This window comes from Colias croceus, chromosome 1, assembly GCF_905220415.1.
Source record: "Colias croceus chromosome 1, ilColCroc2.1".
Taxonomy (NCBI): domain Eukaryota; kingdom Metazoa; phylum Arthropoda; class Insecta; order Lepidoptera; family Pieridae; genus Colias; species Colias croceus.
The window spans coordinates 11,742,284-11,986,127 of NC_059537.1; the positions used below are offsets into that span (position 1 = coordinate 11,742,284).

The window sequence follows — 243,844 nt, forward strand, 5'->3', positions numbered from 1 at the left end:
TACAGGTAATGTACATTACAAACTTTTGATTTTTGTTGTTGTATGGAATAAGGATGTGAATTAATAAATTCTTATTTTATAGACCTACATAAATAACTACATATTATGTTTTAACTAAAATTAATATTAAACATAGTATAAACATGCTATTTAAGAAGTTTATATAACTGACTTAATTTAGTAAAAGTTTCGTAGAAAGCATAACTTACGGATGTGAAATTGTGAAAATCTATAAATAAAGCACTTTATATGCGGATAAATATTATTTTGTTATTCGTATATCTTCTGTGTATTGGCTCTTTTCATTTTATTTCGTTCTAGCTTACCACCCGCGGCTTCGCCCGCTTTGTCTAAAACCTAATAAATTATATACTAAAACCTTCCTCTTGATTCACTTTATCTATTAAAAACCGCATGAAAATCCGTTGCGTAGTTCAAAGGGACATAGGGACAGAGAAAGTGACTTTGTTTTATACTATGTAGTGATTAAATCCGTTTTCTCTAAAAATTTTGTCTGTCATTTAAGTTAGTATAAAATTATATTTCTGTAGTCTGATTCGCGTAATTTATCACCAATAAGGATTTGTCTCCAGACTGCGCCAGAAGCCTAATTCTAATCAATTGCTCTAAATAATAAGGTACAAAACAGATATAAAAAATACCATAGCAACGGAACACCGCGACTACAATTTTTAAAACATGTCCAACATAATGCCTCATGACAAATAGTTCCCAAGAAAAATATATTGAATAATTTAATATATAATTAAAGTGCATGCAATAGGCGTATTATTAGTGCGTAATAATTACACATTACACAGTGGGTGTGTCCCTATCGACTTTGACCGGTTACTCTACATAATGACTGTGTGATGTCAGTTATATGAATCACCCGATATAAGAACCACGAATGATGTCCACAGAACATGTGTTTACAGAATATCATACTTTACTATTGGACAACATAATTTTGTATGACGATGTTCATCTATACTAATTTTATAAAGCTGAAGAGTGTGTTTGTTTCTTTGTTTGCTTGTTTGTTTGTCTGTTTGTTTGAACGGGCTAATCTCAGGAACTACTGATCCTATTTGACAAAATCTTTCGGTGTTAGATAGCCCATTTATCGAGGAAGGCTATAGGTTAATATCATCACGCTAAGACCAACAGGAGCAGAGCAATGCGGGTAAAACCGCGGGTACAGCTAGTACTTTATATAGAGTAATTTTGTATGTCAGTATGAAAAATGGTTGAAGCCTATCGTTATGTAATGTAGATTTATATACATTTCCTTCGACATATTGATGGCACGGTAGCTGATATTTAATGAGGGGATTAATCAACAATTTGCTAAATTTATTGTAAAGGTGTATACAATGTGAGTGTATCGTTTATTTTAGTCGTTATTTGTTGAAGCGCTTTTGATGTTTATGATCCTTTCATCAAGTTTGTTTTCTTGTTTTATAGACACAAGATAAGCTGACTTAAGGCCGGGATAGAAGAATGAATCCACAGTATAAATTATGAACATAATTAAGTGGGTAATCTTCGAATTTTTTTGACTTACAAAGACTAACATACAAAATTAGATTTCCAATTTATTATAGGATAGAAATATGGGTACTAAAACACACACTATATTTTGTTTTGGTTATACAGATTCTTGCATAATATTATTATTAAATTATATATGAGAGTAAATACTTAATAATAATATATAAATTATATTATTATTAAGTATTTACTCTCAACAGAAAGTCCTAAAAGCAAGCATTGCATTATGACTATCGCTAACTTTTTTGCAGCATCCTTTCAGTTGTTATTTAACCCACCTTCTCTTTAAACTTTCTAAATTTAATGTACCTTATCGTATAACCTTTAACTGATCATTGTATCTTAGTTATCCTACTAATATTATAAATGCGAAAGTTTGTGAGGATGTGTGTGTGTTTGTTACTCTTTCACGAAAATACTACGGAACCGATTACAATGAAATTAAGCACACATATAGAGGGTAACTTGGATTAACACATAGGTTTTATCCCGGAACGGGAACTATGCGGGTTTTACTTTAAAAACGCGGGCGAAGCCGCGGGCGGAAAGCTAGTAGGATATAATTTATTTATTACAATACTCTTTGAATCATTTTGTTATAGTTTCATTCTCAATGACTGATCGTAATAAAGTGATTAAAACTAGGAAATATGAAAATATTCTCGAATGCTTTTTTTCATATTAATTTGTTGTTGATTATTTTTAAATACCTAGGTAAGTTAATGGTGGAAGCATATTTAAAGGCTAATTAGTAATTAATTAATATTTTTTGAAGTCTATTTTCATTTTAAATAAAGTAATTAGTTTAAACAGGTTATTGACGTGTCATGTAAACACCTACCTATCGTAATACATATATAAATCTTTTTTTACCAATTCTATAATGATTCTATTTAAAAACTTTCCTATTGAAAACGAATATATTTTGTATTTAATCTCTAATGCCGCATCATGCTCTCATCCGTTCTCATTGAATTTTTGATAACATGCTGTATTTGTACTGCGTTTAGATTACGATAATTAATATTACATTACATTATTACATGTACAATGCTGTTTCAACTTTAGTTTCAACTTACAATGTTATTAGTGAAATGTAAAACAGATTATTAAAATCGATAATGTGTGTCACGTACAATTTGAAATTCATTGATTGTTTTCAATGGCACGTCATAGCATACGGGAGTCGGGAGCGGCGGGTGTTGGCGGGTAGTGGCCGGGAGGCGGGTAGTGGCGGGAAGCGACCTTGGTGCGCGTGAATCACGGCAGCGAAAGTAGGAGAAATGTGCCCGCGCCCCGCGCGCGCCACTCACTTTTACTTTCCAGTGTGGCGTAACCGATGGCGGCGCCGAGCGCCACTCGTCCGGCGCACGCGGCCCGCAGCGCCGTCGCGCCGATCTCTCCCGCGAACGTACCCGACCAGTGACTGTGCCCGGATTACAGTGTATCAGTGCCAACCCCAGGATTCAGTGCGCGGTGAAAGTACCGGGTCGATTGTGCAAGCGCGGAAATCGCGCGCCTGGAAGGAAACGTGTCGCAAGCTTGGAAGTGGCGCAAGCGAGCCGCCGCGCGCTCCTGCGCGCTCCGACACCCTGGACTGCCCCGGCGAACCAGACCTCGCATCCCACATCGTCCCTCGGTAAGGATCACCTCACACACACAAACAACCAGCCATGTCCCAATAGGTCAACTTCCTCGAACGAAAAACAGACCGCGACATAATCTAATCGCGGTGAAGGGGATACGAGAGTCGACCGACACATTCAAAGCGACAGAATTGTCGTCACCGGTGAATTAACTCGAGTGTCGGAAACGCAAGAAATAAAGAAGTGAAATATCCAAGGACAATACAACTTTCAAGTGATTTCGCGCGCGGCCGACAATAAAAACTTCGTAACGCGCTGCGCAACCTCACGGTCTCACTTTCGACGTCTACGCCGGCCGCGCTGAGCCTCGTTCTACGAGCACTTTCGATAGCTGTTACAAAACCACTCGGCATATCGAATTTTCTTTATAAATTTCTTATTAACTCGATCGTTGTCGCTTAAAAAGCGAAAGCGTTTACGACACCTCGTTAAATTATAAGTAGTCTTGACCAATATAGTTTTAAAGTAGTTTTTCGAGTCGGTTTCTATTACAATTTAGATGAAATGCCCAGCGCCAAACTATCATTAAGTTAGAATTATAAAAGCAGCACGTTTCAAACAACTGTCATCATTAAGTAAAACTGAAAGGAACGCGCACCAAGGCCAGTTGGATAACGAATTTTCGTTTAATATTAATAAATGGCAGCCACGGGCGATCGTGACGGATGCAATGGTAGATGCGGATGAATTCGAGATTCGATCGCTTCTTAGCACACACTTTCACGAGCAAGTACGTAACAGATCTAGCTCGACTCATAAGACGATGTGTACTCATCGATATTAACTCACGAAACACTCGTAAAATTAATCCAATCGATTGTTATTGGTGGGTAGAATCTCGCAGACTCTTTGTATTTCATTCGTGAACATTTATCGCTATTTATGATTTCATAAAGAGGCATTAGTCGCTGCAATTCTACTCTATTTCGACATGGGCTAAACACCGTAATAAAGCCAAATTGCGCAACATCACATACCAAACTTTCCTTTTCAAACATGGACGTCGGTGGGCGTGCCGTTAAATGTCAAGATTAAGATTTACGATAAAGATCTTATTTGCCAGTGACAAAAGCACAATGCGTACAGTACTTGCGTTTTTAACTTTCACCGGGAGAAATGTTGGCGGGAAAGTTTGAAGTCACCGCTGTCGTGTGTATGATTCTATCCCGAACTGTCATCTGTCGAGTTTCTTTTTATGTTTCTTTATTATTTGCGTCTTAAAATCTGAAAAAAAAGACATTCTATAAATATTAAACAGCTCTTTATAATTTAAAATATTCGCGTGTCATAAAACAATGCGATGATGTAAAACTTGAAAGTATTTGTTTTACACGAGTAAGTCTTGCTTTGAGCAAATTAAGTTTTATGTAAATTTTAATAACGTTCGTTAGCGTATCCAAATTCGTCTGAGATGAAATTGTTCATTTAAATTTTTAACTGCGACATTACACAATTCAATATTTAAACACCTCTATGTACAAGTACTTAAACGCTAGAACTTTAGATTCATCTTTATTAACTTCTAATAGTTAAAAGCAATTAGGTACCTACGACTTTTTCCTAAGATACTATTTAATCACAATAATAATCAGTATCAAAAATGTTTGGTTATTATAATAAACGCACAACTCTAAATAAAGCTGAAATCTATACGTATATACCTAGGTATCTGTCTGTAGGCCATAGGTTTAGTTATCACAAGTACATGTGACTCCCAACGTCCGTCCTTGAATATTTGCAAACACGACAGGCAAACACGACAGTATGTATGTACTTGTAAAATTTATGCTGATTTATTTAGTACTATTCAGTACTTGCTTCACCCGCATAGACAAAAACTTGTGTTCCGGTTTAAAACTGAAATCAATATCTTCACTCATTGTTTGTTTATTTAATAATAATTTTATACATGAAATTAATAATTTTTACGACGTATTACGATAGCGTATTAAACATTATGACGAAAAATCATATTGACCTTTACACAGATAAAATAGAGAACAATAACCAAATTGGAAACAAAATGGAATTGTCGACATTTTACTGTGAACGGTGTGTTAGATATTTTGTAAAACATTGAATAGACCATTGTTCAGCGTTAGAAATGAAAAGGTCTGTTGCTAATACTGTGATAAATAGATTCGGTGTGTGACAGTTCATTATTAATTATAAATACCTCTTTATGCACAATATTGATCGAACTACTTATTACCTAAACATAATAGTGTGGTGATGAAGACATAAAAAGGATAGACCAGTCAAAGCTTGCATAAATAATTCATAAGCGAAGACGAAGCGTGCCAAATTAATAAATACTTATGTCACGCGATTTATTCAATTGGAAATCTTGAGGTTAGTCAAAATATGACTTCCTAAGTTTTATATCTATACATATAATAAATCTGTAGAAGGGTCAATTCTGTACATTGAAAATATTGAAAAAATAACTAGCAGGGGGTGTTACTGGATCGATACCAAACCCAAATATGTGATTAAAAAATTTTTTGTCTGTCTGTCTGTCTGTCTGTCTGTCTGTCTGTATGTGAAGACATCACGTGAAAACTACCGGTTCGATTTCGATGAAACTTGGTATAATTATACCTTATTATCCTGGGCGTAAAATAGGATACTTTTTATCCTGGAAAAATACGTAGAAAAAAAATTAATCTCAATTTTTCAGTTATCCATAGACGTTGTTCTGTAGTAGGTACCGCGAACACACGTTGCGTATTATTATAGACCTAGCCGTATTTGGGTCCAATAGATATTTATAAGATGTCATTGTCCGAGTTACTCAAAATGGAGAAATAAACCATCCACGCAAAGACCAACAACCGCGCGGACGGAGTCGCGGGCGGAAGCTAGTTTATAATAAAATCGCTAAATCGCTGTACAAACACAGTCATTGCAGTATACATACTAAATGCAACTGTGACAATATTTAATTTTATTTAAAGCATTTACATTAAATAAAATAAAATGAAGATCCTATTTCGTATGCGTATGCGGTACAAAGCTGTATAAATAGTAACTTTTATAAGTTGTTGCTAATCAAAAAGCGGCGTCTTCATACATTTTCTGTCTGTGGTCGAAAATATCCGTATCGAAACGATGAAATAAAAACAAAATAGATGAAACAAACATCAGCGCGGGAGCCTCTCACTTTATTACAAAACAAAGTTTCAATAACGACTCTAAAATTAAATCAAGAGTTAAAAAACAAGACGCAATTAAGATAATTCTCACAAAGCTTGAAGGTATTTTTGTAATTTCGTCGAGTTGATGATATTTACAAAGTTATCCAATCGCTTCTTATAAGACAATGCGAGCATGAAAACGAAAGTGAAGCGTTACGTTATCACAGCACAAGCTGTTTATTTAACAAACACAAGCTGTTTAACAATTTATAAAATACTATAGCTGCTCCACGCGGTTTCACCCCCGTGGCTCCTCTCCTGTTGGTCGTAGCGTGATGATATATAGCCTATAGCCTTCCTCCATAAATGAGCTATCTAACACCGAAAGAATTTTTCAAATCGGACCAGTAGTTCCCGAGTAGTTAGCGCGTTAAAACAAACAAACTCTTCAGCTTTATAATATTAGTATAGATAACATTGATAATACTTCACATATTTAGGAAATAGTGTCTTGCCATGACTCTAGAAGTCATGGCTTTCCTTTCTTGATCGCTCATTGTATTCACTGCTCTGACGTCAATGAACAAAAGAACATTACTAATTATGTTAATGTTAGTATCAAGAGAATATCTAAATGTTGTTAATTCTACAAAACCTAATTCCAGTCGCATATACTAAAGAATAGAATTAGGTACTCCTCATAATGAGGTTATACATGTATTATCACAAAATTGGGTAATTGAATGATACTAACTAGAGAAAGGATGTAAAGTATGCGACCTCATGACCTATTTTACATAATTATCTGTACCCTCGTTACATCTTGTGCAATGTTCTAACTTCCCACGCGGGGTACGTGTTTAGTCGCTAATATCACTATCAAAACTGGTTGCATCACTACCATTGACAATTACACTCTTTGTTTTAAAGTCCTCTGTTAAAATAATAAAGCAATCTGCTACACTCATCAACTCTCCACAAATTTAACTAACACACATTAGCTGCCGTTTGTTAAAGCGTTCTATTTGATGGCCTATTTTAGACGTTCTGACATTTGATTCACGGTCAGTATTGTTAACGCAAGTATGTTTAACAAAATATCGTTAACAATTGTCGTTTATAAGCCTTTGCTTTTGACTTTGACCTGAATCGCCTTTCGTCTCCTTTTTAGCGCATTATTCTTTTGTGACCTGAAATATGCTACATAACCAGTTTTTACATCAGATTGTGAAGTACTGTGTGTATACATAGATAACAACGTATTTAATGTCAGAAATTAAATTAGAGGAGCGATTTAGTAATGTGTCAATCAAGATCAGGTTGAAGACTAATCGATAGCGACAGATTGCGTAGGTCGCACCCGTGTGCGCGACGCTCGCAATAAGCATCTTGATTTGTTATTCAATGATGCTCAGTGTGCAGTGTGAAAATAAAGTGCAGCATAGAATCATCGTTTAATCTGTCGGTACCGTCAGCCGCAAGTAGGTAACCGCGGCGTAGGCGACTGGTATACATTGCAACGTGCCGATTCGAATCCAAGGTCTTTCCTAGTGGAAGAGAACGGAGTTTCCTGCGGCCGTCTATCTCTGTGCACACCGACATTCGCACGTGCACGCACACGCGCCCACGTGTCGCTATTCTTTGTGATCATTCTTTCCTAGCTACCGTTCAGAGCCCATCTTCTTTTTGTGGCGTCCGTCTGCGTTTGAAGTCGGAGCCTCAGCGCGATTCGTTATATAGGCGTCGGCGATGCGCGCGCCGCGCAGTTACTGTGTCACTAGAGCCCGCGCGAGAGGTGGCCTGCAAGGACTGTACCGCGCCGCCAACCTTTTTTTCTGTGCGTGCGATGTTTTCACTTTCGTCATTTTGACCGGGCCAGTTTGATTTGACGTCGCTCGCGCACGGACGTGCCTAGGACCGGACGTTGTGTTATCCTGTGATCGCTGGTGCTTCGGATTGTTTGTTCTCATTTTGTATGATTTATTTTGTGAAAGAATGGCTGTGATGCAGTGTTAATATGTTTGACAGTAACTTCCTTTTGAGTTTCTACAATGAGATTGCGAATAGAAGTGCACTACAGTTGGCAAGGTGAGATATTTGTTTGTTTACTTTTAAGTTTAACTATTTCGTGAGTGTGAGATGGTAAGGCTGGCACAACCTTGGGTCTAATGAACGCACTATTCGTAGCTTCATCCGCCTCTTGCCTTCGCCTCTGTGCCTCGCTCGGAGAGGTTAATAGGTTCACATTAGATGGTGGTTTGCGAAATCGACTGAGCTCAGCGAGTCGGCGCATGAAATGCGCTTGCGCCGCTAAACTTAGTTTCGCGCCATTCTATGCAGCTTTTCTTTCTATATATTTATTATGTTTTAACCGGCTATATTCTTCATTATTTTTTAAATTATCTATTAAATTAGAATCAAAATATACTTTTATAAGTAAACATTATTTTTACTCTCCGTATTATTTATGAAAATAAAATAAATAAACATTAATAGTGTTGAGTAAACACTTAAATTGCACTCGCGATCGAGTAGTTTGATCGATATCGTCATATAAAAACAACGATTTCTTTCACCGTTTAATATATCGATTAAAAACTTGTTTAATATTAAGTAATGTAAGTAATCGGAGTTAATTGTGACTGCTAATGTTGTTACACTTGTCGGCGAAATTTTCACTTACACCTGCTATGTTGAAATGTGTTGCGAAACAGTAAAAGTTACTTAATTAGCAAAAAATGTATAACATTTCTTTATTACCTAACATCGTTAATTATCATGAGTGTACATAATATAATATGTTTGTATGTATTTTAATTGCGTGCTCAGATTGTTTGATGGTTCACTATTGCGTCTTTGAAATCTAGGATTGTTGTTTATTTAAAAAAAATCGTTTTTGTTGAATCGGGCTATGATTATTACGAATGTTTCGTAATTTTTTATTAAACTGAAATAAGTTTTTCACGCGTTAAAAAGGAAAAGTAATAGAATTAACTTTTTAGCTTATAACATAGTTTTCTATTACTTAAATATTTTATTTCATTATGAAATTTAAATACGAAATGTGTTGAAACTTGAAATCCAAAAATAAATCACGTTTTATTTAATATCAAAGGATGGCTTATTTTAGTAGGTAACCTGTGTTAGTAACGTCCATTTTTATACAGTTGCATTTATATAATTAACATGCACACATATTTAGTTTCGTCTGAATACCTAAATGTATTTCAAACAGTATTTAATTTAATTCGCCATTATAAAAAAATCTAAAAATAGAACTTTCAAGTCGCACTTTTGTCTAGACGTTTATTTTAACAACTCATAAGTCATAAATAGGTAATAGAACCATGTTTATTTATTATTTACTTTGGCAGATTAATTTTTAATAATATATATACATTATAATTTATTAATTACAAATCGTTATATTAAGTAATTAGGACTATTTGTTATCATTTCTTTATCAATTCACGCTTGCTACTGTCACCTTGAAGGGTTTAATCTATGTGATAACTACGACCAAATATATTTCTTAATCACTACAGGGTTGTTTGATAATACCACTTTCAATGGTCAATGACTAGTTGGGGACTGTGACTTTGCTTAGGGTCATTGCGCCTGTTCGCGTCCACCTGCCTATTCGCGTCCATTTTGCGGACATCTTTTAGAAAATTCACGTATACGATAAGTATACTTTAAGTAAAATTGTAATAAGAAAAATTTCCGATAATACCTCAATGTATAAGAGATATGCACACATATTCAAAATATGCCTGCGGACCGCCTATCCTATTAAAAAAAATATTTTATTTTGGCTATTAAACGAGAGAGCTAAAACGCGCGGGATTTCGAGAAAAAAAAATAGTGCGCAGCGTCGCGCTTGACGGTAAGTATCTTATTGTTAAATGTGAATTTTTGAATATGTAACTGTTTCTTTACTTTGCTAACAAAAGATGGAATAGTATGGATTATAAATCAACTTATTTACTTTACAATTAATAGCTAAAATAAGGTGGACGCGAATTACTACACCGAATTTGTACAACTTCCATTTTGCGTCCACGGTGGGCGCAAACTATACCCTTAGTGCATAACAATAGAACATATTGCGTCCACATTGTTTTTCATTACGTAGCAATGAATTGTTTGTTAAAATGTGTAATTTAAAATAGATAGTAAATTTTTGACTAAGACCACAAGTTGATAATTTAAATTTCATTCAAATTAGCAAATTTTTATGCTATTTTTTACTTTGATATCCGTCCGTCTGTATGTCCGTCTGCCGGTCTGTCTTTCTGTCAAAACCCTTTTTCTCAGTAACGAGTGGAGGTATAAAGCTGAAATTTATATTGAATACTCAAATCTACGGTCCCTTGAAGCAGTGAAAAAATCAAACTTAGAAGCCAAAGCAATCAAAAGATACAGCCGTTTATGCTACAAATTTTCGCAAATTTCGACATTTGCAAGGAAATCAAAACCTACAGGGTACTTTACGTGAATACAGCCACTTGAAGTTTGGTACGAAGCAACGTCTTATAGCACAAATAAGGGAAATATTGAAAAAATAATCATTTACAGTTAAAACATATGAAAAAAACAGGATGATACCTACGGAACCCTCAGTGTCAGGGCCGGATCTACCCATGGGCTTTATGGGCTGCAGCCCAGGGCCCCGAGGTTAAAAGGGCCCCCATACCCCGATAAAAACAATGGGCGATAATTTGAAAAAAAATCTGTAGTCGGTTTTCGAAAAAAAAATTGATGAAAATCGCATAACTACCTACTTCAATAACTTTTGCTAACATGTACCTAAAAGGATGTTTGCATGTTGATTTTCAACTTATAGAAAATAAATCTCATTGAAACTATTTGGTTATTTTATATAGGTAGTTATACATAATAATAACTAGCTGCGCCCCGCGATTTCACTCACGTGGCTCAGATCCTGTTGGTCTTAGCCTGATGATATAATAGCCTTCCACTATAAATGGGCTATCTAACACCGAAATAATTTTTTTATAACTATCAACGTACAATTAAAAATTTATATACTTATAAACATTTGTCATTTTTTAACGAAATGCGTTATTGAATGCGTTTTAACTCTTATGTACGAGCCCGAACGAGTTATGGCCAAGTCATGTAAGGTTAAATTAGGTAAGAATCTCGGAATTCGAGATACCCAGCTGTAGGTCTGTAAATACTTATACAGGGTGTAATCGTTAAGTGTGCACAGGCGATTTTTCCGTAAGTATTACAGATAACAAAAAACTTTAAACTGATATCGAAAGTACTTAACCTTATGAGTAAAATGGCCGTAATAAATTTTTAAAAATAAGTCGAGAAATATCAAAAAAATTATCTTTAAACCCTCCCATACATTAAAAATGAAATATGAATATCCCATATATACATTTAATATGAAAGATTTTAGCTTTCTTTTTCTTTTTTTGGTTTTCTGCTTTAATTACTTCGCAAATTTGAAGTGGCATTTTCCACGCTTTTTCCAGACATTTTCACGCATTTTCCGGGACTTTTACAGGCATTTTCCGGGAATTATCCAGGCATTGCCAGGCATTTTCCGGATGTCCCCGGAAAATGCCTGCGTGAAAATGTCCGGGGAAAAAGTGGAACATACCTGGAAAAACCCCGGGAAATGCCTGGGAATTTCCCGGAAAATGCCTGGGAAATTCCCGGAAAATTCCCGGAAAATATCCGGAAAATGCGTGAAAATGTCCGGGAAAAGTGTGGAAAACGCCTGGAAAATCCTCGGAAAATGCCTGGAAAATCCTCGAAAAATGCCAGGGAAAAGCCTGGAAAATATTCCTTTCTTCTTTCTTTCTTTCTTAAAAATATCCGAAAAATGCCTGGGAAATATCCGGAAAATGCCTGCCTGGCTTTTCCCTGGCATTTTCCGTGGATTTTCCAGGCATTTTCCGGGAAATTCCCAGGCATTTTCCGGATATTTCCCAGGAATTTTCCGGGCATTTCCCAGGCATTCTCCGGATATTTTCCAGGCTTTTCCCTTGCATTTTCCAGGCATTTTCCGAGGATTTTCCAGGCGTCTTCCAGACTTTTCCCGGACATTTTCACGCATTTTCCGGGCATTTTCCGGGCATTTCCCAGGCATTTTCCGGATATTTTTCAGACATTTTCCGGGAATTTTCATTTTCCGGGAAATACCTGTAAAGTAATAAGTAAACCTCCCCTGTATTCCGGGGATTTCCAGGCATTTTCCGAGGATTTTCCAGGCGTTTTCCACACTTTTCCCGGACATTTTCACGCATTTTCCGGACATTTTCACGCATTTCCCAGGCATTTTCCGGATATTTTCACGCATTTTCCGGATATTTTCCGGGCATTTCCCAGGCATTTTCCGGATATTTCCCAGGCATTTTCCGGATATTTTCCAGACATTTTCCGGGAATTTTCATTTTGAATTTTCATTTGACCTTGAAATTAAATAGTTGCTTAGACCATACCATAATATGTAGGTTTTGAGACAACTTTTAGGGTGTCAATATATAACTATTTACGTTTTACTACTATTTACATATTTATTTACATTGTGATCTAACAAAAGACTTGCAATGTGATGACCAATAAAAGAATTTGCAGCACAAAAATGGAGAAAGGTTAATTTCTAAATTATTATTTAAATAACATAACTGTCAGATTCTTTTACTGATTTATAATAAACTAGTGGTCTGCCCCGGCTTCGCCCGTGGTACATATTTTGCAATAAAAGGTAGCCTTTGTCCTTTCTCGGGTATCAAAATATCTCTATACCAAATTTCATGCAAATTGGTTCTGTAGTTTAGGCGTGATTGAGTAACAGACAGACAGACAGAGTTACTTTCGCATTTATAATATTTATGGATGAATAACATTATTTTATTATTTTTTTATTATCTAAATATGTATAAAAAAATTACGTGTTAGGTACTTTGTTTGTCCGCGATAGACTCCTGAATTAATAAAACGATTTAAAATCAAATTTGAATAAGTTAAAATAACAAAATTGCGAAAGTAAGTATTAAGAAAATATAAACATTTCCAAAAAAAAAGGCCCCTGGGTAGTTTCAGCCCAGGGCCCCACAAGTTCACGGTCCGGCCCTGCTCAGTGTGCAAGTCCCACTTGCATTTGGCCAGTTTTTATTAAATAGGTAACTATATTCGTTAACAAGTAATTTATTAAAATCTAATTTTTATTTGCATTTATCTGATAAAATATCACCCAATACACTCTAAATTCCTTTTCTAAGCTGGTGGACGCGAACTGGTCCACGGGTGGACGCAAACTGGAATTTTTGGACGCGAACTGGGTAAAACGCCTAATTCTGATATTTGTCTAGATAAATAAAAACCACATGATATTTCCAACAAAATTGAAAGTAAATCTTAAAATAGACTATGTAACGAACACGTTACATAAATTTTGCGTTGAAATTTGTTCTGGAACATTTTTATTTTCTCCTTCAAACTTTCCAACTGCACTAAGTGGACGCGAACAGGCGCAATTACCCTACACATTCAAGAAACTAATAAATAACAAGTTACAGTATGATTTACGAAAGATGACCACGGCGCAGAAGGCATATTTTAGGTCCCTATGGAAGTGCGAGGTGAGGCGCGGGCGGATTTAATTTTAAATAAATAAAAATGAAATTATTTAACCTACATTAAAATATTATTTTGTCTTGTCTTTTCTTCATGAGTGAACATGCGCAGACGGCCGCCATTTGTGGTCATCTTTCGTATATAATTGTACTGTACATTAAATGACAGACAGGAGCTTAAATACTGCGCGTTAATACATACCAAAAAAAGTTAGAATCTATTTAAAACATTAAGTATAATATTATAGATAAATTTTATTAAAATTATTCAGAAATCAAATAAAACTCACAAATCCAAAAACTCGTAGTAAAATCTATTTTCAGATCATTTGTATTCCAAATACCAATACAATTTAATTCGCTATAATTATTATAAATAAATAACCTTGGGTACAATTTGTTTAAACACCCGACTATTATTTGTATAGTTGACTACCTAATTAAAATTTTATAAATTCGTTTCAGCAAGGTAAAAGTAATTAGACATAAATAAAAGATCACTAGTTGACCCGACTCATGAATTTTCTGCAACATTTTAATTTTATTCTCGTTCATTTTATAATTTTATATCTATTTTTCACAAATCCAACAAATTGACTATCGTTAAAATGTAGAGCGACTTAATTTTTTATAATTATAAAAGAGGAAATTGTAATTTTACTACTTTATTTAAAACATCTTAGAAATTCGCTATTATGTAAAATATTTTTTAACTTTATATAAATACTAGCTGTTCCCCGCGGTTTCAACCGCATTGTTCCGCTCCTGTTGGTCTTAGCGTGATGATATATAGCCTTCCTCGATAAATGGGCTATCTAACACCGAAAGAATTTTTCAAATCGGACCAGTAGTTCCCGAGATTAGCACGTTCAATCAAACAAACAAACTCTTCAGCTTTATAATATTAGTATAGATTTAAATTGTCGCGGAATGATACGACCATCTGTTGAATGTTAGTAATCTGTTACAATGTATATTATATTTAACTGTTTACAAACTGCGAAATAACTCATAGAAAAGAGTTATAGTATTTTTAAGAACTTGTATGGTTAAAGACTTAAATTATTTACTGCTAAACCACAATCTTAAATAACGATGTGACACAAGAAAATATTCGCTAGGACAATGCCTTACGCCGATATATTTATAAATGCATAAATTTCTTTTTTTTTTTTACTTCATATTTACTCTTAGTTTAAATACTCCGTTAGTTTATAAGTATTTTCTCTTAAAACTGCTAAAACCGTATCTGTATTTTCTACTAAGAATATCTATACCAATTAGGAAGCGTTTGAATCTTAATGGTGACATTAAATAGCAATTGTATCTAAATAAAGCTTCTTCATTAATAAATAAATAATTCAAATTTATTCGCGATAAATACAATTGGAAATGGAGCTATAAATTTAAAATGACTTCGGACAATACTAACTAATCTGTAGCTCTATATTATCTTAACTAACTACCTACCTACTACCTAACTTCGAAATAAGAATTTAAGACTATTTACTACCTAACTTCGTAATAAGAATTTAAAACTATTTACTACCTAACTTCGAAATAAGAATTTAAGACTATTTACTACCTAACTTCGACGTAATAAGAACATAAACTTCGTCATAAAGTATCCAATTTCGTAATGCGTGCGCAGTTCCAATAATGAATTCGCTATCAAAAAGCACACAGCAATAAGAGCCTATTTCTTTAATTTGTTGTCGATAATATAATAATATAATAACCCATTTACACACGTTTGCTATCATACACGTGTTCAGAACCCACTTATTTTCGTTCCATTTATTCGACTAATTAAGGGAATGTTTATTGAAACTAATCTATGCGTTGTGAACAACCGCAAGTATTTCCTTTTATTATTTACTCACCCAATTAATGCAATTTTCCTGGAAACAAAATTAATATCGTTTGTTTTAATGAGGTGTGCGATTGGCTGGAAAAATTTGGTTATTGTTAAAAACATAGTAAGTAGGGTAGACTGGGTACGATTGAAACAAAGGACGGTTGAAACAACACGAATATCTCGCAAACCGTTGGTGGGGGGGTCAGGGGTCCAAGGGGAAAATGAAGCGCACAACTGTTCTAAACACGAACCACAATGTTGCGTCGATCTCCGCGCGCTTCAGCTGATTTTATAAGACCCTATTGTGTTTTAATGACCAAAAGTAAGTATTTTTGCTTGAAGATTTTTCCAATTATTGGCGTATCTATTTTAGTGACAGTATTAAGTGTGCGTTTTTGTTTGAAGATAATCTTGTGGAATATGACATTGTGACTAGTTTTTGTGTATCATTGTTGTTAAAATTACTATAACTGTATTTTACCTAAAGTAGGAGTTGGGGACGGTTGAAACATTTTTTTTGGGTACGGTTGAAACATTGTTTTAATTATTTTTTGTATTTTTAAATGCCAATAGTACGTGTAAGAGAGATTTCGGGAAGATAAATATACTTTTCAAAGTACAAAGACGCGTATGAGGAAGTGAAAACCGGAGATCATTGCGAAAAGTGGCAGAGAAGCACAATTATTCGCTTCTAAGGTAAATTCGAATGCGAGATGACTCTGGCGAGCAAGAAAATAAAAAAATGGGATATAATAGAGGATATAACAATAGAAGGTATAATAATAGAGGGCAAAAACTCAGAAAGTTTACACTTTTCACTGACACACCAGATAAGGAAGAGATAAGAAAAGAGCAAGAATTAATATTGAAACAAACTAGAGCTAAGCAAGTGAAGAAGCGATTGGATTGACGAAAAAGGAAGACATTTGATGGAGGAAAATGTAAAAGTAACATCGAAGAAGCAAAAAATAAAAAAATACAAGAAGAGATATCATCAGAAGATGAGGAGTAGGTACTTTTGTCTTGTTTGTATGTCACCATATTTAGAGAGCAGACCTTATTGTAATAGAGTTACTTAATTATTGTTAGATTTAAAATAAACAATCAATAAAACATATTTTAATGCTACATTTTGTATTATTCGCATATTTTTCAACTGAGCCCAATCACTGTTTCAACCGCCCCTGGTATGGGGACGGTTGAAACAAATCGGATTTATTTTTTTAATTTGATCTACTATAAAAAATAATAAACATGGAACTAAATTCATAGCGCCTATTAGTAGACAGATACATGCTCTTTTATTTAACATATATTTTACATCGCTCGGGTTATAAACAGCAAAGTTATGGCCGTTATAAGTGAAATTGTTTCAACCGTACCCAGTCTACCCTATAAAACAAAGTCGCTTTCTCTGTCCCTATGTTCCTATGTCCCTTTGTATGCTTATATCTTTAAAGCTACGCAACGGATTTTGATGCGGTTTTTTAATAGATAGAGTGATTCAAGAGGAAGGTTTTAGTATATAATTTATTAGGTTTTAGACAAAGCGGGCGAAGCCGCGGGCGGTATGCTAGTAAATAAATTCTAATCCTAATTGACCTTTATAAACAATAGATAGGTACTTATATATTAAAAAGACTTGCAAGACAAGACTAAAACCAATTAAACACTGACATTTCATCCAAAAAACGACGATTATTAAGAACTCGTATACAAATTCAAGCTCGCGTATAACAAAAGAAAACAAACGATTCGACCAGTTTCTCATTTCCCAACGTTGCCAACTCATTACAGAATTCATATTCACAAATTATTTAGTAAATGGGCGAGGTACTCAATGTAAGTGGGTTTACAACTCAACACAAACATTTCAGAAATCCCAGTGCTGGTTGCGAGTTGCGACACTGCTCCTAACATATTCTAGGAACTGCTTTAGATGTATGCGTTAAATCTATTCATAATTTATTTCATAGCACATTTGTGAAAGCTCGTCTTATTGGACAACTAGTGTAAAATTATCTTCATTTATTTTATTTTAAACTTTTTATTGTGCACAGAAGGCGGCCTTATCAGTTAAAAGTGATCTCTTCCAGGCAACCAACTGATAGAAAGAACTTACATATTTAGGGACAAATATTTGCTTGCTCATATTGTAATATCAATCATCAACAATTTTAAAGATTTGTAAAACATAACTTTTGTTTGTAATGTCCGCGTATTATAAATTTTCTACAGATTTTTTTGTATTGTAAAAAAAAAACATGTAATTAATTCAATATTACTTAATATGTACATTTCCTAATACAATAAAATACAAGTTATAAATACATACTGTATTTGCATATATTTTCCGGTTATGTTATGTCGCAAGTTCGGTCTGTATATGGAATATACAATAGCTTAGCTAATTTTCTATTCAGAAAAATAGAAAAATCCCACGTTACCTACTATAGCAGAAAGCGTATATATTTTCATTATATTGGCAATTGTAAGCTGTTTTGTAATGATTGAATTACTAGCTGATGTCCGCGTCTTCACTTGTGTTGTGTAGGTCGGTGGTAGGTAGGATAAGGTAGATTTATCCCGGAAATCCCACGGGAACGGGAACTATGCGGCTTTTCTTTGACTGCGCGGGCGATGCAAGATTCATAAAAATGTTGAAAGCTAGTTTTATATAAATAAACATATTTTTAGAAATATGATCGGTTCACAATTTAAAAGCCTGTTATTTTAACAAGGCAAATAAACACTATTGCTTATTAGTACATATTTTTAATCTAAAAAGGCCAACACGCCAACACAAAAGGAATAAAATGTATAAGAAAGAATCTCATACATTTTTTTTCCTTTTACGAAGCTACGATAAAAATTCCAATAAGAATGTTGAAATGCATATAAATCAAATTGAATGAGCATAATATATTAAAAATCAAAATAAACTAACAGTGACCTTTAGGTTAACCACAATAAAAACGAATTTCTTCAGACCCGCGCGTGTGACATTGAACTAAATAAAAAAAAATGTTATCTGAATCCGTCAATATGATTGTGAAACCATTATTATCTGTTATATTTACACATTCTAATGAAACATTATTTAAAATAAACAACCTCAATCATTAAGTGAAACTCAATTTAACCTTTGTTTTTTACACGAGGCTTATTTTAACAAATAAAATTTATTTCGCTATATTAATGAAATGACTAGACCAGTAACAAATAATCGAATGGTAGGTATTGAGATTAGAATTTAAAAAGGATTATTCATATTTTAAATCGGACAGTTATTAAATTCGATTAAAATTCCGAGTTTCGTAATAATCTTGAATTAATTTTTATACCAAACATTTTATCATGCCTTGCTTTTTAACCGACTACAAAAAAAAGAGGAGGTTCGGCCGGATATTTTTTTTATATCTTTCAATTTTCTCATGAATTTTAATTTATCTTTTGAAGAGCAGAAATATAATTAATGTTTATATATTTATTTCATTTCACAGCATAAACCCAATTGTCATTGTTACACAAAGTGTTATAAAACTTTAATTGCCGATTATAAAAAGTTCAGAAGCATTATAAACGAGACTAACCGACGACCTAGCTATTGTTAGCAGCTCCAGTTTCGATCTTTTCGGCAAAAACAAAAACGTTTTCACTTTTATGACCTGGCTGATAACTATCTGACTCTATTACCTTTAACTTATAAAACTAATTGTCTTTGTACACACTCTTTTGGATACAACACCGCCGGTCGCCTTATCGGCAGAGAGCAAAGCATTGTGACGCGCAATAAAATTTAATATGCCGCTGTCAAAATTACTCCCGGCCCTTTCTTGTTCCTGACGGCACAAATTGCTGAAGGACGCCCGAACTGGGTCACTTCGGAAATAGTTTATTGTTATCGGCTAGTAAGCGCGTACGCAGCCCGCACACAGGCGCACGCACACGCACACGCGTCCCCGACTCAATTAGGGCTCGCACATCCTCTAGTCACACTGGTTCACCTTCACATCTCGGTGGTACCTGCGGTATATCAACTAATATCTTCCGCTTTCGTATCGGCTCAGATTAACTTTCCTAAGGCCGACGGGTCAATAAAAATTGAAAAGCCGTCAGATTTATATTTTCATAATACCATGTTAATGTTGCCACTATTCTGTAAAGGTCACGTTTTTGTCTATTAATTTTATTACTATGTTACCCTTGATACTTTAATAAATCTAAAATGCTTTCCTAGATATATTGCAGGTTTTAACATCTGAATGATTGAAATTTAAAAATTTGTTAATGCGTCACGGCGAATCGAATGCGACCTCACGTTGTCAATACGTTATATTATTACGCTGAGAATTCTTTAGTGGCATGTTTTATGACAGTTTGCCCAATAAACAAATAAACGAATGGCTGCATAACTAATAAAGCGACGTTACAATGACAACCTCGGATGCCTTGACCACGTCGATAAATTAATTATCACTACATGTTACTCGAAGCGCCGCAGAGAAGCTAATTGTTCGGTTTATAGGCAATTCGATTGTTCGCATGTAGTTAAAGTTAAAGTTTCAAGGTTCCTAAACAATAACTCACACACGCGTAGCGTTGCACAAGAGTAGATAACACACAGAGCTATCAATTTGGTCTAGCCTACGCCTAGTGCATTCACAAGCCCGCTCTCATCCGCAGAGGGGCGGCAGTGCGTGTGCGCCACACATACAAACATTTGCATGTGTTCACGCACACATGCCCGTGCACGTAAATAGCACGATTCGAATTATTTTTAGCGAACAGTAATTAATTAGTAATTACGTCTAGGTCAGTAATTAGGTGAGACGTTAAAATTTGGGAAACAATGTAACGTCAATCTGTATAATCGTCATCCCTCACGTCAATTGTTTACGTAATTTTAATATCTGTAGATAATATTTATTATTCTATGCAAGTGACGTTCATATGAATGTCTGAGATGCTCTAAACGTCTAACCTTGAAATTTTTATTTTATATATTATCTAGGTACTAATAAGTAATAACAAACTTAATTGCAATTGATAAAATGTTTTCATTTGATTTCGAAATCATTTAATTTTTATAAGATTTTAAGAACTTTGGAATTTAATTATACTTTAAAATTTTGTTTGCGTTATATAAATTTGTCACTTGATAATTATTTCTTGAAACGTTCCACTTCCTACTCAATTAAAAAAAAAATATAAAAAATCAAAGTCCGACATTTTGTTATTGAACGCTTCATTTGGAGCAAAGCTAGTCGTTTCTTTTATGAGTCATTGTGGTTTGTGTTAATATGATTCAACTATAAGTACAACGGTGAAAGATTCCTATTGGGTCATCGTCGAAATTGAACGAATTACGCGATCCGAAGCTTTTACTAGTACTATAATTGAATCAAACTTTTATATAGACACTAGCTTACCGCCTGTGGCTTTGCCCGCTTTGTCTAAAACCTAATATGATATATATAAATCTCGTGTCACAATGTTTGTCCTCAATGGACTCCTAAACCACTAAACCGATTATAATAGAATTCGCACACCATGTGCAGTCCGATCCAACTTGAGAGATAGGATAGGTTTTATCCCGGAAATCCCACGGGAAAGGGAACTATGCGGGGTTTTCTCTGAAAACGCGGGCGAAGCCTGGGCGGAAAGCTAGTAAATTATATACTAAAACCTTCCTCTTGAATCACTCTATCTATTTAAAAAAAACTGCATCAAAATCCGTTGCGTAGGTAGTTTAAAAGATTAAACATACAAAGGGACATAGGGACAGAGAAAGCGACTTTGTTTTATACTATGTACGAAAGAAGCAATACAGTTTTGAGAATAAAAATTTATCAGAACACAAATTAATTCTTTTGGAATTCGGATATTAGGAATTAGAAGACGTCTATTCAGCATTGATTTTAAATTTCCTTGGGTTAAATGAAATACGGTTACACAAATATATTCCAGCAATAAATACATTTGCGAACATAAAAAACCATGCTTTCATCACGGTTTGAAGCTCGATTAATCTGTAATTAAGTACAGATTTATGACGGAGCCGTTCCTATGATGGTCATACACGCATACGCATAACTTTCAAGCGTGTTGCCCGCTCGAAAAATTCGCATTAATATTTGGATTAACGTTTCTTATTTAATGTATTCAGGTACAAATATGGCGATAACATCTAACAAGTTGTATTACAATTTTTAATTCTCACAGTAATTTTCCTGTTGCTAAGATGTTATGTTTATTTGATTAATGTTTTTACAGCTATAAGTGACTTCTATGTGACCTCTACGTGCTTTAAATTCTGGGAACATATTAATCTTGTTCGTAGAGTCACTTCAAATTGCCTTATTATTGTGTGACATTATTAAATGTACCTAATATCCAGCTATAAATGTCGCCTTTGCTATAAAATTATCCTTATTGTTCCTGCCTAAAGCGATCGCTGTTATAATTTATTGTTAGTTTGAATTGGTAATCTTCATAAAATATGTCCATATTTCTCTCATTATTATCTTCGTGTAAAACTAAACACCTTTAAAGGTAACACAAAAATATAATTTCCTTTTTTAGAAGTCGGTTAAAGATCTTAATCACACCCAAACCTCAAGTTCCAACGCTTGTGAAAGACGATCCCTATCACAATTACAGAACACTTGAGCAATTTTATTTAATTGAGGGAAATGAGAACAATCGCGTCTACAGTTCCTCGATTATAATTTTAATATAAATAAAGATATTCGCCTTTCCATTTTGTTGTGCAATTCATAATGTTGCCGTAATCGCAAAAATTTTCGCATATAAATCAACGCGAGGCCAACTCTTCTTTCATATTACTTTTTAAAATTCAGATTGTATTTTGTAATATATTAATGTTTTATAAACTTTCAATTTTATTCGTGCTGCTGACTTATCATTATGGACGTGAAGTTTAAGGTAAATAATAACGAATTCATAGGAAAAATCCGATATATATCACATTCAAAATAGTTATTATTGATGCATCGACTTCGACAGTTGGAGTATTTAAATTTGTCGAATGTTTATCACAGCTATTTTGGTATTATTTATAAGTGAATAAAAAACAGTTATTGATTTGTAATTTGTGACAGCCCTAGCTAGTTTATTTATATCAAAACCGATACAAAAAGTCACGGAAGCGAGCGGTAAACTTATGAAAACACGAAATGTAAAATCACTTCTTATCACACCCGCACACGTTCGATTTGAATATTTGACTTCACTGATAAGAGGAATTGGGCCAGAGATTGTAACCGCCTCCAAGCCGGCTCGGCTGATTCGCTTAATCTTTGTTTTATACATTTCTGATATATCTTATTATGAACTTACAATGTGTTCAGGCAGTGATTTATTATCGCTTAGATGTTGTGCTTCTTACTACGCTTGTAGTGTACTTAGTACTTACTATGCGAATACCTAAATAAAAGCTTTAAAAAGTCTAATAAAGATTATGTTTGGTGTATGTAAGAGATAACTTATACCTACCTATAAGTGTGTACCTATGACTGTGGAATGTTAAAAGAAAAGTGGGGTAAAAGTCAGTAATTTATCACTACCTAAGTACTTGCATTTTGGCTTATGATCTTTCATTCACTTCATTCAATGTTAAAAATTAACAACGTACTCTATTCAAAACATCTCATTTGTATTTGTCAACGTTTAGTATATTTGTGATTTAGGTATATGTCGAAACCGTTTAACATCAACCACGGTCGAGATTTGTCCTTTTACGAATTTATCATATCAATTCTCGAAAGACGTTACAATCAGGAAGTTAGCAACTCGAACGTGTTTGTATTTACGTTGTTTATTATCAACCTCTTATTATTTTTTTCTAGTGAATAATCCCATAGAGAATTGCGTCGTTCGTTAAATTTCTCAAAAGTCACGTAGCTGTGTAAAAAGTGTTTCCTTTATATCTTTTCATTTGCACATACGCGGCGTATCTATGTGGGTTAAAATTTTCCAGCTTTAACAAATCATAGCTGCTTGTTGGAATACAAATAAAGCGACTGTTTCATAGTTTCATTGTATGCATGTGTTACCTATATACATGTACTATGTACCTAGAGAAAGATTTTTAAAGATGTACCTAGTTTATTATCGTGATAAACATACTGAATAGTTAATAATCTATTTAGTATGCGAGGTAGAATTTAATTTTAGTAAAAAAATATACGGCTCTTCAAATAAATAAAAACGACTTAAAATACCGCGTTCACCCCTTTCCCAACCAGTCAATCCCAATTTTATTAAGACACTACAAAACTCATGAACCGTCAAAAATATCCCAAAAATTGACGTAACAGCTTGTAAAAGCAAGGAAATCAAAACCGAGTAGCAAGTTACGTATCTGTTACGTAAAACCTTTCGTATACTTTCTCTGACAACAAAATTTAGCGTGAACGGTTGCGCAACACAAAATGGCAGCCGACAAAATTTCATCATTTCAACGTCGAGAAGAAGCGACGTATAAGGAGAGCGGAGATGTGAAATTTGAAGATGACTGCACGATTTAGGGCTGACTACCCAGTGAATTACGGCATAAGTACATATGCATTATACTTTATAACCGCAGTCTACAAAAACTTCTTCGCGTTAATAGGTATAAGATCTTTGAAAAAACACTAAGCCCTGTTAAAACAAACGCAAATGCATTTACCAATATTGTTATGATTTATGAATGGCATGTAAAATTATAAATTTGCGCAAAAGAGCTGACAAGTCAAGAAAAGAACGATTACCTCCACACATAACACAATCTGTTTTAATATTTAGAAAGTGCACTACATTTACAATTTACAAGTTGGCAGCCCTATTATTCCTGAATAGGATCGTGTCGAAACTGAACTAAGTGTTTACATGGATAAAGCGCTGTTGGTGCCTGTACCTTTACATTACAAACTGACGTCAATATTGCTCAAAACCTCTTCAAAATAAGCGCAAATGAAAGGAAATCAATCTCGTTACAATTTATCCATCTAAACTCTAAAGTGTAATACAGTTAATTAAGTCGATTAAATTAGTAACTTTGTGATGACCCTATACAATAGTTGCATTGAAGTGCTATCTGTTTCATATCTATATTTCTTTATGTCGACACAATACAGGAATTGGAAAAAATGTAGTATTCGCAACGTTATTGGGTCACATTTTCCAAGTATTCATAGATTGCAGAATAGTTTACGATCTAATAGCGAAAGTCGAATTTTACGACACAATAACCTATTGTGTTGTTTTGCGTAGTTTAGCGTATTATTCATTCATATTTTAGCGTTTATTAGTTTTCACTTGTTTTCTCTGATTTCGTTTGATTTGCCGCTGTATAAAGATAGATCTTTTTATCACCGACATTGAAAAAAGAATAATAAATACAATTAAATATTGTTTAATTGTTTTCAAATTATTTTATAAGTAAATGTAATGCGTAATTTATTCAAAAGAAACAGCGTGAGTACGCTTGTATAAACATAATAGAAACGGCTGTCCAAAGAAAATGTACATTAATTTTTATTTTTTACCTAACGCTAAGCATGACATAAAGTAACTTTCTAAAAACGGGCCGAGTGACCTTGAAATAAAGCGTTCTTACAAAACCGCGGGCCACTCGCGGGCCCTACCGCCCCCTCCAGTGCAACTGATCTACGCGCACTCGCGCACGCATGCGTGTGTGCGTGCCACACCCACACGCAGCCGCAACACGTGTAGCGAGCGTGTGTGCAACCAGTCCGACACAAACCCAGTAGAAAGGAGTAGTGAAAAATCTAGTCCGGTCTCACAGGCTTCGCGCAATTTGCCTCATTTGTCAAACGCTAAGCGTGTTGCTTTGCCCATAATAAAACACTAAAAGCATGATGCTTATGTCTTCTCGGAAATCGGAATGCTGGTTCGTCATAATGAATCATTTAAACATTGACCGTAGCGAACGCATACATCACTACCCACTGTTTTCGCTTCAATGTTAAGGAGATAATCAATGTCAACAAAGCTTTAATATAAATGCATTCGAATTAACGCCATCGCGTTAATGCACACGCTAACTAAACACACCTCAAAAATTCTAGCAGTTTTGAAATCATGATCTTCCAAATATGTGAAATCCTTGAACGCGCTATGTGGGTCATGACCAGGTTCCAATATGTCTCGGAGTGGGTTATTAGCATTAAGTACTGCGCTCGCGTCGATATATTGCGCAATATTGTTGACTTTCATCTCGAAGGTCAAGTGCCATCCTATTTCAAAATGGACCTTGGTCGTGGCTAGCTCACCTCGCCTCGTGTGTGAAGAACAGTTGAGCAAACGAGAGATGCTGCTAATGGATTCATATCGATGTATGCAAAGCTTTTCTAGCGCTCATTCGTCGATTCGTTTGCTACACGATCGGTCGGCAAATAACGATAAGTATGTACACCGAATGGTTCAAGGCACCTACCGGTTTCAAGGTCGACCGATTTCGCACCGTGAGAACTGCCGCATATGACTTAATCTATCATAATTTTCTGTAATAACACTAGATATATATATTCAAATGACTGCCGACAATCAAATCCGACCTTTTCCTAGACACGCTCCTTATAAATAGTCATCTAACTGCCACAGTGATCGCGAAATGTCGAACACGAACTCGATTTTGTTTTTGAACGAATGTTGCAAAATATAGAAATATGCTTAGGGCATTTAGCTGATATCTATCTAGTAACCTTAGAGCTCAAGATGTTTCGCTGTCGTTGTATAGAATTATACGCGAGCTAGAACGCTGTTTACAATTTACTATTGACAGTTTATAGTTTAAACAGCTTTAAAGTTGGAAATTACTTGTGCCATATTTGTGTACAATCGTATTGAATATGTATATGTAAAAAGTGAAGCCTCGAAGTACCTACGTATTGTTTGTATTGTCAGTTAGAGTGTATCTGGCACGTAGATCAATCGTCAATCAAACGCAAGGCGAGAGTGTTACTGTGAAATCTATTTTAGCATCATCGAAGGTAAATTCGTCGGAACTTTCGGCCCAACTCTCACAAGGGTACGAGTGCCATTTATAAATAATTTCATTTGTCAGTTGCCAACTCAGTTAGGACATGGCCTCGGAGCGAGTCTCGGTAAATGGAAGTTTTACACATTCACTAAATATTTGAATACAATGCAAATAATTTGTGTTATATGTACAGAATACAACAGCTGGGCTCCTCAATGAGCGTATGAGAACATACAAATCTTTTATGTAGTACAATTAGAGACACGCCCTTGCAATTCATTCTAATACAACAATGCTGTACCTACTGGCTACTACCAATCATTTCGCACATCTCTACCGGTTCTATGCTGCTCCGTTAGATGGCCTAAGCCCGGCTCATATTATTCTTCCGTCATATCTGACAAGAATTCATAAACAACAATGTCGTGTGTCGTGATTGCTAATCTAAAAGAAATATCTTTTGCAATTGTTTCATGACCCGTGTTGTTGAAGGAAGCGCACGAAGGAATGAATGCTATTTTTATAATTAAATAAGAAATAAATTAGCAGCATCATTAAAAAAAATAAAAACATTATCAGCATGACACTGATCTTATGCAACTCTTGCTCTCATTTACATAATTGAGGCAGTTCCTTGTTTTGCTACGTAAAAGAAATTATCGACGATAACCTTATCGCTTCCCGAATGTAAAATTCAACTTTGTCGCGTACGTAATGAAATATGTTGAGTAATTGCTGCGTAGAAAATAATAAAAACACTGTTATCTAGAATGCGAACGCTGATGCACCTCAGATAACTGAATCGGCCCTGGCTCTTATGAATGAAGTGGCATTTGTTGTGGAGCCGGGATTACATAATGGTTGTATGTGGTGCGATACAGCAGTTCGTACTGGCTCTAAACATTTCGTCCGAAGGCCGCAGCCGCAGAGCGTGTGCGGCGCTCGCAGGCCACGCGCGCCTCGCGATTTCCTGTTTGACAACTATCGACTTACATCACTATCGTTTTCTGTCACTCTGCGCTGTTAGAAGCTCGAAGGGGTCCGACCTGTTGCTAAGTACCTCCGTTCGTCATTGAAGCAATGTTACCGGAATAGTTGTGGCCGATCATACGCCTCGAATCCTTCCTTATTGATATATTATTCGTTTCATCATCATTGTCCGCAATTATTTTCGGCATTCATGACTCGGTGGTCGAGCGTAAAATATTGTTGTTGTCACAGATTGCATCGAGCGTACAATGATGGTCGGAATGGTAATAGACAATTCAATTTATCCGATCATTTCAGCCGTATAAATGGAGCATGAAAATGTCGCGGACGTGTTAAGGCTCATGGGATTTCTGTGATTGAGGCCGAACGGATCGCTTGGCAGCGTCTAGTTTGCAATCGCAACCCATCGATGCATGCTGAGATCTAACCTGGATAATAATAGACAATATAATTGTTTTCTGCATTCCTTACCTACAGATTTATGACTGCGCAGGCGACGGCATTGTGCTCTGCGAATCGAACAATAAAGCGATTCGACAGATAGTCACTCAACAGTCGACACACAAATAGCTGAAACCCAGTGTTTCACACAGTATCACCTTTTCTCATTTAAATAAATTTACAAGTTGATGATATAAATCATGAGGAGCGATCGACATATGAATATTTATTTATGATTTGTTGTCTATGACAATCGTACCAACAAATCAAAATGACATTTGTTTTATACATTCATTAACATTATTTCGACAAAGTTTTAAATTTTATTGCCATGAATATCCAGTATCCACATTGAAAAATATTCTTCATTGTCCATACTAGTTTTAGTAATATTGTTATAATTATACCCTTGAATCTACATATTGTCCTAATATGTAATTTAATGATGTTTTTCTCGTGTCCTTACAAAGTAGGATCATTATATTGTTTACATTAGAATTCTTATAATAACCCGCGATCCTGTAAACAACAACATCTAATCTAAATTTAGCTTCTAAAATGACCAGTAGATTATCCTGCACCATCTGCTGGGATCGATGAAGTATAAGCCATTCCATATAAAGCAGAAAAGGCAATAAATTGACGTAAACGATTTGTCTCCTGCGCCGCGCACGTTGGCTATTTTTATATGAAGACAAATGACGAATCGTCGGTAGGTCATTTATAATTGTGTCTTGGGCAACTGGCTTTCGTCTTCGATTACTGTCATTGCCATGATGTCGTGTTACTTTACAAGAAGCGTAATGCAATTGACCTCGCATCTAGCATGCGTCGTTTAAGTGGTCCTAAGTCCCAGTCTAGGTCTGCAATAATTACTTCAAGTGGCGCGCCGTTTTCTATTATATCTTCTTCTTTATGGTTTATAATCTATTTCAATGCCGGGTGCTTTAATTATTAGCGGGCGTCTATGTTTAAAGAAAACAAACTCGTGACACGAATTTCGGATCTAAACATATCAAAAGCCTAGAAAAATAACACTTGTGATGGGAAAATAAAAACTCGAGTATATTGATAAATAAATAAACAATTCATTAAAAAACACTTGACAATGATTACAATCAAAACACAATAAAACGATATCGATTACAAACTGAATTAATTAATAATTAATGATGTTGCTTTTATAAAGAATTTCATAAGCTTGCCTTTCAAAAGGCTTTAAAGCATACAGAAATAAATAGTTTTATGTTGCATAAGGAAACGCCTTTCATTAAAGAAAACATAACCAAAGTAAACATAACCAAATCTATCTACATTCTACATATTATATTATGTAGTCACGTCGCGTGGTTTCACCCACGGATGAACCCGGGCAAAAGCAACTACATATTTATATACCTTATGTCTTATTCTGGTACATAAGCTACATCACGGCCAAGTACTATCAAAATTAGCTCAGTCGTTTTCCCATGAAAGAATAACAAACTCACTCACTAATTTTCAAGATTGCTAAACACATCGTTGAATAGTTACAGACCCCGGTATCTTGGAAGTCGGTGTAAAACGGCAACATTTAGCAACGTAGGGGAAAGTTGGAAATTTTTCCCAATCCTACGCTCCACTAGCTTAGTGCTCGTATTTCATAATTTGCAATCGAACCGAGCGGTTTCGTAAACATGCTAACCACAGTTTAACTGTTTATCCTTGCTTATTGTTTCCGCTAGTTATTAATTGTCATCTAGTATTAGTAATGTATGGGATAGTTTTCACGGAGTAACTTGTTCTTTTTATTATGGTGTAATTGTTGAATTCTATACAGTTTAGAGCTAGTTGTAGGATAGCTTACTGTCAGTGAAAAGTGTTTACTGCTTGTTTGCTTGTAAGATTAACATATTTTTTTATACGTATTGATCTGTTGCATAAAATATCATAGAAAAAGTTTTAGAAAGTGTGAAAGCGCTTAAAAACTGTCCGTAAATATAATTTTCATTAGATAATATATTTAGTAACAACCACGTTAAATGTAAGCAATTACGTAGTGTAATGTAATTAATGTAAATAGTACCTAATTATTTTTCCTCAAAATGTATCGTTCCGATAAATAGGTTGTTTACAGTGCGTTCAAATCAATTGTCCTTTTTAAAGTATAATTAGTATGTGAAAATGTAGCTACTAAATGTTTGAATCACGTTCGTATTATCATACAAACAACAATCGCTTTGCCATACTTACATGTAAGGTTTGTGCCAAATTCATTCACATACCGTACAAGCAAAATATCGGGTTTTTTGATACAGTATATAGCATCATAACATCCTATTATAAATAAATACGTATGAATTCTTCGGGTGTGAAAATGGATGCTAATTTTTCCTTTGAATTAGGTACCTATGACGTGTTTGAATATTTGGAAATTGTGCGCAAAAGCTTTTAAAATTGAATAAAATCATTGAACGTTAAAATTAATACAATTTCTCAATTACACAATAACTAGTAAAAGTAATAAAAGCACAACCAGACGCCAGTATAAAATATTAAATAATTTCCTGCTCCCTAAGGTCGAATTTATTAATAACTTTAAATTTTACAACTTTCTCACCCATCCAATGATCAGAAGGACAATCGGCACAATCAATGCTCCCTAGGTATAAGGTCGAATTTATTTTTAACCTCACAACTTTCTTACAAATTTCAGCAATATACGTATAACCCATCCAATGATCAGATGGACAATCGCGCGGCACAATCAATCGACGCCTCCATTCACCATGATTCAGCGTTTAAAGTTTAAACCACGTTTAAACTTTACAATAAGTTTAAACCACGTTTAATTTTTATGATAAGTTTAAACCACGTTTAAATTTTATAAAGACAACAAGATAGTGGCATGACCATTCTAGTCCAGTGTTTAATTATTATGTAACGTTACTAGTGTATACAACCTTGAGTTACACTTGATTCTTTACGATTGAGATATTTTTATTACCTCTTGTTTACATGAGCAATATTCAGTTGGTCTTTTTATGAGTTTCACTTAAAACAATTGCCTATGTCCGCGGTTTGATTTCAATTCATGGTTGCGCTTTTCTCGGTTTACGGTACTAGGAAACTATTATTAGCCTAATCTAGATATTTTCTATAAATTTATACTTTTATGTAAATAAATATCTATAAATAATGAATATCCTTGTACTAATAATATAAGAACATTCTGTTTTTTGTATTTTTAATTTTAAATTGGAAGAAAAAATTAAAATTTATCTACGTATTAATAAATATTAAATACCTTCTTTTATATAGTTCCGCTTCTAAAATATAAATGTACAAAAAGACGCCACAACTAAATATTCCCATCGTTTTGGGAATGGTGAAAAACAAGAATATTCAAAACAAGGTTCTGAAATATGTCGTATCTTTCATCTACGAATTGTGTCCTAATTCTTACGAAATCTAGTTTCGGCGTGGCTTTGTTAAATATTAAATGCAGCAAATAATTTATCAACGTCAAATCAAGTTTAATCAGTTAAATCTCGCCCTTACTATCGCTAAAATCACTTCGTATATCCAAATCACCTTCGTAACTAAATTAACAGGTAAGAGGTGTAAAAAGTGAATGTATGTATACATTTCCTGAATTTTGTTTACTGAAGTACCAGTAAAAGTATATTCAAATGGAGCGAAGGTCAACAATTACTTGCATGAGAATAAAACTTACAAGCCTATTACGTATACGTAGTATATTATTATTAGTCTGTGCTATTACTTAATGCCGCTCGAGCTCCATTCATTTACTTTCACTTTATGTCAGCGCCATCTATGGACGTTCTTAAAAAGCGAAAACACACAACGAGGAGAAAATTGTTTTTATTACTGTTTCGTAATTCTCGTATGCACCCACAGATGGCATTGTAATAAATTCAATATCAAAGTTTCAAAAGATAATAATGTTATTATTAATCAATAAAAATTAAAGCGTTAATATTTGACAGCTCGATAATTAATATCAAATTACGAACTCACATTACACCCAGTACCCACTTCGCGGATGGGCAATTACCAATAACTTCCTTACTACAAAAATAGTAATAGTTATTTCGTCGTAACGTCAAAATTAACTGACGTAGATTGGTATTCAAAATAATAAAAACAGTAATTATACGAATATTTAGACATAATGCAAATTTCAACCCTGTATTGCTAGTGCTAACGTGTTTTCTACAGTTACATTTGGCTTCACACGGACAATGGCAGGCGAGGTAAAGGTATGACATGCATCGTTGCATAAGACGTCCTAACAAGTTTTCAGTTCTCTTAAAAGAAAATGCGCATACCTACCATTAATTTAACTTTATACTATAAACACGGTGTCCTTAATTACTTAAACGATAATTAAAGCAGCTTCAATAAAACTAAAAATATACCAACAAAACCCAGAATTTATCGCGGTAGCAATTTTAAGCAAAAACAAAATAATATCATAGTATGTTAATTTATTCTTCGAGTTATACAATATATCAAAAGCAAAATATTAAAAGTCGTGTCCTTATATAAATGTGTAGATTAGAGCCTAATCGACCCACATTCGTGTATCAAGGAGACAAGCATCACGACAGCTACAGGGTTACATTGTAAATATTTTTATGGTCCACATAATGTTACATTTAAATACCATAGATTAATTAATATAACTTAATTATAGACGTTAGTATTAATTGTGTTGTCACTTTTACGGTCATGTTTAATGGTCAAGATTTAAACGACCTACCAACTTAGTAAACCAGTTTATTTTCAAATGTTCTTCTGAACTAAAGGATTAAATTTAAACACTTTTTGAAACGACTGTTTATGATTGGTATATAAATTATAAAATAATAATGTTATACTAGTATTCTACACTGTATAATGCAAATGTATATTTGCGTCCATATTATTCTCGGTTCTTGTACAGAAATAGAAGCATCCTGCGTTATTCCAATAAAAAAGAGGATACCTAACCTTTTATCTCTAACAATTTGAATGACTTCATGACTTCCGCGTTCAAGGAAATGTTGCCTCTTTGTTCTAGACATTTTTATACACCCATTTGCATACTCGTTAATTAGAATTAATTATCTAAATGCTAATTACTTTTTTATTTGCATGCTCACTCAGTGTAGTTGCTTGTAATCAGCCCCCCGTAATTATCGCCTTATACATTCTTAATGAATGAAAAAATTGAATGGTTTCGTAATTATTATACTTAAGAATATATCTATTTTTGATAAAAAAAAGGAATTTAATTTAAACATTTGATAAACGCACACTAATTTACCTACATTCAATTCATTATAAATGTAATTAAATGATAGATAGTACCTGTGAGTTATTGGTAATAGCATATGGGCAAAGGCTTAATTTCCCTGTTAAATTCAGTTAACTAACTCGATGTCAAGGTATCATTTAACTACAATATTGCAAACTCATAATAAATACATTAAACCTTTATTAGAAACTAATTCCAGACCCTCAAAGTTATTGTGTCATAAAACATGAATACGATATTCAATATCTTGAATTATTTGCAAACATTAATAAAACGACAAAGCTTTATTACCATCGATACTTAAATTCAGATTTCTCATTTAATGCAATATGTAAAACAGAGACTGTTACAAAATCGTGACAAGAGCGAGCGATTAGAATCATCAACGTGTGCGGGAACGTTCCCCAGTTCGGAATACGGTCTCACTTCACAATTATATGTGACTTTTGACTACGAAAATAACAATAAAGCGACGCCAGCAACAATGCTTCTGAATCTTGCTAAACGCCTACACAATGCTCTTACTGATCGTCTTTTAAATGATCTTGCGTTATCGTAATAGCAAGTTGCGATACTTTATCGGGCCAAGGTTGCGTTGCGACAGGCTTTCTAACACCTGACACTACAACTGAGACATTAACATCATTTAAATTCATCTCACCTTTTAACCTTTCATCCGATTGAGAAATTCTATTTGAATAGCCATTGTATACACACGAAATTTAATTAAACCGAATCTGTTAAACAAATTTGCCGCTAGCGATGATATTGAAACGTTTATCGGTTCACAGTTCACTGGCTGCAACCTTGTCTTCCTTTACATCGGCGGTTTTCAGTCTGACATAGATCGGGCCTAATGAACCGAAAACGTAATGACGTGCCTCCATTTCAGCATGATTTCACTTATTTGCAGCGTATCGTGCTAAACAATGCTTTTGCTCACGAAACTGTAATTTTACTCATATTCTAATTAAATCCAAGAGGAACAGGCACGCCGATAAACAATGTTATTTGCGAAGTGAAACCGAAACCAACGAGCGATGTTTATCGATTTAGAGCCCTTTATATTTTCGTATGAATAAATGCATGTACCGTAAATGAACGCAAACGGCGAAACAATGGATATCGTGTATCTCTGGAAAAATCTCTCCATTATTGCTGAAGTAAAAACGTGCGTAATACAGCCTTCGCTTGGATCCTTTCACGAGGGCTTCGTTAGTGCGGTTTGGTAACGAAAAATGTTTGTATTGCAGTGCTGGAATGATGGGCGAGGGTCTGCTGACGCTGACGTACGGCAAACACCACGCCTGCATCTTGAACGAGGTGGGAGCGGCGTGGCGTGGCGCCAGGTACTCCGACCTGGTGCTGGTGTGTGACGACGCCGTGCCGCTCGCTGCCCACCGCATTGTGATGGCAGCCGCTAGCCCACTTATTAGGTAAGCTTACTTGAGTTGTTTGATCCATTGTGAAACAAACTTTAGTTAAAAGTGTTAGCGAAGTTCAAGAGTTATCAAATAAAGCTAGTCTCTAGCAAAGTCAATAGTTTTGCATCGAATCATACAAATAATACATGATAGCTTATTTAAATAGGCTTAAGTTAACAATTTCTCTCTTGTGTTTCAGAAAAATCCTCGATGATACCCCATCAGTAGAAAATCCAGTAACCATTCACATGTCTGGAATTAACAGTACTTTAATGAGGCATCTTCTAGTATTTTTGTACAGCGGCCAAGCATATATCGAGGTGAGTATTTGTATAGTATGGATAATTGTTTAAATAGGTAAATATATAATTAGAAAAAAAACAAATATCAGTCTGTCCAATAAAAAATAAAATGATGTATCTCAATTAGTATCCTCAAGTTATGTGCCTATTAATATTCCATTATACCAATATTTATTAACGAGTTTATTTTTATCAAGCATTTAATAAATTTCATTATTTGCAGTCTGGAGAAATCGATGATATGCAAGAATTGTTTGAACTCCTGGAAATCAAATCAGATGTATGGAAATCCACAAAGGAGCGACAGCAAGCAGAGGAGAAAAACAGATCATGCGAAAGATTAAAAGCAAAAAGAACAGACATCAATAGCAATGAAAGCAGTAAACATGACGCACCATCCGGTTCTTCACATTCTGAAAGCGAAAGAGTTACGCCTAGCGCTGGTTTCAGTAGAGACAAAGAAAGAGGAGAATCAGAATCATTAAGTATAAAGAAAGAGAACATGTCGACAAGTAGTAATGATGAAAGGGAAGAAGATGATGCGGACGGCGAAAACAAAGAATGTGGTCGAGTATCATCACGCCGGCGGAGCTCATCTAATCCTGTAAATCTATCTTTGGCAAGAAACTCGGAACACACTGGAAGCGAACACGACGATTCACAAGATTTGGATGTTGAAACAGTTGCAGCAAAGGTATATTTCATTTTATTTATTCATTACTTTCATTCGTTTATAAGGAAATTAATCTGTACATCTATATGAATTTTCACACTTTCGTCTTTATTATCAATACATTTTGTAAAACGCTATTTTTCTTTATTTCTAGAACATTGAACGAAGACGGTCTACTTCATCAAGCCAAGAGGATCCTCCACCTGAACCCGGTTATCGAAGACAACTATTAAATGACCGATTAGGCAGAGGAAGCGAAAGGACAAAAAGAAAATCACATTACTTGGAACCTCCCGAACTTGATTTAAGAACTGTTAAATTGGAAGATTATGCTCATCTTAAGCCCCCTGATCAAGATTTGATGTCACTTGTACAGACATCACCAGAGAACTATGTTGTCACGCCACACCGAAAACGACGACCCGGTTTTCATAATTCACCATCACAAAATCCCCCGTTTGTATCGTTTCCACCAAGCTATTTAGAAGAGATGGCTCACCTTCGATATGCACAGGGGCCGGGAGTTGCTGCTGGAGTCGCTCGTCTCGGAGCTCTACATCCACTTAGCGCTTCAGCACCTCCTTATCTCCCGGAAAGAAGCGCTACACCACCGGCAACGGCGCATGATGACGTACTAAAGTACAGACCTCCTAGCGCAGGATCGTGGGGACCCTGGCTTTGTCAACCTCAAATCGGGGGAGATGAAGCGCCGACCACAGAACATGAACAAGGATCAAGTAAACAGGCTCCGGTTAGGGAATATCGCTGCGAATATTGTGGAAAACAGTTTGGTATGTCATGGAATCTCAAAACACATCTCCGAGTCCATACTGGAGAAAAACCGTTTGCGTGCCGGCTGTGCGTCGCCATGTTTAAACAAAAGGCTCATTTATTAAAACATCTTTGTTCGGTTCATCGGAATGTGATATCATCGAGCGAAAACGACGGAAGAACTAACACTCCGGGCCGATTCAACTGTTGTTTCTGTCAGTTAACTTTCGAAGCGTTACCGGAACTCATTCGGCATCTCTCAGGCCCGCACAATAGCCTTCTACTCAGTAAAAATTTACACGAATGACGCCCGTCTTCGTGACGCGGCCTCACGCGTTCTGTTGGACTTTGAAACTCCTCTCAATCTGAGAGTTTAATTGTGATATGTGTGAAAAAGGTTACGTAGGTAGTATAAGAAATTATTTTTAAGTTATGTGATATCGCAGAGCGATACTCATAGTTAGACATTCGTGGGAAGAGGTCAAGCGGATGTGTCGTAATATAAGGATCATGTTTGCCGAATGGGTCCAAATTGTTATAATTTGTTTAAAAATTATAATTCGGGACCAATACCTTCCGAGATAGTATTTATTTGAAAATTTGTATTTCATTAGCGTAAATATTATTTAAAAGCCACCGACACATTAATTCCTTAAGCCTAGAAAATAGATGCAATTGTCAAAGAAAAGTTGCGAAGTCTTAAAATCCGTAAGAGAACGTCACACCATCTACCTCCTAAGTTAAAACCACATTTCATGAAACTGCAGGTGACGTCACTACAACATTGACTGTAGACCGCATAGTTTTGAACAGGGTTTACGCTCAATGTTTCTAGTCAGAATAATTGGAACTAAGCATAAATAAAAGTAACTTAATATTTGGTGCTGAACTAAAAATTCTTTATCCCAACCCTTTAACACTCTTTTAGTTGTACTATCTATTTAATTCTACCATTGCCTATCCTTTCAACATTTTACTGTTCACCTTTGTTCCAAGAAAAAATTTCTGACATAACGATTCGCAGCTTTTCATGGACACTAAAAATCTCAATATTAGTTTTATCATTACCTTATTTGTAATATGAATAAAAAATGTGTTCGTATGTTAAATTTGAATCAGCCTATTCTAGATTTCGTGCCGATTATGATGTGTGGATGAGCACCAAAGATTTGTGAAGCATGGAAGTTGTTTTGGTGTACAATTAAGAAAAATTATAGGGACCTGAATTGAATTTGATGTGTTAACGTATGTAGGTACCAATTTAATAATCTCATGACTGTAATAGTAAGCTTATTTCTATGTTCTACAACTTCTGTAATTCCACTACGTGCTATTGTATTAAAATTATTCTTTCTATTTTTGATAAATTTATTCTAGATTTAATGTATCACAACAGGCATTATTAATACTTTATCTTAAGCTATTCTAAATCTTCAAAGCTTTTAAGACGTACTTCTATTATTGTGGCCAGTTATTTTTAAATGGTATCTTAGTTACAACCGTGTTTGTTTTATTTGCTTGTAAACCTTTTATTTCGGAAGGCCTTATTACGTATAATTATTAAATTCTCTCTTCACAACCAAACCTGACTCATATGTACTTTTAAAGCAATACGTTCGATTATTCTAGTTACTCTTTGTAATACTCATCATCTAAATCATTTGAAAAACATCGATAATTGCTATTATTGCAAACGTCCGTTTCTTTAGAAGATTCTTCAACAATTTTATTGAAACTATTTATATGTTTAAAAACTAAAGTTACCAGCATGTTGTTCAAAGCGTAGATTAAATGACAAATTTGTCGAATTGCTTTAATTTTTTTCTTCGATGTTACCTATCGTTATACCTGACTTTGTTTTATTTTTCGTGTTTTGTTTTACTTTTAACGTCGTATTGACGGTTATTTTTAATTGGGAACAACTTAATCATAAGAATTGTGATTGAGGTATCATTAGATTAACGTGTATGTGATAATCTGTTACTATTGTAAGTTTAACGAGAACGCCGTCTTCCATTGCGTTTTCCATTTTCGAAATACTTTATTTGTAAATATATTTAGTTATAAGACACTACATGACAATAACGTCCAGAAAACAAATCGCTGCCGCTGTTACGTAAACTCGAACAAAATGAATGATATTAAACTCGAAGGTTTTGTAGATTTATGTAAAATGTTGTGATATTCCGGCGTGATGCCAATTTGCCTTACTGTACATGAAACAATGCAATTCGCATTTTTAGTTTGTGCTTCATACATTGTTCGTATTATAACGGTCAATTGTTTTTACATAAGTATAAACTTTCCAAACGAAATTGTATTTTTATAATGCTATACGTAATTTAGATGAGATTAATGTATGAAACACAATACTAATTTTAAAATAACTTTTTTTTTAAATTGTCAGAAATGACGCCGACAACTTATGTAAATAAAATGTAATTGTAAGTATACTTGAAAAAGAAGCTTAACTTAATTCTTGTTGAACTTGAATATTGATTTTTCTGTTAATTGTAAATTAAAACGTATTTTTAAGTTTTCACATAGTGTACAATTTTTGTAGATATTGTTTAGTACATTAACATTCTGTAAAAATGTGTTCTTACCGTAGTAAATTAAATAACGAGAATATTTTAGTTACACAACCCGCTTTTTTTGTTCCTCCTCCACTTTCCATTTTATCTTATTTTATTTGAGCGCCATCTAGTGATGGGTGGACGCAATAAATGATTTTATAATACAAGATGGCGCCTGAGCCTAGAGCTTGCGTTTGAGCTTGTTACGAAGAAAACTTCATGTTCATGAAAATTTGAAAATTCATGAATCTTGCCTGGTTAGAGCTAATACGAGTATTATATAATTAGATGTATACTTTAAAATTATTCAGATATTTGGTCCTTGATTAGTGCCGTCAAAGACGAAATAAGTCTTCTTACCAAAAAAATAATAACTGAAATTTTAAATGATTTTCTTACAGAGAAAGTTAAAATGAGACTTTTTTGTCGCGTTATCTAGTGTACATCTGTCATCCATAAGCATTGTAATAATTAGTAGGCTTACGTCGAAGTTTTCATATAGAAAATAAAACCTAATATTATAGTCCTTTTCAGCTATGATGATTCCTGTGACACTTCATCGTGTTCCGAATTACGTATTTTATGTTTAAAACGCCAAAATAATTTTAGTGCATAATATTTTTATTTTATGGCGGCATTATTACCAAAAATATAAAAATGAAATATCTTAAGCTTATAAATCAAAAACAGTATTGTTTAGTTTAATATAATGAAAAATAAAATAAAATAACACAAAAATATAATACCTACGCAACTCGTGTACATGAAATGGATCGTTGAAAAATCATAGAGTTGGAAAATCATTTAGTCGGCGCCCATCTTGTGATCGTTTGTCAATCGAGTCAATCGTATGTACGAGTGCGTCAGCCTTGTATACAAGTTGCATTTTTATATTGATACTTTACATGGTATTCTGTTATTGTTACTAATTGTTATTGTTGACTTTTTGTTGCTGTTGTTTGCTAAGTTTCCTTAGTTAATTGATGGCGAAATGCCGAAAAATCTAATTTTGGTACATTATTCAAATCGATTTCATTTCCATATAAAATATTATCGATTATCGGAAACAATTGATATGATTTCAGTAAAGACATCTCTACACGTGTCAAAAATCGATGTGTCACAGAAATCATCTTAGGTGGAAAGGACTATAGATAGCAAATTTAAAACGGATTATTGAATTCCTTTTGAATTACACCAGCCTTCAATATTTAACTCTATATCCTTTAATATTATGGTGCTATAAGTCACTATTGGACAATAGCAAGGCAAGAAACATAAATTTGGGACTATTTTGTAAACTGGTAATAGGTAACATCACTATCACAACATGATAATGTAATTATAAAAGAAAGTCGCTCAAAATATTTTTTATGGTAGGTACAAACTTTCAATATCCGCTTGGGTGTAGAATGTATCGAAATCCTTTCTTAGCGGATGCCTAGATCATCAGCTCGATCGATCCGGTAGCTCGGGCTGTGAGTTGATAAATCAGTCAGTCAGTCATCTTTGCATTTTATTAATTCAAGATTTCAATTTTAGCCAACAAAAGCTCTTTAAAGCTCTTTTTGAATAATATTTTCTATCATAAAATCTATTTTTGGTATAACAAATTTAATGTACTACAGATAATATAATACTATACAAAGTTGTACCATACAATTAATATTATATCACAATTTGACTCCGTAACTAGAAGTATAAAAACATGTTTTCATGTAATCATAGACGATATTTCAGCAGTATGTAGTGAAAAGGGAAAATAAACGCTAGTCTCAAGAAGGTAAGTTAGGATTTCATATTTATTGATTAAAAAAAATATGAAAGCCTTATAATTATCTATTGGGAAAAAAATTATTTATTAAATAGCTTAAATAAAATTTTAATTGCTTAAATATTTATAATTAATTATTTATTGGTACTTAACTAACACGTTTAAAAGACGTAACAATTAAAAAGGTTAGGTATATTTAGTTAGTTAGCATTTTATTGTTAGGAAAATATCACAAAAAGAGCCCTTATAAAGCATTTTATTTTTTTTAACAATTTAAACTATTGATAGGTATGTGAATTAAATTGTATTATATTTTTAAGTAGGTAGGTAACTTACATATTATAATATTTTATTGCGACTTAAACTGACAACATAAAAAAATATAAATAGGTATACGAAACAAACTTAAAGCGACAATACTTTACACACACTATAGGTAGGTATTCCGTATTCAGTGCACATAATATTTTGTTAAATCAGAATCGTTTAGACTATTAGAATGAGATTATACTATAGACGAAGCCTTTTATTGACCCGAATTAGGTTAACATTTAGCCTTATTCAAAATTTCTTCTAATTCTTGTATCATATTAGACTACTTTACAAGTTGTATGTTAGAACTATTAGGACCATTGATAAGCAAATCTAATAACAAATGACAAAAATAATATTATGTATACTGTATAGTTTATAAAACAAAACTCAAAAACCCTCCCCTTCAGGCCAGCCAGAACCCAGTACGCGACTGAAGAATTACAAGCGAGCAATTAAATTCCCGTCCCAACAAAAACCAGTCATTGGAGTTTAGTTCTACACGTTTAAAAATAGACAAGAAAGATAGGTAAAAGCTATGAAACCGGTAAGGTTGCAGATGGCTTACATCTTTTTGCAAACATGCATGGGAGTGCTAGGGCTGTTGCACCTTTAATATAATAAATAAGTGAATAATTCAAAGATGAGAAATAAATCGTGAATGCATTATTTGCCATTTAAACTATATTATTTTGTCTAAAAGTTAAAAATTGTCTTCACTCATTACATGAAAGAGATCATAATATTATAACATGTACGTATGGTTATAGTCAAATATCTCTAATAATTAAGAGAGACAACCCTACTGAGTGGCAAAATTCCGAAGTATTTCTTTAGACTCTCCACTAATGACCGTATTTATAACATTAATGTAAAAATAGTCCATTATGCACCATGGTCATTTTATTTTATGTTTATGTTATGTCTAATATGTTTATGGAAATTAATTACTAATTAATTCACATTTGCTCGTATTCACTCCTAATGTTATTTATATATATCGTATTTTTTACACATAATTTTATCAAGTACACTTTCCGCACACAGCTTCGCCCGGTTTACCAAATGAATTATTTACTCAAACCTTCCCCAAGAACCTCTCTAATTCTCTATCTATCTCAAACCGTTGCGTACAGTTCAGTACCGTTGCGTAGTTTCAAAGATATACGCATAGTGACAAGCAGACAAAGAAAGCGACTTTGTTTTATACTATGTCGTGATAGTAGGTACTTTTACAAACAAATAATGTAGCATCGTTGTAGCTATAGTTATATATTCATCGTTGACATATTTTATTTACTTTCCCATAACATGGAGAATTATATAATATTATCTTACCTTTATGTTTCTGTTTTAATGCAAATTACATCATATTATTATTGCAATTTATTATAAATAAAATAAATAAATAAAATGGGGTGTAATAGAACTATGTGTGGTTGAACTACTTTTATCAACTTTCCCAAGATTGTTTAAAACAACGAAAAATATATGATATAAAGAGCGATTATACAGGGTGTAATCGTTAAGTGTGCACAAGCGATTATTCCGTAACTATTGCAGATATTAAAAAACTTTAAACTGATATCGAAAGTAATTAACCTAATGAGTAAAATAGCCGTAATAAATTTTTAAAAATAAAACGAGAAATATCCAAAAATGTTACATTAAACGCTCCCATACATTTTATTTCCCATACATTTTGTATTCATAGCAGATTTTCGAAGTGATGTCCTCATTGTGCAATACAATGAGGAGCTCTATTTACAGATTCTAAATGAACTTCCCTTCAAATTTGCGAAGTAATTAAAGCAGAAAACCAAAAAAAGAAAGAAAAAGTTAAAATCTTTCATATAAAATGTACTAGGTTGATCCAAAAGTAATGATAATTGGGTATTTCCTGTGCACATAAAAATATAAAATAAATGTTTTTTGCTTGCTCATGTATTCACTAAGTAATCACAAAAAAATCATATCAACAGGCCACGTTTCCAATTATTTACATTAATTTGAATGTGAACCGTGCGTGCCAGAATGTTTCCCGACGAAAAGAAGAAACAACGATTCGACATGTAGAGGGTAAATTTCTAAATTTTTAATGATATCAGGATAATTTTTTGTCACGTTTTGTGATCATGGATGTTACCCGAGTTCACCATGTTTATGCTGAAACCAAAAAACAATCAATGTTCTGGATGCGAGCTTACAAAGTGACGATGAAGAAATTCAAAGTGAAAATCAGTAGGTTAGATTAAAGCGGTAGTTTTTTGAGACGCTGAAGGAATAATTATGGTGGAATATTTTAAAAAGGTAGCCACTTTATTGGGCTCTTACTAAACAGACCAAATTAAAAGATTGCAATAGGTTAGTAAGGAAAAGAGACATGGCAAACTGCGGACCTGAACGCTGTTTCACCAAGACAACGCACCAGATCAAAAGCGTCAGTTGCGATGGCTGCCATTGAAAAATCGGCATTCGAAATGCTTGAACACCTACCCTATTTTTTAGATCTAGTTCCTATTTACTTTTATCTCTTTCCTCGGCACAAGAAACACTTTCTTAGCAATAAATTATTTTAAGACGACAGCGAAGTGATGGCCGCGTGGAGGGGTTTTTGTGGATGAAGTCAAAGTTTTTTTTTTTAAGTTTAGGAAAAAAAAATTGAAGTATATTTTCTAGTTAGAAGACTATCTAGAGAACTATATAATTATTATAACTCTAATGACCTTGTTTAATATTGATTATCATTACTTTTGGATCAACCCATGTACATGGGATATTCGTATCTCATACTAAATGTATGGGAGGGTTTCAAGTTAATTTTTTAGATATTTCTCGTTTTATTTTTGAAAAATTATTATGGCCATTTTACTCATTAGGTTAAATACTTTCGTTACAGTTTAAAGTTTTTTGATATCTGTAACAGTTACGGAATAATCGCCTGTGCACACTTAACGATTACACCCTGTATATGAGCTTTAAAGCTCTATTCTTAATTTTTTAAGTTGATGTCGTTGTTTCGCTCGTCATACATCCAGCGCTAATATGAATATATGATTTTGTAGTTTGGACCAAGTTTCATAAGATTGATCAGATATAGACCCAAACCTAATGGGCCTGGGCCTTAGCTTTAAAGGCGTAAGAGAGGAACAAGCATATGCCATTCAAATCACAAACGGTCAACTTCATAATCTAGTAGCAGGAATTTTATTTTTATCTACATATTATTAACTAACTGAAGCCACTGTATAGTTGTTAATTTAATATTTTATAATATTAGAAATGAGTCGTTTTTTTTAATTACGTATGGCCTTATAATTCCTTCAATCAACATGTCTACTACATAACATAACAGTTCGGTTTAAATATTCATAGGTTTTTAAATTTTTTTATTTGCTATTGGTACTTTAATATTTACGTACTTACCCATGTTGCAAACACTAGAGCACTTAAATTATATTTACCAAGGAAATGCAGGCATGTGGATGGAATATTTTATGTTAGCAAATATTTATCTTTTGACTTTTAAAGGTATTCCCATAATAGGATATTTAGCGGTGAAAAGCTTCAAGATAAAGGTTTTAATGTTTGTCATTTCCTGTGACATCATTTATTTATTACTAGCTGAGCTCCGCCATTTTACCCGAAGTGCTCCGCTCCTGTTGGTCTTACCGTGATGATATAATATAGCCTAGCCTGCCTCGATAAATGGGCTATCTTACACCAAATATTTTTTCAAACCGGACCAGTAGTTCATGATATTAGCGCGTTTAAACAAACAATTCAGCTTTATAAAAGAACTAGCTTCCGCCCGCGACTCCGTCCGCGCGGATGTCGGTCTTCGCGTGGATGGTTTATTTCTCCATTTTGAGTAACTCTGACAATTAAACATCTTATAAATATCTATTGGACCCAAATACGGCTAAGCCTATAATAATACGCAACGTGTGTTCGCGGTTCTACAGAACAACGTCTATAAAACTGAAAAGTTAAGATTAATTTTTTTCTACGTATTTTTCCAGGATAAAAAGTATCCTATTTTACGCCCAGGATAATAAGGTATAATTATACCAAGTTTCATCGAAATCGAACCGTTAGTTTTCACGTGATGCCTTCACATACAGACAGACAGACAGACAGACAAAATTTTTTTTAATCACATATTTGGGTTTGGTATCGATCCAGTAACACCCCCTGGTATTTATTTTTTCAATATTTTCAATGTACAGAATTGACCCTTCTACAGATTTATTATATGTATAGATAAGTATAGATTTATTTATATTTATTTCCTAATATTTAGGAACACTTAGGAACATTATATTGAATCATAAGTACATCAAGCACAAAGAATATTTTCATTTTATTTTTTTGTTTTATTCTGCCAATCATGATGCAATGTGGCGCATGTCTGCAAAGTATGAGAGAGAGTAAAAATAAAATTTTACGTTGCTCCAAATGTCTTGAAACTTTCCACGCTCTTTGTGTAGTTCAAAAAATGGAAGAATTTAACAAATTATCTGCCGAATTTAAATCTAATTGGATATGCACTGGGTGCAACGTCAAGCAAAAGAGGAGTGGAAATAATTCTGAAACTCCTATCCGATCGCCGCTTTCTACACCTACCACAAGCAACGTTACTCTGCGCGCGAAGCCTAGCTCCAACGCGAACCTTTTAGTATCTGCCTCATCGCCAGAATCCGCGAATATATCAACCGATGCTCTCAGGATTCTAATTCGTGAAGAACTTAAATATGTTCTGCATAATTATATAGAAGAAAAAATAGGTAACCAATTAAGTGAGATTAGAAGGGACATAGAGGAGTTTAGAACCTCACTTTCATTCATAAATCAGCAGTATGAAGATATAAAGACGGAATATCAGACAAAATTTAACACATTAGAAAGTTTGGTTGCAGCCAATACTTCACTTCGCTCCTCTATGCAAGATTTAAGTTCTCGTCTAAACCAATTTGACCAGCTTAGTCGGGCCAGCAATCTAGAAATTCAATGTGTTCCTGAATTTAAAAACGAAAATATTCCAAACATGATTGCGCAACTTGCTCGCACAGTCCAATATTCGTTAGATGATAATGATATCCATTTCTGTGCCCGTATTGCTAAGATGCATAAGGAAAGCCAACGCCCTCGATCCATACTTGTTAAACTAAATAGTCCCCGTACACGCGACAACTTTCTCCGCTCAATTATCAAATACAACAGGGAATCGAAAATAAAACTACAAAGCAGGGACCTTGGCATCGGCAGTGACCAATCCTCAGCGATATATGTAATGGAGCACCTTTCTCATGAAAATAAACTTCTTCATGCCGAAGCAAGAAAGAAGGCTAAGCAACTAGACTATAAGTACGTTTGGATTAGAGGTGGTAAGATTTTCATGAGAAAGGCTCCTAATTCAAACGCCGTATTAGTTAAGGACATTCACGTTCTCAAAAATCTTAACGAATAAATGTTACAAAAAAAAAAAAAAAAAAAAAGTTCATATCAACCTGGCGCGTTGTATGTACAACTCAACCACTTTTAGTTATAACTCTTATTTCTTCATTTATTTTTACCAATTGTTTCTTGTAATCTTGACAAATAGTTGCAAGATCTTACTTTTATTATTATGTAAAACTTCCATATTTATTTTTAATTGTTTATCCATTCATCTGGTCTGCGTTTTCGTTAATTGTCTGTGAATCAATTATTTTTAGTGATAGAATTACATGTGCTTGTGATGTAAATGAAATTGTCAGTCTTCTTACATATTTTATTGTTGAATATATATCTGTATTGATAGCGTTGATTTTGCAATTAATTATTTATTATCTTCAATCGATTACCCTACACACTACACAACTTATACAAAAAACTATATCATGATTGACATGTCTTTGATTCGTGATATAGATGGTCCAGATTTATCAAGTTGCCACTATACTGACACACCCGAGGAATGCCAAAAACATATCACTAAAGCACTCAATATAAAAATCGTTACTTTCAATATTCGCAGTTTACAACGTAATTTTAACAGCTTTTTAATAACCCTATCTCGTTTTAACATAGAATTTGATGTCATTATCCTTACGGAATGTTGGTTGAACGAAAATTCTGTTATTTATCCAATCGATGGGTACGTCTCGTATAATACAACAAAATATATAAACCAATCGTGTGGTGTAGTCCTATATATAAAAAGAACCCTGAATCACGTAGTTTCGGAACCAACATTACACGACGCGAATTGCCTTTTGGCCAAAGTGGACAACTTATTTAATCTCATCGGAATATACCGTTCACCTTCATTTAGAAACTGCACAAATTTTTTGCAATCCTTAGAAAGTCTCCTACAAAATATTAACTTGATTCCTTCTTGTACAATTCTGGCGGGTGATATAAATATTAATACGTTGATGTCTAATATAAACAACGACTGTAACGAATACCTTTGCTTAATCGCAGAGCAAGGACTAAGCCCAGCAATTAATATTCCCACCCGAGAAACAGCGTGTTTAGATCATATTATGGTGTCCGCCAATACTCGCGTGAACGCTGTGGTTTGTAGGACTACTATAACTGATCATTACATTGTTATGGCTGGTATAAACACAACAAATAAATCCAATCGCTTAAGGGTTGACAAGTTTATGACCAAGTTGAATTTCCCTGCCATTGTTGAGGTAGTTAAAAACACTGATTGGACTAACTTGCTAATGAACGAAGACGTAAATGCAGCGGTTGATGATTTTTCCAATATGCTGTCTAATATTATCACAAGCAATTCACAACGCTTAAGAATAAATCGCTCTAAAAACATTTTAAAACCTTGGATGTCCCCTGGTCTGGTTAGATGTTCAATGGTAAGAGATATGCTACATCTAGAAGCTAAACGTAACCCTAACAGCGAAATAGCACAATTTACATTTAAACGCTATAGGAATTTTTATCATAATTTAATTAAGAGATTGCGAGATAGTTACAATGAGAAAATGCTCACAGAAAATCAAAATAATCCAAGTAAGCTTTGGAATACTATAAAAGATATCGCATATTTACAGTCCCCTAAAGAGAACCCATCCATATCTGCCATTAAAGGTAATATCCAGGATTCTTTGAATTACTTCAATAATCACTTTTGCGCAATAGGTCAAAACTTGGCTAATGATATTCTAACCGGTATTGGAGAAACTCAGGAATCTCTGGCTTCTAACGTTTCCATTGAAGACTTTCCAGACTCATTCTTCATAGTACCTACGGACAAAACTGAAATCGAGAAAATAATCACTGATCTCAAAACAAACAGTGCAACGGGTATAGATGGTATTTCCAACCGCCTATTAAAATACATTAAGCCGTACATCTCAGCTCCTCTTGCTTATATTTGTAATTTAAGTATATCACATGGTGTATTTCCGGATAGGTGGAAGGTAGCTGCCGTATCTCCTATTCATAAAAGCGGTGATAAAAAAGATTTAAATAATTATAGACCTATCTCTCTTCTCAGTGCAATCTCGAAAGTCTTAGAAAAAATTATGAATAGCAGAATGGTTGATTTCCTAGAAAAGAATAACATCTTATCAAATCGTCAATATGGATTTCGTGCAGGTAGATCTACCGTTGATGCCGTATCTGAACTTATTCATATTGTGTCCTCTTCTCTAGATAAGGGCTTGGCCTGTGTTGGAGTATTTTTGGATTTAGCCAAGGCCTTTGACACAGTGTCAATACCAATTCTTTTGAAGAAATTGGAGAGGTATGGCATCAGAGGTATAGCTTTGGAGTGGTTCAGAAGTTATCTTTCGAACAGAAAGCAATGTACCAAATATCGCGATACTTTTAGCTCTCTTTCACCAGTAATTTTCGGCGTGCCACAGGGGAGTATTTTAGGTCCTACCCTCTTCTTAGTATATCTTAATAATATCGCCAACGTTGGGTTGAGAAATGCTGATATTATCTGCTACGCGGATGATACAGCTATTATTTTTCAAGATACTTCTTGGGACAAAGTCTTTGACATAACAAAAGAGGGAATGTCAAAGATTGCTTACTGGTTAAACAACAATTTACTTACTCTCAATGCCGCTAAAACAAAATATCTATGTTTTCACAAAACTGCAGCTTCACAACCTTCATCACTTCCGGATCTGTCTTTTCATTCGTGCAATATTTCTTCCTTGTCTCATCCAGTTCCTCCATGTCGCTGTAATAACACAATCAGTAACGCGCATTCCATTAAATATCTGGGCGTAATATTGGATGATAAGTTAAACTTTGAAGGCCACATACATGCAACAACTGCAAGAGTTCGTAAACTAATATACCCCATGAAACACCTACGCTCTGTCGCTAAATACGAGTTACTCAGGAGAATATATATAGCTTTATGTGAACCTATAATTAGTTATTGTATCTGTGTTTGGGGTGGTTGCGGTTCCTCAAAATTATTGGTTCTGGAAAGAGCACAAAGAGCTGTGTTAAAGGTTATGCTGCATCTCCCTATCCGCTACCCAACTGACTTACTTTATAAGGAGACTGGATTGTTGAGCGCCAGAAAATTATTTATTCTTAATGTAGCATTACTAACCCATAAAAATATTCTCTCTTCAAGTGATCACGCTAACTTACTCAACAATAGAATTTATAAAATTCCTTTACCTCAGGTTACTACCTCCTTTGCCAAACGGTTTAGTCAATTCCTACACCCGCTTATATATAACCGCGTCAACCAGGCATTGCATTCTATTAGGCAGAGTGGGGTCGCAAAGGCCAAGAAAATTATTAAAAAATGGTTACTTTCTTTGTCTTTTCAACAAACGGAAAATTTGATTAGATCTGTAATCTAACGCTCTTACTCACAAGTTTTACCCCCATGCATTTCTTATTCAGCACACACATATATTAAAAGTATCTATCTATTTATTTATACTATTTTTATTTTGATATTTATTTATTTTTTGTTCATTTTAGATTTATCTAATAAAATAAAGCATAAAGAATAATATATGAATTGCAATTTATTCCTAAAACATTAATAAATCGACATTTCATTTACATCCATGTCTAGTTTTGTTTGTTTCTTTGTATTTTGTATTGATGCTCACAATACAGGCCACGAGTCTAGTGTGGGCATCTTAGTTCAAATGATGTATAGAGTATACTACATATTTACTGTTTAAACAGCCTTATTGTAATAAGTTCAACGAGATTGTATGCTTGATTTTTGAATAAATATTTTTTACTTTTTACTTTTACTTTACTAGCCACTTGGCCCAGCTTCGTCGGGATCAAACCGGGATAAAGAAATAGCCTTCCTATGTTACTAAATCGATCGCAATTAAGTTAAATAGAAACAAACAAACAAAACCTTTTCTTTTTCTTTTCTAATATAACGTTAGTAAAATAACTAATACCTAAATTTATAGTTATTGTGACCGTTTAATATACCTTAAATTAACTACAGACACAATATTTCTGCGAATACACACTCCAAAGCGGACCTACTTTGTTTGTACTTTGTACTGAAGCTGCAAAAGTTAATTTGTTAAAACATCCCGAGTTTCTCGTCACACAACAATTAAAAATAGCCCTAATTAGTTACATATGTCATTTCACACAACATGTTTACCAACCATATAAACTTCTAGTAATTTCTATAACTGCATAAAGAATCCCATAAACAAAAGGACGCCACAAAAACTAGATCCCAAACTGATCCTGAAAAAATGCCCATCCTCCCATAGTCATGACCTAACAAGGATAGAAATTCATATAATAAACTAGGTTGGATATGGTCCCGATGGAAGACCGGTTTCAAGGCTAGGTTTAAATAGGTTGTGCTTGGGGGTTCAGGCATCATTCCCGTGGAAGCCTCCCTTGTATCCAGATCACGATGTGGCGTATCTTCGTGCTGTTGTTCGCGGCGGCTGCACACGCGCAAATACCCTCGCTGGGATGGTGCCCGGACTATCAGGTATGTATTTTATTTTGTACTTTCTTATTTGTAATTAATATAGGAGATAAATTTTGATATTCGACAATTAAGTTTGTTTGAAATTGTGAACAAATGGTCGTGTTATTTGTTGGTTAGGTATCTCTTCCAGACTATGTGCTTTATAATATTCCCCTATCAACTAAAATATAGCTACGAGACTTTTCTAATTATGTAGTTGCGTCAAAATTTTCTTTTTCAGTTACATATTTTGACTTTAATCTTGGTTTATACTTTCTGTATCTATGTACTCTATAATTTTTTCAAACAACCGTTAGTGCATCCAAATAATCATTTGTACAATTTATCTGAACCTTTAAATAAGCTAAAAATTAAATTTAACCTAATAAAATTCAAATATCCAATATTTCTGTACAAAAAATATACAAAACCTTTCAATAATTATTCCTTTCCACTGTACGTCACATATAATAAGAGCTTATACATACTAGTGTCGTGTTCTTGACCTCGGTCAATGATGTAACCCGGCGGCAGGTCAGTAACCCCTTTCGATTTCAACCCATTGAGCGTCAGGTGGTAATGTTATGGGTGAAAGTGAAATGGGGGCAAGCGGAAACGAGTTCTTAATGTCGTGTGGTGAAGATTTATTTTCGTTTTGTATAACAAGTGGTAAACGGTTTGCTAATTTATTTGCATTGATTTGTATTAATTTCTTAGATACAAGGAATATTTCTTTTAAATAGAAATAAAATAATCAATTACTTAAGTAGTCTTAATATTTATTTGAACCAGTCATTTACAAAATCTAAATATTTATATAATTATCCCGCCCTTAAATAAACTACGACTGCAGCATGACTGCAGCCATTACCATTTTTATATTTCTAGAAATAATCAGTAAATGACATCCCACCAAAAACATTTTCATGTAAAATGTTGCCAAGACGAGCCCACATGACTCGCACTGTCAAAAAGTTATCAGATCTCATGTAGAGCCAAGCTTCTAACACTACACGCCCTTAATTGGCCATTTCGCTACATTCACATCGGCGTAAGATGAAAAATTAATTCACTGTTCATTACTTTTGTGTTATACAATAGTTCTTGTAGTAACGAACGGCCATGAAACGGGGATGAAAGTTACAAGTTTTATAATTTTTATTAGGGATGCGCCGAATACCGAATACATATTCGGTATTCGGCATATTCGGCATCTTTTTCACTATTCGTATTCGGCCGAATTATTCGGTTTAGGTGCCGAATATATTCGGTATGAGTATTTCTACTTTCTTGGCTATAGAACTAAATAAATAACTTCATATTATGAATGATTTATGTCATACTATACACAAGTCAAAGAAATCCTATGAAGAATGTTTGAACCTAAGGTATACAGGGTGTAATCGTTAAGTGTGCACAGGCGATTATTCCGTAACTATAACAGATATCAAAAAACCTTAAACTGATATTGAAAGTACTATACCTAATGAGTAAAATGACAATAATAATTTTTTAAAAATAAAACGAGAAATATCCAAAAATGTTACATGAAACGCTCCCATACATTGTCCCATACAATGTTCGAGACGACATCCTCGATTTGGAATACCATTGCATTCCACATCGAGCTCTATTTACAGTCTCTAAATGAACTTTCATTAAAATTTGCGAAATAATTATAGCACAAAATCAAATAACAAAGCAAAACCTTTCATGTTAAATGTTTGAAATAGTCATATTTCATATCAAATGTATGGGAGCGTTTCATGTAACATTTTTGGATATTTCTCGTTTAATTTTTAAAAAGTTATAATTGTCATTTTACTCATTAGGTATAGTACTTTCAATATGAGTTAAAAGTTTTTTGATGTCTGTAATAGCTATGCAATAATCGCCTATGCACACTTAACGATTACACCCTGTATAAAATAAAACATTTCAAACCAACGTTTATTTTGTAAATTTACATCAACATAATTTAATCATTTTTATTATTAGAACTTAGTCAGTATTTAATATTTATAATACTTTAAATCCTGAAGTCTGAAGACAATGCTTTTAGTCCCAAAAGAAAATGACATTACGTCCGCTCATATTGCAAACACTACCTAACTTAAAGTAAAAATAGTTTGGAAAATCCAAAAGTGCACGCCTCATAATCTCATCCTTTACAATAAAATTTTATTATTTATAAAGAGTACGTGACTATAAATATAAAAAAGAAATAAAATAAAACATTTGGAAAAGTAAAGAAAGCGGTACCATAATAATTGAGCTATTTTTCTTGTGGCCCCACCTAGATTTGAAACTGCGCAGGTTTAAGGGACTGACTACCAACTTATTTTTTTAAACCTTGGCTTATAGTATAAAGAATCGAGTTTATAATGGTGAATTTTGAGTACACTATAAAAAAAAAAAAAGTCGATATTTTTTTTGTTTATTTAATAACAATTAAACCACATCGAATCAGACCCTGAAAAATGAAAGGGTTCTATTCCTGAGCATACTCAAGCGTAAGAGAAAAAAAAAAGACTCGATTAGTAAAGTATTTCGGTCGCTATCGTGTTAACAAGAAAATCCTCCGCACATACAGACACACGGACGTCCAAGACAGAACTTTTTTAAACTGTTTTTTAACTAGTTTAAATAACAAAAATGACATCAAAAATATCATGAATGTTAAAAATAGTGTTTTTTCTTAATATGTGTGTGTATGTATTATCTTACAAGTGCAATGTATGATACATAAAGACATTTTAAGTTTGAAAAATCAGATGTTTTGCGCGAAGTGACAGTAGTACCCACCTCAACGCTTCGCTTATGAGGCGTGCAATATAAAATTTTTAGACAATTTAAGAATTTTAATATTTTGTGCGAAGTTTCAACACAACTGAGACGGCACGGAGTGCGCGGGCGATATACGCGGGTGGCGGGCGATGAGGTAAGGCTCGCTCGCCACCGAGCCGGCAGCTACTTGCGACCCGTTAGAAACGGTTTACGCATCAAAACACGTCAAAACATTGAACCGAATAATTCGGCCGAATATTCGGTTCGGTAAGGTTCTAACCGAATAGTATTCGGTATTCGGTTATTCGGTGAAACCACTATTCGGCGCATCTCTAATTTTTATGTTGTTTGTGTGCTAATACCAGCTTACATACAAAATTTCAGCTTTCTAGGACATTAGGGAATGATGATCATGAGTGAGTCAGTGACGAAATTAGCGTTTTTTAGATATAAATAAAATCTGAAGTATAAAAGCTAATGTAATTAAAACTTAATATGTTCAATAAGTCCGCTATTGACAATATATCCCGAAAATTTTGTTGATCTAGCATAATCCAAACCCAAGTTATGAGGGTTCAAAAAAACGTCGAAGCGCTTCGAGAAAAGGTGCCCGTGCGCTTCGTTTTCGCTTGGCTCGTCTTGGCGGGGGCACTACCGTGCCCCCAGATATTATTTAAATATGCAAAAATAATGAATCCTATTCCTAAACGAATTCTCGAACGAATAATCTTCTACCATCTTACACCATTTTAATACTTTAAGACAGTCCTAAAATTCATGCTAAACTTTCAGCCGATGGCAAATTTCAACATCAACCGTTTCCTGGGCAACTGGTTCGAAGAAGAGCGGTACTTCACGGTCTCCGAGCTGGGCACACGCTGCGTCAACACCAAGTATGAGGCCACGCCGGAGGGAAGGATCGTGGTGTCCAATGAGATCACTAATTCTTTGTAAGTATAACTGTAGACTGTAATAATACGTGGTATGATGAGGGTAAATTAGTGTTTTTGAATGTTGAAGAAATAAAGTCAAAAAGCGAGATCAATTTTTAAAGCTAGTAAAATTCTTTTACTACCTTTTCGCCCGCCCACATAGTCAAAGCCCAAAGGAAAATCCGCATCCGTTCCCGTGGGATAGGGATAAAAATCCTATGTAATCCAAGTTACCCTCATGTGTGTGCCAAATTTCATAAAATCTATTCAGCAGTTTTTGCGTCAAGGAGTGACGAACAAATAAACTTAACAAACCTATACAAACTTTCGTATTTATAGGTAGGATTTGAATAAAAATATCTTTTATTTTCAGAACGGGAATGAAGCGGGTCCTCGACGGCACCCTACAGATGATAGGGCGTGAGGGCGAAGGGCGCATGATGGTGAAATACGCGTCCCTCCCTGTGCCCTACGACACCGAGTTCAGCATCCTCGACACTGACTACGATAACTTCGCAGTCATGTGGTCCTGCAGTGGCATCGGCCCGGTGCATATTCGTAAGTGTTCACGACTACATACATTAATATGCATCTGAAATACATAAAATTTTCTTTAAATGTCCTCTACATAACGGTAGAGTCATTGAAAGAATGCAACCTATATTTTATAGTTTCATAACTACTACCAGCAATGAATAGGTACTTAAATAATTTAAAGGTTATCTACTAAATAAAAAAGGTATCATACAGAATACTACCTTTAATCATTCACAGAAAACGCCTGGATCCTCACCAGAGAGCGTCTGCCACCCCCCATGATCATGCAAAGCGCTTACGGCGTGTTGGACAAATTCAAGATCTCCAGAACATTCTTCGTGAAGACCAACCAGGCTGACTGCCACATCCTGCCCCGGCCTGCCGCTGTGCCCATGCTGGATCTGTTGAAGACTGATGATCTTGAAGGCAAAAACGCTGAAGTGATCGTTGATAAGGAGGAGGTATGTCTTTTAAAATTGGCTTTTAAGGTTCTCAGTGACTAAAATCTGGTAGGTCATCCAATGCTGATAGTTAATTTCGATGTATAAGTATAAGTGATTCAGTGCAACGCATCTTCACTATAACCTCCAGGGAAATTAGGAAAATCAATTTTCGTTATCTAGAACAGATTGCGAAAAGTTCAGGAATTATTCTTATTATGTGAAATTCTACTAACATTTGTATAGGTAAGCAATTTAAAAATTCGGTGAAAAGATTCCAAGAAGTTTTTCGTATTATAAGCTCCCCTTGTGACAAATTCAACATACTTAATCCGTTTAGTAATTTTTGGGTGAAAGAACCTCTAGCCCTTCTTATTTATAATCTAAAGACCACTAAAATTTTTTTATTATTAATTTGATTAAATTAATATCAAAATCATATTTAGATGTAAAAATACAATTCTATCAATTAATTCTAAAAACTCATAACTCTACTTTGAAACCGGCTTGTATGGAAATTGAATCATTACTAACAATTACTTATGGTGATCAGTTATTTATATGTTTATAAAATAGGTGATAAATTTTATAACATACAACGATAAACTTGCAAATAATTTATGTAGCTATCATCTATATTAGAGATTTGCATTGCACATGTGGATTGAAAAACACTCTACAATTTAAAAGATTCTTCCATCACTAGAGAACTACATAATTCTCGGCTAAATTTGTTGTTTTTTCAAGTCAAACCACTTCCCTAAAATAAAAATGCACAAATAATTCATATACATATTGCAATAATCTATTATTATTTGCAGAAGATCCCAAAAGAAGAAATCAAAAATGAAGTTATTGTAGAGCGATCAGCTGTTCCAGAAATGTCCGAAGAAGCGAAACCCATGCAAATCTCCGAACCAATGAAAGACTCCGAGATGAAGGACGACAAAATGGACAAGCCCATGGAAATTAAAGAAGAAATGAAGAAACCAGAATTAGAAATGAAAGAGAAAATAGACAAGCCAATGCAATAAATTGTTAGTAATTAATTAGTATGGTTGGAGGCTTACAGGATGGGCTATTGGACCAAATAAGTAATTTCCGATGTGGACAGTCTGTTTCGAATGGTTTGCTTTAGTCAGTGCTAAATAAAGAAAATATAAATACATAATAATATTCGTTTTCTTTCCGCTGTTGAAACCAACAATCCTTACGCAATGTAACTAATTACAGTAAATTTTTTAAGTGTTAAATTTACATTAATTTGCTTATATGAAACTTGTGTTCATAATATTTTGAAAAATCATGAATAAATAAAATAATAATAGCTAGATTATTTTAATAACAAAGTAAAATTAGAATCAATGAATGACGGTGCAAAAGGAACGGGTCTGATTGTATTGGTCGGGCTGATACTGAGCGTCCACTCCCGGCCGCTATCCCACTACTGCCCGATACGGGGACTTTTGGCTGCTGGGTTTCCCCCCTGGCCCGGTTCGCCCCTCCTTAGTTAACCTGCACCCCCCAGACTCCTCCGGGGGGTCCATATTAATACCAGGCTTAGTGTGGACGTCCAGTCAACATGGACCACACAGCACCAGGACTCCCGACCTCAAACCATCCTCCGAACCCGACCTCCGAGTAGCCGGATTACAGGAGACGCCACGCTCCCAGTCGAAGTAAGCTGCGAAATTATAAAACATATAATATAAAAGAACCATGGTTCTAAACTACGCGGGAATTTTCATAACCTATATTGTTTTTTTTTTTAATTTCTTTTAATATTTGTGCTGATAACTAAATAATTTGCCATTGGGATAATTAGTTCTGTATAAATACGGAAAATATTTTTTTTATACAAAGTATGCGGTTCTGTCGTAGGCCATCTATCGCAACATCATAAAACCTTCTACAGCATTAAGTTACAAGGTAACATAGCAGTTTAGACAAGATAGACTAGATGGCAGTTCACTTAAAAAATAGAAATTTTGTAATTTCAGACAATAAAAAAACTTTTTCAAAACAACATCTTAATGCATAGTAATAATTAATCCCAACAATTACCTTTATTTTTTTTTCATCTTTAATTTACACGGCATAGTATTTTTTTTATTTACCATATTAGGTACACATATACCTTTTAACCAGCAAGTAGTTAGTAGATCAAAGCATACATACCATAGAAATTAAATATTGATAGATCAAAAATGTTTTTAATAGATTCTCTAGATTTTAGAATATATCTAGATAATATAACACATACAAGGACAAGTTAATACACAATTACATAATATATACCTACTATTCTATATAAATATTTTTTCCGACGCTTTTTATGAAATATCAGTAAACAAACACACATAATATTATGCAACGTATAGACCGGCGCGCTCAGTCCATGGTAGAGCAGATGTAAGGAAACTCGTCTATGTGAACATATTTAGTTTTTCCGTAGTGTTTTTAAAATAAAATTATACAGGGTAAGTAAGGAACATGCATTTCGTCAATGTAAGTAATAGGATAAGTCATTTTACCTTTATTTATGATGTGTTATAAAATAATAATTGCAAATATTTAAAATATAAATGAAAAGTTTAAAATACTAATTTATTACATTCCTTCAGGATAAAGAGGATACCAGAACCGTATTTTTTTAATGATCAAATTGATAATAAAGATCGATTTTAATACTTGCATAATTATTACATATATTAAAATTAAATTTACAATTACGTATAAAGATAGATTTTTAAACCATACTACATAGGTATGTTAAGAAAAGATCGGGGTAATATTTTCTATAAAACGTGACAAGAAAACTAGCCCGCTTTTCCGAATAAGAAAGTGCCGTCTCTAATTTAACATTTCCTTTGTAACTCACTTCTAGAATTTTCTATGAGGTTTCATTTACAAATTTAGCTCTGTTTTCTTTTCTTATCGTCACTATCTATGCCAGTCTTCATGCCAGTAGATGAAAAACAGGTTATAATATAATCTTGCAATCAGTTGTTACTTTTCCTTTTAATAACGTACTTTTATAATATACAAGACATACACATTTCCGAATATGCGCAAATTTGATTTAACTATTGATAAACCAGGTTTTTTTGGCATCTTTAGTTTATAGTCGGGGAAAAACCTCGCCATATTGATATTTTTACTGTAAGCTGTAAGTATTGCTAAATAAAATACATACATGAAAAACTAAAGTAAATCAATCAATTTTTTTGTCCTTTATTATTTTAATATAAAATACTGACTGAATATTAGTATTTGACGTCAATGATTCTAATTAATGATTGCTTTTTTATATTATTTAAGTCTCTAGTAGTCGAACAACATAGGTATAATGCTGCTAACAGCAGATATTAATGTGAACTTTATTTGAAGAACAATATCAAGAGAAATGTCGATAGTAAATTAAATATTGTAATTTAAAAAAACACAGACAAATCAAATTGGTCTGTGATTTTCAATTAATAAACTTCCGATATAGAATGGACGATAAACAAGATTATATTCCTTGGGAATTTAGTACAGAGAAACATAATAAAATTATAATTTATTGGCCCATCACGGAAAGAGGTTTTTATAGAAATACATTTTTTAAATTTCCCGTATTACGATTTACGTTCTAATTCTACGATATATTAAATGAGACCTTAACCATAAAGTTGATAATTTTGTTATCATTGTTGATGAATTACAATTCAATTACTCGTTCCTCTTTAAATTTACAGAACACATTAAGTATCAATTTAAAGAATTCTTAATAAAATTGCAAAAATAGATATTTAGGTACTATTTAACAAGTCACTGAGAGGTAAACTATCAAAAATTACGTCATGTAACCTTAGTCAATGCTATGTTAAACAAACTAAAAATTGACCTTATAGTTTTAACCATTCAATGATTCTAAATGCATCGATATTTGATGCTCGTATATCCTTATAAATATACTCAGGCTTAAATATAATATGTAAACTTGAGTAAATAAAAACCAAGTGCTAATTGTTTCATACTCCAATTTTCTGCGAGATATCCACTACATAATAAATACATATTTATTGAAATCCTTTATTGTAAAATTACGCGAGAAATAAGAAAAATACAGAATAAGTACCTATTTTATACTTATATTAGCGCTCCATTTTCTTTTTGTCCTCGCGGGTGCGTGCCTCATCCACACAATATTGGGATACAGAAGTAAATATTGAAATTAACTAATAACTTAATTATATATTTATTAGTTTATCTTTAACATGTAAATTGTATCTAATTAATTACCCACTTAAATGTATTTCAAATTACTGTTAGACTTCGTTTAAGAGTCGTTCGAGTAAGAGTTAATTTGCTGTAGAATTAACGTTAGGGTTCGTTTTAGTATTAGACAGCCAGGTTCAATATATTATGCTAAATGTTAATAAAGCTGAAATGTTTGTTTGTTTAAACGCACTAATAGCGGGAACTACTGGACTGAATTGAAAAATTATCTCATCCATCGGTGACTACGTACGTGATCTAAGTGTTAAGGACATTATTTGTAACATGGGCGACGCTACCAATAGTTACTATTTAATATACTACAAAGTTGCAAATTGCAATACTGACTGAAGAATCACCTGTTTGTTCATAAATCCTAATAATAGATAAACAGATGTGTAATACATCTGTCTACATGTGAAACCCTTAAATGGTAATTTTTCATATCATTGTATCAATCGTTTTTTTTTTCTCATAAAAACATATAAGCATACAATAATGCTGGTAAAAACTCGCAACAGGTGTACCCTTATTGATTATACTCATACATATAAGTAGATCATAACCCATTCATTCATCAGAATGTATATAATGATCCAATAATTAAAAGATATCTGATATGTACATTAATATCGTATATTTTCTATTTATAAATAATTTTATTTATAACTAGCTTCCGCCCGCGACTCCGTCCGCGCGGATGTCGGTCTTCGCGTGGATCGTTTATTTCTCCATTTTGAGTAACTCTGACTCTATTGGACCCAAATGCGGCTAGGCCTATAATAATACGCAACGTGTGTTCGCGGTTCTACAGAACAACGTCTATGGAAAAAACTGAAAAATTAAGGTTAATTTTTTTCTACGTATTTTTCCAGGATAAAAAGTATCCTATTTTACGCCCAGGATAATAAGGTATCTAGACACGCGGCAGCGTGTCAAGCCGAGTTCAAGCGAAGAGAACTGGCGAGCAGCAGCCGTGTGTATATTTACACGAACCATTTCGAGCCACTTTTCACCCCCTTATAACTCGAAAACTATTTAAGTTAAATAAACCAAATTTGGTACATATCAAGAGGACCTCAAGATAAACAAGAACCTTAAATTTCATAAATACAGATTAAACAGTTGCGTAGATATTAATATCCAAAAATCGCAATTTTTAAGACTGACTTATAGACATATACAAAACCTAACCGACTTCCAGATGACCTAGAAAGTTCAAATTTTGTAATCAGCTAGGTAATAGTGAGTGTACAAAGGAAAAAATCAGAAAATACTGAATTTATTTGTATTTAATTTTTTTTTCAATGACATTAATTTTGTTTGTATGGAAAAATGGAAAAGTTTAAAAAAATAGAAAATAGTATATTCACCTTACTAGTCTTAAAAAATAGATCAAAACTAGTCAGTGGCCGAAAAAAATTTTGAAATCCATCAATAAATGACTGAGATATAGATTATTGAAGTTTACATATTTTAGCGCGAAACATCTGTAGATTCGATGCGCCTCTGACATCACACTCACTCGCGCTAGTATCGCTAGGGCGGATTACTTCGATTGCATGATTTCTTTATTCAAAACTATTATTAAACGTAAAATAAAAGAAAATTGTAATAAAAATATTGCTCATACAGTTAAAAATAATATATAATTTTACAAATTCACATTTCTTTATTCTTTATCTTTGAGTGTTTAGTTTATTTTTAATTTCAGTGTAATGGAAGAAGGCTTTGTCGAAGGTCGAAATGATTTAATTTGCGTAATATTAATATTAATATAAGTGAAACATCTTTAGGCGCGTTTAGAGTAAAATTTCAAAATCTCGTCATGGCAATACCGTAACGTCATGGAGTAAAGCGACGATTCTTCTACAACGATCTTTGCATCTTTGTAATAGTGTGTGTATATATTCACGCTGGATGTTTAGAAAATCATGTAATCTTTTAAATAGAAAACGAGTTTAAAAAATTGCAGATAATGACGGGGCAATGTGCGCTGACATTCATAACATACAAGAAAATATAGAAAATAATACTAAACAAACCATACAAAGAATCCGCAAGAAAAAATATAAAAAAAATCGTATATAAAAAGTATAATTATATTCATAAAGTAAATCAAATTTGCAGAGTAATTTTCTGTACAAAAAGTAATGATAATATCCCACCAAAAACATAAATGTAAAAATTGGAGCCGAGTTCAATCGTTGACTTAATTTGCCAAAAAAGAAATGAGATCTAATTAATGTGTGCCAAGTTCTGCAGACAGCGCAGAAATTTATTTATAAAGATGTATTAAGTTCTTAGGTTGACTGAAAACTCAATTGTTTTATTTTCCCTTAGAGAACAATGTTTATTCCAAAATATAACTTTTTTAATTTGAATAATATAATTATTTTCACAAAGCAAACAACTAATGACCTATTGAACCCCATAATTTGATGAGGCTAGTTTTACATACTGTTTATATTTTGTGAAGTTCTAAAAACTAGCCTCATCAAATTATGGGGTTCAATAGGTCATTAGTTGTTTGCTTTGTGAAAATAATTATATTATTCAAATTAAAAAAGTTATATTTTGGAATAAACATTGTTCTCTAAGGGAAAATAAAACAATTGAGTTTTCAGTCAACCTAAGAACTTAATACATCTTTATAAATAAATTTCTGCGCTGTCTGCAGAACTTGGCACACATTAATTAGATCTCATTTCTTTTTTGGCAAATTAAGTCAACGATTGAACTCGGCTCCAATTTTTACATTTATGTTTTTGGTGGGATAATTATAGGTACCAAGTTTCATCGAAATCGAATCGTTAGTTTTTACGTGATGCCTTCACATACAGACAGACAGACAGACAGACAGACAAAAATTTTTTTAATCACATATTTGGGTTTGGTATCGATCCAGTAACACCCCCTGGTATTTATTTTTTCAATATTTTCAATGTACAGAATTGACCCTTCTACAGATTTATTATATGTATAGATGGGGCAGATACATTTCTTATTTTTATTTTATTGACTAATAATTTTATTTATAATGGGGCAGATACATTTCTTATTTTTATTTTATTGACAAATAATCTTAATAATTTTATCTCCTCTCGGTTCTGTCTGTATATTAAGACTATTACTAAGCCACACACGGTCTTAAAATTTTGAGATTTTTTAGTAGATATAAAAGATGATGACAAGAACCTTGCAAAAAATTTAAGAATTACCTACCTAATAAATTGATAAACTATTCGAGAAATTGTTACAAAATTTATACATCGTAGGTATTTAATTTTCGTGATATATATATCTTAGATGAATATTATATGATAACTGTGTGTTTCAATAAAAACATTTTGTAGAGGTTAGCCGAGCTGACCGCAAGCAGGAATTATGATATAATTTACTTTACTTTATATTTTACTAGCTGCGCTTCACGGTTTCACCCGCGTGGCTCCGTTCCTGTTGGTCTTAGCGTGATGATATACATATAGCCTATAGACTTCCTCGATGCATAGGCTATAACACTGAAAGAATTTTTCAAATCGGACCATAGTTCCTGAGATTAGCGAGTTCAAACAAACAAATAAACTCTCCAGCTTTATAATACATATATTAGTATAGATATTCATATTTACCATTTATAATTCGATTTAAAATATAGGTAATTTATATTTTATTATTATAGACACATCAATGCTTAATCCAATTTTAAACTATTGCCTAGCTCATTATTTTATTGAAAAAGGACATTATATCTAAAATCATAATGACTTCCATAATTTGCAAGTTCAATAAAAATAAAATATTATGTTTTTATTCTTAGGAAAACTAAAAATATTGTAGTTGACATGTTGTGCATATTGTTGGAAATTGGTTGGAAATAAAAAGACCATAAACTATCGATGTATCGATAAAGGTGTGTAGCTATGAATGGAAGAGTAGGTAGGTAAGGGTTTTAAAGCGTAATTAAGAGCGTAATATTATTATATTCATAAAGAAGACATAATATAGTATCTCTTATTAGATAATATTCATAAGAACATATTAATGGAATACCAATAACTTCAAATTTTGTAAATCTTCGAAAAATTACCAGAGAACTATGAAACGGAATGATTTACCCTTCCTAAAAAAATGAGAGAGAAATTCAGATATATGTCATCAACGTGTTTGCTAACAAACTTATCTTTTTTCCGTTTATGTACTTTATCGTTTATATTTGGATGAGCCATATCTTGTAGTTTAGGCGGGACCAGCGGTTACTATTTTAGTATTTGGATTTTAGTGACTAAGCCTACGAGGGCGTGGTTAATCAACAAAATATCAAAATAACCACACCTTGTAGTCAGTGAAGAGTAAGATAAGTTACTTTCATATTGAATTTCTATTAACAGCAAAATTATCGCTATGAATCAGAGAAATATGTTAAGCTTAAATAGAAAGATATACCTATATTTCTTATCATTTCGTTCTGCATCATACGAAATAATCTCTACTTCTTTTGCCGATTTCACATCATCTCGTCTCATCTATGCTTATAAAGCTGAAGAGTTTATTTGTTTGTATGTTTGAACGCGCTTATCTCGTGAACTACTGGTCCGATTTAAAAAATTCTTTCGGAGTTAAATAGCCCATTTATCGAGGATGGCTAGGCTATATATTATCTCGCTGAGACCAACAGGAGCGGAGCACTGCGGGTAAAACTGCGGAGCACAGCTAACTAGTTATTAATATGACCATATTAGAAAATGCAGCAACAGGTATAAAATACCTACATGTTCTTTTCAAGCATCCCCAATTTTAGGTAGAGCAGATTTTTTATTTATTTCTCATTAATATTACCATATTTGTCAAAGTAGCAACCCTACAGCCAGTAGCCATGACAGTCCCGTTATGAGTACCGTAAGTTATGTACTTAGGTCTGAATGGGGATACCATGTCACTCGTCAGCATACTTAAGAGTTAAGTTACATATTCAAGTTATCGGACATCATGGCGCGGCGGTCTGCTTATAATCATTATTTATAACACAAGATCACTGTTTTTGATCTATGTAGATATTAACAAAGATCGAAATGATTTTTTATGATAACCTATTTATTTATATACATATTTTCATAATTAACTCTACCTATGAAGTAGTTTATTTATTGGATCATAATTACACGCAATTTTAATATGTCTTAGAAGCCTTATATTTGATGTATGCATCGATTAAATATTACTTCTGAAACTATATTATATAACTTATATAACAGAATATTATATATCTTCAGGATATCGCGTGACACCTCCCCTAAAAAAATTACTTACATCTCTATTTGAATACCTTTTTGTATTTCTTATATTATAAAGCAGCCTGCATCCAGTTTCCCTCTATACATCAAAATTTCCCGAAATCCTTTCAACTAAAAAATAAAACCAAATAAAATAATAGACAAAAACATAATAAATTTAAATATGCACCGCTTTTGCCAGACTATATAAAAGTAGATACTAGATATGATTGTTTATTTCTACTAACATATTTATTTATTTTTTACGTTTAGCCAATTTTAACCTTGCGAAGTTTTACAAACTCCTACTCAAATAACAAATTCGAATAACCAACAAAAAATTATCGATAGAGCACATACCAGCATACCAGTAATTTGACTCGTCTTTTCAAATAAAAACTTAACCAATATCGGATAAGGTATTTATCATAATATCTTGTGCAAACAAACCGGTGACCATTGAGTATGAAGTCATAAAAATAACAACGAATCATTTTACACGCCTCAATGTGAATCATAAAATTAACAAAATTTCTGTCGAACAATATTTACAATGTTTGTTATCTACAAAAGAACTGAAATTTTCTTTGTATCAGTCTTACTCATCAATCCTTAAAAAATGTGACCATACATCAAAATATTTGAATGAATAAATCAATCAATCAATTTTGAATAAATAATTCAAAATATTGCGTGTGTAAATATTTCTACAGCTTAGCAACAGATTTGGCTACCTACTTCGGGTCGAAATTAGTTATCAATACATAGTATAAAACAAAGTCGCTTTCTCTGTCACTGTGTCCCTTTGTATGCTTAAATCTTTAAAACTACGCAACGGATTTGAATGCTGTTTTTTTTAATAGATAGAGTGATTCAAGAGGAAGGTTTTATTTTAGTATATAATTTATTAGGTTTTAGGCAAAGCGGGCAAAGCCGCGGGCGGTAAGCTAGTAGGTACCTAACTTATAAGATGTTATGGCAATTTAAATTATCAAAAAATGATTTGTATGGGGAATGTAAAACGTTTAATTTAGAATGCCTAAGAATGTAGCCATGGTTGAACCTAAATAAATACAATTTTACGATCAAACTTAAATTATAAGGTACTTGTTTGAAGGATATCTAGACAGCTCAATTAGGTTAGAATGTTTAATTCTCCAATCGCTAACATTAACTTTAACTTTGTATACCTTTGAGACATGGTGATGGAAAATTACTTTTCAATCCTTTAAAATAATAATAATTATTTTATTAATAAAAAAATTATATACCTATATCAGCATATTATAATATATTATTTTATAAAAAACTTTCAGTAGTATCACGAACATGGATGTTCCGTGGATTAGATACGGAGCCCTCATAAAGGGTCAATAATTAATATTTTAATATTTCAGATGTTTGTAAAATAACTTCACCACACATTTTTTACAATTTCTATTCTAAATAAATTCTTCTTATACACTTAAATTAAAAGATAATATCTAATGTATATAATATCTAATGTAATATGAATTGTTACAGATGTCGGTACTACGGTCAATAGCAGTTTTCCTCTGCGGTCTCTTCACATTGACCACGGTCAGTGCGCAAGTGCTGCTCCCTGGTGGATGCCCCGATGTATCCGCCATGACTGACTTCATTCCTAGTAGAGTATGTATATCTAATATTATATATTTGCAAGAATATTTTATTAAAGTTGGGAATCGGAAAGGCAACACTTCTTTCAATTAAAAAGCGTTTATCTGGCGGATGTAGGAGATAATTCCTGTTTTAGCAATAGCTCTCATACTAACACAAAAATTATAAAACGTATTGTGATGTCTGATGAAAATCATAACAATGTAAACGAAATTCATTGCTTTTCCGTACCTTAACAACAAAAGTAAAACCTATTCAGAAATATTTAAAATCTATAAAAGTTTTTTTAAAGATACTTTTACTTTATAATTATATTTTTTCAGTACCTGGGAAAGTGGTATGAAGTAGAGAAATATTTCGCCATATTCGAATTGGGTGGTAAATGCATCACAGCTACATATTCTGAAAAGGACAATGGAGCCATCGCGGTGCATAATCAACAAGTTAATACATAGTAAGTAGAAAATCACTACATAGCATAAAACAAAGTCGCTTTCTCTGTCCCTATGTCCCTTTGTATGCTTAAATCTTTAAAACTACGCAACGGATTTTGATGCGGTTTTTTGAATAGATAGAGTGATCCAAGAGGAAGGTTTTAGTATATACTTTACTAGCGGTCCGCCCCGGCTTCGCCCGTGCTACATATTTCGCAATAAAAGGCCTATTTCCTTTCTCGGGTATCAAAATATATCCATACCAAATTTCATGCAAATTGGTTCAGTAGTTTAGGCGTGATTGAGTAACAGACAGACAGACAGAGTTACTTTCGCATTTATAATATTAGTATGGATTAGGTTTTAGACAAAGCGGGCGATACCGCGGGTGGAAAGCTTTTATAAATTTAACAACCACAATTAAGACAACTTAATTAGTGTCGTGATCTTAATAAATGCAACTTATGCTATAATTTATCAATACAATTTTATGCTATAAAAATTAGTGGTTATTAAGTGTATTGAAGCTTTTTTATTGATCCTGAAGTAAATTTCCTGATTGTAAATTGTATGTAGAACCTATAAAAATTCTCATACATTAAATCATGTAAATGACTGTTATAAAAGAAATCAATCTAGTCGCATTATCATTGATATCTATCCAAAAATTCGACACACAGTCCTGTGCCTTTAAAGACACTAAATATTCACAATTTCTAAAAAAACCACTACATAGTATAAAACAAAGTCACTTTCTCTGTCCCTATGTCCCTTTGTATGCTTAAATCTTTCAAATACGCAACGGATTTTGATGCGGTTTTTTTAATAGATATAGAGTGATTAAAGAGGAAGGTTTTGGTATATAATTTATAAGGTTAAGTCAAAGCGGGCGAAGCCGCGGGCGGTAAGCTAGTAATATCATATTTTGCAGTTCCGGCGTAAAATCAGGAATTCTTGGTGTAGCTGTGCAAGTCAGTCGATCTGATGAAGCCAAGCTGAGCGTTCGGTTCCCGTCGTTGCCTGTGGATATACCTGCTCCCTACTGGGTGCTTGAAACTGACTATGATAATTACTCCTTGGTGTGGAGTTGCATGGACTTCGGGTTCATGCATGCAGGTAAACTTAAACTCAAACATATTATGTTTATTTAACCCATTGAGCCCCAGGCGGCCCGATCGGTCCCAGACACAATAGATTGTCTGTGGTTCCGGGGCCTGAGTTATTTTAGACTTCTTCTATAAGTACTTTTATCATAACATAGTAACCATTCACTAGTAGTTAATAATGTAGATGAAGTTAAATATGGTATATACTACTATCAGAAAATATAGAAATACTGGCTTTTCGTAGCCAGCGGAAATTCCCAATTGAGATATTTTGCTGTGGTTAAAGTAGTCACTCTCTCGACCCCTAACTATCCCCGAGCAAACATAATATCATAAAATTACTTCCTCGTGAAGAAAGGCCATACGAACAAACAAACTTTTGCATTTGTAATTAGGTAAGGATTTGAATACTTGCTGTAACTTGAATTGAAATATACGTAATTATGTTGATGATGATAATTATTTTATGCTGAGTGGTTCAAAAAATATATTATTTTTTCTGACATAAGTAATTATACTTTATTAAAAAATTATATTACACGCGATCAAATGTTGGTAAAACATATTAATTGGTGACTTGAAATCCTTGACCAAAATTTTAAAGGAGTTAATAATTTGACGTCTCTGATATTTTAAATCTTTAATTTTATTGATTTATGGTCCTAATATATGGGGAAGTAACTAACATCATATAATAAAATAGTTATACATGGACTGGTAAAGTGATTAATTTGATAAAACCTTCGATCTATAGCGAACACAAAATGTCCATAAGAGTGATACTAAAACACTTGACTCTACATTGAATTATACTAAAAATCTACTACTACTAGTTAACCTACTACGAACTAAATCTTGGACTAATTTTTTTTTGCCAAACCTTTCAGAAATCGCCTGGATCCTCACGAGACAAAGGAATCCACCTCTCAGTGTTTTGGAGCAAGTCTACGCAGCAGCCGATAAGAATAACATCAGTCGAGCCTATTTCATGAAAACTGATCAGACCAATTGCCCTGATGATAACGAGGAATAAATAATAGATTATTTATATAATATTACCTTGATTGAGAACACTCACATTGGCTGAATTTTGGTCATGTAATTTTCTTTTAAATCGATAGCCAGTGATGGCAAAAAAAATTAAATTATAGTCTGTAGAGGCGCTAGTTTCTTGGTAGAGAATGGTTCAGTATTATATTTGACCACATTTGGTTTAAGGTTTGGTAAAAAATCATGATTATTTTAAGGGTAATTTTAATAAAATTTTTGTCAACAAACTATGAATATGTACTTAATGATTACGATTATTGGATGCATTCGGAAATTACATCATTACCTTATGATTAATTTTGTCTGTTGATAAAAATTTTCACTTTCTAACTACTTAGTTGGAATATAGGTAAATAATAATTTTACACTTCACAAATAATTTAAATATTACGTCACACTAAAAAACCGTGTGTAAGATCATTAAGTTTTTTATATTTTTTGCGGTAGATGGCAAAAAGTGGCCTTGGTAGCCAAAACATCCTGCTGTATACATTTATAGGTTTATTGTTAATAACACAATAAACTCGCTATTAATGGCCTGACTTTGCAATTTAACTATTACTAAAAAAAGTTAACTGTAAATTTGATTATAAGGCCAAGCCATCCACGTAGACTATTGTTAAAAATTGTTTATGGTATGTTTATTGTATATGGTACAAATATTATGTCATAGCTATAATAATATGATCAATGGGGCCCTATGACTAATTTTGTAGCGTTTATTTCAATTTATAAGTAAATACATATACTCTTGTCATAACTTTAATGTATTACATCTATATCAGTAAGGATAAAACTAGTTCAACAGTACCTAACTGTAACAAGTTTACGTAGCGAGTAAAGTATACATGTAAATTTACTATTTATTTTAATATATCATTTCAATTGATGCATTTGTTTTACTTGTTCCAAATAAAAGGAATTTTTGAGTCCTATGTTTCTGTAATTACATATTGTATTCAAAATAGAGATATCTCAATCTATGTAGGTATTAAAAACACGCAATAAACTGTCTCTGGATTATAGATTTTCAGTTTTTATATTGAATTTAAGCATTAGACGTGTCTAAGAAGGATAAAATAAAGGACAAGACTACGATTATCCTTAACAAAGGGCTCTTGGTAAAGTATATTCTATATATATATAGTTATGAATTTAGGATGTGTGTGAAAATAAAACAAAATAAGTATCTAAAAAGTCTTTTAATAAAAGCAACGATAACATATTTAATAAAATTATTCTTAACAATAATCTTCCTATACCTAGAAGGTGGTTACAACTATGTTTTGTTAAGGGTTCGAAGCTATTATCAACAATCATAATAATGATGAGAGTCTATTTAAATAACAAAATCGTGAATTTATTAATGAACCAAGTACAATACTTATAAACATTATTACATCTATTACATTTGAATTTCTATAGCATGTTATGTGAAAAAAGTTATACACAGATGATAAATTGACATTCGTCGAAGGCTACGGTGGATTTCTACTTGTAGTTTACAGCTAGCGCAACTATTGTGTCTCTCCCATCAATTATATGGGGAATTGCGTCGCTACGTGCGCGCACTTTCATACTAGCCCATGGGTGGGAGAGACAAAATAGTTGCGGAGACAAAGTTGCTCGTGCGCGCTGGCTCTTATTCTTCACCCTTTTTATAAACGTTGTTAACTATAAATAAACTGTTAATCTATCTATAGTGTTAACCACCTCAAAGCGACCGCTAAGTGGGAGTACTATCATCTGAGTGCCAACTTTTCCTCTTATCTCTCGTCGCTTCATCATAAGTGGGAGGGGGAGGGATGTTCCCACTTTTAGTTTTTAATTGTTTTGATGGTACAAGTTTGTCTTCTTCTACCTCTTCAGGGATTGAGTCGCGACGACGGGAATCGAATTCGACTAGAGCGGGTTGAGATATGTTGTTACGTTGGGTCAGCTTTGGTGCGCTGTTGGCTAGCTGGAATAGATTTAATATATTGTACAAACAATACAAACATACACATATCACTGTACTTATATATGTATATATAAGTACAGGGTGATATATAAGATTGAACGGTTTACAAAATATAGTATCGAATCCCAAATAATATTTAAATCTAAAGTTTTGATTGTAGAAAAAGCACAGAAAGTGTCCAAAATATCTTCAATAATTGTTTCATGTTTTATTTTATTTTAATTATGTATATTGTATTCATAAATTAAATCTAATAAAGGTTATCTCTAATAAAATCTAATAGCTTATCCAAAACTAGCTTCCGCCCACGACTTTGTACGTGCATCCCCGTTTTTTTCCCGTTCCCGCAAGAATTTCGGGAAATCCTTTATTAGCGGATGCCTACGTCCTAACATCTACCTGCATGCCAAATTTCAGCCCGATACGTCCAGTGGTTTTGGCTGTGCGTTGATAGATCACTATATCAGTCACCTTTGAGTTATATATAATATGTTACAGGAAATGTATGTAATCCGTCATTGTATACAATTCCTAGGAAATGTATACAATTCCTAAAATCGTAAGGAAATGTGTGAAATAAATTATTTTATACACATTTCCTAGGAAATCTATACAATTCCTAAATAGCTATCGGAAATGTAAAACATTTAAGATATTGATATGTCGCAGGCAAGGGTTGGACTAAAGCAAAGGGGGCGCAGGACTTAAAAAAATTTTGATGGAGTTGGTGTCATTATAACACCTATTTATTATTGTTTTATCGTAAAGATTACGCTTATATAAGCATGTTTTATAGGAACAACTTTTCTCTAAAATCAAAAATAGCCGAGATATTCGCCCTCAAAGTAAGGTTAGGTTTAGGTTAGGTTAGCCGTTAGGTTAGGTTAGGTTAGGTTTGTTAAAAAAAAACTACACAGAAATAGGAGCCCCGCGAAGCGGTGCTCCGTCAACGAAAATCGAACGATCGAAGATAATATAATGAACATAATATTATTACAATTTTACGGTATGACTGTTACCCGATTGTATCAATAAGAGCTATAATAAAAAAAATAACAACGTGTTTTATTACAGAAAGCATTTACTTTACACATTTCCTAATACGATATAGGAATTGTATACAATTCCTAGGAAGATTATACATTTCCTAGGATATGCATGCATTAAATAGTTTTTTAAACAATATTTTATACATTTCCTAAATGGTATCGGAATTGTACACATTTCCTAGGAATTGTATACAATTCCTTGATTTCATACATTTCCGGTAACATATTATATATGTATAGAAATAATTTTACTGTATTAAATCAATAAATGACCATTCTAATCATTACATATATTTTATAAATTAGGATTACATTTGAGAAAATTAAAAAAAATCTTCTGTGTTACTGAAGGTATGATTGCAACATGAATAAAACAATTAACAAATCATATGAGCTAAACGAGTACCTACCTATAAAACGAAAACCTTCTAAACATAAAGTATCAGATACAAGGTAAAATTAAAAAAGTCAGTTGAGTTCGTGTGACGCAAAAGATCTGATAAATCGACATTTATACATTAAATTGATAACAATCATAAGCAGGGTTATAAATTTTCGCTAAGAACGAGATAAAGTACGTAAATATCAATAAAAAAATCACAGAAAGATTGCGTTTTATATTTGGATATGGATTTTTAATACATTTACAAAATCTCTTATGATCCTGTAATGGTTTCGTTAATAAAAAACATGTAAGTACTTGTGAAGACCAGAACAAAATGTATAAACTTAAACTATTATTTTTTTTTTAAAAGACCTCGAAATGTAAATGAGAAAAGATCTATAAAGGGAGAGTGAGTGAGTCTAAACAAGCAGATTAACGAATCCTACAAAGACTTCAAGTAGAAAAAGAGGGCATAATCAAAGATGTCCATGTCTAAAGACATAATTATAGCAATCGTTCAATTGAAAGAAGCAAATTAGCATGTAAATTATTGTTTGAGTGATCAATGGCATTACACATCCTGATAAAGGTTTACGCGTGTTTCTCTTGACTACCGTCTTGAAATAGATTGGCTAATTGGTTCAGACGCACAACTACTAATGTGACGTATTAAAGGTCTGTTTAGAGACTTGAGACTTTATGATCGCTCAGCATTTTACAAAGGATCTTACATTTCATATTACCATTTAACTTTTAGGTATTCAAACTGCACCTTAGTCATCATTTAACAGCACCTTAGTCATATTTTTAGTTAGATTAAGCTCCGATATGACAGATGAGAGACTAGAAAGAGATTCAATTGGGGAAAACACAATACCTAATTGAATTATTTTCAAGTATTTACAAAATCAATAATTTTCCCTTACTATTTGTTTAAGCTTTGATTCTATGAAGTCTACAGAATCTAAATATCTCTAATACGGTATTAGATAATAGGTATACGACCATTTGAGGGCAGTCTTCTTATGCAACTTCGACAACTTAGTCGCCCCTACCTTAGTAAGTTTTTAACTAAAACGACTTTCTTGTATTAGAAGACATAGCGTATCCACGTATGTCCGTATGTAGTTTACCTTATATGGATGGTGTGTAGTCCGATTCGACAGTACCGGATTCGATATATGCCCCTTTGCCTGTTGGTGCGTTATTTCCAGCGCTGATCTCAAAAGGTCCACTTTAGAAGCTGACCCTTGTGGGGTTTTTGGAGAAATCTCAATGTTACTACAACGACGTTGGCTGTTACTGCCGCTTCTGCTTCTGCATAACTCGTTTATGTCGCCTTGGGAAAGCTGGAAATTTATGTTCTTGTAGATTAGGTTTAGTGTAGTTTTGAGTCCGTGGGATTGGTGGTACAATAAGGTTTTGTCTGTTGCTGTCTATGTTATTAGTAAATAGTTTATCGAGATTAATAATTTTAAATAAATGATTTACTTGAATCCTAATTCTTTGATATAGAAACACAGAAACATAGAGCATTATAATAATTTTTTTCTGGAGATATTTTTTTTAAGAAGTTCGTGCTCGAATATAAACGTCTAGCATTATCATAATTAAAAGCATAATTGATAAAGACATCTTATAAGAAAATTTACAGTCACTTACACTGAAGACTGTACAGTGTACAGCTTAGCTTTCCTTATTATTAAGCTTTCCTTATATTTATAATTTACTTAACTAGATTAAGTTTCACTAACTTGACTTAGCAATAAAACACAAACAAATCCTTCAAAAGTTTCTTTTATAAGATTCTAAATTCAATTCCTTACCCTAGCACGAGATCCTCTAGACAAAGAATGCAGCGAGCCCAGCGGGTTGAACCTGGTGATCATGTGCAGACGTTCCAAAGATATCATGGTTTCTGCGTCCTTGCGAAGTGGCTCGCCATTTAATTTATCCCCTTCACCACTCTCTGGAATTAAAACAATTTAAGAAAATCTGTGATCTTGTTGAAATATCAACATATATATCAAATTTTGTCAAATAAGTAAGTAGAATTTCATCGTGATCGGTATTATCAGCTCATTTTTGTTCCCACTGCAGTGAATAAATTCATTGATTAAATCAATTCATTACAATTCATTGTCAATTTATATTTTAATTATTTTTTACTCAAACATAAGAACTGCAAACCTATAAATGTATTTTAAATTATTAACGTTATAAATCATTACAATGGCTTGGTAAGTTAATTAAGTATTCATCTTCACCTGTATCTGGTTCTGAAATATCCGGTATCCCCTTCATATTAATGTGCCGTAGCCAGAAGTAATGCAGCAGTCCATACAATACACCACCCAGGAAAGCTATCAACCCCATGTATCGAAAGGCTTCGCGTGTGCCCAGAGACGCTATGAGTAGACCACCACCAAAACTTCCGCTGCCTCGTCCTGGAAATATGCATTTTATATAAAATGATATAAAATGTTTGTAGAAAACTTGTTATCTCACTAAGAACAAACCTATTATATATAACCTATATAACCTATATCTTGCTGAGGTAATTTGGTAAAAATTTTAGAAGCTACAGAAAATATAGCTAATAAATTAATTTGATTTCTTCAGAACGGATCAAAACTATGTATAAGTAGAAATCATGTTGAAATAAAAATGTAAAGTAATAAATTTTGTTCTTTGTAGAATTTTTAAAAAGTCCGTAACTCTTGCTCTGTTCCTAACAGGAAAAAAATAAAAATATGTATGTAGATAAAAATAATTATTTGGAAAATCCAAAAGTGCACGACTCATAATGCTCATTTAATTATGAAATATAAAAAAAATATATATATACAGATATACAGTCTTGTAGTTTTCCTTTTTTTATTAATTGCAATTAAACGACACTGAATTAATTAATCATTCGCATTCATAGTGACCTACAATCGTCGATTAGAATATTTAAAAAAAAAAATTAACTCAAATGATGGATTTTTTCACAAGTTATAGTGTTTTCAGGTTTCACACATGACGGACAGGAAAATTTTTTGACCTATTTCGGTGTTTTTTTCCAATTCTATTGAAGTAAATCAATTTTTAAAAAGTATGGGATTAATCTCCATTAAATTATCTCGACGATAGTATGCAAAATATCTTGATTCCGTGAATTAACAAGGCTATAATAATAAGAATAGCTGCAAAAATGAGGCGAAAAAAATTTTTCGATCGTAAAGCACTCTCTGATGCTTCGCATCGTCGTGCAAAATCTTACCAAGACTGAAATGTGCCATCCCAAGAACACCAATAAGGGTAGCCAGTAAGCTCTTAGGTGCCAACATCGCACAATATGTAGCTGCTGCAACCCACATCAGATGTACTGACAGAGACTCCATGGCTTCGAAGGGAAAGCACCACCAGGAATCTCTGGAAATTGTCCAAGACATTGTGGATGTTATCTGCATTAATATTGTACAGAGGAAAGAACTACTCAATAGATCTCAAACACTACTCTTTAAATTTTAAAAATTCTTTTACAAACATTATAAAACCCGCGAAGCCTTGGCAAGCAACCTTCTTATTGTCCTAAAACTAAATTCTATCTATATCTAAATAACATTCTTTAACCATTAGAAACTTAGTGGAGCCCGAGCAAGCAGCTAGTGTTTACATTTAGAAGAAATTACAATTTTTTTTAACTCGTAGCTAAAATTCTTAATCTATTACTTTAAAAGTGTTTGCAAACTATGTACGATACTTAAAATTTATTTATATCGAATCCTAAATGTATAAACTTTAGTAAACATAGTTCCATCTTACTCTTGTTTGTTTTTAGCTTTACAGAAGCATTAAGGATAGATAACGAATTGCTCTTCTGTAATTTGGTAAAACCTGTGCAATTAAATAACATTGGCGCCGAAATGGAAACAAAATCTTATCCCAATTGGATTTTAACACAGCATTCTTTATGTTTTACGTGTGTTACGTTGCACACTTAAACGCTCGTCCTCTTACATCAAAACAACATTTGTCGAAGTAACCTATTTACGAGGATTGTCAAGTTTATGAGCACAACAACGTCGTGTAGGTGTAGCACTTACATCCAATTCATATCGCATTATAAAGACCCTGGATTGTGCTACCGGAGTTTTAAGATATTTCTCAAAGTCATATCAAACTGTTTAATAACCCTGTTTATTACAAAAATTGTAATAAAAAGCTTAAAAATTAAGCGCTTCAATATAAGAAAGATAAATACGATGTTTATGAAATTTTTTATTTGAAGCACAAATATTTGATTAGTCTCTATTGTTTCATTAAATTTTGAACCATACACAGGAACAAAGATTAGATCTTAATTATGCACAATACTTTCTAAGAATATCATTGAGATATCATGACCATCAACATTTACTTAATTGGATAGTACATCCTAACCTTATCAGATAAGAAGCTATTGTTATGTCATTAACTGTTATGATCCTTAACAATGTAAATAGCCCTCAAGAGTCCTAGACAAGTTTACTATTTATTTTGTGTTTACGATTCTGAGCAATCATCGGAATTTTCTGTTGCATTATCTACTTCAGTAGTCAACAAGACTAAAGTTTCAAGAACAACCGTAGCGTTACGATCTACAATTAGCAAAATCTTTGTTAAACCTTTCAAATCCAAATTGTTTATTGGGAATATTATATTTATAGCCATGGACCTAAAAAAAAGATAACATACTATACAAAAACTTTATCAAAGATGCGATGGCACTCATAAAAGCTTAAAATATATAAATAAGCTGTGGCACAGGTACCAACGCCTGCCTCCATGTATTAAAGTTTCATGTAACATGATTTTCTTCGATAGACCTGCGCTATTATTTTGCTTTTCAGCTCATCAATCCTGACAAGTTCATATTAATGAATCCTAAAGACCCAAGAATAAGACAAGTTGACAAGTTCATATCAATAAACTTAACCTAAAACCCAAGTATCACGTTCCCAGCACATGTTTGCAAATCAACTTACTCAATAAACGAGTAGCCGACCAGTCTCGCGGCGTGGGAAAAGAACGCGACAACTATGACGTTCACGTGACCGATCCGGGAGGTGATCGCGTCCGCGCCGTACAGGAACGGGATGCTGCTCAGTGTACCCACCGTCACTGTTATACCTGTAATGTTATGCCTAATGAATTGTACAGGATATCTCATTATGGTGTAATTGAATTAGGTTTTGGTTGTATTGTGTAACAAGGGTTATGAGCAGAAATTGTTAGGTGGAAAGGGAATTTGTATGCTTCGTCAGTCAGTTGGTAAAAACTAAAGAGTCTTTTGTGTAATGGAGGGGTTTAATGGAAATTTGATCCTGAAATTATCTGTTGGCAATCTTAATGATGACTCATCTGAAATGGAGACTCAGTTTAATTATTGGCAATAAAAAGGCAAAATACATATAGATAAGAAGTCTTTAGACTCCGATGAAAGGAGCTCGAAAATCTGTATAACCAGTGACAAAAGAAAAACTTACCAAGCAAAAAGTTAGGCGCCCCCAATTCCTTTAGATATAAGAACAAGTACGACTCAATGAATCCCCAGAAGTTTCCTAGAGCGAACAGGAAAAATATAAATATGATTATATGAGGCATCTTGATTATATTAACGAGATCGCGCAACAAGTTGTCCGCAGGCAATTTCGCTCCCAAGGGCATTGCAGCAACAGTCACTGCTGATATTAATAGCAGTACATCATACGTATAGAATGCAGCCGAATAATCAGTATAACCTGAAACAAACCGTATAGAGTAAACATAATTAACACGTGTAATCGTATTAAACCAACATTTCAAAACTACGATACATACCGACTTGTTTACTCCTCATATCTATAAGCATACCAGTGATAGGTGAAAATATCGCCATGCCAATGCTAGAAAATAACCTTTCTCGGCCAAAATCACCACCGTACTTCTGAATCATAGTTAAAGCTATTGGGTCCATTATTGTCACCCCAGCAGATAACATAATCGTGCCCATAAAACGCAAGAAAAAGTATATGTAGAAAGTTTTATCATCGCTCTCCTTATAGTCGGGAGGGCAAACATCCGGACCGCCTTTTCTGTAAATCAATCGAGTTTGATTATGATAATACATTGCTTGTAAATATTGAGCTTTATCGGTCAATAATGTTCTTGATATCTAGTTAATACACACTTCAAATTAGGTGTTTTTATGCGAGAGCAAAGCAAATTAGTAAAGAAAAACGCGTTAAAACTATTGAAGAATATAATATCATCCCGTCAAATTTTGTTGGTATAATAGATATTTACCTGAATTCACATTTTTGTACCATACAATCAGCAGAAAGATTTTCAAGTCGTTGTTTAGAAAGCTTTGTCATATTGTGTAACATCACAAGACCTCCGCATCTCAAATCTTCTTTATCCAGAGCTGTTATGTTGACCCGTTGTGAAAGGAGCAGCTTTTCCCCAAATCTTGATCTAAAGTCCGTAACAGTATCATTGTCATCCTAAAAATTATGATTTAATTAAGATTATTCAGAAAAATAAAATAGTATATAAAGTTCCAAATAATTAAGTAGGTAGATACTTATTATGTTTTTAATAATAGAAAATGGTTAAATTACCCGTTCCATTTCGATGCCAAGTTGTTCTTTCGGCTCTCCCAAGTCATCGTGAACTTCAATGAGGAAAAATGCTGCATCGTTGTATTCTTCATCGTCAGTTGAATTTAGGAAACTATGTATAATGATTATTGTGTTAATTTTATTTGTGTATCTGTTACCGGAAATGTATGTAATCCGTCATTGTATATAATTCCTAGGAAATGTATGTAATTCCTAAAATCGCACGGAAATGTGTGAAATAAATTATTTTATTCACATTGCCTAAGAAATCTATACATTTCCTAAATAGCAATCGGAAATGTAAAACATCTAAGATATTGGAAGAGAGATATAGGAGATAGAAATAGGAGCCCCACGAAGTGGGGCTCCGTCGGCTCACGACCTTTTTTTGTAGAATTTTGTAAAAAGACGAATTTCGGCATATTACAAAATGCCGGCCGTTTGTAATACGGCGGATTATACAATCCGACTGGGACGTGTACAAGCGGGACGAGGGGACTGATTACCTACTTACCAATTAATGAAAATTTGATTTGATTGAATATAAGTTGATTTAAGAAATGTTAATTAGTAAGATAATATGAACATATCATTATTATTTTACGGTAAGACTGTTACCCGATACAGTGTTTTATTACAGAAATCATTTATTTTATACATTTCCTAATACGATATTGGAATTGTATACAATTCCTAGGAAGATTATACATTTCCTAGGATATCTATACATTAAATTGTTTATTAAACAATATTTTATACATTTCCTAAATGGTATCGGAATTGTACACATTTCCTAGGATTTGTATACCATTCCTTGATTTCATACATTTCCGGTAACATATCTACTGTTCTATAGGCGCAAATTTATTCCACTAGTGTATTTTGTCCACTTACACATATTTTGATTAAATTTAGGTGTGATTAATTAATTATATGACTGTTTTATCAATCTTTGCGGGTATCGATCCCACTAACACTTAGGTAACTGGTAGTACACTTTTATTTAGACGGTGATCATTGCAAAATTGTCTAGTCTAACTAGTTTCAATATTAAATAAAGCTCTATCAAATATTAATTGTACAGAACAAACCGCTTGCTCTTCTCGTACCTACTATATTTAAATTCCGTTTATATGCTTTTCAAATAGGTAATTTAAAAATTTATTATAAGGAATATTCGCAATTTTGCTGGAAAACTTCACAAATACAATACAAACGTCGTAAAGATATTGGTACATTTGCATATTTGCCTTTTAAGATCGCAAAATCTCAAAGGCTTCCAGGAAGGCTTAGCAGTCATAAAACTGTGTGATATTGTTTTCAACTGTTTACACGTATGGTACCTATTATTTACCAGTGCTGTGACGTCATACGTTACCTGGTGTTGGATAAGTTCGGTGGATGAATTTTGTGGGCGATTGGAAAATCTATTTCGTTCTTAACATCTGTCGGTGCGCTGGTCGGGCTTGTCTCTGTTATCATGCAGTGATCTAGACATCGATCTAGTACAAAGTCCACTTGCTCATCTTCATCTGGACATTCTCTACTTGGACACGGACTCCACCAAATCTACGATTATATTCTTATTTACAAACATACATCAAACAATGAGCATCATTCAAATTTCATTGTTATTGATATCGCTTATCTATTTCTAAAAGGGGATATTACGAATGATAATTAAGAACAAAGAATAAGCATTCAGCCTCTGCCGATACAGTAATCTTTAAACGCACTTGAAACAGAATGCGCATCAATGTCATAGAAGTATCTAACATCGCATTATCATGCGACAGTCTAATGTGTATATATTTAGCTCTATTATCTTAACGATTCAGTGAGTCCCGCTGTGACACTACTGGTTAATCTGCCCTGAGGCCGGATGAAGTCGATTTGCTCAAATTCTTAGAGGACAGGACTCAGGAGCCAAGTTTGTGACTGTGTAACGAGGGCTAATCTACCGACGCTTTAGACAATGTTCTACAATATAATACTTTTGATTTTTTTATAACTACCTCAACGGTCTCTTTTATCGGATGCCTCATTACGTATGCGGATGGCATCACTCCAGGAGTTTCTTGATGAGGTATCAAGAGCAGCGAATGATGAAAAGCTGCGTTCAAAATCAGTGCCGTTATTACGACTGGCTTATATTCTCCGAAACGATCCACTAAAAATCCTAAAATAAAAAATTTCATCTACAATTTCAGATACACATAATAACACTCTTTCAGAAATATCACTTACCAGTTATTGGAGGGCTTAAAAATGTTGTAAACGGTAATGCTAAATACACAAAAGAAATTTCGGGCACAGTCAAACCTATACTCTGCATATGTATAGTCAGATACGGAAGAAGAGATGCAGTTGCGCCATACATCACAAAAAGAGTCACTTTCAACATAATAAGGTTGGGATTAATCCGCAACGAGAGGATGAGCCTCCGGAAGCATCCGGGATCCTTCTCGCTGTCGTCGTCCATGCTGGTGCCGTCCTCGCTGTGCTTCTTGGAGATGTCATCACACGACTTAGCCATATCTAGTGCACACGTTTTCACATTTTCATAACTCCGTTTCTGTGTTGGTACGCGAGCTATATCTTATCGACTGGCGCATGGATCGCCGGAAAGGTTGTCGTCTGTGACGATTATTTATTTAAGGATTGCGATGTGGCTCGGTGGCAGCGGGAGGCCAAGAGGGTCCCGTGCTCCCGACTGCGGAGCGGACAGGCAGCAGCGGACGTCGCAAGACGCCAATTTACAAATAATAGCAAATTACCTTCGTTAAAGAAGTGTCACGGCGATTGGTGGACATGTTGGCTAAATCGACTCGTGATTTGAAGACCTTGCGGATAATAACCGGGGTCAGGGCGCTCCCGGTTACATCTTAGTCCCAGAGGTACGAGCACACATAGCGAATTACTGCAAAACGTCTCCGCGATTTTTGCTGTGAGTGTAAGTTCATTTCATTTTATTATTGTATTTAATAAAAATTAAACTTTTTTCAGATCACAAATAGAATATTTAATAATAATAAATATAGCTGTGTTCATTTTTTTATTCATAAAGCCTCTTAAACCTGTAAATCAATAATAATTCAATTATGAGATGTAATAGGATTTACATACATCTAACTACAAACTATTATAATCGTTTGGAATAATACTTCATTAGATTTTTAATTTTATTGGAAATATTTATCTACTTACTAATTATTAAAAAAAATAATGAATATAACGAAGTAGAACTCCATCTTAAATAAATACATATGGAATTTTACAAACTAAAGATGTACCAACTTAGTTTTATGCTGAACGTCTCTCGCTATATCAAATAAAAATTGCGTTTACATATGCAAACAAAAATAATGTTCATTTATCATTAAGTTAGGATTAAAAATAAATAACTACCTACCTAACAAGGAATTATTTCAATACTGCAGACAGTAAGTAGTTACCTATCAGAAAGAATAACAAACAAACAAGAATAGAGAGATAGAAGTAAATAAATATATTTATATTTAAATATGTACTAAGCTCTAAAATTTGAAGTATAATTAAGAAATACACATTTAAATTAATATTAATTAAAAAAAATTCTATTGTTCGTTAATGATTTTGAATTTTACGCCATCTGTACGTGATATTGAGTAGGTAACAAAAACGGTGATATTCAGAACAGTCGTACAATTCAGTTTTTATAATTCAGCGACATCTTTAGGGTGACTTTTAAAACTTCTTCTCAAATGTATCATAGACAAGAAAAATATTTGAAGATGAATAAAATAACGAAATAAATTTTAATGTTAGAAAACTTTGACATAATATCAATTAATTAAAAAAAATGTTGATTCTTTAAAATTTGTTTTATATATATCCTATTTTTATATTGACTCATGGAATGTCTCAATATTATTACCGAGCCGTAAACAAGATAATATCTTGTTTAAAAAATTTTTGAATGTCTCGTTGCGTAATATTTAATTTTATACTCTTATAACAATTTGAATAATGGATTTTTCTAAGGATTTTTCATGATTATATCTCATTTCTTGTGCTGACATCTATCAACCATAGACTCGCACTGCGCAAAATAAGTCTAGAATATCTGTAGTCTACTGCAAATTGTCAACCATAATGCATTGCGCATAAATGGCCGCCATGTTGCTGCCGTCTGAAAGATGTTCACATCTGTGTGTGTTTACTAATGAATTTTAAGAACTTTAATAGTTAAATTACCGTGTTCGTGAAATTGTGAGTGTACCATGGTTTTATTTTACTTATGTTGTTGTGTTTAAAAGTCTGTCAAATGTCTCAGAGGCCAATAAACAGTGAAATTTTCTTTAGGTAGTCATTCAAGTCGGACGGCATAATGGCTGACAATCTGATTCAAAAGTCACATAAAACTAGTGAAAAAAACAAGTATAACAACGTTGTTCATCGTACTACAAGTGAATCTCTTCGGCTGAACGAGTCAGAGAAGGGAGTGACTCACCCGACAAGTCTTCAATCCGCTCATAACCCAAGGAAAATATCTTCCTTTCAGATCACCAGTGTGACTGTTGGCTCTCGGGTGAGCACTGATGCAGGAGAGGACTCCGCCGACGATCTAGACGAATCTCACACCGACGACATTTCCAGGGTGACCGACATAGAGAATGAAACACCGAGTTACTCCGAGGACACATTCTCGAAAGACGATGTGTTTTACAACGCATCGAGTGCATCGCTAGGTTGTGCGCCAGTTATTCCTACGAGTTCGCAGTACGGTCTGGCGATTGTCGGCCAGGACAACAACACTTCCCCGCCTGGAGGAGCAGTGCCAAATAGTAATAACACAGAAGTTAATGACATGCACGTCAGTGTAACGAACGCCGGAACCGGCAGCATTATCAATCTAATAGGTAATGCTGCTAAGCCGCAAGAAGGTATGAAAGAAATTCAGGAACATGTTAGGAATGAAAGATTTAAAGTAGTTAAAATAGAAAGTACGGAACCATTCCGTCGTGGCAGGTGGATGTGCATGGATTATCTAGATCATACTACAACTCAACAAAATACTCCAATCACCTTAAATAATAACATAGATGTAACAGAGACAGGGACGTTGCAAGCTCCAGATAGTGGTGTTGTGATTAATGATAGCCAACATGATGAAATGTGCAATGATCTGACAAGTAAAGGGCCTAAGGAACAAGTGAGTGTACCAGTGCAGCAAATAGACCAGAGTGTTCAGAAACAATTTCCTATGGCTTCCCCTGGTCAATCATTGACACAACCAATTAATATAGTTCAACAGCAAATGCCTGTAAATCAATCAGTATCTGTGCAATCCCCGCCAATGGAGATGCCACAACAAATGACAAATCAGAACATGCAAACTAACCAGCAAGTTGGGCAGCAGCATCCCCAGAGTATGACGCATATCACCATGCAGAATACGCAGGGTCATCCTCAACCCCAACAACAGCAACAAGTGCAGCAAATTCCACAGAGCTTCCCGCAACACCAATTGCAACAAGTTATTGCACAGTCTCAGACTATGGCTATGCAACAGATACCCATGCACCAACAAATGCCACAGCAAATGCAGCAAATTCCTAACCAACAAATGCAGCAAATTAGCCAACATATTCCACAAGCACAGATTCCTAATATGCAAATTCAACAGCAAATACCACAGATGCAAGGTATTCCAAACCAGGGGCAAATGCCTCAAGTTACTGCCCAACAGCCACAAATGCAACAAATTCAAATGCAACCAATGCAAGGTCAACCAAATCCACAGCAAATACATCAGATGCAACAGGCCCAGATTCCTAACATGGGACAGAGTCACCATTTGCAAGGACAGCAGCCCATGGGCCCGCCGCAAGCTCAATTGCAACATTTGTCTAGTCAGGCCCAAATTCAGGCATTACAAAATCAACAAATACCAAATCACATTCAGCAAATGCAAATTCCTGCTCAACTTGCGGCTCCTAACCAACAGATTTCTCAAATGCAGCAACAAATGCATCAAATATCTACTCAGCCGCAGCAATCTGTTGTCACTGGAATGCATCCACAAATGCAGCAGCAAGGAATGACCGTGCCGCAGCCGCAGTATAATCAAGCAGTTAATCAACAAGCTAATCAATCAATGATAAATGCTACTATGCCATCATCACAACAAACTATGGTACAGCCTCAACACAATGTTCCTCAATATCACACTCAACAATCTCAAATGAGTCAACAGGGGCAGACGTTGCCCCAGGAGGTGCTGACAAATATTGTTACATCACAGCAAGGTGCCACTTTACCTTCTAATCTTCAACCAATGGTCACCCAGCCACAGGGATCGACTTTACCGGCGAATCTCCAAAGCTTAGCTAACCAGCAGCAAGCTCCGGTGCATACGATGGCTCCACAACAAGGAAATGTTCCACAAGGAAATATTCAATTGATGACCGGCGCACCGCAAAACATACAGATGACCCTTGATGGAAATCAACCGAGCATGCAGATGCCCGCTTCTGATCCTATTTACATGCAACAAGCTGGTGTCGGGCAACAGTTGCCAACACATATGACCCAGCCGCAAAATATTTTGCAACAACAAGTGCCCGGGCAGGGGCAGATGGGAGGCGTACAATATGTTCCTAACCAGCCAGTGCCACAGGTGTCTATGGCGCACCAGAACATTCCGATGTCGATGCAGCAGAGCATGCCGGTCGGAATGGGCGGCGGAGTGCACGCCAACGTGGTGCAGTCGCAGACGAACATGGGTCTGACGTACGGAGGAGTGGTTCCGGTGATATCGCAAAGTAGCGTGGCGCCCGTGGAGTCGACGGTGTCGGGCACCAACTCGCCGGTCGTGTCGATGCCGGTCAGCTCGACCGCGTACGTCCCGAGCGCGGCGCAGCCCGGCCACGACAGCCAGGGCTTCGGGAGCCCCGTGAGTGCGGTAGTGTCGCACGCGATCAGTAGCGCAGTGATGAGCAATGTGAATGTGAATGCGTGTGATAGTGGTGCTCCGGATGTGACCTCGGATGGCATGCAGGCTGGCGACATCGGCGACGGCAAGGAGGACGCCCACCCACCTCCAGCACCAGAGGATGAAAGGTAAGATTATGACTATTGTCCTATCCTTACTTTATTATTAGATCTTATTCAAATTCAATAAGCCGGGATGTAAACTTTTTACATGTTGAGGTGTAAACTATTTACACATTACACATTGGATAAATACCTAGATGGGAAGTTGAAAAATACAATAATGATTTGTTGTTTCACATCTAACTAGCATTCATCACATGAATTTACTTGCATATTAAATTTAATAGTATTAAAAAAATAATAATTACCCTGTATGTACATAAATTAAATTACAGATAGAAAATTAATAGCCTTATTCTTGTGAAATATTTTACTGAATTGATAGCAATCAAATATTAAAAAAAAAAACAAAATAATATGTCAAATAAATAAGAATCACTACCTAATATAAGTAATACAATAAAAATATTTTACTTAATAAATTAATACTTTAATGGCTTTCATACCTAGGGTAATTGCGCCAGTTCGCGTCCACTTAGTGCAGTTGGAAAGTCTGAAGGAGAAAATAAAAATGTTCCAGAACAAATTTCAACGCAAAATTTATGTAACGTGTTCATTACATAGTCTATTTTAAGATTTACTTTCAATTGTGTTGGAAATATCATGTGGTTTTTATTTATCTAGACAAATAGCAGAATTTGGCGTTTTACCCAGTTCGCGTCCAAAAATGCCTTTTTGCGTCCACCCGTGGACCAGTTCGCGTCCACCAGCTTAGAAAAGGAATTAAGAATGTATTGGGTGATATTTTATCAGATAAATGCAAATAAAAATTAGATTTTAATAAATTATTTATTTACGAATACAGTTATTTAATAAAAACCGGCCAAATGCGAGTGGGACTCGCATACCGAGGGTTCCGTATTAACCTGTCTTTTTTTATATGTTTTAACTGTAAATGATTATTTTTTCAATGTTTCCCTTATTTGTGCTATAAGACGTTGCTTCGCACCAAACTTCAAGTGTCTGTGTTCACGTAAAGTACCCTGTAGGTTTTGAATTTTGATTCCCTTGCGAATGTCGAAATTTGCGAAAATTGGCAGCATAAACGGCTGTATCTTTTGATTGCTTTGGCTTATAAGTTTGATTTTTTCACTGCTTCAAGGGACCGTAGACTTGAGTATTCAAAATAAATTTCAGCTTTATACCTCTACGCGTTACTGAGAAAAAGGGTCTTGACAGAAAGACAGACCGGCAGACGGACATACAGACGGACGGATATCAAAGTGATCCTACAAGGATTCCGGTTTTTCCTTTCTAGGTTCGGAACTTCGGAACCCTAAAATCAACATTATTATTAATATAATTCACTGTGTAAGGAAACTGGAAAAACTTAATTATATTTATCTTCTCATCATTATTAGAACCAAAAATTAACAAAAAACAAAGTTACGTTATGTAAATAAATAATAATCAGTTCTATTAAGATTACCTACCTACCCTATTTTTTAGTTTCTAAAGAATTAAATTTCTCTTTTGTATATTATTTTCTTAACCACAGACTCTCATTCTCAAAAATACTAGTCTCATTCTTAGAATACCCATTTTAAAATGAAAAAATAGCATAAAAATTTGCTAATTTGAATGAAAATTTAAATTATCAACTTGTGGTCTTAGTCAAAAATTTACAATCTATTTTAAATTACATATTTTAACAAACAATTCATTGCTACGTAATGAAAAACAATGTGGACGCAATATGTTCTATTGTTATGCACTACAGGTATAGTTTGCGCCCACCGTGGACGCAAAATGGAAGTTGTACAAATTCGGTGTAGTAATTCGCGTCCACCTTATTTTAGCTATTAATTGTAAAAGAAATAAGCTTATTTATAATCCATACTATTCCATGTTTTGTTAGCAAAGCAAAGAAACAGTTACATATTCAAAAATTCACATTTAACAATAAGATACTTACCGTCAAACGCGACCCTGCGCACTATTTTTTTCTCAAAATCCCGCGCGTTTTAGCTCTCTCGTTTAATAGCAAAAATTAAATATTTTTTTTAAATAGGATAGGCGGTGCGCAGGCATATTTTGAATATGTGTGCATGTCTCTTATACATTGAGGTATTATCGGAAATTTTTCTTATTACAATTTTACATAAAGTATACTTATTTTCGTGAATTTTCTAAAAGATATCCGCAAAATGGACGCGAATAGGCAGGTGGACGCGAACAGGCGCAATGACCCTACTTGGATCAACTTTTCGTCCATCATAAATCAATAATATTATTGTACACCAATAGCTTTGTTGTTCCTTCTTTTTCTTATTACCGTTTCATTAATTATTTCATATGTATTTCAATAGGTTTTATTATGTTACATTTTAATAATTTTGAGAATCAAGATGAAATTTGTCTCTTCATGATCATAAAATTCAAAGACGGACAACAAGGGTTTGTTTTAATTTTTTCGTATGGCATGTCTAATAATGTTGCATCTATCTGAACTTCGGTTAGCAACATAGAACAAGCTATGCTCTAAGCGACGAATCCCGCGTCTATTTGCGAAAATAGCCCGTCAGTAGACAAAGGTAATTGTTTTCTTTGCTTTCGGCTCAGCTCTTGCTGGCGAACGGAATCCGACATCCCTTTGATGCTGTTTATTTGCGCTTCGTCCTGCTACATAAATAGGTGGTTGACACGTACGGTGCATGGTGCCCGGCGGTATGCCGGTGACTCACGCGCAACGCACCCAGCACAAAACCGATCAAAAAGACTATACCTACACACTTCTTTTGCGTCTGTTTATTTCAACTATTTTATACTTGGATCGCTATTCATCTCTAGTTAGGTGTATAAAACTGTTCTATGATTAATTTTAACACGTAATTTAAAAATTGTTGTTTAACTATTAATAATTTAATAAACATTATATCACAAGGTGGCAAAATATGTTCATAGAACATCTGTTCGTTAACACAACTTCTACAAGGGCGCGGGGCAATGCTTCATTAATAGCTTTTCTAAACTTATACGCAACCGCATTGGTTACTCATCACTTATGTATGTTGAAACCTAGTTCCTTCTGTATTCATGACACGGAGTCATTATACGAAAGAATCGAAGCAGGCGCCGGCGCAACGTCATTGGCGTCGCTCGTAATCGAGTCGAGAACGGAAGGCCGCGAAACTTGAGCTTGCCATTCGCTCTTGATCGATTCATATCCATCACAAATCATAGAAGTATTCGCTCGTGTTTGCTAGTAAGGATAAGGATTGGCCAGCTATGGCGTGGCGTACGCATCCCTAATGAGCCCCCGTACTTGAAGTAGTACTTTTAAAAGCTGTGATTCACTTTGTGAGCGATACCTACGGAGGGATTGAAACTTTTTCTTTCAGTATTTTTTTGCAAAAAGCAAACAATAAGGCTTATATTTTAAAGTTAGTTTTTAAATGGTTGTGTGTTATTGTAACTCTACACATCATAATCCATTTTTAACCGACTTCAAAAAAAAGGAGGAGGTTATCAATTCGGCCGGTATATTTTTTTTTTTTTTTTTTTTTTTTTATGTATGTACACCGATTACTCCGAGGTTTCTGAACCGATTTACGTGATTCTTTTTTTGTTCGATGCGGGATGGTGTCGAATTGGTCCCATAAAAATTTTATTCGGCTAGGCCTAGTAGTTTTTATTTTATGAGCATTTTTGTCTGTACTCGATGACTTAATTTCAATGTAGCAAGTAACTTTGATTCACTTCCCGGTAACCGATTGAGCTGAAATTTTGTATACGAATGTAAATTGGATAGCGATGAAACATTATCATGACATGGAGCTGATCTGATGATGGAATCGGAAGGTGGCCATAGGAACTCAGTAATATATTGACTCAACTTTATCGAGTTTGGGCTCGTTTGATTCGTGTTGAAAAATACACTAAAAAGTATTAAATAAAAATAACTGCGTTAAAAACAACCGACTTCAAAAACGGAAAAGTAAGAAATAAAAAAGATTTGATATTATTAATTACTACATATTATTTTTATGTGCTATTTATTAAATAGGTTTGAAGTCGGTGCCAAACACTAAGCACTTAGTATTAAGCCCATGCACCGACATCAAACCTTTTTAGTAAATAGCACATAAAAATAATATGTAGTAATTAATAATATCAAATCTTTTTTATTTCTTACTTTTCCGTTTTTGAAGTCGGTTTTTTTTAACGCAGTTATTTTTATTTATGTTATTCTCATAATCATGTAGATCTGATGCGTTCTTGGTATCTGAAAACATTGGCTGAAGAAACACTTGAGATTTGTACCACTGATGATGCATATTTTGCGGTGCGTACGAATGTACCTACCTGCTGTATCATTTCGTAGGCACATAAAACATTGATTGATAAAATTGTTCAAATCCTCATTTAATTTTGATTGATGTACGTCGCAGTTGATTAATAAAGCACTAGTAAGATAACATTTTATTTTTATCTGCCCGTTTGTGCAATTGGCGTGCTACGTGAAAATGGATGCAATGTCGGTTGCGTTGCTAAAATTGTCTGTTAATCGCTTGCTCTATGTTTTTCACGCGAATTGCAATTTTCAGTCGTTTTTTATGAAACGTCGCGGTCGTGGTCGACACTCGTATACTTAAAAACAATGGCGGGTAATAACTAGAACATTATTCAATTATCACGAACAACCAGTTAGCAAATAAAGACTTTAAATAGAATTAATTCATTTTATAATTTAATAATGCCGATTCTTAGTTATTGTAATTATTTTTTAATTAAATTAAGTAAACAGCTGCGCAACAAATAAATATGATCACCGGTGTTGCGTATCTATTTATAAAGTAGGTGTTATCTTGTAAAAATAAGGGCGCTAGCGTAATATTTATAGCGTGTTGATTTAATGATATAGTTTTAGTTTGTTGTCAAACAAAGTGCTATAGGCCGGCGGTGCGTGACGGGGCGGCGCCGCGCAAGGACGACTCGGGAAAAAACTTCCAAGATTGTGTCTCGTCATCGGTAATGACTGTGTACTAGATGTGACGACTATTTAAGAAACTATAAACAAATACATGCGGTGCATATTATGCTGCGTAGGTTTAGATTAGGGCTGTGCTATAACGTTACATAATAATTGCATGTTTATATAAGCAACACCTTTGTTTATACTTTATACTAACGTGAGTAGGGCAATTTTGTTGACGTGATTATAAAGTAGTGTACTTATAGTACCTATAGGTTCAATAGAGAACACCTATTTCAGATGCTATTTAAAGCATGGGCTATGTCACAGTTTATGAATCGCATATTATTGATACGTAATATATTATATAATATAATATTATGCAAATAACCGCACGTAAAGGTAGTAATAATAACACGTGGATGAACTGAAGATTTTACTGCGCAATCCAATAGGAACAAAAACAACGTAAATACAATAAAAAGTTCAAAGTAATAGATTGAAATAATATTATAACATTAATTGACAGTTTTTCAGTTCAAAATAATTAACTAAAAATATCCTGAACACTATTAAATTATTGTTAAGCAATTAGTAAAATGACAGAACGGTAATTGGGTAGAACATGTCGAAACTATTTACTTAGTATAACGCTATTCAATGTTTACGTGCAGTTTCGTGCAAATAATTATCTCGTTCAAACATCGATATAATATGCTGAAGGATCTCGTGCATTCCATGAATTATTGCACGCCACTAATTAGATTTGGCCTTCTCTCATTATCTGCGTCTTAATATATACGAAATTGTGCCTCAATTTAATATTTTAAACGTAACTAACTATATACAGCACGTGTGCCGATTTGGTTTTCATTGTATTTAGAAATTAACATAGTTATCACTTAATTTTTCTCTGTACTTACGTCTGATTGTCTAGAAGAAATCGACACATTCCGATAAGACTGTCAATTATTATTTAAATGTATTCTTATTTCTTAGGTTAGGTTGAGTGTAAATTTCTACGAGTTATATAAAGAATTAATAAATTCGGTAAATATCATTCTTTTAAATAATCATGTGTTTTAGATGACTATTATAAAGGGTTATCATGACTCATAATAATTAATAACGTCACGTTACGAAAATGCATTTGTAATTCGCAATCTGTAACTGATCTAGATAAACAGTTATTAGAACTACTGTCCAAAGCAATTGATATTGCGTATCAATAAGTCTGTATCTCAGTTCGTTAACTGATAACAGGAACTAGTATCAGGCATTATACTGTACGTATTATACGCGTCTTGAAATAGTTATATATTTTTTTAACTTGCTAACAGAAGGGTATATATACAAATAAATGCCCTAATAATAACTCGGTATAGTTAATATTATAAATAATCGCGCGTGTTTGTACGATAACGTAATGCATGTTATCAACAAGCGCGTCTTGGTCCAGGAATATGACTGAAGGTTCATTAATCCTATAATAGTGCAGTCATAATAAGCATAACAAAACCCGCATTGGGAACAGTGCAACGTATTGACCTCCGTGCAAGCGATATTTCTAATTATATCCTTTATCGCTCTTTGTTTGAAACACGTTAAACGCACTTTGCAATCGGATTCTGTTGATGTGTTTTGTAATACGGTACGTGTTGGTTACAGGTGTTACAGTTTGTCTTGGACTTTGGCACCGAAAAAACGATAGCTTTAATAAATGTGTAGAGGCAGTGTCAATTTATTTATTGTTGATCCTTATTAGTTAATGCTTTGAGTTCGCACATCAACGAACGACAATTAATTTTTGCTCCTATGTAGGCACATAATCAAACGAAGCTCGCCCAATTATATTTAATTGCTCAATAGTTATGGTTGTTAAAAATACATATAAGCATGTCAGTACAGGAAAATTTCAGATGTACTAAAATATTACAATCGTTACATTATGAGGATTATAGCAACGTCGCGGAATTTTTTATTTAGGTAATGTGAAATATTGTTGTGTAAATATAATAAGAAAGCATTAATAGCCTTGGAATTAGCAACAAAGTTATCTCCGCAGGCGCCTACAATTTCTATGAAGCCGTACGCGCAATCTCTTTACTTTATTATTATAATATAACCATGCATACTCATAAGATAAAATATTTTGCATTAACTATATCTATAAACGAACAAGGATACCCGACATAACTGCAGTATAAACCTACAAAAAATCTATACATCTATACATATAATAAATCTGTAGAAGGGTCAATTCTGTACATTGAAAATATTGAAAAAATAAATAGCAGGGGGTGTTACTGGATCGATACCAAACCCAAATATGTGATTAAAAAAATTTTTGTCTGTCTGTCTGTCTGTCTGTCTGTCTGTCTGTATGTGAAGGCATCACGTGAAAACTCAGGGTTCGATTTCGATGAAACTTGGTATAATTATACCTTATTATCCTGGGCGTAAAATAGGATACTTTTATCCTGGAAAAATACGTAGAAAAAAATTAATCTTAATTTTTCAGTTTTATCCATAGACGTTGTTCTGTAGAACCGCGAACACACGTTGCGTATTATTATAGGCCTAGCCGTATTTGGGTCCAATAGATATTTTTAAGATGTAATTGTCAGAGTTACTCAAAATGGAGAAATAAACCATCCACGCGAAGACCGACATCAGCGCGGACGCAGTCGTGGGCGGAAGCTAGTCCTGAAATATTCATTGAAACCAATATTTATAATTAAAACTGGTACAAACGTGAAAAATAATATTATATCAATGAATGGTAGTAAATACTCAATATCTAATAAATATATTATCGAAGAAATAGGCTTTGAGTCGAATATACCCCAAGGCATCATTCAATAAGGGTAAATACTACATGCCAGACAGTGTACAATGTCGCACGAGGTAATATAATACATGCAGCAAAGTGGAAAGCGTAGGAGGCTGATAAAGAACGGACGCAGTTCAGTTCTAGTTTACTATCGACATAGAAATAAGTGCTGCTTGAAAAGCAATAAGTTCGTTGAACTTAGAGCGCAGGATAAAATTGCATAGAATACAGTTTGCAACTTGCAAAGTGTTCAGCTCGCTTAGCTTTCTATACCTACTGAGAACTATAAGTGTATTCACGCATCGTCCGATAGGAATGTTAAAACAAGGCGAGTGACGTAGAAGCCATAGGAACCGCGATGTGGTGTATTATGTGACGCATGGTGCAGTCGCGTCCGCTACGCCAATAGAATGCAATTGTAATTCTGGCGTCACCAGAACGAATCGACGGACGCTGCCGCTCGCCGGAAACGTCTCCAGAATGGCACATTGCCAGTCCTAATGAACGCGTCTTTTCAGCAGTTATTACGACACAATCGCTATGAAATTACGTATTTGTCCTTAATGGACCAGATCTGTTTAATATGTTGGAATTATCTCTGCATCAAACCGATCTAATCTAGATTAAACGAAATAGATTTCGCGGAATGGTAATGACTGCCAATAGACGTGGGAATGTAGGAAATATTTTAAATCCGTTGCATTTTCTTGGGGATTAGCAATTCAAATGCAATGTTTATTAGCGGTTCGCACGCGGTCCAAAGGAAAGCAATAAATTCGTTGATAAGACGGATAAATTGCGTGGCGTGCATTGCTCTCGTGAGCTTTATGGATCTGTAGTGTCTGCTTGGTGTGAGCCGCGAGGTGTCCAAACAATGTTCGTTCCGCGACAGTACCTGTGTGACCCACTAGCGCGAGGCTGCAATTGCTTTCCCGACGATGAGCCAAGTTCATTGGCACCAGTCGGCAGCCGCGCACCCCACCTCTCCGCCTATCGGCCAAGCCTAAAAACTGACACGATATTATTCTCAGCAAATAGAAAGTAGTTAGCTTGGCTATTGATGTCTATTTTTAGCAAGCGTACTTGGAGAGTGATTGCCGATTATAAATTACTTTATTATAAAGACATTGCATAAAAAAGCACAGTACAAGTGCACAGATACGAATTTGAGGATTTAATCAATATAAAATTAACTGCGTTAAAAACAACCGACTTCAAAAACGGAAAAGTAAAAAATAAAAAAGATTTGATATTATTAATTGCTACATATTATTTAGATGTGCTATTTATTAAATAGGTTTGATGTCGGTGCACGGGCTTAATACTAAGTGCTTAGTGTTTGGCACCGACTTCAAACCTATTTAATAAATAGCACATCTAAATAATATGTAGCAATTAATAATATCAAATCTTTTTTATTTTTTACTTTTCCGTTTTTGAAGTCGGTTGTTTTTAACGCAGTTAATTTTATTTAATACTTTTTAGTGTAATTTTCATCACGAATCAAACGAGCCCAAACTCGATAAAGTTGAGTCAATATATTACTGAGTTCCTATGGCCACCTTCCGATTCCATCATCAAATCAGCTCTATGTCATGATAATGTTTCATCGCTATCCAATTTACACACTTATACAAAATTTCAGCTCAATCGGTTACCGGGAAGTGAAACAAAGTTACTTGCTACATTCCAATTAAGTCATCGAGTACAGACAAAAATGCTCATAAAATAAAAACTACTGGGCCTAGCCGAATAAAATTTTTATGGGACCAATTCGACACCATCCTGCATCGAACAAAAAAAGAATCACGTAAATCGGTTCAGAAACCTCGGAGTAATCGGTGTACATACATAAAAAAAAAAAAAAAAAAAATATACCGGCCGAATTGATAACCTCCTCCTTTTTTTTTGAAGTCGGTTAAAAATGGTTCCATATCGCTGCTATCGGTTTTCGCCCACACATTCATTTGCTTTATGATATACGGTGTGATGAATTCGCAACCAAAATATGAGCTTCGGTTAGCCAATGCCATGATTTCACGAAATTGGAAAAATTATGCTAAAAGTAGTTCTAGCTTTACGTAGTACACGTTGATCGATTGTGGCACAGATGCTATTGATAAATGTGATGCCGCATCTTATTATCCGGTTGGTTAGACGCGATCTGAACTTATTTGCAATCAATGAGCATTTACATAAACCGCGGAGCCATCGGATGCCGCTTTGGCCTCGCGCATGCAAAATGTGCATTACAAATTTACATCTGACACGGTTCCATGCCCATTCCGATTTTAATGCTCGCTCCACGGTGAGAAATACTCCCAATTCATACCATAAAATTTATTACCCAGGAACAACCTACGGTTAAATTAAGCCTAGCTTGCGGTCATCCGCAGAACATAGCGTGTGTACCTTGCATTTTAATATGTTCATATTTTCGGTAGGATGGATAGAGAAAAATAATTGTGAATGGAACATTCAGCATCTCATAAACTTGCACGTAAAGTGTAAATAATAAAAAGTTATATCTTGTTCTTTACAGATTGTTTATTTAAAATGAGTGCCATTGTTATTATATTTCATTCAAATTGAGCAACTACTTCGGTACTTTATAGTTTATTAAGTTTCCGCTTACTCGTATAAATTAGATTGGCTGTATAATAAACTGTCTAAGAAATATTGGCTTTAAGCGTGAAAGTTTTGTCTATCATTAAGTGGATGCGAAACTTGGTAGGCAGGTAGGTACCGTCTAACTATATTACTCATGTCTATGCCAGGAAGTAGGTAAATCTAGTTGAATGTTTAAGTCAATTAGAAGAAATGTGCTAGCACGCGAGGCCTATATTTATATCGTCAGTACTTTCATCGATTACCTGGCGAATCTTAGACGCAGGCAAGGTCACGGTACCGCACCTGGTAGTGCCAGGTGGTTGCTCATTTCTCCACTTTATTTTATAAATATTGATTGAACAATTTGTAAACAAAAGCGTACACTACAGTATGTACCTATTGAAGTATGAGATCGTTATTTTGATGAAAAAAATTTCTACTGTGTGTTTCAGATGAGTAATTTTCTCCCGTGGTTCCTTGCCTTTTTTCTGTCTTCGTAGTGAAAAATAAATAGAAAGTATTCGTTTTTGTTTTATTCGCTAGGATTTTTCACAAATTTACTTTTTAATTAACGAATTGCTTATTTATAAATGGAAAAACCGGCCAAGTGCGAGTCGGGCTCGCGCACAAAGGGTTCCGTAGCAGCAAATATAATAAACTTATTATTTACAGTTAAATCAACCTATCTCAAAAACTATAAGAGATACTTTGATCAAACCAAAAATCGTTGAAAGAGTTAATTAGCATGCATCACCTCTATTTTTTTTAGAATTTTATACCCCGTAGTTATAAAAATAGAGGGGGGGGACATACTTTTTACGACTTTGAGAGCTGATATCTCAAAAACCGTTCACTTTAAGAAAAATGTTTTTTAGAAAACTTTATATCATTTTAAAAGACCTTTCCATTGATACCCCACACGGGTATGTACATCGAAAAAAAAAATTTCATCCCTCAGTTACATGTATGGGGGGCCCCACCCCCAATTCTTTTTTTTACTATTTAGTGTCATATTTTTGTAGCGGTTCATACAACACATATTCCCATCAAATTTCATCACTGTAGTACTTATAGTTTCCGAGTAAATCGGCTGTGACAGACGGACAGACGGACAGACGGACATGACGAAACTATAAGGGTTCCGTTTTTGCCATTTTGGCTACGGAACCCTAAAAATGGGTTGCAAAAAAATGTTATGAACTTTATATTGATCATGGTTAATTCTAAATAACGTAAATTCAATATCCGAAATCTTAAAAGCAATAAAAAGAAACAAGCAAAATATAACAACCGACACTCCCGTATAAAGTGCTTAATTGGTAGCTTTCGTTTTCTGATTCTTAAAGGTTATTGCAACTATTGATATGAGAGAAAAGTCGTGTAGTGACCATGTTTCTCAGTAAACTGTTATGGTTGATTTCACATTCCCCTGGACGATAATTCTTTTCAACAATTTATCGACTGGACCCATAATTGTACGACGTATATGTTCGGCGCAACTGACTCATTATGCGTTGCTTGAATAAGAAAAGACGCTTATTACTAATCAGTTCACTGCACACGCGTATACATTGTAACTTGACTCATTACGTCGTTCGAAAAGGCTATAAAAATATTTACACATTTAATACAATCGTACAGAAGTATCGATTCAACTTATTACGTCGGGGATTTATCGCGACCGTTAACTTTTATTTCGTTTCATCAAGTTACAAGAGTATAAACGCTTTAGCGATAAGCTGCTGTCAAACAATTTTTGGTAACTCCTTATTTGGCGTATTTATGTATCTGGGTGTAATTATTTTATTTCCACTTTACTTTTACTGAGTTATGCAAAAGTTATTTTTAAAATATAACCTTTTACATACATCGTTTATGTAATTAACGTATAGTAATTAATCATAAACTTAATTGCTTCATTACTTTCAACGTATATATCGTATAATATTTAAGTGATATAGTATAGGCGATTCTTACAATAGTGCACAATGAATAGAATTAGAATCACTCTCGCCGGCCTCATTGTCTAGCCCGTGCGAAGTCAACTGTAATTTCCTGTCCGAATTTTCTAACCCACGCTGACGTATAACTGACGGGTCATTTATCTTGGATTAGAGTTTTTTGTCCCGCATTAAACTTAGATCGCATTCACTGTAATGTTTTGTGTTCCTTGCTCTGGTAGTTTCTTTTTGATTACTCACGTTTGACCTCAATGGAAAGTGTTTTTTTTTCTTTGGACCGGCTGGTAGCCGTACGTCTGTATTTATTCAGAAGCCGTCACCGACGCGGACGGGCTAAATATGAATCGTGATGTAGATATTTATGAATAGTGGATGAGATTATTCAAATAAGAAGTTTTAATTCACTGTTTCGTATTTAGGGATTCGTTGTTGGCTCGATTCATGAAATTTACACAAAAACAAACTTCTTAATTAAGGTAATAACTGTGTGAAAAATACCTAATACCTATATCTACCAACAAATTACATATTTTTATGTTTGGGTAGGAGTTATTTTTAGCATTGTTAAAAATCGCAACACTCGGCTTTAGTGAAAGGGAAATTGAAACCAAACAAAGGCTCTTGCATCTCTATTTTGCGATGTAAATTGCGTTGTCACTTGTCGTTTTCCACTGTTACAACGTAGAAATTTAAATGCACATTTTCAATATTAAAGATTGCACTGGATATTGATGGAAACGTCGAATTTCCGCAAATTTCGCGTTAAGCTTCGAAACGAGAAAATAAATTGAAAATGCTGCGACATGTATCACAAATTTTTTTAACGCATGTTTGTAGTCTGAAAATGGACGTGTGCAGATTTTAAATGTGTTTCAATTTATTTTGTATTGCGCTGTCCAAAAAAGTAACTAACTAACTAACTGGAGTGGCGCAGGGACCCAAAGTGAGTCTTGGCCTCCGACAATAAGAGCCTCCATTTTACTCTATCCTGCGCCATCTCTTGCCAGTTTTCGATTTGGAGGGTGCGCAGGTCTTTGGCGATTTCGTCTTTCCAGCGGTACCTAGGACGCCCAACCGGACGGCGTCCAGATGGCCGTCCCAGGTACGCTCGTTTCGCTGCTCGATCTTCCCCCATTCTTTCTACATGGCCGAGCCATCGGAGTCTTTGCGATTTAATCTCACCGATGATATTTGGCTCAGCCATTAGGTCTTCAAGTTCCAAGTTTTTCCTCCTCCTCCAAATTCCTTCTTCAGTTAGCACTGGCCCAAACATCTTTCTCAAGATCTTCCTCTCAGTGACTAGGAGCTTGCCTTCTTCCTTTTGTGTTAGTGTCCATGTCTCACAGCCGTACATTAATATAGGTCTTAATATGGTTTTATAGATTAAGATTTTTGTTCGTCTGCTGAGGATCTTCGACACCAGTATTTTATGTAAGGCTGCACTGCAGCGGAGGGTATTTTGTATTCTTATATCAATTTCCTCTTCCCTCGTGTACGTATCGGTCACAGTGCATCCCAGGTCCAAAAAAGTAATACAATTAATTTTATATATTCATCAGAATTCAGATTGAAATAATGTAGATTGGTTCAGGAAGGATACATATTATATGCACTTGTTATCATTTGATAATTTAATATTGATGATAACTACGTTAGTAATAAATGCTAAATAACCGAACATTTCATAAAGACCAATCAATACAAATTGACAAGGACATTGAAGTGATGTTTTATATGCAATGTCCAATTATAATAGTGCTCGGTACAAGTTTCGCAATTGCAGGGCGGGTCCCGTGAACTGTGCCGGTCAACGCCCCCCAAGTCGAATCTACGACTTTCTAATGGGATTAAAATTTGTTACTCAGCGCGAGATGACGTGAGCCTGAAATGCAGATTTTCATTACTCATCACGATTCGCTGAAATTTTTTGCAAAATGTCACTGGAAATTTTCATGTTATTTGCTTTATGATTATGATTAGCAATGAAAATTGTTTAGTTTTAATGAGGCGAATATTGTGGGTAGGTATATTACTAACCTAAAGAAGCAGTACAAAGAGCATATCTTTAAAATACGTTTCATCGTGATCTTGAAACAGACCTCTAATTAAAGGCCAATTAAATCCATACTAATATTATAAATGCGAAAGTAACTCTGTCTGTCTGTCTGTCTGTTACTCAATCACGCCTAAACTACTGACCCAATTTTCATGAAATTTGGTATGAAGATAATTTGATACCCGAGAAAGGACATAGGCTACTTTTTATCCCGGGAAAATGACGCATTCCCGGAAATCCTACGGGAACGGGAACTATGCGGGTTTTTCTTTGACTGCGCGGGCGAAGCCGCGGGCGGAAACCTAGTAACTAATAAAATTTTATATGCTCCTCCAGTTTGAACTATAAGATAAAAAAAAGACGTGTTGCACTCGGGGACTGCCGCGGTAAAGCTATTGCATAGCATGCCTTCAAGCCACACCTCCGAGCCCGTCGGAGTGGGGAGCGTGAGTTTTTTCGTTACGGAATTTCTGATTCGGTCCCCGCGCTCAAGGCCCGCGATAGAAGCTATGCAATAGCTTAATATGAATTTCAACTTTCTCACTCAGTTCAAATGCTAACAAACTTACATTTTAAAGCATGACATTTCGACGGAAAATTGAACAATTTGGCGCGCGGGTAAAATCCTCATTAGCTTTAATGTCATCGATGCATACAATCGTTTAGCAGACCGTGTGCAATTGTGTTCTCATAGAGCTAGAGATCGCAAGGGCAGACAGACGGGCTTTCACCGGTCTCGATCGCGAGACTGAAAACTGAACACTAGAGTCCTGTACGTAAGGTGCCATTTCAGTTGTACCCGCCCTGGTTACTCCAACTTTCCGTGTTGTTAAGAAAGTTATTGAATATTGATTTGTTTATTTTCGATTTATTAGAGGCTTAGTTTGTTTACGACTTCCCGGGCGGCCTTTTTGAGTACCTTTTTGCGGGAGTTTTTCAAGTTCGCATGGTTGATTGAATAAGTTTGTATTCTTGTATGGATAATTCCAAATTGTTTAATTTATTTATTTTTTAAAGCTCTTTGTTATAGATAAACATGTTCAATGATCAGTTTATTTAGTTCTTAGCACTTCGTATTTTCGTTCGAAGCATAAAAAAACTGCTTCGAATCTTCGACAGCTGTGGCACTTGATTTGACAATATTTTCATCTAAAATCTATGAGCAGATTAAAAATTTTGTAAATTTGCCAAAAATGTTGATAGTTAAGTACTTTGTTTTTGTTTTGTAAAATATAAATAATAACATTAAAAATATGCAATTATTTCAGTACATATCAGCGCGTGACAAGCCACAAAGAAGAGCTGTCATGATTTTGAAGAATTAGTCCTAGTCGTCAACAATAGAATTTATGTAACGGTTCTCAACAGAATTGTAAAGCTTAAAAGACATTACAATTTGTTTGATTGTATCGTTCATATGGAAAAAAATGGTAACTTGGTAAACGAAAGTTTGACATGTGTGATGTTATCGTAACGCGGCGTCCATAGATTAAGCGCTTATGACAAGTCCGCATCGATCTCTTCCGGTGGCTCCAATGCCGTATCTGTTGAACATTCGACGTATTTGTATTTATCACGAGCTCGAAATAGCCTTTATCTCGTTCGCTGTGAGGTCAGTGGGCGCTGCGTCGGCGCGCGATCATTAACGGCACTGATTAAACCCTTCTAGTTGTGCGTAGTAGTTTTTATTCCATAATTACTGTTATCTGTAGCGCCGCGTGTTAATTATCAATGGACTGAAAACTTTATTGTCGGCGCTTGCATCGCGGATCGCGCACGCCTTTTGTTTGTTGAACGTTTTTAAATATTAATTACTTTTATTAAATTTCCTTGAATCGTTATTATTGTTGAATATTTAATTGATTAATAAACAACACTTCCTTATATAATTTCGAAATAAATAACTTCCTTCTTATTCCAATATCTATATCTACATATGATAAATCTGTAGAAGGGTCAATTCTGTACATTGAAAATATTGAAAAAATAAATACCAGGGGGTGTTACTGGATCGATACCAAACCCAAATATGTGATTAAAAAAATTTTTGTCTGTCTGTCTGTCTGTCTGTGAAGGCATCACGTGAAAACTAACGGTTCAATTTCGATGAAACTTAGTATAATTATACCTTATTATCCTGGGCGTAAAATAAGATACTTTTTATCCTGGAAAAATACGTAGAAAAAAATTATTAATCTTAATTTTTCAGTTTTATCCATAGACGTTGTTCTGTAGAACCGCGATCAAACGTTGCGTATTATTATAGGCCTATCCGTATTTGGGTCCAATAAATATTTATAAGATGTCATTGTCAGAGTTAGTCAAAATGGATAAACCATCCACGCGAAGACCGACATCCGCGCGGACGGAGTCGCGGGCGGAAGCTAGTTAATAAATAAAAGATAAATAACGAAGAGCGTTGCTCTGTACGTAAATCTACATTGAACTCGCTAATGGGTGTTTTAGCCCTATTTAGAAATCAGGATTGTTAGTGCGTGTTAAAGTTTAATTAAGAACTTGTTCTCAGTACATTAGCTCTAACGACAGGCGTGTTAAAATAGAGTTTAACAAATTATAATGTAATCACATTACATGTCCCTTATATAAAATATTTACTGTCGTTAAAGAATCAATTCAATCGTGCTATAAGTATTGAAATCGAGTCTCATGTGCTCGAAGAAATGTAATAAATAAAAGACACGGCAGGTTGCCCTCCACATGACTTATTGCTGCTACACTCGTTTTTCATCTTGATGCTGTGTGCCTGTGTACAAACTCGCCGGAACATCTACCGTTGAATTTATTAACTTTCGGCGTTTCGTTGGCATTAAGTTTCGGGTAAATAATTTAAACTATTATTGTAGGTTATCGTAAAACTTAAGTTTTGGTCATGTAATGTAATATAAATACAATTTAAAAATAAATGAAGACCTAATTATATATATATGCGCCAAATAACACATGTCAGACACGATCATTAGTTTTGTGATTGAACTGTTGTGTCGTCATAATAAGTCTGAAATATTCACGATATGCATCTAACAGAATGTAAAATATTAATGAGACAAGATGTCAACTGGAACTTAGACGAATTATAGATGGCGCTCATGTACAAGTTATATCTATATAATTAAGAATGACGTATTGTCTCGATGAGGGGCTCAGAGAAGGCAACGTGTCTGCGTCGATGAAACGTTTACAGACCAATAGTAACCAATTGCAGTTACAACGTTTCAACGCTCACAACGTTTCAACGCAAGAGCGTTGAAACGTTGTAACTGCATAAGAATACATCCTACTAATATTATAAATGCGAAAGTTTGTATGGATGTATGGATGTTTGTTACTCTTTCACGTAAAAACTACTGAACCGATTACAATGAAATTTAGCACACTTATAGAGGGTAACTTGGATTAACACATAGGATAGTTTTTATCCCGGAAATCCCACGGGAACGGGAACTATGCGGGTTTTCCTTTGCAAACGTGGGCGAAGCCGCGGGCGGAAATCTAGTTACATTATACAGAGCAAAAAACACATAATCAAACAAGGCGTGCCCGAAAAATAAATAATAATAATCATTGAGGAGTGATGGATAGCAGACACCCGACTTAACGGCCATCAAGCTGATTGGCTACACTTGCTTTCAATTTTATAAGCCATTATTTTGAAGCTATTACTTTCTCTTTTAGAATTTTGACTACGGCTTAATTCTTTTTTCATTTCATTGCATAATGACGCTTGTGTAATGAAATGAAACATTCGCATAGAGGTGTTTGATCTCGAGCAATTGTTTCGCATAGATTATATCATTAATTGTTAGAGTTAGCTCATTCTGTACATGTTAGTGTCGACATCGATGGAACGATAAACCCAATAAGATTGTGTTTAAATATTGATAATCAAATTTAAATTCCTATGTACGTTTTTTTTTCGAAGAACTGGTTTAAAAGGAATGTCTGTATTAATTAATAGTCCTTGCTGAGACGCAATCTTAGTAGTATTAGTCATTGTACGGCAGTTAGTTGTATTTGGTATTTAATTAACACAGGTATTAGTCACTTGTAATATATGCCACATGTATTTAATTGGTTTGATAAAACATACACCAGACAATTATAGAGGTGTTATGGATAAATACCTAACGAGTACTTCTTTTTTCATTTTATTTACTACATTTAACTTATACGTTACGTTATTGTTGATATTGGTCATCATTATCGAGCGTATGTGAAATCTGTAAAATAAATAAATATGCATCTTCGAAGCCAATAACGTTTTAGCACAATAGCTACAAATAATTATAAAGTCATAACTTGATAAATATTTACTTCTATGTGAATTGTAGCACGAGAAATTATTCATATTAATTCCGCGTAAAGTTGTCCATGTTACCGATAAGGTAACTAATTATACGACGTAACGGAAAGCGAATGGAGCGAAAAAGATATGGAAAGAAACCTGTAGCGCGCCACTCGACGATCATTCGCCGAAATAATCGATGACCTTGCAGAGGTCGCGGCTGTCTATCCTCACCCACTGAACACATTAAACAATTTCTCAATGAATTAGACAGATTAAAAATCACAGTTGGCCCGCTGCCAGCCCGCATTCGCATAAACATTGCGAATTTAAAGTTAAATTGTCGTTACGTAAACGCGCGGATTACGTCTCGAACGCTAGTGGAACGCGAGCCTTGAAATATCATGGGTACAAGTTCACATCGTAAAAGGTGCTTGAACTGGAATTCTCTGATCGTGGAAATACCGCTTGTTAGACTTTAATTTAGAAATTTAAAGTTATACGTGGTTATACGCTGTCAAAGGCGCACCGAACGCAATCAACGAACCTACGAAACTTTAATTCAGTTTTAAACTAAAGACTTGTGTATATGCTATATAGGTACTTAATACATATAGAGCAACTATATGAAAGAGGTTCGTAAAGTGGATTGTCGGAGAAAAGATTATAAAATGCTAGCCTAGAGGTTTTCGCTCGGAGCTGCCGCATTAGCCGTTCGTAAAGATTTCTATACTCACCAGTACATAACCGTTGTTCCAAGGAACCGATAAAAACTACTTACTGTAACGGTAGGTATTTACCTAAACTGGTATTAAGTAGTTACCTAATTGAAAAAATATTGAGTAAAATACCTATTGTAATTATCTGTAAGTGCCTAGGTAAACATTTTTCGTTATCATTCCTCATTTAGAGACTAATCAAATTTAGTCCGCGTGGGTAGAACATTTTACAAAGTTATTATTAGGTATTTCAAATATTACTAGCTTGAATAAATAATTGATTTTAATAAAGAAGGTTCTGGAACCGGCATACATACATTTCTGTGTTCCGCTCATGCCGCCTCGCAGATGAAAGAGGAGGAGCGCACGTGCGCAGCCATAGGTGGTAACGGAGGTGGGCCCGTAACCGGGCGTCCGCTGCCGGGGTCGTGGACGATTTCTAAGAGTACCCGCGGCCCCGGCTAACTGCGCGGCTCGACGGAAGCGGAACACAGTGGGGTTTTAGTCGGTAAGAATCCGACATAACCCTTGGCTCCTTCCCCGGGGGCCGTGGGTATCTTTGGAAGATTTCCCCACTATAAAAAAAAAAAAACACATTTTACAAAGTTATTATTAGGTATTTCAAATATTACTAGCTTGAATAAATAATTGATTTTAATAAAGAAGGTTCTGGAACCGGCATACATACATTCCTGATGCAGCCGAATTCGATTCGCAAGCGACGCCTACGGGAATATCTTATTAATCACAACTTTATTCTCGAATCATGCTGTGACTAAGTTTGCATACAAAGTTACTGAGAAAGTTATCGTACAACACATTACTAAAAGCTTTGCAATATGTACGATGTTCATTTATTTTATTGACGCTTTTGCTGCTCGGGCATAATAGATTAGATACCTATAGATAGGTACCTAACATTTATAGTCAGGAATCTGTGCTACTCTGACTTGATAGGTTGACTATATTGTACAAAGTTACGGATTTATCTGAGCGCTATAATCTGAAATTCCTATCCAATATTATAAATGTGTATACACTCGACTTGATACATTTAATTATACGAATTGTTCTGAAATAAAGTCGCACAGATATCTTAAAACTGATGTCTCGTTTAATATTTTGTGATTGACGTTCCGTTGTTTAATACAATAAGATTTAATGCGTGGATAAAGTATGCAGTCGCATCACAAAAGCTGTCATGGTTTTATAAATAGTTGGTAATGAAGTCGCGTGGGTTCAGTTCTCGTGTACCGAAGCGACGTTTGATATAAGATTTATAAGTTCTGGGAACACTAGGAAGTTCGTTTCGTCTTGATGCTTGGTACTCTGTGCTTTCAATAATGAATTCCTCTCGTAGACTTCGCTGCAACGATCGCATTTCATTGTGAAACCTTTGCAATTGCACAGAATATATTTTACGGACCTTTTTCACTTTGTACGATTTCATATTTAATTAATTTAATGTACTTTGTGTAAATAGGTTGTCATGAGAGCTTCTATTTTGCAGCGTTTTAAACTCGAAAAGGTGCTTGTGCGGTGTGCCTTGCCGTGTGTGGCGCACGCTACGATACATTTCATATTTATATTTAATTAATTAAAGGAAATGTAAGTAGGTTCACATACAAGAAAGTTTTATATGATTTTGAAATATTATACTTTTAATTGCGGTTGTATAATTAAGATTGATTGCTATTTAAGTAAGACTTTTAAGCTTACGTATTCAATATTAATGAGTTTGTTATTAGATTCTTCGCGGTTATATGCGAATTATCCGTTCTCGGATATAAAAATTTCGATCGCGTAGTTGCGCTTGTTTCTTGTTTTTTATTCGGCGTTTTTTGAACATCATCACAAACTTATGAAAGTATTTAAAATATTAATAAGATAGAAAGTACATAGGAAGCTTTCTCTTTATTCATTTATCAAATAGTTAAAATGTTATAAAGTTGATCGCTTGCCCCGAATAAGATGAGCAAGATGCCTTCTGCATTGCAGATAGTGGATTGAAACTGTTTAATTTATTTCTAAGTACGAATATAACTTGAGCGGTATAAGGACATGTGGAATTAAAGCTCATGGTTATTATTTATTCCGAAGCGCCGGAGACAGGTGGCGTCCTGTGCTGTACGTTGACTCCTCGGCCTTGACGTCCACTCGGCTCAATAGCATGCCACATTCGCGTTATGGCACTGTCGCATTTTTTTTTCCACTCAAGGCCACCAACGTTAACTCATAAGTACGTACAATTATCGTGAACATTCCTCGGGACCGGCCGGCTTAATGCCCCGCGTGCATTCCTTAATTTTGACGCATTATCCCTAATAGCTTTAGAAGACTCAGCTATTTGTTTATTTAAAATGTAGAGGGATAAAAATGAACTCTATCGATTTGTCTGATCATCAATTAGAAATGGATATTGCACGAAGAATTTAATTTATACGCACAAATCGCAGAGGAATCATAATGAGAGTGCTCAATCGCCCGTTGCCAAAAGGCACGTGCAAATTTATGCAAATTCCGGGAATATATCGCCGCGATGATCGTAAATCCATCGGCTACGTTGAAACGACGTCACGATGCGTTATTTCCGAAATGCCTTGCAAGCTGAGCGGCCGTGTTTAATGAGATTGTCGTGAATTAAATTGTGACACTTCCTTATTCTGCTAAAGTTGGCAATAGCAAAGAAAAGAGCTTTTTTCAGTTGGTTTGCACTTTCATAATTTCTTTGAACATTTAAGTCAATGTCCTTATAACTTAGTTGCAACATACGAGACACATAATATTACGAGTGTCACATTTTTAACGTTTGTTTATTATGCTAGACTGTAGTCTGTAAGTCCACTGGGAATTTAACGTCTGGCTTATATTATGAATGTTACACAACCATACATTTATAATGCATTTAAATTATTTAATAGCTTTTATTAAGCAATTAACTTATAGTAACAAATAGCAATTGTTTGTTTTTTAAATAGAGTTTTATTGTAATCAAACACATATTGAAATTAAAGGAATTTAAATGAAAATCAAATGTCTGAATTGTGATGATAAGCTCAATCGTTCCAAAGTTATTTTTATCATATGCCCAATTCACCAACTAAATCTACATGCAAATATCGTAATCCTTTTTTAATTCTGCATTTATCATTACATCTGTATCACTATTAATAACTTTATTATTTATATTATATTATCCTTTTTTAATACTTATATTGAATAATTAGTAAACTAATATTTTTAATAGATGGTTTCATATTTATTACACTTTTGGGTATAAATATGAATTTGATGATATTTGTATTTCCTAGTGTTTGATTTTACGCGAGTATTATACATTTTAAAATTAAAGACTTGGGAAAATAAAACAATGAATAAATCGCGTTTCAAATCCGTTAAAAAGTCCTTAATTTCTTGATGATATTTGGTTTTTATCAAGTTTACATTAACATCCTATTTGAGGTTCGTTGGGAAAAGGAGGCGATATGGTAGATTGTTGCAAAAAAACTGTAAATAGTAAAATGAATATTATATATAGTTTAAGTAACACAGTGATTACTTATCCTTCACTGGGACTCATGTTGATGGAATTTCACTTATTTCGATGATATTTTAATTATTTTGAAATAAAAATTGCGTCTGGCACCTATTCTGGCAACGAAAAAAACGTCTTGCAATAAAAAATGTATGTCTAATGGATCTATCTAAAGGCAAACGATTAAAAATTACGCGTTAAAAAATGACTTTAAATTAAGGATATTTTCCTGTGCAGATAAGATGCGCACTATTAAACGCAACCACTGCGGCCAGCCAGACAGCCCGGACTGTAACCGAAATAGCAAGAGGAACAGCATATCAAAGAACCAACTATACTAAAATGCTCACTTGTCAACGTTGTTACCTCCTAGAATATATAGCAACAAAAATGGAAAATGCTTTAACTTTCCGAATAGGCCACTTGTAGCGAGTGAACGAACCGAAAGTGTCAGCCCGCTCGCGCTGGCCCAATTGGCGTATCATGGTGTGACGTCATTCACGTCTGCGCTTCGTCTGCGGCCGCTTCCCGGTACGTGCTGTACTGCCCGTACTGCCTTCCTGTGCTTGTACCATTATCTATGGAAAAAACTATTAACTGTAATGGTGTAGGTGTCATAGGGTGCATTTTTGTTGGCTTGTTTGGGTGGATTTGACGCAATTGTAAAATGGGTCTTAGTAAGGCTTTTAGATTTTATCTGAACAAAATACGTTGTTGAACATAAATAAATTTTCAATATTAAAAATAGTCAATCAAATAAAGCAAACATGTTTAATGTTTATTTAACTGTGGGTATGATCAATACATTTAGTTTTTTTCGGTTCAGACACATGCGTTGGTTTTTCGGGTCAATTATTTTGAAGCCCCATGGTAGGAAGCGAATGCTTAAATATTATTTTAATTCTTAATGATGTCATTTGTGTCTGTATGTCAACGGCTATTGTTACCAGCGGGTATTCGGCTCGCATACTACGAATCTAACTGTGATGAATGAGTTTCACTCTTCGTGTCATTGAACTTTGCTCCAGATTCATTAAGTGTGGGTGGCGAAAAGAATATACGGAACATGTGTTCATAATTATTTCAGTTGGTCACATTCGTTCTTGGAACTCTGGTATTATGTTACGAGTGTGCGAAGTCAAGACGACCTTCTGTGCCATCAAAAATATATTTTAAATATAAATTTAGAAACGTATACCTTGGTTTTAAAGGGAAAGAAAATATATCACTCTCTACCGAGTTTATATTTTTTGCTAACCAAGGTTTTCAATAGGTACGTTATAATTTATATAACCTTTCTGTGTTAAATGTTGTTTTATCAAGGAACAATATAAATACTACTAATATATTTTGAGTAATACGATGTGTCGGCGAAATTTGAATTTTTGAAAAATGGCAATAGGATCATATCCAAAATTAGTTGTTCATGTTTGGGGTCAAATTTAGTATTCGCGAATTACCTATTGGGCAGGAAATACCGTACCGTTTACCTCACATTACGCTTGCTTATTGTATTTACAGCGCATTGTCCAGCAAGCGACGGTTTGCATTAAAATGATTGCTCATCGACGGCTCCCATTGTGCACAAAACTTTCCTTTGGCATGTTTTTGCTTAGCTTCGAAATTATATGACGAAAGGCGGAAAATTTGCTCATCCGTATACAGTCAGCTTATAACAATCCTTGTATCTGCTTATACGAAGTAAAACTTTTCCTATTTATTGCTCAGACTTAATCAACATAAATGCCAGGTACGTGACGTAAAATAAATCAAGGAAAAAGCCTTCTTAGACCCAGACATCTCAGAAATCGATGTACGAGACGGTGTCGCACTGCAGATATCTAAGTATTATAACTCGCGTCCGCTATTGGAGAAAGTTTCTCGTGCTTTTTTGGAAATTAATCATTTCACATTATACATTGTATCTACTCGACAAGCTCTAATCGATTTAGCGTACGCCTCGGGGCATTAGACAGAATTTTTGAGTTTACTAACATTTTGACGGTGACGAAATAGCATTCGCGCATCGGGTAAATAGCGGTGCTCGAGTTTCATGTCTCTCATAGCGCCTATTGCGATAGTCTATTACGATATTAATTTCGAGTACTGCGATCTGATCTCGCCGTTGGCCAGCGGCGTTGGCTGTTTGTTGCCTTCAATTAACCCAGTTGTTGGTCCGGTCATTGTGCACAGTCTGCTCGATGTCTGCTTTCTTCCACCATTCCGTAATGAGTATAAGTAATGTTGGTCTTGAGTCTAAGGCATTGATAACAAGTTACGTGAGAGGCATACACGTGTTCTGTAAGTACTATTATACAGTTTGTTACCTCATCTGCGGTGCCAAGCTTTTTTAAGTGTTCGACAGCGCAATAAGCTTCACTCATCTGTGAATGTTCTTGGCAGGTTATTTGTACGAAAAATGTTTTTGCAAATTTTATATTTTGATGGACGTTGTTGTGCGTTTTTCTTTAGACGAATGAAGCGATAATATCTATTTGTGTTCAAACTCGTTTGTGGAATAACTTTGTAAACAACACATGCGTTGTTTAGGATTACCTAAATGTCCTTTATAAAGAGTAAATCAAGGATTAATCTTTCAGTACAATTTTAAACACGATTAATTAATATATGTTGTATTATTATTTAATGTTATGAAAAAGGCTTTTAATTAATACAGAAAAATCTTTCAATCATAAATGAATATTATAATCTTTTTTCATCCAATATTTACAGTTGGTTGAGGTTGCTAATTATTACTTGTAGTTTTTTTATTCGCCTTTGTGACGGACAAGCCCAGTGACCTAATTGGCATCTGTCTACATTTTTCAATGAAACAATTTCCTTGAAATCTCCTTGCTGTAAATATAATTTTTCTGAGTTCCATGTAATAATGAGCTGAAATTGTTAAAAAGATGTCATTGTGTCAATTTAGCGAAGGTTAGTGCTAAAACTGCTAACACAAACACATGGAAGATCTATTACTTCGAAAGTACTGGATATTTGTACTGCCTAAGGCGTAATTTGGGCATTTTGAACTTTTTCCATATGGAACGGTTACGCAAGACACAGTTTAGTTAAGAACTTGTCAGTTCGTACGTTTTCATTCAGACGCTTTTTCTGTACAAATCTACTAATGCCCACAAAATAAACGCTCCTTATCACTAGGTCCATCACTAGCTCGCCGAATTATTGAATAATTGACACGAAACATAATCATATTTTCACGCACCGGCCTGTAATGTCGGTGCGTGACTGGAATCAGCGTGCGTTCTCTTGATGTGCTCTGTTGAAATTATAACTACGCATCGGTATTTGGAGTGCACTTGTGTCTTCATATTTGTGTGCCACCTTGGTTTTGAGCTTGAACATTTCGTACTGCGTAATTGTAAGTACCTATTTACAATTTTTGTCAAACGTGACAGCGATTGTTGGTGAATTGACAATGGGACTTAACGTCTACTTGCCACTGCGCACATGCCTATAAAATCAACATTTTTACTATAGTGTTTGTATCGTTTTGACACCTTCGTGTTTAAGGAAACTGTTGTCATTATTTTTATTGCTGTTAAAGTGTGTACAAATTTGATCAATGTAAATTGTGTATAGACATTAGAAAAAAATTAAATTAGCTCGAACCATTTGGTTTGGCCGCGGAGCTGTCTTATAACTACTTCGTGTCTCGTTTTGAAATCTTGGCAGTAATTTGCTTTGTTTTTAGTGGCGCTCTCGACCCATGGCGTCTGTTGCCGGCGCTTGCACATCCGCGACTGACATTCTTGTTGTTAATATTGTAAACAGTTTGCCTCCAAATTTTCATCGATGTTGACGTTTGCCAAGAGTATCATTTGAGTGATGGTATTTATGGATGCAGCCTTTGACTATTTGCATAGTGTGTTTTGATGATGATAGTATGACGGCAGGATGAATAGAAATCAAATTTTATTTCCTAGTTATAAAGGACGTTTTAAAAATGTTTTGGTGTATGTAGCGGTAGGATGCAAATATGCCTCTAGTTTATACTTGCAACATTCGCCTAAAATGAGACTATTATTTTTAAATTAAACCCAAATGCATCCAAAGTATATAAATAAATGGGAACAGTGTTAGAGCGTTTAATTGCGTGTCTTTCATCTCGGCGTGTCGTGTTTCTGTCTGCGTGCTGTTACGATTTAAATTACGCGAATCGCGAGCTATGGGTGGCTTAATTGCGAACCGATTGTGATCGTTGGAATATTATCGTGTTTCGATTTCTTGTGCCGTTCTCTGGTTATTGGGAATTATTGGTACTCGTCGATAATGGTGATGTTTGATTGTAGTTTTTGGTAAAGGATTGATGGATGTGTTGGCTGTTATAGGTAGAGAAAAGCGTTGGTTTATATATATATTTTTAATTTAAATACATATTAGCTGAATAACATGATAGATTATGTTATCGTCGTCTAACATGAATTTCTCAAGCATTTGGTACCTATATTTTATTATATTGCTTAAGCAGAATAACTCAGCCTTTGCTATTCAAAATCATATAGTTAAAATTTTAATTCAGAATACCAAAAACATTTAATTTTATTAATTGATGATGCGTTTGAAACACATATAATTAATGTTCATTTAAATGTACGTGTATCATGCACATTCACAACATTTTTCTCTGTTCTGAAAGAGCTTGTTAAACCTTTACAAACTGTAACACCCAATTTATTCATATTGCTACATGCACTGCATCATGTTCCGCATTATACAGTCTAACTCGATCTTTGAAATGTTTATTTTAAGGGAATATTAAATTAACTAATTTGTATTATTTAGCTGCAGCATATTTTTGAATTCGGCGTTATTCTTGAGGAAAATTAAATAACTAAATTATAATTTGTAATATTAGGTACTTGGTTGGTATAACTTGTCAAGGAAAAGATATTAAGATTTCTTAGATAAGAAATAATAATGGAATGTTCGCTATTTACTTCATTTAATCCCGTTTCATGACACTAATAAAAATTGTTTGTTAATGTTGTTACGCTACCAGTTGTTAAGACTATGATGAAAATATTTTACGTACAATGTCGGCTTTGTTAATATGTATTATTTTATATTCTGTTATTAAATTAACTACTTTAGATGTGATTCATAATTTACTTTTATATATTACCACGATGTTTTATAGTTTCCTAATAAGTAGGTACCTAATACAATTTCTACGTTAAATTTTTCGTAAAAATTGACTATAATTCCTTACGTGGTATTTTAAATGCAATCAATCGGCAACGTTTTGTTCAACTTTCCATGGCAGCGATGGTAGATTGGCGCTAGTACGGTCCTACCTATATGTTATCTGTGGTCAGTGCTATGCCCACCTTATTAACCTCGGATGAAGGGTTATCTATAATGGGTCTATCTCCTTGTTTGGGGATTTTGTATGCTTTTGTATGTATAAGAGTGCTATAGTTAGTCGATAAAGGAAAACGGACTTGCCTTTGTTAGAAGGAATTAGGTAGTTGAGCTTACTGAAACTATGGTTAAACATTTTCATTTTGTTTCACTATTTTTGAATATAGTACTTACGGTAGCGGTGTATAAGAAAACTATAGGTAGGTATATGGGTATGTTTTAATCTATCTCCAAATCAGTTTCAGCAATTTGTGCGTCAATAAACGAAAATCATCATAACGTTACAGACATACAATATTTTCCATTTATGATATTAGAGGGATTATATCCTCACGATATTATGTTATTTTTCCTCATTTAACATTTATTTATGTGATGTGTACATGATACATAACCTTCCTCAATGTTACTTAGTGGATGTGTATTTGAATTCGTTTATATATAAACGATGAAATGAAAATAAATATACTTCGTATAAAACATATACATATTTGCAGTATGGACAAAATAATTGTGTTAGTAGCTAGATAGAATTTAATCGAGATTTTCAGTGTAACTATAGTTAATACAAAATTGTTTTAGTTTTTCGCGAAACCATTGAAAAAGTAACGAGTAATCACGCACACTTGATTTATTTTACTGCCAGTATGAGCTTCCATATTGGACACATTTCAAAGAAATTCTATCAGTTATAAGATGAAGTTTACAAGAATTTAATTTAAAATTGCACGTAACACATTATAAATGCTTATAAACCATTAATTTTTAAACTCTTATCTACGAATTTCTAACGTTTCGTGTCGTGTGCTGTTTGCACTGTTATATTTTTTATTTAGCTTTTATTAAGAGCACCATACTATTAACACATTACAGAACATAAGTTAGTCGGCGCATCCGTCATTATTGTCTGATTTATACGCAATATCGGCCAATTGATTGATATACGGCCGTTTAAATTCAAATCAGAGTCAAGCATTGATATGTGTTGTTTAATTTAGATAATTTTCATGGATTTGAAACCCGTTTCATCACATTTAGTTTGGGTGTTATTAGTACATTATAATGTATTGTCAAATTTCATCTCATACGGTCTACATCCTACTAATATTATAGGTACCTAAATGCGAAAGTTTGTGAGGATGGATGTTTGTTATTCTTTCACGTAAAAACTACTGAACCGATTACAATGAAATTTGGTATGTAGGTAGTTGAAGACCCAGAATAAGACATAGGCTATTTTATTCCGGAAATCCCACAGGAACGAGAACTATACAGGGTTTTCTTTGAAATCGCGGGCGGATATCTTATAAAATATACACTACTCAAAACAAAATAGGGCCCACCCTGATTTTTTGCTGTGTTGTAAAAACTCTTCACTTTTTTCTTATTTTATGAATGGGTATAAACGAACAAGGTGTAGGACAATTGTTTTAACATAAACTTAAGCAAAAATAAGTGATTTTATGGAAATTATGCAAAATTAACAGTATTAGAGAAAAATTGCACAAATAAGACACATTACAAAAGTTTCAATAAAACCTTTAATAACAAAAAAAAATCTGGTTTATTTTGTAATTAGTAGCGTGAGGGACCCCCTCTGCACCGTATGCACTCTCTGAGCCTATCTGGGACACTTTCAATCAAATGGGTTACATTTTCTTCAGGTTTTTGCTCCCAACAGACTTTAAGAGCATTTATGAGATCTTGTTGGCTGTTTACGTTGCTGAAATTTGCTTTGACGCTCCTTTTTAACTGATCCCACAGATGCTCTATTGGATTGAGGTCAGGGCTCATGGCTGGCCACGGCAGAACTCTTATATTGGCATCAGAGAGTGCTCTTTGAGTGATACGGGCTGTATGTGGGCGGGCATTATTTTGCATTAAGATGAATTCTTCGCCAATTCTTTGTGAAAATGGGATCACGTGAGGCCGGATGACCCGTTCGACATAGGTAGTAGCAGTCACGGTACCTCCATCAAGAACTACGAGCTCCGTTTTGCCATGTAGGCTTATGCCGCCCCACACCATGACGCTTGGACCTCCAAATCGGTCTGTTCCGTGGACACAAGGTTCAGAAAAACGTTCACCTTCCCTTCTCCATACACGCACTCGACGATCGACACTTAAAAACTTCACTTTAGTTTCGTTCGTAAACAGTACTGTCCCCCAGTTATCCATAGACCAGTCTGAGTGATCACGAGCAAACCTTAATCGTGCTGCACGATGAGCACTTGTCATTTTCAGTCGAACAGCGCGAGTTCTGGACCTTTGGCTACCTTCATGAAGTCGATTCCGAATAGTTTGATCACTCACTCGCGTGCCAGTAGATTGACGCAGTTGATTTTGTAAGGCACGGGCGGTTACCGTCCGCTGCCGACGCGCTGTTAGTCTGATGTACCGGTCCTCTTGGGCTGTTGTAGCCCGAGCACTTCCTGTTCCACGTCTTCTAGCAACACTACCTGTCTCTTGATAACGATCCCAAGCATTTCGGATAGCTCGACGTGATACACCAAGACGTATTGCCACCGACCTCTGAGAATTTCCTTCTTGAAGCAAAGCAACTGCTCTTGCTGCCGTTTCCATATCCATAAGAACGCGAGATCCAGGCATAATAATCACGAATAATACCGAAACCAAATTAAACTTTGAAAAATAACGATGTGCTACAGTAACATTCAGAATGAGACTTTGAACACAAGTGATTGAGAATTTGGAAATAACGTGATTTTGAAACATTTAACTTTTTCTGGTTACCCACTTGAGAATAACATTAAAAAGAATAGTTAAAACAGCAATAAAGTTTCGTTAACATGTCAACAACGTAAGGGAATACTCAAGTACCCCAATATCTACCCTATAAATTACGTGTAGGCAAAACTTTGAGATAAGTGTAGGTGGGCCCTATTTTGTTTTGAGTAGTGTAAATTCTCTATTACGTGTCTCGTTTATTTTTAAATTAACCGTAATCAACATTTTATTTTATCGTACAAAAATAAAATTATTATCATTTGGAGCGGTCGGCGGCCACAAACACAGTAGGTACCTACTTCATTTGCTTCCGTGTTTTATTTTAAAATAAATGCATAAAATTTAAAACAAATTAAATTAAAATAATACTACGCAATACCTAGTTAGCAAGTGAGCTGCTGTCTCTTGAGTTGAGTCATCAGTAGAAACAAATAAACGTCTGATTATCATCTCTTCACCCATAATAAAATCGATTAATAACACAAGGTACAAGTGATAACTGCGTTAAAAACAACCGACTTCAAACTTGCACTTGCAAAATTCACAAATACCTACAGACAAAAATGCTCATAAAATAAAAACTACTGGGCCTATCTGAATAAAATTTTTATGGGACCAATTCGACACCATCCCGCATCGAACAAAAAAAGAATCACGTAAATCGGTTCAGAAACCTCGGAGTAATCGGTGTACATATATAAAAAAAAAAAAAAAAAAATATACCGTCCGAATTGATAACCTCCTCCTTTTTTTTGAAGTCGGTTAAAAATGGGGAGATGGCTATTAGGTTCCCTATTCATTTAAAATTGCATTAAACGCCAATGCCGTATATTATATTGCAATTGAATATTATGTCTTGTTTCATGAAGTTATCAACGAAAACGATTACATTATCCACTGCAAAGGCCATACATTTTTTCCCAATTCAATTTCGTTTCGATCGGCGTAATATTGTTAATTTACAAACAAGTACATATATCTCTTGTCCGCCGTATAAGGCTTTCGCCATAACGAGCGTGTAAATCGGTACAATGGCGAAATTCGTGATTCATCTGAGTCGCCCGCTGAAAGTAATACCTATTAATAAATTGTTTAATAAAATATACTTGATTAGTGAGAAATAGAGGTATAAGTTAGTGAAATAGGCGTGAACTCGTGTCGGAAGCCAAGACACTGTTTGGGTCGCAGAGCTAGTTAAGTAAGTAAGTAAGATAATAAAATATGTTACTGGTTCTCTGAATATCTACTGTAGTCTGTAGTACGTGGAAGTAAATCTAAAGAATTAATGAAAGTTTTATTTTCATGAATAAGCTTTGAAATATTTGAATAAGGGTCTTTGCTGAAAAGAGGCTTGGTTAGATAGTGCTGTTTGAATTTTAGCTAGCTTTAGAGCTCAATGCTTGAATTTAATATATGATTTACAAGGGAAGTTCATTTCGAAATCAGTTTGAGTTTAAATTTCCTTCCGTTCTTGCTTTGTTATAATATCACCATTAGTTTGTAATTGTACTTTTATTTCTCTTTTAATTAATTTAAAATAGGCATAGTTAGTAACTTAGTAAGTCACCATTCCTTAAAATTTGTAATTAATAAGTTTGTAGAATCGTTTATAAATGAATAATATATAAAAGTACATGTCATTTGCTTCAGATTAAAAATATTAAATATCATTCAGGTGTTATCACGGTTTTACCAGTTTTAGATGCTCGAACGTTCCAATTATGTATGTTCTACATTCTTTAATATAGATCTAATGCTAAAACATTAAGATAGCTGAATATTCACAATAATATGATGTTTATTTTATATCTCCCTTTTATCTCAGTTTTGTTACATGATATTAAATAACTCCATTATCTATAAAATGCTTCACTTATAAATCGATACCGTTTAGGGTGTAACGAATATCAAGATAGTATTAATTCCACATCATTCACAAACGTCACGTATCTAGTTGATATACTTTTAGTTTCGTCTTCGTCTCTTCGAAATATATGAATGTTACTACCTAATGATTGCATCGACGTTGTTGGATTGCATGATGTTTGCCTGTAATTATATCTCATTAAAAACCAAATCATTGTCTCAATAAAACAATTTTTCATCATTCTTGGTTATAACCTAAACTTCTGACCATGTCTCATGTCTCCTTCCTCGTTGCTTTAGTTCTTAATGCCTCTTTGAGATGATGTCAAGTGTAGAATACATCAAATCACATCACCCAATTAAGTGCTAATAATATGTTCTACTGTTTCATAAACCGATAGTTCCAATAAACCACAACTGTTTCTTGCGTGACAAGTGCTGTTCCGATAGAGCGCAGCGACGCAACTGCTTCCCGCGTAAAAAAACTTTGGTTGCTTAAGCGTTAGCCAAATACGGCTTTGGTTTTTAAAAACTCGATAAATAGTTTAGGCGAACCGGTGATTTGAACAGTTCCGACGTTCGCTAATTAGAAATCGATAAAGAAATTTACGAGTCTGACGGTAGTTTTTGTTTGTGCTGATTTTTTGCAAATGTGTTGTACAGTATGTCTGGTGTTAATCTGTTACGATTTTATCGGTACCTAATTGAAACTATGTTAAATGTATTTTGTAATATCACATTGCATAGTAATGTCATGTGGACGTGTAGAGATTTATCAAAATATTGATAAAACGATTGCTTTAACATACTTTTTGTGTCGAGGGTTAAAAACAGGTGTTATGTGGACGTCTGTGTCTTCAATATAAATGAATGGTTTTTTTTAATCGTAGGAAAAACTGCGTAGGTAGATACCTATTTTTAAAAATAAAACCATAGCTTAAATTATGTGATATTTTCCTACCTTGTGATCATATGCACTGGAGACCTACTTAGTGGTTAATATGAATAAATGATGTCCAGTGATGTCAACTTTAATTCAAATGAAATCAGCCAATTTACCCAGGTCTTTTCATTAGCTTATGTGACATACAAGTATACCTACTTAACTATGTATAAAAATAGCGTGCGTCGTTGTATCCGATCGATACAGGAATATGATTTGTGTTGTCTTGTCTGCGTATCGGATTAGAGCGTCGCGAAAAGGCAATAAGCGCGGTAATTAGCCCGCCCTTGATCTCCATTACGGTGACCTGTCGTGTGGCCTAGTTGTGTCGTGTGGCGGCGATACGCACCGCTTATAATGGGGATTGAATGGATTCGGTTTGGCATTAGCGGAGTGTCACGATGGACTGATCTAGCGATTAGTGTGTGATGACGTAGCAAAAGGAGAGACAGGTTATGCACCAACGATATTTTATATGAACTGGCGGCTGTTATAAGCCTCACTTCACTCTTTCGCTGTCATGCATACTGATTTGACATCTTGCTCGCTCGCTCGCATCGAGTCAGGCAATTACCTGACTTACCTATTGCAATTTAGGACTGCAACGTATCTATAATTTTTAAATTTTTAAAAAACATCTTGGTATGACGGGCAACGTCAACGCAGAGACGCTCAGAAGAAAACAATAGTTAATAGGAATATTCGCCAATTTTTGACGCAGTGTTGTCTAACTTCGTTATGAAGAGAACGAAAGTTACCTCGTGTGAAACAAAGTTCTTACACTTTCTTATACCTACTGTGTGCCAAATTTTCTCGTAACCCGCTTGCCTCTTTTGCTTCGTTGAACAACTGAGACACGTCCACATTTAATTTGCTTATTAGGATTAAATATTAATTTAAAAGTTTCTGTATTTGCGACAGTTGCTGACCTATTAATCTTTTTAGAATAAAAATTGTTGTAATTAACGTGAAATTTAATCAAAGGTTAATTTTTAATATTATACGAATTCATCAAAATGGGATGAAAGTTTCCATTCTTGATAGTTTACGTCTTATTAATAACTAGCTTCCGCCCGCGACTCCGTCCGCGCGGATGTCGGTCTTCGCGTGGATGGTTATTTCTCCATTTTGAGTACCTCTGTCAATAACATCTTATAAATATCTATTGGACCCAATTCCCAAATACGGCTAGGCCTATAATAATACGCAACGTGTGTTCGCGGTTCTACGGAACAACGTCTATGGATAAAACTGAAAAATTAAGATTAATTTTTTTCTACGTATTTTTCCAGGATAAAAAGTATCCTATTTTACGCCCAGGATAATAAGGTATAATTATACCAAGTTTCATCGAAATCGAACCGCTAGTTTTCACGTGATGCCTTCACATACAGACAGACAGACAAAAATTTTTTTAATCACTTATTTGGGTTTGGTATCGATCCAGTAACACCCCCTGCTATTTATTTTTTCAATATTTTCAATGTACAGAATTGACCCGTCTACAGATTTATTATATGTATAGATAAATCTAATCCCGCATCTCTTGCCGCAATAGATGTGGGCACAAAATAAAAGCGAATAGCGATTTCACAGTTACCAATTTATAGTAAAAAATAAGTGTTCTAATAGCAAGCTTTACACTGAATATCTGTTTTGGTGCTTTATATTCACGTACATACCTAATTCTTTAATATATAGGTAATTTATAATGCAAATTAGTATAATTTAGATTCTAAATATGCGATCGACCGTATAGATGCTAGTCACCGATGATAAGGCGAATGATTCGATTCGTTATTTTATATACCTGCTGGTTTCTAAAATCTACGTTCTATTATGATGACGCATTTATAAATATGTAATTGGTTGGAAGGTCAATATTACGCCAAGGCCGCTTGTCTGATATTAAACCTGTTCATGTGGCCACTGAGAAAATTCCTGAATTTGTTAGTTCCTTTAATTAGTATTTTTAATCGATCGCAACACGAAAAATGCGATTCGAACATAAATATATGTTCGAATCGCATTTTTCGACCTACACCATTATATTATAAGTTTATAACCCTGTCATATGAAAGATAAGCTCCTGTTACAAATGCTATACCAACCTAGCATTGTGTTATTTTTTTGAATACTGTACTATAAGTGAATAGATATCTTGTACTTAATAGGTAAGCTAAAATCTTTAAATACTTACCTCAAATGAAAGGTACGGATGGCAGATAAAGGATTAAGGAAGTCGCTGGAAGGATATGCTCTTCCTCTTTCCTTGTAATGCTCCTTCGTTAAAAAGCGGGCTCTGTTTTTTCGAATGTTAAAAGTTCGTACCAATTTGTGTTGAAGTTCACTAGACTACATTGTCCAATAGATAGTTGGATCATTTTGTTTGATAATTTAGAGATTTTCTTAGTATTCCGTTTTCCTTGTTAGATTTTTCTAGACTTGGCTAAATTTTAAATACTTCTACTCCTTTGAAGGCCAATTTGTATAGAATAGTATAGGCGGGGATACGATTTATTTTGAAAGACTTTGTGGCTTTATATGAGGTTCTTTTATCAAAAGGATCTTATTAACTATACAATGTTCATATAACAATTTGGGTATTAAGGTCTAAGATAATTTCGATAGACTGCATTTATATTCCAGGTAAACGTTTAATTTTTTACGTGGTACAATTTGAAGAGTCTAATATGTTTAAAAATGATCGTATTATATTAAATTTCATTTATTCTTTGTAACTATTAAAAAAAGCTTTGATTATGTCGTTTTAAATCTTCTTGTGTTGCGTAGTATTTTTTACATATTTTCATTTCATAAAGGGTTTTGCTTATATAGTAGTGGCACTTAACATGCATTAATATAAAACCTGCATATAACATTTAAACATGAACCTCCGAAGAAGCTTTTAAACGCGAACAGGTCAACAGCAATAAATCATTCGTTTTACGAGTTCCACTGAACGCATACAAACTCGACAATGTATAATAGATAGTTTATTTTGATTTGAACAATCTGAAACTTTATTATTCATGCACAGTTTTAGATATGAATTCATGTGTTTGCTAGTCGTATCAGAGACACGAGTTGAGAGAGATACAGGTTTCTTTGTTGTGATGATTTCGCTCTCGAAAATTAAATTATATGAAGTAGGTATTTTAAATTGTTTCTTTATCGCACCTGCTTAATAAATAATGCTGAATCATGTTTCAAGGTTTCATTAAAAACTAAACGATCGATTAATTTATCAGCACGGCGCGGCGGTGTGTACTCGAAAAAATACTTGAAAAACTCGTCACGCAAAATTTGTACAGTAATATGACACGGCACTAGATGTTTGTCCGTCTAAAAGCATATTGATTAGGCTAGAACAGTGGAAGTGGACGGTGTTCGTGCGGCGCTCGCCTGCCGCGCTGTCTGGCCGAGCCTGCCGCCTGGGCGTTGCCACAGTGTTTGCCGGAACGTCGTTGTACCAATCGCGCGTCCATTCCGTACCTACCGGCTATTACAATAATCGTTCAATGCAAAATTCTGACGGATTTTTATCGTGCTCTCGCAAGGAATGGGGAACGCCTTCTTGATTATGTTTTGACGCTACGCATTACAAGCGCGTGATCGGTGAACTTGAGGCGTTTATTATTATGCTATTACCGTGTCTTTGTATGTTTCAAAATTTGAATAGTAATAAAAATGTCATATTAAAGACTAAAGAATAGCTGCGATTATAATTTATGTGAACAATCATTTATCCAACTTTAAAGCAAATAGTCATCGTATGTAGGTGCGCCATTCGCATTTGTTTTTGTCTGCTCCTTCTCCGCATAGACGTCTAGTTTTAGTAGGCCGCAGAAGCCTGATAACCTACTTTTTGTCACAAAAATCGATCAGAGCTACAGGCACAGAAAGAGTTTGCACTGTAGCAGTGTAGTTTCAGATGAAATACTATGTCTAGATTTGAATCCCCGGAGGCCAATAGTTCATTATAACTTCAACGTTCATTGTTTTGTTGCATAGAAAATAAAGCTAAAAATAACCATGCATTCAAAGATATTTCTGGATTTTTTTTGTCCACGTTTATGATATACCTAGTACCTATATTATATATTTATTATTTTTTACTTTGAGAAGTGAAAGATATTCAATTTAATTTGAATTTATTTAATCTTATGCCTGTTTATTTATTACGTAAAATGTGAGTGAACTGAATTAAATGAAATAAATATTGTGTAAATTACGATTTTAAGCAATTATACCTGCGGTATGTAATGTCTTAATAGACCCGTTACATATTAATATAAATTAAATTCCTCGTTTAATATTTATTTGTCTCTCTTACTTTCTATTTACATTATTATGGAATCATATTATAAGAAAATTCACTGTTGATTCAAATTTAGTTTCATTTCGGATTAGTTTTAACAGATTTCTAATCCTATAGTTAATACGTCTTATTTAGAGATACATTGGTACCTTTTCAACGTGAACTTGTCACGAGTGAATCCCATCCAATCCCATCTCTATACAAGTGCAATCTATTACATTTGAAGTACGTAGGATGCTCGCGGGTCGTAAGATAGAAATCTAGCAATATATCTTAGGTATTGACATTAACTACGGGTCGTTCACTCGTATCGCCATCGGCGGCCGACTGCCATTCATAAAATAATAAGTTTATAATTGCACTGATAATGGCTAGCGATTGTTAATTGTAAGGCTTGGCGCAAACGGGCCACCGATCACAGCCACTGGTGGCCAGCGACAGCAACTTGAAACATTTTTGCATATATTTTGTCGCGGCCACTTTGTAGCGAGCGGTAGCCAACGGCCGGTCACCGGTGTCCGCGACAAAATATATGAAAATGCTATATAAAGTTGGTGGAAATTATTTATGATGAGTGGACCGTGATTTTTTTGATTCGGTGACATTAGAGCACTACCTCTCCGAGGTGTGCAAAATATGTCAAGTGGCTGTCGCTGGCCACCGGTGGCGGTGGTCGGTGGCCCGTTTGCGCCGAGCCTAAATGCATCTATACCCCGTTTGCAAATGATTTAACATCGCACAGTTCATTGATCGTGTGGTGTATAGTAACACGTAACTTGCATAATGAAATTATTATATGCTTTATAGATTGGGTGCAGCTTTTTTATTTGAGCGCTGTTTTGCGAAATTGCTATTGGATAACGCGATACGTAATTATTATGTCAATATTACAAAAGCTAATGTATTATTTGATTTAAAGATTAATAAAAAATAAGACTCACGTGATAATTAATACCTACAATGAGTGTCCCATCTAAAGAATCTTTATAAATAAATATAAAATAATTGAGTAATTTATTTAAATTGTTACATAGGTAGGTACTAGGTACGTTGAAAGTGGGTGTAGGTAGTGCAGTCTCAGACGAGATCTTAATCTATACTAACATTAATTAACTAATGTTGCTAATAATAATTAATTGATAATAGATACATATATATATTGTACCTTGTACCTACCTACTTGATTATACATTATGCATAATATTAGTTTCGATTCTTTGTTCATACTCAAAGTTTATTAGTTTGTAATGAACTAAAGAATATATGTAATAAATAATAAGGATATTATTTCTATTTTAACCAGTATCCTATAAATAACTATAATGTAAAACATTAAAAGGCGTTAAAGGAAAACGTCGTTTCAATTTGTCTGATAACAAATAATTAATAAACTAATCAGACAAGTATGTGAATGTTTTTGTTTTTTTTTTAAACAACTCCTGCAGTTATAGATGAAAAATTATATTAGAATAATAGATAGGTTCTATGAAAATCATAAGTCGTAAAATAAAATGAAATTCATGTAGGTAATTTCAATTATTGAAAACTACGTGTGGTACTCGGGGACTGCCGCGGTAAAGCTATTGCATGCTATGCCTTCAAGCCACACTTCCGCCCGTCGGAGTGGGGAGCGTGAGGTTTATTCGTTACGGAATTTCTCGATTCGGTTCCCGCGCTCAAGGCCCGCGAATCGCGATAGAAGCTATGCAATAGCACAGAATACATAATAGTAGCTAAACGCTAGCAATAGCTTAAAAATGACAAGTCTAATTTTCATCAAAATTACTAAACTGTTTTTATCTTCAATACGTATACATGTTGTAATAGCTTCAAAAGAGTAGAGATAGAACTATTCAGCGATATCGAGATTAAATGCAGTGTATCAGAAAATGCATTGTTATTTTTACAGCATCGCAGTTCAGATATATCATAGGATGTTTTATATAGGTATTAAAAATATAAGTTACATCGTGTATTTTTTATGACGTCAATATTAATAGTGTTTGATATTATATTTTTAATAAAGCAACATTTCAGGTATTACACATAAACGGAACTGAAAGAGGAGTTGGAACATATTTATTTCATTGATATTGATGATAAGTTCATTGACCTATTGTAGGTACAAAAATAATGGACTTATTAGACACTAGCTGTGCACTGCGGTTTTACCCGCAGTGTTCCACTCCTGTTGGTCTTAGTGATGATATTATATAGTCTTCCTCAATGAATGGGTTATCTTACACTGAACTAATTTTCAAATCAGACCAGTTGTTCCTGAGATTAGCGCGTTCAAACAAACAAACGAAATCTTCAGCTTTATAATATTAGTATTATTATTCAGCCATGGCTGTCCCACTGCTGGGCAAAGGCCTCTCTTCCCTTCATCCACGTTTTCCTATTGTGAGCAATTTTAGTCCATTCCTTGCAATGAGAGTCCAGTTCGTCGCGCCATCTGATTTTGGGCCTTCCACGCAGCCTTTTCCCATTGTCGGGGATCCACATAGTGGTGATTTTTGCCCACAACTCTTCGGACATTCGGCAAACATGTCCAGCCCAGTTCCATTTGAGCTCGGCAGCTTTATGGGCTACGTCGACAATCTGTGTTTTTGAGCGTAGCGTTTTATTTTGAATACGATCAGAAAGCTTTACGCCCAAAATGCTGCGCTCCATTGATCTTTGGCAAACCCCAAGTGCGGACTTTTGGCGATCAGTCAATGACCAAGTCTGTGCACCGTAGGTGAGGATGGGCAAGATGCACATGTCCATGAGCCTTCGTTTTAGTGAAAGAGGCAAGTCTCCTTTCATCAGCTCTTTCATCGACCAAAAGCTTCTCCAAGCGTTTTCAATGCGTTTGGCAACTTCTTGATCCTGCCTTGCTTGAAAAGAAACTATTTGGCCAAGGTAAGTATACTCATCGACATATGCAACCGACCCACCCTCGACAACGATGGTGGTTTTGGTGCTGTTAGTCATAAGCTTTGTTTTGGTCATGTTCATCTGAAGACCGACCCTGAGGCTTGCATCACTCAGGTCTTCGAGCATTGTTTGTAGCTCAGAGGCTGTGGAGGAAAAGAGAACAATATCATCAGCAAAGCGAAGGTTTGTTAATCGATGCTCACCGATTTTAAAACCTTTGTTCTGCCATCGAGCTGCCAAGCTTCTAAATACTTCTTCCAAGGTAGCATTGAAGAGTTTTGGAGATAATGGGTCACCTTGTTTGACTCCTTTTGTTATTCGGAAGGATGGGCCATTGCTATTAATTTTTACAGAAGCTGTACTGGTACTATAGATATTTTGTATAAGGTGGATGTATGTCGGTTCTATATTTTGTTCTTTGAGGGCTGTGAATATGGCATTGTGTTTCAGACTATCGAATGCTTTTGAATAATCAATGAAGGCCAGGTAAAGGGGGAGGTTGAATTCATGGCTTTTTTCTAAAATTTGGTTAATCGAATGAAGATGGTCTGTAGTGGAGAGTCCACCGCGAAATCCTGCTTGTTCTGGAGGCTGTTGTTTATCCAGATCTCGTGTGATGCGATTTCCAATGATTTTTATAAAGGCTTTATATAGGTATTAGTATAGATGGGAAATATTAATAAAACAAAAATAAGCTATAATAGTTATCGTTAATGAAACCTGTAATATTATATTGAGTGTATTCAATAAATGGAGAGCGGTTTATGAGCCTCTTACTCAGTCGCGTCTAGTCTTAGCCAGCTCAACCTAGATTTCGACGCACTTCACTAATTACTTCATTATATTTAGACTGCGTTTGAATATATCATGAAAAATCTAGTATTTGAAATGGTAGGTAATTGTTACTAAATTTTACCGTTTAAGTAATTATAATTTTTATATTTAGAACAAGTAAATAACTGCGTTAAAAACAACCGACTTCAAACTTGCACTTGCAACATTTACAAATACAGACAAAAATGCTCATAAAATAAAAACTACTGGGAAAATCCGAATAACATTTTTATGGGACCAATTCGACACCATCCCGCATCGAATTTTTTCTCCTTTCTTTTCCTTCTCCTTTTTTTTTTGAAGTCGGTTAAAAATAGGTAGGTACCTACCTATCTACCGTTTTCTGAACTTATTATAGGTACTTCTTATAAATAAATACCATAGTAGGTACTAAGTACCTATTGAAAGCCGTTCCATTGTGAAAAACCTGTTCGGTTTCCACAAAAAAAAACCTATTGGATTTTTGTGATTCAGTAATTTAATTACCTAAGTAAATAAGACTTCATCGTGTGCCTTCAACCTTTTTTCAATGAATATAAGAATGCTAGGAGTTTTGTAAAATTGGCCCGCTGTAAAACTTTGATATTTTGAGAGCTTACCGAGTGTTGGATTTTTCATCTAGATCCGAAAGTAGATTAGTTCCAAGTGGAATAAAACTTTCAATAATGGTGTGGGTATAAATAAATGTTATTGGATTTTATTTGATTTCAGCGTTCACTTTTGCTTGAACGCGATGGATATTGAACGAATTGTCTAATATTTGAGAAATCTCATGAGTAAATATTTAAATTGTTTTTCTTATAGTAGGTATACCTACCTATATCGTATTTGCATTCACCACCGTAAGTTTACTAAATGTAGGTTCATTAAAATATATATATTTGAATATGCAGAAATTTGATTTAATTTACAAAACAGTCACAATGGTTACGTAATTAAACTTAATTTAAACATCATGTTCCGTCAACAATAAACCAAGGCTTAAAATTTAAATAATAATTTTCTAATCATATTAAAGAACATAATGGGATTAGCTCGGATAAAAAGATAAAAATAAAAAAAAACGTGTTTACAAAATGATTGTTATTTTTTATTAATTCCCGTAACTTTAAAAAAAAAAACAACAAGTTGCACTGTGATAGGTAATTAAATTAAACTGCAAACTCTGTTACGGTTAATTAAGTTGTAGGGTTTCGATGTGACATAGATTATTGGAGACGCAGACGTGGTAAAGGACAAAAGCTATGCTTTATAAACTTTTTTTATAATAGTATTTTTTTCAGTCAGAGTAAGAGAACCTACCCTTCCTTAAAACTGGAATCTTGGTGGTAGACGTTTATACCATTAACAATTGATGTTGTTTGGTATATATCTGTCGTGGCCATATCGTAGATTTGCTCATTTCATGAAATGATTGATCATTTCACGAAATGGTCGCATTTCATGAAATGGCCAACATAGTTTGATCAGATCAAATACGACATGGGAACCTTCAAGCAAAGAGCCTACACCTTCCTAAAACACCAACTTCCACCTTAAAACCGGCAATGCGATCGCAGTGTTCCCAACGTTGTGGTCGTCATGGGCGGCGTCTATCACCTACCATCAAGTGTGTCGCTTGCCCTATTGCTAGGGTAGATCGTTAAATCGTCAACGTTTCTCGATTTGGTCATCCACATTTGGCCAGATCGTATAAAATATAGAGAGTCCATAAAATATTTAAAAAATTCAGAATATTTTAAGAATTAATGAAATGCTTTAAAATCATTTCACGAAATGATCGATCATATCATGAAATGAGCAAAATCTACGATATGGCCACGACATATCCACAATAGCATACAGCGTTAAGTTACAAGCAGTTATTTATTACGTAAAAAGTTAATGCGCTTTTCATGTCTGAATTGTCATATAATAATACAAACGGTAAGATTTATCCTTTAGGGAGGCGTGAACCAGATACAAATAAGTCACGATTTATATTCTTTCAAAAAGTTTTTAAATATTATGTGTCCATTGTCCATGTTTTGATTAATCAGTATTGTTGAAATTTCTGTGACTATACAATGACTATGACAATCATAATGCATAATATCATTACAAATAAGATTGGAAATTATCCATTTCAACATTAAACTACAAAATGGAACATCATTAAAACAATAAACATACAGTAATTTGCGAACAATCAAACCGAAATGGAAACTTATTAGGGTGCAAATTGTGCTAATTGATATTCCAAGTGAAATAATACGTGTGCAGTAAACATCTAACCAAATGTTGTTCTTGTTGCAGGTACCATGACAGTCTACAGCCAGCACTGTGAGTCGAATGACCGTAAAGTGACGCTCTTTGACGAATATTTGCCCATCACTAACTTTATTTTTTTAATAGCAAAGAAATATAAACAAGCCAATGTATATCAGAGTTAAAATAGTCTGGAAAGAAGAGCAAATTTCACTCGATTAATACTAATTGCTTTCCGTATTCATCTAAATAAAACGCGACAATCATTAAGAAACTATGCAAAAAAATCGCAGAGTATTGTCAAGAATTGTATAAACGTATTCATAGAGCTTTTATTTGTTCAGCAATCCGGATCTATTTTTGGCACCTGTTCGTAATTTTTTACTGCATTCAGGCGGTATCGTGATTCGTCAATAAGCGTCACTTTAGTTAACAATATTTTGACACAATTACGCTTTTAGCTCACGTACCAATTAAGGATTTTTCCAGGCATAGGCAGTTGTTTCAGTTCAAATGAAACGTACTTATTAGGTAGGATCTTACTAATACATAGTGTAGTTATGTGTATTGAGGTTGGATATTAATTAACTAGGTGTATTTATTTTTCCATTGCCATGGTGTTAGAGAATTCTATTGAATTTCCCGCCAAGGAGCAGCAGACAACCAACAGGGTCTGAAGTTCTACATTATGCGATGGCAAGGCTCACCATTCTAATAATACAATAACACACGTTTATAATTTTATAAACGACTTAATTAATTTAATACATAACAACAATTTATTTTCTTTGTTCATCAACTACTTCTTTTGTTGTTTTTTTCTTCTAATACTAAAGTACTAATAATAAATTATATATTTCGTTTTTACATTTTGCGCTCGTCTCGCCATCTAGCGGTAGCGAGCGTAAGCAAAAGGCAGACACAGTGATTCACTGAAGCTGTCATAGATGGCGTTAGTTGTTACAGACAAAACATATTTTCATGGCATTTAAAAATTATTATGAAACACAAAAAAAAACTGTGTAAACACTGCAATAGAATATGTAACTAACCATAATCATAACAATATAATATAATGGGCTTATATCTTGAATTTTATTCAAGAAACTTACAGATAGGTATAATTAAAAAAAAAAAAAAAAAAACAAGAATCCATTCGTTGAATACTATTGCTATTTGAAACAAAATAATTAAAAAAAAATAAACATTAAACATACAAGATTGATTCAAGTTTCTTTAAATTAAATGCAAAGTGGCTATAAGTATAGAAGACTTTTAGCAGTGTCTTCATCGGCCCGGATAGCTCAGTCGGTAGAGCATTGGACTTTTAATCCAAGGGTCCAGGGTTCAAGTCCCTGTTCGGGCGTTTTTTTTGTTTTTATTTTTCATTTATTGAAATAATTTTGAAATCATATAAATGTTTAACCCCTGGACTCTTGGGCTTGTTTAAAGAATTTTTTTTTTCTATCATATTATGACATTCATACTGTAATATTTTTATATTTTTTTCAATTATGATACGGAAGATAAATCTTAAATCAATTCAACATTATGTAATTCAAATACAACAGTTAAGAATATTTTTTAATTTTTATTCATCCCAATTTTAGAATTTGACCGAACCAAGTGATATTATGACAAAAAAGAAAAACACTAAGGTATCATAAAAGGCGGAAACATTTTTAATTTGAATTGTAAAATCTTCTTATAAATAATTGATTGTTTGTATTTTGTTTTATAATAGTTTACGTTTTACATTGTCCTGTTTTAAAGCTTACTTGTTTTCTAAATCTGTAATGATCTGTATAGCTGTATAATTTTATAAATTGTTCCGTAACAATTTTCGTGAACAGCGCCACCTAGTGTCGATAATAAACATCGCAAACACGACTTCATTCGTTCCAAACCATGCAACTTAATACTTCTCATATCCTCCAGATGGCGCTGTAATCAATGGATAAATTTGTGCTAGTGTCGCAATATTGCGCCAGTTTATCGATAGATGGCGTTAGTTGTTCGATTTGCAATCATTATTCTATTTTTCCATTGTAAAGACATTTCATAATAATATATATGCGTTTCATTTCGATATTATATATTATGTATGTATTCGTGAAAAACATGCATAATATTAGGTAGTTTGCAAGATAGCAAAATAAAAAGTGGGTCTCACAATAATTTCGTGTTTTATCCCGGACTTATCGCAAACTGTGCGTGCGTTTACGCAACGTTTTGATTGCTTCACATTTTTATCTGTATTACAGAATACAAAATGTTTGTGCTATTTTATAACAAGTTGGTGTGCTGTATACTGTGCCACTTTGATGTATCATGTAGATTATTAATTTAGATTGAAGAAAATTGTTATATAAATATGTAATTAAACTATTTAACGCACTTTGGAATTACCTGCGATATAAGCGGTTTCGTTTCCTCATAATTTACACATCTAAAATTTCTTGCTAGTAATAATAATAATGCTTAAAATGTATTATGAAGTAATTTACTTGAACTTTTCTACGATAATTTATGTTTAAAATATACAGAAAAAAATATAGGGGTTTTGTGCATACCTACATAAGAGCCCGCATACGATTTCTGCTTAGAAGCATGTGGGAGGTAATTGTTTAGCGATGTGTGGCGTGATGCTTCCACGAGGATGAGAGTTGCAAACAAAAATAACTGCTCTTCAAGTGCTTCTCGTTTACCACACAGTGCTGAAACCGGGAATATTAATTTATTGAGCGTTGATAATTTATATCTAGGGTTTAAAATCATAGATAGGTACTAATTAATATTTTACGGCTTCGATATCTATCATCTTAGCCAAACGTTTTCATATTATTGAAGATTAGTACGGCTCTTTTGGGATAACTACCTAATACATTTCATGTGGTGAAAATATATGCCTTGAAGAGAATAGGTACATAGAGATGTCCGTAACTTATCCAAACTCGGCGTATTTTGCAAGCAATAATCGAAAGCGAAATGCATATAGAATTTGGCCTCACATTCACACAATCACAAATTAATTCTACAAATTGGAGTCACAAAAGTGCCTAAAAGGGAATTATAGCCGTTGCAATTGCAGCGGCATAAGGCGGTGTACGAGAAATTAATTGTTACCTATTTAGCGTATACGGTGTAGTTGACCTCGCTTTCATCCCTTTATAAAGAGCGAGATATGCCTCTATGTGCTCGCGTGAATTATGGACTGTAATCAGTGACGTAGCTACTCAGAGGCAATAAATAGTAGAGGCAATACCCCAGAGCCCTAGAGACAAAACGGGCTCTAGCAGAAAGTCTCGATCGAACTGAACTTCGCACGTGTTTCCCATTTTGGGAATCAACATGGCAGGTTGCGGACATTGAGATAATATTACTTCGTATGGAGGAGACACCACGAACAAAATCTGTGCGCCATTTTTTTGCTCTAACTAAGTTTTAAAAATTATTATCTAGTTAGGTACTTACCGATGAAAGTAATTCCTTTGCACTTTTCCGTATTATTTGTATTATTTGTGCAATATCGTAACACACACGAAGGCATATTTGATGCGTTTCACTTTAAAACAAATAAAAAATGAGCGTGCAGTTACGCCATATGGCGTATGTTGAGCGGAACATAAGTGATGTAGGCGGTGTCGTCTCCATATGTGTATCTCAATGGTTGTGGACTTGTTTTTTTTCGTTGTTCTACGAGGGGCCCTATTTTGTTATTTGCCCCAGGTACCTTAGTTACCTGCGTACATCCCTGAACATAATAGTATGTACCAATTCACTATGCCATTGTAAAACTGTATCTACAAGGGTTTATAGTAAACAGCGGACAATTGTACGGCCGTGTTAGATTAGATCACTGTTAGATACTTCGAACAATATGTGCCCAGCAATTATGCTTTTGCATATCTTAATCGGTATCACAATAATGCGAGGTACTATGGAACGGTTTTACTGGAATAGTTTTACGTTTAAGTATGGGAACTACTATTTACAGAAAACACCCAGAATTTCGATTGATGTTTTTTTTATAATGCTTTAATAAATGAATTATGTTTAATTATGAATATAACATACACATCTAAAAATCCCTTTTGTTTAAATTCATGTATTTCGCCTGTTCTCGTATTCTTTATTATTTAACGAGACTAAAAATATTCATACAATTTATTAGGTAGTTAAATAATCAGGTATCGCCTTAATTAGACGATTTTATAGCGAGTGTTGAAGGATATATGAATCTCATTAAGATAATCACCGTTTAACATTTTTATCACACTATAAAATTTTACTTAACCACTTTCTAAATATTCTTTGTTGATTTTTTTTAGGCTGCATTTTTTACGCTGAAACTAATACGGTAATTAGAAAATGTAAGCGGTCAATAATAATTAATGTTTCATTTTTGTTTATTGTTGGAGGTTTTGTGTCTAATTAAACTATTATTTCAACAAAGATACATATAAGTTAATGTTGCGTACGACATGATATAATTCAACAAAATTAAAAAGCGTATTCATTTACCATTAATCGTGTAATTTTCAAAAGAATTCCAGTTAATTAATGATTGCAACGGACCGATACGAATAACGTAACATTGATATAATATATAATATATATGTGTGACTTATTACGCTAGGTGACCTGTTATATTTATCTTATAAAGTATTATTACAAAGCCTACCCGCTCAGCTGTCAATCTGCGCACGCGCGGCTGGCGACGGTTAGAGACCGTGTACACTGGTGATATTGTTTATACATAATTAATTATTGTAATACAAAACTATTCCGCATCAAACAAAATAACAATCACGGCGAAATTGATGTATGTAAAATAAATAAATGTATACGGGTCCAATTGATAACCTCCTCCTTTATTTGAATATATTTAGTATGAGAACAAATAAGTCTGGATATATTCTGTATTTCAGGGCTTTAATAACATATTTTTCTATTGAAAGTTGAAACATTGTGAATACAAAAATTCTTAAAACGAAAGCATGACAATTTCAAAGATCTTTCTTTGCACGTGCCTATAATTAAAAAGTTAGTAAATTAAATAACAATGATGAGACAGTATATTCAATATTTGTATTCTCTTGTGCAATTGTAATATATTATTTGTTAGAGCGCGATATATTCGTATGTCATTAGTCATTACAAATCTACCTTTCTATTACTCCATTAGGTGATTAGACAAATGGATGTTCCCATACACAGCTCAAACTTTGAAATTAATACACAGCTCAAGTGGATATTGGTTCTTATATGCGTTTTGATCCAGTTTGCGAAATATCGTCCACTTAGCATCGCAAACGCACGGTTGCGTGTCAAATACGAATTGCTGTGATTATTTTGATTGATACCGACCAGTAATATGCAATCATATTGTCCGTGGCTTGTGTAGAATTGTAGGTACCTACATAGGTAGCTAACTACATAAGTAGGTACTGTTGTAATGCGCGAATAGATTTTATCTGCGCGACGGGCGTGATTCAAATCAATCTGTAGAGACAAGTTGTGTTTCGTGACGCTTTTTTTAAAGTAGCGAGTAGAGTTTAATAGGTCTTTGCTTAGTCTTTGCCTGAAATTACGGCATAGACATGAATAGCTATGATGTGTATGCTTGCATCAGATTGGTAAATTTTGGTCTGATTAGATCATACCTTTTTAAAAAAGTCATATGGGGATAATTTATGGACGTATACTAGTTTTTTTTTTAATAAATACACAATTTTTTACCGAAAAAAATGACTTCGATTCCGTCTTTTTTTCGTAGTCGATAATTTTTAGTAAAAAATAAAAATGTTAATTAACCTGTTAAAATAACTCATAAGCTTTTGAAAATAATAAAACAGAATCCAAATCGACCCATAAACTTCGAAGATGTGTCAAAAAATAGAAAAACAAGTCTACAAACTCTACTTAAAAATTGAATAACATGAAAAATATTATACATAGACCCTCCCTTTTGAAGTTTATTTTCGATATTTTTTCATGAATGTTCAGAATATTACGGGCGGTCACATGCGCATGGGCGACATTGTATAAATATGACGGAATAATATAAGTAAAAACAACAAATTTTATTATTGTAGTGCCAATCATGTGTCATTCAAGTAATTTTACGAAGCAAAATAATATTATCTGGATGACGGATTCATGTAAACAACATTAATGCAGCGATGTTGAATTGACACGAATAATAAAAACTAAGGAAAATACCGCGTTTTGTTTGAATATATTAAACATAGAGTTATCTAACGTAAGATGAATATCAACCTGTTCTTAGAATCTCACGGTCATTTCTATGGAAACGTGTTTTGCATCTTAACAACGCGTCTTCACTTTTCAACCAACCGTTTGGAAAACGAGAGCCATTCAACAATCTGGAGAGGAGTTTGTTGAGATACTCGAATATTGTTTACATTTGAAAATACAGCAAAATTGAAATAATAAAAAGTCATTCTACAGCGGTAAAATAATGAAAAAAGCCTATTGTCAGTATCGAATAAAACCGTGCTAAACCGCAGTTACGGTGTCACAATGTTTTGTTGTTTTTACTTTTTATTTTTCTTTTGTGTTTTTGTTTCGACTCCATTATACAAAATATCCATAAAAGGAGTTGTGATAAACAAACGGCAGTTTAATACATAACATTGCAGTTGTTTATACGTTAGCATTGTACTGGTAATGGTATATCGATTTCTATACAATAACCGAGCCGACTTAAATCAATTATTACTGAATCGATTCCGCAAGTCACAACCTTTTCATATAAGGCACCTGTTTCCAGACTGGTGAAACGTAACATGCAATGTAACATTCTGCCTTTCATTGCATGTTCGCTGCTGGTGTGGACGCATAGCGCGCTCATAACGCGCATTCACTACGAACATCCCGCGTTCGTCTGTTTCCGCCATTCTGCCGCGAACATACACGTTTTTTTCGTGCGCGTCAAACCGGTAGATCACACGAAGCATGGAGTCCGAAGACCACGTTCTTGCTATGACGATTATCAGTACTTCATTATTAATAATACCAAACATAAATTAACCAACCAAAATATACCAAACAAAAATTCCACGCAGTCTCGTCCTCCATGTTCGTTGCGTTCTCAAACGACCGTCCACATTGGCTGCTCTGCGCACACTACGCGCCCCTTTGTGTTCGTCGAAAAACCGACAAATTTCGGATCGCTCCGCGCGCGGCTTGTAATGCTCGTAGCATGCGCGTGTAATGCACAATTCGCGCGCGCAAGACGTCCAAACTATGAGAAATTGTTACAAAGTGTGTTACCTTTCATGATACATTGCAGCAATGTGGACGGTGAATTCTTTCATTGCATGTTACATTGCATGTTACGTTTCACCAGTCTGGACCCGGCATAATACCTTTATATGCGCGATGACATCAGCGGGCCGCGTTAGCCCTTTGTATTCTGAAAATTATATAAAATGAATGGTTGCAATGAATTAATGGTATCGCCGCTTTAATTGGTCATTGCGAATGTGGAGCAAGAAATGAGTAATGTTATAGTATAGGCTAGAATATAAGCCGAACAATGGTGTTGCGTAAATGAGAACCCGTCGTCCTTCCTCCGTCTCGAGCGACCTTTTGCATTCAACCACCTCCCCGATACGGTGGTATAACACCACGTGATCGTGCGCAATGCATAATGCGATATAAATATTATGTACAATTATAATTGTCATGAACGAGGAAAAATAAATTATGTCATTGCGCCGATTAGTGAATGTTGATTTGACATAATTGTAAATTGTTATGTTTTGTTATGGTAGATAGGTATTCATTAAACAGTTATAGCGGTTTTTTTTATTTTTATTATTAAACGCATTGTAATAGTAGTGAGAATTGAAATGGAATTCATGGTAACAATTATTTGAAATGATTTTTAATATTTTTTTGATGTCATTCTGACTAGCAATTACAAAATTACAAGAAATGATTAATCCCGCTGTCCAGGTGTAGCTATTAATATCGTAATTTTAAACTGATGAGTAACCAATAAAAAACTAGAATAAAAATAATTATGTATGTATCGGAAACGATTGAACCTATGAGAAATCACTCTGTTAGATACATCCTTCGGTACTAATTAACATAACTTGTTTATAAGCACGTGTATAAGGTATCGTTTATATAGCCGACAACGTGACTGGGGTTGCTGAACTGTAAGTTGATTGGATATAGTTGAAAATATATATTTTATTCCCTACTAGCTTCCGCCCGCGACTCCGCCCGCGCGGAAAAATTAAGAAAAATTAAAACTTTTTTTCTACGTATTTTTCCGGGATAAAAAGTATTCTATCTTATGCCCAGGATAATTTTACTCCCTGAAAGTTGTATTTACGATACATAAAATACAACGAGTGTAATCATTTTGTACCGCTAGCTATTGCTAGCTGTTCCCCGCTGAAATCAACACTAGGACATTAGCTACTATTAAGTATTCTGTGTCTATAAGTTGATTAAGAAACGGCGTATTTTTTGACCCTAGGTTATGAGCAATTTTCTTTACGATTATCATCCAAATCGGTCTAGTGGTTTAGCCATAAAAGCGTAACAAACAGAGACCTTCGGGTTATTAATATGAGCATTGAAGAACAAACAAATAACAATATAAAACAAAAATCGAAAATATTTCCATTACAAACTTTTTGTACTGCCTCGATTCGATGGTGTGACCGTTGCTTAATTTATGCCAAATAAACAGATTGCGATCGTTCTTTGAGTTTTTTATTCGCTCCATAAAACCACTATATATCTAACGCGATAAGCTTATGATGTTATAAAGATATTCAAAACAAAGCTGGTGAGAAAAGTTTTACTGTATGTTGTGATAGAGTGTGCCGTGTGCGTGAGAGGATTTCATTAAGTTACCATTTCGTAAAATGGGGGCAATCTTATGTAATAGTCGTATTATTTATGAGCAATGTAAAGCAAAAGCGGGAATGTTGAATGATATCGTTTCTGGAAGGTTTTGAATTGAATATCTAATCTAGATACCTACTAGCTTTCCGCCCGCGGCTTCGCCCACGTTTTCAAAGAAAAACCCGCATAGTTCCCGTTCCCGAGGGATTTCCGGGATAAAACCTATCCTATCTCTCAAGTTGGATCGAACTGCACACGGTGTGCGAATTTTATTATAATCGGTTAAGTGGTTTAGGAGTCCATTGAGGACAAACATTGTGACACGATATTTATATATATTAAGAAGAAAGATATAAAACTCAAAGGTGACTGATATAGTGATCTATCAACGCACAGCCCAAACCACTGGACGTATCGGGCTGAAATTTGAAAACCAAGTAGATGTTAGGACATAGGCATCCGCTAAGAAAGGATTTCCCGGAATTCTTGCGGGAACGAGGAAAAACGGGGATGCACGTACAAAGTCGTGGGCGGAAGCTAGTGTTCTATACACGAACATTGTATAAAACTTCACCAATATTGGTAAAGATTGTTTTATCTTTGTTAACAGTTCGCTAGAGTCAATTAAACATTGATTTGCCCACCGTAGAGTAACTCGTTTTTCTGATTGCTCTACACATTTTTACCTAGTCCTCCGTCTTACAATATTTCGAAAGAATTTGTGATCATTGGTCATGCGATGAATTCCAGAGCACCACAGAACAGTAAGAACATAATAGAAGTGCTATAATGTCATAATTAGTATGAAAACCAGTGTCGCCAAACCCACACATTTAAACCGATAGTTATACAGTACACTACAAGTAAACTATGCCTTTGATTGGACAGCTTAATTTGAGTAAAAACCGACTAAGGTTATAAATTCAGCATTTCAATATGTACCCTAAATCACTATGTTACGGTTTATTTTAGTATAACATCCCTAGGTATATTAGCTGTTTTGTTTCTCTTTGCTCAGAAATTCCAAATTCGAAAACATTCAGCTACTCCACAACAGAGGGCGTTAATTTTCGATAGATATAACTTTGAACCTCAACACATAGAAATAAGGTTGAAATTTGTGTCACTCTAAATTAATGACATTAACTTGACATTAACCTGATGCTATGCTCTAAGGGATGTCAGCCTTGTTATCGATAATTCACAAATAAATATATTTTTGTGCATTTTTTTTCTTTCTATTATATGAGTATAGGATAATGTGTCACATTTTGGAGTATGTTTATTACTACTAAGTACGTCTTTTCATATTATTATATTTAAATAAAAAACGGAATAGAATAGTATAAATCTATATTTACAAAACAAACAGAAAATACGCATTATTTTAAATCTTGGAACTGCCGTAGGTTTGATGTATCGGTGGCCTTTGTTAGACTGCTTATTGCTGTTCGGCATCCAGTTAACTCGTCACGTTGCATTTATTATCCATTTCTCTTTTAAATTAGGCTCTTTCGAAAATCTATAAATAAATAGGACAAATGAAAGCTAAGGAAAAATAGAATAAAATTTAATATTTATAATGTTTGTCTTTTCTAAAGTATCGATACTGTCGATATGCGCCACATGCATCACTAATCCAACATTCGTTTGTTTATTGCAATAATATTCCAGAAAGTCTTGTTTGCTGTTCAATCTATATTAGTACTTATTTCTTATGGATTAAGGTTCATTTTGACTTAATATTTTTATAAATTTTTGACAAATATGACGAGCGAAGTTGTAACGTAAAATATATTTAAAATAAATTAAAATAAGACTTACCGATGGTATGAAATGCCTCGATTGCTGATATTATTTCGTCTGCTATCATTTTTCCACTCTAATACCGAACAACACGCTCTAAATAATGAATAAATATGGAAATAAGGTTTGACAGCTGACAACCGACTCGAATATTTTTCTGCGCACAACTGAGAGCGAGTTAGGTGATCTTACCTTACTAGTGACACGTGAGCCACGCCCACATCGCACTTCTATTATGTTCTTACTGTTCTGTGCAGAGCACGTATTACAGTAAACATATTTTTATTTTTTATTTTAAAATTTGTCTATGACCATAAATCTCTAGCGACATTGCCAAACACACTCGACACGGCAAATATTTGTCAATCGCGCGCTAAATCTGTTTATCTCGTGCGGCGAATATTTACGGGCCAAGATAAAGATTCTTGCTCCAATTAATTACAAGACGAAATGATCGCTTACCTGTTCGTTATGCCCTAGATAGCCAAGAGCCTAGATAGCTCACTTGTTTCATCTGACGCTCAATGAATGTGCGATTGTTCGACATGTTGCGTTTGTGGAACGCACCATGTGGATGGTCGCAACGGCGTGTTTATATATCATTTAACGTTCCATTAATTTGTACACATATTGATATGTATCATGTATGCGTGTACGTTTTGATGGAATTTGTATGTGAAAAGAAGGATATGTTTGGTCTATATCTAGCTTGGTCTAACAGCAATTACCCCGTTTATAAAGTTGTAGTGTATTTATAAATATCGTTCCCTGCTGAAATCTTACATGTTGCTACGTTCTCACAGCATCGCAGCGCTACTGCAGTTTTAACATCCGCCTCTGTTTATATAAAGTTGCTAAAATAAGACGTGACCTTTACATTTCAATAATCCTTTATGCACCTAACTATTCATTATTCAAGGCGAAGCATATCGTTTATATTTGCATCTGTCAAGATATTGATTAGGTGCATGTTCTCGAACATTCCACGACGCCATCAGAGGTCCTTGCACCGGCTGTATGATAACATATTATAGTGTGCAATTTTTTATTATAACTCCCCGAGTTTTATTTTAAAGCAATGATTTCATCGCTCGTTTCGAACGCTGACGTCATCGTACGATCCAAACAAACTCGCTATAACGATGTTTATAATACTTTCCATACTTATCAAAGGAAATTATTTGTTGACCATCTTTACCGGTTATAAAATGGTAATATGTGAATCTTTTATATTATTTTTACGACCGTAAAATCTTTATAGAATTAGCACTATATTTTAGAAGTGTAAACTGTAAAGCTTCTTTGTTTTTGGTGCCAATGTGCACATTTGTTTACGCAATCTACTGGTGTTTAAAATTAAGATATTTCTGTTGTTCCTCGAACTAGTTTCTCTATTTCCACACCCGTATGCAAGACGGCGGTGCTTCGTGTAATGTTCGATCGAAATGCTAATGAAATGGGGCTTAATTATTATTATCGATCGTAAATGGCAAGGAACCCACGGGATAAGCGAGCTATTCAAAAAACTGGTGCAATGCGGAACGTAAAATAACACGTTTAGCGTACACCCAAGTTATCGTTCGCTCGAGAAACGGCCGTCGACGTCACGCAATTCTGTTTATCGATTGACTAGTCGCGACCCACGACGTCGCCTGTGCCAGCTGCCAATGGTTTCCATGGAAACGTTGTAAACATCTGAATTGCTAGAAAAATGAAATACCTACTACAAAAACCGAGGGCCTTCCCTTATTGAACCTATATAGTGTATGATTTAACGCGAGTATTATACACTAGGTTTCCGCCCGCGGCTTCGCCCGCGTAGTCAAAGAAAAACCCGCATAGTTCCCGTTCCTGTGGGATTTCCGGCCTTTGTGTTAATCCAAGTTACCCTCTATATGTGTGATACTTGCATTTGGGTATGTTAGATTTTTCTTAGAAAAACCTATAAAACTTTAATTGTCTATATAGCATTAAGTGAATCTTGACTCGGTAGGTACGTGTGTAATCCACTATTTTGATCCTGAACCATAAACAAACAACATTCGAATATTTTTAATTTAAAAAAGCTCAACTTCAGCCCCCACGCAGTTGGTAAACAATTTGCCGTGTTACCAGATTGAAGCCGAGAATATACCTGTTTACAGAGACGCGAATTATTAGAGGAGTGCTAATTTCGCTATTGCACACCGAAATAATGTACACAATGTTTTTGCGGTCATTTTGGAGGATAGGTGCTGGCGCGGTGGGAGGGCGCCGGGTCATTGGCACGAAAGCTCTTGTTTGTTTTTTAACCGACTTCAAAAAAAAGGAGGAGGTTATCAATTCGGCCGGTATATTTTTTTTTTTTTTTTTTTTTTTTTTGTATGTACACCGATTACTCCGAGGTTTCTGAACCGATTTACGTGATTCTTTTTTTGTTCGATGCAGGATGGTGTCGAATTGGTCCCATAAAAATTTTATTCGGCTAGGCCCAGTAGTTTTTATTTTATGAGCATTTTTGTCTGTACTCGATGACTTAATTGGAATGTAGCAAGTAACTTTGATTCACTTCCCGGTAACCGATTGAGCTGAAATTTTGTATAAGTGTGTAAATTGGATAGCGATGAAACATTATCATGACATAGAGCTGATTTGATGATGGAATCGGAAGGTGGCCATAGGAACTCAGTAATATATTGACTCAACTTTATCGAGTTTGGGCTCGTTTGATTCGTGTTGAAAATTACACTAAAAAGTATTAAATAAAATTAACTGCGTTAAAAACAACCGACTTCAAAAACGGAAAAGTAAAAAATAAAAAAGATTTGATATTATTAATTACTACATATTATTTAGATGTGCTATTTATTAAATAGGTTTGAAGTCGGTGCCAAACACTAAGCACTTAGTATTAAGCCCGTGCACCGACATCAAACCTATTTAATAAATAGCACATCTAAATAATATGTAGTAATTAATAATATCAAATCTTTTTTATTTTTTACTTTTCCGTTTTTGAAGTCGGTTGTTTTTAACGCAGTTAATTTTATTATCTTGTACGATCTTAGTGCCGTATGAATGTTTCAGATGTCAGCAACAAATAGTTAATGGTCGTATGATATTTATGGCTTATATTAGTTTTGCTACACTTATGACGTAATTCATTAAAACATTTTACCTGTAGGGCCCTTTATGTATGAGATTCACAGACAATACTTTATTCATAATAGGTATTTCAACTACCTTATATAGTGTACACTGTTGACTGTACATAGTAACCTATTTTAAATAAATGATTATATGTACGTAGTTACGTATCTATTTATCTCAGTTGCGAAAATCACACATAAGAAGCTTAGAACGCTAAGAATGCCACAAGTTCGTATATTAATTGCAAATGTGTTTTTAATGTTCATATTATGTTTACTGTAGAGCGAAAATATAATGCAGCGCATACTGAATATCCTATATAATTATGTAATTGCTAAGCTCTATGTTACGGACACTGTTGATAACCCACGCCATATGGTAAAGTGCATTATTAAAACAATAATAACGATAAATCAAACTCACGCCTCCAATATACAACCTTCTATTTTAACATATAACTATAATTGTACCCCTTTTTGGAGGAGATACATTTTTTATGACACAAAACATACCTCAATTTTTGTATATTTGATTACAAAATCGTGTTAAAATTGAATTTAAGGAAAAATTTATAATTGCATCTTTTATCGCATCTCAAACAAATTACCAATTAATCGCTTGACCAATTAGTGCATTTGATATTAACCGCATCACACATTATCCGCAACATATAAATAAATGCATCGAACAATGAAACAACGAGCATTATTACATCAGATTGTTCTAGAAGTCAACCGATAATTATAATACATAGCACATAGTACATGCATAGTAGGTACATATGTAGCATTGCATTGCAACGGTGATTAGGTATAACTATAATGTAACAATTTGCTCATGATTCGCCTGCATCCAGTGATTCAGCGCGGATGTTGATACGGTGGGAACGAGATAAACTGCATTGGCGGAAATTATCCGCTTATCGGGAGCTTTATGGTGTGACCCCTTTTTAAATGATGCCCGAAAAAAGTAGATTACTAGCTGGGATGGTAACGTTTTGCATAAGAGGGTATGACTTCTATCATGATTGTATTTGTAATAGGTACATAAAGAATAACATTCAGTTTGATATTGAGTTTTATTTCTCAACTTTAAGTTTGGTTTTGATCAAGAGCTTCCCTATCGTAAATTAAAAAAAAGTCATAGAATCGATATTGACTTTTGCTTTTTATAGTTCTGTAATTATATCCTCTATCCAATCTGTGATTTGTTTTAGTCCAACAAACCATTTTTTGTTGATGAAGAATGTGCAAAACCTGATGTAAGTATAGATTGAACGTACTGCGTAACACGGACGTCTTAACGGAACTTTTTACAAAGCTCACACACAAAAGACTCGATTGATTCGTCTCATTATATCCAACTCGCCGGCTAAATGCGTCTTATTGCCAAACATGTTGGTTGTTAACTCATTACGCTGAATACCGGTCGTTGACTCGGCTAATAGCACGTCCGCGTCAGCACGCCATCAGTCATCCCCTAGGGACCCGGAAGGGTGTGTGCGACCTTTAACTGGCGACCTTGTTTGGATTAGGTGTGGAACTTTTAATTGCTGGATTGGTATACCTATTGTCTAAATAGTGTTGATATTGTTGATATCTTGTTCTTGATCGATATGATTAATATCTGGCTCACTTTTGTCGGTTTAAGACAGAGCTTAACAGACGCTTGAGAACACATTTTAATAGAAGAGTATCGAAAGACCTCGTCGAATATAATATTTTTTATATTCTCAGATTTTATTCATAATTGGCAGGGCAACCTACCTTATCTCACCTATTTCTTGCTACAGAACTATTATCAGCTTAAAAAAATGATTTCTGGATTAGAAATCGCTAATAAATTATGTTTGTTTTAGTCAATTTATATAGGGCTCAACCCCATCATGAAGTCGCAGTTCAATGACTCCATCATGGCGTGTCATCAATCAACCCCCGGCGACCCGGAAGACAGTTCAATGTACGCTCCCTTGCGACCTTGCCAAACACAAGTCATTAGGATTTAATACATCACGCCTATTTTAATTTACAACCATTAATTTAGGCAGTAATTAAATTGGCATTATATGTATAAAATGTTATGCGAAATAAAGCATCATGATTGGTAATATCAATCATCTTAAGAGTGTAAGAGTGTATCCTAATTTCTTCCTAGAAAAAATACTGTTTTAGTCGCGTATAATTTATATAGTAAAGTTGTTCAAAAATTACCCTCTGCCATCTTTCCCATGCGACCTCGTTAATTTAAGCTCCCAGAGTGTAAGATTCCGTGTCGAGTTCCAATCTCAGGGATGAAATTGTTAATAAACTGTTTTGAGTAATGTTGTGTATAAATTTTAAAATATTAATTATGCCAATAAATGAATTATCAATTTTCTGTGAATGCTGTTTATATCTTAACATTATTAATTATCAAAATTAAAATGGCTATAGACATTCAACTACTTGTAATATGTTATTTATAAAAAAAAAAATCATAAATTTTCTTCAGTATCAAATACATTAATGATGAATATCATTCGAGCTCAATGACTCCTTTTAACGTAATTTACAAAACAGACAGTCACGGCTCTTTATAACCATTAAAACTTTAGCCAGTTTTAATGGACGAATATTTATCATATTTCCCTATCTATGACGTGATTATCCAACACGGATTAATCATCCCTCAGTCCGTATTCGGTACATTATTTTGTATATTCCATTCAGCACTCGATCGATGACCTTCCGCCCGTGACCTTGGTGTCAATGACAAGCTTTCAGCGGTGTGGTTGTGTAGGGCTTCGTCACGTTTTTATTGTACAATGTAAGGTAGTATTTACGCTACTATACTATTGTATTATAAGTTAGCTGATTTTTCAATGGATTCCTCTAGTAGGAATAACTTTCTCGTGTCACAATGTTAGTTACCATACTCCTCCAAAACATAAATTGGCCAACATTTATTTTTCATATCCCTAAGTTTTAGGAGTATTAGATGGTATTAGGCAGCACAACGTTTGCCGGGACAGCTTGTATTTTTATAATTTGTTAGGTAGCAAAATGCAAAGCTTTCACTTAATCTAATGATAATAAATTATGCTTTTAACGTTAATGTTTAAAAGATATACCAAAATCCACTGTTCAAAAGCAAAATCGTATCTCGCTCAGAACAATAGAAGCCAATACATCAAACGAAACCAAAGTTCCGTTTCGTAGAAAGATAGATTGCGCAAATATAATAATTTATTGTCCTGCATCGATTTATCTACGTAACATTGTTATCGCGAAGCATTCGTCTGAACTTGACTTCCATTGCGACACACAAGTTTGGTAACGATCATAGTTAGAGATAGGCATCGCTGAAATTGGCACTAAATTGTTTGCATCTGTTCCGTGTGTTTTGGAATAATCTAGAAGCCTGCAATTGAATCTGACAGCTCCGTAATTGGTGAAGCGATTGCTCGTGAGTGGCGTTATGTATTTGTGCAACGCGGCGAAACTTCAATAGAAATTAACGCTTCTGTTATTATAAACAAGGCCTATACCTATATGAAGTAGTATTTAATAGTTCACTTAACAGTTTGAGCGAAACCACAGTTAGTGGTTAACACCGATATAGAAGTACATTTACCCAAATAAGACCATATTATAAACAAAGACGCAATTATGACATGGTAAATTGGATGACCAATCTTTATTCTTGTATTTAATACTTTGTCCTCGTTTTAAGCTAGTGCCTGCGTATATTCCGAAGATTTTATAATTATTTTTTCTATTATATTCAATAATAAAATATCGAAAAACAAGAAGTACGACAGCTTAATCGCTTGCCATAATCGTTTATGTCACAGAGACATCATGATAATCACAGGGCTTACATCATCGCTACAGGATTATGCAAGGAGCCGGCGATTCCGCGAAGTGCAGACGCTGATAGCATCCGACCTTGCTCTTCAATTCCATCACTGAGAATAGCGCTAATGAAACATATTGAATTTCAAGCTCCCTTGCATAACGTGCTCATCAAAAGTCATGTTAAATGACTGCATGATTGATTGTACAATGATTACGTGTTTGATCCTATCTCTATTTGCAATGTGTTTGTACGTCGAAAATAATTGGCTCTTGCGTTCAAAGTTTAACATTTTCGACATGGGCGAACTTCCCGAATATTGTAGTTCATCGACAGTCTTCTTTTGATATTGATTTCCTATTAATTTCCTCGTTTGTATTGCAGCTGCTGTCTGAGTAACGCTGTGTTTGACAAACTTTTCGTGTTAAGATTATACAATATACATGCAGATATGTGAAATCTAAGAACTCCTACCAATAGCGCGATATTATCTGAATGCTAAACGTGTCATGCGATAAGTCTTAACTAGGTGTCGACAAAACCTTTCCTTTGTTAAGCTCACGCACTAACTCCTAATCTATGGAGGAAGTGGACAAGACACATATTTGGATTTCAATATTGATGATTCACTTAGTTTTTGTAGTTATAAGCTAGTCGCAATGGTACTTGGTTTGCTAAATTGAAACATGTATGAAATCTGTCTCGTTTAGCAAATTAATGCACAAAAAATGGGTTAAAAAGATGAGATAGTGAATTGTGGGTATATCAAAATCAAATGTGAGAATTTGTCAGTGGGATCGTGTAGGAATGCCTGCAGCGCACTCGTCACGAATATAATTCGGTACACCGTGGGTGGTGACAGGCGCGATGCGTGTTTCCAATTACTCACACGATTGTACACGGCTCGGCTAATTATTCAGAATAAATATTCCAATGTATTTTATTACGCTGACACACATTTTAATCAACGCAAAAATACACGTAACATGCGCGCTCCTTGTGCCATTCGGAAGTTAATTTGCGCTGCAAATATTTGTGGTTCTCGGCAAATACACATTGTCTACGATAGTTAAACATTGTATTTGCATACCTATGATTGGTTGCTGTTTAATCGTTTATAATGTGTTACTGCTAAAAACAAACACGAAGCTTGCATTGTAAGAGTCGAGAAGTAATACAATAAATGTCTTAAAGCCTACAATGCAATAAATAAGGATTATGTAAAGCTTCTCGTCAGTCCGTTTGATATTCTTGTCTTCTGTTATATCGTTTGAATTTTCTTAACGGCTCATTTAACCCAAATTTTTAATTGCTTTATGTGAAGGATCATTTTTATTTATGATGTCGATTGCAATAAACTACAAAACATTTTAATAAAATACAACATAATTGAGGTTGCGCTTAAGCATTATTTTTAGGTAGTACCTAATCGTATCTATGATATTATCCATATAATACTTTCTTGTAATTAGAATATTGTAATTTAGCATATTATTGAAAACAAAGCTACTTGAAAACGGCGAGAGTGCGAAGTTGTTTTGAAAATATGTTTTACCTTTGTACCGGCGTTAAATGCGCGCCGCGGCCGGATTAAAATAGATTTAACGATTCGCCCGTTTGTTTCAAATTGATGCATGAACACGGTAAATTTTCACTCGTGTAAATATTTAGAGATTGAAAAACAACGTTAATTCGTTGTGAATGGCGAATGTTATTATAAAATGCAAGGTAAGATCATAACTCAATGCTTGGGATTTTTCCCAGATTTTAGAGGAATTACGTGCTCTTTAATGATTTGTTAGTATTATTTTCGTTAAATCTTAAATTTTTATGGATTTCTACCCCTTATATTTACTATTGTTTCATTCATTAATTGCTTCCGTTCCGTTGTTAATCATAATATTCCGTAAAGGTTAATTTTCAGAAACACTTTTTACCCTAGAAGGAATAGAGTGTGCAATCAAATGAGCAGTTTGGCACAAATTATTAAATTTGAACTGATTATTATTTATTATTCGCACAGTTGCATTCTAGCAAGTGGGTAGTTAAAAGCAAGTAGGTAGGTCACATTTCATTAGCCAGTAGATAGTGACCGGGAAACATCGGTCAAGGTGAGACGCACAGGCCAGGAGCCAACGCGCAAATAAACAGTGGTCGCTAATTCGCGGATCTGTTCGCCACCTCACTGGCGCCAGTTGATCTTGAATGAGCGAATGTTTTATGTTCGAAACTGTGATGTATCTAATTCCAGTGAAGCCTGGGTGTTTAGGAGATGCAGGAGTACAATACTACTGCTTGGATGTGTTACGTTCAGCTATCCTAGGACGTTTTATAATGAAGTGCCATGATTGTAGTAACCATGGCTGGTTATTGCGATCATAATATGAATTTGCCAAGCAGTTCAATTCACGACGTAATCTGTATGGAAATAAGAGGACATTATACGGCCTAAAGATCTGGTATTTGCCATTGTTGAAACTTACCATGAGCGATAATAGAAAATATCGACTATTAATTTTAAATATTTGTATGTGCATTGTACATATTTCTTGTTGTCGTTAGTTTTAACCTTGAAACAGATTAATCTTATTGAACTTAGTCTATTTCGAGGTATTTATCTCCATGAAAATAATAAATCTGTAATGCAAAAAAGGCTTGCTATACTTATCTTAAAATATAAGCAAATAAAAAAGTTATGACTCATACATCCATCGTATTATGGCACAATAAATATCCTCGACAGAAAAGTTTTATAACATTTTTTACGAAATTTATAATTGACTATCGTTATTGCGCAGAAAACACGGAAGTGTCGCTGTAATTTATTCATATTGCTATTTCTTCGCGGCCATTTTGCAATTCAAATGATGGAGTCTCTTATGTTTAGCTACAGGTTATTTTCAGTTATCGCTCAACTGGTTTATTTTTTATCTCACATGTTGTTTTTACGTTGCTCTTGACGTGCCCCCAGTCGGCCATTTCTGGTTCTTAAAGATTAAGAATATATTTTAACATTGTTTTATTTTTATACATTTCGAGATAATTGTACTACAATTTTAATATTGCGTTAATTTTTATATATTTTTATCACCTACCTATCATTTACCGTTCCAAAGGGAAATATAGATTATAGATACTTTAGCATTCACAGCTTTTACCATTGCCACTATCGGAATGTAAACTCTAGCATAGAATAGGGGTCAAACTGAACGTGATTCGAAAATAAAGAACAATTGTTCTCGTATTTATCACCACTCACGCCGCGCCACCTCAACAAAGCTAGCGAATACTAAAGCACCACAAATTATCACCTAATACGCTCGCTTAGAGTCGATTCTTAAACATCCGAATATTATCATTTGTATCGGTTGCGCACGCGCCTCTAACGACCGTTTGTATGATTTACAACACTCCCTTGAAGGGTACCTTTGTTGCTTCCACGGCTCCGACCACGATTACAATTGTACCATTTGACGTTTGTCGAAGGTTATCGTTCTGTTTACATCACCGCGTCGACTTGACCGGCTCTGATGTTTTGCGGTTTGTTATGGCATTTCACGTTTTCGTTATGTTAATCTCGAATTGTTCTGACTCACTAGCTTTTACCTCACTTTGCTGTTATTGCGTTTCCAATACTACAACGAAATTCAACAAATCGTGAGCAAAGAAATTGCTATATGATTACCGAGTCCGATAGCTGCCCTTTAGGGCTTTAAATGTATTGAGTAAATTGAAACCAGGCTTTCGAGTCACTGGAGCATTAAGACTGTGTCAGTAGCTTATGACTTCAATATTAGCGGGATGTAACGTTAATTACCTTAGTTCTTGCGCCCATAAAGCTTAACGGTCCAGCGACTTGGCTTAATTACGTGAGCTATTTGATTTTGTTTTTACAGCGGTGACACGAATTTATTTACAACGTTATTACTTATTGCTGATTATGGTATGCAGCCAGAGCTTTAGTTGTAAGATTTGTAGCAGATACTGTTTTTCAAAGTGTGTCATCCGATTTGATAACTTGCCAACTAACGAATTCCATTGAAGACTGGAATTTGACTGTTTTATTAATAACAGCTTTCCATAAATAAATTTGGCGAGCAAAACCAAAAACTCGTTTTAACCGAACACAAAATAATTCTAAATCATTTACGACTTCTCATGAAATTGTGCTATTCCTTTGGTGCAAACATATTATGTTAATGCAGTTTTTTAATTGCTGGCTTATGACGTGACGATGTATGATGGTATCGTGAAAAATGACTGCATAGGTGCTTTTCAGAACAAGTTTCCTAGAATGAGGTCGTAGTTTGAAGTTTATGGCCCCATCGCATGTCGACATGTAATACGCTCGTTCGATTTTATGAGTCATTCCATTCCTGTACATTTAGTACGTGTTCCATTGCTGTTATACAAGTAATCATTTATCAGGACAACAATCAAGAGACGAGAATTACTTAATAACTATAGCAACAATTCGCAGAAATTATTTTTCCTTGCAATAGCAGGTGATTATAATTATAGTTATAGTATGTACAAAATGTGATGTATATCACTATGATTTTCAGAAATTCCAAGGTTCAAACTGCATTGATGTTTTCTGAATTACGTTATCATAAAAAAAAAACATAACTAGTAGCTAATAACCCCTACGTATCTACCTCCTGCAAGAGTTTGACACTCTAGTTAATTATAACACTAACGAAGTGGATTGCATTATGTCTGAACACGGCAATTAATTTTTTAATTGTTGATAGTATCGTTTCACTTTCCTAACCTTCGCCAGTGACCTTGTCTCCGCCGGATATGAACCGAATATAGCTGCAAAGGTGTGATGCAATGTGTCATACGTTTGTTCGAGATGCTCTAGAGCTCGAAGAATTTTGGCATGCATTTGTGTAATTCATTCTCTTAATCGGCTCACCTGGCTATCCAGCTTAGTTACGGTGAGGCGTAATTGCAGTTTGTATATTGTTCATCCGTTTGAATTTGAATGGCTTGGTGAACTGAGTTGTTTAGAACACTGATCACACTAAGTTTATTAATTTAATTCAACAGATCTTATGTGATAGTATCATCTATGTATTATTGGATAACTAGTTAGCCACGTTATTAAATGCTCGGCAAAAATAAAAGTTCTTGTATGTACATGTTTATTTGAACTTTGCAGCATTCTTCATATTCCTTAATTTTAATCCCAACATAAATAGACTTAAGCAACGTTCCTTTGTGATAAAGTCTTCCTATAATAAGGTGTAAATTCTCGGACTGGAGATGCTCAGTTTTTGCGGTTAAAGTGCGAGTCGTGGGTTCTTTTCCCATAATAACTATACCACATTTGATTCTTCACCTTATGAGTACCTCAGATCTGGTTGTCTTGAACTCATCAAGAATAACGTACAATAACTACTAAAAACTTCTTTAGATGTTAATTCATATTTATTTATACCTCTAAAAACATGATCCATCAATTTTTTACTTTTGTAGTTGAATGACATTACCTTCAAGTATGTAGATAAACTGGTCTACCTAGCCCTGAACTAGAATTTTCGGAAATAGATTATAAATGGGGTTTGCCTAACTGATGTGTTCAAATATTGATTTTTGAGACTATGCCAATTCGGTTACATTTTACTAATCGCGCTATGAGATCAGTTGCTGGTAAGATAATTAACAAACACAATGTATTTTTACAATATTTAAGTAAAAAACATGCCAAAAGATAGTTTTAAAAATAACAACAACGGAAACGACATGACAATGAAAAATGTGTTAATCTTACGGCAGTTGCAGGCAACAATAAAATGTTAAAAGTGATGTTAGTGTCCTTTGTTGCGAATTTCAAACTTCCGCCTAAATAAATGCCTGACCTTATGTCAAGTGACGTGATGTGAAGTGAACTATAGAAATTAAAAGACGCGGAATTGTTAATTCCGGGACCTTTAATTTACTTTATTGCCTCGTAAAAATATAATACTAATTTAACTTGACGGAAATTTCTGGATTATGGTCGATTTCTTTGTCCACGACACTCAGCGTTGCACTTGCAATGGATGTCAACTTTTTTTAAATAGTTGTAATTCTTTGTCATATGTTCGTTAATTAAATCATTTTGAATAACTAACATGAAAAAAAAAACCTTTTAATAAATTTTAACAACGGTAAATTGTTGTTAATGTCAACTTATATTATGTCGATGAGGATTAATTAAAACCCAGCAGAAATGCGACCAACGCAAAAAATACATGAAATCATAATGGCGACATGCTGGCTGTGATGGCCGCCGTTCATATTTGGCTCATTACTACGATCATTCTCTCATTCGCTTAACATAATTCTAGTTCATTGACGTGAACTCGTCCACTAATTGCGTCTTGTCGCCCACTCCTAATGCGTAACTGATTCTTCGTTTCTTCCTCTACTTGTGATTGGCATGTCTATAGTCTTCAAATCTTACCGCTTCTGACGTCCCTTGTTACTCAGGACTTCCATAATTTCTAGAAAAACTTACAGAATGTGGTCTTTGTCAATACAGGTTTAGAAGTCGAGAAATGCCTAACCTTATGGATGGATTTTGTATCTTGCATGATAGGAATGTAACTAAAAAGAACATATATAAATAAGCTTGCTTGCGTTTACCCAAAATATAACTGACACCCTCGATGCCTTGCCACTAACTGAACATCACCGCTTATGTATTTCTTCACCCTGCTGAGAATGATCTGCTTCGCCCGGCCGTTTAGATGATACTTACCTTGAACTTCTATTTAACTTAGAAACCGACTTGGCGGGATATCATTGAGTATTAAAATTAGCACATCCAAACATGTGATACGAGGTTTTGTAATTTAGACTAGCTCATTGATAGCGTATCGATAGTTCCATTATTGGTCGACTTAGCTGCTCCAATTTGGGCACGCGCTATGCGGATACGTGCGAAGCGTTGGAGCAGGTAGGTCCGTGTGATTGGCGCTCGACGCTAGGGCTGTGGTGACGTAGTGATGTGTCGGCAGCATCAGCGGGCTGGCGTTGGCGCTCGGCGGCAGCGGCACGGGCAGCCCGGCCACGGTGGTCGAGGCCCGGGACTCCACGGCGACGTCACGTGCCGCGTCCCCACCGCCCTCTGAAAGGCAGCAGCACACCAGGTAGAGCTCCGATAGGAACGTTTGGCTTATGGTTATGGTTGTTTTTGTTTCTTATGCTACCGTCTCTATGAATTTTTTACCTCATCTGTTATAAATTTTAACTAGTATGTAAAGAAGTGAAAAATTCATGGAGGACGAAATTAGCACTCTTTTTGTCAGGGTGGTTGGTGATGCTTTTTATCACTTTTTTTGTACAGATGCCATATTCGTGATTTATTATGCATGTTCGCTTTGTGTGTCTTTTTTTGTTTTTTTTTAGGTAGGCTTTTTGTTTTTGCATTGTTTTTTTATGATGTATTGTCAGATGTTAGATGTTGTATATAAGTATTTTTTTGGTTTTAATTTCTTGTCATGTTTAATGGTTCTATATGTGGTTAAATTACTTTAAACATTTCGAAGAATATGTACTTATTCAAGAGTCAGTCTTTCGGATTACAAATTGCTACCATCAGTGGTATATCCCCAAATAAAACTAATTACAGTCGTTATTATGTACTTAACGACTGTGTGATGGCTTGTAAAAGCCACTAAAATGGCGCTTGACTCGCTGCACATTTTAAATAAAATTATCGACATTTTTTGTTGAATGTATACTAATTCTAAATGTTTGCTTTTATAAGTGATTATATTATAATATTGTGAATTGCTGTAAACAAATGTGTTTTGTAGACAAAATCAAGGGAAAACATTATATCCACGTGACTGTTGCTCTGTCACTAAATTTGTCAACAACTTGAAATCATGCCTTGCTGGGTGATAATTGATGTAAGCAATGTTGCCAACTAGATAGGTTTGTTAAATACTTTCTTTGTAAAAACTAATTGAGACATTTAAATACAGGTAAATTAAATTCAGTCGCAAGCGAATTAAGCATTCGTAGACTCGTTAAAATTATTATAGATTCAAAGAAACATAAGTTTCTATAAAAGAAAGAATACTGCTAACGATAACAACAATCCACCGATTTAGGGACTATAACCTACTAGGAAAAAATAACAAATCTCTATAAGAATCCAGTTAGTAGTCAGTTTTTAGCTAGAAATTATCGTAAAAAATTTCCTACATCTTGCAAAGTCAGCGGCATTTTAGAAGGTCACAGTTCGCTGATCCTAACCAAAGTATAGTACATCGCCGCGGCTTAGCTTGTGCGCGCTCACGTCATGGCCGAAAATACCAGCCGCCTGTCAATGTGGAGTTATTGTGGACTTTTTGCTTGTCGGTCGGTTGTTGACTCGCGCTCGGATGTCACGGCAAGGATGGAGCGCGGGCCGCGAGCTCGATAGCTGACAGCTTCGTGATGTCATTATTTGGAGATGTCTTTTAGTTGATTGTAATGATTGAGATCTTAATCTTTGAGTTGGACATTGTTTTAGACTTGCTTTTATAAATAAGAAGTTAAAAGTTGAATTTGGCATCGTAGAGTTGCGATATTAATGAGATCTAAATATGAACGTTTAAGTTGTAAACTGGTGCAGCTTTTAATTCATTTAATGAAAGATAGCCCAAGGCTGTACTCTTAAAGTAAGTCTTAGGACGAGTAAAACATGAATATTTGTCTTCTTTTGCAATTAAAAGTGTCAGTAATAATTTTTATAAAAATTCGCATTACTCATATATAATTATTGTCATATTGCCCTTACAAGCTTGCAACATTTTACCGTTTTAGTGCCTAAGCACACTCGAGCTAGTAAATTTAACTATGCCAAGGGTTAGCTTATTAAATCGCCGGCCACGTGCAAGTCAACCAATTAGCTGGCTGGCCCTCGAGGCCTATACCGTGAACGGCTATTAATATTGAGGTAAACACGTGTGCAACTATTAGTCTTTTGCCTGTGACGGTAATATTGCTCTGACCCCAATGTTATTATAATTTGAAGACGTGGTCGCGGAGGTAGCTAAAATAATGTCCCATATTGGTGGAAGCCCATTTTATTTAATTGTTCGTTCATTTTGCAAGCGTCATATTGGCGTATATTTATATGAGAGATGCCAAGACGTGATGAATGATGACATGTACCCAGTCATTTAGGTTGAAGTTGAGTTATAACAAATGTTGGCAATCGATCTTTTCAGTTTGTTAAAATTGAATTAGAAGCTATTCCTTCTCCACTTCCATTGTCTTAATTTGAAAGTGAAGATCACTTTATATTAGTTTACGAAATATTTAAAGTGCTTTTACAATAACGCGTTTACACAATTCGTTCCTTCAAACGCAGCATATGTTATTGATCGACAAACAGACGAATAGAATATGTGCCGTTTATAACCGCGACCGGGCGCTGCGTATGACACCCTCCCGTCCATTTGTATGCACCACTTGAGACCCCTACGGGCTACGGGGGTAAACAATGCCGCAAATAGCCATACACCTATGTACAGGTTTATACGTCCCTTAAAGACTATGCCAGATAAACATGACGCTTTAAAAGGTTCGTGATGCTGAGCAATGTATACGAAAATAAATGCAGACTGGATGTGAAATTACCTGCGTTGTTTTCGTAATGTCAAATTTTTGTTACAATATCACGACATTGGCTAGATTTAGAAATTAAAGACTTTTTAACGGATTTTAAACGCGATTTATTCATTATATTATTTTCCCGACGTTTCGAACACTTTACACCGAGCGTGGTCACGGGGAGACATTGGCTAGATTTACTAAGAATTAATCAGGGAGCAGATCTTATAAGAAATAAATATGGAGTTACACAGAATTTTTTAACATCTTCCAAATTCGATGGCCAAAGACTCAAATTTCTTTTGATGTTCGCAACACATCCTTATTCCTTAATTACTGGTCGCAAAAGTTTTCTCTTATGTAGATACATACTTATTTATTTATTCAAAGTTAATTATAATAACATTTTCAAATGTACTTAATATATGCAATTGAAATACTGCTTAGATATGTGCTTAAGATTTGCTCATATGATAAGCAGTCTAGTGTAAATAAGAGTTAAGCGTATCGAAAAAAGATAAAATAAATACTTGGTTTAAAAAGGCTTAATTGCTGCTCACAGCCAATTTACTGTTGGAATAAGCAGAGGCTTCAATGTGACCCGTTACAATCTGCCTAGCAACGGTTGGCCGGGTTCGATGCCCGGCGAAAGCCTCATTGTGATAGATTCGCAGTTCGCAATTCATTATGTTTGCTGTCGATCAATGTAAAAGTAATATTTTTTGCTTGAACATAATATTGAGTGATCGTCCCACTTTTGCACATCGGTAAATGTATACTTGTATCTGATATTGTCAATATGTTTTCGTTAGTGTCGAATGATAATGTAAGTCAGGATTTTGTGAAAATGGTCTTATCGTGGAGTTCAGAACTTGAGAATATTTACGCATATACTTTTTCTTAACAAATATTTGTACAGAACGTAATCTTTTAACTTTCGCATGAATGTTTTTAAGTGTAGTAAGAATACTACTATTGTTTACTGGAAACGTCTAAATAAATCAAACATGAGATCGTTGTTATGAAAAGTATATACAGTCACTTCCAGTAGCTTTTACTTGTTTCTGTATTCGAGTTATGAAGAATTTACAGTCGGTACAGTGGGCACTTAAAACGTGTAATAAATCGTTCTTAAAATATTGTTTAGTTCACATTTTAAAGCTCATATTTCACGAAAAACGAAAACAACAACTACAACAGGGCCATTCAGAGAACTCATAAACACATAATAGCGTGGATATTCGTAATCCTATACACCGAACACTAACAATACAATGAGCTGAAAGTTAATCCTTGGCCCTAGCTGAGTCAAGGACGACGCCAAGCGCTTAGTAACTTTTCCAAGGTTGCTGTAACATCAGCCTTCAGGCAACCAGCCGTGACCAAGGACATGACATCATACTCATTCGTTGCCACACAATCTATTAGCAATGTTACGACGAATGCAGTAAAGTCTAATTCGCACTGCCCCAACAGATCTAGAATATTCGCAGTGTCTACGAGTAAGGTGTGTTTTCAATGTCACTGTAAGTAGGGTTAGGTGTTACTTAAATAATTGTTGCACACGTTATTTATACGTATTAAATTGTTGCGTTTATCGCTGCTATCTTTTGTTTTTGTTTTACGATTTAATTATCATCGATAGGTAATTTATGATTTGGAATGCATTGTAGGTACCTACACGACTGATTTTGTGAAGTAGCCTCGCTTTGTGATTGTAATATGCTTGTTTAAAAAATTTTGTGTAGTAAAATTTCATTAAATTGTAACAACATTAAAAAAATTAAGGAATATGTGTGTACCTATGCTCCGAATCCTTCATAATATGAATATGATTATTAAGTAAACTCTGACTTACAAGTACATTCTCACCTTTAAAGTAAATGAGCTTTGCTTATAGAAATAGAGCAATATAAACTAACGGGTCTACTTTAACTCCTGTAATTTCTGCAAACTATATTCTTTCGAATTTGTTCCCACATAGGATATGATGTAACGCTTATTATTGTTCTGACAATTTTGCCAATATGAAACCTAATTGTTGCGAAAGGCAAGAGACCAGCCCCCCTAGACAAGTGGCTTTCTATTAGCGTAACGTTTGATAGAATAGATTATGAATGTATGAGATTGACGTAAGCTGTCGATACATTTATCTACAGCTTATGTCAATCTCATACATTCATAATCGATTCTATCAAACGTTACGCTAAACGAAATCCACTTGTCTAACCCCTCAGAAATAAACGTTTTGTCAATAATTTAATTACTTGTACGATTGTGTAACGTACTTGAACGTCTTCTTAGCAATAATACATGAAGACGATTGCAATTGCATTGATGCATTCTACAATGTTGCAAATGAGTAGGTAGCTCTTATTGTAAGGTGCGTCATCCACAAGCAATCATATATTATCTCTTCCTGACGTTAAATATTTAACACACTTTGCCAAACCTTCGATTCGCATATTGACAAGGTTCACGATGTCACGATCAAGGCCACACTATTCGTAATCGTTTAGTTTGAAAACCGATTTATGTTGATCACTTTTAAATATTTGGCACATCACATCGGGTCGTAAGTAATAAATTTATAGATGAAGTGAAGCAATCTCGCCGTTATCGTGTTTACGGTTTCTTAACACGAAGCGAACCGCAATCCAGTTAAATCCCACTCTGACCGCATAATATAATAATCCTTTTCACTCAAATGATCGCGAAAGTAATCTACGATATGACGTCAATATAATATTTCTTATTGCCTAAGATTACGCTATTAAAGGCTTAGGTATACTGCCCAGCGATATCTTTTAATCCCGCGTTTTATACGGGAAACAGCTTGTTTTTATTGGTTGTTTTAAATTCAATAATAAACAATAGTTGTCCCACTTTGGATGGTAAAGCTTCGGGAATGGTACATTTAAATCTAGTGTAACATGCGATGTTTTGGCTAAATTGTTGGAAGTGTAGCTACCTACTACTAGTAAAAATTTATGAGACTCAAGACTAAATAATGTAAACATAACCTATTCTTTATGTATTTTCACAGTTAGTTAGAAAAGTAAGAGTGGATTAAAGTAAATTATTTGATGTACCTATATCATACTTTGGGATGTTGTTTATATATGTTCGATAACAGTCTTAGTAAATTGATTCTTAGCGATGTTTTTGTCGTTATAAATACAATAACTACGATAAGCGTTAATGATTACGTTTTTAGTATAAATGAAAATGAATTTATTAAATATGGATGTTACTTTAAATATTTAATTTTTAATTAGCGAACTTATATTAAAATATGCAATTAACATCGTGTCGTTTATGTTATGTCCGTGTTTAGATTTTATATTTATTATTTAATTAGTCTTGAATTATTGCCTGCTTTACGAGTGTTAATGGTTTTAAAGTCGTTATAAAATAACAGATAAAAGGAAATGATTTTCGCGGACTCGTCTAAGTCCTATTATCGATACATTTAATGACAAGTAGAAATTGCTATTCTAGATATGATTGAAGATGTTACCGAAATACAAATAAATTAAAACCTGCCGATAGTTATTAAGATATCTTAATATATATTATAAAGGCGAAAGTTTGTAAGTATGGATGTATGGATGTTTGTTACTCTTTCACGTAAAAACTACTGAACCGATTACAATGAAATTTAGCATACATATAGAGGGTAACTTGGATTAACACATAGGATAGTTTTTATCCCGGAAATCCCACGGGAACGGGAACTATGCGGGTTTTCCTTTGCAAACGCGGGCGAAGCCGCGGGCGGAAATCTAGTTTTTTATATATAGCTTAAAAAACAATACAACTTTTCCACTCGTAAGCTACTCTATTCGCACAAAATGAAGTAAATACGAGAGTGTTTTAAATTTTTATATTTGTGTAGCAAATGGAGAGCCGTGAGATTGGCGCTGGTCAGACACACAATAAATTAAACGGTCTACAGTTTACACCCGCCGACCTTGTGTTAGTTCTGCTTAGTAACTAACTACATAGTATAAAGATAACAAGTAAGTTATCTTCGAACAAAGGTACATCACGCCATTGCTGTGAGCGGTCGGGGTTTGTTTATACAATTACATATTTAAAATATCAACTTTGACAAGTTGATACCTTGCGCCTCGCGAAGTTTAGGTACCGTGTGCTCCTATAAGCCAAGAGCCGGCCTACTTGTTATATTTATACTATGCTAACTAAACTTTGACTAGTGACAACCTTGCGCCTCGCGAAGTTTAGGTACCGTGTACTCCTATAAGCTAAGAGTCGGCCTACTTGTTCTCTTTATACTATGCTAACTAACGATGTTATGATCGTATCTTGTCGATCTTGACGCTCCTTGCTTTTAAACTATTGCTAAATTTCATACGAATACATTGCGGCAATAGTTCAATCTTCGATAAATTATCGCACCGCCCGTATAAGTCTTGGTTTTACGTAAAGTTAAGATTTCGAATAATTGATAATTCTGTAATGATTAATAGTAGGTATGAAAATTACATGAAATGTCAAATTTGCTTATCATTCTGATTGATATTAATGTACTTGCATCTTGAATGATTAAATAGTTTGTCTCTCAAAGATTAGAACTATGTTTTAGTACCTTTTACTATGTTGCTCAATTAAGTAATGGTTTATATTTCGGTTATATTACTATGTCTCATAAATCAATTACATTAATACATCAAGGAATATTTGCATAAAATTACATGTAAATCAAACAATAATGTATAATAATCATAATTTGTATGGAAATATTGTAATTAATATCGTGGCGAATAGTGGCTGTAAACAGAACTATAAATTAAGACACGTGCTACACTATTTACATATCAATACATTATTATTGCTATTCCTCTAAAAGATACAAGAATATATTATGTGGCAATGGCATTATAATGGCAAAGCATTCGAAACGCACGAGTCATGCGGTATGATGCCAGCTTCCATGCCAGACATTCTCAATGATCGTATGATATCTTATAAAATAATATTATTATATTCAAAATAACTAGCATTCGGCTTCTGCTCTTTGTTTGACCTATACCTACTGATTAACAAAAAGCAATTGGACTTTGATTCAACAACAATTAAACAGGAAAGCGAAAATCCGAAAACTTCGTTGTAATAATATTTTAAATTTTAAAAATCAATAGTGGCGACGAATTGGAAAAACCAGTGACGTTATGAAAAAATAATACAAAAACGATGTAGGTATTATTACATTATATTAATCAAAGCACAATTCGCTGTGTTATTATAATATTATCACTATGTCTTGTACACGTCGACATAACAAAAAGTAAAAATATTTCAATTTCGCACAATTTGTATCCCCGCTGTTAATGTAATTGAAACTGTATTGCCTTATCATTCTACATTATGGCAGAATAAAAGCATCGAAAATCATATTAAATCCGACTCAGGTTAACCTTCAAATGTAATGAGTTAGTAATTGTCCGCTGATGGCTTCAAGAAACACTTCGGAAACAAAAATGATTTATTATCGCATTGCATGTTGAATAGCGCAGAGCTTTACACCGATTATTATTGACAGCAGAGGACGTGTTGACTTTAATTATATTATCATTTATATGGCCAGTTAACATTGACCCAATTCGTTAAATAGTAGCGAAAAAATATTATACATGTAAATTAAATGCACCCTCATACTGTGACCTTCGTATTGTTTAGGTATATGTAACGGTTACTTTAAGGATATTTTGTAGCGGGGTGGGCATTTGGTGGAGGGCCTGGAAACGGGCAAGTGGCGGAGAGCCTGGAAACGGGCAACTGCTGGGCGGGACATGCGGAAGATTGCGAATGTGTACCCGCATCCCGTCTAAAGCAGCGCGTTGGTACACGGTGGGGTTTTGGTCGGTAGGAATCCGACATAACCCACGGCTCCTTCCCCGGGAGCCGTGGGTAAGATAAGATACCCACGGCTCCCGGCAAGATTTCCCCACTTGAAAAAAAAAAAAAAAGGATATTTTGTATTCTAGAATTGTTCGAAAAACTAATAAATAGAGTAGTGGTAGTGGCACTTCCCTGCGAGAGTTGAATTTATAGCAGATCCCAAATAAAATCCATGGTTTATGAAGGTACGATAGGGCTTCCTTCTAAAAAGGAATCGCTGAATAAAACAGAATATGCAGTGCCAACCACTGGGCAGGAAGTTTCCAGATAGATTTCTCTATTGAATTTCACATACCTACATAAAATGCAATATATAAGTTTTTATAGCGGCCACTTAGATGAACGATACTCTATTCACAGCGAAGTACCGTATTTCTATAATATAGACGTGCCCGTTGAATATTTAAGATCACCACGTAAAGCGTCTCCGTATAGATATCCCGTATCTATTGAATGGGCCATTCTGAACAGCATACAACGTAAGAAATGTCGGTTACCGTTAGCATCTGTCGGCGGGCGTATATCTGATGGACTGGTGCCGGTAACGGTCCATGGTGCAGGCACAATGGCAACGATGCCTATGGCCTATGGGCTACATAGCCCGAATGGGGACTGGGCGGGCAGATCGCTCGCTCGGATGCTTGATCGTGAATAACAGTTTGTTGCTGTAGCAACGTTAAACGTGATCTTCAAGAGATGGTATTGATGAATTGTACTATGCCAAAAATATTGTGTTACTTTTGTAGGTGTTTAATCTTTTTTTTTTGCGATGTAATACTCGTTCTAATTGATTAATGTTATAGAGGTTAATTTAAAGAAGAAATATACTATACGCAGTAATAAATGGCAACTCATAATTTAGAAATAAAATATGTAGTTAATTTCTGCTAATTTATTGCAGTTAGTAATACTTGTATTAATACTAGGTAATTTTTATGGACTCTCTTGTAATAATAATATTGTATAAACACAAAGAATTTATTGCTTGTCATTATTATACAATGAGATTTTTGCGCACTGATTCAACACGTTTTCTTCCTGCTGAGAAATGTTTAAAGTATTATCAGATCCTTGATGGTTATCACTATTATCGAATGCTTCGTGTTTCATAATTTTCGTTCAAATTTAACGCAGTAATATCACTCATAAGGAAAGGTTTATAAAATATTATTCGATCATATTAATTGTTAAATATTGGCACTGTCATTTATAGGACCACTTATCGATGTTTGCTTAAAATGTTATGCAAAGAATGCATTTTATCTTGCTTAGTATGTATCTTGGTATATTGATCTATTTAAAGTCGCCACGTGTATACAGATACAGATCTATTATTGTTATGGCCTTGATTCCCAGCGGCCGCAACAGTGGAAAGTTTCATACACAAAATCCACTCTTTAACCGCGCTAATTGTGTTTCTATTTATTTTCAGGTAAGGCAATGTCTTCCAAACGGGTGACACATTTCACGAGAAGGAGGTACGTTTGAAATCCATCAAAAAAAGTGTCAGCGTGACTGACTTAAAGGTCGACGGGACGACGGTCCAATTTTCCGAAAGTAGTGTTGTTGAAATTTAATTTGATCTACGTGGCCATGCCACAGTCGAAGTGGACACACTGCGGTCAACCACCCCGCGTATGGTTACTTAATGTTCTACGAATTAGTCATGAGCTAATATTTGAATTATGAATGTGTGCACTAGCTATGATGTGATCGTATGATTTATAAAAACCGCAAACTGATAATTTGGACAAACATACGAGTCATATTTGTTAGTGTTGCTTTTACGTCATTCCGTCAATTGAGTCGCGGTTAGTGGCAAAAAACTTGGTAGCTACATTATGTCTCTGTTTCAAAATATGCCTCTGGAAAATTTTAAATATTAAAGATTTATTTTCGCGTGTAAAACATATTTGTCGCTAGTCTCGGGCAATTTTCCAGGTTCAGACATCCAGATCGCCATATGTTTAGCACATTTATAAAACTTTTCTTTATTTTTCATCTCTTATAGTTTGTGTACAATGTACATTTAAATGCCTGTGAAATCGTTTTTGTTATATATTGCGTTACGGTTTCTAATTCAAACAGCGCTTTGATGTTCCTTTATCGAATATTAAACGGACCACGACAATAGACAATTGTTACATTATCGTAGGCTGCTTCATTAGCGATATCACAGATGATATCGCGTTCTTTTTATTTCGACGTTTCGACTCGTAATGAATTAGTTATTTGTGGTTTGAATATGCCATTCTTAGCGGGAACAAAGTATCGCATTATCGTGACTATGTTTTTTATCGTCGCATTATATTAGCTTTTATAACTTGACTATCGAATTTCGAAAAGCGTAGCGTGTGCTTTGATAAATCTCTCAAAGGTCTCGGTAAGAATTTGAAAGCATAATGACGCAGTTAAATTTTTCCTCGGAACACTCGATAACCTGGTGTAATTGGTAAAGAGGTCACGTAGCGTGCGATAAACTCGCTCGGCAGCCATTTTTGTGGAACCACTTATCTGTCCGTTTGTTTACACATTGCACGGGTGGTATTGGCTAGCCCTGATAACGATGTTTTGCAGAACGCAGCGATGGAGCGACATGAGAAATATGTAGATTTATAAAAATTATTCAAGTTTAAGTATTGATTTTTCGATTTGATGTACGAGGAATGATATGTTAATATTTATTTTCCTGTGTTAACCGCAGTGACGTTATTTTTGCAAGATCATCAAAATTAAACTATTGGAGGAAATTATTAATTAAAAGCGTTTATTCAAATCACACGAATTTCTTGTTAAATGCGCTTCAGTTACAGCTTACAAAGTATAAATTAGTACCTCGAAACTTTACTCAAAAGCGTCATCATCTATGCAAAGCACGTAAGATTCCTTAATCACGGATCAAAATGCCTTAGAAGGTCTTGGGGTCACCTGTCGTTTACCGAGATTGACGTCAATCGAGCATAACTCTCCGATATATTTTATTATGTGTGCAATAATTACATTTGATAAATCCGCACTAGGATATGAGATATAAATTGCCGTCATTGCAGAGTTTTTTTGCTTACATCGCTATAATTTATCTTAATGAATTTCCAGATAATGAGCACGTGTATCTCTCGTACGATCGACGTTTGATCTCTCGTCAAAATATTTGTTTAGTTGGTATCTCGCAATGACCTGCTCCGCGGCGCTATCGCGAGGGACTCTGATAACCTACATCTCAGCTGTTTACTGAGCTCCTAATTGGCCAAACACAATTACATAAAGTTCGGTTGCTATTTGACTGCGATGTTTGCTCATTCACAACCAACAGTGCCAATTATTATAATTTGGTTTATCGGTTCAAGGATTCTTTCCGCTTTACGTCCTCGATTCGGAGTTAGTACGTTCTTCCGATAAGTGTTACTAACGAGCTGGTAGACTCATGTTATTATGTAACATTTAATGCAAGCAATAATTTATTTAATATGGCAATAGACGTTATTATTAATGTCCATATTCATGCGGCATAAATACACATAGACAACAATTTATATACCAATGATCTTAAAAACGTTCCGCGTGGGTTTTCTTCGCTTTTTGAAGCCGGTTCGCCTTAAGCTTGGCTAATTTTATTTTAGCTCATAAATCTATGCCAAGATTCTGCAACAATTACGACACCAATTATTTAATTCGTTACGTTATTTTTATATTCACAGGTTTGCCTCACAAACTAGGTTTCTAAATACGTTTACAGAAAGGCAATCCAATTACGTTTCGATTCCGATTAAGCATTAAGGCGCACTTAACCCACTTATAGTAAGCCCAAGTATATTAAGTCGGACCTGCTGCTGTCAGAACAATATGTCTATCTCAATTTTCCATTTAATTATCATCATAAGTAATTGCATCGTGTTGCTAAATTAAATTTATTGTGTTTACTCGCTAAAATTTATGATCTGTATCATTCATGTAATTATTGCGCGTTAATGCTGTAGGTATATATTTATTTACACTAAAAATAGAAACGTTACTCAAATATGTATAATTGTTACAATTTTATAGTACAGCTAATTTATTGTCTCTTGATAATATCAAGTTAACGCGAATATTACACGCTACAAGCATAACATTTGCGAACATTTATTCTGAAATTTTAAGGTAATGTGTATAAAATGTTCAAAACAAGAAATTACATCATGTGCTTACGCCTCATTTCCTAACCATGCCTTGGATGATGTCATACATTTATAACGTCATCCACACCGACCATATGCATAGGTATCTCTATTAGTTTCCTTTATATTCTATTTAATATTCACAACACTTTCAATATCTGTCCACTTTCCCTCATTTAGATCCATAAAGCAATGATTTATTTATTTGTTATTTCGGTAACTCCATCAAGGAGATCTTGATTTATATCATTTAAAAGTTGCCACCAAGTCTGGTGTTTTAAGGTCGATGTCATAAAAACAAATTTGCATACATTTAAAAGATATTTTTATGCAAATAAATAGAAACTTAATTAAAACCAGATTGCAATTCATCTGACATACAAATGCAATCTTTACCTTGATACATAAGCTATCTTATACAGTGATTATGGAATATTGTCGACTGTCTCTAGATCCAATTTGTTACAAACTCACATGAGGGAGAAATAATCCCAACGGCCATCGAAGTTTCTCTTGCAATAGCTTCGATTGCGTCACGCGTCACGACTGACTCAGTTTTTATATCCGCGCTATGGCACATCGAGCGTCTCGCTTCCTCGCGTGCTTTATCACTGAGCGTGTCTCTGTTCGCCAGTTGCGGCGACAGGCTGTCTGGTGGTTGTGGCCGACCACTGCGTCGTAAACAAAACCCTAGGTCACGAGCGTTGGACATATTTTGCTCGTACTCCGTAAACTCCCCTCAGCGCGACGCCAAACTTTATCGCGACCACTTGAGAATTTCATGTGAATATCGCGACTCACGGTCTCGTATCGAATTCCGTTTCCGTGAACGAATTCGTTTAACGCTCTCAATAGTTGCTGTAGGAAATATTTGGCTCGCCTGGCGGAAAGATAATTGTATCGAGTAGTTTCCCTTTGAGTATCGTACGATTCGTCTTCCTCAAACGTTTTTTGTATTGCCAAAATACTTTTTAGCATGATTTATTATGGCCATATCAAGAAATCTGATAGGCCGCGCTCAAGTTTATGCTTTTGCCAAGAAATACATTAGCAATTCATCGCGGATCGCAATCGTGCCAACAGTGACAGATGGATGTGTGGATCCAAAGATTTGCAGGCATTAACTAACAATGTCATTGTGTTGCAGACGCGCAGATTCTTGGAATTATGCGTTAGATCTATATTGATGCTCGTCCAAAGCTCGTGCTGTGCATATTATTAATATCGTCCTATCGAATATTGGATATATTTGTTTTCTAAATTATGGTACCTACTCATATTGTCTTAAGATTTTTAGCTTTTCGATTAATATCAATGGTTGCGGTGATGTTCGGTGTGCACCGAATTATTTTCGTGTCAAAGGGACACCGCGTTGAGAATCACGCGTGCACATTGCGGTGGTCCTGTTTACATTGTAACACTTTTACGATTTCCTTTAAATAACAATCGGCTCACAGGTCGCTTTACGACTACGAACCGCTGTCATAATGTATTATCTTTATTGCGCCAATACCATTATTTCAATCGATCGTTTGTCACTAGGTGGCGCCGTCCTCCACTTAACTGCCCATTGCGATCGTAATTATCTCAGTTTAAACACGAAACGTTTTATCTGTACAAGCCTCAAACTGTTTTCCAAATTGAGTATGATAATGTATTATATATATGTATACCTAAGTATGACTATATACGAACGAATGTATTCTCAGAATTCTAACATCGCCGGCCAAAGCGAATGACGGATCTCTTCCTGCCAATTTTTATTTATATCGGACGCTTCATATTCGTAGAAAATATATATTTTGAACCTTATTATTCGGTATTAAAGTATTCTTTATTATGTAGAAGCGGAAACTTCACCAAAGAACTCCACGTCTCCAATCGATTTAGCCACAAACAAGAAATGACATCGCCAAGAGCCAAAAATATCCACATAATTTTACTGTTACTCATATCTACTGATACTATCATTAATATGATCGTAAACACAGTTACTTGTTAAGTACCGTAATGTTCATATCTAATTTGTAATGTATTTTTAAAGTCCATCTGATAACGTTTATTTGCGTTTTACGCCTTTAGTACACCGACGCGTTCGCGTGCGGCAGCGAAACATCGAAAAATCTGTCAGTACTATGGCAGGATTTCGCATATGATATGTCTCACTCTAGCACATAGATAGATGAAATAGTTGCGTCCTTGTCAGTATAGTTTCGCAAGGAACTGCGAAATGGCCATTACACAGACGCATTGCGAAACAGTTGCGAAAACATTGCTGTTTACTACGCCTTTTTAGTACACCGACGCATTCGCGAGCGGCAGCGAAAAAACGAAAAATCTGTCAGTAGTATGGAAGGTTTTCGCATATGATATGTCTCACTCTAGCACATAGATAGATGAAATAGTTGCGTCCTTGTCAGTATTGTTTCGCAAGGAACTGCGAAATGGCCATTACACAGACGCATAAGTTTCGCTAGTGAAGTTTCGCGTGAGTTTCGCATCGCATAGCGTCCGCTCGCATTCTGTCGGTGAGGACAGATTTTCGCGTCCATGGACAATGATATTATATTGAAGTGATATAGAAATAATATATACTAGCTTCCGCCCGCGACTCCGTCCGCGCGGATGTCGGTCTTATGCGTAGGATATCGCGTGGATGGTTTATTTATCCATTTTGAATACCTCTGACAATAACATCTTATAAATATCTATTGGACCCAATTCCCAAATACGGCTAGGCCTATAATAATACGCAACGTGTGTTCGCGGTTCTACGGAACAACGTCTATGGATAAAACTGAAAAATTAAGATTATTTTTTTCTATGTATTTTTCCAGGATAAAAAGTATCCTATTTTACGCCCAGGATAATAAGGTATAATTATACCAAGTTTCATCGAAATCGAACCGCTAGTTTTCACGTGATGCCTTCACATACAGACAGACAGACAGACAAAAATTTTTTTAATCACATATTTGGGTTTGGTATCGATCCAGTAACACCCCCTGCTATTTACTTTTTCAATATTTTCAATGTACAGAATTGACCCTTCTACAGATTTATTATATGTACAGATAATATATTTATATGTATATAGAAACAAGAGGTAGATACGCCACCAACGTACCAAAATGCCAATTGCCATGGCAACTATTTGTTTATTTATATACTATATTGTGAGTATTATAATAACGTATCTATACATAAAATATCATTGGCCATGGATGCCGAAAATACTGAATTATTTTTGCATTCTATTCGAGATTATCCCGTATTATAATACGCAATTGGACACGCAGATTATAAAAATACGTACAAAAAAGAGGTAGCATGGAGAAAACTTCAAGAAAAGACTCTGATAGATGGTAAAAAATTTATTGTTTATATTTCATACATTTTATGTTTTTAATTTTCTTTGAAATAATTTACAAATTGTGATCGAACATTAAGCGCTGCTAAGTCTGCCCTATGTCTATTGGCATGCATTGGTACGAATGCTCCTAAAGTGTCCGAAAATTGTTTATTTTCGTATGTGCACCTTCTTGTATCTGCAATAAGTTATGCAAGTATACTGCAGCTTTAACAATTTTAATAGTATTATTCAAATCTGTTTCAAAGGGCCTCAAGAATATTCTAAATTTTTGTGCTAAAATGCCAAACGCACATTTTACTACTACTCGTGCCCTACTTAATGATTTATTAAATCTTTTTTTATCATTGTCATTCATTGCTGCGTCTCTTGTCTCATTAGAAAGGTTTCTAATTTAAATCTTCAATGAATACATGTGGTGTAGTCTGTTTGAAACCTGGCAAAGGTTTTGGAGCTGGCAAATTCAGATACCGTCCACTTTTTAAAAGCTGATAAAATGATGAGTTCTCAAATATTGTAGTATCGGAATCTTTACCATAATTATGATCCTACATCTATGTAAGTAAATTTGTAATGTGGATCAACTATTGCCAATAACACAGTAGAAAATCGTTTTTTATAGCAATAGAACAGTGAGCCGCTGTTAGGTGGACATTTAATAACAATATGCTTGCCGTCAATACTCCCGAGGCAATTAGGAAAACCCCATATTGTTTGAAATGCTTCAGCTATTTCCAATCATGTTTTAGTAGAAGGAACCGGGATGTACTCTGGCTGTAGTATTTTCCAAATTTGTTCGCATACTTGAGTTACTATCTTTGAAACGGTGCATTCACCCAAACGATAAGAAAAATATATTGTTGTGTATGTGTCACCAGTTGCTAAAAATGACATTGACTGAGATGACATTCTGAAATTACGTCTGCACCTGCAGTCGTCAAAAATGACAATGGCATATCAATGCGAAAAAGTTGCGAAACATTGCTGTGTACTAACGTTTCGCAGATATTTCGCTACGCTGTAGTTTCGCAGAGATTCGCTGCCGCACGCGAACGCGTCGGTGTACTAAAGGCGTTAATAAAAAATAACAGTACCTACCGCTTAATTTACAATTGCAATAATTGCTTCATTTAACAACTGCATACATATTGATTGTTTAGTTTACACTAAGTATACGCTTTGTCCATGATAGTCACGGAATTCTCATAATAATGACAAATGATCGTAAAATATATCTTACAAATGTATTGAAAGGCTCGAGCGTAGTTATATGTATATGTACACGCCTACACGCAGTCTTTGTCGAGAACTAAGCAACTAAGTACACTTGTATATAGCTATATTTAAATGCTAACGAAGCCATATGTTGAGCGCGAACAAAAAGCAATTCATCTCACATTATCATTACGCCGCGGGCAAAAAAGAATGACATCACGTTTATTTTAGCGAAGTGGTAGGTACGATTTTTTGCAACCGGTTTACGAGCTACGAATTGAGACCATTTAATCGTCCGATAATACAGTTAACTCTACAAAATCGACCCACATAAAACGATTTTACTACGGCGCTGGGTGTGTCCGTGCTGAAAGAGTTTTTAATGCTCTTGGCAGGTATTGTGGATCTTTCAGAAGATACGATTGTAAATTATATAGATTGCCTATTAAAGGTTTCAGAGACTTGATTTGTAAAGCGACTAGCGAATTTTGTTATTTTTGTTGAAAAGAATTAAAGCAATCACATAAGTTATGTCGCTTTGAGTATTACTGATGCTTAAAATATAGGAAAGTGTTTGTACTCTTATTACAATAATTAAGACTCCTGAAGCCATCTACCATAATTAACCGACTTATTCTAGCTATAAAGCGAGCCAAATAAATGTACACAGATACCTACATCGTTTAACCTTACCCAACTTGGCAGTGTAGTATAAATTAATTACTTTTTCACTAGAGACACTTGACAGTTCGCTAAAACATATTTTAAAATTATAATCTCAATTATATCGCCACGGTCGCAACTCGCAGCGAACGGAAATTAGAGTCGTCGTAGTACAGCCAATTCAATCATGGCTCAATTTTCGTTGATAGTAGACAATAAGCAATTTGTGCTATTGTTGTTATTATTACAATAATATTAATCGAATGGCCCGCGCATTGTTTCCAGCCAGCACATTCCGATTGGCTCGAATATATGTTTGGAATGGTTGTTTGATGCAAATTTTCAGAATTTGGCTGTATTTTTTATGTCAATATGGAATTTCAAACATGTGTTTTTCAAGCCGATATGGAATTAGCATATTGTTATAACTAATTCTGATGACTTTCGAGGTTTTTAATACATTATACTTTTAAATTCTACAATTCTAATTGGAAGTATAAATGTAAGAGCTATGCTATTTTATGTAGGGCAGTTGGTGTGATCGTACCATTACTATGAGTAAAATCGCGGTAATTGTATCTATAAATATTTTTAGTAACAACTCGGCACAGTAAACTTGATTTTCCATTTCCCAAAATGCCCAATAATTTATTACTTTCTCTAGTATGGTGAATGGTGCCCACAGCCCGTAAAGGTAACTTGCAAAAACGTGCGCATAATACGATCACGAAATGCGCAAATTCATCAGTTAATTTTTTTGCTTAACTTTTTTTTAATGTTCGTGGCAGTACAACGGCACAAATCTGAAGAAACAGGTCGTTTTTTGCCAACGTTTTTAAATGTTGTTGCTTTTCTTATGGTGTAATTTTTTATATGAATAAATTATTTTTTACATTGTATAATATCTAATTATTTAAACTAAGCAACGCATATTATGTAGTTTACAATTACAGCCGTAAAATTTATTGCATTTACAACGCATTAATTATACGCTAAGTAGGTAGGTATATCTATAACAACATGTATGCATAGACGGCACGATCATAAATTCGCTGATGTCGCTAATATAATGTAATAGTTGTGTGCGCAATAATAATTTGCATATTCGACTAATTGGTCCATTTGTGGCGCGATCAACGGATCATTTAACACGCTGCGCGCAAAATTGTTTTACATTGAAATCAATGAGGTCGCATGTAATACGAGCGCGGTGGCATTGAACTTCGAATATTCATTTGTTCTATTCAGCTGTAGGTACGATTAATATTCTCTCGCGATAAGCGATAGCCGATCTTGTTCCTTTCTCTCCGTTTGGAATAACAACAATGGTAAGTTTGGACGATGATGTCAGCGCTGGTGCTTCGCGCGAGCGAGCTTTCACGGATGTAAACATGGTATTCGTGAAATGTTTTTAGTTTTAATAATGTTATGTTTAATTGGAATTGGATTGCGAGTGTAAGTTATTTTTGGATATGATTAGTTAAAAAAATTGCTGTGTAGGTGTAGTGAGATTTACTTAAAATTAGGGATTCATGAAAACAATTATTTATTCACTAGTTTTTGGTTTCTATTTTCGCTCTGTATTTATAAAATGCTCATCTTGTAAGTACCGTGAGCTATAAATTTTCGACAGTTCTGAAGATTGAAAAATAACATTTCCGGGGCCAAATCAAACAAATACCTACGGCTTATTAAATGTAGACACCCGCCGTGGGACGTCTAACAAATTCTCAACTCATGCCATTCACATGGTTTACAACTGTTCAAACACATTAAAATGTCCAACACCCACGGACAAGCGAAGGACGTATTGATTGCCCCGAATTAAATACCAGTAGCTTAATTTGTTCAATCTCGGGTTACGTTTAATCGCAAACCTACATATCACCGCCGCACAGTTGTATAGCAAGCCTGTTGTATAGTAATTTGGCACGGAACGCATTTACTCTTGCAAGCGAACATTCGGACCTTGAAATTACCGAAACGATTTATTATTGCAATATACCGCCATGAACATTATTTGGGGAACGGAATCCATCGTGGAAATTATTGAAATCTCTCAGACGTTGCCCTTTGAACATTAAACTCGCTTATTTTTTTCCTTTCGCAAATTGCGCTGCGTTTCGTGTACGTTTTTTTTGCGCCTCGGCCATTATTTCGGTCCGCCGAAATCACATGTTCGATGCATCATGTATATTGCTTAACGTTTAAATCATTAATCATATTTTTGAATGTTTAAACTGTATCATTTTGGCTTAACCCTAAAGTCGGGCGTTCGACGGAAGAATAAAATGCAACCAGCGACCGTCTTGAAATAGTTTGTCAGTTATGATTTTTATTTTATCACTTCCCTTCGTTTATCCTGAATTCCATTGCATTTCTTCATGTTTATCGCTGTCCTATTTTTTGAGAAATACGAGAATAGTTCGACATGTTACATTTTATGACATTTGTGTTTCCGAAAGGTTTTCTTGTAGAATTTTCAATATTTTCAAGAGGTATATAATACGGTTAATGTCAAGTTTTAATCAATATCGAAAACGAGTAGCTAGTTATATAACTAGATCGTATTTAAAACAAAGTTATGATTTATTACCTATACCTACAAGATAAAATGGGGCATTTTAATGATCTTTGATAATGCTTCCGCCCCGGATGGTAAAATAATTAGTTGTTTCATGTGAATTTTTTACTTAAAGAATATTTGGAATGCAACACCGTTTTAAATTATGTATCCAGAACACATTGATTATTAACACTTAATTAAAAACGAAATGGGTATTCCAACGTAAAAGCTAAAATTAAAATACCTACAGAGATAGTTAATTTACAAAATTTCGTAATTAAATATTATAACAAGGCGCCTTGTGTAAACGAATACACATTGTTTACGCCGACCAAGTTCAGGAGGCGATTCGTTAAGTTCATTAGCTGGAGCGTGATTTATTTTAAACACGGGCATCCTCTCGTCTCTCACAGCGCCGGTTACGGGCCCAACCAAGAAGCTTATATCTTATACACTGGAGATTTCGGTATGAACATTTGACGTGTAACAAGAAAATTGTTGTGTTTTATCACTTTCACACCTAACTTGGTATTGCCACTGTTAATACGAAGTTTTCCCAAGGCTACTATGTATGCCGTAATATTCTGTGCAAAAGGTTAGTTTTTGTACATGAGTTTGTTGATAAATTGTCAACAACGTCATTCAGAAGCATTGTTGGATGAGACAATTATTATTTATGCTAAATAAAATAAGTATCTGAACCAATTATTAAAAAGCGATACTCCCTGATTATGGGTAGTTACCATAATAAAATTGTAGCAACTCTCACTTTGACAATATGGCATAAGTGTCAAAAAAATTGCGTCGCTTCGAATATTTAAGTTAATATTGTTGCGTATTTAATAAATATTTTCCGAATATAAATAATGTATTGCATTGTGAAAAATTGCAGAAGTGTTTGGACACCAAATTCTGGCATAGAATTTCACAGGCAAGTGTATATTTACGTTATTTACAATATTCCTCAATACTCCTGCATTTACCTGTTTAGAATCATTTCAATGGCAAAAATTGTAAAATTTTGCATCATTTTAGAAAGCAGTCATGTTAAATTTGTTATTTTCCTAATACTTTATCATTTTTCAACAAGTTTTCAATAAACAAAATTAACAAGTAAGGTAACCATGATGACGAGTTTTTATGGATAGTGAAGAGAATATATTGTAATAACAATATTATGATGAAATTTAGAACACCATTTTCAAGATTTTTACTAGTAATGAAACTACACTCGACATCGGTATTGCACTCACATGCAGTTATAAGATTGTTCGTTTTTACATTGAAATTTATACTTTTTTAACTTACCTCATATTTTTTGTTTTAGGTATTTCAGCTTTCCAAAAAGTAAAATAAAAAGAAATATATGTGCCCATCAAGGGTAAAATTACTGAGGATTACGACACAGAAAAAAATACCTTTTGAAAAATAAACTTTGTAAAGTTAGCTGAAATTTGTGCAAGGCGTTTATTATAAACAGTTTTTCTTTGATGATTTTGGCTTGAAATTGACCCGTCGAAGCAACGCGTTTAAAAAGAAGATCTGAGTAGCTTACAATTTGGTAAACAGCATCTGATGCAAAACACAACTTTCCTCTATTTAAAAAGGATGTTAATGCTATATATCGGTTCATATCCAGGCTTTGTAGCCAAGAGTTATTTAAAACTATCATTCTATACCAATTAAAATTGTATGTACCTATAAAGTATGGCCAGTAATATTATAATATAATTAATACTGTTAAAAATATATGTCGTTATTATTTATAGACCATGATTTTTAGTTTTTTCTATTTCGAAAAATCCTGAATATACAAACCAGTGTGGTCACCCACAGAAAGAGACAAAAAACAACACTGACGTCATTCAAGGTTATATTTTCTTGTGACAAGTCAATGGTCATAGTGCAATCTCCAGTGTATTAGATATAAGCTTCTTGGGCCCAACACATTTTGACGTGTTCCCATCAACGTCCAACGTGAATTCTAAGAAGACACTTGTTCATTTTCGTGTTATTAACCCGCTCCGGTACACATTTAGCGTTCGCAATGATACTCATTTAGCATGTCCTCCGTTGATCAAAGCGCTCGCTACGGTGCGGCGTTTCAAAGTGGCGATTATAGTAATTGATTGGGTTACGTCGCCCGTGTCTGACTGTTGACAAGCACCGGTTGCTATGGTTACCCGTGTCACGTCAAATGATTGTGATCCTTGACACTGGGAGCTTACTGCGGCTGTAACCCTTTGAGACATCTCAGCTGGATGTTTATTTGTTACTAGCTTCCGCCCGCGACTCCGTCCGCGCGGAGTTCGGTCTTTGCGTGGATGGTTTATTTCTCCATTTTGAGTAACTCGGACAATGACATCTTATAAATATCTATTGGACCCAAATACGGCTAGGTCTATAATAATACGCAACGTGTGTTCGCGGTACCTACTACAGAACAACGTCTATGGATAACTGAAAAATTGAGATTAATTTTTTTTCTACGTATTTTTCCAGGATAAAAAGTATCCTATTTTACGCCCAGGATAATAAGGTATAATTATACCAAGTTTCATCGAAATCGAACCGGTAGTTTTCACGTGATGTCTTCACATACAGACAGACAGACAGACAGACAGACAGACAAAAATTTTTTTAATCACATATTTGGGTTTGGTATCGATCCAGTAACACCCCCTGCTAGTTATTTTTTCAATATTTTCAATGTACAGAATTGACCCTTCTACAGATTTATTATATGTATAGATTATATACGAGTCAGAGTCGTAGGTGTTTTTTTTTAATATCCACTCAAAACATATCTTACCGTATTAAATATAAATGTCAGCAAATTCTCAATATTCAGCCTTAAAAAACTTAATGTAAATAGTGCTTATTTTCACTTAGAAAGTTGCCTATGTTTCAAAATGTAATTAAGATCAATGCAATGGTAGGTATTCCCGTCCATTTGCCTTGGAATGATCCTATATGTGGGTTCGTCTTCTCAGAAAATTTCTGCACGAAGGTTTTCCCTTTGGCAACAAAGACGTTTAGTTAGTCACAAAACTTTGAAGATGAAACAGTGACAAATGACCGGCTCGCTGACTGCATTTTATCACTACTCGGACGATAAATATTTTTCGCTAATTGCTTGAGATTGTTGCGCCTCATGGGAAATAGACCTAATGTTTTTATTTTTAATATTGAGAACGTGTCGCTCATTCCGATACTTCTTGACTAAGAGCCTTTATAACAAAATGTCCTATGAATAATTTACTTTTCTAGTGGCGAAGGAATTTTCAAATAGATTGTTTTTTTACAACACACAAGAAATCAAATTATTCCTCTTTAAAATATAAGTGTAGATTAATATAATCATCATTGCCATCATTAAAAGCGGAGTCCAAAACGCATTAATAAAACGAATCCAAACAAACGACGTGTAATGATACACTTCATACGCACGTTTGATCGTTTGTAATGTGGCGAATTTAATATCTGTCTGGGTATTAACAAATCGAGTCGCCGAGCGAGATAATAGCACTACCGTATTGTAATTAATTATTGTAAACTGTACACAATGTTTAATACATTGTTGCAAGAGCAATGGGTTAGGAGGATGACATCGTAGAAGCTCGATTTGTTTTAACTTAGGCATTCACTTGTCTCATGCTAAGGCTAACGAGGTAGCAGCTTACAGCTATAAAGGCAAAGCGAAAAGGTAGATTTTGTTGAATTATTACGTAGATAGGTATACCTGCTGAAAAGATAGAGTCACAGACTTGACCAGCTAACAACAAAAATAAATCTTGTAAATAATGTAGAGCCTATGTATTATTGGAATAAATCGTTTATGCGATGAGTTGAGATGAGCTCTAACAAATTATAAAAAATTCGGTATAATTAAGAGATGACAAAACGTTAAAATACTGGAAAAGGAATTACAAAGTACAAGACATATTACTTTGTGTGATTTTCAAGTACCTACGTGAAAACACAAAGCAATTATGTTGACCTGATTTCCTGAGTAAACCAAATTGTTTTCATTTGTAAATACAACAACATTTTTAAACTTGACTCAGTCGTTGTGACTAATGTGTTTAATAAAGAATTTACCAAATTAGTAATTTAAATTTATTTAGCCATTTGCTCCATATAAAATATTCATTGTGTAGGATGCATTTAACGAACTTTGAAAGAAATATCATAATTCATAGCAAAATGATTTTAATTTCAAGTCACGTATTTTCATTCAATAAACAAACAAAAGAAATCTCTAGAACTATCCAACTTTAGTTCTGAGAAAGTCGACTCATCGCATTCTCCTAATTATTGTAATGGATAAACAATCGTGTGAATATTATCCTCATACGATGGGACATTCCCTGCACTGCAGTACGGTTTGAAATTCTATCCTTTGATGTCTCGAGTGTACTGGATATGTCTACGGTAGTGCAGAGTCAGGATTCTGCGTAAATGTTCAATAACAAAAACAGAAATAGAAACATTGGAAAAGTAGTGGGGTAGGTATAAATTTCTCGTATTGCATCCAACATTTTTGCGAATTTTAATTTTCCTTCTCAAAATTGCATTGACATTTAAAATGTTTACAAGATATTAAATAAACATTGCGTTTTTTACTTCAAATTTTTAAAACGAAATCATACTTTATGTAACGAGATGCAAGCAGCAACATTGTCTCCGAGCACGAAGTAAGAAGTGTGTTTACTTATCTGTATTGTCACTTCACGCCTTAAGTACTCAGGTCTGGGACAAACAGAGTGTGGTCGCTGTTGAAACGTTGTTTCAAGGGTCACGAGCCAACATTGGGCTTTGTGGGTTACAACTCGTATTAAATGAGGGACTACACTAAAAACATTTGAATAGAAATAGCGACAGTATTCTCTATTCAACAGTATCGTTTACAGGCAATATATCTTACATGAATAGATATATCAAAAGCTTTAACATTACATCTCGTAGTACAGCATAAACCATAATCATGTCACAATCTGTGTCTCTACACAGCTCGCAGCCTAATGAACACGTCGAGATATTCGATCATGCAATTTCCCTACTAATGCACCCTGTGTTTATCGACCTCGACAACTTACTGATCTAGAACTATCCATTTCGCAGTGAAGTAACACAGTGAACAAGTTTATTCTTCAAGTGCGCATGTTGTAATCAGATACGAGCTGATAATGTGTCGAACTGCATTTGCCGCATACTTTCCCAACGTTCACTCGCATATTCGCTACCTATAACCATGACCACGTGTTAATTTAAATCCGATTAAGGCGGAAATATTTACAAATATTAAGTAAGATAAACGGGCCGGTGTGTGTGATTTTGGACACGAATTATGCAAATGAGGAAACCATTATTGGCGTAAAATGTCAGCATTTCACATAATTGGCATTATTATTTTGAAATCAAACTGAAAATATTATTGTGTTTATAGCTTTTGCATCGCTCGCAAATGGCTCGACGAAGGATACGAACTCGTTTAAATTTTAATTACTGGATCGGAGTAATAAAGCCCTTTCGTCCGCCTACCAGAATAATTTAAAAAAATTATAACTTTTGCCTTCGCGAAATTGAAGCGGGGTGAGGTCAAAAAACTGCGTTCAAGTACACGTACTTTTATATTTAAATTCAAAACTCATTCTCGAAACTCAGCTTGTTCTGATTGAATTTATTTAAGTGTATATCTTGAGAATTGGAATTGAAAGTCGAAGGATCAACGGAATCGTCTGCGATCTAAGTTATTGACCCGATAGTGCAGTTACCCCTTAATAGAATTGTCAAGTCGGCACGAGATGGGAGTGGCGCATTGCACACGCTGGCCCGTAATGAGAATAATGATGAAAGCTTGCGCCATAGATCAGCCCGCGCGCACCGAGGGAAATGGACTTGCGTAAACACAGTAGCCGTCGAGCGCCATACCCATTGAGATAAACAGATCGCTCCTAAATAGCGGCCCGTAGTGATGCTTATCCGCCTTTATAACATTGCACGCTCTTGCTTTCTTGTGTTAATGCTTTGATTCTCTGTATGAATTCTAATTTAAGCATGCAGTTCTATGTTAGAAAGTCAGTCCTTTTAGGTATCACAGCACAATATTATCAAGTTTAATGGACGCAATTATAACACAACAAAAAGCATTTCTATAAATATCCATTAATATTATTATGTTACATGAATATAGTTTCGTTATTCACATGTATCGTCTTCAATTTCATCCGCATGGGAAGTGGGTCACGTTGCATCAATGTAATGCACGCGAACTATAAGACACCATGGCGCTGATTGCAAATAAAACTTTGTAATTTTCTCAGCTCACGAACGCGACCGATGTACCACTACCACATGAGCTAGATGCGTTTCTGGGACATTAGCATTACTGCACGATGCTCGTCTCTTTTATCTAAGAGTGTAGTCTATTTAGGCGAAGCAATTTTATGGGCTAACGGTAGTCCTGGGTCCTCTGAATTTAAGGTTAGTTTGCTTTGTGTGATCAACATATTTCACTTTGGGAAGCACTTCATATCATCTTCGGTTCAACTCATTTCTGCTCTCTCATAAATTGGTAACACAGCTATCTATCTTGCTACATTAAAAATTATAAAGTTTATTTATATACACCATTTTGTGGCAAGCTTCCAATATTTTACTCTTTCAACGTCGAAGTTGCTAAGCCCTTAATTTATGTGAATAAATTTAATATTATTTAAGTTTTGTCGGAAATAATCTTCTTTTGGAAAAAGCCATCCTTATTTGTAAGTTAAGCTGTCATTCCCCATATTTCAATTGAAGTTAACACTGATTGTTATGTTACAAAGTATTGCACAATAGCCTCAGCAGAATTCCTACTACAATAAATAAAAGGTGCGATTACACGCAGTTTCTGCGAGTGGTTGCCATTATTTACCATATATCTGATCACAACGAGTAATGTGTTTGCTCAATTACTTGTTAGAATTTTGACTTTATCGTTATTATTTGAACACTTCAGATAGTTACCTAATTACGAATCAACCAAAAATTTTGAAGATTAAAAAAGAATGTAAGCTCAATATTTACTCGTTTAAAATTAAATATCTCGAACAGCAGTCTAGAAGAATGTTTTAATGTGACATTAACTACTCATACATCAAATAAACGACGCTTACCGCTAAACCCAGTACCCTCAATTGTTTCTTATCAACGCAGATGTTCCAATTAATTTTCTTCATCATTGTTTACATCTGCCGGCTCGCAAGATACGGTTTTCCTCATCATGTGTAGTTTTGGATTTTTCACATTTAATTACTCTGACTAATTGTGGGATATATCTGTATGTTCCCAGAAATCCAACCGGGCATTATCAGTATAATTGGGGTATGTTATGTTCTTAGAAGTCGCCGGCTTTGTTGGTGTCTTTCGTGTTCAATTTTTAGGCGTATCTATCCGTCCCGTTAGAACAATAGGTTTAAAAATAGATCAGCCAAATGGAACGCTTTTGCCAATTATTTATTTATCAATCAAGAGCCAGAAACTTAGATGAATTTTATACTAAATGTTTTGCTTCGTTTTTGGTATGTCTCATTCAGTCTATAGTCAATCCTATTCATAATCTTCTTTAAGGCTACATGTAGTAACGTCGATATTTACTTGATGTGAATTGCTTGTACGAGAATACGTCACACGCATACAGTAGACTTGTTGTCTACTTTTGTTCTCATGTCACAAACGATAGATAATAATTCTAGACATGTTTCGAGTTATTTTAAACAACTGTTAACATTAGTTTCCACGTGTAATTTTATTATTACTTGACTTTGAAGTATGTGTAAGGTAATTCAAAGAACACATTTGTCTCTGATATCTACACTTCGTGTTTTTGTCTCGTCAACAGTTATTCTTGTCAACGGCTTGTCTATTAAAAAATTAAGTGCGTCATGAAGAGTAGGTACCTACAGTATAATATTGCAACCTAAATGAATAATATTTTTTTAATGATCACTTGTCAGAACATCTCTCCGTCGTACGTCGCGAGGACATTGACCGTGGCTCGACTATTTGGGGTTTCATATTTCATGAGATACGTTGTTCCAACTTATTTATAGTGTTTACAGATAATGAAATCATGCTCGTTAATATAATAAAGATATTCATAATCAAACACAATTATTATTACGACAATACACTTTGTCTTTAAACAATTATTATCGCTCAAATCGTGACTTCACTCGATAAAATGATAGTTGGGAAAATTATCAAGAATTTTGGAACGATCGATTTAAAGAGTGTTGCGTGGGCAAAAATGTTTTCAGCAATGTTTATTTATATTGCTAGCTTGCACCTTTTCAACTGCCAGACATCGACGATTACATTTCTTCGTTATTCACGTATAACTTCGTGACTTAGTTCAAAAATTTACCTGGCTGTTGTATATCTACATAATAAACATCAATAAATTAATTTTTACTTCGTAATGCTTTTCACATTATGACGGAAGTATATAAAAACTATTGCCGTGCTGTCAAAAGAAAGTTTCGGACTATCCTTTTATATATTTATGGCTATCTCATCTTTAGCATGTAAATCAAGGTGTTCACGGTGCGTACGATGACTGGTAGGTATAGAGTAGTATAGATAGTGCGGTGAGCGGATATCGTGCGGCGAGCACGCGGCGCGAGCACGTCCAGTCTGAGTGCCGCCGCGCCGACAGACGCACGCCCCTGCACGTGCTTTTACATATTATATCCATTTGTACGACATTTTTCGACTAATAAAGGACTAATTACTGAAAGGGACATTGACACGATGTCAGTTTGTATGTACCTATTCTGCCCGTGGTTCTTTCTCGTTATCTACCTCGCGTTCCTCATGCTGGACGTGTGAGGCGCGTCGCCGTAGCGTAGCTCCACTGTGCAGCAGGGCGCAGGCGCGGCAAGCGGATCGATACCGCGCACGGTGCCGGCCGCTCGGGCCGAGGTGAGCGCGTGGCTCGCGAGCGGAGAGACACGCGGGCGCGCGGCTCCGGCGACGGTGCGACCGCGCGGGTGCCGGTGGTTATGCGAGGCGGCCCGCGCTGAAGCCTCCACGATCGCTCCGCATTCGGCAGGCGAGAGGCCGCGCGTCCCCGCCATGAGCGCGGCAACGCCGGAGGTGCGCGGCCCTCCCGATGCCGTGTTGCCAGCAGTGGCTCTGCCCAGGATCAAGCCGGAGCTCGGCCTCAATGATGCCACGCTATTCGCCGTATACTGCTTCATTAAAAATTTCATCGGGTGAGTCCTTTTTACATAACGCCTGTACGCCATAATACGCCATGTACTTACGAAAATTCTAGACATCAATACTCTGTGAGAGACGCATTGATTTCTAGAAGCGTTTCAAAAAGCGTTGCCGTCGCGAAATAAAAAAATGTATTATGTTATTCGATATCGATTTGTTCATTATCATAACAGCGACAAGCTGAAACCTTGCGCGTCTAACATTTGTTAATTAACCCTGACTGCTACATGTGACTTGGTTAAAATAGATAAAGGTCAAATCAGCTGAATAAATTCACTGGGAAAATGTCAACGCGTTTTGGATTATATTATTTGTTAAGAGCGATGAAATGTATTGACAAATATGTTTAGTATGCACAGAAATTAACAATTATTATAAAATTACAATTTACGAAACAAGTATCCATTGCTTTTTCAGTAAAAGTCTTTGGCATTTAAAGTTTTAATGGGAGCATATTATACATATATGTAAAGTCATAGAAAAATACACCAGAGACGTTTGCGACCATTATGTGTTCCCAGTTCCCTCTCAGAAAAATGAATACAGTACCAATACCAACATTACCAAGCACGTGGTAATAATATCATACAATTCCTCCAGGATCTACAATGACCTAGTTTCAACAGAATTTTACCAAATTAATACAGTAGGAATCGTGTAAACAGTCTTAAATTCTTCGAAAACGCATTTAAAATCGCCACCAATGTAAACAAGTTGTTTTTATCTAAACCGGGAAAGTTTCATTCATAAGAATTCACCAATTCGTAAGAATCGCTTTGATCGAATCGAATCTGGTTTTCATCAAGATCGTAATTTAAATTGGCGTGTTGAACCGAAAATATCAAGGTTGAATAAAACTTGAGATTCGTATTCTCTAAGGACAGCTATACACGATCGCGTCTGTATTTTTGTACGTGTATAAACTCGTATAAAGAAGCAAATCTTCCCAAACATTTACATACATTTATCCTAACGTACAAATAAATCTCTTTACGAGTGTGTGTAACACGCCTTAGCTATCGCGGTGAACTTTAACAAGTAAAATTAACTTTGCAAGGCCATCGTATGATTTATGAATGTCTTACCTTTTATTAAATAGGTGTTTTCGAACTAGTGGAGAAACTTAATTATGAGATCGGTCAAGGAGTCGATGTCGAAATCGATATTGTTATAGAGAATAATCTAAAATACATTCTACAAACGCACAGCTGTATATTATTATTGGTATACATTTGTTTATTTAATACGAATTGCTCGACCTTGAATTAGTCAGCCGGCGATATTATCACTTGTTTACTATTTTGCGGCTAACCCATACAGTTGGCTGTCGAAATCATTCGTTTTTTGTTGGCTATACAACATTATTTTCACATTAGCTATTGTTGCGGCCAAAAGATATACTTTCAAGATCTTCGTACTGGTATGGATGGAAAGACAACATACAGGCAACATAATAAAATAGGTGAACATCATTTATATTTATCTCCTCCTACTAATACTTTAAAACCTAAAATTTTATGGATATTTGTCAATTTACGAAGTAATTAATTACCTTATTATTAAAAAAAAAACAACTAATCAACTTGGACCTAAAACACGTGTTAAACGAGCCGATACCTACTTTGTTTTTATTTATTCGTGACCCTAAAATGTTTATACCGAATATCGTTTAATTGTCACTTATCTGACAATGTTGTGGACTTTTCAGATAACCGGCTGATATGTCTTGCGTTGAACCTTGAGTGATGTAGGTAGGTACTCGCCCAAGCCCACGCCTATGTTTAACCTTAACAACTTCTACAGTGTTTGTTTTTCTTTTCACATGAACGTTTATTTATGTATTGATTAATATACCTACCTCAAAAGTGAGAAGCATTTATGTAAACATACGTACCTGTTTATATGGCACTAAATTATCTCCATATCACTATAATTTATGTCTAATAGAAGTCATAATAACATATAGTTAGTGGACTACAGAATTAGATTACATAGCATGATCTCTATCAGGGAGGTGGTGTATCGCGTGATAATAATTCCGATCTCAAGGTAATTATGGCCAATAAAGGGCACTTAATATCTACGTGCCGAACTTAAGAGAAAGTCATCGTTAGAAAGCTCGCTTTTGTTTTCATGTTCAGCCGTTGTCCGATCGTGTAACCAGAAGAATATAGGCAGAGACAAATTGAAGTACCCAACAACGAGCCCTAATCGATTGCATTGACCGACTTGGCAACGTGTAAGCGTTTTCTTCGCGAACGCACAGTAATTATTGCATCGGGTGCGTTTTGCATACCTACATGGGCGGATTGACGTTCTATTTAATCGTATAATCGTTTCAATTAAACTAAACTATTGGTTTTCATTTTGCTAATCCCGTCAGTCATTATTTATACAAATAGATTTATAATCATTACGCTATATAATTGTTACGTAGCTACTATAATTAATAACAGTCAAGAAAACGATAACGCATCAGTTTTGTTTGCCTAAATCATACGATATGTGCTCATTAAACATTTTAATTTACATGTTGCATTATTTGTTGCTATTACAAAATGTGATTGTAAAATAGAATATGTATTACGCAGTAGGTACGTACGTAATTTAACTAAACAGACCACCATAGTAATTACTTCGAAAGTCGGACGCCATGCCAGCACGCCTTATATGTAAACAACAACGGTTTCGACAGGCTGACGCACATAAATATTCTCAATAGATGAGCTTAGGATGCAAGCGATTGCTCGGTTGCATTCGCAATCATCACTTTCACAACAAAGAAAGGGAAAGTCGATGGCGCCCGCTCCCTTGCGGTCAGATTAACTCGGACCGACGCTAATTCCTCTTGTTTATTTCATTTCATACAAATAGACGCCGTTCAGTTGATTTCACTCAACCTTCGTCACACCCCAGATTTTCTTTTTACTGCTCTTGTCACTTTTATTGTCTTGCATCTTAACGACGAGCGTTTATTACGTTCAAGTATTACATAAGCCGTTCACGAGGTGCATAAAGATAATATCTGATTTGTGCAGTGCTTTATCGCGCTTTGTATCAATCTTGCTTGTGTCGTGGGTTACATGTGTGTGTGGCGTTGTCATTGCAGTCACGTCGTCGGCCAGAACAAATACATCATGCCCCTTTAATTACAGCTGTATAACATTGATATGAACGAAAGATAGTGTTGATATTCCATGAGCACGGTATAAATGACTACTAAAATCCTGTATACCTTTTTTCCTTCATTTCGTCAGTTTTGATTCTTAATGCATAAAAAATTCGCAAGTAACAAACAATAGTATGATTCGAAATAACTTTACCAAGTATACTCCGCTATCGGAAATCTAAATTAAATCGGAACACGGCACAGTTGATTAATTTAAACTCCAAGTTATTATAAAAGAGCTTTCGGCGTTGATTAGTTTTTCCTGTTAACCATTCTGTTTATATATCGTCGAGATGATAAATTCTTTCACAGCTTATTTCGTTGCCTTTGTTCACGTTGCGTTTTAATTAATATTTCCTGTTCTTTGTGAATGTCTAACAGTGATCAGAAATAGTTCAAGATCGTTGTCGTCATATTTTAAAACTTTTAATGCCGTAAGTCACAGTAAAAGAGATTTATGTGTCATGCCTTAACAAAAATGCAAAACCGTGTAGCGTTGGAAAATAACCAATTGAATTTCATTCATTGTGACTTTTCCTTCATGTTTTGATATACCGCCAAGCACATTTCAACGGTATTTTTCTTTTGTGTTTTCGTATTCAACTTTTCATCTTAGAGAGCAATTCAGTGCAGCGTAATGACCTTACTCTAATGTAACTGCATTTTCATTGTGCAGCATAGAAACAGCGCCTATATAACAAGGTTGCCTTTTGTTAGTTGGTTGCCGTAAATACGTTGCCGTACGCACATAACCGACAATCTGCATAACTTGAGTAATGAATACGATGCAACGATGAATGCATTGCTAGAATCTGAAATACAGCATTTTCTAGGAGCAATTTTACCTGATCAAGTAGAATTTTGTATGAAACGGTTCAACATTGATTATCGCGCTACCAAACTGCTTATTAGATATTGATTGCAGCAATTCGAAAGTCCTTTCAGACGCTTCAACGGGCGATTTAGCGGCAGATTAATTAAAATCGCCTCGTAAGCACGCAGTATCGGCTGTCGGTTCTCGCACCGATGCGTTTCGATATGACGAGAGATAGTGCGTGCTATTATAAATACACGTAACGGCGTTGCGTAAGGCGCTTCGTTGTGTTGTGTTATATCACGTTATTAGTAGATATCATTTGATTCCCTATCGCTCTGCATTCGCCGATTGCGTTGCAAAACGCACGGGCGGCGTTCCGTCGAGGAAGTTGGACGGGGTGAATGTTGTTTGGCTGGAGATTCTTTTCGATGTTGTATGCTTGGACACTGTACCTTCTAATTTATGCGGGCTAGTTAGCTTAGTGTCGATTTATCATTTCATGAATTTGATGATATAAAGCTTTTAAAAGCAACATATATTATTAATACATTAGAACTTCCAAGTAATTTGCGCAATTTATGGTCAATGATGCAAGTAATTATCATCATTGGCTTGAAACAGGTTGGATTAACATTGTACAAAATAAAAATGTTGATTTTCATTACAAATGTTGTCTCTTCTTCCTCATAATTTTATGTGTTATTTTATAATTACAAGAGGCGAACAAAGCAAAAAAAAGTCGCGTTGGGTTATGCAATTAGTATTGTTGCATTCATAGTCTGCGTTATTTGCATACAAAAAACAATTGCGTGACGGGTACCTTGGCTTGTCGCTTTAAAACTCACAAACATAATACCAATATAGGTTTTTCTATTCTTGGTTCGCGGAAACTACAACAACGCAACGCTCTAACCCGATTCTCGAAAGTAGAGCTTTCCTGAACTATACACCTATTACAAAAATGTGTTCAATCAATCACGAGCCGTCTCCTTGAGCGATCATCTCTTAATGTGCTACTACTACACCGTACACAAGTATATCGGCCGTAAAACGTCGTGATCAATCACTGTATAAGCATGTTTACTTTGTCGAAAGCTGCTGGGGGACCGCCAAGGCGCTGTAGGCGTGATCGGGACTCACTTTGATTAACCCCACCGATACTGTCTGCGGTTCTGCACGCTACATGATGTCTCGAAGCTTTTGTTTACAGTTTGGCAATAAAGCCTGTAGCAATGGTCACGGATTTGCTCCAAATTTCCCAGTGGGAATGGTCATTAACCTTGAATTTACGAGCTCTATATAGCACATGTTTTGTAGCAGCGTGTAGCGTAGTGCACACCTATATTTAGTTTAATTAGAAAACCAAAACGATTAAAATGCTAGTGCAACAACGGTGGAATAAATTGTACAGGTCGTTACAATGGGGTATTTAAATAAAAAAAAAACAGAGTTACTTAAATATTTTAATTACAGTGATAACAACTACACAGTTACAGCACTAGTTGCTCTATCATTTTCCTTGTGTATTGTTACATCGTCTAACGTAATCCACTCCATAATACTGATCTGCTTTTATTGATAATATTGGTAATAATAAAATTAATATTCAAATAAAATTGATCAATGCGTTGATACTTTAACTTGATACTTTGTTGATAAACGGTAACCTAAAACTAGGCGAATATTGACCCTTCTCCACATCACCATGAATATTGATGACAGTCACGTACGTAGCAACAACTTGTCGATTAGCCTGTCTTCTGATCTCGCATATTGATTGACGCGTAGCCACAAGGCACCAGCCACGGCGCCACCCTTCGCGACCGCCCCATTCACGATCGGGAACAGGGACGCCCGACGCGCACACTCAGTGTGTACACGGCCGCCGTTCAATGTGAACGTATACACGCTTTCCCGCCGATCGAAAGTGAGAGAAAGTGCTTTGATTACTGAAAATCAGCGCCAGGTACGCCAGGTACCCTGGAGGACCACTTGAAGCACCACCTGTAAGTGTTCCCAATCTTGGCTACCAATAAAACGCAATCGAGCTAACTAGGTCAAGCCTCCGCGTCCTCAACCCAATATTTGTTTATCATTGAACATGGTGCAGTTTTAACGCTTTGTTAAGTACAATGTTAAGCAAGGTATAATTTGTATCAATGAAAGAACGGTTCCGAAGAAATTGTTAGTATCTTCTTTAATTAATTGACCTCTGGAAATAGGTCACGCTGATGACGTTGCTTTTGTAATGGCAGATTTTATATACACGTTATATTGTATACACGTTCCAAAGCGCACCAATCTCATATCATTAAAAAGATATCACGTGCCACATTAATGATTATTGCTAACATCAACGAGGTTTTTGTTTAAAATTATATGTGAATACTTTGATAATGATATAAATGAATATAGCAATACTGTTGCCGATGACCTTCGCTATAGATTATAACTTTCAACGATTCGCCACGATCCGTAATTCCTATATGATCCAGGAAATTACTGATACTTCCTCCATACATTGTGCTAACGTCGGAAGCATTAGCCTCTACGCTTGTCGATTACACTTTGATAATCTTGATCTAATCTTGTCAATCCTCTCGATTGGAGAAAGTTTAATACGAGCCAATACGGCTCAATAGTCGAACGGCCCTGTTAATCTATGAGAGCAAATTGTAGCATAGTTGCATAACTTACCTGTGAATATAATAAAAAGGGGTATAATCTTGCATAATACCCCTTTTGACTGCGATTCATTTGGGATTTTAATTACATTTTTCAAAGGTCACATCAATTTGAAAGTTTACGCTAAATGATTCGTTATTGTTTCGACCCTCTGAAATGCTTTTATATGTAGATTACTTTTCGTATTTGAGTACGAGTGTAGCTGCATTTTAGGTTCAAAAATGTACGTTTTTCATCGTCTATGGTTATAATAGACGCGGTCGTACGCTCGCCCGGCCGCACTTCCGGTTGTGTCAGGTGGTTCTATTTCTACCTCTCCCTGAACCGTGCGTTCGTCGTACAATTCATGTTCAAAGTCGAATATTTATAATTTGACGACAACTATGGCGCCTACGTCTCCTCGTGAATAACAGTTGGAGACAACAACAGGAATAGTTTATAGCATCAGTTATTATATTATTGTTATCATATGTCTTAAATCGTTTCTGAAATAAAATTCCTAAGATCAATGTTAAGTACTGTACCTGCACGCATAAAGTCTCGATGCCTGAAATTATTTTCGGAAACTGTTTATCTGTTTCGTAAAATATTACGCTTCAAAAGAAACGTCCTTGGTCTTATTCGTCATCGGAAGAGAGCGCCCCATTTAGGTTTCAATTCGCTCACCAAACCCAACAACACTCGTGTGACCCCATTTCCTCGCGCAGCCTTTGTTCCGCTGCAGCTGACCTACATTCTCATTGTTTATTGCTAATTAACGAATTAGAAGCACGCGCGATGGGGTCCTTCACCCTTCACCATTCACCATTCACCGACCCTTGAACGGTAACAAAAAAGCCACACAACAAATTCGTGCGTGCCTACCGTTCCTGCCTAAATATAAATCAGGGTATTAAGCAGTCGAAAACGGCACCTTGCGCACTCTTCGGACACTTATAAAAAGCCACGAGGTCAGCATCGAACACGAGACGACAGTGTACACGCCGCACGCGCTATGCGAAGACGCTCGCACTGATATCGATGCTACGAATCATCACGTGGAGCCGTGACGTAGGCGGCGATGCAGCGCCGAGCCAATGGCTTTTGGCAAGCTGATTGATTAGACCTGCAACATAAACACAAGTTGACGTGACGCAGCGGTGACAAGTCGTTTTCCGCATGGTGCAGACTTTGATGGCGGAGCTGGGGGTGCTGATCGGGAAGCGGGCCCCCCCGGGGAGTCCGCCTCCCCCGCCCCAGCTGGTCAGCCCCCCGCAAGTGCAGTACACCAGGCGCGACCTCAAAGCGAACCTACACAGACACATGAGTATCGTGCTCGACAGGTCAGTCATATTGCTCTCGACCACTATTTCTACCATTAGGTACGTTGCGAGCGTGTTTCATATTTTTATCCGAAAAAAAATTCCACGCAAAACTATGTTTCTCATAAAATGTTCGGCCTTCAACGCTTTTAAATGTGGGCTGAATAAATTGTTATTGATAGATCCTCTTTTATTGTTTGTTAACAGAGCGAGAGAATACTGTGACACTACAATTATTACTCTGTGTATTTCATTGTCATTTTTAAATGCTGACACGTTTTAATACATAATTATTAGAGATAAGCAAAACAAAAAATGGTCATGTTCGAGTAATAATAAATAATGTAACGTGGGTCCCTTTCGAAATGTAGCCTGCTCCCCGTTGATGTGAGTTAAGGCCGCGTGTCTCAAGGCAACTGTCGGAACTATCGCCTTTCCCAAAACAAGTGCACTGCAGCCAACTTCGATTAAAGTAATTATGTGGTTCGATGTACGAGAGATTGATATGTGCTAACCATCGTGCGAGTCAAGGTCAGCTTCTTAATGCTTTTGAGGTGTCAAAGCTTGCGTACATGCGGCATATTTATTATTTTAATATTGCTCTACAATCGGGAGTCATACTAAAAAGTGAGAAGGTACTCCAGTAAAGTAATAGTCTGAGAATTATATCTAAATGGCATATTATTCATTAAACATCTTTTACAAAATTCGAGTGATAAAATGTACGATTCGAACAAGTCATACTCTACTTCTTACAAATTAGTTACCTACATAATTGCAAGAGGACATTTAAAAAGTATTACATTGGTATGTATTTTTAGCGAATTTACATTCTTATCAACGTGCACTGCTGTTTCGTTCAAGGTCGCCTTACCTCCATTCATTGTTTGATAACAACATTATCGTTATCCGCGACTTAAATTTTATTTATACTTTATTCGGATTAATAATAAGTTTAAAAAAAACAAGATTAGCATTACCTGCGAATTAAAATAGGTAAATTAATTGCGAGTTATATAACAATAAATATTGTCAATATTTTTGCTCCGCGATTAAAGAGATACTGATTTAGTTTACCGTATCGAAAAACAAATATAATATGGGTACATGATTTTTATCGTAGACATGACATTAGCGCATACCTTAAGGTTATATAATATATGTACCTATAAGATATCATAAAAAGATTATGAGCTTAGCATCATGCTATCTATATCTCTAACGTCATGCAATAATTGTACAATTAGTCTGCCCGTGACCGCGCTCGCTGTAACCGTCCCGATAAAAAACTTTATGAATTATTGCAGTCTTTAATTTTCAAGTGTATACTTCCAAAACCTTAAAAAGCAATAATATTTATATAATTACCGTGTGAACAACAAATAGGGCGTGTCGGTGCGCAGCGAGTGCCAATAGCACGTAACATTGACGATGTCAATCGACGTGGAAGGTGCAACAGGTCTTGGCACCTGGCGGCCAACCCTTGAGCTCTATACGACGGTCACGGCTTCCTACGCGACGTTTCTAATGCATTTCTGCATCTTAGAGAGATTTTTGCATACGATATTGTGATTGTCAGTTGAATTGACAGCAATTATGTTTATTGTTTCTTGTCTTGATAGTACAAAACGAGTGACAACATCGTTATTTTTATCACCGTTATCTTGTTTTATTTTTAAACTGCTATCAAGCTAAATCTAGGATCGACAAAAAAGGAAATTCAAATTAGATCAATGTCGAGCAACAACAAGTGAATTATTTTTTTGTTGTTCATTTCATACTAAAAAAATAACAACGTGAAGGTTGTAGAAGGGTGAACTGGCTATCAAATTGTAATAAATGAAAGTCATGGCTGCAATGTGAGCAGTTTTAATCATAAATAAATTTATTACGAAGTTATTCGGATTTTCTACGCTTGTCGTAGCGTTTATAGCAATAGATTTTCAGAATATCGTATGGGGATTATACTATTTAAATAATTTAGTACATGATTGATGTGCGATTAAATCATCGCTGTAACAAGTACCTGGACAGCATCCAGAACGTTCGTACAAGTGACACCCAAGCCCTAGTTATTTTATGACGTTCTAAGTCATTCGATGCTTGTTCACGCATTATTCACCACAATCATTGATATCTTGACGGACGTTCGTATTACAAAGGGGGTGTGCTCTTCGGATTGACCGCAGTCGCTTGCGCCGCGACGTCGGAGCGCGCTCGCCTGCCGAGGTCGCCGCGAAGCCGTGTACACCACGATAGGTCAATACACTTATTCGCGTGTAAACCTTATCGCCTCCCCATTATCGCATTAAGCCTATTTCGGTCGAATATCGATTTCTCGCCCAGACGAGTGTAGTCTTAGATTTTTATGAGCGGCAGTGCGCGTGTCGCTCGTCGGATGACATCAGTTAAACTACCACGCTGGAAACAATAGGCGCTCAGTGCATGCAACGTGGCCGGGTCGAACGCACGAGGGCCCCGATGGACGAGCCGCGGTGCGCGACATGCGAGGCCCTGGGCCGACGCAGCCTGTCCAGCAAGCTGCTCCAGGTGGCCACAGCGCAGGCGCACATGAAGATGTGTTCGCAGGCTTCGTCACCTGACCACTTGCACGATTCGGATCTCGCGTCACGTGCTCTTGCCGCGAAGCGAAGGAAATCGATTGCCGGTTTCAAACTAAATCTGCCACCAGATGCCAGTACTAAACCACCTGTTCAACCCCGGCAGAATTCTGGCCGCCGTAATACTTGGTGCTCGTGAGTAATATTATATTTATTTAGCCCAGCCCAGTGATGACTTTTACATAATGACTAATGTTATTACTGCTGGTTAACAATCTCATCATCCTTATCATTTCATGTCTTATCTCTACCGTAGTTATCACACTTGGCTACGTGATTGTCTCTTTGATTCTCTGATTTTGAAAACGATTTCCAATTTGCTTTGTTCCTTATGTACTTATAAAGTATTGCGCTTCTGTTTATATTGTCATGCATAGCGATTGCGATCAGGTACAGCTAACCTTGGAAGTATCGACTTGAGAATCGGACTTCGCTTAATGAATATCGATGTATTGTATTAAGGTAATGCAATTAACTATACAGGGTTACAGGTTAAGTCGACCTATTCCTGTTAAGAGCGTATAGTAGGGGTCAAAACAAATTGATTTCATCTTATAATACCATATCCAAAAGTTAGCCGTTGAAGAGTTATTGCAATTTTAATTTTTTTCTTGAAAATGCCACTTTATCTTCGCATTTAGCGTTTAATTTTTTATTTTACTTATTTGGTCTCGTTTTTTTGAGTTTTTATGTAAAGGTTGAGTTAAACAATAATTCTCAGCAATAAAAATCCATATCGCTGCAAACAATTCAAAGAAATGGCTTTTAATCTAAAAATAATAACATTAAAGTAATTTAGTTAACTCGTTTTAAAGAAAGATATTGAAAAAAATCTCTATGAAAATGTCTCTGCAGATGTTTTTAAAAACATGTGCATGTTCTTAGCTATGTAAAAAGGTATGATAACCTCAGGTAGCATCCGTAGATTCCAAGAAATCGGGGATAAACATGGGACAGTGTTAGTAAAGTACAACATCAGAATAAATTTTGTCATAATTTATTTTTCTTAAAAACTTTACAGTTCCTGCTCAACATGACTTCCTCTATTGCGAACACATATTCGAAACCTTTTCCGCAGAGTACTCTTAGTCAAGAGCCAATTAACAACTGGGGTAGTCACCCCAGTTGTTAATTGGTTCCTCATCTTATTGGCTGCATCGATAATTTTTTGTCGTAAAATATCAACAGATGGAATCGGGTTAAAAAAATTACTGGGAAAACTACCATAACGCTCACTATTGGGCTCCGAAAGCACGTGGAAATCCTAACAAGAAGAATCCAAAAAAATCACAAAGACGATTCAGTCTTAATGTGTGGATGGGGATAATTTCAAATAAATTAATTGGACCATACTTCCTTCCGGACAACCTAAATGGTGAAAATTATGAGACCTTTCTGCGCCAACATTTAAGCGACCTACTTGAAGACATACCCCTGACTTTGTTATGAGACATGTGGTTCCAACATGATGGCTGCCCTGCACATTACAGAAGAAGTGTTAGAGAATGGTTAGACATCAACTATCCAAACAGATGGATCGTAAGAGGTGGGCCCATACCATGGCCGGCTAGAAGTCCAGACTTAACCCCCATGGGCTTTTACGTATGGGGGCATATGAAGAGTCTGGTGTACAATGAGCCGAACCCGATTCCATCTGTTGATATTTTACGACAAAAAATTATCGATGCAGCCAATAAGATGAGGAACCAATTAACAACTGGGGTGACTACCCCAGTTGTTAATTGGCTCTTGACTAAGAGTACTCTGCGGAAAAGGTTTCGAATATGTGTTCGCAATAGAGGAAGTCATATTGAGCAGGAACTGTAAAGTTTTTAAGAAAAATAAATTATGACAAAATTTATTCTGATGTTGTACTTTACTAACACTGTCCCATGTTTATCCCCGATTTCTTGGAATCTACGAATGCTACCTAAGGTTATCATACCTTTTTACATAGCTAAGAACATGCACATGTTTTTAAAAACATCTGCAGAGACATTTTCATAGAGATTTTTTTCAATATCTTTCTTTAAAACGAGTTAACTAAATTACTTTAATGATATTATTTTTAGATTAAAAGCCATTTCTTTGAATTGTTTGCAGCGATATGGATTTTTATTGCTGAGAATTATTGTTTAACTCAATCTTTACATAAAAACCCAAAAAAACCCAGACCAAATAAGTAAAATAAAAAATTAAACGCTAAATGCGAAGATAAAGTGGCATTTTCAAGAAAAAAATTAAAATTGCAATAACTCTTCAACGACTAACTTTTGGATATGGTATTATAAGATCAAATCAGTTTGTTTTGACCCCTACTATACGCTCTTAACAGGAATAGGTCGACTTAACCTGTAACCCTGTATATGTTATAATCTCCATGTACGTTTGACGTAATTCTGACGATTCTCCTAATGTTTATGCACGTTAATTTTTACGGAAATCAAGAAGCGCGACCTAAACTAATCGATGCGACATGGTATATTTTTATTTTATAAAATTTTCCATTGTTGCTGTGCTGTTTCAATTCGTGTTAAAGTAGTTGAAACGAGTACAGAGACGTTAATCTGGATCATTACCGAAGCATAGTAGCGGAAGGACCAATTTGTGCAACTTGGCCCTATTGAAGCAATAAGGATGCAGACGGGAACGTCTCTCTTGACGGTTTTACATCTAAACCAATGTGATTTGATCGATGGCCCTTGTAACATGCGTGCATTTGTACAGGCGATTCCTGTTCAGCTATAATTTAAACCATTTGTTGATATTAAACTCAAACTCAAACATTTATTTATTCAATTAAACTTCGTCTAGAAGCACTTTTGATAGTCTTACCATTTTCCAGCGATTTTGAAAGCAGTTTCTACGGAGAAGAACCGGCAAGAAACTCCATAGTTGCTCTTATATAAAATAGGTTGTATTGCATATTTCATAAAATTTATAGTTCAAAGTAGACCTTCACACTGCATCTTAACACAAACTTATCTGCACCTATCGTAATGAAATTTTCCACAAAGTTACACTGAAAATCGAAAATAAGGATAACGAGTATCTATCTTGAAAAACATTTTGAAATACAAGATTAACAACTGCGTATTTAAGGATGTTTATTATGGACGATATTGTCAAAATAGTAATAAGTTTTGTAAGCTGCTCCTTAGATAAAAAAAAATCGTTACAAATAGAGAAGCTTTCGTCTTTTTGCGAATGTCGGTTAAATAGTTTCAAACACACAAGCCATGAACTCAACTGGGAACAAAAAAGTTAATTGCAGTAGTTAGTACATATTTCTAAGAAGTGGTATTAGAATTATCTATAACAATAATTCCCGTCAATTACTTGTCATCGCAAAAAGTCGCACTGTAATCAAACACGTCGTTATTGCCATATACATACAGACATACATACTAGTAGTTATAATAGTTATGTAGTTTTTATTGTAATTTGAAAAAATACTGTCCAATTTTTACTAATAAATACTTACAAAAAAATCAAAGAATGTAAAGATGATTAATATAATTGGTTTTGTTGTATTGGTTTTTCAGTAGGTAGGTTTTTGCGTTAGGTGTAATAAATATTTACTTTTTTCGATATGATTTATTATGAACACTACATTTTAGCAACCTTTAAAAAGTTGCAATAATAAGCAATTTTTCTTAAATAGTTTTTATGTTTTACTAATAATTTAAAAAATACTTTGAATTATTATCAAATAAGTAAGGTTTGTCATAACTCAATCTTTGCATACCTTAACTTCCTGCATGTATGATGCATCATGCATACTATGATGATGGGCCATCGAAACCGCCAAATGTTAGACACTTATCTCTATTACTCATCAAAAATTACTTTGTCTTTATTAACTAGCAACTAGCAACTAACTAACTAGCTTTCCGCCCGCGGCTTCGCCCGCGCAGTAAAAAAAACCCGCATAGTTCCCGTTCCCGTGGGATTTCCGTGATAAAACCTATCCTATGTACCGGGGTAAAAAGTAGCCTATGTCCTTTCTCGGGTATCAAAATATCTCTATACCAAATTGCATGCAAATTGGGTCAGTAATTAAGGCGTGATTGTGGGATAGTGGCGAGTCACTTACGCATTTATAATATTAGTATGGATTTAGGATCCTTCCTTTGCCTCAAACGTCAGAAGCAACAGAAAGTCTTTATTCATACATGACATAATACTTGGTGCGTGTATTCTTAATTGTGGAAAAATAATCCTACGCATAATGAATTTGTGGTCAAACGATACATGTATATGCGTTTACATTGTAAATGTAATGAGGAAGAGTAGAGATACGTCACGTTGTGAATCAGCCGTAACTGAAGCCCTTAACCGCAGACTTTGGGATGTATTATGCAATTGAATTAAATAAATTATGACATGGCTAGGTTTTACTATGATGAGCTCTAATGGAAATTACTCGAACAGTTTTTAAGTGTAAATTGTTGCTTAGGAGCTAGCGCGCACGAGCAACTTTTGTTTCCGCAACTATTTTGTCTCTCCCATCAACTCTATGGGAAGTTGCGTCGCTACGTGCGCGCACTTTCTTACTAGCCCATAGAGGTGATGGCGGATACAAAATAGTTGCGGAGACAAAAGTTGCTCGTGCGCGCTAGCTCTTAATGTAAGCTGATGAATCGGTTCTGAATTTGGAGGCTGCTTTAATTCACGGGAAAAGGGTTGTAAGAAACCAAGCTGAGTCTTTCTGCAGTGCCTATACTCTATTTAAAGAACACTAAATCTTTTCATTTCAAAATAAAACATGGTTATAACAGAGATTGTAGATATTCATATGTTGTGGTTATTTAATTTTAAATCTACTTAAATCTTGCTATCCGTATAAATACATATTTAGTAGTAGAGCGCGTAGGTGTTAACATAATTTAACATTGTTTGTTTATTAATCATTCATATAATCAGCACGAATGTGTAAAAAAAATTAATTACGTTAAAAGCATCACTGTCAACGACAGCTCGACTTATTAAATAAAATGTTAATATTAATGTTTATTGCACTCAATAATATTTGACCTCTCGGACCCTGAGTGCTATAATCGCCAATTAATAAATAGATTTTGCTGTGAGGTCATACCATGAGATCATCGTTATGCACAAGTGTGTAACCTTTAGATATTCCGCAATTTGAATATTATTTCCTCTATTCACATTTTATATGTAGCAACTTACCGCATTCGTATAATTCTATCATTTTCTTTAAAATACATACTTAATTGTGGAAGATTTAATTGTGAATGATTGTGAATGATTTGATTCTGTTCCAATGTTCTGATATAACGGTTATTGCCAAGAAAAATTACTTAAGTTCAATTTTTGTAAGAACTGCTTATCGGATACTTGGTAGAGTTTCTAAGTTATTTCTGGAACCCATTTCTCATAATGAAATACTTTCAGACGCGACACGAAATATCTTCAAGTTCACAAAAGTGAAGAAATATTAATGACACGATTTTGTTTGGTAACATTTCTAACAATTTGGAACTTTTTTGTATTCATAATTCGTAGCTTGAAAATTATCGTAAATATCAATTGACGTTATAAAACTTTTTCCCACCGCCTCGGTGTAACAATGTGTGCGTCCACCGCACGGTTGCAGTCCTTGAAATGATTGCATTATACATACAAATCAAATCTTAATGAGATAAAACTGTAGGTTGGTATCGTAGCGCATACAAAATGCGTATTACGTGAATATCTCGTGTACTGATACAGCAATACATATTCATGAGTGTTGGTTACAATTTGCAATTACTATTTTACGGTCACTTGTTACTGTAGCACACTGATAGATTCAGTTGTTCTGTGTAGTGTGCAGTTTGGTAACGTTGTTGTCTAAACGGAGGGTACAACGTAGTTTTATTGCAAGTCGCTGAGGATGATAAATATCTTGAAGTAGAAACGATATAGAACCTCCAGTTCTATGTGGTGTATATATTTAACCCGTCTAGCGTCATACGCACAGATGTTATGCGTCCCAAGTATGTCGAGGTAGTTTACGAAATCTAGCTTTTTTATGACTACCGAGTTTGAAAATTTTATTTACCCTATTGTTCTATAATTATATGCCATGTATGATATATTTTTGGAAAGAGGAAGAAACTAGTTATAGCATAAAAATGTAATCATGACGATATATTTTTTCTATAAAATTATAAAAAAATTGATTTTCTTTTGTTTTAATTTTAATTGCTTACATACCTACTAACACTTACATGATAATGGTGAGTCATCAAATGATCATATTCACGTTTTCATATCACTACACGATTGCCAAATACATTCACTTATATTTTCACACATTTAACACAACGTATTTCACTATGAATAATAACAAATATCCATTATTCACAAACAAGAAAAAAAGCGCCATTTTGCGTCTTCCGCACTGAAAAGTTGAGACACTTTTTCACTGAGTATTCTTCAAATATCCCTAAAACCAATATCATAAACGTATTCTACGTAAAATTTCCAGTAATATACGTCTCAATTATCACTCATCTAATTATTCCTCTCGGCATAATTCACAATCCAAATATTCGTTGAACAAGACGAACGTTACAAACTATGGCCGATGACGCAACTCAATCAATGATTCACTTTTTTTTTTTTTTTTTTTTTGTGGTTTTAGTCTGTATTTCCTGTCTCGGAGTCGTGTCGATTCGAATTATAAATGTTTAAGGCATAGAGAAATATTTTTTATACTGGAAACATTCACTTGTACGTCTCTACTGATGACCTTCAATGTCACAGCGTTTGTGCGCAGGACGCTCTCAGTACAATTTGAGTTACGCTACAACCGCTGTGCGTAGGACGCTACACGGGTTAAGTGTTGCATAAAGCATAGAGTAAACTGTGGAGCATCGGTGCAAGGATTAATTGATAAAGCATATTCTTGATGTATTTTGATTTCTGCCTTAAGTTACTCTCTTGATATTTTAACAGGTACGGGTAACCGGCCACATCTAAGCAATACTTAGTCAAGTTATAATTTTAAGTCCAAAACAATTAAATGTATAAGATGAGATTCCTCTGATTGACCAACGAAAACAACAAGCCATAATTGCGGCAAACAGAACAAAACGGTTCAGCTCCATTCCAGAGCTAAGTCTGGGCCCGTATTAGAGCATCATTCATTAGTCCGCATCATTAACAATGGCAATATCATGTATCTTTGATAAATTATTGCTCAGGTGGCTGCCAGCCCTGTGTAATGACCGCGGAAATTAAATTAGCTCAACGCAAATTATTATCTAACTTGCGTCAGTTGCGAAAATAACCATACTTCACTAACGTGCACAAACGGTTATTATTGTTACAATCGCATAAGACGAGAGGCTTCGCGTAGCTCGAGTATCGATTCAATTAGAGCAATGATACCGCTGCCATAGGTACTTAGGGTTGCCGGGCTAATTTTGGTGTAGCGTCGATTGTAGGTACAACAAATGGATGTATCGTCTGCTTTCTGTAAATAAACTACCAGACGTTTCTGTCTAGGTCTGTCGTTACATCAATACGTCTGGATACATGCGAATATTTCATGTTCATGACTTGTTATAATTTTCTTTCTGTATGTTGATCATCCTCTTACTGCAAAATCAAACAAGCTACTGGTTTTATTGACCATAAATAGTTATACTAACAAAGCTTATATTATAACAATGATTTAACGAGCATTATATAAGCTGCAATTTCAATGTAACTCGAAGCATGAGGGACAATATGCGGAAACATTAATGACACTGACGCCTCGTGGTTTTAATAGCGCTGTCTTGTCATCTCGCCTCTAATAAACTTAATGCTTTGTTTACACTATTGTCATCATAAACCATAGCACATAATTTGTGTAACAATTGAAAGGTTAAATGATTTAACCAGTTGTAGCTATTTTTATAAAATTTAAACGAACGTATTTGTTTTCAAACATTTACGGAGAGCATTTATTATCTTCTCAAAATACCGGTTCTGGGCACCTGTTCTCTAATTTTATTTGTGTGTAATGCTGCCGTGTGCCTTACAAAAACTGGCTTCATCTGGTTAACCTTGAACTACACGATGGTATCATGCAAACATTTCAAATAAAAGTTAGACTGCGAAATTTTGATCCTCGTAAAGGATTGGGCTACCGCGGCCTAAAGCATCGACTAGGTGTCCGGAGGCGCCATCGTAGCCCCGTAGTAGATAGAGCCGTGCGCGCGCCGCTCGGCGGCCGGCTCCCCTCCCCGACCGCCCCCGAGACAGGCCCTGGCCCCAGTTCGCCGCAACGCGTCGATCCGGTCGCTCGCGTATTGACGTTACCGCTACAAACACAGCTCTACCTCAACACGCACAACGCTCACTAGAATTCACAAAAACGGCTCCGTTACAACCCAAAGGTGGGACGCACTCGTCCCACAAGCTACAAATATTACAAGACGAAGCCATGCAAACCAAACTAATAAGTACGAGCTACTCGTCAATCATGAACAAACAGGATCTGCTCAGAGAAGTCGTCGTCAAGTACATCGACTACTTCTACCCTGTGTGAGTACATTTTACCTTCCCGTCCGACGACGTGGCGCATTGCGGGTTTTTACGGCCATCTTAAGGAGAACTTTGAGATCTCAAGCCATCCGCGGCTGAAGAGGTAAGTCGGTGAAGGTTCCAGTGAAGTAGCCGGCTGCAGCGAGACGAGAAGTTACGATTGGCTGACGTCAGCGCCGCCTATTGAACCTAAACTATGATCTGCTGCTGTATCGATTAGTGCACTCAAGTTCATACTAAATTTATGAAACGTTATAGAATAAATCACTCTGTCGCGTCGTTAACCTTGAATGTTGCATTACTTCGGATAATTATTTTGGTCTTTGTTGAAAATAATTATTTCTCATGCGATAATGGCCTTTATGTGTGATATGTTATGTTTTTGCTTTATAGGTGTTTTCTTCATAAAATAACTTATTCACTAGACTTTTTTGAACGTTCTAAATGAAGTCATTCATAAAGGAAATTCGTGATTTGCGAAAATAAGGAAAGGCACCATTGCGTGACGGATTTGCGTGACAAATTCTCAACTGGTCCCTTGGTGGCCCAATCTCGCCCTTTGTTGTAAAATATTATTTTATTTCATAATCTCATTGCGCTCGATTACATTTTGTGTTGGTTGCTAAAACATTGACAATGCCTATAACAATATGGCACACACTGAGAAAAATTTTCTTTAGCAAAGTACCAATTTAGCTCGGTTAAAAATTATTTTGCTGCATTCAATTAAGACATATTTAAAATATGCATTAAAGCTTTGCTAGTATTATACAAGCAAGTATTGCTAAATATTCTTGGCTATTATTAAAAAAGTACTTATTTATTTCAAAATTACCGACTCGGTCAATATTACCTTTACCGAATTAGGTTCAAAATAGACAAGCTTACGTTATTATTTAATGATAAGCAAGTTATTTAATTTTAGACTTAACCATAGTTGGCTACTATTTACACAGAGTTTGGTTAAAAATAAACAAGCTTACATAATGATTGAATGACAAGTAAATCATTTAAATTTAGACATAATATTATTTGGCTAAAATTAAATAACTTTCTATGATGCATATAACCGTGTTTCTTACTTAAAAACAAACAAGTAACTTATCTATTGGGAGATAAGCACAGCTCGGCAATTAACAATGGAGCGAATACTATTTTTGACCGAGTAACTTGATAAAAATGAAACAAGGAATTGGCTGCGTAGCCCGCAAAGTCAGCCATTTCTATCAAATCATAGTCGAGTGACGAACGTGTCTGTTGAAGCGCCGCCTCAGCACCTACAAGGCAGATTCAAATTTACATTAAAAACTTTTCATCATCATTTTAATTCAAACTATTATAGAAGAGCAAGATGCAGAAGACAAACTATTAGGGCTCAAAAACAGCCATGGACAGCCGTAGAACTAAAGTGGCAAGACTCTACAGAGACGAAGCTAATTGCTGCAAAATAGTTAACTATAGCTCCAATACCTCAATACAATGAATATGCGGCTCTTAAAAAACCCAAAGGATATCTTCTGGTGAGTTCAATTTTTTTGAATTTTTTGTCTGCTTTAGTTTAATTACTTTTGTATAATATTTACTTAGGTTTTTTTTATTTTTTACAGCTAGAAAAAGATTGTGAAAACCAAAGGACAATATATCACTGAAAGCTTCCCCACAATCAAGCCAAAAATATTTGAATTAGTAAGTTACTTCTGATCAAGCCAGATATTGTCATATACTTATTACTTTATTAAATACCTATTACTTTAGTAAATTACATTAGGTAGGATATAGTTCCCATATAATATGTAAAGAGCTTATTGTACTTAAATTTTTTTTGGTGCAAAAAATGTTTAAGTTTTAGCATTTATGATCATTTTCCCGACGACGAATGTGAATTATGTTTCAATGAGAATAAATTCAAATGTTTAAAATAACGGTTTTACTTGTTGGGTTGTAATAAAATTATTAGATCAAAAAGATTACTTATTCTCCTAACTTATTCTATAGTTTTTGCCTAAACTTTTGACTTATCAAATACATATAAGTACAATATTTAGATGTAGTAACTTGCTTACATTACCATAATGGTTGTTTGTTTTTATGTAAACAAACCTAAACCACTTTCATTATAGAACAAACTCCAACATCGCGAAATAAAATCAGCTGTTCCGTAGATTTTGGCAGAGTAGATAATTCCACTTTTGTATATGAAACAGCTGATATTTCTTTTACGATGTTGGATTTGGCTTTGGATTAGGTATAGACCTAATTAAAGTTGTTCAGGTTCGTAGTGTGAGTCATTCCTTAAAAGCTTACTCATGATTTATATTTAAATTTGTTATTGTGAAAATTAAAACACAAAATAGTTATTGTTTCTTGACATTGTGAATTGTGTACTATTTTTAAAAGTAGTAGTATCTAAGTGTAAGTAGTATGTTACTTGAAATGATTGTATCGTGTACTGAATAAAGCTAATTTCATTAATGTGCATAATTTTCTTTCAGTTTCTTATAAGTTTTTGGTGTGTCGGTAAAATGAGTGTTATTTTCCTACATGAACGTTTCATTGGCTTTTTTTCCGACATGCCAAAATTTTGCCCCATGCACTAATGACAAATGACAACATATCGAACTAGGTAAATATTTTCAGTATGAGCTGACTTCACATTGCATACAGGGTGTAACAGAAAGGGGTTACACATCTAAGCAGGGCGTGATGTACCTACTGATGAAACTGAACAATTTTCCCAAAGAACATAATGTCAAAAGATGAAAATAATGGAGAGGTTTAATTTTTTTTTTCATCTTTCGACCCATTTTCCTTGGGAAACGTTGTTCAGTTTCATCAGTGCATCACGCCCTGTTCGGATGTGTATATCCCCTTTCTGTTACACCTTGTATAGGTTTTACAAACATTCACAGGTCAGCTTATACTGAAAATATATAGCTTAATATGTGTCGTTTGAATTAGTATTTGCAACAAAGTATTTTAGCTATGGTTACCTAATAAACCCGCCTAAGAATACAAAGTAACTTGGCTAAATATACCAATCTTAATTGACTAGAAAGAACAGAGTATATTTAGTTATAGTTAACCAATGAACACGATTGACAGTACCCAGTAACTTGGCTACGTATACAAATTTTCAATTGAGTAGAAGTAACAAAGTAGATTGGCTGTCCCTACCCAATAAATATGATTAACATTATCGTGTTACTTAGCTAGTTTTACGCAACAACTTTGCTAAAAACAACAGAGCACGTTGGGTATTGTTAACAGAGTAACGCGATTCACTATAGTAAGTAGGTAGGTTATATTTACTGAGTGAATAGGTTAAAAGCAACAAACCTTTAATACGTATTTTTTGACCAGCTTAGTGGGTTTATATTACCAACATACGTTAACAAAGTTGACTTGTATAATTTTAGCAACAAACTTTGCAGGCTCCCTCCGAAGCAAGTTACTCGGTTGTAAATAGCAGCAACTTGTTTATTTATAGCCGTCACGTTTTTTCAGTGCACGAAACGTATAACACTAGAGATGAATTCCTTATATTCATTGCCAGTCTGTTTCCTCACTTAATTAAGTAATGATCGACACGAGTAAGTGTTGTGAAACGCAGCAGCGAGATGTAACGGTCGTGAGGAACATCGCGCATGTCGACATCGGCTACACCCGACGATTTCCCTTCATCGACCTTGGCTCCACACCGCGCAACCGACGATAACAATGTGCCACTGCAATGCACCACGATACCACGATAATGCTAATCTGTTACCATGTTGATCACACGCTGCCTTTGTACGATCCATTGTGCGCACGTAAAAATTTGCAACAACTGCGAAATCTTCGCTGTGATGGGCAATTAATATGCCGTTGACACAAATACCTGTTTACGCTCAACAAGCATCTTCATAATATGTCATTGCACTCCTCCTGAGATATGGTTATTTCATTCTGCCCAATGTTTATTAAAAGAGATCGAAGCATTAATGCTAGGTCAGGTATAAATGTTTCTAAACACATCAATCACGCTCGTTATGTGTTGCGCATTATTTTTGAATATCGGCTTTTAGGTTACAAAATAACAATTAAATCGTGTGACTCATTCGTTGTATTGAATTTTCATGAGCTCAGGTTTGTATTATTCCTGACCTTTGTTACATCGTTTTTCTTTAAAAACGTCGCATTCTGATTCACCACCGCACCGTTGGCTATTTTGAATACGTTTGTTTTGGAAACGCGCGTCCTATTTATATCTGTCTATTCAATTAGGTACAATTATATTGACTGAGCTCTCCAATGCTCATGCGAACCGCTAAGAGCGCGGTAAACATCTCAATAAATAATTTAACGCCCTCATTTTTCATTCCGCTCGCATTGACGACTATATGCATGAAACACATTGCGAGATCGAGCGAGAGTATTTGAATGCTAAGATCTTTACGTTTCAAGTACGTTTTATAATTTAATCACTTATATCTCCAGGAGTCCATTCAATAAAAGATATTTTGGTTGAGAACTATAATACGCAGCATTACCTCGAAGCAATAAATGTCAGTTTTTAATTCTACCCATCAGTAAGCTTCAGTTGTAATCTCCTCTTTTTTAGTTGAGCATCACATCTCTTTGTCAGTGTTCTATTTAAAATGCCTAGAAGCCATTATCAAAGCAAACACGTGCGTAACTACAGATCCCTTTGTCTAGTAAGCATCGTCGTCTTTATACATTTTCACATACACTACGTTGGCAATTCATTTCATATGGTATGATATGAATTTGTCAGATTGTTTAGATTCTATGTCTTCATTACTTAGAACTTTAGTGAATATTACACACATTTCATTAAAATAATATTTCTATTTTTGACGGTGTGTTTTGAAATGTTTTTGTTGCCAGTTGCATTTTGTTAACTGACACTGATGAACCCGTCTTCTATTAGTTTATTTGGCAACACTCACGTTGCTCGCAAATTGTTCATTAAAGTCACGTCTGTCAACGTTTTGTGATATACAATTTCACAAGACTGGAAATTTTATGTGCTGTTGTTAGATATCTTGCATTTGGAAATTTATTTTACAATTGTTTTTAATGCTACGCTATAATCCGTCTTCGTCTTTGTTTAATTTATTACTTTCTTCGTATCTCCAATTCCGCCTTCAGTATCACTTTTTTATTCGTCTCGTTACATACTATCTGTAATTTTGTCAACACTATCCTTGCGCAATCTGAAAAGTGCCGAAACTTGTTTTGTTGATATCCATTGAGAGAAAGCCAGTTTTATTTGTCTGTCATCGCGTTGCTTTCTAAATTGATATGCCAATTAATCGACAATTTTTATTGTATCCCACAATAATAAAACTTCGAGTGGTAGACGCTGATTTCCGCGGTGTGTGTCGATTCCGTCGGTGGTCGTGAAATTGTCGAAGGTTATTCAATACCATTCTGACAGTAATGAACTGGTTGAAATCGATACGGGGCCGCGGTCGTTCTCAACGCTTCAATGCTCGTCAACTTTGGCGTTGCTGCTCACCTCGTTGCCGGCACGACGGCACGGATCTGGCCGGAGAAAGTCAAGTACGTACCTACTCATATTGTGCCACATTGGCTACTGAATTACAAGAGTATTAGATCATAAACTCAGCTTCACCGTTGTACAGGAACATGTCTCTCAAATGTTTTAGAAACCGTTCATGCGTTGCATGCCTATGTTTGATGAAAACGTAAACACGAGGGAAAGTTTACTTTTTGTGTAAATTTTAATGATTTGCTTAATGAGCAAGTGGACAGTTGGGCGAGGCACTACACCTTACCGAATATTCATTGTAAGACGCATTACATCACCATTCATTATAATACCTAATTTGTAAAACCTGTACATCAAAAGTTGACTAATATTGAAAATAAATATGTGTCCGACTCCACCCACGTGGATTTCAGTTTGCACGGCGATTTCTTTTAGCAAATTTATCGGACTATTGTCAATTGAATGTTAATACAGATATGTTATTTGACTGTGGTCAATATTTTAAGTTTTCTTCAACAGATATCACTAGAACGCAAATATGTTAAAATGAAAATTCTAATAATTCTCCAAATGTTTCACAATTCTAATCTACCTTCATAATTTATAGTGCAATGTTTCAAAACTATTAAGTTGATTAGGTTAGGTTTTCTTAACAATAAACAAGCGTATTGTTTGGCCGGAGTAGGTACACGTTTGTTCAAATAATGGCCGGCATTTGGTAGAGCCCAGAACACTTAAATATTTACCCACTATGATCTATTTTTTTTTTTTTTTTTTTTTTTTAAATATATTTTTGTTTGTTTTTGTTAGTGTAATCATCCGGATATGCTTGCCTTGTTTTCACACATGCGTACGAAGTTTACAGTACAACGGTATATTTTCCTAGTCGTCTATGATAGGAAGTCCTTGTCTTCTCGTGCGGTAATAGCGGATGTTTTGCCGATTAACTTCGAGATATGAAACGGATTTGAATAATAACTTAGTATCTTTATGTGCCCACTTGATAAGCTTGCGATTCGTGGAATTTCTAATGCAGTAATGTGGAATTGACCGTCGTTTTTAGGGTTCCGTAGCCAAAATGGCAAAAACGGAACCCTTATAGTTTCGTCATGTCCGTCTGTCCGTCTGTCCGTCTGTCCGTCTGTCCGTCTGTCACAGCCGATTTACTCGGAAACTATAAGTACTACAGTGATGAAATTTGATGGGAATATGTGTTGTATGAACCGCTACAAAAATATGACACTAAATAGTAAAAAAAAGAATTGGGGGTGGGGCCCCCCATACATGTAACTGAGGGATGAAATTTTTTTTTTCGATGTACATACCCGTGTGGGGTATCAATGGAAAGGTCTTTTAAAATGATATAAAGTTTTCTAAAAAACATTTTTCTTAAAGTGAACGGTTTTTGAGATATCAGCTCTCAAAGTCGTAAGAAGTATGTTCCCCCCCCTCTATTTTTATAACTACGGGGTATAAAATTCTAAAAAAAATAGAGGTGATGCATGCTAATTAACTCTTTCAACGATTTTTGGTTTGATCAAAGTATCTCTTATAGTTTTTGAGATAGGTTGATTTAACTGTAAATAATAAGTTTATTATATTTGCTGCTACGGAACCCTTTGTGCGCGAGCCCGACTCGCACTTGGCCGGTTTTTTTCCTATATATGAATAACATTATGTTTATGATGAATTTATCTTAATTTGCTTCTCTTTACACCTTGTATGGTTTAAGCTGAATATATTATGTCAAACTTGTTTTGTTAAAAATGGTTTCTAATAATATAATATTCCTATTTTTAGCAATGAACATAGCACAGCTGAATCTATAATGACCTAGTATTTTAAAACGATTCGGTTACACACTTCATGAATACGAATTACAATTTAATGAAAGGAATGAATATTTAACAAATTAATCACGGTACCTTTGTTTTGAAGTATTTTAACTCGAAAACGACCGATAAGAATTTTATTCACGCATTGCTCGTCTACGATAACTCGATTTATAAATGTTGTGCTTTTGAATGATTCTTCTATTAAATTCTCAATTTTATTGCATTCTTTTCTTGATAAAGAAATGCACTAAGTGGATTTCTTAATTTTAGATTATATAATATTATTAATTAAAAAATAGAGCCACATTATCACATCTCTAATTGATAAGTTTCTAATTGTGCAATTTTTTTGTTACAGCGCATCTGGCACAAGCGCCGTGGCGATCGACAACAAGATCGAGCAAGCTATGGTAAGCTATTTTTTTTTATATTATATTTATTTCGAATAAGATTAATTTTCCTTTGTAAAAATAAGCAATACAGTTAGAGATTTCAAATGCGTATAAGATATAGTACACAAGTCACAATTACACCCTGATTAGAGCGATTCTTAGTCTAGAAAGGTTTTCGAAAAGCATCACTATTCGCGAAAGATCTAGGCGAGACGGGAAATGAACCTGTAGTACATTAACATGGGTAAAAGTTAACCTTATCTACAAATACAGACATCGAGTCCACGGCGAGTTAAACGAGACTCGGGAATGCCGATTTCCTATACTTTTGATGTCCAATTATGCCGGTTTTATGGTTTCTTTCATCGTCTCAATATAGTTAAAGTAAAGATAAGTGCAATCGTCACTATGATGATCTGATGAGTCTTCGTTATGTTCGCTTCTAGAGAGTTCCAGATAAGTAAATCAAAACAGTTTTATAAATTATCTAGACATTATCTGCATGATGAGCGTATTCATGTAAATAAGTTACGCTTATGCAATCAAATCGTTTGATACATTCTACGCATTAAAGCGATCAGTTGATACTCAATAATATTAATAATATTTAGAGAAATTTTAAACTACAATGTACTTGTACTCGTTACTACGTGACATAGTTTAACCTAACAAAAGCACAGACAAACATGGCAATCAAAGCGTCAGTTTATTGCATACGAAATGCCTCGTACAGGTGTGAACGTAAGTCTAATCTCTGGTTTGACCTTTTCATTAATCTCTTGATTAAACATTTGCGTACATCACAACGCTTTCCCTACGCCGTCGTAAACGAATGGTTATGTTCTGATTGTTTTCTCTCCACAATACACCACCAGAAGGAAGATACTAGGAGTTTTGGAAGGCTTAAATGGGGTCACAGGTCCATCACGCAGAGGCCCTTTAGAGAATTTTAATGTGTTGTGGGTCAGCCGCAGCCTGCCCATGCCTGCTGCACTATAGAGAAACAGCCTTCATTGTGATTGTTATCACCATGTTTATGGATGAACTTGGCGAATTAATCTGCGCAAATATGTTGTGGATTTGGAGGATTAACTACTTATATTATACCTGGTTGGTAGTAATATTTTTCCTGCTTCCTCGAGAGATAATAGGCATTTGGACTTGGATCTATTTCCCAGAAGGATTTAAACTACCATGGGTAAGAGACGTCTTAAAGATGGATTAATTCCAGTAAGAAAAGTGATGGCTCTAGAATTCTAGATGATGTAGATTGTAGGTCGTATAGCTCTGTCATTTTTTCACCCTGCAATTTATGCAGCTTTTAGAACTCGCGGTAACGTTGCAAATCTTTGTGTGTTTTAAGTTTATGAGTTATTCATAATGTATCTTGTAACTACCATATGTGGAATTATGCTTGTTTTCTACCAATACAAATAATTAATGAACATAAATTATTGTCCTTTACCGTAGCCTTTACCTACATCAGAGAAATAGTAGTCGTATTTAATTAGCGTTATCTATTTGATATAGAATTTTCTAGACACACTAGGCTTTGTACGTGTATTGTTCTCAATATTGACTAGTGAATTAAAACGCAATGTAAACTAGAAGCATTATTTGCGCTTTGTTTGATAATTTCTAGTAAAATATGTGTTTTCGAACTCTTTGTTCACTTCATACAAAAATCTACTTATTACGACTTCTGCCATTTTTCCTGTATCGATTTGCAAGCATTGTATTATAGTGACTAGTTATTTCGTCTATTAAAAATTGCCAAACATCATTGGAAAGTGGAAAACAAATTTAGATTGAATTCAAAGAATCGAAGGCACTATTCGATACACTGGAGAAAGTGCTAAGCCAATTTGGTTGTAGGTAGGTATTAGACGCTTCGTTTCTTTCGCCGTAATCCACTCATTATGCTATTTATATATGTGCAATACCATAACTAAGGTCGTTGCAATGCGCATGGACTATATTTATGCAAATGACATCGGCTGCTTATATAACGCTTTATATAAAACACTTATATGCTTTTGATTTATTGTGCACCGACTCCCTAGTGTTTAGTTGCGAAATTACAATTTATTTTTCACACCTTGCACAAATTGATTAATATCTATTTAATGTTCTAGCAATTTGTTCTTTAGAATATTAACTTTATTGTTATGACAACATAATAAGTGTCTGTTGAGAAAAAAATAACCGACCGAATTAAAGAGAATCCATGTCTAAAGAAACGTGGTTTGTAAATTATACGATTTATTAACAGGTTCTATCGGCCACTTATGTATCATAATTATGTTAATTACCCGAGTTACATGGAGTCCCGGTATACATACGCAATCATTCCATGCTTTGATGATACTGTGATAACACTATTTACTGTTAAAGATGTGGTTTCAACAGATATTATCTCTGTTTATTTACCGCGCTCCGTTTACAACTTAATTATCTGATTTAAAGGAAAACTGTACTTCAATTTATCATTTGTGATACGATGTGATGTAATTTCTATTATTCGGGAAGTATGATATAATTTCTAGATACACACAAGGTCTTAGATAAAGGTTAAAAGAAATGTAAGGCCAAAAATGAAATTGATAACCTTGCATTGATTGTGTCTTATCGTTTATCGGTATAATATTGCCGGAAATTTAGGAATTCACTTTAAAATTATGAATTTGTATCCCGTAAATCTTAGAACACAAGCTTCACAAGGGTGAATAATTTTATCTTAATATATATAAATCTCGTGTCACAATGTTTGTCCTCAATGGACTCCTAAACCACTAAACCGATTATAATAAAATTCACACACCATGTGCAGTTTGATCCAACTTGAGAGATAGGATAGGTTTTATCCCGGAAATCCCACGGGAAAGGGAACTATGCGGGGTTTTCTATGAAAACGCGGGCGAAGCCGCAGGCGGAAAGCTAGTAATAAAATATGTTTTTCTTATTGTGTTACAATTGAACAAATTGACAACAAAAACGAACAATTGAGTTCCCCGACGAGTACAATATGGGGGTCTTCAAGTGAACAGGTACCTTCTAGGGAAGCGCGTACCATCTTAGACCACATCTCAGCTTAACATCAGGCGAGATTGTGGTGGCTTCTCTATTCCCAATAAAAAAATTGAATTGTATTACAATTAACCTTAATATAAATCAAAACCCACAACCGAATAACAGTTTCACGTTAACGCATCGCAAATCGCAATATTCATATTATTTAACCGCGCCGACCGCGAGCGAGCTAGTAAAAACGGTGCACGCAATTATCTTATCACAACAAGAATCTCAATCATCATCCATCATGCTCCAAACGCTAGTTGCACATACGCACAGCGCACATCGCTTATAGGGCTGTCGAATGAAGTTTAGTAAATGTTCTGAGATATAGACTCCGCACGTGTGATAATGGATTACTGGTTTGTAACCCTTCTCAGGTGTTGTTAAGGCAATTTTTTTATTTATATTAGATTGTCAAAATAAAAGGTTATTTTATAGTCATAATTATGGGTAGTAAAATGATTGGTAAATTGTAGAGCTTTTATTAATTGTATTTTAAATTCGCCGCATTGGCAGCCCTACGTGCAATACATGACAGGTGCGATGCGAGTGTCAGTCGGCCGTGCGACTGCACAGTTCCGTCTGGGCTCCTTACCGCTTCTGAGAAACGTCGGCCAGCTGTGTAGTACATTGTCTCTCTAATGCTTGATGCGTTGCCGAAGTGCTCCTGCTTCTCTATTTATTGAGGACACTTGCCAAATGAATATTCTAATAGATTTAGTACACACGATCATGTATGGTAAAAAATTGTGGCAACCTCAATCCAACTCCGCTCCTGTGCCTGCCGGCTGATTAAAAATAGCCATTTAATACATTAAATAAACACAAGAGCAACTTGTACCTTGTTCAAAACAAGTCTCGAATGCCCTTTTATGCGACCGATTAAATTATAAAATTATATTGACGCTAACCACTCTTGAAGTAAGTTTTCTGTTAAATTGAAATTGTTTATTGTTGTTTATATAATGATTGAACAATCGCAAGCTTTGTTGAATCACCATTGCTTCAGTTGGGAATGAAACTTTTTGTCTACGGTTTTTCCATTTTACGCCATCGAAAGTTAACATACGAGTTACCGTTTCAAATATACTGTAACTAGGTTGATGTCATTTCGTAATTGTGCCGTTTCGTAACTAGTTTTTTATATGCACTTGTCAAGTATAAATAAATAGAGTTCGCGCGAGGATAGTGTAATTCGTGTGATACCATGTATATGAGTTATATAAATTATTATAATTTAGATAGATACTTGTTTCGTATTGAGTTCAAAGCCTTCTGGACCGGTGCGGCGGTGGTTGTTTTTTGATGATGCAAAAAAAGCCTTCAACTTAATACGCCTTGGGAAATATTATGTTTAGATCTCTACATATTATGAGTTTGATTGAGCTTTCAAGAGTTGCAAAAATATGAAAGGTCAATTGCTAATAAATCTTTGTAAGTAATGTATACAGATATTAACACCTAAGAATTATATAATTTCTAGAATTTTATATGCAGAGAAAATCTTACTTCGCTGTTAAAAATTCAATCCGCTATGTAAATGACCATGTATGGGTCCAGGAAAGTTGTTTATACTACGTTGTGCTTATTACGTCTTTATACCAAAGTTTTCTTAATAAAAAAATGTTATACAAGATTTATTTAAATTCAAAAATAATTCACGGATTCCCACATTCAAATTAGAAAGAAACTAGTTCATTTTTATTGCTTCGAATGACTGATAAAATATGTGTTCGTGTTTTTATTTTAGAAATAGTGAGACAAAAGCCGAATTTCATTTTATTTTTCTTTATTTGTTTTTGTACCTCAATACGGATACTGTAAAAAGTGTTGCCTAATATATTATCGCTAAAATCAAATCACGTATAATTTCAACCTTATATGGCAAAATACTTGCGCACTTTTCTCATATTTATGTTTTATTGAAATTTTGTGACTTGCATGGTTAATAAAATAATTTTAAAGTTTAGCCTTTACCATTTTAAAGCGACATAACGCATAAAGTACGAGTGGCCGCAATAAAAAGCTGATACTAAATAGTTATTTATACTTATAAAGCACGCATACATAGGCATAACATTACGTTGCAAAATGGACACTCGGATCGCAATATCCTGTATCGATTCGACGCGTAAAGTTAAATAACTATATGAATGCATGTTAAATAATAGTCCCTTTTACCACTTAACGTTTACCTCATCTACCAGCCCATTGACAACACGGAAGTGTAACTTGAGTTCTTTTCGTGACAGCTTCATTAACTCTTGACATTTTAATAGGACAATACCATATTGCTTTTCACTGCCTGAAATCTAACACCAGCACTTTTAAAATCCGGTATCATAGCGACGGAAAGTCTGTTCAATTTCCATCCGGGCACACGGTGCGTTCGTGGTATCAATTAAAGTCCATAGATGTGCGCACGGACTGGACGGGCACCGTCTATAATTAGCAATGGCAGATGGCCTCAAACGATTGACCCCAATCCAGCCCTAATGCCCACCGTAGTACAGCGTTTCCATCACTCGATCTCCACTCGAACAACTCGTGTGTACTCTTGCACAATTGCATGTGACCTATGTGCTTTTTATTGCACCGCTTTTTTGCTCGACATTCAAGTAGGGTATGCAGATTTATCTGTCTCGTTTTTTATATAATCGTCGAGTGGTATTAGTGACCGAAGTGAGCTAAGATTTGGAAACTTGATCTTCAAGTATTTTAAGATGTAATACAAATGTAGATTTCTGAGAAAAATAATCACCTTTACAAGTAAAATAAGACTATTAATCTGCAGAAAATAATATTGTAAAACAAGGAATAGATTATAGAGATAATTTCTTGAATATAATCCCCCAGTAATCCTCCTATCGTTGTCGTCACCAATCTTGAATGTTATTGCAGGAGCACGTTGTATTTATTTATGTTCAACGGAGCTCTTAATCAGCCTGTGGCCCTAATAATTGATTTTATCTTCGTACTTTTCCACAATATAGCATTATCATTTATCATGCTTTGGTAACAATAGATTTTTGATAGAAACTATCGAAAAACTTAAAACTCGCACGATAAAACTAATCTTGCATGTGGAACACTACACTATTTAATTTATTTTTAGAACACTTGACACACATTTCGATCGTGATACGAAATGTATGAAATTTACATACGATTTCAAAAACAAAGTTATAAATTCTCGATGTAAAGTAATTTAGGAGTTTATACACTTACACAGAAGTGTTTTGATCGTAAAAGAAGGATATCTTATCCTTAAAACAATTTTATTCTAAATATACCGCAATTTACATAATACATATTAACTATTATTTAATTTCAACATTTTATTACTGGGCACTGGAAAAACGAGGACGTAACATAAAACACAGTTGTGTGTATGTATTTTGTAAGATCTCCGCATTGGAACCAGCGGTTACATCACAGATGTTATGTTTACGCGGGATTTTCTCAATTAGTTTAGCGGCCGCAGCTCCTTCAGCTCGCATCACACTACTGACCCGAATACCGGCACCTCGCACCAAACGGACCGTTTTATTTTTTTCCTTTGATCATTAAATCCGCACTTTGTAGTGTCGTGTTTGTTTTAACTAAACCACTCGACGTTTTATCGCCTCTGTTCTCTTGACGTGGAACAAGCTTTTAAATTTCACTCCGCTTCCAATGGATCTGTATTTTGATCCTAAAAAATATGTTGTTCAACTCTTTCCAATAATAACAAGTTAACGCTGTTTATGTGTTATTGAAAATCGCTTTTAATTTTAGCTCTCCTAGCCACCTGTTACTTGCTTGGTACGTTCCATCGCCTTGAAATTATTTATAAACACATTATCGATTCGAATCATCGTTTTCATAAGTCAATATGTTAATCCGTCACACGGTGACTTCCTTTATATTATGAGAATAGTTACGGCCGAAGTTGATGCGTGTAGAAATTTTTATTTACATCAAACGGCGCGTTATGCTAATATGTTCATTGTGTACGTGTTTTGCATGAGTCGAGCGTGACCCGTCTAAGAATAGACACGGAAGGAAAGCTGGCCCCAATGTGCCACTGGAGTGGAGACACGTGCTCGCCAGATTAACGATAATTGCAATAATGCAATGGGATAAGCAATAGGAGAGGTCGCTCGTGCCGCGTGCGCGTAGCTGTAGCCTTGGTGTAGTCGATACTGCATCAATACGTAGGATGCCCGCACCTCGATGTTTTGGAGGAAGAAGGAAAGTATATTTAACAGCCAGTAGGATCTTAGTAGTAACTATAGATATTCGGTTACGTTGTATGCTCGCTGCAATGCGACACCGCTTGGTAATTATACAGAAGTTTAGACAGCGTATGAATTACATTTTAGAAGCAAGGATTTGATCATATAATCTCTACATAATATTCTAACACTGTATAGATAGTACACAAATGAGGCTGTCTTATATTTAACGTACATTGTTATAAGAACAATAGATTCTCAAGCCTCTTATACTTAAAAACATAAAAGAGCATGCAGGAATTACGGAGCAGTTTAAAATTTTCATCCGATTTGTGTAGAAGCCTCTAGAGTAACTCGCACCTGCAGTGAAGCGCGAATGAAGCTCGATTTAAATCACTTATATTGTGTCATAATCTTGTAAAAAGATTACAATTTACAATACTTTTTAGTTTGTTGTTTACTATTTACAATGATGTCGTACAGATGTAATATCCGAGGTTGGTTATTGCTTATGTTTCGACGTATACATGGAAGCCTTTTCGGTTTAACTTTAAACCCATTAATTAGCTCATAGCTGTTCAATGTCCTGCAAGATTGTAGAGATGTGGATGGATATTGTGTGGATAATTTAACTTTTTCCGTTATTCTTTTATTTATGTTTTATTTATATAAATGAAGTTATATTTTATGCAAGAGCTTTCAAAATTATTAAGAATACAAAAATCAACATTGGCGAGGCTTCTCTATCAAAATGTAGAATAAAAGATTCGTCAAAGAAACTCGTTAGTTGTCGCTTGTTTATAAGGTTTCGTTTCAGGTCCACGTAGGCATCTTTCACTCTTGTCCTAAATAAAAATAAGTATGAAATTAATATACTCGTAAAACCTGTTCCACGTGGTGTGTTGTAAACGCGTTATAATCCAGGAAATTTCACCCGAGTTTAACTTAAATAATGACTTTGCACAATTAATTTTAATACCTACTTACGCGTACGAAATGCAACGTTTTCGTTACATTTAAATTTTGCTCTCATTAGGAAATGAAGTATTGCCTTTATCAGACTCACATTTAAGTAACATAATTATCATGATATTATTAGCAGAACTGAGCGAAGTAAACAATTGTGTAATTGTGCAGCAATTTTAGATAATATAAATATTAAAGCGCCTCGTTACTTTACCTGTTATTAAAACGTTTACTCTATTATGATTTCTCGATGATAATTCTCATGGAAAAATACATTGGCCGCGCGTGGAATCGTACTCGTTTTATCGCGATTGTTGTATCGTATCTTATGATTACTTACGTAAAGTAGGAATCGAGAAATGATAATCTGTATATAAACAAGTTGTTATGCTCAAATCTACGCGACCTTCACTTTCGGAGCTGTTTATTTTCGGACTCGGTTACAACAAGTTTGGTAATGTTAACGAAAAAAATTAGCTTCATCATAATATTATTATGTTTATCGCCCATCTTCTGTGGCCGTACACGATTCAGTGCTAAAAATATAAAACGAGTTTTGTAACGTTACTTTAGGCGTCCCTTACCTGGCAGAGCATCACTATAAATCCGTGCGTTTCCAATTTTTTTTGGCGATACATTTGTATTAGGTACATATTTTAGCTTTTAATAGCTTTCGATTCCAAAGAGTCAACTATGTTTATGACTTGAACTAGTCTGGGTCAGTCTTCAAGTTTAAATCAGCTCTTAATGTGACCCCTGGCTCTTGTTTTCACTCCGTGGTCTCCGCGGTTATCGCGCCCAGATAACCGGCTACGTCAATATGTGCTTAAATTACAATATTTATAAATTTTTCATATTATTATGGTTGAATGTATTAAGAGGAAGTCGATAAGCGTCTCTGGTGCTTAGGTCATGGGCCGTTTTGCCGTGAACAGTAATGAGTAATTACATCTGTATTACTGCTGACTTATTTATACTTAGCGATGTATACCATTATCCACATATGCAAGATAACATACGCCTTAAATTTTAATTCCCTTTTGTCTTGAGATTCATGGCACACAATTAATAGCAGTAAAATAAAGAGTCGTCAAAACAAACCCATTAAAGTATGTCATGAACTCATGAATATTTATAGTCGTATAATTCAGCTGCGTAAATATTGTAGAAAAAATATAGCGCCGCGCTACAAAAACATATTATCAAAGTTGTGCTTGTACAAATGTTGTAGAATAACTCTGAAATTCCTTTTCGATTGCAAATTTATAGGAATTTGATATGAAATGTAAATGTGTGCATTGTTGATTCTCCGATTTTGCTGATACGAAAGATACATACCTATTTAATTTTATTTTCAGTCGTAATAATTACATCGTTAATGTTTAGTTTTATCGTGCAGTATTGTAGAATTTGTTATTTGTATTATTGTAAGTAGGTACCTGAGTGAAGGTCGCGGAAGAATTCTAATCAATACCCGCGGCCCCATCATTAAAGCGGCTCGACGGAACACAGTGGGGTTTTAGTCGGTAAGAAACCGACATAACCCACGGCTCCTTCCCCGGGGGCCGTGGGTATCTTTGGAAGATTTCCCCACTATAAAAAAAAAAGGTACCTGAGTGAAAAGTGAAATAGAAACCTTTATTAATTTTACGATTTCACGCTACGGTACGAATTGGTAAACAAAGCGATGCCAGTAATCGATTATTGCTGGCACGATGTTGTTATATTACTGCGCATTGTTTTTACATCCGATTATATTATAAAAGCCGTCGCCCAAATGTTGTGATGATGTCACCCACGCCAAACTTGTATTGCGCTATCTTGATCATGTGTACACGGTCCCTAACTTAACGAACTCTACATTATGCCTCATACACAAATTGTAGACTATTTTGTTTAAAAAATACAATTTTAAGCCACATTATGTATGTCAACGTACCGTTATCGCTGTTAAGCCGTTGATTATGCTATTAAATGGACATAATATCATACACACACCTGCATATTTAAAAACATTCTAATCGCTTAACGTCTACATCTTTTTAGTATACTTTTATCCATCACATTGAAAGAAAGCAGATTACACAAATCACTGTCCCTGCCTCCATGCTGCAGTTGTTCAAAAGCTACCCGACTGGTTTAATCATGCGCCCTTGGACCCATTATATCATCGCCTTCTGTATTTGGTACGTGACTGCGAAAAAGTTCACTGTACTCTTCATGAGGACATTGCACTTGATTCGATACTCCTGCACATGCTAATACGGCAATGCAATCGTTGTCAAGTGCGGTGTTGTTTACGGGGCGCGGTTCGTGCAGTAACCTCCTGGCACATATCTCGCTCTATCGCTATCTAATTTTTGACACGAGATAAAGTGATAAATTAACACGTCTGTTGTTTACCATCAATCCATTTTTAAAGGTTTCGATTTTTATTTACGTTGCCTCTACTTTTACTGTTTCACGCGGTGAATTATTTAGCTTTCATTAAGAATTTGGGGCCAATTAACAGATTCACATAACGAATACTGGTTTCGAGACGCGATCGACACATCTGTTTCGTACGGTGGAAATATTGGCGCCTCGTCAATCGACCGCTCGCAAGTGACGCGCGATTTATATTGTGAATTGTCTGAATAATGAGAACCGGAACGCTCCAGTGTGATTGAGCACTAAAATGCTTAATTGAAGGTCGCCCAACCCGCACGATTTTATCTCACCATTCTATTTTTAACCAGTTTTAAATATAAATTGAGAAAATATTCGCGGGCCGCTTATAGCCTCGTGAAATATCGCAAACAGAGCGTGTTTTGAGTCATTCGTTAAAAGCTAGACTTGTTGATGTGGGCGGCGAAAAAATGTCACAAAATGTTGTTGCATGTGAGGCGAACACATTCCTCGGATTGCAATCGTCATCGACCAGTATTCAGCTAATTATGTTTATTTTACTGAGAATGTCATATAATATGTAATATGCAGCATTGTTGCTGGCTATCCGCATTCTATACCTACATTGAAATAAATTACCTACCATTCCATCATCTATTACTACATATAAAAGATTATTTCTATCTATCTATTAAACATATTTTCCCAAGCAATTTTTTATTTATCATGAAAAATATGTTTTTAAAGCACGTGTCGTGTTTTGTTTATATTGGATAAATTTATGATAGCTTTTATTTATTTTCCCTTATCTGTTGTATGTCTTACGGATGCTCATGAGATCATGTTTTAATAATATTAAACGCCTCATTTTTATTGTTCTGTTTACTACACATAGTTCCGCTATATAATTTACGAACAATAACATCAATAGAAAAATGTCTAAATTGTTATCATGATAGTGATTTCGCTCATGCTGCTTACATGTGCAGGATTGATCGTCTACCGTTAATATCTTTTTTCGCATTTAAATTGTTTTTTTTTTATTAATTAACCTTTTATAATTCTCAATATCAGACCGTACTAAAGAAAGAAATAAGTATCGTTAATCCCTAAAATTGTATTGTTCTGCTGCGTAAAACGGATTATAATGCTTCCGTGTCAATTCATATCAGAGTTTCCTCGTTTGTGCATAATGCAAAAGGATTCTAGAAACCGGGAGGCGCGCTCACCTCGATGCGGGATTGTCGGGTTCAGAGTGCACACACGGACCGCGTGCTCGATGACGTGTACCTCACTTTTAAATAGGGCACACTCGCGCGCAGACCGTCAGTCGCCTGCTAGGACGCGCACCGCGCACGCGCAACTTGCTCGCCATTTATTATTATCGATATCATATTCAGTAGCGCTCCAACCACCGTTGGCTCTACACGTAAACTTTGTGACACTGAAATCCGGTTCGCTCGTTGAATCATGATTGACGTTATCCAACCCCGCGATGGATGCCTTTACGAGATCAGACAGAGGGGACAAAAGGATCCCTGTTACGTGGTCGTGCCCAATACACAAGTACGTTTTCGTGTTTTCGTTTTTCGCTCTTCGGTAATTTATGTTGAATTTTATTGACTTGGTTCGAATGTTGGTGCTTTGTCTCCGTGATTTTTATACAGTTACAATGAAATTTGAAGGGTTACTGGCCGCAAAAGGCTACGATGTAGTACAACGCTCTTATTTTTCACGCTCGTATTTATCGGTGACTTGTGTACATATTATACGACATTAGGTTTGCATTTGATAAAAACATTACGTTATCAAGATATCTAATTGGAGTTAACAAATTTGATAAAGTGGGACGAGTTTCGTTCGTGTATTACGGCATTTATTTTATTTCAAAAGAATACTCTTCTATATATTTTTTGAATTGATGAATGATTTTAACGGTGCTCTATCTCTCGTTCCAGGATCTGGTTAAGAGCCACTTGATGTTCGCGGTGCGCGAGGAGGTGGAGGTGCTGAAGGAGCGCATCGCGGAGCTGATGGAGAGGATCAACCAGCTGGAGGTGGAGAACAGCTACCTGCGCGCGCACGCCAGCCAGGACACGCTGGCGGCGCTGCCGGCGGCGGGCAGCAAGGCGCCGCCGCAGCCGCAGGGCCCGCAGCCGCCCGTGTCGTAAGGCGCGGCGCGGCGCCGGCTCGCCCGGCTCGGCTCGTTCGGCCTCCCCCTCGCGCCCGCCCCGGGGAGTCACTATGGCTGTGCTATGTTAATTCGTAGGTTAACGGGACGCAGCGCCGAGGGAAGGAGCGGGCCCCGCGCCCGACCGTCGCGCGCCCTGCTCGCGAGGCGCGCTGACGAGGCGCCGCCCGCGAGGCGCGCCGACCACACGAATATTATGCTTGAATTCAATTCATAGATATATTTTTCTGTTATTTAATCTTTAGGGTGCAGAATTTCGTGCTAACTGCCATGCTTTTGCTGCGCGTCTCGCCTGAGACTTTTTAGTGTTGCGACGTTGTCCGTGACGTTCGTTTTAGATACCGCTCTATCCATATAACGTATTCCATGTAAGAGTAAAATAAGACGTGTGTTAAATGATAATATCTTCTTATTGCATAGTCGGATATAGCCACGCATTGAACGATTGACTGTTAATTTATTTACAATTTTTTTGTATGTATTTAATTTTAAGTTATTTATCGTGTTACATTTAAATCGCAAGTTTGTGTACAATGATCTGTCGACATAGGAAACTGATCGTGTCGTGTGTATCGTTTAGTTGTATTTAAATTAATGATGCAGTTAATATAAAATAGTGTTCGGATAAATAATAATCATCAACGATTGATGTGTAGCGTTATACTAAAGAGTCTATAGATAGTAGTCGTCGCGAGAGTGTGGCCTCGTGCAAACGCTGGCTATAGTAAATTTTGCACGCTGAAACTGAAAAAAAAAATCTATTTTTATTCCAACCCTATATATCGATAATAGAAGTTATACATAGCGATTTAACATTGTATTTTTTTAAATATTATAAATTGTTTGTATATAGTACAAGTTGTAATAGAATTGTGAGACGGAACGGTGTATATAAAATGTTGGTACGTCCGATGCCATCGTGGAATGGCTCTAAAATGGATAATTTAAGTGCGCTGTAATAAATATTCGCTTTACTGTTTATCGTAAACAAAAGAACAAAATGGCTGGAGACAGATTGAATGGAATGATTGTAAATGTAATTAAATTGGTATGTGCAAGGTATGCGAGATTGGTTCGAGAAAGAGTCACAGCGAAATGTGAAGTAGTGTAGTATTTTGTACAAGACTACTGCGTATATGTATAGATGATGTTCTATTTAGTCCTCTTAATTATTGTGAATATGCCGTATTTTACTTCATTGCTAGTTATGATATAATATGATTCTGAAAATTGTAAATATATTGTAAACAGAATGTCCATTGTAGCTTATTGACCAGAAAGGTTCCTCGTACCCAATAAATGCAAAACTACTAAATTTTTATTCGTTTAATTTTACCCTTACCTTACCCCTATATAAATTGAGTTCATTTTACAACAATCACAGAAAACTGCTCTAAAGTGACCTATTTTTATATAATATGTTTCACTGATTGTTGTTTACTGAGGCAGTTTGAAAACCAGGGAAGAAAACTACGTTTTAAACTTTACCTTTCACGAATTTTATGAGAGAAATATCTTTAAGATATCTTACATAGATAGAAAGATAGAAAACACTTTATTGCACACAAAAACAAAATTTACAGAAACGATATTACTTATATAATAAATGTACAATTTGGCGGCCTTATCGCTTAAAAGCGATACAGAAACATAGTTATTTTTATATTTAGTTTAAAAGCATTCAAATCCATACTAATATTATTAATGCGAAAGTAACTCTGTCTATCTGTTACTCAATCACGCCTTAACTACAGAACCAATTAGCATGAGGTATAGAGATATTTTGATACCCGAGGAAGGTCATAGGGTAGGTTTTATCCCGGAAATCTAACGGGAACGGGAACTATGCGTATGCAGGTTTTTCTTTAACTGCGGTGATACCGCGGGTGGAAAGCTAGTGCTTAATAAATCTAGGTGAAAGACGCGGGTTCGAATTCCAGCTCGTGACCATTTCTTTTCTGTTCTAATAAATTCTACCACGTTCTCTATCAAGAAATAGAACTACTCTATGCTCAAACACGTTATCATTTTGATACTATAATAAAAAATAATCTAGTTCCTTAACTTCATCTTCATAACGATAAGTTTCATTAATATACATTATACATAAATCCCATGTACTAAACACATACTAAAAAAATTGTACCCAGGTAGATACTAGGTTCATACCAATAATGAGAAATATATCTCCACCACATTCAGTACATGAGTACCTGATAAAGAAGTTTGTTATTAATCTGATGGAAAAAGCGTAATGATTTGAATTTTTAAATACATATCTTCAATTATTTTAATGAATTTTAAAACGTTATATCGACAGAAACATTGAAATGTGTTTATTATGTACTTGTGAGTTGTGTGTGTTGAAATAAATGATTTCTTTCTTTCTTTCAAATATAGATTGTGTCAAAATAGTGAACCAACTCAAATACATTTTCCTTATTAGGTACCTAAAAATTACACTATACCCATTAATAGATTACAAAAATAGATACCTTTGTATCAGTGTTAGCTAGCGATTATTATCGTTAATCAAAATAAGTGTCAGATAACACGACAAGGAAGAAGTGTTGAGATTAGATAGCACTAGGCGAAAAAGATTTGTCACACTTTTTAGTTTGTTAACAAGTACTAATATTTATTTTAATGGGCGTATGTTATGTACTGACACCAGTCATCTGTCATGCGTACATGATGTATATTGTATGGTCAGAATTATAAAAATAATGTAAAAAATAATAAATTAATAAGACAATACATTACATAGTTACACATTCAATTCAGTAAGAATAATAAAACATAGAGAATATCATCAAATAAGGAAGCGAGATATATTTTTCGTCATTTCACATTCACATACAAAACAGATGTAGGTATATCATGAGCAGTTGCCACATACCCCCGTATTCATGGTAAGCTTAGCAACAAAAGTACATCAACATATTGTAGAGTTAACAACGCAAGCTGAAAAGAACACGCCCGAGGAGCGACGACATGTAACAAAGTTTCCAACAACAAAATATGTTTCTCTGATAGATTCTTTACAGACAAGTAGGTGATAAGCTTTCTGTGTCCTACCTATCACTTATCAGACCGAGATATTTTACTGGGAATCAAACCCAGGACACGGTTTTACGCACATGCCATTTTTTTTAACTACTGCATGTCAGTTTTTAACCAATGCAGTGGCAGCCAAGGAGGTCGATAGAGGATAGGTTGTAGGTACTCTTGTATCACTGCCAACTATGTATTCAAGGAGTAATTAATGACCTTTCTTCAGACTTATAAACCACTGAAATATACCCACAATATACCCAACATCATTGCAAACTTTACAAGTTCTGTACATTAGGTAGCATTTAATGGAACTGGTGGAAGAAGAAAAAGAAAGAAGTTAATAAACAGTGTTTGTGTCTTTCTGCTAATAATTATTTTTCAAAACATAGGTATAAGCATTAAGCAGTATACAACGAGGTCACTAGTTGCAGTTCTTATAATTTATAGTAGATATCGGTTTAATATTAATAATTCATCCTTAATTAAAACTGGTTTTCCAGCTTTACCTACTGACTGCCTTAGTATTGTTGTAATTAAATGGTAGACTATTAGTTTTAACACAAATATAATTACATAAAACATACCTAACATGTAATCATAAGTCACAATATTTTACTCAGTTTACTTACATAAAGATTTCGAAATTAACACAAAGAAACATTTTTTTTTTTTGTTTTCACTGCATGTATTTTGTAATACAATCTTAAGAGGACCCAGGCCAGCATAGAGCCAAGTGTGGGTTGTCAGGTGTCTCTAGTTAATAAATAATTAATTATTATCAACCGACTTCAAGAAAAGGAGAAGGTTCTTACTTCGACATTTTTTGGGTTTATTACCTCACAACTTTCGACTAGCTGAACCGATTTTGATTATTCTTTTTATTTGAAAATTGGTGCCTTCCGCTTGGCCTCATTTAAATTTTGTAAAGGTCTGACAATTTTACGGCGGTTTAGTTTTGTGTCAAAAAATAATAATTTTGGTTCTACAACATACATGCGATGTTTCATTACATCGATTAAATCTAACACATCTACTAAAAATAAAATAGATAACTACTTGATAATATAATCTTACTCCACAATCTCAGAAATAGATATTACCTAATTGACATCATAATTAATAAAAAATACAAAAGTTGTGTTAACAATGGAACAAAGTAATTTATATGTAAATAACAATATCTGATGTAAACTTCGCAACACTGAACGATAAGAAACACGCTAAACTATCATTATTAATTCCTGTCAAAATATTAATATCGAACTAACTCGAAGTCTATTAAGTAATAGTTTTTTAATCTTGTTCAAATATAACGTCTAGCTGGACGCCGCAGCTAAGCTCTGGTTGACCTATAAAAAAGTTATGGACTACTAAACCAAGTACAAAAGCTGATGGCTGCAACCTACGGTACATATATAACATAAAGTCCCACCGTGTACAGGTATATCTATCTGAGTAATTTTACCTACCTACCTATGTTCTGTTAGAACCGAGGGGCAGCGTAGAACCAAGGGAAGGGGTCCTGGGTTCGATTCCCGGAGGAGACGGTCTCGGTCTGGTAGGACACAGAAGCCTGATCACCTACTTGTGACTTGTCCCTAAAGAAAATCGATCTGTGAAACAGATGTACCTATACATTTTGCATCTGCCCCTTATCCCACTACGGGGACACGGGACTTCACTCACTATGTTCTGTTAACTTGCGCATGCATACCTGAACTAAGACCTGAACAGTGAACCTCCCCGGTAGACCAACCGTGGTTTGTATGGATTACCTGTCATTACGTACATCTGTACCGTCTGCGGTACATCACTTTTTTCCTCTACCAAAACATACGACTAGAATCTAGATCAGTTTTCGCATCAAAAATCTCTGTTTGTACTTTGACTTATTATTAGGTAACTAGAGCATTATTTCAAATTAGATTTTCGCACGCCGCTTCTCCCTCGTTTTCAAAAACCCGCATAGCTTCCGTCCCTACTTTTCTATATTTTAATTAGTCAATTTCCGGGATAAAAAGTAGCCTATGTCTTCAGCTACATTATGCTTACCAAACTTCATTGTAATCGGCTCAGTAGTATTTGCGTAACACAATCATCAGCAATCATCCATACATGAATCCTCACAAACTTTCACCAGTGCAAACTTAGCACCCCATCTATGGAATTTTGGGTCAAAAATGACCTTGATCGTTAGGTCCCCGTTAGGTCCTTTAAGGTCCCACAATTTTTTCGTTAGGTCCCCTTTAGTTTTTTTTTTAAATAATTTTTTTTAATTTTAGGTATAAAAAAATGCAACTTTAGCACCCCATCCATAGAATTTTGGGTCAAAAATGACCTTAATCGATAGGTCTCCGTTAGGTCCTATAACGTCCCACAATTTTTTCGTTAGGTCAGTTTTTTTTTTAATAATTTTTTTTTAATTTTAGGTATAAAAAAGTTACACTTTAGCACCCCATCCATAGCAAAGTTGGCAAATTTTATCAAAATCGTATTCTTTACCGTTAGGTCCGTATAGGCTCATCATTGAAATTGTTGAATTATATATTTTATTAAAATTATAAAAACCTGCGCATGCGTCTTAGAGCATTAAGGCATGCGCACATCATACATAAACAATGCGAAATTTAAATTGGTATCGTTTCATTTACTTAATTTAAATCAATAAATAAATCTATACTAGTCACGTCCGAAAGATGAAACTGACTTTTTATTTCGAAAATTTATTTGGCAACACTTGACAGTTAACTGTCATTAAAACCTGAGTTGTTGATGTGTCAAAGCTTGTCAAAGTGAATTTTTTTTCTGCGATTTTAGCTTAGGATTTTAGTGATTTCAAAAAAAAAATATTTTTGAAAACTGAGTTGAAAACATGACGAAAACTTTAAACTATGATTAATAAATTTAAAATGAAACAATTTGAAAGAGATGTAGTTTTCAAGGAAAAACAAGAGTGTTTACGAGAAATATCTCAATGCATTGGTAAGTGTGACTTGATATTTTGATGCTTTTCATCTTGATTGCATTGCACATTATTATAAGTAGGTATGATTTGTTTTATATTATTATTATTATTTTGCATGGATGATACTAGTAACCCAGTTAAAAACTATTCAAGCAACAATATAAAATGGAACGATCTGTCCGTTCAAAATGTTTAAAGACTCAAAATCAGTATCTCGACGAGATTTATTCTATGACCGAACCATGTTATTCATGTTGAAGAGCAGTACAAAAAAAACAAGATGGAATAACTGCAGAAATGGAAGAGTTAATGATGTCAGAGATAATGAGAGTGATTCTTATTCTTTATTCGCGGCTTAAACTTGACTAGTATAGATTTATTTATTGATTTAATTTAATAAATGAAACGATACCAATTTAAATTTCGCACTGTTTATGTATGATGTGCGCATGCCTTAATGCTCTAAGGCGCATGCGCAGGTTTCAATTATTTTATAACTAGTGGTCCGCCCCGGCTTCGCCCGTGGTACGTATTTAGTATCCTATATCCTTCTCCTGGCTCTAAACTGCCAATTTTGAGCTAAATCGGTTCAGCCGTTCTTGAGTTATAAGTGGAGCAACTAACACGACTTTCTTTTATATATATGTAAGTATAGATTTTAATAACATAAATAATTTAACAATTTCAATGATGGGCCTCTACGGACCTAACGGTAAAGAATACGATTTTAATAAAATTCGCCAATTTTGCTATGGATGGGGTGCTAAAGTGTAACTTTTTTATACCTAAAATTAAAAAAAAATTATTAAAAAAAAAACTAAAGGGGACCTAACGAAAAAATTGTGGGACCTTATAGGACCTAACGGAGACCTATCGATTAAGGTCATTTTTGACCCAAAATTCTATGGATGGGGTGCTAAAGTGCACTTTTTTTTATACCTAAAATTTAAAAAATTATTTAAAAAAAACTAAAGGGGACCTAACGAAAAAATTGTGGGACCTTAAAGGACCTAACGGGGACCTAACGATCAAGGTCATTTTCGACCCAAAATTCCATAGATGGGGTGCTAAGTTTGCACTGGTCAAACTTTCGCATTTATATAGGAAAATACAATATGAATTCGAATACACCTTGTCCTGACCTTTTGTCTCAGTTTTCAATATGCATCGAAAATATTTTTCATTCCCTTCGTAAATGTGTGGGAAGTTTAAATGTTTTTTTTAACTTTCAACAAAATATGTGGACAACCACGTGTGTTCGGCAATCAGAACACTACTTGTCAGAATTGAAAATGTCAGCTGTCACGAAATGTCAAAGTCAGAATCGAATGTTGATGTGTTGTTCATTCATGTTGTGAACTTGTAAATAATGTTTATCTGATTTTATACTGGAATAAGTTAATAATAAATTGAAATATGGATACTATGACCTTAAAAGAAATACAAAGCAAATTGCTGCTATGGGAAGCTGCAGGGAACCCATTGGCGCCACTAACTGCTTCGCAAAGAGAAGCTATACTGGACTTGGAAACCTTGATACAAAGTGATGGTGTTTTGGAGGAGGATTCTCAAGTAAATTTTATAAATTAGCATTATCATTATCTACATTATTAATGTCGGTATAAAAGTAATAAAAATGTAATTCACCAAAGCATTCCAATGTCTGAGAAACTTTAACCGGATTCTAATTAAAACACTTTCCACTTGACTTTATTGTTTAGTATATTTATATACATATACGCTAGTGTAATAATTGATGATATTCATCACTTCTATTATTTGATACAATTTTATGATGAGCCACATAATAACTATGAATATTTAAAAGTTTTCTTAAAACATTTTTTACTTTTTTTTTTTTATTTGATTTTTTATAGAAATCCCCACCAAATGAAACATCCGACACCACAAATGTACTGCAAGTCAATACAATGTATGATTTCTTGGAGTTTTATGAAAACTTGAGTGAGCAAAGTATAAAGGCCAGCGATGCTCCTTATGAAGCATATTACAAACAATTAGAAGAAAGGAAAAATGAATGTGTAAATTTAACTGACCAGGTTTGGGGAAAATATTCTAACTTTCATACTTATTGGATATTGAAATAATGTGTAAAAGTTAAATCTATACTAATATTATAAAGCTGAAGAGACTTTTGTTTGTTTGAATGCGCTAATCTCGGGAACTACTGGTCCGATTTGAAAAATTCTTTTGGTGTTAAATAGCTCATTTATCGAGGAAGGCTATAGGCTATAATAGGCTATAATAAGGCTGTAATATATCATCACGCTACAACCAATAGGAGAAGAGCCACGGGGGTGAAATGGGGCGGAGCAGCTAGTCTTAAATATAGCTATAACCATTAAGATGCCTATTTAGTCGAAGAATTGAGTTACATTTTAATTTATCAACTTTTGTGATCATATGTAGTAGTTTCTTAGTTCACTATTTTTAAAATGAAATAGTATCTTATGGCTTAAGTGCCGCTGCAATCCACTAAAATTTTGTTTTTATTGTGTTGTAAATATGTATATTATGTTGTCTATAGATTGCAGCTACATTATCAAATTTAGACAAACTGTCTGATGAATACAATCTTGTGTCCAACAAAACGAATGCCCTCCACACCATGAGTGAACAACTGCTGGCCGATCAGAATAAACTCTCTGCTATTGGTATGTGTTTCCTTACTCAAAGAATATAAGTTATCCAGGAATTAAATTATGAAAATATTAGCATTACTAGAAGGAAATGTAAAATTAAGATACTTGAATCTGCTTTTTACCAATTAGATACAGTATCACTACATAGTATAAAACAAAGTTGCTTTCTCTGTCCCTATGTCCCTTTGTATGCTTAAATCTTTAAAACTACGCAACGGATTTTGATGCGGTTTTTTTAATAGATAGAGTGATTCAAGAGGAAGGTTTTAGTATATAATTTATTAAGTTTTAGATTAGACAAAGCGGGCGAAGCCGCGGTCTAGGCTAGTGTTGAATAAAATATAATGTGGGAAAATAGAAGTCACAACATGTCTATTATATAAGAAATCTCTTTTGGTTTCATTCATAGTAAGAGAAAAATCATTTAATATTTAAATTAATTCATGCCGTAATACTCAAAAGTAAAATCGATTAATACAGATTTTTATGTATTAAATCTGTAAAATATTTTATTTTAATTTTTATTGTACTGTATAATGCAGCTAAGTCACTTTATTTAACCTTTAACAATAATAGTCATTATTAACACAAAAAAATTAAATAAATATTTGTTTGATTAATTATTTGTACAACTAAATTCCAGGCGATAATATAAAGCAGAAGCTCCACTATTTCACACAAGTGGAGCACCTCTCGCAGCGACTCAACAGTCCAACCATGTCTGTGAATAGCGATACATTCTTCAATGTGCTGTCCAAAATAGATGAGTGCTTGGAGTATATGCGGGCTAATGTGAGTAAGAATACAAATTTCTCTAAAATTATAGATATTTTAATTGTTGTTAGTGTATAGAAAAAAATCTGTACGGATAAGAAAAGTTTTAGGCAGTAATTTTGTGCATTTGCATCCAGAAATATCAAAATTCTTGCGTTTTTCCTTTTTCTATCATCCTTAAATCATTAAACTAATCAGAAAAATAATATTTTGTTGAATTGTTATTTGTGTCATTTCCACAAAATATATGTAAATGTATGTAATATGTATTTAAAAAAAATACAAGACATATTTTTTATTTTTATAAATAAATACAAAATTGAAAATACAATTACACTTTAAAATTATATTTTTTTTATTAATATGTTATTTATTCACAGAGCACATTCAAAGAAGCGCACTCGTACACTGTAAAGTACCGTCACTTGCAAAGCCGCGCTATGTCTCTCATACGTAGCTACGTGAACCACGTCTTGAACATGGCTACAGAGCAAGTGCTTTCGCCAGAAGAGCCACACGACAGCGAACAAATGGATATGGCATATGCTGTTTACTTCGGCAAGTTTCAAGCCGTCGCACCTAAGTTGAAAATGGTGATCGGGGAAATTGAGAAACGAGCGGAGGTCAATGAAGAGTTAGTATTATTTTATTTGTAGAAATCGTTAAAATGTGAATGTGGATTTTGGATGTCTTGTGTGCTTTTGTATATTTAATCTGTTTTACTGCAAAAGTCAAACATTTAGATGATAAACCTGCAAAAAAAATTAAGTATTTTAAATTTTTATTATTTTTGTTAAATTAACAAATTTTTTGTTGTTAGATTATGGAATTTTTTTTAAACTCAAGCAGCAAAAAGTTCACGATTATTGAAATAATAACTGCATTTACGCCCTCTATCGCTAAATACAAACAACATCAAGTATACTTACAGACTTCGAATTAGTGAGCAAAATATGATATAGAGGGCGCTTACGAACTATGAAAAAAATATTGAACAAAGAATTTGTGCATAATATGCAAAATAAAATTGAATAAATTTTTATTTAAAATTATTGTTTTTTTCAAAAACAAAAAAGAAAAAAAAACATGCATAAAATAATAAAGAAATAAATAGTGTCCGAGTGAGATTTGAACGCGCGTTCGTTTTTATGTTGCCTTTCACTATTTCGGTGAGTACCTCGACTGGGAGCGTGGCGTCTCCTGTAATCCGGCTACTCGGAGGTCGGGCTCGGAGGATGGTTTGAGGTCGGGAGTCCTGGTGCTGTGTGGTCCATGTTGACTGGACGTCCACACTAAGCCTGGTATTAATATGGACCCCCCGGAGGAGTCTGGGGGGTGCAGGTTAACTAAGGAGGGGCGAACCGGGCCAGGGGGGAAACCCAGCAGCCAAAAGTCCCCGTATCAGGCAGTAGTGGGATAGCGGCCGGGAGTGGACGCTCAGTATCAGCCCGACCAATACAATCAGACCCGTTCCTTTTGCACTTTTGCAACATTAAACAAGTTTATTTCGGTTATTTTATATCTTATTTTTATTTAACGTATTATGGTAACAAACGTAATAAAGTTATGTGAATGTACTTTGTTCAATCAAAAATATTTATTTTGTTTTAATTTAAATATTATAACTACGAAGATAATTTTAGTTAGTCAGTTGTTTTTTTTAAATATAGCACTTGTTAGTGTGATTACAATCAAAATAATGAATATAAACCAATCTCTTCCAGCTACGCGTCCCTACTCTCAGACATACAGCGTGAATACGCAATACGCAGACAGCGCGTAGCCGGCGGGCCCACAGCCGGCGCGCTGGCTGTAGCTGGCAGCAAGCACGCGCGCGACCACTGCGCTATGCTGCGAGCTGCGTGCTCTTTACTGGCGCTAGCTGTGAGGGACGAGTGTGCGCTGTATGAGCACTTCTTCTCCAAGTCCTCTCCGGCTTTAGAGTGAGTAAAGGCGTTACTTCTTTCTAGCACTGCATGTACACGTTATACAGGGTTAGTTTTCGACCGGCCAAATTTTCAGAAATGGTTCAGAATCGATAACATTTTAGATTTAATGAAAAAAAAAAAAGTTTTTTTTAATTAGATTTCATTCCTGTCCCGTGTCCGTCACTAAAAAGCGAACGAGTGGACATTACAAAAGCACAATTCAGTTCAACAATCTAGATAGGTAGAAGTTAGCACACACATAAATTTGGCGATGCGCGCACGCACACAAGTGCATTGATTCTGGCGGTGTTTACGATTGAGGAAATTTTGAAGACATTTTCAAATGAATGCTATTATTTTTATTTTATTTTATTCGACAATAATGTTTCAAATGTACCTTTGGTTTAATAATATCTAGATCTTTATTTTAAATTTTGGCTGGTCATTGAAAACTAACCCTGTATAGACAATTATTTTCGAAGATATATGGTTGAGAATTTGAGATTGATTGAATACCATAAATGAAGACAGTAACTGGTTTCAGTCGAATTAAGAATCTCCTTCTTTTGAAATCGCTTGAAAATCTTACTAATTAAAACATCTTTGCTAATAATAACTTGTAATACTTTCAGGGAATATCTCCAATCGCTCAGCAACGGCTTGTACGAGACGCTACGACCGCACATCATACACATCAACCATCTGGAGACGCTCGCCGAACTGTGTGTTATATTAAAAGTGGAAGTGATTGAGGAACAAGTTAATAACGATCGTGAGTAACGTGATATTATTAAATAGCTTGGTGTTAAGAATTATAGTTAGAAAACTTGCTGTGCCACGCTGTTTTATTCCTTTATTACTCCGCTTCTGTAGGTCTTCCTCGATAAATGGACTTTTTAAAAGTGATTTAATATAAATTTATAAAGAATAGAAAAAATTCGATCACGAGGCGGGACTTGAACCCGCATCCTTCGCGCCATTCCGGGGCGGATGCCTAACCAACTCAGCCACTCGTGACCCGCCTGAGCAATCGAATTTATTCTATCCTTTCAGTTTTTATGTGTCTTAAGGGACACACCGCGCGCCATCTATTGAGATGATTTAACAACCATCTCAACCAATATGAAGCACTTTTCAGTGAATACAATATTGTAACGATGGAACACGACCTTTTCTTGAATTTATATTTTTTTGGTTTTTATGGCATTCAAATGCTTTACAAATATAAATTTATAAAGAATAGAAAAAATTTGATTGAAATTGACAAGTGATTTAATGTTAATTTATTTCTCTTGTTTTCAATATTGTCATAAAAACAATCAAACATATAAATTTTCTGTTTGATTGATTGATTGAAAATTTATTTCGATAAAAAAAATTCCGTTCCGTCCATAATATACGTTCACACGGTTCGGACACGGGCCTCCTGTCACCGCCACGTTGTCAGGCCATCCGCCACGCTAGTCAAAATTTCGTTACGAATGAGTAAGAAACACTAAAATAAAAGCTTGTTTTTTATTATTTATTTTTACTTAACATAAATTTCCTCGGTTTACTACAGCGTCGCTCTTAGCACTGGGCGCAGTGGCCCGGTCGCTGCTGCAGGACACGCAGGAGCGGCTCGTGTTCCGCGCGCACGTGCACCTGCGGGCCGACGTGCTGCACTACCGCCCCGCGCCCGGCGACCTCGCATACCCCGACAAGCTGGAGATGATGCAGGTGTAGTGTACAAAGGTGTAGTGTACAAGAGCAATGGTGGCTCAGTGGTGAGACCTCGGACTTCGAATCGATAAGTCCGGGGTTCGAGCCCAGGCGAGCGCGCAGGAAATAAATTGATTTTTCAATTTATCTGCGCATGTTGTAACATCACCACTGCTCGAACGGTGAAGGAAAACATCGTGAGGAAACCGACATGTCGAAGAATTCAAAAGTTCGACGACATGTGTCATCCGCCAACCCGCACTTGGCCAGCGTGGTGGATTATGGCCCGTGTCCCAGCAGTGGGAACGTATATGGGCTGATGATGATGATGATGATGAGTGTACAAAGTTGCATCGAAATCGGTTCAGCTTGTAGTGAGCGAACTGGTCGCGGAAGAATTCCAACCAATACCCGCGGCCCCATAATTAAAGCGGCTCGACGGAACACAGTGGGGTTTTAGTCGGTAACAATCCGACATAACCCACGGCTCCTTCCCCGGGGGCCGTGTTGGAAGATTTCCCCACTATAAAAAAAATGTGGGATCTAACCTATGTTTGCGGCAAAGTTTGGGGTTCAGCTGTTTTGGAGTGAAGAAGATAACAGAATAAAAGTCGACGTATTGAATGCTGCCGCCGACGCTTCGGCGACTGCCGTCGACATGAGACAACGGTTGAAGCTTCCGCCGTTCACAACTTGCTGTTCATCTGATAGAATTCTTACTTTATAAGCATACTAGCTTTGCCACGTGGTTTACAAGCTGGAGATGATGCAGGTGGAGACTCACTGTGGGCCAAATTTCATTAATATCGGTTCAGCTGTTTAGGTGTGAAGAAGAGACAGAATTACTTTCGCATTTCAAATCGTGCTTGCTGTGCTGCGCGGACGAACTAGCGGGCAAAATTTACTATATAATATGTATTTCTCATGTGTTCTGATGACCGGTAAAGTTTCACCCCAATACGTCCAGAAATAAAAAAAAACATCCATACATTTTTACAAACTTTCGCATTTATAATAAAAGTAGGATGTAATAGGGATTTGAATAAATTCGTCATCGTACCCTACACATTGTTAACTCCTATTAATATTCATATTAGTTAAAGAATTCTACAATATCATTATCTCCCCTTTTCCGATTAATTTGAAAACAACAAAATGTTTGTTTCAGCAAATCGCCTTGTCCCTCCAAGAGCAGAGCCTCAAACGGAGCGACTCTCGCAACTCCATGATATCGGACATTTCGACCACTTCCCAAGAAGTAGCCAACATCAACGTGGAAGCACAACGCCGACCGCAAGCGTCTCCAGCTGACCTGCACGGCATGTGGTATCCAGGTGTTCGAAGAACTCTAGCAGCACTATCCAGGCTTTACAGGTGCCTGGAAAAGCGAGTTTTCCAAGGCCTAGCCCAGGAAGCAATTTCCCTCTGCGTGCAGAGTGTTTCCAACGCGGCGAACCAAATCTCTGCGCTAAAAACAAGCATTGACGGCGAATTGTTCCAAATTAAACATCTTCTGATACTCCGAGAGCAAATTGCTCCTTTCCAAGTGGATTTTGTCATTAAGGAAACTTCTCTAGACTTCAGCAATATGAAGAATGCTGCATACGGTTTGATACAACGTCCAAGGCAGATTTTCTCTCTGAATAGCAATAATGCGTTATTGGAATTCCTTCTAGAAGGTACTCCAATGGTTAGGGAACATTTGCTGGACTCGAGGAAGGAGGTGGACAGACAGTTGAAGAGTTGCTGTGAGATGTTTATCAAGGATGCTACGGAAATCATGGTCGGGCCGTTGATCGAGTTTATTGAGAAGGTAATTAAAATGACATTTTCTTTAAATTAGACTTGACAAAAAATATAAAAATAATGGCGATAAGTTGTTTTCAAAATAAGGGTAAAAAATATTTGTAGTTGTTAATATTGTCCTACATTTATTTTTACTTGGAAAATAGTATAACCCAGTTATTGTTGGTTACATTAAAAAAGGTACAGGAAAAACTTATAGAGTGATATACATAAATGTTAACTACTATAGTCCTTTTCAGCTATGATGATTCCTGTGACACTTTATCGTGTTCCGAATTACGTAATTGATATGATTTCAGTAAAGACATCTCTACACGTGTCAAAAATCGATGTGTCACAGAAATCATCTTAGGTGGAAAGGACTATAAGTGACTAGGTATTACTTTTGTCACAATGACTTCTTAGGTATTCCCTATAACCTACTACTAACTATCAGGAAAGGAATTTGTAAACTATAAAATTGATAATCTTTTCCCTAGGTTCAATCCTTCCAACCAGCAGATCAGCTCAAAGTACAACCGTGGGCAACGGCTTCTCAAATTGCCGTTATAGTGCAAGAAGCTCAGAGACGAATTAAAACACATTTAGCGCCGATTCAACGGTCCATGCAGTTGTATCTCGCTAATAAGGAGACCGAGTTCATACTTTTCCGGCCTATACGGGTAAATGCTAATTTCGAATATATTAAAAGTTTCAAAATATGTCGTATTTAAGTAGTTACCTATTTTAAGTTTACATCAAAAATAATTGAAAAAAAAAATAGCCCTAGCCTATAGTATTTTTTGGTAAATTTTATGCATAATATTATTTCTAAGACAGAATATATCCTATCTTCAAAAATAATAAGCCTTGTATCTTCAATCAATTGTTAATATAATTCCATAAAGTTTTGTTATGTGAAAACACATAAAAAGCATTATGACCAAATGTTACACAACATTTCATGACATTCAACTTGGCAATTTGCCCTTGTATAACCATTTTGTTTGGCAAACTTGTATTCTTACATAAAGTTTATTCTTTTCAGAACAATGTCGTTGGATACTTCGTACAATTGGAGCAATTATTGACAAATTCTGGTTATTCCTATGATGACGTCATCATCGTAGCCTGTCCTACACCTGAACAAGTATCAGTGTTCATATCATCTGCCAGTCTTATCAGCCACAATGAACCAGTATTGCCATATGGGAAAAAGAAGCCGACTAGTGTCATTCGGAAACCTAGTGTTACCAGTATTACAGAAAAAAAGGAGGACAAGCCACCTATTGCCAGCAATCCTACAACTAGTCAGACATAGAGACAATAGTGAAATTTTATTATGTAGTAACAAATAATTGCATTTTTATCATAAGAATAGTTATTGTAGGTTTAATTTTAATAAAATCATAAATGGAACTGTATTAATGCAAAAATAAAAGATAATATTCGATGGATTTATTTATTTACAATTATTTAACTTATTCACCAATAAATACGTACACCAAAGACATTGCGTTTTATTACAATAAAACAACAGACATTTGGGCGAGAAGTTTAATGTAATCTTAACTGATTTTAAATTGATACTAAAGTACACTACTAAATGGTTTAGACTCTGAGCCAGTACATTCCAGAGCGGATTCTGTTGTAGTCGGGAAGGGCTTCCGTGGGTCCTACAGCAGCTACGACAGGGCAGCGGTCATACAAGTATTTGTAGCATACATCTTTGACATTGTCTACGGTTACTGCCTCAATGCGCGCGTCAAGCTCATGAATGGGAATACGGCGGTTATAGCACAGGATCTGGCGACCGATGTCCTCACAAACGGGTGTGGTTCCATCGAGCTGGAGGAGCATGTTGGTCTTCAATAAGTTCTTTGCCCTGTCTACTTCACCCTCGGTCACTGATGTGCAAAGTTTCATCCATTCAGATTGGATATTGTACAACATATCTTCAATTTTCAACGGCTCAGATACAAAGTAGATACCCCACAGACCAGTGTCCTTGTAGCAAGTGTTGAATGATTGGAAGCTGTGGCACAAGTTCTCAATGGAGGAAGCTTGGGCCAAGAAAGAGGCGTTGTTAGCACCACCTCCTTGGGAGCGGTCCCAAGCACCGATCAGAGTGTTTGCTACCATGAGAGGAATGTTATCAGCATCGGTCCATCCAGCTCCTTCTACAGCAACAGCAATGTGAGCCAATGGCATTGAGTCATCACGCACTCTGATTTCAGATCCAGTGTAACGGCAGGGAGTCAATTCTGGTACATCCAAAGCTGTGTTCTTCAAACTGCCCAAATGCTTGTTAGCGAGGTCTACAAGCTTGTTGTGTTCAACACCACCGGCACCAGAGAGAACTATTCTTGTGGGTTGGTAGTGTGTCTTGATGTACTGTTGAAGATCAGCCTTTGAGATCTTCTTAATGTTCTTGGTGGGGCCAAGAATTGTCTGTCCTAGGGGAGTACCTTGGAAGGCAGTGGCGTGCAAATGATCAAATACAACCTCTTGCAAGTTGCTTTCGACGTCTTGCATTTCGCGGAGGATGACGCCACGTTCTCGTTCGATTTCGGGTTCAGCGAGCGACGAGTTCTGGATGATGTCAGCAAGGATCTCAATGGCAGCTGGGACGTCGTTTGCGAGGCATTTGGCGTAAAATACGGTTTGCTCGCGAGATGTGTAAGCATTTAAGTGTGCGCCCATGTTCTCTACGAGCAACTCGAGATCGGTTTGTGATCTCTTGCTGGTTCCCTTGAACGCCATGTGTTCAAGGAAGTGGGCAACTCCATTATTTTTAGAGGTTTCATACCTTGAACCAGCGTCTATCCACAGCCCCACGGTTGCGGTTGGCGAGCCAGAGTCCTCGGAAGCGACACGGATCCCATTGTCGAGAACTGTGAGCTTTGTTGGTGGAACATTTACTAAGGCTTCATTTTTTGTTGCAGCTGTGGCAAATAATCGAACATTTTTACCCTGCTTTGAAACAAGCCTTAACGTAGTCGCTACTTTCAACATTTTCTTTAGATCCTTGCTTTAAATTTTTGCTCGCTGATTTACGTAATGTGAAATATTAAGACAGATGTCAAAAAAATGGGCAGGCTAGTGATTAGTGAATGAAGTCAGAAGTTATGAAACATGAACAGATGATTAAGAATAGAATATAGATAAAAAATATGAAGTTAATGTCTATGTAAAAAGAAACGTTTTATTTTGGAGAAGACACGATTTCTGAAAATTTTCTTTTGTTAAATAATTATACTTATTATTTGAAACAAAAGTGTTCTTCAATATTGTATGATTCAAATAAAAAAAAATTGTGTGCGTAGACTAGTGTACATACGTAAGAAGTGAAACTTCTTTATTTTTCAAAAAAATAATAATTTACTTTGCGCAACAAATTTTTTTCCAACCCCGATAAAGAAGTTTCACTTCAATTGTATGGTTTGGTTATTGCTTTTATTGTAATAGGTGGGTGGGCCGGTGGGGTCGCCACAGAATTATTGTTTCATTAGTTTTTTTTAGTCATTGGTCGTCCTGTTTATTATTCAAATTAATACAAATAGGTAGAATTATTATAAGATTATTATTACCATATGGTTGAAATATGTATTTATACAAATATTATGATTTAGCAATACTAGGATCATTGGCGTCTACTACATTGTAATTTTAAAATGAGATAATATATTGAAATTTCCACA

The 243,844-nt window shown here is 35.0% G+C and overlaps 7 protein-coding genes, 1 long non-coding RNA gene and 1 other non-coding gene across 15 annotated transcripts; 7 read left to right on the forward strand and 2 right to left on the reverse strand.

Moving 5' to 3' along the window:
* Positions 1–2,981: 2,981 nt before the first annotated feature.
* LOC123702802 (transcription factor Ken) lies at positions 2,982–39,373 on the forward strand. Of its 3 annotated transcripts, none has more exons than XM_045650796.1 (5): positions 2,982–3,193; positions 34,812–34,994; positions 35,182–35,302; positions 35,508–35,978; positions 36,112–39,373. In XM_045650796.1, exons 2-5 carry the CDS (start codon positions 34,819–34,821, stop codon positions 37,033–37,035), a joined length of 1,692 nt encoding a protein of 563 aa, XP_045506752.1. In that variant the 5' UTR covers positions 2,982–3,193; positions 34,812–34,818; the 3' UTR covers positions 37,036–39,373. The 3 variants fall into 3 exon arrangements, with proteins under 3 accessions (XP_045506752.1, XP_045506676.1, XP_045506595.1); XM_045650720.1 differs by lacking the exon at positions 2,982–3,193 and adding an exon at positions 8,060–8,425; XM_045650639.1 differs by lacking the exon at positions 2,982–3,193 and adding an exon at positions 34,614–34,729.
* An 11,867-nt stretch (positions 39,374–51,240) lies between these two features.
* Positions 51,241–57,212, forward strand: LOC123690841 (apolipoprotein D-like). 2 transcript variants are annotated; one of them, XM_045634921.1, is made up of 5 exons: positions 51,241–51,366; positions 54,925–55,082; positions 55,438–55,622; positions 55,839–56,062; positions 56,863–57,212. In XM_045634921.1, exons 1-5 carry the CDS (start codon positions 51,286–51,288, stop codon positions 57,073–57,075), a joined length of 861 nt encoding a protein of 286 aa, XP_045490877.1. In that variant the 5' UTR covers positions 51,241–51,285; the 3' UTR covers positions 57,076–57,212. The 2 variants fall into 2 exon arrangements, with proteins under 2 accessions (XP_045490877.1, XP_045490885.1); XM_045634929.1 differs by having other exon boundaries at positions 56,866–57,212.
* Positions 57,213–58,400: 1,188 nt separating this feature from the next.
* On the forward strand, positions 58,401–70,697 carry LOC123690860 (apolipoprotein D-like). Of its 2 annotated transcripts, none has more exons than XM_045634966.1 (5): positions 58,401–58,521; positions 67,102–67,230; positions 67,542–67,672; positions 68,584–68,768; positions 69,646–70,697. In XM_045634966.1, the coding sequence occupies exons 2-5, from the start codon at positions 67,102–67,104 to the stop codon at positions 69,789–69,791; spliced, it is 591 nt and encodes a 196-aa protein (XP_045490922.1). In that variant the 5' UTR covers positions 58,401–58,521; the 3' UTR covers positions 69,792–70,697. The 2 variants fall into 2 exon arrangements, with proteins under 2 accessions (XP_045490922.1, XP_045490914.1); XM_045634958.1 differs by having other exon boundaries at positions 58,438–58,549.
* Positions 70,698–70,995: 298 nt separating this feature from the next.
* On the reverse strand, positions 70,996–82,552 carry LOC123690854. Its single transcript, XM_045634942.1, has 13 exons — positions 82,079–82,552; positions 81,847–82,010; positions 81,210–81,400; positions 79,832–79,943; positions 79,515–79,714; positions 79,050–79,303; positions 78,716–78,970; positions 78,215–78,359; positions 76,468–76,619; positions 75,470–75,649; positions 75,029–75,171; positions 74,336–74,551; positions 70,996–71,768 (listed from the first exon to the last, which is right to left on the reverse strand). Exons 1-13 carry the CDS (start codon positions 82,365–82,367, stop codon positions 71,535–71,537), a joined length of 2,535 nt encoding a protein of 844 aa, XP_045490898.1. The 5' UTR covers positions 82,368–82,552; the 3' UTR covers positions 70,996–71,534.
* A 1,401-nt stretch (positions 82,553–83,953) lies between these two features.
* LOC123690872 (protein bunched, class 2/F/G isoform-like) lies at positions 83,954–226,585 on the forward strand. 3 transcript variants are annotated; one of them, XM_045634976.1, is made up of 5 exons: positions 83,960–84,082; positions 84,176–86,935; positions 155,802–155,933; positions 212,400–212,451; positions 225,038–226,585. In XM_045634976.1, exons 2-5 carry the CDS (start codon positions 84,201–84,203, stop codon positions 225,248–225,250), a joined length of 3,132 nt encoding a protein of 1,043 aa, XP_045490932.1. In that variant the 5' UTR covers positions 83,960–84,082; positions 84,176–84,200; the 3' UTR covers positions 225,251–226,585. The 3 variants fall into 3 exon arrangements, with proteins under 3 accessions (XP_045490942.1, XP_045490951.1, XP_045490932.1); XM_045634986.1 differs by lacking the exon at positions 155,802–155,933 and having other exon boundaries at positions 83,954–86,935; XM_045634995.1 differs by lacking the exons at positions 155,802–155,933; positions 212,400–212,451; positions 225,038–226,585 and adding exons at positions 131,176–131,202; positions 165,749–165,794 and having other exon boundaries at positions 83,954–86,935.
* On the forward strand, positions 132,421–132,493 carry Trnak-uuu. Its single transcript has one exon. It is a non-coding gene; the product is annotated as a tRNA-Lys (tRNA).
* On the forward strand, positions 205,638–207,163 carry LOC123690886. The gene is made up of 2 exons (XR_006751344.1): positions 205,638–206,211; positions 206,299–207,163. It is a non-coding gene; the product is annotated as an uncharacterized LOC123690886 (long non-coding RNA).
* A 6,045-nt stretch (positions 226,586–232,630) lies between the features above and the next one.
* LOC123706351 (conserved oligomeric Golgi complex subunit 3) lies at positions 232,631–241,654 on the forward strand. Its single transcript, XM_045655590.1, has 11 exons — positions 232,631–232,864; positions 233,170–233,352; positions 233,841–233,967; positions 234,599–234,747; positions 235,110–235,363; positions 236,454–236,672; positions 237,290–237,429; positions 238,219–238,376; positions 239,527–240,171; positions 240,644–240,826; positions 241,192–241,654. The coding sequence occupies exons 1-11, from the start codon at positions 232,709–232,711 to the stop codon at positions 241,462–241,464; spliced, it is 2,487 nt and encodes an 828-aa protein (XP_045511546.1). The 5' UTR covers positions 232,631–232,708; the 3' UTR covers positions 241,465–241,654.
* Positions 241,592–243,250, reverse strand: LOC123706347 (mitochondrial-processing peptidase subunit beta). The gene has a single exon (XM_045655575.1). It carries the CDS (start codon positions 243,156–243,158, stop codon positions 241,755–241,757), a length of 1,404 nt encoding a protein of 467 aa, XP_045511531.1. The 5' UTR covers positions 243,159–243,250; the 3' UTR covers positions 241,592–241,754.
* Positions 243,251–243,844: the final 594 nt, after the last annotated feature.

Coding starts and splice junctions, on each gene's coding strand:
- LOC123702802 (XM_045650639.1), top strand. CDS start 34,656: ATGAACGCAAACGGCGAAACAATGGATATCGTGTATCTCTGGAAAAAT. Junction 34,995..35,181: donor GCCGCTAGCCCACTTATTAG/GTAAGCTTACTT, acceptor CTTGTGTTTCAG/AAAAATCCTCGATGATACCC. Junction 35,979..36,111: donor TTGAAACAGTTGCAGCAAAG/GTATATTTCATT, acceptor CTTTATTTCTAG/AACATTGAACGAAGACGGTC.
- LOC123690841 (XM_045634921.1), top strand. CDS start 51,286: ATGTGGCGTATCTTCGTGCTGTTGTTCGCGGCGGCTGCACACGCGCAA. Junction 55,083..55,437: donor AATGAGATCACTAATTCTTT/GTAAGTATAACT, acceptor TTTTATTTTCAG/AACGGGAATGAAGCGGGTCC. Junction 55,623..55,838: donor CATCGGCCCGGTGCATATTC/GTAAGTGTTCAC, acceptor AATCATTCACAG/AAAACGCCTGGATCCTCACC.
- LOC123690860 (XM_045634958.1), top strand. Junction 67,673..68,583: donor AATCAACAAGTTAATACATA/GTAAGTAGAAAA, acceptor CATATTTTGCAG/TTCCGGCGTAAAATCAGGAA. Junction 68,769..69,645: donor CTTCGGGTTCATGCATGCAG/GTAAACTTAAAC, acceptor CAAACCTTTCAG/AAATCGCCTGGATCCTCACG.
- LOC123690854 (XM_045634942.1), bottom strand. CDS start 82,367: ATGGCTAAGTCGTGTGATGACATCTCCAAGAAGCACAGCGAGGACGGC. Junction 79,944..81,209: donor CCGAACTTATCCAACACCAG/GTAACGTATGAC, acceptor CATTATACATAG/TTTCCTAAATTCAACTGACG. Junction 79,715..79,831: donor TTGGCATCGAAATGGAACGG/GTAATTTAACCA, acceptor CATAATTTTTAG/GATGACAATGATACTGTTAC.
- LOC123690872 (XM_045634976.1), top strand. CDS start 84,201: ATGGCTGACAATCTGATTCAAAAGTCACATAAAACTAGTGAAAAAAAC. Junction 86,936..155,801: donor CCAGCACCAGAGGATGAAAG/GTAAGATTATGA, acceptor ATGTGTCGGCAG/CATCAGCGGGCTGGCGTTGG. Junction 155,934..212,399: donor GAAAGGCAGCAGCACACCAG/GTAGAGCTCCGA, acceptor TTTTTGTTACAG/CGCATCTGGCACAAGCGCCG.
- LOC123706351 (XM_045655590.1), top strand. CDS start 232,709: ATGGATACTATGACCTTAAAAGAAATACAAAGCAAATTGCTGCTATGG. Junction 237,430..238,218: donor GGAACAAGTTAATAACGATC/GTGAGTAACGTG, acceptor GGTTTACTACAG/CGTCGCTCTTAGCACTGGGC. Junction 238,377..239,526: donor ACAAGCTGGAGATGATGCAG/GTGTAGTGTACA, acceptor TGTTTGTTTCAG/CAAATCGCCTTGTCCCTCCA.
- LOC123706347 (XM_045655575.1), bottom strand. CDS start 243,158: ATGTTGAAAGTAGCGACTACGTTAAGGCTTGTTTCAAAGCAGGGTAAA.